This window comes from Leopardus geoffroyi, chromosome D4 (genome assembly GCF_018350155.1).
Source record: "Leopardus geoffroyi isolate Oge1 chromosome D4, O.geoffroyi_Oge1_pat1.0, whole genome shotgun sequence".
NCBI lineage: Eukaryota > Metazoa > Chordata > Mammalia > Carnivora > Felidae > Leopardus > Leopardus geoffroyi.
Window position 1 is genome coordinate 38,569,258 of NC_059342.1, and position 288,358 is coordinate 38,857,615.

The 288,358-nt window shown below is 38.8% G+C and overlaps 1 protein-coding gene, 1 long non-coding RNA gene and 1 pseudogene across 22 annotated transcripts in view; 1 reads left to right on the forward strand and 2 right to left on the reverse strand.

The window, feature by feature from the left end:
- Positions 1–55,815: 55,815 nt before the first annotated feature.
- On the reverse strand, positions 55,816–220,157 carry MPDZ (multiple PDZ domain crumbs cell polarity complex component). 21 transcript variants are annotated; one of them, XM_045469440.1, is made up of 48 exons: positions 219,808–220,021; positions 190,174–190,250; positions 187,174–187,340; positions 166,010–166,219; positions 165,254–165,393; positions 164,412–164,625; positions 163,559–163,687; positions 161,101–161,307; positions 158,583–158,697; positions 158,144–158,232; positions 148,792–148,975; positions 147,957–148,028; positions 145,921–146,030; positions 143,320–143,466; positions 142,058–142,222; positions 140,658–140,843; positions 139,308–139,517; positions 137,266–137,382; positions 134,588–134,755; positions 126,496–126,777; positions 126,090–126,213; positions 116,889–117,087; positions 110,979–111,083; positions 107,198–107,290; positions 99,634–99,811; positions 96,425–96,535; positions 91,790–91,888; positions 90,975–91,046; positions 88,350–88,512; positions 86,345–86,541; positions 85,130–85,221; positions 84,819–84,909; positions 82,626–82,706; positions 74,410–74,502; positions 74,251–74,325; positions 73,348–73,519; positions 70,538–70,683; positions 69,518–69,601; positions 69,152–69,345; positions 66,498–66,645; positions 65,554–65,640; positions 64,622–64,712; positions 63,679–63,722; positions 62,457–62,579; positions 61,108–61,212; positions 60,425–60,537; positions 59,009–59,132; positions 55,816–57,220 (listed from the first exon to the last, which is right to left on the reverse strand). In XM_045469440.1, the coding sequence occupies exons 2-48, from the start codon at positions 190,187–190,189 to the stop codon at positions 57,074–57,076; spliced, it is 6,279 nt and encodes a 2,092-aa protein (XP_045325396.1). In that variant the 5' UTR covers positions 190,190–190,250; positions 219,808–220,021; the 3' UTR covers positions 55,816–57,073. The 21 variants fall into 21 exon arrangements, with proteins under 21 accessions (XP_045325396.1, XP_045325395.1, XP_045325402.1 ...); XM_045469439.1 differs by having other exon boundaries at positions 147,939–148,028; XM_045469446.1 differs by lacking the exon at positions 137,266–137,382 and having other exon boundaries at positions 219,808–220,131.
- On the reverse strand, positions 120,734–122,596 carry LOC123593506 (annotated as a pseudogene).
- Positions 220,158–285,161: 65,004 nt separating the features above from the next.
- Positions 285,162–288,358, forward strand: part of LOC123593119 — an 8,175-nt gene continuing 4,978 nt past the window's right edge. Inside the window, exons 1-2 of the long non-coding RNA XR_006710135.1 lie at positions 285,162–285,288; positions 287,151–287,208. This is a non-coding gene — a long non-coding RNA (uncharacterized LOC123593119). The remainder of the gene's footprint in view (positions 285,289–287,150; positions 287,209–288,358) is intronic.

Consider the following 288,358-nt stretch of genomic DNA (forward strand, 5'->3'; position numbering starts at 1 on the left):
TTGAAGAGATTTTCTCATCAAAACCACGATGAGATACCCCCTCACACCTGTCAGAATGGCTAAAATTAGCAACTCAGGAAACAACAGATGTTGGTGAGGATGTGGAGAAAGGGGAGCCCTTTTTGCACTGCTGGTGGGAATGCAAACTGGTGCAGCCACTCTGGAAAGCAGTACGGAAGGTCCTCAACAAATTAAAAATGCAACTACTCTACCGCTCAGCAATTGCACTACTAGGTATTTATCCAAAGGATACAAAAATGCTGATTCGAAAGGGCAGATGCACCCCAATGTTTCTAGCAGTGCTATCGGCAATAGCTAAATTATGGAAAGAGGCCAAATGTCCATCAACTGATGAATGGATAAAGAAAATGTGGCACACACACACACACACACACACACACACATACACACACAATGGAATACTACTCGGTGATCAAAAAGAATGAAGTCTTGCCATTTGCAACAACATGGATGGAACTAGAGTATATTATGCTAAGCGAAAGAAGTCAGTCAGAAAAAGACAAATATGTGATTTCACTTATATGTGGAATTTAAGAAACAAAACAGATGAACATCGGGGACGGGAAGCAAAAATAAGATAAAAACAGAGAGGAAGGCAAACCATAAGAGACTCTTAAATACAGAGAACAAACTGAGGGTTGCTGGGGGAGAGGTAGGTGGGGGGATGGGCTATATGGGTGATGGGCATTAAGGAGAACATTTGTTGGGATGAGCACTGGGTGTTGTCTCTAAGTGATGAATCCCTGGGTTTTTACTCCTGAAACCGGTACTATCCTGTATGTTAACTAACTTGAATTTAAATAAATACATTAAAAAGTATTTTCTCCCTGCCATTTCCTACAGTGTATTTTGATGAACGGGAGTTTAATTCTGACAATGCCTGGTTTTCGACTTTTTATTTTATGTTGAGTGCTCTTTGTGCCTCTAAGAAATCTACCCAAACCCAAGGTTACAAAGATGTTGTATTTTCTTCCAGAAGCTTTGTAGTTTTGGTTTTTATGTTGAATTCTCTGATCTGTCTTGAATTAATGTCTGCATATAGCGTGAGGTAAGAATCAATGTTCTTCACCCCCCCCCCCCCCACACACACACACACGCATGTATTGAGTTGCTCTGGCTCCATTGGTAAGAATACTGTTCTTTCTCCATTAAACAGCTTTGTCTGAAAATTGACCATTTTGTTGAAAATTAATTGATGGTACATGTCCTGTTCCAGTGACTTATTTGCCTAGTCTTGCCACATTGTTTTAATTACCGTATTTTTATAGTAAGTCTTAAAACCGGGTGGTGTGAGTCTTCCAATTTTGTTCTTTTTCAGGATAATTTTGGCTCTTCCAGGTACATTTCTTTTCCATATAAATTTCAGAATTAACTTTTCAATTCCTTATTTAAAAAAACCCTTTCTTTGGACTTTATTAGAATTTAATTTAATATGCAGTAACTAGGCTTTTTAATAGCTAATTTGTAAAATCCATTTCTTGCTAAGAAAGTCTCATTTTCTAATCTTTTAAATTTTCCTTAAACTGCTTTGTCTTTGAAAAATATGTATAACAATCTTAAGCCAGATCAGAATTTATTTTGAAAAACTTGGAAATCATCCAGTCCATTTTAAGCAACTCTTCCTTGGAAATACATAATAAAATAAAAAGGCTCAATAATTCAAGTCTGAGAAAGAATTTTTCTGACATTAGAAAAAATATATATATACTTGTAAGTAAAACTATAACTTTAAAAATGTTTTGGAAGCTTTATTTAAAAAATTAATTGCCATTTTATTTGTTAACTTCTAAATAGGCTAGATTTGGTAGAAAAATATACTGTGTAGTTATTATTATTCAGTATATTCAAGTTATTGAAAGTTAAAAACAAGTCAGTTTTATCCACATTGTTCTTTTATTTCACCGGGCACTTTAATTATATATTTGCAATATATCTGAACAGAATGTCTAGGGGAAAAAAAAAAACCATAGAAGGAAACACCTGGTAAATTCTACTTTTCAGATATTTTCAATGTTAGCTTATTTTCATTCTTACTTGTGTTTCTTTCCATATGAAATATTTCAGTGTTCAGAAGGTAAAACCATGAAAACAAAGTGTTATTTATTGTCACAGCCCAACATTTGTTTCAAGTATCTTGTGCCATGGCAGTGATGCATTTCAATTTTTTTAATGTCTATTTATTTTTGAGATAGAGAGAGACAGAGCACACGCAGAGGAGGGGCAGAGAGAGAGGGAGACACAGAATCTGAAGCAGGCTCCAGGCTCTCAGCTGTCAGCACAGAGCCCGATGCGGGGCTTGAACCCATGGGGTATGACCTGAGCCGAAGTTGGATGCTTAACTGACTGAGCCACCCAGGCACCCAGGCAGTGAGACCATTTCAAGAAAGCGGCTCAACTGCCATAGTTTCCTAGATACTGTTATTCACAGTAGCCCACCCTCTGCCGGATTTTCAGTGAATGAAATACCCAGATGGCAGCAGATTCTGTTTCATCTTTCCAAATCCCAAATGTTGAGAGCTGCAAAAGTAAGGAACCATTGTGTCTAGGGCACCACAATGACTCAGGGAACCCTGAAGCTCTCAAGGGATAGTTGCAAAGTTAGTCTCCACATTGCAGGTGCCATCTGCTGGGATTGTCAGGAAGCGCAGAACCTCAGCTCACTTCTCCCTCATTGAGCTGACCATTTGTGATTCCTATATTCCTTCCATCAGAAAATGTATTCCCCCCCCCCAGTATAATATTTCCTGAAATCAGGATGTATTGGAAAAATCTATGTTAAAACTTATCATAGTGACTAGTGTATCTTCCTCCACTCAGGGAAATATATAACTGAGTTCGCTACTATTAAATCAGTAAAAAAGATTGTGAGACTAGATCTGTTTGGAGACTAGATCTGTTTACTATAAAAAAATTAACAGAATGAATTATAAAAAATCCATATAATGAATGCTTCACGGTTATTAAGGATGACATTTATGAAAATGTTTAATGAGAACAGACTTGTTTATATCATTATAATCTCTGGGGAATAAAAGACAAAATGCATGTAGTTTAAGCTCAGACTAAGGCACTATTGTGTCCTGGTTAAGAATGAAGATTTAGCAGTCCCGGGTTCAAGTCTTACTTCTGTCCTTTATTTCCCATGTAACATTGGAAAAGTTAATCACTCTGAGCCTCAGTTTCCTTGCCAAAAACAAAAAACCAAAAAAAAAAAAAAAACAAAGTTGAAAGTTACAAAGTTCCTAGTTGTGAAATTACATGAATGGGAAGCCCTTAGAATGATCCTTGGCCTAGACCACACTCTCACTGGAAGTATTCATAAGTACACAGGACAAATAAAATAACTCGGGCCAAAAATAAAAAAAAAATTATGAGAAACATTTAAAATTTTTCATTAAGGATTTTTGCATTTCTTTCAAGTGTGAATATATTTTGTCTCAAGAATCAGGTAAATAAAGTAGAAATCAAAACAACAGATATTAATAGTAGTGCTCACAAGCCAGTGGGGCAATTACAAACAAGAAGACACTAACCGCCGTCGGGTTCCAATGCGAGCTTCCGGCGTGGTAGACCAGCTGTCGGAAATGCGGCCACTCACAGGCCAATCTTATATTAGTTCTAATTATGACTATCTGTAAAAAAATGCAATGGGCTGCATTCAAAACCTTCGGACAGCTGTGAACATCAAGTTGGAGAGGCATCACTGTTAGAATCTCCTAAACAGAGTTTTCCAGAAGCACAGAGTAATTAATAGAAAAAAGTGATGGGTCTGTGTTTTTTGCAGGAAGAGATAATGTTCTTGGTTTCTACAAGTAAGAATTGTGCAAGCCTAGCATTTCCTAATGCGTTTATGCGTGCCCGTCAGGGAGGTGGGAATAAATCTCTCATGCTGGTAGTTACTGTTTCTTTTAACATCCCATAAAAACAAATAATTCTTAATTATGCAAGGATAAAAGGGAAAGTTGTAATTAAGAAATTGTTAGAAAGGAATGAAAAAGCATTATAATGCTAAACCCCATACTATAGCAGTTAGGAAATCCAAAAGGTATCAATTTTAACAATAGGTAACTGTTCACATATGTTGTGGTTGTACAACTCCTAATAATATAAAGGTCTGTTCAACTTTAAAGGTAAAGAATAAACATAATGCTGAAATGTTATATACTTAAGCTTGGCAGTAAGATTATGTCCTAATATTTCATCTTCTTAGAGCCAGTGGTTTATGCATATGTGAATTTGCATACATAAATGTACAACCATATGCATATATGAATTTGCAACCTAATTTTTAAGTAACAAAAATAGAACATTTTACTTCCTTTAATTAATTTCAATTGGATTCCAAGCACCTGTCCCAATAGGCTGTCAGGAAATCCAGTCGCAATCAGTATTGGGACTTTCGCTTTTCTGCTCCAAGGTCATCTATTGCAGCAAAGCTTAGTTTTGTTTGACGTGGGATGTGGGGAAAGAGTGAGCACCAGTCCTCTGCAAACATTGGCAGCCACTCAGATGCTGAAACGGTCATCACTGCTCCTGTGTCGTTCTTGGGGCATGTGACCGCTTGCCCGCCTTGGGAACTTCAGTACCAAGAGGTACTCTCCCCTTCAGGTCCCTCTCTGATATCTTGCTGTCACAACCCCTCAGGCTAAAAGGAATTGACTTTAGCGTCTCATATTCTTTACATGGCATTCCCTCTACTTGGGGCATAGAATACGATTTTATGTTTTAATCAAGGAAAGATAAAAGAACATAGCTAGTTCTTTCCACTCTCAATAAATCCTGCCTATATCCCTTACCTGGATGAGAATGCAAAGCTTCCTTATCGAAGGATAGAGACTGCACATTAATTCTTTCCTTTTATGTTGCTGTAATAACATTCTTAAATCTCCTCTAGTCCTTTTGCCGCAACACCCAGACCACATTCCGATCAGGCAGGGGTTAGCCTGAGGACACCAAGAAAATCATGCAAACAGAGCAAAGAGGAGCAGAACTCTCATCTTCATTTATCCTGGTGTCTCTCCTACCACCTCTACCAAGACCAGGTAAATAATTTGCAGGGTTAAGTGCAAAATGAAAACAAGGGGTCCCTTCTTCTAAAATTATGAAGAGTTTCAAGAGTTGAGAAACCGAGTGTGGGCCTTTCTAAGCAGGGAGCCCTCTGGGACTGCACGGGTCACACATTCCCGAAGCTGGCCCTGACCACTGCTCTGTCCAGGTCTTTATCACCTCACTGGTTATTCAACAACTTCCTCATTCATATTTCTTCTTTAGATTCACTCCCTTCATAATCATCCGATATACATCTTCCAAATAAAATGTTCCTAAATCACACATCTGCTTCTGTCATATCCCTGCTGCAACCCTTCTCTAAATCCCCTGCAGGGTAATGTCCGAGTTACAACGTGGGCTTCAAGGCGCTCCTCCATATGACCTCCAGTTGACTGGCCATCTCCATCTCTTTCTATTTCCTGCTTCACACGCCATGTTCCACTCGGTGTCAAAGTGCAATGCCATTTAGGTATCATGGATTCAATCTTCAAATAAGTGGAGAAAGAAGGTAAGACCATGATGGACCATGCTACACACAAAGCCTTCATTTCATGTCGCTACTAGTTGGTCCTTTTGGAAGATATACAATTATCAGAAATGTTCATTTGTCAGCACAGGAAAGCTCAAGGACCCGAAACTCAAGCTAAATATTTGAGCGAATGGTCCTTAAACCCAATTACTCACTCACATCTACAACCCCTAAACTTTTATCTTCGTTACAATCTTCCATTTAAGAAACGAAGGTCACCTCACTCTTTCTTCACGTTGGAGCAAACCTTCGCTCTCTCTTCTCTAAATCACATTATTCTGTTGTTGCTTCTCTCTTAATAGAAGACCTGTTTGCATTCAGTAATAACTATGGACATGTTTTCCTTTCTTCTCAATTATCCTCTAAGAAACCGGGTGCTATTCCAGGAGGAAATATTCCGTAGCTTATACGTGGGGCAACTCCTTATACTGCTGCCGTTCTCCACCGTATACACAGGATCTCCAGGAACATATTCAGTTTGATCCCCTTTGAGACAGCTGGGGAGGAATTCATCTCCTTATTTTACAATGAAGAAAATGGAACGTTCAGAAAGTTTGTGCTTTTTCTGTTCAAATAGGGGTACAGCCCAGGCTGCAGGTTTTCAAAAACACGTTCATCGATCTCTGTGGCTCCTCCCTCTCCCAGCCAGACCTGGATTTTATTGACCAGTAACCAAGTAACCAGCATGTGCATTGTAATTAAGCCTGAGAATCTGTTCTTTAAAAAATAGGGCACTCACAACTTTTAGGATCTGGGGAGGCTCAGACTCAAGCCAGTTTCTGTTACATAAGGATTCATCTGGTCACTTGAATTTCCTCCTCACCCTCCCGAGACGTGATGTGTGATTGGATTCAGGCATTTTGCACAGTGCAATGGATCAGCTAATTGCCTCTCTGCTCACTATAAGCACAATTGGCTACATTGGTTGGAAAACCAACCCAGGGAATAGACTATGAAATTGGTACGGAAGCTTTGGTAGCAGACTGGCTGATCGGGATACTGAATGAAAAGCCAAAACACAAAGCACAGCTTGTTTTGTTTGGTTTAGTTTTTTTAACAGTAATTTCTAGTGGCGGAGACAGATGTTTCTTGAAGTGGCAAGAGATTTGCAAAGCAGAATGTTATAGCCCTTACTGTAATTGCTTTATTAATATTGTATGTGTGTATGGCTTCTATCTTTTGGCTTGTGGCACCTCTTACTTTAAATGACTTCGGGTTTCCTGATGACTGGCAGTTAATCTTTACTTCAGAGACCCTTTGAGTCACATGAATGATTTCATACGAAGCTGCATTTTTCTTCGCTTTTGTTACACCCAGAAGCCCTCAGGGGGCACTGGAACGCCATTAGAGAGAGAAGTCCTACGTGTGCAAAGGGCCCTCTAGTTTGCCGACAAATGAATGCCTTGTTACATGCCCATCCTGCCATAGAAATGACCTACTCTTCCCCTCGCCAAGTCTCAGGACTTAAGGTCAGCTACAGTGTCATGAGAAAGACCTAAGAGACTCCAACCCAGGAGACTGAAAAGACTGGTTCCATTTGGAGAAGTCAAGTGTGCAACAGACATTACCTAAATCACCTCTTTTTCGGGTGCTTGGTTGACTTTGCTTCGGAGAGGTAGAGGCCATGTTTTAAACCTCTTCCAATGTTGTTAATAAAAAGAGGGAAGAAGGAACAAGGAAATAAAATTTGGGGTTGGTATTTTCTGAGAAGGTCAGTATGCCCATTTGGCCATTGCACTGTCTTGTTCCCTCCCGGGCCCCGTCAGAGTGGCTCTCAGTTTTGTGGGTGATGTCATTATTGCTGTAATTTTCTTCATAACTGCCCCTAATGACCGCCTGTGAGTTAAACCCAGGCCCCACTCAGCCAAAGGCCATAAGGGGCGTGTGGGGAAAACAGCAAAGCCCACCAAAAGATCCTGAGCTCCAAGCCATTGCTAAGACCGGCTGAGATCTCCTTCTGCAACCAGCTGTGGAGGGCCAAGCCGGCATGTGTTCAGCATTCTGCACTGCGTCTGGACCGTCCCATGCCTTTGCGTGACACGCACAAATGAAGGCCTGTATACTTTACTGGTGGAAAAGAAGCACCTTTCTTTAATTCGTGTCTCTAGGAGAAAGCCTACTCAATATTTAATTTTAATCTCACATGTCACATTTTTTCCCATGCCAAGAAATCGCCCTCCAGTTATGCATAATTCATTGGAGTGGACAAGACCTACATCAGTTTTAGACGAAATGCTTTTGGGAGGTGTGGTGTAGCGGCTAGTATAGCTGCCTTCCATCTGGATTAAGGCATTTTAATTGATCAACATAGATTGTTTATATATAGGCAGGAATTACGTAAAGGAAGAAAGAAAAACACCGAAATGGAGTAAAGACATGTTGGATTTTGAATATACACTATACAAGAAGCATAAATAAGGGCATCACAGAGCTGCACATAGACATAGACAACCCTTCTTTATTTTAGAGAGAGAGAGAGAGAGAGCAGGGGAGGGGCAGAGAAAGAGGGAGACAGAGGATCTGAAGCGGGCTCTGTGCTGACAACAGAGAGCCCGATGTGGGGCTCGAACTCACAAACTGTGAGATCATGCCCTGAGCCACTTAACCGACTGAGCCACCCAGGCTCCCCAGACAACCCTTCCATACTGCAGACTCTTCGTCAGGGCCAATGGCCCTTCTTTAGTAACGTGTGAAATGGCTTTTAGAACAATCAAGGAGAAAGAAACAGGACTACATATATTTATTTCCAAGATCCTCAAGTATTGTTGCCTTAACTTTTGCAAATATTTTATCTTCAGTAGTCGTTCATTCAATCAATATTCTCCTCCCTTAAATCTAATCTCGTCCCTCTTTTGGGAAAGACTCATGCGCTACTTTGCTAATACAAATAGGAAACAAGGGGCGAGCGATGAATACCTATAGAAGTTTTAAGTCATGTACTTAGGCTAATAGCATCTTGCAGGTAAACAGAGATTATTTATAAAGGCCAGGTTAACATATAATATTATTAAAATACTGCCGTTCCCTCAAGCTGTTCCGCCGCACCACCAATCTGACACATTAACATACTGCATAGTGAAAAGGCTGTACTTGGCTACATTTTTCCCAGATTTTGTTTCATTTAAAATATTGTGTACAAAAAAAAAAGTCATCTTCGAGATACTGCTTATCCACAACATCCCTGAAGTGCTTTGACAGCTAAGAGACTTTTTTTTTTTTTAAGTAACTGAGCCATGTATACATGCATTTGTTCCCCTTAATGTTTTTTTGGGTTTTGTGGGGCTTGGGGGTTTGGTTTTGTTTTCTTTTCTTTTAGTATCACTTACCAGCATTTAATTTCACTTTTCTTTATGGTTAGTTCTTAAATCGTGAGTTGTTGTTGTTGTTGTTGTTGTTTTGTTTTGTTTTGTTTGGATTTTTTTTTTCTGCATGGATTTTTCCAAGTGGGTACTGCAGACTGGACGTTACCACATCTTACCTGTATCTTATAATATCTGACTGGCCTTCTTGGCCCATGTTGCCCCCCCCCCCCCCACTAGAATAAAGAAGGAAAAAGAAGGCAGACAGGAAGGCAAGAAAGGAGGGAGAGGTGGGGAGGGGAGGAAAGAGGGAGAGAAAGAAAGAAACCCATGGATATTTTCCCTCCAATTTCTCATTTTCTTCAATTCCAAGATGTGCAATTCTCAAGAATATTATGTTCCCTGGGCTGATCAGTATTCTCTTTCAATAAAACCGCAGGACATAGCTGTTGGGCACAGAAACTAAATGTCATGAATTCAGTGCCCTGCTACTTGGCAGGAAACTCTGGCTGCATGCTTTTTATGTAATGTTTTTTTCACCTTCACTCCCTTATTGTGCTTTTTTTCAACAAAAGTTAGACAGTAATAACTAGTACATTTACACACTGCAGTTAATGATTGTAATAGCATAAGGTAAGAGGATAAATACTTATTAACACAAAAAAAGTACAGTATAACCCTACGATGAATAGAAAAAATTATTTCAGCAGTTAATGAAAACATGGATACATTTGACAGTATTACTTAGGGGAGGAAAATCACTTGCATGCCTCCCGGGGGCAAATTAACTGGGTGTGTATGTGTTTAATCCTTTCAAGACTGTAAAGTATAATTGTTATAAACTGCCACCCTCCTTGCCTCCTACCCAAGTCTGAGTAGGCACCCCCCCAGTCCTATCTTACCTTTTGGTAACTAATTTGAGTTTCTCTTCCCAAGATGCACCACAATGTCTGCAGGAAAACAGGCCAATAATGCCTTCCTAGGAAATTCTAGATTCTGTTCCCTGGGGTTAATTGTTGATCGAATAATGGCCAATCAGAGCAGTAGCCATTTGGATGAAGAGGGAGGAGGTGGGGCGCGGGGGGGTGCGGTATGGATAGAACAAGGAATAAAAGGAGACTTTTAGAATACATTCCATAGATTATCTTAATTCATTTTTCATTATTAATTAACACTTTTATGTCTTTTGATATGGCACTGTATATTAACTTGCTGGTGTGGCCTAATTAAATAAAATATATATAAATGGGCTTTCCACGACTGTCTTGTTCCTTGCTAATCTAGCTATCAACAAAGAACCTTCCTTGGGATATATGAAATATGTGCGGTCCAGGAGAAGGCACTCATCACATTTACGGGACGAATCTATCAAATCCCAGAGGAGTAAAATAATCTTAGTTAAAGACATTAGGAAGTAATTTAATAAGATTAGTAAATGAGCAGTGTAGAGAGAGCTAAGATCTGACACTTTCTGATTAGAAATGTCATGAAAGTGAAGACATTCTCTTGAGACAATTACCCTATGAAGAAAATAAATTTTATATTGTATATATACATTCTTGCAATTTGAGATGAATCACTTAACTATTCTGGCCCTCAGCTCTATCATAGCATTATTAAAAGAAAACAAATAAACAAAAACAAACAAACAAACAACAAAAAACCCCACGGGGTTAGGTAAGGTGGCTACAACTCTAGAATAATTTGATTAGGTCACATTTAAAATTTGTAATTGTTGGGGCACCTGGGTGGCTCAGTCTGTTAAGCGTCTGACTTCGGCTCAGGTCATGACCTCCTGGTTCGGTTCATGGTCTCGAGCCTTGAGCCGGGCTCTGTGCTGGCCGTTCAGAGCCTGGAGCTTGCTTCGAATTCTGTGTCTTTCTCTCTCTCTGCCCCTCCCCCACTCACACTCTGTCTCAAAAATAAATAAATATTTTGTAAAAAATTTTAAAAATTAAAAAATAAAAATAAAATTTGTAACCATTACCCAAAAATTTGTAACCATTACCATTACTTGCTGAAGGACAAAAGACTTCAGCAAATGAGAACCTAGATATATCACGTAGATATATGAGAATCTTAGAGTTCTTGATAATATAGACTTTTGAAAAGCAGATTTCAGTAGAAATGTGGGTTTCTACTGCTGGAGAACCTAACAACCCCCCCAAGCAAGGATGGGATACACTAAAATTTTCAAGCAATCACAGAGAGGAAGAAAAGGGAAATGATTTAAGAAACTGTGTCCCTGGGAAGCAAACATGAAAACAGAATTTGGAGAGCAAGAGAAGGGGTAGTGATGCCCAAGGAAGAGAAAAGGAGAAGGAAGCTGGTTGGATGAGAGAAGCCATTAAATCAGTCAGTGCAGATCTGACCCATGTGTAAGGAAGGCAGGGAGGGGCACAACTGGGGAGGGGAGTTTGGACAAACGTGGCCAATCCAACAGGAAGGGCAATAGAAGACTGCTGGATAAGACATGTCCTACCAACATGGCCAAGTCCTAGAATCCCCTCCATACTCAGACATGGCTGGGGACTTTCCAGAAATTTTATGTCCCTAGCCCAAAGCTAAGGTGGTGATATCTCACTGTAGTTTTGACTGCATTTCCCTGATGATTAGTGATGCTGAGCACCATTTTATGTACCCATTGTCCATTTAGATTTCGTCTTTGGAGAGAGATAGCTATTATCAAAAAACCCAAAGACAACAAGTTTTGATGGATGTGGAAAAAGGGAAAACTTGTACAATGCTGAGAGGAATGAAACTTGGAAACTATGGAAAACAGCAAGGAAGTTCTCCCGGAAATCAAAAACAGAACTACCATATCCAGCAATCCCACTTCTGGTAATGTACCCAAGGGAATTGAAATCAGGATCTTTTTTTTTTTTTTTTTTTTAAGTTTAGTTATTTATTTTTGAGAGAGAAAGAGAGAGAGCAGGGGAGTAACAGAGAGAGACTGGGAGAGAGAGAATCCCAAGCAGGCTCTGCACTGTCAGCACAGAACCAGACACAGGGCTCAAACTCGCAAACTGTGAGGTCATGACTGGAGTCAAAACCAAGAGTCAGACGCTTAACCAATGAGCCCCCCAGGCACCCCGAGCCCCCTTTCAAAGAACTCTTTTTTAACTAAAACACTATCTAAAGTTTCCAACTTCAGGTTATCATGGGGCAGTTTATTTTATGGATATTTCACTATTGAATACTTGACCTACGGAGAAAAAGTAAAGAAATATTTTTAATTATTTCTAGAAAGGACTGATTATGATTTGCACCAAAATGTTGTTTAAATTTATTGAGTTAAAGCATCCGTTTCAAATTGAAAAGAAAGTATTTGTGTGTGTGTGTGTTATAAAACACTGTATGCCGTTTAGCAATGGTTTGCTGAGGAGTCTTAGGTATGAGGGCTTTTCTAGTAGATAAGAAAGTGTTAGGCCTCTGTGATCCTGGAGATTCTAAAACATGTCTCTGCCTTGGAGGATCTTGAAGAGACATTTTCACTCCCATGTTCATCAAAGCATTATTCACAAAAGTCATGAAAACAATCAAAATGTGCGTCAGTTGTTTAATCTAATACAATTTTAGTCCTTCCACCTTGCTCTGTTGCATCTTGTAATATATCGTATTACACTATGTGTGAAACTTCTTTTCCAGTATCTTACAGAATAAACACATCACTGATCTAGGCCGTGCCAATGGATTAATTCAGTTCAACTGTGGCTTGTTTTCTACACACCAATGCAACATTATAATGTGTTTACTTCAACATCTTAAGAAAAATACCATAGGTTATGATATCTATGTAAGTTTAATTGGTAACTCAATGGAAATGAATGATTTTACAATGATATTATTAACTTATTTTTCTAGTTGAGCAAAGTATGGAAAGAATTGTATAATTTAAAATAAAGAAGTGTGAGGGGAGATAATGAAGTAAGTATTATGACCGGAGCAATAAAGGAAAAAAAAAAAAAAAAGAAGGAATACGGTTTGTCACAAATACATAAAATGGAAACTGAAATTTGTCAGGGAAAAACAAAATAAAATAGCAGTTTGTTGTATAATGTTTCTATTAAAAAAATTTTTTTAATGTTTATTTTTGAGAGGGGGGGTGCAGGGGAGGGGCAGAGAGAGAGGGAGGCACAGAATCCAAAGCAGGCTCCAGGCTCTGAGCTATCAGCACAGAGCCCGACGCGGGGCTTGAACTCAGGAAACCGCGAGGTCATGACCTGATCCAAAGTTGGACGCTTAACTGACTGAGCCACCCGGGTGCCCCTGTATAAAACTTTTAAAAATTAAATATGACTATGCACTGTGAATGTTCTTGTGAATGGGTCTCAGATAACAGTAACATTTTAATCAATGCACTTGAGTAAAGCATATCGCCTTCCAAAATGCCAGTGGTCCTCATTCCATCAGGTAAAGTCTGAATAAAACAAAAGACTGACCTCCCTAAGCAGGAAGAAATTTTCTAACATTTGATCTTTGGACTTGAACCACAACACAGTCTCTTTCCTGGGCCTCCAGCTTGCCAACTCAGCCTGCAGATTTTGAACTTGCTACCCTCCATTATCATGTGAGCTAATTCCATAAATAAATCTCTCTACATGTATACATTCTATTGGTTCTGTTTCTCTGGATAACCCTGACTATTGCACACTGCACCTCACATCACCACCAAATAGGTAAGCCCCTTGTGCAGCTAGCTCCATCATTCTTTAGTTCCTAAAGATGGGCAGAGCAGGGAATCCGAGAACGTCCCAGAATTTCCTAATTTCTTTCCTTTGGATCTCACTTCTGAAGGCTCTGTTTCGGAGAAGGACCTATGCTAGAAACGGACCTCCTCAGATTATAGACCTGGGTCTTCACAGAAAGAAAAGCGTAAGGTCAACCCTTGGAAAGCAAAGTCTAACGGGCAGAACCTTCCTGTTAATGTCCTACCTTTGATCTTCTTCCTGGATCTGTGTGGATGCTGCGAGACAAGAAAGAATGAGAGTCTGGGACTTAATCCTCACTCTTCTCTCTAAACAAGCTGCAGGCATTCATTATTCATGAATAATATGCTTTTCTTCATTGAATTAATTAAGACTGTTTCTTTTCCCTATTATTATTTTTTTAAGTTTATTTATCTATTTTGAGAGGAGAGAGAGAGAGAGAGAGATCCCAAGCAGTGTCTGTACTGTCTGAGCCGAGCCCCACTTGGGGCTCCATCTCACGAACCAGGAGATCGTGACCTGAGCTGAAATCAAGAGTCAAAAGCTTCACCTACTGAGTCACCCAGGCGCCCATCCTGTTATTCGTTTTTAAAGTGGATAAAACAATGCCCCACGGTTTCGTCTCTGAGAAACGCAAGTAACCAAGGTTTCCTGCCTGAGGTCCTCAGCTGATATTCCCACTGTCAGTTCTTGTGAAACGACACAGTTCCTCATACCTTTAGAAACATCTAGTTCAATTCAGCAGGACTCTGTTCTCTGAGCACAGGTGGGCTAGCATCCGATCAGAGTCTTCTAGAGACCCATTGCTCTCCACGTCAGCCCAAACACAAGGGGAAGAATTGGTGCAAGGACACACGCCACGAAAGATAGCTCATAAACGATGTTAAGAAACTCTTCCTCTCGGGGCGCCTGGGTGGCGCAGTCGGTTAAGCGTCCGACTTCAGCCAGGTCACGTTCTTGCGTCCGTGAGTTCGAGCCCCGCGTGGGGCTCTGGGCTCATGGCTCAGAGCCTGGAGCCTGTTTCCGATTCTGTGTCTCCCTCTCTCTCTGCCCCTCCCCTGTTCATGCTCTGTCTCTCTCTGTCCCAAAAATAAATAAACGTTGAAAAAAAAATAAAAAAAATAAAAAAAAAGAAACTCTTCCTCTCAAGTGCCCTGAAATACCTTGAAAAGTCAAATAACCACCCATAAGTACTAGTAGTTGGAATTTATCCTAGGAACCTCTACCACACCCAGGCAGACGGTCTGCCAATTCTGCTTGAAGTCCCAGTCCCCGCTCTCACCTCTGTCCCATCCCACTGGTTCCCCTCAAAAGATGGGGTCTACTGCCTCCTGAGCGTTTTCATTTCAAGTGTCTCTCTGCTCCCACATGAGTTAGAAAAGTGAGCAGAATAGGAAAAACAAGACTCAACTTCTTCCAGGGGGCTAGGTCTACAGTTCCCTTATCTGATTTCCATCTCTTTCCCCAATACTGATAAAAACAGGAAGAGGAGCCGCATCCCCCAAGCAACATAGGCAATCAAATCAAAATTCCCCAGGGAGTAGAACTTGGGCTCACTCCTAGGACAGAAAATGTCCACAGAAGAAAAAGAGCTCATTCTGCATTATCTGATGTGCTCTGAATCCACAGGTAACTAGGTACTTGAGGAAGGTACACTCCAGAGTGAGGTTCTAGGCCTGCATCATATGGCTCTGTACCTTTCACAGAGGCCTCCTTAAGGGTGTGGGAGGAGCCGAGAGAGGAAATGCGCACCCACTCTCTGGGTCACTAGATTCCCCTATCCTTCTCTGGACCTTACCATTTTCCACTCCACCTTTTTATCATGTCATATATATATATACATTAACACAGTTTCCTATTTATTCCACATATCACACAGACGCAGCTGGGTCCACCTTTTACCCCTGGAGATATTGGCTTTGAACCTATCAATTCTCTGGCAGCCTTGAAAGTCAAGGGTTTACTCTAGAATTTCTGCAAATTCCCTGGAATTTACACTCTTGAAATCTCCGTTCTTTTTTTTTTTTTTTTTTTTTTAATGTTTACTTATTTATTTTTGAGGCAGGGGTGGGGGAAGAGAGAGGGAAAAAAAGAGAGAATCCCAGGCAGGCCCCATGCGGTCAGCAACAGAGCCCAACGTGGGGCCCGAACTCACAAACCGTGAGATCATGACCTGAGTCAAAACTGGACGCTTAACGGACTGAGCCCCCCGAGCGCCCCTCTCTTCCATTCGTCACGCCAGTTTCTCCACATAATCTATTTTGGCCTTGAATCAACCCAGACACCTTCCTCAGCCTCCCCTTAAAGCATCCCCAAAGGAAGCCACTTTCACAAAAAAAACCTAAGTGAGCAAAATAGTCTTTACTAAAGATTCTGTACGGGTAATAAAGGGTGGATAACCCATCCCACTGCAAATAATATACATTCTTCTCTTCAAAATGGTTTTCCATCCAAAGTGCTTTTTGGACTTTTATGCCCCTCAGGCCCTCAGCTCCCCCAATTCCCCACACACCTGAGCAGTGCCCTGCCCTTCTGGTTCTACCCTCGCTCCCAGATTCCCACACCAGAACCACAATATTTCAGTCTCCCTTTTTTGTACAGAGTAGGTATGTCTGTTTGCTTTGAATCACATCTATAGGTTGATTCTTTTATAAAAGTTTTCCTAATTTTCCCATCTACTTGCTAACTCTTCACCAAAATCCCTACTAGTCTCCACACATCCTAGTGTCTTACACTGATTCAAAACAAGCGATGGTGGTTACCAGGGGCTGGAGGGTAGGGGGAAATGGGGAGGTGTTCAACAGGTGAAATGGTTCAGTTATGCAAGATGAGTAAGTTCTAGAGCTCTGAGGGACCACACGGTGCCTGCAGTTAACAATAACGTATTGTCCTCTGAGAGTTGTGTTAAGAGGGTAGATTTCCAGTTGCATTCTTACCACAAACCACCACCACCACGACAAAAACCAAATGGGCAAGAGGCAACTTTGGGGGGGTGATGGATTTGTTTACTACCTTGATCAGACTGATGATTTCGCAAATGCTTGCATATATTCAAACCTATCAGACTGTACACATGAAGTTGGTGCAGTTAGGTGGATATCAATTACCCTTTCATAAAGTCGTTAAAAGTAGTTGATATCATGGTGTCTATATGGCTGTTTTATCTACTCACATTAGCCATACATTCAAGAGATTTACTCTACCTATGGCCTCACCCTTAAGATGTTACACTGGAGAATTTAAGCACTGTATCATTTCCTTACTTTGATTTCTTCAGTTCTGGTTGCTAATGCTCATGGGTCACTTTGTACAGAATTCCCAAACGTCTCCCATCCAGGGGATGTGGCTTCACCTCAAGTGGCAGCTCCTCGATTTCCATTTCCTTCTGCATCAGTAGTTTCTCCACAGTCACCTACCCACAAAAGGCTTACATTTCAAGCTCTTCCCTACCCTTACCTACTTCAGTAAAAAATTCATTTTTGCTCGGAAAAGTCCCTCCACACATCCTAGTGTCTCTGACATTGTCATTTGTGGCCTAACTCTATCCCTCATTGATCGCAAAGGTGAAAGGACTCCCATATCTATAGGCAACCTTTCAAGGCTGAGCAAAAGCAAGCTCTAAGAAAACTATTTCCAGGTCAAAGAATGGGCTGTAAAAATGGCCCACCGACTGCATTCTTAAAAAATGTCAAAGTCACAAAAGACAAATCTGGAGAGTTGTTCCAAATGAAAGGAGACTAAAGGATCACAATAAGTAAGTACGATGAGTGGTCCTTAACTGGATCCTGAACTGGAGGGGAAAAAAAAAAAAAAAAGCTGCAAAGGACATAAAAATCCAGTGTTCATGCTAAATTACTCGAGTTGATAAGTATACTGTGGATGTGTAAGGAAATGCTCTTTTTCTTAGGAAATACACAGCAGAGCATTTAGAACTAAAGGGCCATGATGTATGCCATCACATTTCAAAAGTCTGAGACAAAGAATAATGTTTATAGAGAGAAAAAGACAGCAAGTAGGACAAATTATAAACCAATAAGTAAATCTAAAGGGTATTGTGGCATTCTTACAACTTTTCCATAAGTTTCAAATTGTTTCCTAACAAATAATTTTAAGAAATGGCCCAGGGATGCCTGGTGATTCCAACTTTTATTTCGGCTCAGGTCATGATCTCAGGATCATGAGTTTGAGCCCCAAATCAGGCTCTGTGCTGGCAGCGTGGAGCCTGCTTGGGATTCTCTCTCTCTCTCTCTCTCTCTCTCTCTCTTTCTCTGCCCCTCCCCACTCACACACATGCTCTCTATCTCTCTCAAAATAAACTTTAAAAAAAAAAAAAAGAAAAGAAAAAGACATGGCCCATTGGTCAGTCCCACTGGGTTTTAACTCCCCTTGTGATGAACAGACTGATGCCCACAGCCATCACCATTAAACCCAACTCCTGAAATTGAGGAATACTAAATTTTAAACAGTTTTATTAGGTTCTATCTTGGGCAAAAATATTGGGATCGTCTTATTACAACTATGGTTCCAACACTGTCAACATGCGTTTTAAAAAAATATTGGAGGGGCGCCTGGGTGGCTCAGTTGGTTAAGCGTCCAACTTCGGCTCAGGTCATGATCTCACAGTCCGTGAGTTCAAGCCTTGTGTCGGGCTCTGTGCTGACAGCTCAGAGCCTGGAGCCTGCTTCAGATTCTGTGTCTCCCTCTCTCGGACCCTTCCCTGTTCATGCTCTCTCTCTGTCTCAAAAATAAATAAACATTAAAAAAAAAAAATTAAAAAGTATATATTGGAAAAAAGGCAAATGGAATAATAATACAACTACATATAAGGACAAAAATAATCCCATTAATATCATGGGTTCAAGCCCTTGCCCTGTAACCTACTAGCTCAATGACTTGGGAAAGGCCATTTTAAATCTTTCTTTTTCAATTTCTTTATCTGGAAAGTCCAGTTACAAACCCTTGGTCACATGATAAGTAGGAGCTATGAGTAAGAACACTAACTGAATCAGTAGGAGATAACCACACCTGAAATCTCTTTATTCAGAAGACCCCAATTTTTCTGAGTGCATCTGGCACAGCTCGCAACTCAATAATCCGTGGGCCAGGGTCCTACAAGCCCATAGATTGATTCTCCTTGCCAAGATGGAGTGCTCCCTTGTCTTACTTTTGCGTGTTGATATCACTGCCCTCGAATGGGAAATGCTGATCTACTGAGGACCCGCCCCAGGCCAGATTGGGCACATTTCAGCCTGCTCGAGGCAGACACTTCTTACCTCAGGGTTTTCTCTTCCTATAGGCCCCCTCCCAGTGATCGGTTAAGCAGATTTCACTTAAACTCTACTTCCCTTCAAAGCTTTTCTACACTGGGATAGATCTGCCCCATGTTTGCTTTACCATGTCTCATTTTTCGGTACTTCCCTCTTATTCTTCACTTGCTCTCTGAAAATCAACTTAGAGTTGTCATTTTCTACTAACAGATACGTTTGTTGCCAGTCTCCTACAGAACAGAAACAAATATTCAGGGACAGGCGTCCACTACTCCTTTGTACACACATCAGCATCACTACCTAGAAAGAAATCTATGGCTGCACAGAGAGTATGACCTGAATTTGGAAATTACAAACCAACCACCATATCTGGGGATGAAGGTATGCTTCACCAGGGTCTTGATTAAGACAATGAGGGGGCTCCTGGGTGGCTCGGTTGAGCGTCTGACTTCGGCTCAGGTCACGATCTCCCGGTCTGTGGGTTCAAGCCCCACGTCCGGCTCTGTGCTGAGAGCTCGGAGCCTGGAGCCTGCTTCGGATTCTGTGCCTCCCTCTCTCTCTGCCCCAACCCACTCCCATTCTGTCTCTGTCTTTCTCAAAAATAAATAAACATTAAAAAAAAAAAAAAAAAAGACAATGAAAACTCCCAATCTGAAAGCTTGAGACAATAAAACATAAGGCTCTACCATGTAGCCCAGTGCTAAATAATACTGAATGATTTTTGTTAAAAAGGAAAGAATACAAAGGTTTTGGCACATGGCTTATGCAGTTGCAAATCCATACCAAAATACAGATATGGTTTAGAGAGGAGTCTTTTAATTTTCTTTTGGTCTCAAATGCATTTGTTTTCCAAGTGTTGGCTTTAGGAAAGCCTATGTAGACTTAGCATTTTAGGGTTTCATATAATAAAATCATATGAGAAATAAGGAAAGCTTTTCAAATCATAACGAACTGGAATACTGTATGATAAGCGGTATTTCCGTGCTCTGTTTTCCTTCCCCCAAAGAGAAAATAATTAATCACCTTTTTTTTTCCAGGGAGTTAGAGAAGAGATTTCAACAACGGAACACAGGATTGTGAAAATGCACACCAGACCCAGGTCTGGATCTAAGAGGTAAATCAATTTAGCTCTCTATTCCGTATAATATGAAACTGAGGCTCCCGGGAGGTTTGCCCAGGACGGCTCAGCTACAGACAGCACATCCGGGTCTCCATTAGTCTCCTTGCTCCTGCCGCTGGCAATGTCTTGCTTGATGGCCCTGCACGTGGCAACCATTCCTCAGCCTCCTCTCCGATACCCCTCCCCTTCCCTGTCAAGGCCTCTCCAGGGCTTTCTAGACAGGTTGCTTCAGAATAACATCTTGAAGTACTTATTTCCATCCTAGTTTTCCTTCTGTGATATTAAGATTGAACTGTAATGGAAAAACCCCGTTCTTGTTGACTTGAGGGTAATTTGATAGCATTTGTATCCAGGAATCCTTTCTTATTCCCTTCCTTTTACCTCCATTTATCCAACATGATCGAACGACTGCGGCATGAGAGGAACTGTGATAGATGCTGAGGGTATAAAGAAGAGTCAGACAAAGCTCCTGCCAGAAAGAACCCAGAGAGTTCTTGGAGTTATTTCCACTGTCATTACGGTCACTATTTCTACACCATTATTGAAGGTGTAATCCGTCCGCCAGCTTGCAGTTCTCTTAGGTCTTCTTGCTTGTTTCTGTTTGACATGACATAGCCTAGCTAATGTTGGCTGTCATTGGTTTACATGAATGCTAATATTGTCTTCCCATCTATCCATTAGCCTATTCTTTTTTTTTTTTTTAATTTTTTTTTTTCAACGTTTATTTATTTTTGGGACAGAGAGAGACAGAGCATGAACGGGGGAGGGGCAGAGAGAGAGGGAGACACAGAATCGGAAACAGGCTCCAGGCTCCGAGCCATCAGCCCAGAGCCCGACGCGGGGCTCGAACCCACGGACCACGAGATCGTGACCTGGCTGAAGTCGGACGCTTAACCGACTGCGCCACCCAGGCGCCCCCCATTAGCCTATTCTTAATCTGTCTCTCCATCTACTTACTCCATCAGCTGAAGATACCATTCTGTTGCCCAGGACACTGAATTGCCCAGTTTCTTAGTGGGCCTAGCACAGGCATGTTTCATTGTAATTACCTATTTCTCATAATGAATGGTCTTTTGTCCATGGGGTAAATAGTTTTGAGTTATGTAAAACGAAAATCTGGCATATGGTGATTTTTGCTCCTGTCCCCTTAGGGATGATCATTTTCAGGTGCTTCCTCCGCCATTTTTTTTTTTAAAGCTATGAAATGACATTTAAAAATAGTACCATATAATCAAATCTTCTCAAAATACCAGAAAAGATCAGTAAATGTATAGAAATTTGAGTCCTCATGTTCTTAATGGCTAGTCTCTTAATTAACAGCTTGGAGATCCCACCTGTTGTCAAAATAATTGTGCCACTTTTTCCTTAGTGTTTATATGATCCCCCAAAGACCCCCAGTTTGTTTGTTTGTTTGTTTGTTTGTTTGTTTGTTTGTTTTCCTTCTTGGAGATGTGCTTGATTTCCCCCTTCACGTTTCTAATAAAGTGTTTCAATACACGTTCTAACTCAGGGAAAAACTGAAAAGAAGGACCTCTTTCTTTTCTAAAATACAAGAGCCTTCTTGACAGGGAGGGGCTCTGAAATAAAGGAAGAAGCCTTGTTAAAACTTTGAGCTGTGTTCGAACACATCCTAAAATGATTAAATTGTCTGTTCCGGTTATAAATTATAAGCTGGGTACTTTAAAGCCAACTCCCATTGACTAATAAAATGGAAAATATTGGGGTAGGCCAGATACTAGTTTTCTGTGAACTGCTTCTTTGTGAATCGCGATGCAAAATGTTCAGCAGAAGTGACAGTAAACAAAAGTTGGATTAAAAAGAAAATGCCTGGAGGATATGTGATTCACAAGAATTATGGAATCTGTTTCTGCTTCCAGATAACGACTACTAATAAATTATAAGCACATCCAGTGTAGCTGCTGAGACAGTAATAAATATTGATGTAAAACAAAACTCATATTACCTTCTTTTGCAGCCTGAATCTTGCAGTCCAGTCTGGCAGCTCTCTGCTACTTAGGCTTTAATGAAGGGAAAAGTCTTTATCTATTATTGTTTTTTGTTTTTTTAGAATAAACTATAACAATGGAAAGCTCTATGTCTCTCTAGTAAGGAGGCATTACAGTCCACATGGGAGGAATGGATTCTTGGGGAGACAAGAATTTATGTAATGCTAAGTCCCCCAAAAGGTCAAATAATTGGTTACGTCTAAGGAAGCTAGCATGTAACAGCAATAACGGCTGGGGCTTAGAGGCTTGCCTTCATGGTGTTTCATGTAAAACCATACGATTGAAGAGTCTACTCTGACTTTGCTTTACAAATTAAGAATCTCGAATATTTGATTTCCGAGTAATTATTTGCGTTTCTGCCCTTAGCTTTCCTCCCCAGAATGCTCCCATTTTGAAAACTTTGATGACAAATCTGACTTTCTGTGATTGGCTCTGATTTTTACCACATGCTGAAAATCTGGAACATGGTATAGAATAAAAAGATGCCTAGTTTGGAAACTGGAAAATTCTGGACACTGGTTTAATATCTGCCTTGAGTTGGCTGTGAGGCCATGGGGAATTCATTCGGTATCTCTGCACCTCTATGATTTTATTTATGACATGAGAACGTTGGCCTGGATGACCCCTCTTCACTGTAGATTATGACTTTGTCAGCTTTAGCTTTGTACCCCCAAGGCTCATTAAAATTACCTCAAGAATGTAAAAACGAGAGAGAGAGAGAGAGACAGATCCAAATCCCATCCCCAGATTTTCTAATCTAATCGAGCTAGGGTGGCACCTGGCCATGACTATTTTTAAAAGGTTCCCTGAAGTTTCTAATGGGGGCAGCCAGAGTTGATGACCACGGCTGCATGAAACCTTCTCAAGGCTTCTCCTCCAGTGCAGCATTTCTTTTTTACTGCTAGCTTCAGTTTTCCTCACCAGATTGTAAATGTCTTTTTGCTACGTTGTCTACCACTGCTCATGGCAGGTTCTGGATAAATGTTTGATGACTGAGCCATTTTCACTTACTGTACATATTCTTCAACTGCAAACAGTGATAGCTTTCGATTTTCCCAAACCCTAAATGAGATTCAGCTCGCGGTGTCTACCTGTCTTAAGACCATCACCCTTTATGGTAGCGAGTCTGTTAATGAGCGACTTCTGTGCTGGACTGTAAGCTCCATGAGAGCAGGCGCCATGAGTATTGACCCCTGTATTTACCACCTTGTTTCCGGTTAACCACACAGAAGCATTGAATACATCACTGTTGGATGAATAGTTCAATGAAAAAATAAGCACCTGAATGGATGCCTTGAAAGTCATGCCAGCGCATTATCTTGTCCGTGGAGAACGAACACACGGTCAGCGTTAACTCGAAGAGGTAGGTGTATGTGTGCACATGTGTGCACGTGTGTCTGTGTGTGTGCCCTGGTTGTGGGTTACAGATGCACAATCACTGTGAGCATCCTTAGGAGGATCCAAAAGCTGCTGAGTATTCCAAAAGATCCCTCAGCACCTCTTGGTTCTGCACAGCTGGTGGCTCTGACCTCCATAGCTATAGTCCTGGGAAATACGGTTTTAACACCGAGTGAACAGATGGTGGAGGGTGTGTTACTTAAGACAGTTTTGCCAGGAGGTAAATGTATGCTTTATAAATGTACTTCAAAACTATGCTATTTGATTTAATCACTTAATGCAAAGACAGCTGCATACTATATTTGCCTTAACTGCAGTTATATGGGTTATCTGCCAATCTGTTAATTATAGTATTTTGAAAGGCTTCAGGAAAAAAACAGTAATTATACAGATTGGGGGGGGTGGGGAGGGGGGGAGAAAGGGACATTTTTGAAGCCTAAATTCAGACATTCATTCCCAGCTAACACAAACTTATTGAAGATTGAGAAAGCCTGTTAGGAAAGTGGGAGTGGATGGGATGGTCTCCCTTTGAAAGGGACATGTGTGTGCGCGCGCGCATGTTCTCTGTCGTCGTCGGCATTAGTTACCATGGGTAACCGCCAGGGAGCTAGGAATGCAGCACTGTGCAACCGGACAGAGCTCCAGCCCACTCCCTGAGGTCTTTGAGCAACTGTTCAATTCCATAGAATTTTGAAGACCATGGGGGAGGGGAAGGGGAGGAAACAAAAAAAAAGTTACCGAGAGGGAAGGAGGCAAACCATGAGAGACTCTTAAAAACTGAGAATAAACTGAGGGTTGATGGGGGGTGAGAGGGAGGGGAGGGTGGGTGATGGGCATTGAGAAGGGCACCTGTTGGGAGGAGCACTGGGTGTTGTATGGAAACCAACTTGACAATAAATTTCAGATTAAAGAAATAATAATAAAAAAAATAAAAAGGAGGAGGAAGATGAAGAGGCGGAGGTTATACTTTCATTATAAACATCATTCTGCCCTTGACTTTCTCATACTCTCCCAGAACCTGCTCGCTCCCCAAGCTCTCTGTACCTACGGTTTCTCTGCTAAGCAGTTGCAGTAGTGATTAAGCAGGTTAAATTAACACTATATCAGGGAAGAGGAATATTTTAAGCTTAGTCCGACAGCTTCCTTTTCTTGCCAGGGACTAGATGCCACATACTTGTAGGAGAAGTCTGGCCCATTTTCCTGTCCCCTGGGAATTATGTTCAATGAATTTCATTGTCATTTTGAGAACATTTCCTGTCTGTGTGCAACTCTACCACAATAAAAGGTTTGAATGGGACCCAGGCTATAAATCAAAGAATTCTGGAAAGGGTGTTACAGATTATCTGGTCCCACTCTCTCTTTTCAAAGGTGAGGAAACTGGGGACCCAAATCTTTAACTGACTTGCCTTCCCATATTAGTTAAGGAAAAATGGGAATTTTGACCTGTGTCAGGGAGGGGAAATTAAGGCAGTTCATGCATGGGAGGCCAGCGTTCCAAAACAGGAGACATTTCTTTCTGGTGTATACGGAAAGGCTCATGGGACAAGGTTGAGTGTGAGATGGTGAGTGTGTGTGTGTGTGTGTGTGTGTGTGTGTGTTTGTGTGTGTAAAATAGCTTCCAGAAAAGCTCTGTCGCTAGCCCAATTACCCACTTCTGTTGTTCCAAAGAAGTCATTGTTCCTAGGAGGTATGTCAACCTGGGAGAAATTCCAGTTGTTTCGAGATTCACAGCCCCACGCAAAATCTAGGTGTCTCCTGGCATCCTTACTTAACCAGCAGTATATTGGCAATCCTTTTCTTAGACACTATGATTTAGAATTAAAAAAACATCTCCTACTGTCATCAAAGTGAAAATCTGTGTCTGTGTATGCCATTATTCTTGTTGCTTGTAGTCATTTCTGAAACAAGGGAACAAAACCAACTTTATTCAATCATCTACCAAATTCAAATGAAAACCCTCTCCTTATAGATCATTTAGGTTTTTCTTATTTATTTTTCTTTCTATCTAATAAGCTTTATTTTTAAAATAGAGAAAAAACACCAGACCTGCTCAAATATAGTCAACTAATCTTTGTGGAAAAAAAAAAAGGCAATTTAATTATAATAATAAAAAAAAAATGGGTTTTTCAACAAATGAGCCTGGGACAACTGTACATTCATATGCAAAACTATAAATCTAGATACTCTAGACATAGGCCTTATATCTTTCACAGAAATAACTCAAATGGATCATAATCCCAAATGTAAAGTGCATAAGTGTAAAACTATTAGGAGATAACATATGAGGACTTCCGGACTTTGAGTTTGGCAAGGAGGTTGTTTTGTTTTGTTTTCTCATTAAAAAATGTTTAGTTTTAGAGGGAGAGGACATTCACATGAGTAGGGAAGGGGCAAAGAGAGAGGGATACGGAGAATCCCAAGCAGGTTCTGTTCTGTTAGTGCAGAGCCCAGTGATGGGCTTGATCTCACAAACCAGGAGATCATGACCCGAGCCAAAATCAAGAGCCAGATGCTTAACTGACTGAGCTAGGTAGGTGCCCTGGCAATGAGTTTTTAGATATGACACCAAAATTCTGAGAAAATACAGGAAAAAAATTTGATCATTGGACTGACTTAAAATAAAAAAAAATCTCTGCTCTGGGGAAGACATTGTTAAGAGAACGAAAGACAAGGTGCAGACTGGGAGAAAATATTTGCAAAACGTATCTAATAAGTGACTTGTATCCAAAATGGACAAAGAACCCTTAAAACTTGACAATAAGAAAACAAACAACCCAATTTAAAAATGGGTAAAAGATCTGAACAGACATCTCAGCAAACAAGATATGTAGATGGAAAATAAGTGTATGAAATGTCATACGACATAGGTCATAAGGAAAATTGCAAATTAGAACGATATCCCACCACACACTTAATCGAATGGCTAAAATGTAAAATACTGACGACACCAAACGCCGGTGGAGAAATAAAGCAACAGGAATTCTCATTCATTGGTGGTGGTACAAAATGGTACAGCCAGTCTGGAAGAAAGTTTGGCAGTTTCTTACAAAAATGAAACTAACTCTTTCTGCATGACCCAACATTCACGCTCCTAGGTATTTACTCAATTGAGTTGGCAGCTTATGTCCACCCAAAAGCCTGCACATGAGGGTTAGGCAGCTTTACTCATATTTGTCAAAATTTGGAAGAAACCAAGATGCCCCTCAGCAAGTGAATGGTTACCCAAACCGTGGTACATTCACATACTGGAACGTCATTCAGAGGTGAAAGAACGGAAAAGAACCAAAGTCATGGAGGAATTTTAAATGTCTATGGCTGGGGCGCCTGGGTGGCGCAGTCGGTTAAGCGTCCGACTTCAGCCAGGTCGCGATCTCGCGGTCCGTGAGTTCGAGCCCCGCGTCAGGCTCTGGGCTGATGGCTCAGAGCCTGGAGCCTGTTTCCGATTCTGTGTCTCCCTCTCTCTCTGCCCCTCCCCCGTTCATGCTCTGTCTCTCTCTGTCCCAAAAATAAATAAACGTTGAAAAGAAAAAAAATTTAAATGTCTATGGCTAAGTGAAAGGAGCCAGTCTAAAAAGGCCACATGCTATATAATTCCAATTGCCTGACATTTTGGGCAAGGAAAAACCATAGAGGCAGCAAAAAGATCAGTGGTTGCTAGGGACAAGGGGGAGAGATAATAGGTACTTCTCAGGATGATGACACTACTTTTTATGATGCCGTAATGGTGGATAAAGGCATCATGCATTTGTCAAAACCCATAGAACTGTCCACCCTAAAGAGTAAACTTTAATTTAAACTATGGACCTTGGTTATAACAATGTGTCAGCACTGGCTCATTAATTATAGCAAATGCACCAAGCACAACAATGCAATATAATAACAGGGACAACCATGTGAAGGCCAGCGGGGGCGCGTAGATGGAAACTCCATACTATCTACTGAAATAAAAAGGATTTTTAAAACATCACATTTATTTTGAGCATCCACAGCTTTGGGTGATGATGCTATCAAAATGAAGATCTTTGGGAAATTCTTCAGGCTACCTTAAGAGGCTGTGATGCATCTTTTTGAACATCTTCAATGCTCGCAAGCATTATTTTTTCTTTGAGTTTCTGAAATAACCTAACGTTGTTAACAGGTAACATAAGTGAAAACTTTTGTTGATAAGTCTGGGAAATAATTTTTTTGTTTCAAAAAATAGGATTAAATATGTTTATGACAAAACGGGCCTGTGAAAAATGTATTCTTAAAAAGACTATGAACATGGGGCACCTGGGTGGCTCAGTCAGTCAGGTGTCCAAATTCAGCTCAGGTCATGATCTCACGGCTCCTGAGTTCGGGCCCCGTGTCGGGCTCTGTGCTGACAGCTTGGACCCTGGAGCCTGCTTTGGATTCTGTGTCTCCCTCGTTCTCTGTCCTTCTCCCACTCATGCTCTGTGTCTCTGTCAAAAATAAACAAACATTAAAAAAAATTAAAAATAAAAAAGACTATGAACAATGACAATGTTATTACCATATTGCATAGTTTCCCGAGATAACTGTTGTGGAAGACTGCCTTCATTTGGATGCTCAACTACTGATTTTAATAAAATCCATCAGAAATATTAACCCAGTCCCTCCTGCACATGCATAAGGAGGAGGAAAGAATGGAAAACAAAGATGAGGGAGTCAAGAATCAGGAACTTGACGTTAGAGATAAGGTGGCAAGAGAAAAAAATGCATGGGACAACAGAGGAAGTAAGAAAAAGGGAAATAATACCTGTTTATTCATAAGGGATTTTACTCACTCATTTTACCGGTGAAATAAATAATGTTGGAAATAGGTTAAAATTAAATATGTAATATATAGGCTAACATTATTTTCTTACAGAATACAGATGATACGCAGTTAATTATAGGAATGTAAGTTACACATATAAAACAATTTCGGGGTGATCATCCCTATTGCTTAGTGTAGCCTGAGGGACAAGCTTACATGTCCTTTGTTCACAAAACTTTTCTTTCTCATACATTCTGCTCACATAGAGCCACACCTTCTGTACTTTAAGTTGCCCTAGAGTGCCTCTTAAGTCTTCATACAGAAAGACTTTAGATAAGTGATTTAGAAATGGATTAACCCAACAAAGGGTGTTACCCGGTGCATGCCTGTGGCTGTCGGAAGCACAAGCTAGGACAGAGAGTTCAGGATGCAGCTTCTGTCTGAGAAAGCAGTCTCTCTTTGCCCAGGAATAGTAGAGAGAATGTCACCAGCACTGAGAAGAACGACAATCTTTTGAAGAAGGAGAACGGCAGTCAGCCGTGGTGGACTTGGGGCATCATGACTTGTATTGCTTAGGGTACCAAGAAAGTGCCTTAACACAACTGAATTCCATTGGATTCTTGTGAATATGATGTATATTAATAATTTGGAGTTCCCTACAAACTACAGAGACCAAGATATCCTACTGACATTACCGTTCATTTGCCACTGCCTGCTATTTTTTGGTTATATTTGGCTATTTTTTTTACTGACTTCCTCAACTAAAGACTATATTTTTTAAAGTCAAGAAATATTATGTCTGCTTTTTGGCTCATCACGCCACACTGCCTTGAACATAGTATATGCTGAAAAAAATAAAAATTTGTTAAAAGTTTCACTTAGATTTTATTTAAATGTACGTAGATATTCAAAAGCATATGGAGCAGGTTATAAATTCGTTGTGCTTCTCCTTTTCCTTCTTGAATGTATTATTCTTTTCTTTTTTTAAAAAACTATATCTTAGGGGCGCCTGGGTGGCGCAGTCGGTTAAGCGTCCGACTTCAGCCAGGTCACGATCTCGCGGTCCGTGGGTTCGAGCCCCGCGTCAGGCTCTGGGCTGATGGCTCGGAGCCTGGAGCCTGTTTCCGATTCTGTGTCTTCCTCTCTCTCTCTCTGCCCCTCCCCCGTTCATGCTCTGTCTCCCTCTGTCCCAAAAATAAATAAATAAATAAACGTTGAAAAAAAAAAAACAAAAAACTATATCTTAAACATATTCCTTTCTCTTTTCACTTTCACCAAGATTACTACAAATCCTATCACATTAATGTCATATGCTACTTGTTGCATACTTTACCTACATGCTCAAGACATGTGTGGAGATAGCTATTATAAAAAAACTGTGGAATTTTTAGAATTTCTATATACTCTGAACACTTAGGTTCAGACAGAGTGAGTGGGAGATGGGCAGAGAGAGAGAGGGAGACAGACTCTGAAGCAGGCTCTAGGCTCTGAGCTGTCAGCACAGAGCCCGACGCGGGGCTCGAACTCACAGACTGTGAGATCATGACCTGAGCCAAAGTCGGACGCTAAACCGACTGAGCCACTCAGGTGGCTCTAGGTTCATTTTCAGTTTCAGCCCTGGTTTGTATTTTGACCTATGTGTAAATGTGTTTAGAGATGAAATATGAAATTTGACAATGATAGAAAAAGACCTTTTATAAAACTGTTAAATTTCCACAATATAACTTACACATAACCTTTAAAAATTAAATCCTTGTTGTAGACTTTCAGTTTCTGGCCACGTTTAAGTAACTTCTGTGGGACCTACCATCCTGCTATTAAAGAAAAAAAAATACTATAAAATTTGACAAAATATGAGATAGTTATATTCAGATGGTGGGAACAGGCAGAGCAGGACTGTCATCCGGGAGGAAAAAGCCTAATTCAGATCATTCCTACACTCTCCCTGATGACTATAGCATTAAGATATTTTTCTGGACCATAGTGCAGGATAGCAGTACTCAAGCAGAGCACAGACAACACAAATCAGAGTCTGGGGAGACTAGAACAACTGAAGTCTTCAGGAAGATTACCAGAGAGAGAGTAGCGTTGCAGAAAATACCTCCAAGAGTTTGAATAGGATTCCTGTTGAATCTGTTGCTAAATGTTACACTGCACATATAAGGATGAAACTTCACAGGGGAGCCACTGAAGCCCTGTAAAATAGAGTTCCCAGAATTCACACAGAGCTGAGAAACAAATGAGTCTGCCAAAGAAAGTGTAGAATCCTTGTGGAAAAACCAGGGCATTCAGCGTTGACCCTAAAAAAAAAACCAAAATGTTGCCTTAGTAATAGCGTTAAACTAGCTCTAGAGTAAAAGCTGTGCTAGGCCAGCCCTAAAAGTGCTTAAAAGCAAGACTTAAAAAATGAAGCTGATATGTAAATTACCATATCAGAACCATATCCACCACTGTTTTTTTTTTAATGTTTTGATTTAATTGAGAGAGAGAGACAGCACGAGAGGGGGAGGGTGGAGGGGTGGGACAGAGAGAGAAGGAGACAGAGAACACAAAGCAGGTTTCAAGCTCCAAGTGCCCGATGTGGGCTCGAACTCACGACTGCTAGATCATTACCTGAGCCGAAGTCAGATGCTTAACTGACTGAGCCACTCAGGTGTCCCCCATATCCACCACTGTTTAAAGAAAGACAACAGAATCAAACAATTATATGCACAAACAATCTATAGCAAACTTCTAGAAATAAAAACCAGAGATGTCTAGCATATAATGAAAATTTATTAAACATGTCAAGAAGCAAAACAATATAGCCATGAATAAGGAAAAAAAAAATCAGTAAATAAAAGCATGCAGAAATCCAAATAGCGGTAGAATTAGCAGACTTTAAATGAATTATTACACATCTGCTCAAGATTTAAAAGAAAATCTGACATCAAAAAAAAAGAAAAGAAACAAATAAATATTTCTAGAACTAAAAGATATCTGAAATTTTAAAAATTCGCTGGACATGGTTAATGACAGACACTACAGAAGAGCACTAAAATTCAAGATATAGGAATAGAGAATGACAAACTGAAGCACACAAAGAGAAAAAACTGGGGAAATGAACGCTGACTGAGAAAATATTAAGTGGGTTAATGTACATATAATTGGAGTCCCAGAAAAAAAGGATGATGACAAAAATATTTCAGTAATAATGACCATTTATTCCAAATTTGACAAAAATCTATAACTTAACACATGACAGAAGATAGAGTATGATAACTTAAAGATGAATACCATAAATCACTAAAATAGCAAAATAAAGAGCTATAGTGTATAACTAATGGCAGGTAACATGTAACTATAAAAATATTTAACTAGTGCAAAAGAATATATAAACAAGGAAAATGGAATAAAGACCAGATGAGGCAAAGAAAAGACAAACAGCAAGATGATGGGTTTAAAACTAACCATATGGTTTTCATATTAAATATCAATGGTCTAACTATCCCAATTAAAAAAAAAAAAAGGGATTTTCAGATAGAAAAGTAAGACCCAACTATATGCTGCCTATAAGAAATTTAGCTCACATGAAATAAACAATTCAGAAACAGGATAAGGAAAGATACAATAGCGCTAATGAATAGAAACATGAAGTAGCTATATTAATATCAGACATAGATTTCAAAGCAAAGCATATTATTAGAGCTTAATAATTTCATTTAGAAATGACAAAGGGATTAGTTCATCAAGAGGACATAGCAATTTTAAATATTCTTGCAACTAATAATTTGATTTCAAAATACATGAAAACAAAAGAAACAGAACTACAAAGAAAAAATAGACAAACCTACAATTTCAGTAAGAGATTGCAATATCCCTATCTGAACCACATTTTCAATCCATTTGATCCATTTATGGACCACTCCACCCAACAAAAGTGGATTGCACATTAATTTGTAGTTGAAAGTCTTTCCACAAAGAAAACACTAGACCCAGATGGCTTCACTAATAAATTCTACCATTTAAAGAAGAAATAATACCAATTCTATATAAACTCTTCCAAAAAATTAAAAAGAATATTCCTCAATTTAGTTGATGAAGACCATGTTATTCTGATGACAAAATACAAAGACATACAAGAAAACCATAGACTGATATTACCCATGAACATACTTGTAAAATTTCTAAACAAAATATAGCAAGTTTAATTGAACAATATATAAAAACATAATACATTATAATCAAAGTTAGATTCATCACAGGAATTCAAGGTTGGTTGAACATTTGAAAATAAATAAATTAAGGTACTTCAACATATTAATATACTTAAAAATTTTCAACTCAAAAGACACAGAAGAATCACTGAACAAAATCCAAGATACTGATTAAAACTCCCACCATTAAAACATCCTAAACCTGATAAAGGGAATAGACAAAAAAAACCTACAGCTATATCATGCCAAATAGCAAAAAAAAAAAAAAAAAAAAAAAAAGAAATTAAACAGGACAAGGAAATGAGTGAACTCTCGCCACTTCTATTCAATATTGCACTGGACCTTATAGCTAATGCAATAAGACATGAAAAACAAATTAAAATTATCCATACTAGAAAGGTAAAAATAAAACTGTTTTTATTCACACATGATATGATTGCTTATATAGAAAATGAAATGAAATCTGCAAAGAAGCTACTAGAAATAGTAAGAGATTTAGTAAGTTTGAATGCTACAAGATCAATATATAAAATTGCATGGCTATATAGTAGCCGAAAAGAACCAGAAATTGAAATTTAGAAAACAATACCCATTAAAATAGCATCAAAAATATAAAACACTGAGGAGAGATAAACCTCACAAAAGATGTGAAAGACTTGAACTCCAGAAACTACAAAAGGTGTCTTAGATATTTAAATAAAGAAGAAATAGGAGTGCCCCGGGGGGGCTCAGTCGGTTGAGTGTCCAACTTCGGCTCATGTCATGATCTCATGGCTTGTGAGTTGGAGCCCTGCATCAGGCTTTGTGCTGACAAAGCCTTTGTGTGTCTCCCTCTTTTTCTGCTCCTCCCCTGTTCACACTCTCCCCCTACTCCTCTCAAAAATAAATAAACTTAAAAAAAAGGAAGAAGAAGAAACAGGCTTTGCTCATGAGTCAAAAGACTCAATGTTGTTAAAGTGTCTCTTCACCTCAAGTTGATTTATATATTCATAATAATCCATTCAAAATCATCAAAGGCTTATTTGTAGAAATTGAAAATTTGATTCTAAAACTGCTATGGAAATGAAAAGTGCTCAGAATAGCCAAAAGCACTTTGAAAATTAAAAACAAAGGTGGAGGATTAATACTACTAGATTTCAATTATTCTTTTAAAGCTAGAATAGTGAATACTTTTGTATGTATGTAAAAATAGTGAAATAATCGAACAGAAATAGACTGGCACATAAATGAACAGCTGATCTTCCCCAATGGTGCAAAGATAATTCAGGGGAGAAAGGACAGTCCTTTCCACCAATGGTGCTACAACAACTGAACATCCACACGTGAAAAATGAACTTGGATACATACCTCACGTCACATATGAAAATTAAATCAAAATGGATCACAGAACTAAATGTCAAACTTAAAACTATTATACATTTATGAAAAAAGATATGAGAAAATCATTGTGACTTTGAGTTAGACAAAGTTTTTGAGATGCATGATGTATACAAGAACAAATTAATAATTGGGCTTTATTGAAATCAAACTTCTTGCTCTCTGAAAGATAGTGGTGAGAGAATGAAGAGAAAACTAGACAAAGATGAAAAAATATATGTGTATATGTATACATATATACATATATATATGTGTGTATATATACGTACGTACATATACACATATATATAAAACAAAGGACTTGCATCAAATATATATATTTGCATCAAATATATATATACATACGTACATATATATGTATATATGTATATATATGTACGTATATATATACATATATGTATACGTATATATATGTATGTACGTATATATATATATATGTATGTATATACATGTGTATATGTATATGTATATATATGTATATATATGTATGTATATATGTATGTATATATACGTATGTGTATATATATGTACGTATATATATATACATATATATATATAAAACAAAGGACTTGCATCAAATATATATACAGAACTCTCAAAACTCAATATAAGAAAAACAGGGGCGCCTGGGTGGCTCAGTCAGTTAAGTGTCCGACTTTGGCTCAGGTCATGATCTCGCGGTTCGTGAGTTCAAGCCCTGTGTGGGGCTCTGTGCTGAGAGTTCAGAGCCTGGAGCCTGCTTCGGATTCTGTGTCTCTCCCTCTCTCTCTGCCCCTCCCCTGCTTGCACTGTGTCTCTCTCTCTCAAAAATAAATAAACATTAAAAATAATTTTTAAAGAAAAACAAGCCATAATGTTTGAATGTGCAAGACAGATATGAATACTTCACCCGAGAAGATCTATAGAGTTAATAAGCACATGGAAAGTTACCCAACATCATTATTCATGAGGGAAATGCAAATTAAGACTGCAGTGTAAAACTGCTACATGCCTATTGGAATGACCACAATTAAAATGCCTAACCATACCAAGTATTGGCAAGGATATCAAGAAACTAAACGTCTCATACTTGGCTGTGGGAACATAAAGTGGTACAGCTTAGAAGTTCCCTATAAAATTTTACACACACACACACACACACACTTTTCTCTTGACCCAGCAATTCTACTCGTAGGTTTTATTGAAGAAATACAAATGTTATATCAACACAAAAGCTTTTTCATGAATCATCGTAGCGTCTTCATTTATCATAGCTGAAAACTTAAATGTCAACCACAGTGGTACAAATAAATAGACTGTAGCTACCCCAGCAGTGAAATACCACTGAGAAACGTAGTCCTGATACATACCATATAGACGATCTCAAAAACAAGCTGAGCAGTAGAAGCCAATACAAAGAGAATACATAATATATATGATTTCATCCATATGAAATTCTTTGATTTCTTCATTTTTTTCATTTATTTTATTCATTTTGAGAGAGAAAGAGAGAGAGCATGAGCAAGGGAGGGGCAGAGAGAGAGGGAGAGAATCCCAAGCAGGCTCTGTGCTGTCATGACCTGAGCCAAACTCAAGAGTCGACGCTTAACTGATTGAGCCGCCCAGATGCCCACATATGAAATTCTAATAAAGAAAAACTAGGGGCACCTGGGTGGCTCAGTCCTTTAAGCGTTCGACTTCAGCTCAGGTCATGATCTCACAGTTCATGGGTTCGAGCCCAGCGATGGGTTCTATGCTGACAGCTCAGAGCCTAGAGCCTGCTTCGGACTCTGTGTGTCTCCCTCTCTCTCTGCTTCTCTGTTTCTCTCAAAAATGAATAAACGTTAAAAAATTAAAGAAAAACTAATCTGTAGTGACAGAGAACAGGTCAGTGGTTGCCTGTGATGGGATGTACTCACTGTGGGGGAAGGACACTTGACTGAAAACGGACACAATCAAATTTGGGGGGATACTGGAAGTGATTGGCATGCAGATTTATCAGAATTCATTCAGATCGACAGTTAAACCTGGTACATTTTACTGAATATAAATATGCTTGTTAACAGAGATTTTAGCTCTAGTTTGTCTAATTCCACAAAACATCTTGACCAGGGCATCCGTTCAATGGTGAGATCTACATCATTCTCTATGCTCACTGTACCTCAATTTGTTCTTTACTTCAAAAAAAAAGAATTAATGGGCATTGAAGGGAGAAAAAAAAATCCTTCTAGAGATGTGCCAGCTTGCTTTCAAAACAATCATTTATATAACTGAGATTAAAATGTAACTGGGCTTTTCAGCCGAAGCCGATAAAGATCTGGGTTGCTGAAACTTGTTTTGCTGCTCTATAAAATAGCGGCAGAATCACTGGCACTTATTAGGCATGAATCGTGGCGCAACCTTCCTGTTTAAAGACTTGAGCGGAACAGTTGCATTCCGAGCTGTAATGAGGTGGTTGAGGGCAGGATAGTGTCTGTGGGTGCAAGAAGGCTTGTTGGGGGTTTATGCAACTGTTCCCATTTAGTAACGATGACCCTTGAACCTGGCTTGTGCTTTCAAATCCTGTTTTAGTCCGGTTCATACCATTTTTTTGCCTCCAGGAATGTAGCTACGGCTACACTTCTGGCAAAAACAAGAGTGGAAATGAAGTCAAAAGATGTGGCTTTGATTCCTATTCTGCCTCTTTTTAACCTGTGTGACCTCAGACCAATTATTCAACTACCTGATCTTTAATTTTCCTCATATGTAAAATGGAGATCATCGCCCTCATCACATGAGTGTTTTTAGCGTTCCATTTTATAACATATCTGAGTGAACTGAGTCATCTTAAGCCCCGAGTATATAATGGTTGAATAGGAAACCGGAGTTTTGGGCAAAAAGCTAACGCATTGGAGGCCACCAAGAACTAATGCAGCAGATAACGGAGGAGGTCGAATTATTACACTGTGCCCCACTAGAAGAGGATTAATCGACTGTTACTCTCCAGGGCAGGCTGGCCCCCAGAGTCAACCGACAGAAGCTCTGCAAAGTTGGACAAACTGGAATGCTCATTGAACTGGATTCCACATTGGGCTGAGGTTATCCCTTCCAGCTGAATGTTTTCAAGCATCTCATTTGAGCCATCATCTTATCCATAGGGAGGAAAAGGATTCTTTCACAGACCTCTCTCCCCTATAAAAAAAAAAAAAAAAAAAAAAAAAAAAAACCCGCCTCGGGAAAAGTTGCCAGATGAAATATCTCATTCAATTTGGGCGATATTCATGAGATAAACAGTCCTGACAGGCTTCCAATTCCAGAAAAGTCATTGCACAAATGCAGGTCTTCATACCTGAAATACCAATGCTCTGCTCCAAGGTCTAATCTGTTCTGAGGAGATAAAGGTAATATATTGGAGGTTAACTTGTATTTTTTTAAAGACAGAAATGTCCGAATCCACTGTGGCTATCTCCCAGGGAGTCCCCTTTAAAATTATCAGTAGATTGCTTTGATACGAGCACACTGTCTCCTTGCGATCACGTCCTTGGAGTTTCCTAAGAAGGACCAACGTAAAACAACAGTGCATGAGTAATAACAGACTTATACACCAAGGAGATAGTTAGACTGAGCCAGGGGGATTTTCGTCTCAACAGCTCTCCTTGCAAAGCCTTTCCAGGAAGTTATTTGTCAAGCCCTAGGTCACATCCAGAATCAAATCCGTTGCAAATCTCCAAAGTGAATTTAGGCAGAAGGGGCAGAACACAGCACTATGGAATTATAAAAACAATCGTTTTTGGTTATAACATACAGGAATTTTGGAGCAGACTCATCACCAAAGCCAGTAACTGACAGCACTGTCTTTGAGACACTATAGTTTGCAATAATCTCACCGTCTGTTTAAAGCTTCTCCGCTAAAATAATTCACTTCTCTTTAGTTGGAGAAACATACGTGGCAGAGAGCACGTTTGTGTGCAGAGTGGAAACTTTAACATTAGCAATTACAGGTGTTAAAATTAATTTGGCGTAGAGTTGTCAATGTCAAACATTTATTAATCTAGAGACTTTAGCTCCTATAAGGAAGAATAAGAGTGTCCAGCATAATGTTTAGAATTCAGATATACTTAATGTGCTAATTTCTGTTGGACACACGGACCATGTGCTCTATGCCCAGCCCTGCTCTTGGGAATAAAGAGTTATTCAAAAGTATAAGTCAGGGAGCCTGGGTGGCTCAGTCGGTTGAGCGTCCGACTTCGGCTCAGGTCATGATCTCACGGTCTGTGAGTTCGAGCCCAACGTCTGGCTCTGTGCTGACAGCTTGGAGCCTGCTTCGGATTCTGGGTCTCCTCCTCTCTCTGCGCCTCCCATGCTCATGCTCTGTCTCTCTCTGTCTCTCAATAATAAATAAATGTTAAAAAAAATTTTTTTAAGTATAAGTAAAAGTCTAACCATGTCTACAGTTTTCTAAGGAAATTCCATATTTTTTCAAAATGTTTCTCCATGGCATTCCATTTCTCAAATGGTAAAATTACCATTTCTGTAAGTATGTTTGTAGAAGAATTTACTTCTAAGTGTTCCAAGGCCAAAGATACTAGCTACGTATTTTTTTTATCCTTCAGAGAAAAGTTTATGTACAAAATGCTGAAGACTACAGTGACAATCACTGATAGAGCTGAAAGCAGAACCTAGAAAAATGATTGGATTTTTATCAGTGACATATGACAACATAATCTTTATTGGGTAAAATACAAAATACACACTTATGAAATCTGTCTAAAATAAGTCAAAGAAAAATTGCAACCAAATCTTTCTTTTTAGCAGAAGTGAAAATCTTCCTTTTGTTAGGAGAGAAAGAGAAAGACAATGGAAAACGATGATTTTAAAAAGCCACTTTTCTCTTTTAAATTCTAGCCATGGCATGCGACAATAGCATCAGTGAAAAGCCAGGCTTCTAAGTATCAAGTATTTCATGAGGCTATTGTTGTAATGCTCTTCATATAGAATTTCTTATTCAGATTACAAAGAGCTTGGCGTTATCACCTATATTTTCTGACCCTAAGGTAAATTTTCAGGAATGGAAGATTTTCTTAAGAACTGACTGAACAATTGGGGGCGCCTGGGTGACTCAGTCGGTTAAGTGTCCAACTTTTGATTTCAGCTCGGGTCACGATCTCAGGGTTCATGAGTTCAAGCACCACATCGGGTTCTGCATTGATGAGTTGATGGTGCAGAGCCTGCTTAGGATTCTGTCTCTCCCTCTCTCTGCCCCTTCCCACTTGCTCTCTCACTCTCTCTCTCTCTCTCTCTCTCAAGATAAAGAAATAAACTTAAAAAAAAAAAAGGACTGAACAATTAATTGACCTAGTGCTTAGTAATTTTTCAATAACACAGAAAAGCCTAAATATAGTCTTCTTTTTGCCCTAAGCATTTACTTCAAAAGGAGCTAATAGAATATAATCAAACTCTCAAATTCGGAAAGGGGTATCTATCACATTCTACTCTGCCTTGTGTCTTAGGTATGAATCTGAGGAAATACAATGTTCCTGTATTTAGAAATGAGAAAAACAAAACAAAACAAAAACCTTTCCTGAGGAATCCATTTAGCTACTCAGAAGGAGAAGGCTGGGCTGGGGATGGAGAAGGGGTTGGGGGCGGGAATTCAGGGGTGGGGAGGGTAATGGAGACAACCCAAAGAGCATGGACTCTACTGCCCTCTAGTGGGCTTGGACTCCAGCAAATATTAAACCGTTTCATGGATTTCCTTTATTCTCTAGCAGCTTTTTTTTTTTCCTTTGAGAATTTAAACTAAATGGGAAGGTCTTTAACCAATTAACGTTTCCTGAAGTCTCCGGAGCGGCCATATTTTACTGCATCAGTCATAGTTATCATCTGGTCTCTTATTTTTTCAGGTCACGAAGGAAGCATACCAAGCACAGAGTCAGCACCATAAAAGTGTCACAGGAAAGTGCTTCCCCCCCCCCCCCACCCAACCCCACCCAACCCAATAGCGCAGTTTCAGAAATGTAGGCACATTTTCCTCAAGTGTCTCCACTTGTCCTAAACATCTAGCTTTCTTTTTACACTCTGGAGCTCAGGGATGAAGATAAATCTGGCCCGGTGGTGTCACTGTTGTACTGCATGCGCACACCTGAACCCGCATACTGAAACCTAAATGGTGATGCTCCTGGGGTAAGCCATAGATTTTAATGTGGGCGCAAGTTTATTTCATCTTTTACATTTATTTATTGTGTCTCTGAAAACCGTAGGCTAATCCTTAATTCCCTTATTCCTAAATTTTCCCTTCAAATAGGACTTGCACTTTTTAGAAACTTACACTAAAACATCTTAATAGTGCTCATTGCTAACCTATATTGATCAATTTCTAATGTGTTTCCATGTACTGAGTGTACTTTGTAATCACATATAATCCAACTGATACGATGTACAGATGCTTTTTCAACTGCACAACATATTAAATTACCACAAAATGGCTCTATTTTATATTCTGATATTTTAATCCCTATTATACAAACCTAGACATTTAATCAAGGTTATGTAGGGAATCTGTGCCAATAATAACCACAATAGTAATCTAAGTATCATTTAGCTTAGTTTTGCTTTTGTGTAACTGTCCCAAGGCTTAGTTGTTGGCATGATAAGAAACTGATAGGGGCATTTGCCTTATATTACCGTGGGTAGGGCAGATAAAAGTTAAATGAACTCCAAATCACAGATACCGTTTAGGAAACCATGATCTTTATTTAATACTTTTTGAGCAAGTTAGTCATATGTAGCTTCCTCATCTGTCAAAGAACGACTTGAATTGAAAAGATCTTTCAAGTAACTTCCTGCTGGAAATTTCTATATATTGATGGCTATGAATTCCAGTGGCTTAATGTCTGAACTTTGGGGAGGACGGTTCAATATGTTAATGATAACAATCAGCTATTACTTATTCGTCTTCTTTATCCCAACTTCAAATGAACAAGATAAGCCAAGATGCATCGGGCTCATTTTCCTTGAATTAAGCTAATATGGTACGATACTATTATTAGAAATTATTTAAATGAACCCTTTTAAAAACATCATTTTCATATATGTGCGGTAAATTAAGAGAGCCACTGACTGTCAGAAAAGTTGGGACTTTTAGTCCCAGTTTTACCACAGATTACTGGTAATTTTGAAGACTACTCGTGTATAACATTATTGCGTTGAACTGCATTCTTTCCCAATTTAAAATCTTTAATCTTATTGAAAATCAGAAATTTCCAGGCATGTTGTTTAGTCATATTAATAACACCGTGCCGGGCCCATAGAATATGATCCATGTTTGGGCCAAATTCGACAAGATAGAGAGATGGTAGATAATTGGAGTATGAAAATATACCCAAGCACAGGAACTTACCAAATAAGAACAGCCAACTTGCAAACATATTTTACCATTAAAGGACTGGCTTGTATTCTACACCTAATCCTCCAATATCAACTAAATTATTTTGCTGCAACTTAATGGTTATGCCAACAGCTAACCCAATGTTTCCCTCTCCAGTTCCATGTTTGCTGCAGGTTAGACCATGCACAGAGGGTTTCCTTTTCACCACTCACAACTCAGTTAATTCCTCGAAAATAAAAGCACAACCCCTATCCAGTTCCTTTAGGAAAAAAAAAAAAAAAAAATCTTTCTCTCTCAGGAAGAAAAAAAGAATGTATTATGTCCTGTTTCACTCTGTGGGTTAAAAAACTGAAGGAGACCCAATCCTCTGCCCCAAAGCTCAAAATCTGTTGGGGAAGAGAATATACAGCTGAATTACTCTGTCAAATCAAAGGCTAGTGTGGGAGAGGTGTGCACCCGAAAAGGTATTCCTTAGAACTTGAGCCTCACTAGATATTTTTGGCCAAGTGGGTTTGGAAAATGGTATTCCACAGTCAGTGGCGATTTACAATATATTGCTATATTTGACATTCTGATAAATCAGACGCAAAACAGATCACTTTAACCGTGTTTTACCAATGTTTCAGCCATTTACCTTTGGACCGTGGATGGTTTGTGAATATATCACATTTGAAAAATACTGTGCCAGAGATACAATTTTATAGGCACAAGAAGAAAGACGAATTCTGATTAATAATAGTTCCTATTTTCTGAGCGTTCATTATATTCTAAGTACACCGTTCATGAGAAGCACTGTAATGTATATTAGCCCATTAAATAGAAAACTTTGTGAAAAATAAAAAAAAAAAAAATTTTTTTTTGAGCTAGAACTTAAAGAATGAATAACCCGGGGGCATGTTTGAGGATAAGGTCATTCCAGAACAAAGCCAAGTATAAATAGGAACGTAAAGGCCAGCCTATGTCAATCTCGTTTGGAAAATTATAAAGAGAACAATAGGCCATTCTCCATCAGAATGAAACTCGGGAGTTAGATGGGAAACTTGGGGCCAGGTTGTAGATGCCTCAAATACTGAGCAAAGCACAGACTTGTTTTTCTAACCAGTGGAAAGCCTGAGACGCATGTGGGCAGCAAGTGGTAGTTTTGAACAACTGGTCCAAGCACTGTGATACATGTAGATCAAAGACAACAGAAGCCACGCATTTGAAAGTCGACATCAGGACTCAGAAAGAGCCAGCACTTTCTTCACTTCTAGAGCTCTTGCACGGCAAGAGGTTTTCTGCAAAATCTCTGCAAAAGTGTTTTACTCCTCAGTGAAGCCTACTTTTCTTCAAACATTAGCTTCTGACACATCCCCAACACTAGCTTTTCTAGGCAATTGATTTCAACTATTAACAGAATACAGCATTAGTAGTGTTTGTTTATGTATTTATTTGGTTAAAAACTGCAAACGTGCTGATCCACTTTGTGAGTTAAATATTTGGAGGTGAGGGAACCCATCTTATAAAGCAGCAGAGAGGAGTGGCCGGACACACGGCAGGAGGACCCATCCATTCAGAACGATGGGCGAACCCTGCAAGTGCAAAGGGCAGGTTTGGGTCAGCGGACAAACATGTGGCATTAGGGCAACCTGCGCTCCCAACCCAGATAAGGAGAGAGCAAGAAAGGACAGACACTAAGGTAAGCTGGAGGTGTATCTCTATCTCATTCAAAGCATGGGCAGATGACAATGACAAATGCAGGGCAGGCCATATTTGAAACTGGAGAGAGACCTCTACCAGGGCCCAGGGGAGGAGGGCACTACTGAATTATCTTTGCAGTTCAAGGAAGGAAGGTTTTTCCCTTAACAAGCCAGTCTGGGTACGGGGTGGGGGGGGGGGGGAGTCTAACCATTGGCTAGAGCAGTGGTAAAATACGCCCTAAGGCCTATCTTCAGCCAGTACCTTCTTCATCCCCAACTATCCCCAGCTAAAATGGTGAAACAGCAACCAGTTGGAAGCTGGAGATAGCCTTTGTGCATAGGGACTCAGAAATTTGCATTGTAGGAAACAGAAGTGCCATAAGCCTTGTTGCCCTACCCCTTAGAGAATTTCCTACCTGGTAATGAAATACGCCCATGTCCTTAATGAAAGGCAGGAAGAATTGTTGTTTTTTTTTTTTTTTTTTTTCCTTCCATGTCACCAAACTCACCCAAGCCATCCAGTGCCTCCTCTTTCAGTTGGGGGACTTACCAAGACTGGTTCTGTCACATGGTGCGTTGTCCACAGGTGATGGGGTGGGGAGGAGGGATACAGTGGGTGCACTGTTGGCCACCCGCATGTGAGCTGGCGACCAGGGATCATCACTCAAGGACAATGGGTCACTTAGTCTCCACCCCCAGCCTCCTGGTCCTTATGCTGAGGATTCTTCCCCACCTCCTCACTTCAGGCCTCTCATGCCTTTATTCTTTCCCCCTCACAAGCCTCATTCTGATGGAGCTCTGTGGAGTGAAAAATTATGTGTTAGGCACCCAGACATTTTGCTTTAACATTTCTGCCATCAACCACTCTGAGACTCTGCTTATAGTTCAGTGTGGTCTGGGGCAGGGGAAAATGGCTTTTTGATTAGGAGAGAAAGAAAGAGAGAGAGAGGACGAGTGGAAAGGGGGGCAAGGGGGAAAAGATAAGAAATACATAGAAGACACACTTATTTACATTTCCAAATATAATCCCCCCACATGCCTGTGCACTGTTTTCCACATAACTCACATATCCTGGTTTGCCTTCCCTATACAATCCCCCAAGCTTTTTATTTTTGCTCACTATCACTTATTTACGTGCTGAAACCAGGTAATGGGATGATTTTTACCGAGAAAAGTTGTCAGAGTTAGAGATTCAATGTATTTCCTAGGGGTTACTCTGTGCTACCCTCCGTGACAATCAAGGAGTACATGGAACTTCTGGGTTGTCCAGCAGTCCCAGGTCAACTTGCCATGCCTGGCAGGCACAAGTGGTCATTCCGGTTTGAAGGTGGAAGAAAGAAATGGGGCAGCACATAGGGAGAGGAAAGTATCAGAGAATGAACAGGGGAGGCGATATCAGTTTTAATCATTTCTTTGCGAGTAGAAGATTAAGAGAAGATACAGGCCAACAAAGAATTTGAAGAAGATTTAATGAGCATAACATTTAAGATTTCATAAAGGAAATAAATATTTAGACTCCTTTTAGTTTTATTATTCGGTTGCCAGACTGTGGCGCTTCTTGGACTATGACCCATTTATATTTGTACTACATATAAATGGGGGTTTACCTATTGATCATGCCTTTATGAAAATCCACCATAGAGTTCAAATCTACCATAAAATTTGTATTTGGAAATCTGGAGGGGGCCCACAAGAAAGCCAAAGAGGGTGGAAAGTTGATAAATAAGCTATGGGTAGAAAAGGCATAGTCTTCAGGGATGTCATGTTTAATGATGGAAAACTAGGGGAAAATAAGACTTCATGAAACTATTCAACTCTCTTAACTCTCGTGGATTCTGTTTGCTTTATATTTGTCAAGAAGGGGTTGCAAGTACCTCTTCTGGATGAAATGTTAATGAAATCATAGGAGTGAGCTGTGGGCTTCAGGCTTTGTGGCAAAACAATGGATTGGAAGTGAAGGCTTCCCTTGACTGTTAGAATCAGATTGTCCTTTCCCTCTCAGCCTAGTGTTACGCAATGATCTCTCAGTCCACTCGTCTTAACTAGGATACTTCATGCTGTGATCCTTCTTAAGGAAAGGCTTGCCAGCATCGCCCTTTTCCACTTGTACTGATCCAAACTAAAGACCACGGCCCTTTCGTTTCCAGGAACTTGGCACCTACTTGTTTCTCTGAGAGAGGCAAAGAATCATTCTTCCTACAGTCCTAAACAAAAGCAATGATAATCATGTGGACGGGAAGCATGTCAGTGCTGCAAGGGACGTGCTGCATTGTGGTGTGAAGAATGCACGAATATCCTTCACTAGAGGGAGAGTTGCTTGGTGTGGGGAGAAGGCAAGGCTGGGCAAGATCCCACAGAGGATGTCTTTGCAGTCACCGAGCCTCTCCCAATCATCTACTTCTAGTAAACATTCACTGTCTAGACACTTCATGCAGAATATAGGTAAGAAAATACCTCCTGGCCCAAAGACTATTCTGGTTATCAACACTCAGCTTATTTATCAAATATCTAATCCATAACCCTGTGTGTTCAGTTTTTTGTTAGTACTTTATTTTGATTATACCTCTAGCCAAATCTATCCTAAGAGAACTATCTGGGAGACTGGGACACTTACTGAGTGATTTAATCCAGAAAACTAATTTCATCTGAAATATCTAGATTTTTGGCTTTACTTCATTTCTTCTCTCAGCCCATCTGTCATGATGCTTCTCAGAGGACTTTGGATGGTTCACAGGCTGAAGGGCAGAGGAAATAATATCTTCCTTGCGTGGTACCAAGCACCATTGGAATGGACTATTCTGATTATCATTACTATTTCCTAAGATAAAAGTTAAGGAGATTGAGAAGGCCCAGGTGCTAACTTTTATAAAGATTTATTGTTTGTCCAGAAGATAGGGCACTCATTTTGATATGCTGTATAAAGTGGGTTTGATTCAATGAGATACACGTATTTTCTTTTTTATGATAAAGACTATCTTGGTGAACAACTCCAATTAAGAAGAATTCAAATTCCAAAAAGGTTTAAACCATACTGCCAGCATCTACCTGGATACCATCCGTTCCCCCTGGAAAGCATCCATTGGACTTAAGTTTTGGCAATGTCTGCAGAAATAAGCAACAATGACAATCTGCCCTTCGTGCCTTTGACTGTGAGCAATTTTTCTATTTCCTCAGAGTGAAAAATAGCCATGACTTACCATCGTTCTCTTAGTCTCATTTTCCCAAAGTTAAATAAGATGTTTAAAAAGAAGGGAAAGAGAAGATACAAGCCAGCAATTCCCCCCATTGGCGTAATTCTTGGTTTGTTTTTTCTTGATCTATCTTAGTCTGCCCCAAAATGATTTTACCATCCATTTATCTTTAGTCACTAAACACTTATGAAGCCCTTGGTAATTATGCAATATGTGAGGTTTTATAAGTTCTCTTTGTCCTCAAATTCAAATTAGAATTGACCTCGCCCTTTTGTTTTCCATGGGCTCTGAGGAAGCCTCTATTTAACCTTCATATATAATGGTAGATATTTTATCAGAATAGGCTTGGAGCCAATGATCTTCCCCTTTCCTCTAAGCTAACTTTTTCCCTTTAAAAAATAAATAAAATAAAATAAAATAAAATAAAATAAAATACCTTTTTCCTTCTTCCTCCCATCCTTCTTCTTTTTCTCCCTCAGCCCTCTTACCACTGTTAAGCAAAACTCCTGAGCTAATATTACGTTCAGTATAGTAATAAAGCCCATAATGTAGATAAAATAAAGCAACAAAGTACAATCATTTCCAATAAAACGTGTATCCAAGACACAGCGAAGATAAAAACAATGGAAATAGCATACTTGGGAATGGATGTGGGTTTGTTCTTCAATGGATCTATTGTGAATATATTTTTATAATTATATATATATATATGTTACATATATATGTGATATATATGTATATATGTATTTTTAAATTTTATATGTCACTATATAATATATATAACATATGTTTTTATATATAAAATATATATTTTTAAATTACATATATATTTTACATATATATGTATATATGTATATGCATATATATGTATATATGTATATGTATATATATGTATATTTATATATGTATTTTTAAAAATTATATATGTATATGTTACTATATAATATATATAACATGTTTTTATATATAAAATATATATTTTTTAAATTATATATATGTTACATATATATGTATATATATGTATATATGTGTGTATATGCATGTATATGTACATATGTGTATGTATATATATGTGTGTGTGTGTATACATATAAATATATATACACAAACATATACATATTGCAAAATAAGAATTATATACCACCTCATACACTGGAAAAAATGGGATATATGTGATTCATTAATAAAGCACTGCATCAGTAAGGATGTTTCATTTCTAGGGCTATATAACAGGAAAATGACAGCATATATAGACAGTGTTGGTTAATGTGATAACTTTTAATCAAAATAGTTATAAATGTGTGGTTTAGCTAATATGCAACAATGAGCTATGCTTTTAAACTTTAAAAAAGTTTCTTTACTTTCAAGAACCTGGGTAGAAGGTATTATTCCCATGAATACATTTAGAGAAACTATCTGGCCCTAGTAAAGATTAATGAATCCAATCCCATTTTTTTACTCCTTTGAATTTTAGAACATTTTCCACAATCCCATTCAAATTCTTTAGTAACTAAATTTCTATTCTCTCCAGTATTCAGAGTCCCCACATGGAAAGTCAAGTTAATTTTAATTATCTTTTTCTTGTTTTTCACGTGGAAGGTGAAAAATAGATAAGCTCTCTTTCTAGTACTAACATCATGGTAAATATGCAACAAAAAAATATGATGCACGGTCACAGAGGAAAGTTCACCAAAGACTTGCACACTTTAGGACTTGCTATCACAACTTCATTTTACTTACTTACATACTTCATTTATTTATAAGTTGATTTGCTTATTTTGAGAGAGAGACAGAGAGACAGAGAGACAGAGAGACAGAGAGACAGAGACAGAGCACGCACATGAACCCATGCACACGTTGGGGAGAACAAAGGGAGAGAATCCCAAGCAAGCTCCATGCTATTAGCACTAACTGGACTCTGGGCTTCTGGACGTGGGGATTAACGCCAGGTTCCATCTCACAAATGGTGAGATAATGAACTGAGCCAAAATCAAGAGTTGACTGTTTAACCAACTGAGCCACCTAGGTGCCCCTGCCATCACAACTTCTCACATCTATCTACCAGGTGGTTAAACACACTGTATTCTCTGGGATCGCAATTCTTTAAATGTTTAAGGGTGATTCTTGACCCTTCGCTAGAGTCTAATAGTTAGATAATCGAAAAACATGGTTTCTTTTATAAAGATTCATAAACTATTTTATTAGCATATGGAGATTGAGAATGTTTTAGAAGCTTACCCTATTCAATAGGTCTATAAATAGGTCTGCTCTCCAGTTCAGAAAAACACTACCCTTCATCACACCCAAAGAAAAGTGTGCAGTACCCCAAATAGAAGCTTCTATTTTCTGGAGCACCTGGGGGGCTCAGTCGGTTGAGCAGCTGACTCATGATTTCAGCTCAGGTCACGATCCTTGGCTCTTGGGATCCAGCCCTGCGTTGGGTCCCATGCTGAGTGTGGAGCCTGCTTGGGATTCTCCCTCTCTCCCTCTGTCCCTCCCCTGTTCATGCTCCCTGACTCTCTCTCTTTCTCTTGAAAAGAAAAGACAAGACAAGAAAAGAAGAAGAGAAGAGAAGAGAAAAGAGAAGAGAAGAGAAGAGAAGGGAAGAGAAAAAAAGAAAATAAAAGTTTCTACTTTCCCAATCCTCACCTAAATCTTAAATGGTATGAACTTACACAGACCTTGAAGCTTATTTATTGTGAAATGTGATCATCACTTGGGAGAAGTTCTGTTTAAATGTAAATCCCTAGGATGCCTGGGTGGCTCAGGGGGTTAAGCAGTGAAGCATCTGACTTCAGCTCAGGTCATGACCCTTCGTGAGCTCAAGCCCCACAGAGGGCTCTGTGCTGACAGCTTAGAGCGTGGAGCCTGCTTCAGATTCTGTGTCTCCCTCTCTCTCTGCCCCTCCTTGCTCATGTTCTGTTTCTCTCTCAAAAATGAGTAAACATTAAAAAAAGAAAAGTAAATCCCCTTTCCTTGAATCCTTAGAAACTCAAAAATTAAAAATTAAAAAAAAAAATAACCATTAGTACTACATGTAACTTCCACCTTACATTTCCCCATCCAGTTTAGTATCAGTCGCTTAAGAAATATGATTTAATATGAAAGAAAGGAATACCTGGAAGACATTCAGACTTACCAACTTCCTTCTAGAAGACTGTTTAGTCTACCAAACTAGTTTCTTCTTTGTTCTCTCCCTTCTGAGACGGGATTGTGCATGAAAAGGAGGATGAACATAAAATCTATCCCAATTTAACACAGAGGACTAAGGAAGATAGATTATGTGAGTGATGGATATTGTACAATTTCCCATTTATTTTTAAAACTAGATACTTACGGATTATGCTAGTGATGTGGCTAGATTGATGATAGAAACTCCCACCGGGTTTAAATAATTCCCATCCCAAATACATCTTATTTACAATATTAAGGAGTGGCATATGCATTTCACCAACCAACGAGACTCTGCGGCTCTCACTTCTCCTGGAATTGTTTTTGCTTTTGTTTCCTATTCTAGCAGAAACTATAAGGAAATTACTAGAGTGAGAAAGTAAGGGGCACTTTACAAGGTTATTTTTAAAGTCAAAATATAAACCAATACTAGTGACAGCATACTCCATATGGCCCCCAGAATTCTACGTGCATCGTCATAGCCCTTGAGTTCATGGCCTTTACCATTTTTCAAGTGCCATCAGGTGGAGACCCTTCATAGGTCTCCAAAGTTTGATAGGAACAGAACTTTGAAGAAGATGCTATTATTCCCATTTTACAGTCAAGAAGGCAGAGGCTCAGAGAGAGAGGTCAGCCACTTGCCCTGTGGCAGCCAAGCCAGGGTATGAATCCAGGGGTTAGGAGATGAAGGCTCATGCTCTTCACACTCTATTTCAGAGAAATCTAGAATGCCTTCAGCAGAAGATATTGATCACCTATGACTTACATTCATGCGAGGCAGTCAAAGTGGGTGTTGAGATTTTGACGACTTCATTACATAAATACCTGTAACATACAGAGAGGAAAAAACTAAAAAAAAGCATCAACTACTGAACAGAAGGAAGACTAGCCAGGTCCCTCGCAATAAATGTAGATGAATGGGGTGGAGATAATTCACATCGTTTGTTATCCATATGCCAATAAAAATTACAAATATAGATTTTAAATGTACAATTCCTTTATTTATTAATCCTGAGATTAAAAGATGAAGAAATTATATGCTCCTTGGCCTACAAAACCCTCCACTCTTTTTCTGTTCTTTCCCCCAACTTTTTTTTAAAGGTGGGCCAGGGTCCTTTATCATACAGTGAATATCTGGCACCAGATCTCCTGTTTCGGTGGAAACAACGTCTGAAGAAGGGTAGATTGTCCTTTTATTTTCAGAATGTGAGTAACAAATACATATCTGATCGTAAGGGAAATAATAGGTATGTATATACAAATTTCATAAAGGCGTTTAAAAAACCACTGTGAAGCTAAAACTAGAAGATGCTGGGTGTCCTTTTAACTGCATAGGTATCCACCGGCCACAAAAGAAAGCTCATGAAAATTCACATTCCTTAAATGCAGAGAACTCACAGTTAAGTTTTAAAAAGTTCAGGGGCGCCTGGGTGGCTCAGTCGGTTAAGCGTCCGACTTCAACTCAGGTCATGATCTCGCAGTCCGGGAGTTCGAGCCCTGGCCCCGCGTCTGGCTCTGGTCTGATGGCTCGGAGCCTGGAGCCTGCTTCCGATTCTGTGTCTCCCTCTCTCTCTGCCCCTCCCCCGTTCATGCCCTGTCTCTCTCTGTCTCAAAAATAAATAAACGTTAAAAAAATTAAAAAAAAAAATTTAAAAAGTTCAGTGACGTCTCTGAAATACCCATAGCAAAACATATTGTCTATATACTTCATAATACTGACATATTTTCAAGAGTAGCTAGCTACTTCTTAAAATGTTGCACGTTTATTAATATCTGAGCGATGACTGGCCGATCAAGTAAACCTATTAAATATTCAATTAGTAAATTTATCTTTTTAACTAACGTGTAGCCAGTAAAATGTAAACTTAAGTACCGCCTTGCTGGTTTGAGAGCAATCCTTTCTTATGGGACATATATTTTAATATTCACAGAAAGGAAAAAGATCATGACTGTGAGGAAGGACTTATTTTTTTTTTTTTTAATTTTTTTTTTTTCAACGTTTATTTATTTTTGGGACAGAGAGAGACAGAGCATGAACGGGGGAGGGGCAGAGAGAGAGGGAGACACAGAATCGGAAACAGGCTCCAGGCTCTGAGCCATCAGCCCAGAGCCTGACGCGGGGCTCGAACTCATGGACCGCGAGATCGTGACCTGGCCGAAGTCGGACGCTTAACCGACTGCGCCACCCAGGCGCCCCATGGACTTATTTTTTAAATTAGGTAAATATTTCACTATTTCATTTCACTTACAGAATCGCCTTTTTTCCTTAAAAAAGAAAGATGTCAGGTTGCGTTGCCTCACTCCAAACTTGTCTGGTGCCGGTGAAGGAACATATTTTATACTCAGTTGAGAGATTTTTTTATCAGTGCACTTAAAGGCAGCGGGGTGCATCATTAGGTATGCCTGCCATCTGCATAGCCCTCCAGGTGCAAGAGGCATTAGCCTTATTTAATATTACCACAGCATTAGTTTTACTTCATTAATTGATGTCATTTGCCCTTTATTTCAAACTCGGATTGCCAAAATAAAAGCACTGGAGGTGATGACCCAACCCCAGTGTTAGAGCCTTATAAAGAAAATTTTAACCTCATTAACAAGAATACTCTTAAGAACAGGAATTGACTGGCTTGCTTTCACATTTTAAAAAAGGAGCCTATAGACAAAGACACCTATGGGGTAGGTGGCGCTGATGAGGCTCTAGAAAATACTGAATTACATGATGAAAAACATTTTCTTTCAGTTCCTTTAAGAAAAGAGTTTCCACTGAATTATTATTACCATTCCAACATTTGCCATTCTCCCTTTCTAGCAAAGCGAGCAGGCCTTCCGACCTTTGGTAGGCAAGAGTATCTTGACAGAATTTAATAATGTAGTTTTTGCTTGTAGTTACTTTATATTGATGGCAAATGATAATAGTTTTCCGTTTAAAGTACTGAGACGTGGGGCGCCTGGGTGGTTCAGTCGACTGAGCGTCCAAACGTTGATTTTGGCTCAGGTCATGATCTCAGGGTTGTGGGATTCAGCCCTTTGTCGGGCTCAGCAGGGGCTCTCTCTCTCCCTCTGCCCCTCTCCCCCGCTCAGGCTCTCTCTCTAAAACTAAATAAATAAACAAACAAAGTGCTGAGATGCATTTAAGTTAAAAATTGGTCTATATTTAAAAAAGAATATTTAGTAATTAACAGGAGAGTTATATGAGGATATGGAAATTATGGGTTGTATGACAACTGAAATTTCAGCGTAAGTTGATTTGCACCCAACTTTAGAAGAAAAAGACAAGATTACACAAAAATGAAACCTGAAGGCTATTTAAGAAAGCTTTTAAATTTATATTGCTCTGTGTCTACCAGGATATAACACACATGTACAACTATCACTATTTCTTGAGAGATTATCCCGTGGACAGTGTCGATGCTTTATATACAGTTATCTCTTTGAATTTTCCAAAGCAAGGTCAATCTTGTTCCTTTGGGGTAATGAAGTTCAGGGGAGTGGAACTTTGAATGTCAAATATTTCAGGGTAGACTCAGGTGAAAAAGAAATATCATGATTTCTAGTCCATCAATAAGAAAAGAAATGAGAGAAAAAGTATGTTTTCCAAGGGTAAGTGTGCTTGTTCCTGAAACTATGTCCACAAGTAAAGAGGAGGAGGGTGGGGGAGGGAAGGAGAAGGGATCACAAAGTATTCCCAAAGGACACACCCTCTGAAAAAATGCCCAGTGTCAAACGAACAAGTTGAAGCTCCCCCCAGAAGCTGCCTAAAGCAGTCTTTCCACGGTGGTACTTGTAGAAACTTCTAGCAACACTTTTAGTGAGAAAATTCTGAGATCATTCCCACAGATATGCCTCCTTTTGGACAGAATTCTTTTTAAGGGCCTATGATTGAACTTTCAGTACTTCACCGCTAAGCACAATTCTGAGACAAATAATACAATTTTTTTTCTAATTGACACCAAAATGAACAATGCGGACTACCTACCTATATTTTGAAAGGGAAAAGCAACAGCAATATCAAGTACACAAAAGTCACTTTTAAAACATTTGCTCTGCCTAGTTTTCATGCACTTTCATTTAGAAAATGTCTTGCCGCTGATCATTTTTTTTTTTCCTCTTGAGGTAACGGAGGCCAATCCCGCCTTACAAATAACTCTCTTTAGAAAGGGGCAACGTTAAACGTTAGTTCCCCGTAGACAAAACTGAGGACCGTCTTTGCACAAATCGAATGCATTCCAGAATACCTGTCACTGACATGAAACAACACACAGGGGCTGCTGAAAGCAGGTGATGATAGTTCTGACATTCCCACACCTAGGCCAAAAAAAAAGGGCTATTTACTCCTGTCTCCCTGCAGGCGTCCTTTCAACTCCTCTATTCACTGGCCTGAGATAAGAACAAAGGCACTAAATCACACATGCCATGCCATTCTCAGACGACAGGCTCCCTGGCCAGATCCAAGACAACCTCTACAGCACACCTCCAGCAAGGAAGGGCTCCAGTTGCCTCGCCAAACCAATCAAAATCTGCTTTACCAAGATTCCCAGAAACACAACAAGAACGTGTCCTCTTACTTTTCGTGGCTTGTAAGGTTGGTTTTCATGCTTCCAACTTGATCACCGTTCTGATGTATGGAGCCCACGGACGTGCCGCACCACATTGCTACTCCCGCAGCTACATACCCGTTGGTGCCGAAATTAAACACATCGTTGTTATTACTCTTGTCCCGGTTATAGTTATTGTTATCGCCGCCATCATCATCCTGTTGGGGGGGGGGTGTCACGAAGAACACCAGGAATGTGTGGTGTTCTCCCGTGTGACTTAATCACGCAAGCGATTATATTGCACCTACGATGGGCTATCTGCCATCTTGAGTGTAGGTAACATCAACACTATAACGTTCAAGTCCTCAGACTCTTTGTTCACTTTGTTCCTTCACTACAGAGAACTCTTGCTCTTAGATTTACAGAAAACAATAATAGAGGAAGCCTAAGCCTTTTCACTTTTCTCCAGTGCTGATGAATCTATATTCCCCTCAGTCTTTCTCTTCCTTCTCCCCTCTTCCTCCCTCCCTCCTCTTTCATGTGCTGACTCTGTTAATTAGTAGGTTTCAGGAGGGGTGTTTGTCCTCAGTGTTTATATATCCCTACAGTGGCATACCCACTGTTTCTTCTTCTTTTTTTTTTTTTTTTAGTATTTTGTTTTTGAGAGAGAGACAGACAGAGAGAGAGAGGGTGGAGGGAAGAGAGAGAGGGGGACAGAAGATCCCAAGTGCTGACACTGACAACAGTGAATCTGACGTGGGTCTCAAACTCGGGAATGGAACCCCGAGATCATGACCTGAGCCAAAGTAAAGAAGCTCAACCGACTGAGCCACCCAGCTCCCTCCACTGTTTCTTTTTTTGCATCTAGCCTGTAATATTAATTAATATTAATTAATATTAATACTGTGAAATGAGTCATGACCTATGATTTAATCATGTGTGTGCTCAACCAACAGGTGCAGTGCACCTCCTGTTCCCAGTTCCAGTGAGAGCAGCCATGAATGTAAAAACATCGAAGACACTCATTATTAGTGCTCGAGGGCCTCCACGGCAAAGTACCACAAACTGGGTGGATTAGAACAACAGAAATTTATTCCTTCACAGACCTGCTGGAGGCCAGAAGTCTGGAATCAAGGTGTCAATAGGGCACCGCTTCCCTCTGAAGACCTCAGGAATACATCCTTCCTTGACTCTTCCAGCTTCTGGTAGCCCCCAAGGTGGTCTCTGGCTTGTTTCTTGTCCCGGACATCTTTACATGGCCTTCCTCCCCTATGTCTGTGTGTCTCTCTATGGCAGTAAGGATTTAGGGCCCGCTGTAATTCAGCACGGTCTCAACTAGCTGTATCTGCAAAGACCCTATTTCCAAATGAGATCATGTTCTGGGGCTCCTTGTAACCACGAATTGTGGGGAGACACAACTCAGGCAAGTACAGACACATACCAGGGACTGTTCTCCTTGGGGTGCCCCACATATTTACTCAAATGTTCATGTGGTTGGTTAAGTTGCTCCCCTAGAGTCTAGCGTGAAGTGTGGGAGAAGAATACCTCCTGGATTGCTGGTGGTGTGTGTGGCTTCGTCCATTCTGTGTAAGAACCACGGAATTCTTACATGCTAGCACTAGATGCACGCTTTGAGATGAGATAACCCATCATTTTACAGATAAGGTGAGTCAGACAGAATGCACACGTTCATTAGCTAATTGGGGACAGAACTAGTAGAACAGACGTTCCTCAATTCCTTCCTCAGTGTTCAACCAGACTTTTCATGTCTATTAATATAAATAACTTCCATTAGGACTTTTTCCATCTGAACTCACTTTGGCTCGTGACTGCCCCCAAGAACAATTTATAGTATTACCACATTAATACAGCACCTCAGAAAAAATACAGAGGCAGGACACGTCTCTTTCCACCATGCTGTCTGTCTTCCACCACTCCGGGAGGAGTCTATGGATCTGCAGTATTAGTAAAAATTCTGGATGTAAAAAACATGGGGCTTTTCATAATGATGTTGTCCAAACTTCCTCTGATTGTAACTATGGACACCATATGTTCAGTTAGACAGGATAAAAACCCATTTTAAATTGTAAATCTTGAACAATATAATGAAGCTTTTTCCCAGTAAAAAGAACAGACAAAAACTACGCCTGTTTCTTTCTTCGTGCACCATGAAACTTCTTATTTATTCACTCCAATTCTGCATTTACACAAAAGTGCTGTAATAAAATATCTGTACACTACTTCTGTTACAAATATAGATAATATTTAAAGTGACTTCATATATTCTAATGTAGGAGTTTCACGCTCTAAAATGGGAATGAACACATGATAATTCCTCACCAGTTGTCTCAATAAACAGCTCCATCTGTTTCCCTTAGTCTTAAACTATTGTATTATAAGATGTTAATATAAGGCAATGAAATGAAGTTATGTTAATCCCCTTAATTTTTCTATCAATTTACTAATGGCACACAACCAAAATAATTACTAACACATTGCTTTTTTCTCTGTCATTAAGATTAATAGTAATTGAAAACCAATTGCACAGCGCGCTAACACATTTTTAGTGTTGCATCGGTTACAACCAGCATTAAAGATTCTGAGAGACGTCTATGTTCCTCCGTGGTCAGCTTGGCCGCGTTCTAGAGAAACTACAGTCAATGGCGGGTGGCATCACCACTGTACTTACAGAAACATGAAAATATTTTATCACAGGTCAAAAATAAAAATGAACATCAAGATTTGCATCAAACATTTTCTTTACAAACTTAGGGACACTGCTTCATTTAACTGCTATTTACTCAATCTTAGAAACCCATTTTAGGATAAAATGTATATGTGTATTTTAAAGGTGAGGAGATGCAATTTTTCTAAAATATTCAATATTGTAACTACTGAGAGTATTTTTAAAGATTTTTCAATGGAAAAACTGTTTAATTTCCTTTTTTATTTAGCAATGGGGAGAGGAGTTGGACTGACAAAATGAGGCATTTTTTATGACACTTGAGATTTCTTCTTTATTTTATATTTTCATTCTTACCCTAATTTATTAAAGCCATTTCTCTTAGGTTAGCTTTAGACTATTTTTTTCTCTACTAACCAGTTCAGCGTATCGCATTTTCTGCACATGTGATGACAAGTCGTCAGACATCTTTATAAAGAAAGGCTGGATTTACCTATGCACACAGTCCTTCTCTTTAAGTGTACGTTCACAAGATCCAAGGAGAAAGGCAAAATGACACTAGGTGGTAAGAGAATCATTTCCACACGAGAAAAACAAATTTAGATGGTACTTCCCCCACCCAGAGTTTTGAAGAGCCTGCTGAAGACTGCATGGGGAAAGGTGTCCACAAGACCCATTCTCTCCACGGTGTGGGAGGTGAGCGAGGGGTTGGTTGAGTTGGCTCAACTCTGCAGTACAGTCAGGAGAGAACCATCAAGGTGACAGTTCCTTTTGTCCGCTTAAGGATGGCAACCGCTTCTTCATGGGTCACCCCTTCCAGACTCTGCCCATTGACAGCAATGATCTGATCACCCCTTTTGAGACGCCCATCTTCTGACGCTGCTCCCTGCAATTATAAAGCAGACTTGTTTGCTTCTCAAAAAATGCTGCCTCGCAGCTACACAACAGAAAAAGATCTAAACAAGAATGTAAATTGCTCTGCATGTACACACACATTGCTCTCGAAGCTCCATGGGCGCTCCACAGCCATTAAGCAATGATGAACATACACAAAGGAGGTCTTGCTCCTGCATGGTTTTAACACTGAGATTCCAATTTTAGAGAGAATTTAGCAGTCAACAGATTAGTTGGATGGTTTTTGGCTGTTCAGCACAGCAGTTGGTGGGAAATCAAATTAATAACGAATATTTGGGAATCTGCCTGGCAGCAATGATTTCATAGAATCCAGGATTTTTCATCCTGTCAAGAAGGCCTACAGAAGACGACAAAGGATTAGATACAAACAAAAGCAGCTTTACAGGACAAGGGCATCAGGCCACAGAGCCCAAAGGTCTACAGGAGCAGAAAGCCCGTATGCATGTTGACAAGGACTAAGCAGGATGCAAGTCCTACTAATTCTAAATGTAATTCTTTCTGGGGCTTTGAATAGGCCGCCCAAGCTGCTGGTTCTTTACTTCCTGAGGGTATGTGCAGTCTTCGCATTTCTTATGGGCCTTAAATGATTAAGATGAAACACAGACACTGCCGTTTGAAAAAGAATCCCATCTTAAGGCATGCTTACAGTAGGCAATTATGCAATTAAATATAAGATTAAAAATATGGAAAAGTTAATGAGGAATCCATAATGATGACATTCTTAAAATATGTTCTAACTAGCATGCCTTAAATAAATTGTTCCCAGGCTGAGGAAAAGGACTGCATGAGTCTTCTATTCACTGACAAATGCTGTTTGTATTTTTGGACATACCAATGGCTTTTAAAAAAATCTCGTAAATTAAGCCTATAACTAGGTTGCTGTAGATACAGCGCTTTAAATTGGTTAAAAATAATAATTCTTTTTCAAAATAATGGAATAAAACCTCCACATGTAGGCACTTTAAAGGACTATAGCGCTAACCTAAAGCAGCATCAAACTGTTCAATAGGTTGCCCATAAAGATTGCTCCTTTGCACTGTAAAATCTTGAGATTCCAGATTTTCTCCGTAGGAAATTATGTCCAATTTTGTAGCTCCTGAAGAAAATGTCTCAAGATCAAATTAATAATAATTATGTGGGTTTGGATTATTTTAAACAGCACCAACGTCGTGATAAACTTATTCTCAACATCCTTAAATCAGAACACTTACTGTACATATAACTATATACACTTTTTTAAGAAATCGAATCCCTGGGCTACAAATAGCTGATTTACTGTAGGTGTAGCCACAGTAGCAGGTTAGATATTATTGAATCTGTGTAGCTATTTTATGTACTTTCCTGTGTCTATTTAGTATTTCACAACCAAAAAAAATGCAAAGAAAAATAAATGCCAGCCCTCTACAGCATACATATTTAAAATGTCCCATTTTCAAAAGACATTCAATCATAGGCGACCTGTTTTCAAAGGACAAAAAAATCAGGTCTTACTGTCTAACTAAAGTTCATTAATATTTTTATTGCATGTTGTCAAGAGTTCCCATGGAATTTCAATTTGAGCCTCTTTTCCTTTAAACATAACTAAGCCTCAAATTGGACAAAAATATTTAATGACCTGTTCCTGAAGGGAGTTCCAAAAGAAAATGATCAACTGTTAACCATTTGGCGTTACCTCAGGCCATAAACTAATAAGCCAGCTGCTGACCACTATTAATGAATGTTTAGGGGGGAAGGGGGAGGTTGACATTCGCAAGCTTACCTTCGCAAACACTGTTTTAACATAAATGGGTAAGTCTCCATGAGGGCTGCCATATCCTCCTACTATACTGAAGCCTAAGCCATCTGGTCCTCGGTCTAGTGTAATAGATTTACACTGAGGAGGCCTACAGCAAATGGAAGGAAAAAAAGGGTTTTCTGATTTTCAAAATCAAATCTGTAAGTTATGGATTATCTGACATCCACCTAGAACCAGGAAAATTCTCTGTGCTACTGACAACGAGTATATTGCGGGTATTTTGGGGATGCTTAAACTGTCAGTGCATGCAGGTCTCAGTATTTTAAATTTACATAATCTGCCAATGATGATACTTTAGATGAGTAATAGAATTAGGGTGTGTTAAGTAGGACTTTTCCTACTTAACACACCCTAATTCTATTACTCATCTAAAGTTCCCTTATACTAACATGTTCATGACATGATCCCCCTGCATGCATGCGCATTCTTTTTCCCATTTATCTAAAGGGAGATGGCTTAAAGTACAGAAGACTATCGTGGAAAAGGCATAAACATCAGTATTCCCAAGCTCAGAGAAAAAAATCGATTTCTAACAATGTAGAGGCTGCATCAAATTATTTAAAAGACTTTAAGATGTTCCTCTCTCCCCCCTCTCTTGTTTTTTTTTTTTTTTTTAATTTAATTTTTGTCTTTGATGTTTATGAGACAGAGACAGAGCGCAAGCAGGGGAGGGACAGAAGGAGAGAAAGGCACAGAATCCGAAGCAGGCTCCAGGCTCTGAGCTGTCTGCACAGAGCCCAATGCGGGGCTCAAACTCACAAACTGTGAGATCATGAACTGAGCTGAGGTCAGACACTCAGCTGACTGAGCCACCCAGGCAACCCTCTTCCCCTCTCTTTATGTTCTAATTCTTTTGTACTACATGTTGGGGGAAGTGTGAATTTTTTTAAGTTTATTTATTTTTGAGAAACAGAGATAGAGCGTGAGCAGGCAAGGGGCAGAGAGAGAGGGAGACACAGAATCTGAAGCAGGCTCCAGGCTCCGAGCTGTCAGCACAGAGCCCTACGTAGGGTTCAAACCCATGAACCATGAGATCATGAATCGAGCTGAAGTCGGACGCTCAACTGACTGAGCCACCCAGTTCTGGAGCCCCGGAACTGTGAATTTTTTAATCAAAATTATCATTTATTAAATGAGTTGGCAATACTGGAATTTAAAAGGGATAGCTTTGATTGGTTCCATATCACACAGGGTAGTGACATCAAGAATAAAATGCGCCCCCCCACCCCCAAAAGAAAACTCAGGGCAGTGGCATGCTATGTGCCTATGCTTGATAAACTGAATCCATGCCATAATTACCTGACAGTTTAAAAAACTCATCTCCTATTTTTTCACCTTGAGGTGAGTGGTAGGGACATAGAAACCATAACATGAGCTCACCCTAAATCATCCTGAAATATACCGCTTGACGTGAGCCCCGTGAAAGGGATACTGGAACCAGCAGGCTCCTGCTGGTGACTCGTGACCACACTCACATCTCCTCCAGCAACTACCTGTACACAGGAGAAAGAGACAGAAACACACGTTCAGGTGGCCAGGGCCACATCAGTGATTTTTCTTCAAAAATAACTTTTGGATTAAAACATGTACTTTAATGTCCACTTAATCATTTCTGTTAACTTCATATTCAACCGAAAAGAAAGAAATTCCACAAGGTCCAGAGGCCTCTTCAGCTGACAGTAAAAATACTTTAGTAATTCAATTCTACAAAGTTTTTTTTTTTTTTTTTTTGATGTTTTTCAAAGGTGGTCTCAATATGCAGTTATTTTTTAAAGATCTTCAGACTACAAAGCCACTCACACCACTTAAAATTCTAGCAATTAACTGTTTACCACTAAGGCCTTGCATATATCCCTTTAGATATAAAATATGAAGCAATAAACGCATCAGGATAAAATGTTTCTTACATGCTTTCTTGGAACACTCGATGTAATCATCTGTGTTCAAGGGAAATATTAAATACAATAGCATCAGGAGATTTAGGCAGTTTTACCGCCTTACTGTGAAAGCTCATGTGTCAAGCTAACCACACCGCGAAGAGTGGTCGGGATGCCAACTCTTACCTGCATTTCAATGGAGCCAGAGGCATTTTTCAGTAAGTTAACTGCTTGGGTATGAGTCATCCCCTCAGTGGATGTGCCACAGATAGTGACGATCCTGTCCCCAACCTGCAAGGGAGAAAAGAAAATAGACATCTGCGAAGGCAGCCATGGAGAGTGGGACCCTGAGACCTAAACAGTCATTTCCTTCTCTGCCTTGAACATCACACACACAGTGCTCCCAGCAACTGAAACACAATCAAGGAAACCCAATCATTTCAAGAAGGAGTGATGATAAAAAGAAGCTGTACATAATGACTGAGTTCTAGAAGTCTCTGGGGGAAGGGGGAAAATCACTCAGCCCTTGTCTTCATTTCTCCTCAGGAGGCACTGCTTCCTATTATAGAATAAAATATCTGCTATCAATTAAAAAAATTTCTTTGGACATTATTATTTACACATTAGCTGTGTCTCTAAGTCGGGAGTTGGCAAACAATGGCCCGTGGGCCAAGTGTGGCCCGCTGCTCGTTGTGGTGGACAAAGTCTGGGTGGAAGACAGCCATGCTTACTCAGTTGTCTGCACAGGGCAGAGAAGAGTGGCTGCAACAGAGACCATCTGTCCCACAAAGACAAAAGTATTCACTTCCGGCCCTGCACAGCAAAGTTTTCCACTGGGTGCAACCATCAATTTTAAAGTGTCAGTCACAAATGTAGTTATCAAAATAGACTCCATCTTTTCTAGTTTAGAGACTATTTAAACTAAGACGTGGCTATGTCTTGAGACCCTTTTTGACACGAGGCCACACAGATTTTACTGGAATATCCACGTAATTTTCGGGCTGGACATTTAGTGTAAATTTCATCACAGTGTTCTATGCTAGCATAATCCCTCAACTTTGAAGCAAGTTTTGTACGGTTTTACAACGTAGGTCACATTTATAGTAAACTTCTACAAAACTGAAGATCAACCACAACCTACGTGATAGTTTTCAATTTAATAAAGTTAAATTGGCATTTGAGCCAGTGACACGTGTAAGGAAAAACTTCACTTCATACTGGTATTCTGAAAACACTTTGTTTTCTTTTCACTTCTTTCACAGACCTTCAAACAAGTAAAAAAAAAAAAAAAAAATTAAGAAACTATGGTAAATCTTCCCAGCTCATTTACTTGTCAATTTGCATACAGCGGGAAATTCTCCTCTCTTACTTCTCTTCACCTTTTACTCCAAGCAAGCCCTCCTGTGGCTGGACTAGCGGATTTAAAAGCAGAATCAGACATTTAAAACTGCCTGCCACAGCTGGGAGGATTCAAAGGGTTTATAAAAACTTCTGCCAGCTTTGTGAGGGCTGCCAGGGTTATTAGTAGAACTTACTCTGAGTTTTTGGGTCTGGGCTGCAACTCCATTTGGGTGCATCATTGCAATAAATATAGGAACATCACCAAGAGGGCTGCCCACTCCTCCAGCAATGCTGATTCCCAGGGAGTCAGCAGGCCCCTGCCATGGAAGAGATTAAAATATTTTTTTGGTCAATGTGGTATTTTAAATTGATGTTTGGTTTCTTTGGCACAATATCATCCAGTTCACTTAGGTCTTTGAGGTGTGAGGAAAATGAAGCTCAAGAAAGCTGCATTATTTCATGTGACATGGGTCCTTAGCAGGACTTAGGAAAATGAGCATCCTTCCAGGAAATGAAAGAAATTAAAACACATTAAATGAAAATCATATCATTATGGGGTGACGGAAAGAAAGCAGGTAAACTGGTGAACTGAAGGACCCCAGTTTTGGAATCAGAAAGGTCTGCATTCAAAGCCAGGAACCCACACTTACAAATATTGGGCCCTGATGAAGTTCAGCCCTCTTAGTGAGTAACTAGGCCATCACCGATGAAATGGAGATTAGAGCACCCCTCAGAAAGGGCTGCAGGAAATATTAAATGAGATGGTGACAGCATGATGTGTCTACGAGAATTTTCAGCATATAGAAAAGGCTAAATAAATGGTAGCTGGTTTTATGTTCTCTCTGTGGACGGCGGTCAGGGAAATCTGTTTCATGAGAATAAGAAACAGCTGTTGAAAGCCAAGGCTCACTTATGAGAAGCGAGAGATGGAGTGATCATTTGTGTGGGACTCAGTGGATGCCAGTTTGGGTAATACAGGATATGCCAACAAAGATTTTCAAACCAGGTCCTGTGACCAGGAAATTCAGTGAAGACTGAATTGTGCTACTTTCCACTGTATTTCAGACATAATTTTTCAGATGGCATGGTAAAATAGTAAGACTGCTAATAGGAAAATATATATGCAGATGCGTCTGAAGTTTCAACAGAATTTATATTGTTCTCTCTTCCCCGTTACCCTTTTCATTTCTTTTTAAAAAATTTTTTTTAATGTTTATGTATTTTTTTGAGAGACAGAGACAGAGCGTGAGTGGGGGAGGGGCAGAGAGAGAGGGAGACACAGAATCCAAAGCAGGCTCCAGGCTCCAAGCTGTTGGCACAGAGCCCAATGCAGGACTTGAACCCATGAACTGCAAGATCATGACCTGAGCAGAATTCAGACACTTAACAGACTGAGTCACCCAGGCACCCCATTACCTTTTTTATTTCAACTGTCCTTAATCCCTGTATTTCAGATGCCACTGTAAAGGTGAAAAAAGAATAGGGTTATTAAATTATTTTATGTTCAACTAAATTTTAGTCAATGCCTGAAGCTGGATGCGACTAAATGAGATACATTATTATTATTTTTTTTTGAAAGGGGGGTATTCAAAGTTGCCAGTACACATGACTTAATCCATCTCACATAGGGACTCTTTATTTTTCCAGTTGGAAAAATATGCACACCATCCCATTTCTTCCTTCTTATTTTAATCATTGATTATATAACTGCATAATCCACCTTGAATGAGTCAAGGACAGAATAAGCTTTGGACAGAAAGACACATGTGCACAGCTGAGAAAAATAAAGTCATGGATACATTAAAAGGAATTCATGGACCTAAGTGGCTAAATTTCTAGAATATTAGTCACATTGCAAACAGAGACTGCCATATGGTTAGTTCTTCAATTTGAACAACTTTCAACCAATGCTCCAAGCCAAAAAACCCTCTGCATCATGGTTTCATGTAATTAAAACACAGGAGGATCATACTAATTTTCTCAATCAAAATTTTGCGGTCTTCATGGAAAAGAAGGCTTCACTTAATGGTATCTTCTGAATTATTGGTGTTAAACAGAAAAAGGAAATGAAAATCAAGTGCACCAGTCTTCTTAGTAAGAAAAAAATTACAGAATCCTGATTCTAATGTTTAGCATAGCTCATAGAAAAAACAACAAATGGAAAAGCTGCCAAAGAACAAAGGCACAGCTTTACATTCAGATTTTTTGTCGACGCACACCTTGGCACCTGTATTAGTGTACAGAATGATTTAGGGAAAGAGAGCTGAAAGGTAAATCGAGACAGGGGAAAAAAACCAACAGTGTTGGTTACCAAAATTCAAACCAGTAAATCATGTTTAAAGTATCAAACCGATCTTACATGCATTCTTCTTCAAACTACTTTCCAGTGACTCCGATGTACTGGATCCAGAAAGTGGAAAAGTGAATGATGACAGGCTGCCTTCACTCATCTACAAATACACAATAATTATTCTAGAAAGTTTTGGAAGTAATTATACTGCATAAATACCACTTATTTCGGAATTCAATTCTTTTTTAATGCATCTAGAGAGAAATACCTTTTAAACAACAGTGGCATTTGATAATTAGAAGGGCACTTTAAACAGTTTCTATTAATTTTTTTCCATATTACAGAAGAATTTTCCTAGTGGCATAAAAAACAAAAGCTAAAAGAATAGATGAGGCAGATTCCAACCCAACTAAAATTTTAGTGGATTTTCATAATCTCATTCAAGCGAACCCTCTCTAGGTGGAAACGGATGTTGTACATAGACTGGGGCTTGTGCAAACTGTAAAATCAGGGCCAGTCAATTGGAGATGAATGGTAGTCCTGACGAGGTGAAGAAGGGGCCTTTCTGGACCGGTGACGGAAGTGGGCTTCTGTCGTCAGAAGACAACTGAGGAGAGTCATGAACAAATGTGGTTTGTTCAACTTAAATGGGAGTTTTTCCACTGAATATTGATAAATGTTTGTTATAAATACTTTAAAAATGTGTCATCTTGGTAGGCTTTACATCCACTAATTGGTTAACGTATGTAATTATGGGAACAGAAAAGCAGAATTGTTGACATTCAAGCTCCTTAGAATGACTTACAAACTACTCAAGAGCCACACCTTGTTTACCTGTCCCTCTCAGCAGGTGCCCCTCCCTCAGACTCCCCACCTCACTCCTGGGGCCAGAGGGCCAGGCCTGGGTATGCCCCCCCTGGGCAGCCCCACCTTCGGGGCCATCGCCAAGTCCCTTTTGGCATGCAGACCACATCACCCTGATGAATCCCACAGCTACCCACCTGGCTGCTTTGAGAAGGCCTCCTCTCCGAATGGAACGGACCTGCTTTGATTCTTCCGACTTCCAAGGTTACCGTGCCCAGGGAACACTAGGGGAGTGGTTGTTTTATGAAAAAGTTCAATTAAAACGCTCCATTTATCGTCAGCAGCACATAATATTCTTTAAGACTAGGTTTTTGAAAGGCACCCTCGTTGTGGGGTTTCCACAGTCAAGGATGCCTCCATTGCTTTGTGGAAAGAGACTTTCCTAAAACATAAAACTAGTAACAGCAAGCAGCAGCAACACCCAGTGTCTGCCTCACGACCTCATGATTTACATGGAGACTGTTTCTGCCGAGGAAGAGAGAAACGGAGAATCAAGCCATCAACGCAGGAAACCTACTGGTTCAGATAGGTCAAGTGTACTAACTAACCAGGGCTTAACAAACAAAACAGAAACGACAGAACAACCGTGTCCTTAATCGATAACTGGGCAAACTCTTTACTGCCACACTGGACCTGAACAGACCTATGACACAACACTGAAATAAGCCACACTGCTATAAACACAAAATAAGAATGAAGACAACTTCCCTGTGACCTTTGCCAAATAAATCATAGGTGTGCAAAAGACACCAGGTAGTCTAATGTGCAAGCACAATGAGGTGTCTGAGATCCTGGGCTTCTGGAGGTAGACGCACTGGTTTAAATCCTACTGTGATTCACTAGCTATGTGACCTTAATGGATGTCAACCTTGACAAGGCTTTTCTGTGACATTTAATAACAGAAAACACATTATATAATAAAGCACTATTACAGATTGTTCAGAAATTGCCACTAAGAACGTGTCTCATTTGAGACATTTTAAATAAAGAGAATTCAGTGCTTATTTGACCGTGGTAGCCCAATTAGTTCGCCCTCCTTCCCCCATGCCCTGCATACTCACTGTTGGCCTCTGAGGTTTACCTTCAGCAAAGCAGCCACAGCTTCCTGGGTGGCATCACGGACATCTTCTCCATTCACCGTTAAAATCTGGTCCCCCTGCACCAGCCTCCCGTCAGCGTCTGCAATCCCTCCTTTGACAATGTCGGATACAAATACTCCACTATCACTTCTGCAAACATAATTTTGAATTTGAACATGACTGTTTTTCCGCCACTGGAATGTACTGCTTACTTTTTGAAAAGAGAACATTTTTTAACTAAAAACTTGACTTTTAGTTTGATGACTTTAAAGGTTGTTTTCAGCAACACAGGGGCAACATTATTAGAATTATTTTCTATGATAATAATAGCTTATGCCTTATAGTATTTCATGGATTAAATGTATGTTTCATAAGCATATTTATTCTTCAACAATTATATAGTGTGAGGTGAAGTGGCTACTATTATTTTCTCATTTTATGGGTCACAGTTACTAAATAGCAAGAATGGGACTTTAAAGTTAGTTCTTGGGTGCTAAGTCTATTGATCTTTCTACACCATAATGAAGCCCTGAATGAATATTGAGCTGTGGCAGCATAAATATGTTGGTATTATCATCAACATCATTAACATTATTGAAAATAAATAGCGGGGCACCTGGATGGCTCAGTCGGTTAAGCGGCCGACTTTGGCTCAGGTCATGATCTCACAGTCTGTGAGTTCAAGCCCAGCATTGGGCTCTGTGCTGACAGCTCAGAGCCTGGAGCCTGCTTCAGATTGTGTCTCCCTCTCTCTCTGCCCCTCCCCTGCTCACACGCTGTCTCTCTCAAAAATACATAAAGGTTAAAAAAAAAAAGATTAAAAAAGAATCACCTTTTGGCAAACATCATAGGAATAATTAATTCAGGCAAGAAAACATTCATGGACAATGAAACTCATGGGCAAAAGCAGGATGAAAAACCGGATAATCCTAAAGTCTCAAAACAGCTCCACAAAGAATATTTACTGATGATAAAGGGAAAGGAGAACTTACTAGTGGAGAGGCCCGGAACATAGCACCTCAGCCAAGAGATCAAAATCAACACCCCCAGCGCAGAAAGACACCATGTGCCCCCTGGTGGGATGCCGTGAGAGGGGCAACGCTCCGCGTCTGTGATATTCGTGCCAACGATCACTGACCTACCCTTACGTGAGCAACCGCAGGCAAACCAACGGATCCAAACAGCGGAGTGTTCTACAAAATAACTGACTTCTGGGGCACCTGGCGGCTCAGTCGTTTAAGCAGCCGACTTCCACTGCTTAAGATCCACTTATGAGGTCACGATCTCATAGTTCGTGAGTTTGACCCCCACGTCAGGCTCTGTGCTGACAGCTCAGAGCCTGGAGCCTGCTTCGGAGTCTGTCTCTCCCTCTCTCTCTGCCCCTCCCCTACTCGCACCCTGTCTCTCTCTCAAAAATAAAATAGAAACATAAAAAAAGAAAATAAATAGTGAATGTGTACCTTAAACTGAAACCATTTGTTTAAGTATCACTCCTGTGATGTCTTTTATTTTAAATTTTTTTTTTCAACGTTTTATTTATTTTTGGGACAGAGAGAGACAGAGCATGAACGGGGGAGGGGCAGAGAGAGAGGGAGACACAGAATCGGAAACACGCTCCAGGCTCTGAGCCATCAGCCCAGAGCCTGACGCGGGGCTCGAACTCACGGACCGCGAGATCGTGACCTGGCTGAAGTCGGACGCTCAACCGACTGCGCCACCCAGGCGCCCCATTAAATGGATTATTCTTACAATCTAACTTTCGTGCAAGATGGATTTATGCAAAATGAACTAATACTAATCTTATTCCAACCTTCCTTCCATTCGTAAAACTACAAAACTACCAGCATTTTCTTGCTGACATAAAACATAACCGTAAGTAGAAATGTGCAGTGAAAGTGCAGTCACATAACTTCTTGTCAAGGTCAGAACCTCAAATGCACCATTTCCCCATCTGATCCTCTGGCTTTGCTACTTTTAGCACAAAGGTGTTGGAATTTACTGGATTATGAATTGGTTGATACTTACCTATAAATATTTAAGTAAATTAGGTACTGAATTCACCAATTTACCACCTGGCCTCTTACTTTCTGTTCCCTTCCGATGGCAAGCTTCTGCTCAAGCCAGTCCTCCCTAGAATATCCTCCACTCCCTGCGCACAGACTATCACTTATCACTTTCAGCCTCAGCTCCGGCACCTCTTTTCTGAGCAGTTTCTCTAATCTGCTTCCTCAAATAGAGTCATTTGTCCCTTTATGCTGCCACAGCTCCCCCACCATATGGTTTGGTCACTCATCAATGGAATCCTTCTTTGCAGGAACATATTTAACTCTCATTTACCAAACTGTGAGTTTTTTGAGACCAGGAACCATACCTTATTTAACTTTGTTCCCCAGAACCTAATGTCTTCCCTGGCACACAGCAGGGACTCAAGAAATACCAAACATCTTTTTGTCTAGTACCTTCAAAATCCCCCAAAGTACTAACTTCAAAAGTTCAAAAGTGAGGTTGTTTGGTGCTCCATTACTGAATGGGCTGATAGCAGCTGCCTACGGAACACCAGCGCCTGGGAGACAGTCTACTACTGTTAATATTCTTTAAAAGAAGTGACATTCAATCATTTCCGAAAGGTCACTGGGTTTGCCCTCGTCGGTCATACCTTTTCCCAACAATACTTAATCCCAGGCCTTTCCCCGGCTTCTTGTGTAGCTCAATAGTGAGGGTATCACACACATGCTCCTCCTTGTAGGGGGCCTCATCTCTATACAGCGTCAGGCGTACTCTGTGTGGCGTCTGTCTCAGGACATTTATTGCTTCATCATGTGTGGCCTTTCTCAAGTCAATTCCATTCACCTGGACAGACACAGGACACTGTGAGGACCCGGGTGAGTCAAATAAAGAAAAAGCAAGACTGGGGGAGCTGATGAGGGGGAGACGAGAGGAGGAGGAAAGAGGAAGTGAAAGAAACAGAGACCACCCTCCCCAGAATAGCTCTTTCTTCGTTAATTATAAAGGTATTCTGTACCTCTAAAATCTGATCTCCAGCCCAGAGTCTCCCGTCTTTACACGCTGCTCCTTCTTCATAAACTTCATGGATAATAATGGCACCCTAAGGGCCCAAACAAAATATGCTTTATCCCATTCTCCCTAGGACTGATGAGCAAAAATAAAAGGAAAACACACTGTACTTTCAAAAATAATGCTAAGGGTTCTATACTCACTGGATCCAGAGTGAGTCATATCAAATTTCAAAGAAACGTGTAATGCGATTTTCAAAGAAGTTTATATTTATATATTTTTTCCAATGATAGGGAGGTTTAAAGAAAAAAAAATATGGGGGCGCCTGGGTGACTCAGCTGGTTAAGTGTCCAACTTCGGCTCAGGTCATGATCTCATAGTTCGTGGGTTTGAGCCCCATGTCAGGCTCTGGGCTGACAGACCAGAGCCTGGAGCCTGCTTCAAATTCTGTGTCTCCCTCTCTCCCTGCCCCTCCCCCGCTCTTACTCTGTCTCTCAAAAGTAAATAAACATTAAAAAAAAATGATGAAACATATAAATCATACATATGTATATATAATAGATAGATATCACCTTTCCTATCTGCAAATGAAAATGATAGATATACATCATCTTTCCTATCCACAAATGCAATTACTAGATTTTAGAAGATTTTTGACCTTTAGAAAATGTTGTTCATGACTTTTCAAACTCCTCAGTATGGGACTGACCCAACCATATCCCATTAGTAATAAAGGAAATTAAAATATGGCAAAGACTGGAAAACTGATGGACCTATTTTGACCTAAAAGTCACGATCGCGAGTGTAACTATCTTAGTGAGTCGGTATTCAATTCCTCAAATACAAATCCCAGTACTACATTTCTGGTATTTGCTCTACAAATGAAAACAACAGTGAATGATGCATTTTCCTAAGCCTTTATATTTCATTTAATAGAACTGATAAAAACCTCCCGGACAGTGATCTCTCAGGTGCACTGAGGTTGCCTGAGTAACCGAAGAATCTCTGTGTATCTGAGTGTCCTCACCAGCAGAGTGTCAGACCCTCCAACAATGCTCAGGCCCAGCCCTGTTCGCCCTTTGGAAATCTCAATTGTTGTTTCACAGCCTGGGATAATGGGGCAGGTTGCAGGATCAGAAGCAAAGATCGCTGGTGTTGACGATCTGCTTGTACCTAAAAATAAATTAAACATGAAATGAAATAGGACACAAATTGATTAGGTGGTATAAACAGCAAACTCACCACACTGGTTGCCTTTGGGGGATGGAAAAGAAAAAGGGCCCAAGATTTGGGGCAGCAAAACGTCAAATTTATCTTAATCTTTTAGTTATATTTAAAAAAAAAAAATCGGGGGCGCCTGGGTGGCGCAGTCGGTTAAGCGTCCGACTTCAGCCAGGTCACGATCTCGCGGTCCGTGAGTTCGAGCCCCGTGTCGGGCTCTGGGCTGATGGCTCAGAGCCTGGAGCCTGTTTCCGATTCTGTGTCTCCCTCTCTCTCTGTCCCTCCCCCGTTCATGCTCTGTCTCTCTCTGTCCCAAAAATAAATAAACGTTGAAAAAAAAAAAAAAATTAAAAAAAAAAAATCGAACAAAATGATTACATCATCATTAATTAGGGTGGTGGGTGCCAAGTTACTTTCTGCACTATTGTGTATTTTCTAAATCGCTCGAGATAATATGTATAAAAGCCCAAGGACAGAGAGTTGAACTGAACCTCTAGTGTCATGTTGATAGTCGACATTTCACTAGAGCCAAAAAACCTTCTCATGAAATTATGATTTGTAAAACTCAGAACTGTGATATGTGGCAGTAAACTAAAAACACATTCTGAGAAGACCAGAAAACACAATGCACGTCAATAATTCTAATCATGGTGCCCGCATTTCAGGGCTTTTTATGCTTTTGTTTTGGTTTTCCTTTTCTTCGTCTCCTAGAGCATCTCTTCTTATGTAATCAGATCTGTGTCTACATGCCCCAGGATTTACTATCTGAGTTTATAAAACGTCAGGGGAGCCCCACCCCCACAAACAGTTTCGTTCTTTGTGTGTCTCGCGTGATGTTTTACAAACTCAGATATTAAATCCTGGTGCATATATGCTCAGGACTGAAGACATAAGAACAGATCAGGAGAAAACAAGGAGAATATAATTTCACACCTTGTTTTATGATAGTCTTCATATCATATGTTTTATGATATCCCAAAGAGCATACAGCAAATGTGATGTTTTGAAGAAGTTAAGAGGGGTGCCTGGGTGGCTCAGTCAATTAAGCATCTGACTTTGGCTCAGGTCACAATCTCATGGTTCATGAGTTTGAGCCCCACGTCAGGCTCTGTGGTGACAACTCAGAGCCTGGAGCCTGCTTTGGAATCTGTGACTCCCTCTCTCTGCCTCTCCCCCACTCTCGCTCTGTCTCTGTACCTCAAAAAATAAATAAATGTTAAAAAAATTTTTTAAATAAAATTTAAAAAATGAAAAAGTTAAGATAAGTAGTTTAAGACAAGAGGCTCTTTTTAGAAATCGGAAACACACTAATTCTTGCTCCTGAAATGGTAAGAGTAGGTGTGAGATGTTTTCTTTTATGTTACATTTTCATTTAGCATTTCATATTTTTATAGACAGTGCTACTTACAGATTGACATAAAATTGAAAAATGAGAAAATTTTTGTAAAACCTTTTAACATTTCAGTGAATTACCCAGTCTTTCTAAATAAACGATTACCTTCATCACATATGTATTACTTTAAGATTTTTTTTTATCTAACTATATTACATATGTTTTAAAAATTGCTGTGTCCCTAATTACCTGTCAAAAGAAGTTAATGTTTCAGACTGGAGGCCAAAAGATTTTTTCTCCCATCACAGAAAACGCCTACGTGGGGGTGCCTGGGTGGCTCAGTCAGTTAAGCGTCCGACTTTGGCTCAGGTCATGATCTCGTAGTTTGTGGGTTCGAGCCCCGCATCGGGCTCTGTGCTGACAGCTCAGAGCCTGAAGCCTGCTTTGGATTCTGTGTCTCCCTCTCTCTCTGCCCCATGCCCCCTTGCATGCTCTCTCTCTCTCTCAAAAACAAATTAAAAAATATTAAAAAAAAAAAAAAAAAAGAAAATGCCTATGTGTTTAAGTACTTTTTTCAATGTTGCAAAGCTTGAAATTTACGGTCTTACTTAAAAGTTAGTGAACTGTTGTCAAAAAGCAACTTAAAGGAAGGATTTGCCTCAATATGCCACATTGGTATTTTAATGGCACACACCAGTCTCATTCCACAGTCCACATACAACCACTTCATTTATTTTGACAGGATCAATTACACCCAAATGACAGAACTCAAATCAATTATGCTTACCATAGCAATAACTAGCATTTTTAAGAGTTTCTGGTAATGCCAGGCATTGTTGATTCCACAGGTGAAGAGATACCACTGTATCCATTTTACAGATTAGATCACTGAGGCTTTAGAGTAGTTAAATTATTTGCTCAATATAAAAAGGGGATATTCCAAATGTTGTTTACTTCATTAGTCAAACACCCAGAATCACAGGTACCTTCAGCAAAAGATCCTTGGAGAGCAAAGAGTGTCATTGCCTTGCTTTAGAGAGGAAGCAGCTGAGGCTCAGAGTGGCTGGATGGATTTCCCAAGCCCGTATGGCTGGTTAGCGTACAGCCCATAGACTCCCTGCCTGGAAGTCCAGCACTCTTTCTTCAGGAGCTCCTCTCTTTATACCATCTTGTCACCAAAGTGTTCCCTGTCTACGGCCTTTCAAACAGTGGGTTACATACAGGCAGGTGGCTGCCAAGTAGGAACCAGCTGCTGAGGTTAAGTGCACCATACAAGCCCTTACTTCGGATGGACTCCGGTTCCGGGGAGCCAGAAGCTGGGGGCATCGGAGACAAGGAGCTGCTCTTTTCTCCACTGGATGTACCAGCTGCTGAAGCAACAGCCTGGGAGTCTGGATTCTCAGCACGAATGGTAAGTTTCACTGTTGTCTTTGCTGTTTTCAAAAGGCTAATGAACTGGCAGGGTGTCGGTATGGCAGGGAAACAAAATTCAAAAGCAAATTAGTAGACACACCAGTAAGTCACTATTATAGTTGGAATCTCTTTCTTTGTCAGAACTTGAGGAGTCAAGGAAGAATGGTTGTAGTTTCAGAGTAAGGAAAACGATGCAACCAAAGAATCAAGCCAAAGGGAAAGTGAGAATACAGACGTATGGGTTAAGGGTCCAACCTTAGACAATTATTAAAACTGAATTTAAAAAATGATTTAAGCTTCTTGCTGGCCAATGTAGAAACAAAAACATTTGCACACCAAATCTCACAAGAAACACAGCTCTTTTTCTAGCACTTATGTATGAAAGGCCTAAGTGAGTCTACTAGTAAGTACAGACATAGGGAATATTTATTGGAGCAAATATTCATAAAAATTCCTTTGATCTTAATACTAAGTTGATCTTTATTTAGAAATGCAAGTTTTTCTAAGGGAAAATGGAAATGATATTTATCAAAAACATCCACTGAACACTGGACTTACTAGGCAAGAGAAAATATCTTAACATCATTCCATCGGAAAATAGAAAACAGAAATTGGAGGATTTCCAAATAATCTCTTTTCTTCCTTAATGACATCGGTCTAACATAGCTACATGGTCCCAATTCCCTATGATCACATACACACAGACACAGACAAACACTGGCCATGCCCACGGATGGGTTCACAGCGTTATTTGCTTTCTTTTGGAAAAGTACCTTTTCAACAGGATAGCCAACAACAACTTCATCATCTACAGCCAATATCTGATCTCCAACTTTCAGCCGTCCATCCTGAATGGAAACATGTAAGATTTGGGGCGATCTTATAGAAGTAATTCCCTTCTCCACCACTTTATGACCGTGAGAAAGCCTCACCTTGGCTGCTGCCCCGTGCTCTGTCAGACTCTTTATGATGACTCCGCTGAGCGTATCTTCTTCACTGATAGCAATGCCCAAACCCCCTTGATCCTAGAGAAATAGGAACAACTTAGAAGACTTGAAACAGATTAAATTTATCCAAAGGAAAGCTATGTGGCCATAACTTCTAAACATTATCTTCCACCCAAGGGCTAGAAAACTGATTAGAGCCATTCTAAAGTTCATTAATAAAAATCTCTTCTTAAGCAAACTTTCAAGTTTTTTAATGGGAAGGAATTCTCTTCCATCAACTATCAAATGTATTCATTCCTCCCATGTGTATACTGTTTCTAGTATATTTAGCATATATATCCAGTTACACATCTCCAGTAACTTTAGAAAAATATCCAGGGAACAAAATGCATTCAATAACTCAATAAACATACAACATTTGCCAATGTAGTTCTGTGTAACCGGCTGATGGCATAAGTCATTTAAAACCAAATCAAAGTATCCTGCTTCCTCTTTGTGGCCTACAACTTAGAAATAACAACCCAAACTGGCCCCTTCATCCTGCCCTTCTTCCTGGAGCAGACAGACTGCAATTACTTCTGCGTGCTCTGTCCTTTCTGGGGCTGAATGCCCAGCGTTGTTTCCCCAGACACTTGTGTTTTGATTTGGTGCAGAGTGAAAACACTCTCAACCCTGAGCCCAAAGACGTGCACTGAAAACCTGCCAAGCCTAGAGAGCCATCCATGTTTTGTCTATATTTTCCACATTTTCTTTTATCAAGACCAAATGTTCAATAGTATTGGCTTTTACATTTCTTTAATGTTTACATTAATAAAATTAAAATAGGGTTTTGGATATTTTCATTCTAGTTAGAGCTAGCAACCTTCTTCATTGTAGTTTCTACCCAGAAATGTAAAATGTAAAGCAAATGTAAAGCAAAAGAGGGAAAGGGAAATCTTGCCGTGATTTCTACGAAATGTACACATGAGAGCCAACCAAGCCATCGGGCCTTTGGGACCATGACCATGATACCAGGTAAGGTCGCACCGCCATTTTAAAGACTATCAACACTGTGGCTTTTCTGAGGTAGACTATTCATCGTAGACTTTCAGACTGTCACTGGGCATCTCTCTCTACCACTGCTCTCTTTCCAGACAATCAGTCACACGCATAAGACAGAGAAAATTGCACTTTTGGGGTGAGAAGAGCTCAGTTCTAATTTACTTTCTGCCTACCTGCAGGAGTTTGGATAAGCCACATAACATGTCTGAACCTCAATTTTCTTATCTGAAGAGAGGAGTAATGATGCAGGTGACCCTTGAACAACATGAGGGCTGGGGTGCTGATCCCCCTCTGCACAGGTGCAAACCCATGCATAACTGCTGACTCCTCCAAAGCTGAACTACCAACAGCCTACCACAGAATGGAAGTCTTATTATTGATAACATAAATGGCTGAGTAACGCATTTTGCATGTTATATGCATTGTATACTGTGTCTTCCGATGAAGTAAGCTAGAGAAAAGAAAATGTTAAGAAAATCATAAGGAAGAGAAAATAAACTGCAGTGCTATCCTTTATTATCAAAAATGCCCACATATAAACGGACCCACACAGTTCAAACCCATGCTGTTCCTGCCCAACCATGACATTGCTCTGAGGATCGGATGTAATAAGAAAGGGATCGAAAACTTGATGCGCTATATACAGTATACGTTCCTTCTGCTTGTTACTCTACAGAATGTGACTGGATTTACTCCAGATAAATTCTCTCAACTTGCCAGGATTTTGAGACCTGAATCCTGATTTAGTGGTAAAAGAATCAGGATTAATGAGTAGGAAGGTGAATGTGCTACCAAAAAGATAAAATCCCAATGCCAATGCCAAGTGCATCTAATATAGTTAAACATTCTATTTGGGATTTTCTACACCAATGGTCTTTCCTATTACCACAAAGAAATATTTGTTTGAGTATTACTCTGTATCTACAATGATTGTATGTACTCAACTCTGGGATTTGATTCTATTATTGCCTATTCACTTACCTGCAGTCAGGAAAGTATTTTACTAGTACAGTGAGCATTTGCTGGTTGTTTGCTTAATGCCCATTCTCATCTTACTCTTTTGTATAAGCTCATACATTTGTTTTAAAGAATATCCAGCCCCATTCCCCCTGCTGCCTCAAATAACATACAGGAGCACACACTCTCTCTCTCTCTCTCTCTCTCGCTGGCTCTCTTCCTCTCTGCCTACGTGTTGGTGGTGGTTTTAAAATATATATATATAGGGGTGTCTGGGTGGCTCAGTAGGTTAAGCATCTGACTTCGGCTGAGGTCCTGATCTCACGGTTTGTGTGTTCAAGCCCTGCGTCAGGCTCTATGCTGACAGCTCAGAGCCTGGAGCCTGCCTCAGATTCCGTGTCTCCCTCTCTCTCTGCTCCTCCCCCACTCACATGCACGCATGTGCAGGCTCTCTCTCACAAATAAACATTAAAAAAATTAAGAAATAAATAAAAAAGATAAATAAAATATGTATACAAACTCTTCACCATTCCTCCCTTCAAGAAGGAGATGCTGAATGTGGGCTGGATTTGGTTGCCTGATTATAAAATACAGAACAGAAAGAATGGTGTGTAATTTCACTATGTCAAAAGGCCCTGGGGCCTCTCCTTACTCTCCCTCTTAGATGACCTGCTCTGAGGGAAGCCGGTTCCCTGTCATGAGGACATGAAAGCAGCACCTCAGAGAGGCAATGGGAACCTCCTGCCAACAGTCATTTAAGCAAACCAGCCCGGATGCGGATCCTGTAGCCTCGGTCAAGCCTTCAGACGCCTGCAGCCCTTAGTTGGCCGTTCGTTGGCAAAATGTACAACAGAGTCTCACCAGACCACCCAGTTGAACTGCTCCCCAACTCCTGATCCACAGAAACAGAGATAATAAATGTCTATTGTTTTAAGCTCCTAAATTTTGTGGTGATTCATTATGTAACAGTGGATAAATGACCCCAAGGATGGAGCGTGAATGAGTGAAGTCCATAGTACAATTCCAGTCCCCTGGCCACAGTCCCTATAGCTCAAGAGCAGGCATATGATCTGAACTGGCTTAACAGCACGGGTCTCAGGACTTGTGCTCAGCATTTTGGGACAGCCACTCTGCCCCCACCCTGCATGTGGAAGAAGTGGCACATGACCCCAACTGTGGTTGGCAGCCGTTGTAAAACCGAGAGAAGACCAGCCCGGGGATACCGCTGACCCTTCACCGCTGTGCAGGGAGAAGAACTGGTTCTTGACGACACGACGGAGCCACAGGATCAACTATCCCTGAGGATCGCTGCCCAGTAACCCGAGCCCATAAATCCCCTTCTTTGACTAAGCCTGTCAGAGGAGAAGTTGATTTTTCTTGTTGTTGTTTTTGTTATTGGCAACAGGCAGAGTCCTAAAAGGAACAATAAGCTACACACCTGCAAATGCGAAATGTTCCAATTCCACCTGGAGTCCTATAAAAATAAGCACGTGTATACATATATACAGATGTTACTGGTATCAGAAGAACAGGATAAAACACGGGTAAAGGATAACAGGGCATAAGAACAATGTCTTAGCTAACTGCTTAGCTCTCCACCTCACTTCTGCCACAGTACATATAGTACTTAACAGAAAAAGAGCTGAGAAACACTGTTCTGAGCCAGTTATTAAAACACCACCATACAGAGAAGGTGAAACAAATTAAGGGACCAAATTATTTATGGAGCAACAGTTGTATAATTAAACAGCTAGAAAAGAGCGAACAAGAATTAAAAGTGCAACAAAGCTAAACTCCTATTATTGTCAGGAGAGCTATTTTGAAGTTGGAACATTCCCCCCAAAATTCTCAATGCTATTTGAAGACTTTTAGCCTATAAAACTGTGTGGACACGAAACCTATCTCTGACAACCATGTAAGGTTGTCACCTGCTTTGATGTATAGGTACTTTCCTAGGACAATGTGTACTAAAAAATCAATCTTTCTTTAATCAAAAATATTTCGTCTGATAAACTGAACTGGCATTTCAGTCAACACTAAGGGTTCAGATTATATACATTATAAACTTTGTTTATACTTCTATTTTCTCACTTCAATAGGGGGGGGATTAAAAAGAAAAAAAGATAATCAACCTGTCTCAAGTGTCTAAGAAGTCAAAACAGAACTAGAAATGACCTGTTACTACAATTTCTGTTTTGAAACAGTAACAAAAACTATTCTCCCCTCCTTGTACTCTTCAAGTACACTTGACATCTTTCCTTTGTGCACACGTGGCATGTAAGCATCCGTGCATTCCTCCTTCTCGCATACTTGGCATGAACTATGGTACCCCATACTATGTAACCCCCCACTTGTGATGGGAGAAAAAGTATGGCAGTTTCTCCCTTTTTAACGTGTTTGCAATATAGACGTACAGAAAATTTACCCACATGAATGTTTACTGCAAGAGACATGCTCTTGAGCTATGATTCGTTAAATGACAAATAAATGAAGATATTACTAGTAAGCATTACATAGGCCAGAATGTTGAAGGTGTATGTCAAAATAAACAGGCATTAGATTAAACTAGGTCTTGAGTTATCCAGGGTGTAGATAAGCTAAAAGAAAGCAGAAGGGCATCCCAAGTGCAGAGGCAAGGAGGGATGAATTCTCAAAATAAATCTCCATGGGCTCTTGATACAAGTCGGTCTGAATGAAGTAGAAGACTCATAAGACACAGGTCTTTTGGAAAGGTGAATGGGCCCTGTTTGCAAGTTGAAACAAGGAATGGCAAATGTAAGACTAGAGTTTAAGTTCTAGCAGTAGGTACCATTTTGAGTTATGGGAACTGTTACAAGTGGGAAAAGCCAAACCAATCGCACAGGGTTGCTGAGAAGTACAGAACACAGTGCACGTGTGACTTTACCTTTAATTTTCTTCAAATAAACGTAATTTTTCAAAATACTGGGAGTATAAAGGACAAAGAACTGCAGATGATGTATGAATGCTAGAAGATTGGTTAATTCTCCCTTCTTTGCTTTCTTGCATTTTCTTCCCAGAGTCGACTAATGATGGAGTTCAGAGTGGACAGGCTTATACCATATGCCGTCTCTTAACATGTCATTTTTAGCAAGGGCTTCCTCCAAGGCTACATTCTGTGGAGCATTCAGAACCTCATGGTTAAAATATTAACTTGCAAATAATAACTCAAACTGTGCCAAGTGTAAAGGCCGCTTTAGGCAAATAGGCTTGAGTGACGGAATGTAGAAAGAGCCCACAGCGACCCCCTGGCTGAATACAGGCAGGCTCATCAGGTGACCCCCCCCCCCTCAAAACATCCACAGGCCCTAACTAACCAATAGGCTACTTATAACCAGGCACAGTTACTAAAAAAGGGAAAATTCCATTTGTTGCCTTACCTCCTCACCTTCTCACTTTAACTATGGCCCCCAGTCCCTCCCTGGTTGCAGACAGCCTCTCCTTTGCTGTCCTGCCTACTGCTCCCCTGCGGCGTGTTCAGTAAATTTCTATCTTCCTTGTTCTACTACAAGTAAATGCTTTTACCACCTGTGCCATTGGCTTCCACCAGATCGTCCCCCCACATATGGGGGCCCCCATATGATCAGGAGACACATCACATTTACACACCACGCTAAGTGCTTTATACAAATTCTTTCGTTTAATCTTTACAAAAATACTTCCAATATAAAGGTATTATTATTTCCCTATACTGTAGGTAAGGAAACTGAGGCCCAGAAAAGTCAAGTGGCTCCAAAAGCCCACATTTTAAGTCATAGTTGATTGCTTCTTCTGTCAGCTGATCTTAAAAGATCCTTGAATATTCCCCTTTATTCACTTTGGCTTTCATCAATAAACACATTTCAGTTACCGAGCTTTAGATGTGTTTGAAATCGACATATAATCAGAAGCTTTCTGTGGGCAATAAAATCTGACATTCTTCTGAGTTCTTAGGTTTCCCCCACAGCAACTATTTCAGAAAGGGAAGTGTACATGTTAGACAACTGCTGAATAAATCAGCAGTAGGCTAAAGACACAGAATAGCTCTTAAGCTGCTGTAGAATGAGGGCAGCTTGTCCATTAGCTTGAAGAATCTCAGAAGTAACCCCTGAAACAAGCAGCCCCATCTACAGAAGAGGAGAGCAGGGACCAGTGACATCAAGCTTCCAAGTGATTTATGGGAGATCACTCAGAAGGGCTTCTGACAAAGCAGGCCTCTGTCCACCCCACTGCTGAATGCCAGGTCAAGAGACTTTATCTGTCTGGGAATGGAAGTCCTTGAAAGATTCTGAACAGGGGATCAGGACGATTAAACATCTAAAGAACACCTTCATCAGGCAGCCTGAGGCAGGAGGAGAAAGCATCACAAAAAAACAGTGCCAACAAGCAGTTAGACATCTCCCTCTCTGCCAGCTTATTCCTTCCTAATAACAATAAAAACAACAACAACAACAACAACAACAAAAACAGGCAGTGTTGATGTATGTGTGCAAGGTTCTAGACTCCTCACACAACATACATTTCATTCCCAGTACAACTCTATGAGGCGAGCACTACCATGATCTCCACTTGGTAGAGGGGAAGTTTTCCAGATTAAGAACCCTATCCAAGGTCCCAGCCTGTAAGAGGCAAAAGAGGGCTCCGACTCGGAAGGTTTGGCTCTAAATCTGCCTGTTCAGCTGCTACTGGGTTCTGTTCCTTATTCATCTGTTTAGCTGGGTCATTCCCCCAACACTTCCTGGGTACTCATATTCTAGGATATACTAAACCCTCGGTAAATACATTAAATCAGTGCCATGAAAAGTACTTGTAAAAAATATATATTATTTTGGGCTTTTCTAAAGATACGCATAAACCTGTATTTTAAAAAAAGCACATAGTATAATGAATCCAGCCTACATCTAAATGCTTCATAATTAACAAATTGTAGGGAAATAACTGCACTGTTAAATACTATAAATTCTGACACTTCAGGATTTAGGAGGAAAAGGAAACTCAATCTGAAACCAGCAGGAGAGAAAGAAAGGTTATCCTCTCTCTTACATGGCAACAGAGCAAGGGATTCCTGAAGTGTATGAACTTCTCAGGAGAAGAGGCAAAAACCTTAATGACTTGATGTACTTCTCCATCTACCAGGAGACAAATTGTGCATAATAATGACTTCTTCTACGTGTACTGTAAATGACAGGACCAGGGCAATCCATTTTGCTCATGGTTATTTATTGAAAAAAAGAAACAAAATCAAGAGCCACAGTCTTCCTCCACCCCACCCCTCGCAAATACTTAAAAAAGACTGGCTGTGTGCCAGGCACTATGCCAACTCCTTACACACAAATTTAACCTCTAAAACTAGGTCAAAGGTGATATTATCATCTCCAATTTACTGGTGAGAAAACGGAGGCAAAGGAAGATCGCGTAATGTGTCAGGTGTGTACCTGACGAAGCAAGGATCGAAGGTGGACAGACAGACTCTGGAGCCCAGGCGGTAAGCATCACACCACACTGCCTCATCGCTGAAGACTGGCGTATGGACCACTTCTCTTCTTTCCGCCCATGGCGAATATCCCACCGCCCCGCCGCCTTCCCCTTCTCCCTGAGCACCCCAGGGCTCTGTGTTCTCCTTCACCTACTGCCTGCCTGTATTCCAGCATGAGCCCGCAGCACCTGAAAGCATTTCTAGGTTTCTGTTCAGGAAACCACTTCTTTGAAGTGGTCATTTGAACCGAAGGTTCAGATCTTTTCAAAAGTAAACACTTCGCTGATGTTTATCAGTGAAACTTCTAGTAACTGGAACTTTCGGTTTTATGCAGCACAAAGACTATAACTTGTTTCTTTATTCTTTTTATTTCCTCCACAGCAGGTCTTTGGTGAATGTATCAGAGCAGAGACTGCTAACCGTCATGCTGGGAGATAATCCTAAAGGCAGGAAAAGCTTAGTCCCTGCTAAAGTATCAATTAACACGGTAATTCTCAAACTTCCGTGTGAGCCGGAATCACCAAGAAGGCTTATAAAAATCCAAACCGCGGTCCACCCCCAGGGTTTCTCATTCCATAGGTGTGGGCGGGCCCAAGCAGCTGCATTTCTAACAAGATCCCAGGTGATGCTGATGCTGCTGGTCTAGACGGCACACTTCTGAGAGCCAGTAAATTAGACCACTGGTGTGAAGGTGCTCACACCTTTTCATTCCAACGCAAAGCAGACTTACCTTGGGAAGCTCCAGATGCTGCACGTTTGTGAATGAACAGAGGTCCACAGGTGCCTCAGAAGTAGTCACACTTGGTTCGGCCTGACACAGGGAAAGAACGGCAAAATAGACAACCGGGTGTTATGTATTTTTGCTTAATAAGGGCCACTTCATCAAAATTGTTTCATGTATTAGAATTCGTTATTATTCTAACATTTCATGACGTTTATGAACATTAGACTCTCTTCAAAATACTAAGAAGGCGTGATTAGACAGCAATTGTTTTAGACCACAAATCGTTTTAGGCACAAAGCGGCTCTCAAGACTGCCTGCATTTCCTCTCAGTGAAATCTAACAGCGACCCAGCTACCAAGTGGTGAAACTCGCATTTTAAACACAGAACACGAGCAGAACCGCCATTCACTCCTTTTCACTCTGTTAGTCATCAAGCGAATTTGGGAGCTATTAAACGTTTTACTTGAAAATTACTAAAATATTCCATTTTCCTAAGGGATATATGCAGTCCCATTCATATGAAAATAAAATTTTCTCCTTTCTAATCTTGAGAAATCACTCGCTCGGTGCACCACTGTGAACGACTGCCAGTTCACCAGAACGAGCGGCCTGCATCGCGTACCGATGCGCCCAGTGTTTGTACGCTCCTTTACGGGACAGTGTTTCCGTATCTGCACCTTCTTCCACCACGATCATCACGGCTTCTCTCATTTTATGCTCTTCATTCTCTATGCCTCCTTTCACTCATCCTAAACAAGTATTGGAAGCTTTACCACATCAGAACTCCCACCAAAAACTCCAAATTCTAGACCCACTGTCTGGCCACTGCCTTCTCTTTCCTAATTTTTTTAGCCACCATTTGCTCTCTCAAAAAACACCAGTAATCACCTGACTACCAGGTCCAATGGACTCTCTTTAGTCATCTCCTCATTTGACTTCTTTGCCACACTCAAGACTGGAGAATGTACCCTTTGGCTGCTATGCAACATGCCCGCTGGTCCTTCCTCATTACTTCTGAGCACTCTTTGTTAGGCTTCCTCCTTATTGCTATTAAATAATTCTGACCTTGGCCTTCTTCTTCTTTCTAAGTGTTTTCTGTACATAAGAGCCTCAGCTCCTGTGGCTAACAAATGACAAATCTGCATCTAAGGGAATTCCTCTCTAAACTCTAGACCCAGTGTCCCGATGTACACTTCTCCCGGGCTCTTCAACAGGCACTTCGTTCTCAAGCAGCCTCAAATAGGATGTTTTCCATTTTTACAGCTATCTGCTTTTTAGTATTCTTTTTGGCAAAAGTCAGCCATCCATCAAGTCACCAAGTGAGCCAACCCAAACCTTGCTACATCTTGTCTGTTTCCTTCACCAGCCCATTTCCAGCCCCCAAAGCAGCACCAGACACAAGGCAGATACTCAGCAAACGCTTGTTGGACAAACAGATCGTCAACCACTCACTGTTCCTCACTGAGTACATTTAGTCAGGGATAAGGTGACACTAAGGTGGATCCTAAACTTCTGAAACTTCTGACATAACCATTTCTTTCTTTTCTTCTTCTTCTTCCTCCCCTTCCCTTTCCCCCTCCTCCTCCTCTTAAGTTTATCATCTTTTCCCTGCAACCTCTGATTTTTCTCTGTGCCATTTCCAAGGAAGTATTTCAAAATACAATTCTTACTGAGGTCCCCAAGGCCTCAAAGACAAAGTTTCCATCATGAGTCCCGTGGTCTGACCCTACCTCCTCTCTCTCAGTGACCCTTTCCTCACCAGGAACCCACTCCCCCGCTCCCACTATTCAGTGATGCCCTGTGATTTACATTCCTTGCATCAGCCAGAGTCCACACGCCATTCCTCAGTGCATCCCCTCAGTTTGGAAGGTTTTTGCCCCCCCCCCCACATCTTCTACTTCCGACATACACTTCATGTGTCACTTCCCCTAGTGAGTCATTGTCTCTCTCCAGAAGGAGACTTGACAACTTTTTCTACTTTCGTTATTCCCCATGCAGACGCCACTAGTGGCCTCCACGTAAGCAGTGTGCCTATTTACAGGAGTGTGTCTTGTACTAACTAGGCTATAAACTCCTTGGGGGCCAAGACTAGGAGTCATTTATCTTCAACATCCCAATAAGGGCTGTGTAATTGTTCACTGAATTAATACACAGTACATCAGTCAAAGCTTCCCAGAGAAATAGACAGAAAATACATACCTCCTTATTCTGAGAATTCTCTGAGGTAGAAGGCAAAGGTTCTACTGTATTTCCAGGACATACAGCCATCTGACTCACCGCATCTTTATTTCTAAAAGAAAGAGTATTGGTCTATCATAGCATAATGATTCATATTATATTCATTCTTTTACTTGAGGACTCAGAAGGATTATTAGAGAAAATTCTGCAACCTCAAAGACTTTGGACTATAACACTCATACATTTATAAATGTCTTATTTTCATTCAAAAGAACTCTGAATTGAAAGTCTAATCAAAAATACTTAGTAAACCAGAAAAAGAAAGTGCTTACCTGATAAAAATTATTTTTACTTTAGAAGGGGCACATTTAATGATCGAAGAAGCATTCTGATGACTTCTTCCATATAAAATCTGACCATTGATCTATGAGAAACAAATAGCATTAATTGAGCCTGAAATTTTAATTTTGCTCATTTCTTATCACCTTATCTAGCTAATATACAGGTCATTTTTTTCCTATAAAATATATGTATGTCTCTTCCAAGAACATGAACCTAACTCTGAAGGAGAGTAAAGAAAAGCTCATGTTTGAAGCCGACGTTATGATGACGTGTGTGTAGTGTGATCCCAATAGACAACAGAGGCAGCACTTGGACTGTAAAAAAAAAGCACAGCAAGCTTCCTGGAGGGCACTGGGGTTCCAGCATGTTCTGTCGAAGCAAGGGCTCTCCTGGAAGCACTAGTGACTTCCACGGATCATCAAGGGAAGTCCCTGTGGTCACAGATCTTAGTTAGTCTCAAGAATCAGGCCCTGGGATTGGCCGCTGGGAGAAGCATTCCGGCAGACCAGGGATTTGGGAAGCAGAACGTGCCCAAGCAGAACAGTACCTAATGGAAACTTCCCGTCATCTAGTCACTTAGCCCCTGCTGACTGAGCCTTCCTGGCCAAGGGAGAAGCACAGGAGTGCAAGGAAGAGTATTAAGGCAATATAAAGACACGTGGATCCCAGCCTCCAGGAGGCAAGGACAAACAACACAAGCACATGTGATTCTAAACACTATAAAGTCTGGTCCAGAAATTTATTTGGTTTGGAGGGCTGAGTTATTGTTTTTGTTATTTAGCCTTAACCTTGACCCCACCTCACCCGACCCCTATCGCTTCTACCGTTAGGAATTCAACTTCCAGAACGTCCAGTGGGTCAATCTCATTACTAAGGAGTGATTGGTCGTTTGGCTTTTCAAAAGCTCCTAATAAAAATGCAGCACACAAAAAAATGTTTTTGAAGTGTGATCTTTATTACTGTCTTGGGGCAAAAATTGTTTCTGGTGCGACACAGTCACAACCTTTTAATGGAAGTTAATGGGAACACAGACTCTACTTAGCAGAGATTTGGTTTAGAGCCAAACTTGCTGCAGCACATCTATTTTATTAGGCAAGCAACAGTTTTCTCAGTCACCATATGAGGCCCGGGTGGATTTTCTGGAAACTGATGACTCCAGTGCACCAATTCAGCAATGAATTCAGCATTTTCCATTAAGAACTTACCTCTAGAAGCTCGTCTGCAATCTGCAGTCGACCATCTTTCCCAGCTGCTCCATTTGGATCAATCCCCACTATAAAGACACTCATCCTGGATCGGTCTTTGTTTCCAGCAAGACTTAGACCCAAACCACTACGACCTTTCTCCAGTTCAATCATATGGAGCTCTCCTGTTAGGGTTCCATAACGCTCTCTGATATTTTCTACGCACAACAAAACAACAACAACAACAAATTATAGGTTAATTCACAGCCAGATGTTTTACTATGGAGGGTCATCTGGCTTCAAAAGAGCATTACTTGGACCAAAATGTAAATCCTTGGCAGTTAAGGAAAGCTAAGAAAACTCTGGTCCCCTAGGCGTCAAGACTGGGTTCATGGAGTACCCAAACTCTGAGGAATTTCTTTGCATGTAGTGTGCAGACAGTATCATGTCTAATTAATCAGTTCATCTGGGTGATCAGGCCCAAGAGATTCATTATTAACCAACTCTCAAAAGACTCTGATTAAAACAAAGCACTAGTTTATCATTCACAGAGAAGAGAACATTCTTCTCAGTGAAGGATTTATCTTCACTGATCAGTGGAGACGTCTGTCCCATAGAAAAACTGGCCTATGTGTGTCACATCATGTTGGGCAGCTGCTTGGTACATACACCCAGAATAAAGAGGATGCATTGTCTTATTGCACAGAGCCATCAGGCCAGGACAAATCAATGTACCCGTCTCAGATTTAGGACCCATGTCCTCACTAGATGAGACCATTCAACTCTCCCATCCCACATGTTCAAGAGGTACAATTTATTCTTGAATCTGAGAGGGCAAGGCTACATGGAGGTGCCCTAGGCCACAGGCCCAGATGAACAACCAGCCAGGAGCCAACACAGATTTCTAGCCATGCGAGTGAGTGACACTTAAGGCCCAGTCCAGCTGAGCCCAGTCGACCACAACACCACAACACAGTATTAAACTGTTGCCTTAAGCCCTTAAGTATTGGGGTAGCTTGTGACATGACATTCCCTTTCATGTTTTCCTCAGAGTATATTCTGGCCACCTCAACGGATTAGCAATATACTCTTATTTTATTGAAAACAGACTTAGAAAACTGCAAACTTTACAAATCTTCTCTTAGAAAATGTTACTACACAGCTGATGTCTTGCATTCCATATTGATTCTTACCTGCGCCAACTTCATAAACTGCCATTTCCTGATTCCTTCTAGAATCCAGCAGCACAAAGTTTATACCCTGTGCTTCCTAAAAGCATATACCATGGCTTTCTTAAAGGAATTATATTTTTTAAAACCGAACTTCTTAAAGCACTGATACATGAGTAACTTTTCACTAAATGTTTAATATTTCCTTATAAAAAGGCTTCTTTCATTAGAAAAACAGACACCCCAATGATCCTAAGAATAGCTGCCTTTGAATGCTTCCTGTGCTTCAGACATTGTGGTTTGCACTCATCAGACATTATCAAATTTGATGTTAGCAACCTGAGGTGAGGACTGAATTTTCAAAAGAGATATAGCCACTGGGCAAAAACTTAGAGGCAGTTAAACAACTTGCCAAAGGCCCCAGGTTTTTATCTCAACACATACTACGCTACCACCCTAGGCAAGACAATACCAGAGTTCAAGGCAAAATATGAACAGCAACCAGACTTTACAATGAGGAATGTGAGGTCTGGAGAGGGGCAATGACTTGTTCAAGACCACAAGGTGGCGGATCCTGTACTAGGTTCTGAGAGAGTGCCCTGCCCTCTTTAATGCTCATACAAATGGCAAAATGGGCTTAGCAGGAACGTTCGGTAGAGGAAAGGAAGAATATGATTTCATGCTTTGGGAATGTGGGCTGTATCCAGGCAAAACAAACAGTATTTTTTCCAAACAAAATTGCAATATATATAACTAAAGCTGAAACATACTTATCCACCCAGGGCATAAGCCTTGAGAAACCCAGAGCTACTTTAATGTCGCTATTATAACTGAATGCATCACAAAAGACAACTTACTCCAGCTGTAACCAAACTCATCCTCTTTGTCCACATCTTCTGAGACTTTGCTTGTGGATGACTGTGTATGATCGCTGCTCATTTCTTTAGACGCTGAAGAAGGGGGTGGAGGCACATTGCACAAAGGAGCCTTTTCCGGCTCTGATTCTGACTGACTGGGTGCCTGCAGGAACAAGAAGAATACAGTGGGTATGTGCAGTCTAAGGAAGACCAACTTAAGTAAAAGAAATAAAAGTATAATGTCAAAAACTGGCTTTAAAATATCTAACACATATATAATCAAAAATGTATATACAATGGTAGACAGGATTCAGGTAAAGTTTAAATATAGTAAAAAAATAGCATAATATATAATAAAAAAGTATAATTCATTAAGCTATTATTTGGTATTTTAGGCCAATAATTTTTTTCAATTTGAAGGCTTAAATGACAAGATAGAAAAAAACTGTGCAAACTTCCCCTTTTGGAAAAAAATTCTCATTCAAAAGTTTTCATAAATATGCAGGGGTCTAGGCGAGATTTTGTGTGTCTAGAAAAGTCTTCCAAGAAATTGGAAAAAAAAAATGAACAATAAGTTAATCAAACAATGAAAGGCGTTCAAAGGCTGGCAGACTGTATATAAAGAATTCTTCATCGCTACCTGAATCCTCTCTCCAAATGACTCTCTTAACAAACCCATGAAAATGAGCATTACACATGCAGGCTCATCTACCAGGGGAGCTGGTTTGTTAGCACACAGCGCATAGACTCAGATCTGAGGAACAGGTTTTAAGGGACGGCCCCATCGTTCCCTTGCCAAGGGAGTTCACAAGGTAAGTGAGAAAACACAAGAGACCACTTCATACAAACCCAGAGTACGGCATACTTGCTGTCACTTGGGGCTATCGGTCCTACTTCAAAAAAAGGGCTTGGTATCAAGCTCTTATATTGCAGATTATCAAATAGAATATTAGAGTTGGAAAGGCCTATAAGTCACTGAGCTCATTTTACTCATTTTGCAGATGAAAGACCTGAGGCCGTGAGATGATGTTGTTCAAAATCGCACCGGTACTAGATTTCTTTTACTTCTTAATCCAATGCACTTTCCATTATGCCATGCTGTCTCCTCCAACTTCCAGAGCTAGTACCTAATCCAACGCTCAGAGATACCCACTTAAAGTTCTAACCATGGTATGAAGCTGTCCCTGATGCCTTGAATCAACATTTTTCCTATTCTTCTTATTTTACCTTTTTTTCATACAAAAATCCCTCTGATATACCTCATTTTATATGTGTGATCTGGAAAAAGACTTTGATGAAAAAAAAAAAAACTTCCTATAGAACACATCAGATGATAAGCATGCATAGTTAGAAATTGTTAACTCGTGTCAAGAACCAGAATACCACAAAATACACCTAATACTACAACTATATAGCACTGAAGGTGATCTTTCTTTGTTGATTCAGAAACCACGTTAGGATGCTAAGCTGCCCCAAAATGAACCTAATAAATATCAATTACTATTTTTCTGGCAAAGTAACAGAGAGCTCATTGGTAGAGACTTAAAGGCAATAGATTTTCAAGTGACAGAATCTACTGTGTTCAAATGTTTGGTTTACACACAGCTAGCCACCCAGACAAAAACTACCACTGCAAACAAAACCCTTGTTATCTTCCCAAAGACTGTGCCATAAAACCCTCAAATCAACAATGTACAAATAAAAATGTCCAACAAACAAACAAGGTTCATTTAACATACTAAGGTAGGGACAGCGGGGGAGGCAGGGAGTGGGGGAGGGGGGAGTATGGAATTTACTTTTTTTCTGGTTAAAATAAAACAACTTCTCTATAACAAGAGAGAATATTAGCAAGTATAGGTTAAGCCCATTTGGTTTTTAAAAAGGGGGACAAAATCTGATTTAAACTTCCCATAATTTTAATAAATTTATGGATGCAAACGTTATAGATCTTGCTGCATATCTTTCCTGAGCTGTTATTTTACTTAAAAATAACAAAATCTGCCTAAAAAACTGTTCAGGGGGTGCCTGGGTGGCTCGGTCGGTTGAGCGTCCGACTTCGGCTCAGGTCACGATCTCACGGTCCGTGAGTTCGAGCCCCGCGTCGGGCTCTGGGCTGATGGCTCAGAGCCTGGAGCCTGCTTCTGATTCTGTGTCTCCCTCTCTCTCTGTCCCTCCCCCGTTCATGCTCTGTCTCTCTCTGTCTCAAAAATAAATAAAAACGTTAAAAAAAAAATTAAAAAAAAAAAACTGTTCAGGAACTGACTTAGGCACACCATGTTCATACCGTGAGTAAACTAAAACGGTGGGTCCTCACATTACTGACTCATCATAAAGGGAATACAAGCCTGTTATTTATATTCACTAAAGGGGCAAGCAATTAGGTGTTCTATTTTACTATTCCCGAAAACCCTCCTTCTGAATGAGATCATGTAATTAGCTTGTGGTTGACACTTAGATTTATTAACGAAAATACAATTCTTTAACAGAGATTGTTTAGCCTTCATTGGCAAAAAATGCAAAGTGCACTTGAGATCACTCCATGCCATGTATGCACACAAGTGTAACACACACATAGCACACGGTAACACACCTACTTACTCATGAAAATTTCACACTGAGACAAACCTTAAATGGTGTGGGAGCAAAAGGGTTAGTTGGGGAACAACGGAAGATAACTCTACTTGAATTCTGTAATTCCTATAGTAACAGAAAACATATTCCTTCAGATACAACATCTTTGGTTATCCATATTACAATAACATGAAAACCCAATGAATATTCATAAAATGCTTCCTGAAACTGTTGAGAGCTTTCTTCCTTATCATGATCAAATTATCATATAGAGATTCTTGTAAGTAAGTTTTTGTTTCAATTCTGGGTTTATAATTTCATCAGAATATGAGACCATCCAAGTATAGGTTTATAAGCATTGAAACAGGGGCATGTTTCCTCATTCAGGCATTTATATGGACACACTTTATGAATATTCAACATACTCCTGCATACACACAATTATTTGTGGAGTGATTAACTTACAGAAGGGCTTTTTTAGGACCACCTTGTAGAAGTCTGAGAAGGATTTAAATCAATACAAGGCTTTAAATAAATTATGTGTGAAAGTACTTCATACATTTGGCAACTAACAAAAATTCAAATATCAGAAAATTTAACTCACACCAAAATATAGGAAAGGCACTGGACTCACGATTCTCCCTTACTGTTCAGAAGGGCCATCTAATTTCAGCTATAAAAATGAATATGCTCTGGCAAAAAAAAATGTGCTTATGAAAGGATCTGCATGCCCACTCCAAACACACAGTTTTGCTTTTTTTTTTTTTTCCCTGCCCCAATTTAGTAAACAGTGAACTAGGACAAAGGCACAACAAAGAACGAAACATTTGCAAAAGGCAACGAATGGCAAGACAATGGCATTATCCAACCTTGTCAGCGTTGAACTGAAGAGAATCAGCAAATGGGTTAGTGCTGCTGAAGTTGTACTTAGGGTAAAGGTTGTGCGGCAAGGAAGACAAAGGGGATTTCTAAAAGGAAACATAAGAGGCGCTGAGCGCAAAAGAAATATATTGAAAACAACTCAAGTTTTAAGAACAAAGTACTGATTTAAATAACAGTGTGAAATTACTAGATCCAGTCAGATCTAGTCATTAAGAGCAACATCGTATTAAACAGTCTAGAACTAAAGGTTAACCTCTAGCGATCTGGATCTACACCTCGACCTAAATCTGGCCACGAACTACGTAGGATATGAGGTGGTGAAACTGATACCGCATTTCTTTTATTTTCACTGTCACAGACAGATGCACATACACGTTGCCCAATCTATGTATTCATGTATGTCCCATGCATATCAGTAAACAGGTTTCAAGACGAAAACCATAAATGTTTCTTGTTTACATTTAAAAGCAAAGTATGCTTCTATTGTAAAACAAAAAAGAAACAGTCTATCTGCTGCAGAATGCAAATTAAACTTTTGTCTGCTAGTTCACTGGTAACCTTCATGATTCTTTTATCTTGTTTCCCAGGAAGGAAAATTTTCAAACTTAGATTGGATACTAAGGTTACATCAGGTCAATAGGATTTTTCCCTTTAAAAAGGGAAATCAACAATTTTAAATAAATGAACCACCCTACAGTGGTGTTCTTTATTTCTGCCCTTTTCTTTTTTTTTTGTGGAGGTAGAAACATTGATTTTTAAAAGTTTCCTATAAAAGTTCCCATATGAGAGGGAATTTATGAGGCTATGCATATACTGAAGTCCTGCCTTAGAGTGTTTCTCACAGATTTTGTGGCTTGCTTGAGATACTCCCTGAGCTAGGACTACTGGAGTTGAATATATGTATTAAAGGCAGGATGACTGCCAGATAGAATTTAGCATTTTCATAGTTTAAAAAAAATGAAAGTAATTTCCTTAGCACAATAAATTCTTCTCCTTCTTTTCATACCCGCTATCTTCTTCTTTTATTGACTGTATCTTTCAGGGGAAATTGCAGACATTTAAAATTCATTTTGGCTCCAATTAAATGTTTGTGTTACTTCTGTCTATAAAAAAGCCCTACTGGCAAGCATCAAGAGTAGGGAGAGGTTGTCATGTGACGCCACCCTGTACGGGAGAACACTCTGGAAAGGCTCTATCCTCAGTACGCCTGTACTAAAGCTTATGCCACATTACCCTTTCAATCTGCTCTTCCTGCAATGTTTTTCCTACAGAGGGAAGATGGGAAAAAGAAATGGGCACAATGACATTTCTGCTCATCTCAACTTTCTCTCTGCTTTTCAGTTTAAATGTCAACTCCTGCTTTACAAAAGAAAAGATCACGAATGCCAAGGAACGCGACCGTTTATTAAGGGTGGGAGAAATGACTAGGCAGAGATTAAAATCATATTCTAGGCAAAATAATTCCATGCTGTGGAAGGTGGAAATTATTTCTGATCCTCATACATGGAATTTTTGGGTTTTAAAGTTCCTTTATAATTCTATAGAATAATAAAAAAAACATAATGGTAAGAAATGGAATATTTAATGAGAGCTCTCCTTTCCTGTTTTGCTTTTTTTTTTTTTTTTTTTTTTTAATTTGCAGCTCCTACATAGGATTAGAATTTGGCCCTGATAGCAGAGTATAAAGTACAGCATGAGTACAGCAAATGGAGTGGTAGATCTATTACTATGAAGAGATTTATAGGAACAGGCCATATTCTTTACTAAAAAATCAATGATGAAACTTCTACTTATAGTTCGAAGGGCTGATAAAAACGAAAATGTTATTAACTAAGACAAAGCATAGGAAAGACAAAACCATTCTCTAGTCCATATTAATAGGGTCTGTCCACCCTTTGGTATGACCATGTGGTCCAACGGATGGAACTGTCAGTAATAATAAGTACAGAATATATTATTAATTATCATGAGGATTATTATCATCATTCTCAGTTCTGGGAAATTCTGATTCTTGAATAGTCTAGGTGCCAAAGAGATTGACTATCTTTTCATCCTATGTACAGGATTTTTTTGAAGTTTTATTGTATCTACAAAGAAAACATTTTCCATTAAGAGAGTCTTCTGTATTGGTGATTTTTTTCCCCTTTAGATTACTGGAAACATGATTATTTCCACAAGGAAGTAAACCACTGAAAATAGACCTCGTTTTAAACGCAAAAGTGATTCTGATTTCCCAAAGCTGAATGCGTATGAAGAGGAGGAAAAATATCTTTCCCCTATTCATCTGAAGTTCTCAGCTCGATCTCTGTAATAAAAAATGGGATTAACAAGAGAAAAGTACTTATGTTGATTTAATGTTAACTTTCACATGACACATGATCTGAATGACACAGAGCCTTCATTAGATAATGAAGAACTGAAGCAATAGTTAGACTTGAGGTTTTTTACAGGAGGTTTGCTTAAGAGTGGGAAGTCATGGAAAATATGATGGGACAAAAAGAGTATGAACACAGTAGGGAAACTGAGGAAAACTTAGGAAGGTCTCTTCGTTCAGATTCTTCCCAGTGTCCCTCTGTCTTTGGAGGCAGGGATGTTCCTTTCCTCCAGGTATGGGGAGGGCGCCTCTCAGAGGAAGGTTTTACGACCTGCATCAGGGGAGAAGGGGGAGGTCTGAGTCCTTCCAGCACCTGCCTTTTCCTAAATTCCTTTGGCTTAAAATATTCAGTATTCTCTATTTTGGGGTAGCATACTCTGAATCCTGTCACACATAACTTGACTAAACATGTCACTCTAAGAAAGATTTATCCTGGAGTAATTGCTATAACATCAAGAGTCATTATACCTCAGATAATAAAATAGCGGTATTTTCCAGGTGTATGAGAAAATATCTTCCCAGCTCATTAGAAACTATGACCAGCATTGAAAGAAATGTCTGCAGTTTAAGTTTTTAAAACTAATATGAAGAATCCTATTCAGCAGTTTACAGTACTGTCCTGCATGATATGCAACTTGGAAATTAAAAATAAAACAAAGGAATAAAACCTACCCACGTACAAAAAAAAAATGGTTTTAACTTAAACAGCCATTTGCCAACATCATCATTCTGTATCTACATTGGACACGACAAATGGAAACAAATGTGGAAAGATTTGTAGTTATTTAAACAAACTGAATACCATTTGAAGAGAATTGCAGCATGGTGCAGCCCTACCATTTGGCAGATTTTCTCATCTGAATGGGCAATTATTACCTAACAATAAACAACGGAATGATTAAAAACTGCAGATGTGAAGATAACTGCTCACATGAAGAACGACTAAATTCATTTCTTACAGTAAACCCAGACCAGAGCTACACCTGTCTTGACAACAGAAGGACCGACAGGATAAATCTGGTCACTTCGAATTCCACTGCACAGAATACTGACGAGTCACTTTTGCTGACCTCATCTACGGAGCTGCCTGCTACTCTCTTTCCATCATCTGAGCACTGATTTCTTGTATTCTTGATTTTAAAGTTATAAAATAATTACCTATGTTAAGTTTTAGAAGGTTCTTTTAACTTCCCTCACATATGTTGACATTTTTCTTTTAAATAAAGCTAATTAATGAGCAGATATTTGAAAGACAACCAGTATGGCAGGGTCTTTTTGTGTTTTGTTTTCTTTTTACTAAAATCCAGAAGTTAGAACCTCTGTGAACTTCAGAACATTTAGGAAGCTCCTGAAATGATACGCAAACTTTTCAGTGAATGTGTATGGCTCTGAAGAACTTTCCAAGGGGTATGGTTAAGAACTGCTGTACATGAAAATAAGCTTTTTCAGTGAGACCTAAAGAAGGAATAGCTAAAAAAAACAGTTGTAAACTCTTGACATCGTTTTCCTCTTCGGAATCATTAGGGCATATCAAATCCACAAAGCCTTGCTTCGTCTCTTCTCCATCAACAACATTCATTAAATTCATTCATCCTACTTTCTCAAATATTTCTTCAAGCCATTTTACCTGTCAGGACTGATGGTAAAATGGGTCAGTAGGTTTTTGTCTGCCAGGGATGAAGACCTTTACAGTGACTGTGGCTGGGAGGCTTCAGTTATGAAATCACTAGTGTATAAACACACTGCTTAAATTTCCACTGTGTAGAATGTTCAGTGGGACAGACAAATACACTCAAGATGATTCACAGGTGATCACGGGATTGCATCAGCTAGAAATTCTGTCTAGAAAGTAAGTGTAGAAAGAAAATGTAATCTCTCGGGCTTCTCAGGGACTCCACCAGAGGTCACACACTATTAAGTTAAATGATTGTATCACGTTCCTCTTAACAACTTATATATTTTGTGACTATGGTGAATACTAACAATTATCCATCTAGACACCGATGGCCATCAATGAATCCTACTTCTCTGTGTCTTCAATGGGCTTCCAGTGTTTATTAAACATGGCAGAAGGGATTTCCAGGATAACTCAATTAAAAAACAAAAACAAAACAATATAAATTTTAACAAGTCTCCTGAGATTTCAACACTGGCTATCTGCTCTTAGAGACAACTTGGCCCTTGTTACATTAGCTTCCAAGTTGAACACTGTTTGGGTTTGCCTACCTTGCCCTTTTTGTTTGCTTACCCTTGGTCTGTTTATAATGCTCTGTACCATAAAGACTACGGGGTTGCCTGCTTTCCGAATGGCTTCCACAGCTTGTTCATGGCTTGCATCTCTGAGGTCCATTCCATCCACCTGCAATGGAAGGCCTCAGCTTAACATTTCAAGAAGCTATAGAACAACAGAACAATTTGTGGATCTGGAGTTTTGAAGATCCTGGGTGAGGCTCCTGGAAACTCTGTTTCAGAATCAAAAATAACGGTGACTACTTGTGAGGCTCCAGAACTCTTAATTTGTCCAGGAGACTTGTGGTCCCTTTTTTTGGACACAGATTTCTGTCTCCAATAATCAACTAAAATAATAATCAGTTGAAATGAAGGCTCTGCTTCTGCTTTCCTTACACTATCAGCTGTTCCCTTAAATTAGGAAATCAACAACATTAAAGAAATCATATGAGGGATCTGTCCCGCAGCACTGTCTTCATCAGGAAAATCACCGTACACATTTGCTTCCGATTCATTATAGATTAGTTTGGGAAATGGGTGGGCGATGCTTTGTGTGTTTCTCTCTGTATACAGACGCTTGAAGTTAAAAACAAAAGTCTGATGTTTGGAAAAATCGGGTTATGACAAGATTAGTTTTGCAAAAGAATCTTTGTAGTAGATGTGACAGGAGCTGGAAGCCAAGAAATTGTGCTTGTTAGTAATTCTTATATAAATAGCTTGAAAATGAAAGTTATTTTGTAACCTTTTTTTGACCATGGAATGCCTGGGTGATGATCAGGTCAGCTTATGCACTGAATAGGAAGGAGAATAGTTCGAAAGGCCAAATGCTAATCCTGCCAGGTTAAAACTATAGGATACTGTTATCATTTTATCATTTCCAATTACCACAATATGGTATATGCAACAAAATAGCAAAATCGGAGTAGGCACAATTCTGGAAAAGAAAATTAATTATTCGATCTCTGCATAGGACATTATCACCTTTAAAAGAAGTACATGCATTTAATTGAAAACCTCCCTCAGGTTGATACTTAGATAATGTATTACATCTTTCAGTGCGTATTAAAAATGGCTTTCATTTTTGTAGAATAAAAGTTAGTGTTCACATCCACTAAATATTCCATCTGTGGATGTTTACCAGGACGTTACAGATCTTTGCTCAAGTCCAAAGAACTCTATACTTAGAATGGAATAGTGTGCAGGTCTCTACTCGTCTAGTCTAAATATATTTTTAGACACTTGGCAGAGACATGTTTTAGAATCTCCAGGGTCCCAGAGGCCTAAGGCTTTCTTACTTACTAGAAAAGCCCCTGTACATAAGAGCCTTCAACAAACTAGAAGCTAAAACACATATAGTATTTTACCACACACAGAAACATACTTTCTTTTCAATTTGAAAGGGATGCTTTAACTCCCTCAATACATTTAAACAACATTTTCGTACAAACCATAATCAGTCCTTTCTAGAAATAATTATAAATGTTTCCTTACTTTTTAGCCTTAGGTCAAAGGTATTTAATAGTGAATTATCCATAAAATAAACTGCCCTGTGATAATCAGAAATTGGGAACTTTAGATAGTGTTCTAGCTAAAAAAGAGTTCTTTAAAAAGGTGCTCTGGGCCCGCCTGGGTGGCTCAGTCTGTTAAATGTCCAACTCTTGATTTTGGCTAAGGTCATGATCTCACGGTTCATGAGTTTGAGCCCACACTGGGCTCTGTGCTGACAGCACGGAGCCTGCTTGGGATTCTTTCTTTCCCTCTCTCTCTGCCCCTCCCACCATTCACACACGTGCACTCTCTCTCAAAACAAGTAAGTAAACATTTCTTTTAAAAAGGGGCTAAGATATCACCTAATGAAAGGCAACGATGCAGGAAGAGAGAAAAAGCCCATTATTCTCCCTTATAAATGGTTGGAGGAAAAAAACAAAACAAAACAAAAAAGACATGACCCTTGTCCTACCATGTCTCAATCTTCCTCCCTCTTTAGCTCTCACAGACAATCAACCAGTAAAGGACTAAATAAATAAATCCTGAAACTGTTCATTTTAAAGTTGTGGTTAATATGTTATCATCTTAATTAATGCATTTTATGCATTTTAATTAATGCATTTTAATGCATTAATTATTAATTGATTAGGTATATGGATTTAGAAAATGAGAGACAATCACTTGCATAAAGTAAATATAATGGTCCATATAATAATAAAGTGATTGGTTTCTACTGGGAAGTTGTCTCTTATTCTACTCTATAAATCCTGACAATTTAGCAAATCTGAGTCAGGTACCCTCCCTCCACCCTCTTAACTAAAACTACACTTACCCTGATCAAATAATTTATCACACTGTTCTGAAGTGACTTGATTACTTGTTAAGTCTGTCACACTTGACAGGCAGGCATGGTGCCTTGTTTACTGCAGAATGCCCAGAGCCTGTCGTAGCATCTGGAATGCAACAGCTGTTCCAGGAATATTTGCTGAGTAAATGAGTAGTGACCAAGGAAGAAAAGTCTATTTAACATATTATACTTTGTTTTGAATTAAGAGATTAGCAACAATTTGACCAAATACTTCTCTTGTTCATAACAAAGTTACACATACGTGAGTGTGTAAATACACACACACACACACACACACACACACACACACACACACCCCTCAGTGATAAATGGGCACAGCACTGAGAAGTAGGAGGAAAATCTGAGCCTGGATTGTAGTGGTGGGACCTTTATATAAAAGGTTACCAGGGTGATTAGCATAAAAGATTTACCAAAGAGACTCACTTGGAAAACAATCTTATCCAACGAAGTTAATCTACAATGAAATGATCGTGACAAAGCATTTCTTGAAATAAAATCTCACTGGAGAGCTTAGTTATGATGTACACATTCTGTACATGTATACATAATTTCAAACAATTCAATTTTTCCCCAAGAAATTTGCTTTGTTCTTTCAAACAGAACTTCATTATTTTAATTCAGGGCCAATGTTTTTAAAAATAGTTGATGATACCTCCAAACACCAGTGTCTGAATCAAGATATATAATCTGTCACCATGCTCTAAAGAGAAAAATTATAGATGAAATGGGACATATGAGAGAGAGACGCCTCCACCACAAGCACATCTGACTTTCATGTTGGGTCGAGTAAGCAGTGTAAAGACAACGATTCCCTTAGTAAAAAGGATGGAAGAGGGAGGGAACTTTGGCACAGAAAGCTCACTAGAGGATACCTCTACTATTCTATCTCCGGGTTTCAAGGTTCCATTTGTGCCAGCTGGACTATCTTCAAGAACATGTTTGATGAAAATGCCCCTCATCACTTCACCGTTGCTTAGACGACTCCCCATGCCTCGTCCACCAACAATGCTGATGCCCAAGGATTTGCTTGGTTCTCTCCAAAGTTCAACCCTATAAAGATAAATAAAATTGTAAACTCTTATAAGAAAGCTTAGAGAGAGAAGTCTCACAACACTGGGCTTTGCAATGATTTTTGGATATGACTCCAAAGTCCCAAGCAACAAACGACAAGACAGACAAACTGGACTTCAAAAATTTAAAAAAAACAACTTGTGTTAATCAAAAAATACTATCAATACAGTAAAAAGGAAACACACAGATTGGGAGAAAATACTTGCAAATCACTCTTTAGATAGGGATTGATACCTAGAATTCTTAGAGAACACCAAAACATAACAACAAAAAATTAAGCCATCGGGTTAGTTAAGTGTCAGGTCATGATCTCCAGCTGGTGAGTTCAAGCCCTGTGTCCAGCTCTCTGTTGACAGTTCAGAGCCTGGAGCCTGCTTCTCATTCTGTGTCTTCCTCTCTCTCTCTCTGCCCTTCCCCCGCTCACACTCTCGCTTTCTCTCTCTCTCTCTCAAAAATAAATAAGCATTAAAATAAAAAAAATTAAAATATTAAGCCGTCTGATTAAAAAATGGACAAAGGAATTAAACAGACTTGTCTCCAAAAATGATATACAAATGGCCCAAAAGCTCATGAAAGATGCTCAACATCACTGATCATTAGGGAAATGCAAATCAAAACCACAGTGTGATACCACCTCACACCCACTGGGATGGCTATTATCAAGAAACAAACAAACAAACAAACAAACAAACAAAGAGAGAAAGGAAGTGTTGGCAAGGAGAAATTGGATCCTTCTGTGCTGTTGGTACAATGTAAAATGTTGCAGTCACTATGGAAAACAGTATGGAAGGATCAAAGGATGAAAGCTTTTCCTCTAAGATCAGGACAAGACAAAGGTGTCCACTTTCACCACCCCTGTTCAACATATTGCTGGAAACCCCAGCTAGTGCAATCAGGCAAGAAAAATATTCAGAAGGTATCAGAATTGGAAAGGAAGAATTAAATTCGTCTCTATGGAGATGACATAATTTTCTATACATAAATCAAAAATAATCAAAACACTGTTAAATCTAATCAATGAATTCAGTAAAGTTGTGGGATACAAAATTAACATACAGAAATAAGTAACATCTCTATATACTGACAACAAAATTTCTGGAAAAAAATAATTGATCTCATTGACAGTAGCACCAAAAATAATAAAATAGTAATACATTTAAGGACTTGACATTTCTCTACTCTGAAAACAACAAGACATTCACAAAATAAACCAAAGAAGACACAGATAAATGGAAAGGTATCCTGTGTTCATGGGTTGGAAGAATATTGCTAAAATGTGAATACTAACAAAAAACATCTATAGATTCAATGCAATTCCTATCAAGATTCCAATGGCATTTTTTACAGAAATAGAAAAAAAAAGACTCCTCTAGAATTTATATGGAATCACAAAAGACTCCATCTAAATAGTCAATGAAAGCCTGAGGAAAAAAGAACAAAGCAGGAGGCATCACACTTCCTGATTTCAAGCTGTACTTATAAAGTTACAGTCATTCAAAACAGTATAGTTCTGGCATAAAAACAGTCACATAGACCAGTGAAACAGAATCAAGAGCCCAGAAATAAACACAAGCATATATAATAAGGTCAACTAACATTTGACAAGGGAGGCAAGAATACTCAATGGAGAAAAGAAAGTCTCTTCAATAAATGGTGCCAGGATAATGGAATATTTACATGTAAAAGAATTGAAAGGGATTCGTATTTTATACCACACACAAAAATTAACTTGAAATGGATCAAGGACTTAAACGTAAGGCTTGAAACCCATTGTGATAATCTTTCGAGGACACATATAAAATCAAGCCATCATGCTATTTGCCTTAAACTTATACAATGATGTATGTTCAATTACTTCTCAGTAAGACTGGGGGAAAAGAAAGAAGAATGGTGATTGCTAGCAAATGGAGGTAGGCAGAAATGGGGAGTTATTATTTAACAGGTACACATTTTCAGTTTTGTAAGACGATTTAAGTTCTGGAGACAGATGGTAGTGATGGCTATGCAGCAATGGGAATGTTCTTAATGCCAGTGATTTGCACACTTAAAAAATGGTTCATATGGTCAAAAATTGTAACAAAATTTTTAAAAACTCAATGTAATGTAAGGTAATGTAATGTAATTTTAAAACTCAATGTAATGTAATGTAAGTTAATTTTTGCCAATTTATGAAATTTTGCCAATTTAAGGTTTTACCGGTAGTGAAACAAAATCATTTTATTAAACACTTTCTCAATTATATGTTTTATAGGGTCTGATAAACACTAATGCCATTCTGAAGCTGATTTGTTACAAGTAAATGCTGGACTCACACTCCTGGCTGGGACACAGACCAATGTAAAAGTACCATTTTCCAGGAGCTCTAATACTGCAGTCATTAAGAAACCAAGAAATTCAGCTACCCCTGAACAGATGGTAGCTTCTACACTTGGCAATCAAATCAAGGAAAAGAACATTCCTGCACACTCTATGTCAGAAGCTTATCTCTGTAGAAATCCTCCTTGCCAGGGTAGACCTGGTACCTAACAGTCCGGGCATGAAAAGCAGTGGCTGACAATATCCTACGTGATTTGATCCCACACCGCCACCCTAAATTCCTCTCCCACAATTCTGCTTTCCTCTCTATACTCCAGCTACCCCAGCATCTTCTTGTTGTTCCTTAAGTAGGTCAGGCATGCTCTCTGCTTTGGGGCCTTGGTGCTTGCCACCTCCCCTGCTTGAGTGCACTTCCCCTACCCCTATAATAAACACAGAACTCGTATTTAGTGACTGCATATAGCTCTAAGAGCTATGAATGCACTAAATTTATGTCTTAAGAAAAGGCTGGGAGATAAGAACAAGGTGATTTGCAGTGAGGTAGGTGTCTGGCTGGGAGGAGGAACAAGCAGCTCAGGGTGTTGGAACAAAAGCAGAGAAACCTAGCAGAGAGCTCTGAGATAATGCAGTCTGCTCCGTGCTACAGGATGGGAGACAACGTTGGGCATTAAATAGGAAAACAAAGCATGGTCCAAACATGGCCTCAATTTGAGGAGCTTTGAGGAGTGTCCAGAGGAGAGGAAAGATTGGAGTGTGGACTCCCGTGTAGTGAGGGAGGTCCCAGTAAGAAAAGGCTGGGTATTGGGGCGCCTGGGTGGTGCAGTCGGTTAAGCGTCCGACTTCGGCCAGGTAACGATCTCGCGGTCCGTGAGTTCGAGCCCCGCGTCGGGCTCTGGGCTGATGGCTCAGAGCCTGGAGCCTGTTTCCGATTCTGTGTCTCCCTCTCTCTCTGCCCCTCCCCCGTTCATGCTCTGTCTCTCTCTGTCCCAAAAAAAATAAATAAACGTTGAGAAAAAAATTAAAAAAAAAAAAAAAAAAAAAGAAAAAAAAGAAAAGGCTGGGTATAAAGGAGTACCATGGGTGGAGGGAGAGGACAGCTCCTGGCCAGATGAAGGCAGATGAAGTCAGCATTTTTTTTTTTTTTATTAGAAATCTATAATCCTAGAGACCTAACTATTTAGTTCGAAAGGATGTTATCAGGTTCCTGAATCTTAATAATATTTGTATAAATAGTTTAAACTGGTTAAAATCCTAGTCCTCATATTCTTTCACTGTGGGAATTCTGTGAAAGACAAGAACCAAAACTCTTTCTCGTTTCTTAAAGCAATTCCTAAGATAAAATGGCAAAGTAAAGATGTCAGTAAATTTAGCCAGGGAGACATTTGAGAATTCAGAATACGTATGTAGGACTCCTTAACCCTTCTCTTAAAAAGGAAAAAAATAAAGCAAAGAAAATGTCTTCTAGGATTCTTTGTAGTTAGTGTGAATTGGGGAGACCGATTCTTATAATTTCTCAAACAATAAAAATAGCAGCAGGAAACACTTATTAAGAGCTTATCATGTGCTCAGCATTATTCTCTAGATGAGTTTGTTTACTTTCATTCATTTCACAAAGGGAAGAGGCTCAGAGAAGTTAAACAACCTTTGGAAAATAGCACTGTATGTCCACATAGGGTCTGGCAGATAGTAAAGTGTTTTCAAATACAACATATTTGCTAGAAGAAAGGCTGTAACTCCTTAAAACACTGGGGAAGATAACAAGGACCGAGCTGCCGAATGACCAGAGCAAGGAACCAGACTCGTTATTCACTGAACAGGACACGGTAAAACATTCCGTGGACAGAAAAAAGGAGATGTGTAAAAGAAAAATGTTATAGAACATGTTCAGACTCAGTTGAACGGAATAATGGCAGCCTTCCTTGAGACCAATACACAGGTTTGCGGAGAATGAAATTCAGAAAAGCAAAGGTAAAAGAGCTCCAAGGCCAGGCTGCCTGAGCTCTGAACCGACTCCCTCTTTTCAAGTCCCAATTTTTTGCTCCTTAACAATTGTGTGACCCTCTGCAACTTATTTAGTCTTTCACCCTTCCTCAGCTGGGAAATGGATCCAGTGAGTCTCTCTATGTCAATTACTGTGAGGACCAGATTAATGAAGGTATGCAAAGTGCAAAACAAAGCTTTGGCACTGAGCAAGCAATCAATAAATCTTTTATTACTCTTATTATGAAGATTGAGATTATGATTACTGCAGCAAGGTAAGCAAGATATTAAATTCAATCCAGATGACAGATGAGAAAATGTGTACCCCACCACCTTACTCCTGTTATACCTATACGTTGCTTATTAACACAAGATACCATTTTCTAACCATCAGATTGACCAAAAAACATGTTTTTTAAATGATCCTATGATGTGGTCACAAGGACACGGGGAAAAGGAAACTCTTATATTAGAACTGCCTGATTTAAAAGTTGGTACAGCCACCTTAAAAAGCAATTTGACAACTTCTAATAAAATAAATAATACATTTAAATCTATGAGCCAGCAATTCCTCTTTTGGAAACATACCTAGATAAATTCTCACACATACGTGTAAGGAAATAGATACATTTATTGCACACAATTATTGTAGTTGTGGATAAATGTTAACTACTCAAGTAGCAATCTGGGAATAAATGGTGGTGTATTCATGTGCTGAAATGCACTGCAACAACTAAACTGAATGAATTGAGTATCAACATGATAGATCTCCAAATCACTGGATTGAGAGAAAATAAGCAAGCTAGAAAATGGCACATAGAGTATGATACCAATTCTGTACATGAAAATCACATGCAAAATAAGAGTAACAGCTTATTTGCATTCTTAAAATTTATCCTTCGCTAACAAATATCCTCTATTGCCACACAAAGTAAACTTCTTTAAACTGCATAAATGAATGTCCCATCATATTTCCCGTGTTGTAATGCATATTCATGACACTTGCTCCTCGTTTACTAAAAGCTCTGGTTAGTTCGATAAGCTTCCTCAGGCTATTCTGTGAACTGTTCCCAAAAAATACCTTAGCACAGGGTACCTTGTTTAAGATTTCTGGAGGCTCCGGACATATTCTCTCTGTAAAGTAGCTATCACCTTTAGAGATGTGAAGACTAAACTCAGGCTAGAAGTATAAAAATCTTCTACTTCCGAAGTTACACCCAATTCTTTCTCATAATAAAATATCAGATGATTCCTGTGTTCAACATTTTTTATTTGCTTAGTTATTACTCATGGCGGTGATTACTGACCAGGCCAACCACTGACTGCTTACTCTGCAGGAGGCACTGTGCTAAAAATTTTACGTGCATTATCACACTGAATTCTCCAAATCTAAAAGATGTGATTATTAACCTCATTTTACAGATGAAGAAACAAACCTAGCAGAGATTAAGAAATTTATCTTAAAAAGTGTCAAACTTAGAATTCTAACATGGCTCTTAGGGACTCCAAACTTTTTGCATATTGTTTCCTAAAATCTACTTTTTCTCCAACAATGTTATTAAAAGCTGATAAATCTATCTTAAAAGTTAGACTTGTGATTTCTGTCCTCCAACAAAATTCAAGTTTATCACTAGGATCACCAGCTACAAAATAATTTCATCTAACTTACTTTTGCCTTTATCTTCATATAAACAAGAAACACCATAATCTATTTTCTGCCACAGATCTAGCATTTATATTTTGGTCTGAGTGTGAGAATGATTCAGAAAGACCTTGATTTCTTTAAGCAGCCTAAATAGCTTTACAAGAATTCCAATCAAAAAGTTATTTTATTTTCTTTAGTGTTTATTTTTGAGACAGAGAGGGAGAGAAAGAGACAGAGAGAGAGAGAAAGAGACAGAGAGACAGAGACACAGCATGAAGGGGGAGGGGCAGAGAGAGGGGGAGACACAGAATCCGAAGCAGGCTTCAGGCCCCCAGCTGTCAGGACAGAGCCTGAGGCGGGGCTCAAACCCATGAACCATGAGATCATGACCTGAGCTGAAGTTGGATGCTTAACCAACTGAGCCACCCAGGAGCCTCTCAAAAAGTCATTCTAAATGGCTAGAAATGCTTACTGATTTTTGTGAAAGCAATATAAAATGTTTCCTACATTTTGAATGTGACTCAACCAGAAATGTTTAAATGTAAGCAAGGAAAATCATCCAACTGTATTACATCCCTGAACAGTAGAAATTTTTCTGTTCAGAGTATTTTATTTATTCAGTGTAGAATAAATATTAAGTGTTTACTAAATAAGTGCAAGAAACCATTATGATGGTCACTTGTAGATCTGTTTACAGGGACGATCCATGACTACTTCTATTTTATACTTAATGCAAAATACCTTACATTTTTTTCCTTATTTTGTGTGTCTCTATATCTTGTCTATCCAAGTATATTATATTTCCTTGAAGGTAGGATTTCTGTCTCATACTTCCCTGTTATTCACAAAAACATGTGCATCCATAATCAGAGCTCAATAAATTCCTATGAAACTGAATTTGATTTTACTCAGCATGAATACAAAAATATGCCTTAGTGATGCATAGGGATATATAGGAACATATTTAGGAAAGTTATCTTTTCTATATATAAAATTGGCTCCAGAGTAGTTAAAATAACTACAGCCTGTGATAACAAGATGCTTACACACACGCACGCACACACACACACACACACGTTTTGAATATATATGCTATAAATGCTAGAGAAAATTTAAATTAACATTTGGTGGTATACCTAAGATCAAACTCTATAGAAAACATTATGCATTCTATCTACCTGTGCATAATTTTCTCTAGTCAACCACATTTTACCCCTACTACGTGCCAAACCTTTGTATACATGTTAGTTTCAACCCCGTGGAGTAACACATTATCTTCTCCACTGCACACGTGAAGAAACGGACGATAAGGGATATTAAAACACCTTGCTTGATGTCACAGCAGCAAGTTGTAATCCAGTACTTGAAACCACACCTCCCTATCTTTAAACACTGAGTAGGCAGAAGACAGAAATAGTCCTTACCGTCTGGGCTGATTCCAATTACTGTATGCTGCATTTTGAAGCTCACTTTCTTCTCCCTCTCCTTCTTCTCGCTCTGGTAGTTCTGGAATGTCTCTGTTAAAAATTTACATAGTGAGTACTCTAAAATCCTAGTAAAACTATGCAAGTTTGTCTTATATATACAGTATTATTTATTTGGCTAAAAATGCAGAGCTACCTTATATTTTTACATACTTGGCCAATTTTACATTAAGGGGAAAAGAGAAACCTAATGAAACAAAATGAAAACCTTATATTAGAATCAATCTACCACAACTTAGTCTGGAGATACAGCTGAACACTAAGATTCTTAGCTAGTCTGTTTCTTTCCCAAGGAAATATGGGAAAGGAACAAGAAAGGGATAAATGCAAGAACTTTAAAGAAAGACATTCAACAAGTATTTCTCTCTTTTTAAATTTTTTTCATGTTTACTTATTTTGGGGGGGGGGAGTGGGGGAGGGGCAGAGAGAGAGGGAGACACAGAATCTGAAGCAAGCTCTAGGCTCCCGTCTGTCAGCACAGAGACTGATGCGGAGCTCAAACCCACAGACTGTGAGATCATGACCTGAGCTGAAGTTGGACGCTTAACTGACTGAGTCACCCAGGCGCCCCTCAACAAATATTTCTTAAACTAAAGATATAAGAGAAGCACCATGTGGGTTATAAACTTGTATGGCCCTGATTGATTCCGTTCTTGAAAGAACTTATCCACAAGTAAGACAGAAAATTAGCATCTCCTCCTCCTAAGGACAGACCAAAGCTTTCCCTTCAAGAAAGACAGAAGATGCTTTAGGTCCAGCTTCAGCCCACCCAGAGGGGTCATGCATAGAATACTCCTCACAGAAAGCAGTGTACAATGTACCTGTATTCAAGGCCACTTTTCAATTTCTTTAGGAATTCAGATTTTGCCAAATGCCAGGCACATAAAAAAATGTGTTCCGTCTGTTAACTAATTTTAAATTAAACTGTAAATAAACCATATCGATACATACTTTGTTTTTCGAAAGGTATACTTTGCATCAATACATTGTAAGAGCAAGAGAGAATGATTAAATCGATTATAGTGTGTCCTTACACTGTTAGTAAAAATTGGATTTCTAAAGACATATGTGAACACATTCTTTTGAAAGCAGAGAAGGCTATAAAAATTCTAATTTAATAAATGTTTTCAGTTGACTTTTATAGAAGCTGAATAATCTAAAGAAAGTGTATGCTCAAATTATGTCTATTCTCCAGTGATATGAATACTCAACTCTGTCAAATTGTATAACCTTTAGACTCTGAGATCAGAAGTCATATAGCCCAAACCCAATAATCCATCTGTGTTTGAATGTGTTTCACAACATCTTTGGAAAGCAACTGTCCAAGCTCTCCTTGAATGTCTCATTCTTCCTTTGACCTAAATGTTAGATTTTTGTTTTCATGTGAAGAGGAAATCTGCCTATCTGTCCTACCCATTGTCGTATGTTTGAATTCCCTTCCTGTGCAAATTGAGGTAACAAGGTTCTGAATGAGGCTGGGACCCAGGAGCCTAAGCTTGACAGTGGGACAAGACTGATGGGAATGGGTCCAAAAAGGGGATTTAAGAAGGATGTTTGAGAAGCAGACTGAGGACTAGAGAGACTGAGGGAAACCGTACTCCTGAAGATACAGGGTAGACAGGTGAAAACTAGGCTAACCCTCAGGAAATACAGCTGGAGAGAAGATGGCAGAGAAGCCGGTATGGAACACAGACAATAATCAGAACTTAAAATGAGTTACTGAAATATTCAGTGACAGCCATGGGGATGGGAGAAGTTCTTACCCATCAAGCCCAAGCTCAGGGAGCTACACAGATACCCTCTCAAATAAACTAACCTCATGTTCCTACCTTTTTAGCTGTGAGACTAATATCCCGAATCCTCTGATACAAAAACTCCATTTTCTTCAAATGATTCTATAATCCTAGAATCCTTTCATCAACCCAGATAAGCTCCTATAAATGTGCTGTTCATTCATTCCTTATCCATCTTAGAATGTGGTTTACAGGAATCAAGTGCCGTGTGCTCCAGAGAACAGAATGGACCAGTTCTCTTCTCCTGAACTCACTTGGCTAAGAATGAATTAGACTTCTTTGCACCTGTGTTTGGCCACTACCAATGACATTTATATCAAGTATAACAACTCTTTGTACATCTGCATTCAGATTTGGGAAACTGGCACAAGGTCACACAGTAAAGTAACAGAGGTAAGGTATGAACTCAGGCCATCTTATTATAAAACCTGACCTCTAACCTCCATGCTATACTGTCCCATATTTTTATACTGGGCTTGTGCAATTCTCTCTTCGAGTCCAAAGGTTAAGAACATAGAGCCTGACTGCTGATATTCTAATCTTGGCTCTGCCAATTAGTAGCTACGGAACTTGGACAAGTGACTTATCCTCTCTGGTGCAGATTCCTTTTCTACAAAATGCAGGCTGTTTTGTTTTGAGGGCCCTTGTACTAACAGCAAATATACTTTCTCTGCAATGAAGCAAGTAGTCACAGCACTGGACAATCCAGGTCAATGTGCTGGGAGGGAGCACACAGCGCTGAAAGTGGCTGTTTCTCTAATGACTTTTGAGAGCTTGTGAGGCCTCAGAACTTAATAGGAATATGATGTTGCCTTGGCATAGTCTTTAAACTATTCGAAATAATATTTTAGGGGGATACTGGAATTATTGCTTTACCATTTTGACAGGAAGCTATAATCAATTAATGCCATTAACCATGAGACAAATTCTAGAGAGGGGTATGGCTGAACTGTGCACAGGGTGGAGTGAATACTCCTTTTCCCATAAAATTCATGACATTCCGCCTCCTTATTAGCTCATAAAATACCTTTCCCTTCCCTAATGCTTTCTGTAGTACAACCGTGATGCCATATCAAGATACCTGCACGGTCACTGGACACCCGGGTGTTCCGGGATGTTCTGACATCCTCTATGGAATGGCAGAACTCTTGTGAGAACACTCCAGAATGTTTGCAGAGCCATCACTTCTCTGCCATACTTAAAGGGAAATCTGGTACTCAGCTGTTAATGCAACTGAAAAAACAGGCCTGGGGTTTAGAGTGTAAAATGGTTCACTCTTCATGGAAAAGCAATTTGACAACATTTCTCTTCCTGTGTTGAACTCAGTCAGCAGCAGCAGCAAAATTTACTTTCTGACATTCTTAGGGGAGATAAAAAAACCTTTGTATTAAAGGTTCTTAATAAATTATGTGTCAAAAGCCTTCAAAAAGCCATACACTGTTGCCTAACATGCATATATATAAAGATGTTCAGTTCACAACACTCCAAAAGAGTAAGAAATAATCATTAAAAATGTTTCTGAATTGGTATGCATGTTAATAAAAAACTAAGTATAATTTCTGAATGTGTTTGAAAACATTTATGAAAGAGGAAAAACCATGATACAATACCATACGAACTGTAGACTCCAGGGAATCAATGAAATAATACTGAAATCTGGGGTAAATTCCCAAAACCCAGTCTGTTAAAAGTACCATACTGAGTGGTGCAACTAAAGAGGATTTTAATTTCTTGATTTGAACTGTCATATATTTTCCACACTGTATGATAATTTCTTAAGTAATGGGGGCTGAGTATTTTTAAAATCTTAGAAGAGAGACAAGGAATCCATTCTTTTTCATTGCTAGTCCTCCCTGACTCTGGCTCCTAAAGTCTTTCTAGCTTTCTGTATCAGTCACTCATTGCAGCCAACTTACAGCTTCACTCACCTGCCAGTATATGAAGAAAATATATCCAGTGCCATTATTCCTCCAGATTGTTGCCCCAAATTTATTTTGAACTCTTCCAAATGTTCTGCAGGCACATAAGTAATTCTGAAACAGAACACAATCCAGGGGGAAAAAAAGGAAGCAAAGTTTTTTGCCTAACAGGCAAAGTTTCCGAAATATAGAAATAAAATTATATTGTCCCTTCATCCCTATTTTTTCACTTTTTCATTTAACAGCTTATTCAGCAGAGAATCCAAACTTGGAAAAGATAAAGCATCCTATAAGCAAAAATAACAGGTTAAGGTTTACATTTTTTTTTTAGAGAGAGAAAGAGAGAGAGAGAGAGACAGAGACAGAGAAAGAGAGAGAGCATCTCATGCAGGTTCCACACTCAGTGGGGCTCGATCTCAGGATATGAGACCATAACCTGAGCCTGAGCCGAAATCAAGAGTTGAACAATTAACTGACTGAGCTACCCAGCTGCACCTAAAGTTTCCTTTTTTTTTTTTTACTTTAAATGTCAAGCAACAATTAAACTTTAAAATGCTGATAAACTATATGCTTACTAATAATTATGTGAGGGAGGAAAGCAGCGTTATTTTCATTTCTGAATGAGAAAAGTAACAGCAATTTTTAGAAAGATCTACTAATCCTTAGAAACATAACTAACAGCAATAACACTGATTTCATCCAAAGATTTCTGGGTTCCTTAGCAGACAAAACTCAGGCATGCTCTACTAAAACACTACTTACCCCAAATTATTTTATATTCATCCATAATATATAATTAATTTTAGGCACTAATAAGCATTATAATAATTATATGTTAGCTCTATTAAGTTATGAACCCGAAAGTCTGAAGTTAAACTATCACAAGTTTATGGGAAGATTCTCTTCCTAATTTGCTAATAAGCTATTTTGGTTTTAGAGAAAAGCCTGATATTTGCCCTTGAATGGTCACTTACTAATTCAACAAATACTGGCTGAATGCCTACAATATGGAGGGCAGGAAGCAAGATGCTGACTACAGCTATAATGTTTAGAAACTGATATTTAGAAGTTCAAGTTTACTGCTGCCCTATAAGGCTACAGAACTGATTGATACAAGGCTACAGAACTGATTGTTCAAGGAGGTGGTCCCGAGATCTTCAAATTAAGGAACAGTTAGGTAAGAGAAACACTCAATTTGAAGTTGGTTCAGCACCTTGTGCAACTAAAAGAAGAAGTATGTATCAAAATTGCACAATATAAAAATCATGAAGACTATTAAGCCAGCTATCCATAACTTACCCATGAAGACAATAAGTACATAAAACCTTAGCAATGGAGGGCAAGGATAAAAGGACTGTCTTTTATGCCATAATAAAATAAGAATTATACCACTGGCATAATTTACTGAGTGAGGAGGATATGTAATTCCAGACATATTGGTTATTCCATAAAAAGCATTCACTCTTGTGAGGTCACTTAAATTTGAAGTCAGAAGACACAGCTCTGTTGCTCATCAAGAGTGTAATGGGAGGGTAAATCACCACCACCAAATCCCTATATCCTCAATCACGAAAAGGACGTCACTTTTTATGAGGCTGTTGTAACCCGAGAAGCATAAAACAAATGTAACGCAGTGCTGTACCAGGGCATCAGCTAGCCTGGTCGCACCTGATCGCTCTGGCCGACTCCGTGGACCCTTGGGAGTCTCCTCATGACATTTTTACCGCAAGGATCAAAAAATAAAGCAGCACAGTTGAGAGGGTTCAGGAGTACACTGGGAGACAGAGTCACATTCTAATTCTGGCTCTAGCTAATTTATTCATCTATAAAAACACCTTCTCCATGGTGTTAAAAATATATGGAATAATAAACTTGAATTTATCCCTTCAAAAATATTGAGTAAAAAATGTGTAACACATTATGTCAGGAAGATTGATTCTATTTTACACGAAGACAAGTAAAGATAAACCTAAAACTAAAAAGCCCATTCAAGAAAACTGGCATTATTTCTGAAGACTCAGTAAAGGTAAAACATATAAATAAAAGTCAGGTAAAACATACAAATAAAAACATAAAAATAAAAGATAAAACACATAAAAAGACTTTTATAAATAAATACAAGTCAGGAGTTGAGGGGGGAGCTGGAACACAATAGCAAAAATAATAATAATCAGTTCAAAGTACTGATTTTTTTTAAAATGTTTCGAGAAGGAAAAAAGGTTTCTACCCCTAACAACGCTGAAAATGAATTTTCCTCCGTGTTCGTCCCAAATTGTTTTTTTCTTTTACCAAGGCTAGGGGACAGGGAGTTTTACAAATATTTTTCTGATACGTTAGATGGCAGTGAGAAATGGAAAAGAAGGCAGTTTTCATAAGTAGTTAGCTCACAGACAGCGAGGACACCAGAACAAGAGGCCCACAATGCAACAGCACATGCAAAGCAATTCTAACACACGCCTGGTCATACAGCACACAAAACCTCCAAATCGCCAGAGCACCAAAAATAAACACACTGCAACAGCTTATTTGACAGTTGTATTAAAAATTCTTAAATGTAAACTAATCTTTGGTTACAAATGGGGTGGAAGAAAAAAGAATAGCATTAGGAACGCCGAAATGTGATACGGCTATTAATCCCGAGACCGCGTCTGCACATGCAGACATTCCCTGACAAAGAGCCTGGTAGCTTAGTTGTTGGAAAATGTGATTTTCAAATGAGTTCACAATCAGCAGTGCAGTGTGAAAATGTAACAATCTCATAGTTCTTCTGGGATTTATGTTCTGAAATAAATGGGGGGGGGGTGCAAAATGTATACACTGAATCTATTATCTGGATGTATCCCTGCACTGGGAAGTTATAAAAGCATGAAATGGTTTTCACAGACAAGTTGTAACACACAGCCATAATGAGCTTTTGAATCACCGATACTCACACATAAAAGGGGGCTCGATCATCAGCAGGTGCTGTAGAAAATCTAGAATGTGAAGCATACGCCGCGGCATCTTTTTACAATGGTGTTAACAAATGTCAATGTCTTGTGCTGAATGTGAGATGCATACATATGTAGTTAAAAGTGGGTGCTCCTGGTTGTTTTTTTTTTCCCCTTTCCACCTCCCTCCCCATCTACACCTCCCCCAGAAAAGCATCTGCTCTTCACTGGTGTCTATAGCAGTGATTATTAACAAGCATGGAAAAATATAACTGCAATCAATCTTTTATTCCTTGATCAGGAATTCATCCCACACTTTGGGTTAAGGCAGGTGAATTCTGATTCAGCTCGGTAATTATCTGGCAGATGTTTGAAGCAGCTGCTGCTAAGCACAAAACCCTGGCTATTATTATAGAAATATAAGAGCTCCTGGCAAGGTGGAGTGAGAAGTGAAACAGTGCATTCTGGTGAGGCTTCACATCTGGTTTTCCATAGAAAATAATGAAACCTGGAACTTAAACTGGCTGTTCTTGAACTCTTGAAACTCACATTATCTACCCAGGCACGCATGAACGCACACACACCAAGTTCCCAGCTATCTATCGTAAACAGCAAAAAAGAAATTCGGTACGTTATCTTCAAAGAGCAATGATTTTCCTAAAACCCACCAGTTATGTAACTGAACCATTTAGAGCCTCTTATTTTCCAAGTCCCCCCAATACACTCCCTCCACTCCTACCCCACATCAAGCTAGGCTCATAACCAGAAATAAAGAGGAAGAGATGTGGATGGAGCCTACATCCAGCAATGACAGCAAAGCTTAACTGGCCAGGGGCAACGTTATGGTTCCATTCAGAGTAGTGGAAGGACTAGACTTTCTTTTTGGGAGGATTATTCACAGAGCTTGCAAGGTAATTCTAAACCTTTGCTTCATAAAAGCAAGTGATAAGAAGGGCACGGGGCCAAAACACTTCACGCAAAACGCACGGAACACGCTGCTCAGCCCTGGTCAATCTAAATGGCTATTTGTGTTGATCATTTAACATGCTTTTTCTGAAAAAGGATTCTGTGATTCTAATTTCTTTCTACCATTTACCCAGTGAGTCAAATCAAACCCATCTGAATCACAGCCTTACCAGGACACTTGAGAAGAAATCAATGTGTTTCGCGTGTTTCTGCCTGTGTACATCCCCACACACCTGACCATGTGAGAAAGAAATGGATTGACTGGTCTTCAGAGGAGGGGAAGATGCAGGACTTTTCTTATTCTTTACGATATGTTCTGACTCCTGGGATCCTAAAAGTAATTCATGAGGTTCTCTCTTTAGATATCCTCAAGGCCCTCATGAAGCTGCTGTCAGCATGAATGGGTCCATTCTGGTGCTGAATCAGAAGGTGAGAGAACAAACAAAGCAAAGGACAGTAGCAACAGAAATGAGGAAAAGAGAAAAAATGACTTTGGGAGCTTGAAAAAGTACCCTGAGACTTTTCTAGAGTGGCCTAGATGCCTAACTTAGGCCAAAACAGTGTCACAATCGTCTTATTTTTCGGCCACTTTGTAAGTTTTGTGGGACATTCGAACTGAGGGGGAAGACTAGACACAGGCACCGTTTCCGGGCCTCAGTGCCAAAAACTGGGCAGGGGACTCGCATTGGTGCCTAGAGCATAAGACGTGCGTATCACACAATAAATCAAATGATCAGTTACCAGGCCATGTGTGTTTTATACTCCATCTAAACCATGTAAGCTAAAAGCCTTGCAGGAAAGGGTCTCCATGTGGGTCTATGTCATTCATCTTTGAAGCTAGATGAATGGGCACTGGTCTATAAGTGGTGAAGAAAGCTCTTAAAGTTTCTTTTTTCTTAGAGGCACTGACATTTTTAATGTATTCTCTTGGACTCACAATATTCAGATAATTAAGGAACTGTCACATGATGAGATGATCCATTCCATTACAAAAGTCAAAAGGGCATGCAAATTTACAAAAGTCCATCACTGAAATTCTGCCTAAAAATAATACTTCCTTTGTGTAAGATAGCAGAATCCACTTCAGACAGTATATGTTTTTCTGCTATTTGCTGATGGCAGAATGAAAAACAGATTGTAAATACAGGTTTCTTACCAAAGCTCTAGCAGTATACACTTTGCACAAGAATAATAGAGAATGCAGTCAGTAAAATAACATTAATACAGCAAAGTTTCCCATCCTGGTAATCATTACTTCAATGTAAGCTAAACAATCTTTCCCTGTGCTCTTATTTTACTATTTTATCCCTTATACATTAAATACAAATATTCAATAGTTGATGCGAGAGAAGAAAAGCCAAGCTATTACACTGATGAGGTGTGTCAGAGTCATAAACTGATTTTTATGTTCGCTCAAGAAATGTTTTGTGACTTAAAAACCAAGCGACATATATGATGTGCTTTTAGCACAATATGGGATTATGGGATAGTTTTAAGCACTTCCTGACAAAATGGCCTACATGACCTACAATCAGACTATACCAACAGATTGGTGAATTCTCTTGGATCACGAGGTAGTTGACCAAAGGGTGAATTATGGGTCAGACTGACACTGTTCTATATAGTCTCTTCCATGACCGACCACTGAAAAACTAGCTTAGTTCTAGGATTCGCATAGGTCAATTAGGTAGTACACAGTTCCTTATACTGATCCTAAGTGGACATCCTGTTCTATGAGAGATGGCTCATATCACGGAGACCTAAGGTTCTTGCAGAATTATTAGAGTAAAATTAAACACAGCAGGCAATTTTTTTCAAATATTTAAACATTGTATCATCTTAAAGAAACTATATCTACAATCAAGAACTATTCGGGAATAGTCAAATTTCTGAGTGATTTATTTTTAATAAATGTGTGATAATTTTAGCATATTAAACAGAAGTACATACTGAAAAAAAAAATGATCCGTGATTTCAACTTCCTGAATTTCCCAAGCCAAACTGGAGTCCAAATGGTACTTACTTAATGTCAGGCCCGATGAGAGAGTGTCTTCTCAACATCGCTCGTGCTTGGGCATTGGTTAAACTGATAGTAGATTCTTCATTAATAGACAAGATGCAGTCCCCAACGGCAATCCGGCCATCTCGACTAATGGAACCTCCGTGAATGATACTTCGAACGATCATCCCCAAGCCATCTTTATTAGCACTTACTGTCATCCCTATGGTAAAGGGGAAGCACAGATATATATCAAACACTTGACCTTCAAATTCATTTTAAGTTGAACTTAATATACCCTATGGATTCACAGATAAAAGAATAGGAGTAACTTTTTTATCCAATAAAACACAATCAAAAGGAAAGAAAAAAAATGTTAACACAAAATTTACTTTTTGAAATGGTTGTGAAATTATATCCAGAAAATGATACTTTATGTTAGACATATCAGAGATGAAATAGGTCTACGTTGTGGAGTGACTACAACTCAGATTATTGATGTGTTGCCCCTGAAATAGAAAACGCTCTTGAGGAAAATATTTTGACAGAAACAAATCAATTTTATAGCAGTTCGTTTCTTAGACATATAAGAGAATAGATAACAAGACTACAAAGGGAAAAGTAGTTGTGTAAATTAAGAAACTCTGTGCTATTATTTATTATTATTTCTAGTTCATTTATTCATTCAGTATATATTTACCACATGCCTACTATGTGCCAAGTACTATGCTGATCTCCTGAGATTAAAAAAAAGGATAGCTAACAACAAGAAGCTTTTCTTCAAGTCTTATCCTCAGTGACTGATGTACAATGGTCTGTTTAACTGAAGTGATGTGGACTTAATCCTAATCTCTTCCCATTTTATCTCTAAATCTGAAGTGCTATGAGCTCCAGATTTGGGTATTTAATTGCCGTCCCGACATGTTCCCTGGATGGCTAACAGGAGACACAACCTTGGGATATACAAAACTGAACTTCCAAGTTTCCACTTCCCGTATTTCTTCCCATTTTTGACAATGGCACCAGTACCCTACTCTCCATTTCTCAAAGCAGAAATGTTGGAGTTGTTCTCGATTCCTACCCCTCTCTCTCAGCTCTTGTATTTAATCCCTCACCACGTCCTGTCATCGCTGTCTCCAAAACGTATCGCAAATCCATTCACCCTTCTCCGATTCCAGGCCAACCCCACGCCAAGCTGGCACTTCTTGCCCCACCTTTTGAAAGAGCTTCTCAACTGGTCTTCCCATTGCACTCTTGTCACAGCGGACACAGCGACCGTTCAAACAAGACAAATCACATCACTCCCTTGTTAACAATCTTTTACCAGCGCCCTGTCGTGCAGGACACACCTACAACACACTTAAGTGGCACAACCCATAGGGCACTGCTGGCCTGGCCCTCCCACCGCGCGCCCTTCTTCAGCACCACGCCCTGGGCTCCGTCTCCTCCCGCCATGTTGACTGCCTTCAGAAATACACCTAGTCTCTTCCCACTTCAGTGTTGGCCTGACACCTTCTTCCCGGAGCTCCCGTACGGCTAATTCCTTCTTGCTCGTCACCACCACTTCCTCCAAAAGGGTTTCTCAACAAACGCCCTCTGGATTTATGTTCCCTTCTCACCCTACCCTTTCTCCAAAAATATAAAACTTTTTGAAATTATGTTTAAAACTTTACATAAAATAATGTAAATTCACTTAAAACCAAGTGCTAGAAGTTCCTTCCAAACAAGATCATATAATTAAATAATATAAGGAGAGGTACAACTCTATAAGTGTAGTTTGCAAAAACCTGCTTTGAGAGAAGTCACAAATTCCTTTTTAGGTTTTGTTTTTAATATAAAAATAAAGAAATTCTTCTAAATACTAACATTTTTAAAAAAAAATTTTGATGTTTGTTTATTTTTGAAAGAGACAGAGTGAGAGCAGGCGAAGGGCAGAGAGAGAGGGAGACACAGAATCCGAAGCAGGCTCCAGGCTCTGAGCTGTCAGCACAGAGCCTGATGCGGGGCTTGAACTCATGAACCGTGAGATCATGACCTGAGCCAAAGTTGGAAGCTTAACCGACTGAACCACCCAGGCGCCCCTATATGTTTATGTTTAATTTTTTTAAACATTTACTTCTTTTGAGAGACAGAGCACAAGTGGGGGAGGGGCAGAGGGACATAGGGAGACAGAGTCTGAAGCAGGCTCCAGGCTCTGAGCTGTCAGCACAGAGCCTGATGCAGGGCTTGAACTCATGAGCCGCGAGATCATGACCTGAGCCAAAGTTGGAAGCTTAACCGACTGAGCCATCCAGGCGCCCCTAAATATTAACTTTAATAATACCAAACTAGATTTCTGAGAATACCTTTCTGAGAATAATCCTGAGTATAATGTTTCCAACTTGATATTTCATACCTGGATATGGGACATCTGAGCTCTAGTTACAGTTTTCTGATAGAAATGAACTACTATCAAATGTATTTAAAATATTGTTAAGACTTACACTGATGATTTCTAAATGTATTGTTGTCAAGGAAACACCCCTGCTTCTCATAAAGCAACAAGTTTGGATGCTGTTTCACCCCTAGTGGGTTTCTTACAAGCAAACGGGGTGGGTCTGGAATGTTTCAATAGGTACTCTAGCTTGTCCTGATGCTGCCACCCTTCTTCCCACCAATACCCACCAAATAACTACTATGGTAAAATTAAAATTAAAAGGCAAGAGTACGAAACAAAATTTAGCTCAGTGGTATAGACCAGGACTCTAACCCATCATCTTGTCCTCACTGCCACCATGTGCGGTATAAATAAAGCAAGTCACTGGGTCACCTGGGTGGCTCAGTCAGTTAAGCATCTGACTTTGGCTCAGGTCATGATCTCACGGCTTGTGGGTTTGAGCCCGTGTCGGGCTCTGTGCTGACAGCTTGGAGCCTGGAGCCTGCTTCGGACTCTGTGTCTCCCTCTCTCTCTGTCCCTCCCCCACTCACACTCGGTCTGTCTCTCTCTCTCTCTCTCTCTCTCTCTCTCTCTCTCTAAAATAAACATTAAAGAAATTAAAAAAAAAATAAAGCAAGTCACAGACATGGGACAAATCATCATGAGCTACAGTCAATATGACCTCTGAATTCACTTTTAATGGTACATTTAACCCACGATTCCACCAGCTACTAGCTATTAAGGTTTCCCAGTCACATCAACTACATAAACCAAGAAGTTGGCACCAATTTGCCCAGCTTATACTTTCCTTTCACTAGATGATAATTTTGGGGGTTCAAGAAATTCTGTATAATATAATATCCACTAATGAGATTTTGCTTGTAACTTCTAAGATCTCTCAATGTTTTTCCTGCAAGAAATATAATAGAACAGCCCAAATCACGCACTGTAGAACCAGAGAACTGATTCCAAATCTGAGTTTCACCACTTCTAATCAGTATGGCCTTGCGCTGACTTAACATCACACTTGGCCTCATTTTACTCATCTGTAAAATGGGAATAATATCTCCTTTTAGAGTTGTTTAAAGAATTATATGAGAAAAACATGGGGAGTACCTTTCAAAGTGCCTGGCACAAAGTTCCCAAAAAAGTACAAAATAAAAGCAAAAGAAAACTCACAAAAATGTATTCTAAATGCATCTCTAGCCCAATCCAAAGCTATATTGCTCTCTAAAGGCTAAATGCAAATCTCAGTTTTATGTATTAATTTTTTTAACATTTATTTATTTTTTGAGAGACAGAGAAAGACAGAGCTTGAGTGGGGGAAGGGCAGAGAGAGAGAGACGGAGAGAGAGAGACAGAATCCGAAGCAGGCTCCAGGCTCTGAGCTGACAGCATTGAACCTGCCGTGGGGCTCAAACTCACAAACCTGGAGATCATGAGATCATGACCTGAGCTGAAGGCAGACACTTAACTTGACTGAGCCACCCAGGTGCCCCTTAATTCAGCTTTAAAGTAAAGCATACTCTAGTCATCTTGATGTAGCCTTGGGCAACGCAAGCACTAAAGTGTGACGTATGGTACGTGAAAACCAGAGACAGACTAAGGTTTGAGTACTGGCTCCACCTTCCAACTGCTGAATACTTTTCAGAGAAATTCCTGAGTCTGCCTATGTTTCTGTTCCTAATCAGTGAAAAGAAGGTAATACGTTTCTTTCCATCTGACCTTTTGACCTTTTCTTTTTACCTTCAAGTCCTAATACAATGTAATTAGCCAATGGACCACAACCTCATCAAAAATCATCAAGATTAGATTTTTTAAAGATATTATGTGCATGTGTATGTATCTGAATATAACATTTCTCCCTTAAATTTAACAAAGTTAAAAAAGAAGTGATTCATGACATCAAAGCAAACAGAATGTGGCAGCTTTTATGGAAGTCTGTCATTTATTAACAATTTCTTTTGGTTATCACTAGAGAAAGAAGCAAATTATCCAGAAGGCTGAAAGTGCAAACAACCTTATACAGTTAATTAAGGGGAGACTATGAATCTAAGAAAATGTGTTCAGTGATAGACCCTTTCAGAGCATACTCTCCTATCAGCACAAAGCCGGCCTCTATTCAAGTTTTCTAAAACATAAACACATTTTTGTTAATTTACATTGTAAAGGCAACACTTTTTAAAAGCTTAAATGAATGATTTAATTATTTTAGTGTTTTACACAGATTTTAAATAGTCCTTTTTTTGTGATCCCTTTGCATTTCTTTACTATAAATGCTATAAAAATCTGAATGTCCAACATCTGTCAAATGAGGTAATGGATAAATGTTCTTTCTTTGGCATACTGAAGTTGAACCCCAAAATGCTAGAGGAACCTCAATGGGTTCCAGGAAGTGTAACATCCAGGAACAAAGCCCTGAAAACATTTTGCATACATAAATTATTTGAAATGATGTCAATGAACCGGAGAAATAAAACTACAAGTTACTTATACTTTTATATTACAAATTAGTTGGCAAGCTAATGGTGCTATAATTTCCCACTTACAAGTAAGTGGTTTAGTCTCGAAAGCAAATGAAATGGCTCCCTTATGCTTTTATTTAACCTTATTTTCTTTTACTTTAAGAAAAAGCCCCAAATCAATGCAGCTTTTATTGCCTCTTTAAAATATCACAAGGAAGGCTGAAAAATCAGAAAAATCATGTGGCATCTTGCTGTTTCTGTAGCTGAACGACTTAGATCTTATTGCGTGCTGGACTGTTCCTTTTTCAGAAACATAGATGTCATCCCAAAATTTTCCAATACCCTTGTTTTTAGCTGTTGCGGCTTGCTGAGTCAAAGCAGCTGAGTTTGATACAAATTCAACATTATTTCCTTCAAGAATTAACTCATCTTTCTGGGTTTGAGATACTGAACAAGCAACACCCGGCCTCACCCAACCCTGTGGATGTATTTTTCACCCAAGAAATTTCAGATTTCAACAGGAGAAGACTTCTCCTGAATAACAACATTGAAGGGGAAATGAGCATACACAGACCTCATCTTATAACAGAAGCCCAGCGTAACGCCCTTGACCACGTTCTGCACGTGACTACAGATAGTACAAATGGTAGCCAGTTCATTTCTATTTCCCCACCATTTGTCAACTCAGAGCCTCTTCTTTTTCCTTCCAAGAGACTGAGTTCCATATTGATGTGACTGAAGTCCTTCCATACAGTTCCTCCGGGGACCTTCACTGTACCGGTGCATCTCTTCAGAATGATGTCAACGTTCTCTGCACTGTCGACGGTCTAATTACTGACAATGGTCTTCATTCTCACAGTAGATGCAGCAAAGAGCTCTTACGATTTAATTTTAAAGTCAAACTGAGGTTTAAAGGGATTTCCTGGGACGCCCGGGTGGCTCAGTCAGTGAAGCATCCGACTTTGGCTCAGGTCATGCATGATCCTGTGGTCCATGAGTTCAAGCCCCGCGTGGGGCTCTGTGCTGACAGCTCAGAGTCTGGAGCCTGCTTTGCATTCTGTGTCCCAGCCTCTCTCTTCCTATCCCCCACTCGTGTTCTGTCTAGCTCCCTCAAAAATAAATAAGTGTGAAAAAAAATGTTTTTAAAGGGATTTCCCGATATGGTAGAACGGAAGCATAGTTCACCTTTCACTGCTTTTTTTCCCCAAGAGCTTCATCATCTTAGTGTATTTCTTACATCTAAACTTAAAAGTCAAGGTGGAAGCAACCCAAGTGTCCAACAATAAATGAAGGTGGTGCTTATATATAAGATGGCATTATTACTTAGTCTTAAGAAGGAAGGAAATCCTAAAACACCTAATAAAGGAAATTCTGACATGTGATTTGAATGAATGAATCTTGAAGACATCATGCTAAGAGAAGTAAGCCAGTCATAAAGGGACAAATACTGTATGATTCCACCTACAGGAGGTTCTTAGGACAGTCAATATATATATAGACACAGACAGCGGAATGGGTGCCCGGGGACAGGGAGAAGGGTATTTATTATTTAATGAGTACACAGTTTCAGTTTGAGAAGATGAAAAACTACTGGAGATGGCTGGTAGTGACAAGCTGTGCGACTATGTGAATGGACTTATTGTTACAGAAATACGCACTTAAAAATATTTAAAACGGTCAATTCTGTATATCCTGTATGACGCTAAAAAATGATATAGCCTGACATACTAAAATAGAGCAAGCAAAAAATCCACATGATTGTCTCAACAGATGAAGAAAAATATTTGACAAATGTCAACATCCTCTCAGCAAACTAAAAATAGGCAAGCAATCCAAGGGGTCAGTTTGTAAAATCAGGTATACTCACACCATGGTTCTTACAAGAGTCTCCCAACTGCTTCCAATATAATCTACCAGCCTGTACCAGAATGATCTTGAAACACAATCAGATCATGTCCCTCTTCTGCCCTTAGCAACCACCTCCGGTAGGAACCTAAAGCAGGAGGGTGTTAGGACAGACGTCCTGTGTCCCGCACAGGAACCCCTCCAGCAACTGTATCCCACCTATCATTTCTTCAGCTTCACTTCTCACTCTGCCCACTGTCACACCCCACCTCATCCACGCCACAGAAACCAGTCATGTTTCACATCACTCTGCCTCAGCTCTAGCAGCTTCCGATTTTTCCCCATCCCTCAGTTATGTGATAAAAATCTCCCCTTTGAAATCTTTCTAAACTCCTTGACACTCAGAGTAGGCATCAGTTATTCCTGTTAAGCTTTCAAATGTTCTTTATATGAGTGTCTATCATAGTGTGTAGAGTATTTTAATGCATTTAGGATTCTATATGTTGATTTTCTTACTCTCTGAAACTCATGTTCCTTGAAGAAAGTGATTAAGTCATGCTATCTATGCATGGTGGTGAGAATACAGAAGACAATAAGTGTTTGATAGTTGAATAAATAAATACACTAGAATAGGGGTTTTCACATGGGCTTTGCAAAACCTCTGCCTTACAAGCTGGTCAAAAAAATGGGTTCCGTGGCCAATGAAATGTGAGAAATGCTGCATTCTATAACCTCTTCTTAGAGATCCACAGTGCACATCTGAGTGCCGAAGATTCCAAGAAGTATTTTTTGCAAACAAAAATCTGTCTCCTTACGTGTATCACATTCCAGACCTCTAAACTTGTAGCCCATTTACACTCCTATGAACATCCCACAGAACTAGTATTCAAAGTAACATGCTTTCCTTCCAGGGGTGTCTGGGCGGCTCACTCATTTAAGCATTGTACTTCGGCTCAGGTCATGATTCCAGGGTTCATGAGTTTGAGCCCTGCATTGTGGATTCTCTGCTGTCCGTGTGGAGCCTGCTTCAGATCCTCTGTCTCCCTCTCTCTGTGCCCCTCCCTGCTAGATCTCTCTCTCTCTCAAAAAAAAAAAAAAAAAAAAAAAAAAAATTTAATGGGAGGCGGTGCGCCTGGGTGGCTCAGTCAGTTAAGTGTCCAACCCTTGATTTCAGCTCAGGTCATGATTTTACAGTTTGTTAATTTGAGCCCCGTGTGGGACTCCGTGCTGATAGTTTGGAGCCTCCTTGGGATTCTCTCTCTCTGCCTCTCTCTCTCAACTCAAAATAAATAAGTAATAAAAAATAAAATAAAATACAATAAAATAAACATAAAAAAACCCAAAGTAACATGCTTTCAGAAACCCTGTATTACCAGATGAAATATTTCTGACACGTTTAGATACCCATAAGATCTGTCTCATAATTAACACATTAATAGGAAGCTCTGTAGCTTAAGTTCTATGTTACTCTACCAAATACAATATATAAGAAATATTGTAACTACAGAGAAATTCTCTGCTATAACTCTCCATTTAGCTGCTGTTAGCAGTACCTGGCTGCCACCGAATGGAACAACATCCTGGAGACAGAGACTGGAATCCCGCTCAGCAAGTAAGCACTGTTTGGCTTCTCCACCAAGTCTCAGATTTAACAAGGAAACAATACTCCTCCATAAGATACCAATGCAGAGGAAACTGCCTGGTCCCATGACAGAAGAACATCACCTCTGATGTGGAGCTAAACAGAGTGTCTCGGGCCATGACTGGGCATCCAGAGCAACTAATTTATGATCCTATTTATCAGCACCAAGCGCTAGGGACAGAGCTGAGTCATCAACTCAAAAGCCTGTGCTCTGCCTGCATACGGTTTTAGCTACTGTAATTGGGACTGCATGTCTACAGGAAATCTTCTTTGTCCGATTCAGAAAGTTTTATGACTGTTCACCAAATGCAACCCTTTATGGGTAAAAGAGGATGCGAAAACCCTGCCACCTGGGAAGAAATACTGAATAACTTGCATTTATAGTTTGGTGCTGGCACACCTGGCTGTCTTTTTAGTCTTTATTTCAGTGAATGAGAGAAATTAAACACAAACTGACTTATGCATAACTGGTAACATTCAAAGAAACTAATAATTTATTTTTTCAAAGAATCTGAAATTCCAAATTGCTGACTTTTCATTTTCTAAGAATTCCTTTTCTGATTTGCTGTTTCATACGCAAAGAGTTCGTATATCTGTTCTTGAAAGTAAATGATGCTCGTGAATACTCTTAAATAATTAAGAGAGTGAGGGATTTACGCTAGTCTGAAGTAAACAAACCTATTAACCATTTCAGGAAAAATAAAGAGTACATAAAAAGAGAAACCATAAAAACTATAGGAAAATTTGTAACACCTTTTTTATCACCTACAGCCAACAATGCTGAAACCATGTTTGATATTTCATCTTTGGCAAGAGGGTTGAAGAGGCAAGATATATGTGGAAAGGAAGGGACTTACCTAGGCTAGAATTGCCTTTTGCTATAGTAATAGTCCTCTCAAAAGATTCGTTGGTTATATTTTGGAGCATGACGCACTCAGCAGTTGAGGTCAGGGAGTTCTGCCGAATTAAGAACTCGGAGCCCTGACAGGAAAAAAAAAAAAGAAAAGAAAATAAATAAATAAATAAGTCACATGGAAAGGAAAACAAGACTTTGGAGTATGATTTCAACATCACCCATATTCTCTAACTGGTTGCGCTTTCTTCAGCAGGAAGCTATAACCAAAACAAGTTCATAGGTTGGATTCTGAAAATCTCAGCGTCAAGAGAGCACTTGCTCCAAATGCAGAGACCAGCCCGAATCCTCGACCACTTCACTGCTTCCAACCTCATCATAATATACGATACATATCTTTACAACGTTACCTTTCCAGCTGAATCAGGAAGCACAGAAGTAAGCTCTGCACTCGATGTAATTTCAGTTGGCAGGTGAGATTCAGTCCATGCTCTTGAGTTCTCACATTCATATTGCTGTTCAATAACATTTGCAGGTGTATAATCATTTACGGTAAAGCCAGAGGCAGGTCCCATGGTCAAGTCCACTGAAGGTGGACTCTCGTCCTGTCTTTGCAGGAGATTCTGGGTGTACAGTTCCTCCAAGGACATGTGAAGATCAATTACTGGATCTGAAGAATTTTCAGTAACATCCTGATGATGAAAGAACAAAAGGTAAAAAATCATGGCCAGAGACATCAATGTATTTTTGTAAGACCATTTCTTAATGAATACCTATCTGGTAGAAAACAAAACACAACACAATTATTCATTACCCAAAAAGTATTAGAAAACATACAAATTCTTCACTTAGCTAACATTCTGTAGATGTTTATTTTTATAATGCTTTTGAATACATTTCCTACAAATCACAGATGTTATGGTCAACTGAGTTATTCTTGTATACTGTACACGAGATCACTGAAATACAATATTATATTCTATTCACAAATAAAATTATTTTTAGTTCAATCCACACAGGAAGGCAAGTAACTTGTATTTTCAAATCCTATTTAAACAGCAGTTCATTTTCAATCAGTACGAAGTTCCTATTTAATATCAAGAGAATATTGATTCTGATTTACAAGAATCTCCATGAAAAAATTATTTTGATAGTCACTTGTAGGTATTTATGGAGAACAGAAAGCTATGTTATTCAAATTATTATAGGGAAAATTTTCATAAATATTCTGCAAGATATACACAGGAAATATTAAGAAGGTATATAATAAGGTATAGGTTCTAAAGTAGGCTCTCTTATTAACAATCTATATACATCACCGCAGAACCTCTCTTGGCTTTATACTTTACTTAATTTCTAAAATTCCCTGAAACTTTAAAATTCGGTACTTCGACATAAATGCAGGCATGTACTTACAACAGACATACGGTATCACTTGTGTGCTTTGGGCAAGCCGTTGCTACACGAACTGCTAGTGAACAAACATCAATTTTCCCTACAATCCTCATATTAATATTTTTAAAATATAAGAGTAGCATATGGATACATTATCATCAGCAAAGATTCAAGCCGTGCAGATATATACGTGTGTGCTTACAGAGTACAATCTGAAAGCTTTTCCTTATGGCTCCTACTCCCATTATTTTCCCTGGTAGAAATGGCTGGAGTCAGTTGGATGTCTTTTAGAAGTTTGTATTTATTTGCATAATAAATAGATACATATACACGTGCATACTCACGAATACTACATGCACTTGTACATTTTTAAAACCTCACTGAAACCATTAGTTAAATAGAATGTTTTCACTTTCTTTATTGAAGTATCTAATATCTGGGCAGGAGAGATTTCCATGTCCGTAAATAAAAATCGACTTCGGGGGCGCCTGGGTGGCGCAGTCGGTTAAGCGTCCGACTTCAGCCAGGTCACGATCTCGCGGTGCGTGAGTTCGAGCCCCGCGTCAGGCTCTGGGCTGATGGCTCAGAGCCTGGAGCCTGTTTCCGATTCTGTGTCTCCCTCTCTCTCTGCCCCTCCCCCGTTCATGCTCTGTCTCTCTCTGTCCCAAAAATAAATAAACGTTGAAAAATCGACTTCGATCTTGTGACCACAAAACTATTCCTAAGTATGAAAGGCACTGGAGCACAGACTCTGGAGCACAGGCTCAGATGCTCACAGCATCACTAGTTATACTCTGTGTCGTGGTCCCTGCATCTATTAATTGGGGAAAATAAAAGGACATATTTCAGGACTGTTGGGAGGATAGAGAGAGTTAATACCACAACTGGGACACCTGGGTGGCTCAGTTGGTTGGGTTAAGCATCTGTCTCCCAGTCAGGTCACGATCTCGCGGTTTGTGAGTTCAAGCCCTGCGTTGGCTCTGTGCTGACAGGTCGGAGCCTGGAGTCTGCTTCAGATTGTGTGTCTCCCTCTCGCTCTCTGCCCCTCCCCCACTTGTGCTCTCTCTCTCTTACTCTCTCTCTCTCTCTCTCTCAAAAATAAACATTAGGGGCGCCTGGGTGGCGCAGTCGGTTAAGCGTCCGACTTCAGCCAGGTCACGATCTCGCGGTCCGTGAGTTCGAGCCCCGCGTCGGGCTCTGGGCTGATGGCTCAGAGCCTGGAGCCTGTTTCCGATTCTGTGTCTCCCTCTCTCTCTGCCCCTCCCCCGTTCATGCTCTGTCTCTCTCTGTCCCAAAAATAAATAAACGTTGAAAAAAAAATTAAAAAAAAATAAATAAATAAACATTAAAAAAATTTAAAATAATACGATAAAGTACTAATAAGATATCTGACTTAAGAGAAAATGCCCAATAATTATTAGCCATTGTTGTTATCTTTATTACACATCTTTGTGCATATGAGAAAATTTATTTAGTATAAACTAGAATTATGGGCCGAATAATATGCACACTTAGATGCTGGTATATATTGCCAAAGAGTCTTCCAATTTTTGCTCACAAAAATATGGGAATACCTATTAACTGACCTTGCCAACCCTAAATTAGTTTGCTAATTTGAGCTGAAAGAAATATATTCTAAATAAATATAAAATTTAGAGTTTACTATGCATGTCCCTGACAATTAGTGAGAACGTGACAATTGTATATCTCCTGTCAATACTCCCTTCGTATATTTAATCCAACTTTTCATAAGTTTCATCAGGGTTTCCACTTGTTCCTGTCATTGATACACTGTATATGAAAAGTCTGTGATATATACCACAAATATTTCTGAGTCTTTACTTATCTTCTCAGCCTGTACATGTTATATTATATAGATATACATGCAGAAATTAAATTCTTTACGTAACCAAGAATTCTTTATGGAAAGAAATTCTTGATGCAATCAAAGTGTCAAATTATTTTTGTGCTTCTGGGTTTCGGAAGTTGCTTAATAAATCCTTTCACACAAAGTAAATGAAATGCTTTCTAGTATTTTTCTTATTTATAAATGCTTTCTTTTCAGATTCAGTTTTAATCCTTCTAGAATTGATTTCAGGGTGTGGCAAGAGATATGGGTCCCTTTCTGTTTTTCATAAAAGGGTAATCAATTTTTGCAATACGGTCCATTACATTCCTCTTCTTCAGTGTAAGTTATCATCTCTCTGGAATTATCAAATATTCTTGGTACAAAGAACTGAGGCAAGTGGGAGCATCACGCAAGCAAGTAACACCTTTAGACTCTTCGGGAACAATGACAGGAAACCATCATCCTCCACACAGTTGGAGTCTAACCAATAACCTGTTGGCCCATTCACCCAACTTTGGTGATTTTGTTCTAATGAAAAACAACAATGCACTTACTACAGAATTAGCTTCTGTATTACTATATTAATTATAATATTTAGCAGTAAATCATCTTCCTCAGGCCTCAAATAAAGGTTACAATTAAAAACCACTTTTCATCACAAAAAGAGGTCAAGCCACCCTTGTTAGCTGGGGTTTACTATAAATCGTGTAACAGAAATTTCCATGCATTATTCATAAAGGAGTTAACACAGACACACAGAAAAGAAAGAGCTAATCAACACAGCAGACAACATACGCCTACTTCAGAAACGTTTCTGGTTGCTGAACAACCAACTGAGTTTTATTTTTAAAAAGTCTTATGGATCTAAAAGAAAAGCAGCTCTTCCCCTGTAAGATGTTCAAAAATAATTCTATAATTTCCCAGTGCAACTTGGTAGCTAAACTGAAGTCTTGCAAAAAATCCACATTAATGTGCCTCTACTTGATAAGGCCTTGTTCTCAGGGAAACAAAATAAGAGGTTAAATAAAAATGTCAAGGACACTTGTAAACTGCCGTTTAAAGGTGATGAATAAGTGAGGGTAATACCTGGGCACATTATTTACTCAGATGATTTATTTATATAGACTAAGTAAATACTGAAACATTTACTGGACACAGCTTAATATTCTCAATGAGCACTCTACCACAAAAGCCTTTTCATAGTCTTTTCATGTGGGAAAATATACTACAAGCACAGCTGCCCCAACTTACCATCATTCTCCCACCCTTTCTGAGATAAGGTATAGTGCTTCCTTTATTGTTCGTACACTGACCCGACTGAGCAAAAGAAGCGACTGGTTTTATACCTTGAGAGCCTGTCGGTTTGTCACTAAGACTTCCTCAATCACTCTCAGCATTCTGACTGGAGTGCTTTAATTAGTTTTTCATACTAACCCCTGCTCCAAAGAAAGAAACAAACATTTTAAACATGGGTGTGAAGGCAGCAACATTTAATACTACAGAATGACTGTAAATGGAGATCTATAGGAATAGGTAGATTTTTATTTTTTGTTAATTTTTTTTTTTTTTGAGAGAGAGAGAGAGCACAAGCAGGGAAGAGGGGCAAAGGGACACACGCAGAGAGAGAAAGAGAGACAGAGAGAGAAAGAGAGAGAGAGAGAGAGATTGAGAGAAGCCCCAGGCTCCACACACTCAGCACGGAGCCCAACACGGGCTTGATCTCGGGACCTACTGTGGGATCGTGATCTGAGCCAAAATCAAGAGTCAGATGCTCAACTGACTGAGCCACCCAGCTGCCTCAGATTTTACTTTATTTTTTTAAATCATGGAATCCATTAGCTGTGTTGTATGTGCATGGTGCAAGAAGGGGCTTCTCTCTGGACAAACACCGAGTTTCCCTTGCACTAGAATCAACAGCATTTCCTAGTGGGACCAATATGAAGAATGAAGGACATGCACAAAACTGGTAATCATTTCATCCCTGGGGTGAGAGCCAGCGTGGATGTAAAACAAAGGGCGGGGCATGGGAATGTGGATAAGGAGTAGAAAGGAAGACTCCTTTCTATAAAGTATTCTATAAGTATATGTAAGTACGTATGTATTCTTATATAAGTATTTGATCTTTATTGGGTGTATTTAAAAATCCAAAACAGGAAAAAATAAATGAAAGCATCCTCTTCCCAAAACCATGTTGAGCTTTTAAACAAAAGTCTACAAGCACTTAAGTTTGTAAAACAATTATTTCTGCATTTTGTTATGTCTGTGAAGGTGACAAGGAAAAGGGGATAAAAAGAAAAAAAAAAATTCAAACCTATAACAATGAGAAAATCCACTGGGTTCTGGCCACTCAAATTCACACTTCAATGACCTTCCTCTGTTAGTCCAGATGCCATAGAAGTAGCTGGACAGTATTTTTCAGATTCCTGAGTAATGGTTATTTTCCTTGAACTGTTACATGATAATCAAATTAAGCAAACACCACTCCTTAAAAAATAAAAATCAGAATGGGCTCCCAGATGGGAGAATTGGGGGCAAAGGAGGTCCAAGGTGTGCCTCCAGGCCTTGGTATCCAAGCTGCTGGCCAGGCCCACACAATGCTTGTAGGAGTCAGGCCTTCCCCTAAGAGGACTCCCCGCTCTGGATGATGAGTTCTTACAGCTTCTGGTAGTATACATGACCACGGTCAAAGACTTCTCTCTCATCAAGGTAAGAGGAAAGGTGAAACTATTTGTGCATTTCCAACCACCAAGATTATCACATAGCTAACAAAGTAAAGTCAAAACTGTGAGCAATCACTGAGATCCTCACACTCTATTTTATACTTCTTTCAAATCAGTATGGAGGCTCTGCTGTCTTAAATATCATATACTGTATGATTTTATCTTATCAATTAAAGGATTCCAAAGTGAACTCACTTTTAAGAAAAATGGCCAGTTCTAAATTCCATGTCAAATTGCCATGCTGTCTTTTTTTTTTTTTTTTTTTTAACGTTTATTTATTTTTGAGACAGAGAGAGACAGAGCATGAACGGGGGAGGGTCAGAGACAGAGAGAGGGAGACACAGAATCTGAAACAGGCTCCAGGCTCTGAGCTGTCAGCACAGAGCCCGACGTGGGGCTCGAACTCACGAACCGCAAGATCATGACCTGAGCCGAAGTCGGATGCTTAACCGACTGAGCCACCCAGGTGCCCCAACCATGCTGTCTTTTTAAAATAAATTTAGTGCAAAGAAACAGGAAGATGGATGCATCATCTGGTTTTTTATTTATGTACAATTTTCTAGTAAATACCTTGGTACTATGAAGATGCCATAAAACAAAAACAAAAATAAAAAACAATGCTGCAGTGATTTACCAGGATGCAGAAACAGTCCTACTTGCTAAGAAAAACTGAAAGCACACAGGAGTTTCTCAATGTGTTTTAAAACACCCTCATTAATGTCTTCTTTGTTGTTTTGTAGTTTAAATATTTCAGTTGATAGGCCAGCTTGCCAAAATTTGCTTCAACAAAAGAGTAAACTGCTTAGGGAGAAAAAAAAAAAAAAAAAGGAGGCAAATAGACTTCAGTAAGCCAATATGGTGTGCTGCATACAGCCAGCATTTGCCCTGTAAAATATATGCTTCTCAGTATGCAGATTGTGTAATCCCTTTAAGTAACAATTACTAAGTTAAACAATGCAATCTGTCCCGCTGGCAAGAAGAAGTGTGCTATGCTGTGGATTAGGAGAGTCCATTAGGAGATGAACTCAGCTTCCAGCCCTGAGGCCAGTAAAGACTGAACACATTCCAGACGGGACGTGGTCACACAGACCGTCTCAGGTGTGGTGAGAGAGGAGCAGCTGCTCCATTCAAGATTATACCTTGCAAACCAATTCAAGGAGATTTCCCAGCATCATTTGCAAGGGTAACAGGTGCACCTTGAACGTGAAAGAAAATGCTTTGAAAATGTTCTGGCCAAAAAATTACTTGTTAATCAGGAAAGGAGGAAAAGTGTGCTAGACTCGCAGAAATTCTGCTCTCCATCTTGTTCAAAAATACAGATCTCCTTCCCACTGAATTTATGTGGAAAACAGATGTTTTTCCTATATTTAAGTAAGTTATTGTCCAGTCTTTTTATCTTCGTTTTTAATGTTTATTTATGGTACATTTCCAACATAGAAGAATAAAGAAAATATATCCATATATGAACTCTTGGCCCGGATTTAACCGATGTTAACATTTTGCCATATTTTCTTCAATCTCTCTTTCCTCTTAAAAGGATATAATTCATTACAGATACAGCTGAATTCCTACACTTCCTTCTTTCTCAAAGAATAAATTGTTTCCTGAAGTTAAAAAATGTCATTTCCCACACACACACACACACAATCCTCATAAAACACACTGTATTGTTTTGTCTATCGGTTTCTAGAAAATATTTTTAAAAACCCAACGAATCAATAGAAAGATAGGCAACACAATATAAAAATTGTCAAAAGATATTAAGAGGCCATGGATAGGAGTGAAAGCCAAATGGCCAATATATGAAATGGTGTTCAACCCCACTAGAAATCAGAACTCCAAATCCAAAGAGTAAGATACCATTTCACATCCAGAAGATTGGACAGGTTTTAAAATATTACTTATTAAACCTTATAAAGTACCTCACCAAGAAAATGAATGGAGTTGGGGCACTCGTGCCAATACTCTATTTCTAAAATATACTTGGCACAGATATGTCAAATAATAACTAAATTCTTCATCCAGTGACGTTTAAACATACTTTGCCATTCACTGTGATTTCTACATAAAGTATTTTTGGCATCATTTTACATAAAAACATATAACAGCATTAAATTTAACTTGCTGGTAAATATTAATGCAAGAAACATTTACCATCCAACTCTGCACGAAAATCAATTTTAAAACCATTAAGAAAATAAAGTTATACTTGTGATTTTTCTAAAGTAGACACAGCTAAAAACACAATTTGAGAAATACATTGACTTTTTTCTTTCTAACATGCAAATCCTAATCAAAGCTTTGAATCCTTGGGTCTATCATTCTGTAAAACTGAACAATTTAGGTAGTACTTAGTAGTCTAGTAAAAGATGCTCAATCAGCACTACCTGAATGAAACTGCGCTTTAGTCTGAATGAATCCATGACTGGAGAAACACGGTGCCTCCAACATGCTACTCCCACAATTCCCCATAAACATTGACCTCTAGAAAATTACACAGAAGGCTCTCCCATAAATAAAATGACAATCCCTTTGTACCTTGGGAGGAGAAGATGGAAGGGAGGGACCATAGTTCAGGCCATCGCTACAAGCACTGCCATGAAGAGATAAAATAGAGGCTTGAGTGGAGTAGATACTGTCATTATCAGGAGAGTACTGAGACTCAAATGTAGATTCATCTCCTAAGTCAGCCTCATTTGTGTCCACCTAGGAACAAAAATGATAGTATCGGTTGGAAATTCTGTTCTGTTACATATACGACAAGTCTCTACTTGAGACTAAAAAGCATTCCGGCATTCATTCTATCTCCTACATGACCCCTTCACACTCTGCGACACATCAGAGACCGACTAACGCAAGAGAGTAAGGACAAATCAGGGCTGGCATCACTTATTTATTCCAACAATAAAAGGGCAAAGGTAACAATTAACAAATGGCCTGAATCCATTCTAAGTTTAAAAAGTTCCATAAATTAAGGAAAATACTTTTTCCAGTCATACTATTTTAAAAAATACCTGCCCAACTCCTAGAACTGTCTAATAAAATGAATGAGGTCAACACCTTCCCTATTCAACTAACATAAACTCAACAAGTTTATTAGATTTTATTAAATTTATTAAAGTTTATTAAATTTTATTTATGTAAGTTGAATTAAATTTCAGCAAGGCATCCAGGCAAATATCTATTTAGAAAACTCACTAAAACAATATATTTTAAATTATTTTTAACTAGATTTTAAAACCATTCAAATTGCAAACTCAGAACCTGATGGTGATCATCAGAAACCAGAAAGAGTATCTGTGGTTTCATGCTGAAATTATACTAACAAACAAGGGGCCTGATTATGGCTGTGGGGAAGCTATAAACTCCTATTGTTGGAAAACTCATAGAAAGTAGAGAATTTGACTGTATATTAACTCCTGTTACTATTGGGGCACCTGGGTGGCTCAGTTGTTTAAGCATCCGACTCTTGAATTTTGGGTCAGGTCATGATTTCAGGGTTCGTGGCACTGAGCCCCATATCAGACTCTGTGCTGACAGTGCAGAGCCTGCTTGGGATTCTCTCTCTCTCTCTCTCTCTCTCTCTCTCTTTCTCTCTCTCTTTCTCTGTCCCTTCCTTGCTTGTGCTCTTTCTCAAAATAAACTTAAAAAACAAAACAAAAAACCCCAACTCCTATTACTATCTTCTGTAGCAGAACGAAGTGAAACAATCAACTCATGATGAGTCTGAAGCTCCATTTACAATTCACTTACAGTTACACCTTAGAGTACATAGAACTAACATAAATGCTACTCTTCTCCAATATTACCAGTATTTTCTGTCTTGATGGCAAAATCCCTGGTGTTCTACTTCTTTGTGATTTCAACTTACATGTGTTTTGCCAAGAGAAGAATTATAACATTATACCAGGTCACATTCTTACAAAAACATGGTAAGAACACAGATAGGCCATTTCCAAGTGACCCTCTTTCTAATAATACATTTTAAATATATGTTCAAAATTCATTAGTTAACTGCTTTGTTGAGTTTTACTCTTCACAAATACACACATATAGAACAATCTAGATAATAAATAACACTGCTATCTAGATAGATGGTATTAACTAAGCTTTGTGCAATGGATTAATATTGTAATGTGATACTGTTGCGTTTAATATACACCAAAACTTTCCAAAAGGCAATTTTAGGAGCTGGTTAATATAAAAATATTAACAAGGAGAACTGTCTCCCCAGAATTAGAAGTATAAAAATCAAATAATTCATACTTTGTTTTAAAGCAAGATATGCACAATTGGTTATAAGTACATAATGGAGAATGTCATGGGTTTTAAACCTCGCTCTAGTCTGATGCCCTGAAACAAGAATTTAAAAAGTTGGGCACATTCCTTTGTAGTCACACAGGGCAATGTCTGCCCAAAAGAAAAGTTAGGTCAGGAACCTGGCTTTAATAGAAGTAATGCAATAGGATGTACAATCTGTTGTATTTATGTTGTATAAATGCCACATGTTTATTTATATCTAGTATTTACCTTTATATTTTAATTATTGCCATAGTATTGTCTCCTCTACCAAACTGTAAAGTTATTAGGAGCAAGATTCATGTGTTTATTCGTCAAAGTGACCTCCAGTGGTCCACAAATACATTTATTCCAACAAATAATTTTTACATAGATCAAGTAAAAATAAAATTTTAATTAAAAACTTTCTAGCAAATCAGTGATGTTTATACTCTGTAATTTGAGAAAACATGGATTTTGACTATTTTGGAAACTTTTGTGTTCTTAATAACTGCATCAATTGATATATTTTCACATTATTTAAATATCAAATGGAAAAAATACACTTGTTAACCTTGTTAACAGGTAGCCAAAACACCTGATTAATGACTGAATACTAAAAACAGTTACATAAATGCCTAGAAATGGCCCAAGTATGAAATTAAAACAATTGGGTGTTTCAACAACTTTTGGTATGACGTGAAGATTAATTCTACCAGTTGTCAGAATGCATTGCCAACTGAATTTCCTCCCCAAATCCAACAAACGGTTTTCACACATGATTTCTGAACTATGAGAACCACTGCAGTTGAAATTAAAATGTTTGCTTTTCCAAAACATAATGAATAATGAGTAGAGTAAGATTTTAGACTATTTTGAAAGGCAATAAAGACTCGTAAGATTTCTGAAAGAAAGCTTGATAAGTTGTGGCCACTAACCAGAGCCAAGTCAGCCCTGAAGAGGGCTTTGTCAGCCAACCCTTCCTCCTTGCAGGAGTGTGGCGAGTAGAGAAAGGAATCTTCCTTAGCAGAAACATAACCTTCTTCTGGTGAAAGCTGCAGGGAGAATGAGGCTCAGTGTTTGAGGATGAGGATGAGAGAGAACAGCAAAGAGGAAAGAAGGAAAGCAGGGGAGGGGGAAAGGAGAAGAACAGTCAGAAGAGAAGAGGAAAAAAATGGGCAAGTTTTCAAATGATAAATATTCATATTTAATGTTTTGATTTGTTAAATACAACAAGGATATTTCTTCTAATACCAACACATCAACTGTTAAGTGAGAATCCCTTCTAACTTTTTCATTCTTCTTATAAAAGATCATCCAAATCAATATTTTTTTATGTTATAGTAATCTTCTGGCCATTTTTATCTGCCAAATATTTTGGCTACACAATGACTTCTTAATATAAAAATAAGTAAGGCACTTTTTAGGTGTTAAGATATAAAAGAAGCTGCATGAAAAAAAAAAAAGAACATTAAAAAGAAGGATCAACTTCTAGCTGTCATCCTTTACTAGAACATGATTATAAAGCATGTGATTTACTTGACAAGGAATGTGAGTGAACTCTACAGTGAAGCCTCTCAATTGAGCATGGTTTAAAAAAACACACAAAAATTCTCTCTGTAGACAATCTGCTTATATTATAGACCCAATGTAAGGATATTGTAACTGATCACACTGACAGAAAACCTAACATTTTTATTTCAATCTCAAATAAAATAGGCTAAAATCTTCAGATTGCCTTGCCCACATCACCTTGTATTAATAACATATGCAGAACTTGCCTCCTTTTCTCTGTTTTCATAAATATATTTTCGTAGGCTACCAAAGTTCGCTTTGTAATACAAAGTGAGGCATGAAAAATTTAATGAACATTGCAAATATATTAATAAAGCTTACTATTTGAACAAATGCTTTCATAAAGTCAGCAAATTGTTATTTGATGTTTAGGCAAATACACCTCTGTGTGTGTGTTTTAAGAAAGGTGTATTTAAAAAAAAAAAAAAAAAAAAAAAGGGGCGCCTGGGTGGCGCAGTCAGTTAAGCGTCCGACTTCAGCCAGGTCACGATCTCGCGGTCCGTGAGTTCGAGCCCCGCGTCGGGCTCTGGGCTGATGGCTCGGAGCCTGGAGCCTGTTTCCGATTCTGTGTCTCCCTCTCTCTCTGCCCCTCCCCCGTTCATGCTCTGTCTCTCTCTGTCCCAAAAATAAAAATAAAAAACGTTGAAAAAAAAAAAAAAAAAAAAGAAAGGTGTATTTGCCCTTTCACTTAAAATAGATTTATAAACTGAAAAAGCCCTCCAAATATTGAGAATGTCTCTAATATTTATTTGCAATTCAGTGATAAGTGCTATGTTGTAATCATTATACCTAATAAACATACTGACGTTATGTAGCATGAACTGATTAGTTGTTCTTAATACTGTACTAATTAATAACAGGAGGTCTATTCCCTCCCAGAAGGAGAGCCAGAAGCTGATGAACCTACTGTGAAAAGTTCAATTTCTTGCTCTGCAGTCATTAGACAAGAAATGTGTTGAAATCAACAGAATGCAGGACCTTAAACCACACTGACAGAGATTCTACTTTATTCCACTATAATTAAAGATTCCACTGTCAGTTGTTAATGCTATTAATTTCTCTAATACCCCACTACATTGGTATAGATGTTTTAAGGCATATTTCTTTGAAAATACTCATTTGATACTCATCGTGACCTTATTACCCAATAAAAAAAAGATCAAAAGTGAACTACAAAACTATAATTTTAAAGTTATAAATTTATTTCTGAATTGTCAGTTTTCTTCACTTTTTAAAAAAATATTACTCAAAATTAAACCTTTATACTCATAGAGCCAATAACCATCTTGGTCAAAATTACCAAATGTCATGATTCATTCACGAGAACACCTTCCGAAGCTAACAGTAGGCCTGAAAGCCATTTTGTTTACAAATTTTAAAAAATCAGTAAAACATGAATTCTTACAGGTAAAGGCTTGGCTACTCCAATTCTCACAGTTCCTGACGGCGCACCCTTCAGCGCCTGCACAGCTTCCTCAAGACTGCTGTTTTCCAAGTTAACATCATTGACAAACATGAGTCGATCTCCAGGAAGAAGTCGACCATCCTTTTCGGCAATGCCCCCAGGCACCAAAGAACGAATTACAATCACAGTGCTTGCTGGATCAATGGGATCCTGACAAAATGAGGGGGGAAAAAAAAAATAAGGTAGTTCCTTTTTACATGGGGGGGGGGTGGTGGTGGTGGTGTGGGAGTTTTTATAGATTGGACACTCTGAATTGTAATGGATGGGTACTCATTTCAAATGTCTCAAAAAAGAATTTCAAGTACCACTTCTGAGGAATGAGTGGGGCAAAGGCTGTCTCCGTTTTGCAGAGTGCAGAAGGAGTTCCCCCTGAAGGACGGCATCCTCAAGTACCAAGCTGTTCCTGAGGAGACCTCATCACTGTACAGATCCCTTTAAACTTGTAATTTGAATTTTCGATAAGCTGCCCAATTTTATAACAGGCTTTTGAGGCCAGACATCAGATACAGGATTATTAACAGCGTTTGTTAAGTAGGATGCTACTGCTGTGGAGTGTACTGAATGACGGTCAGGCCTGCCTTCTTGAAATGAAGACATCTAGAAAGAGTCCGTACAGTAGTATGTGACGATACAGCGTTCAGATACACAGCAACAAGGCTCTGCAATCAAGCCCCATGAAGAACACAACTCCTATGAGTCCTCAGAGATGGCTCTCCGGTTCAGTATTAATTAATGAGAAGCAACAGCTGTGCTCTCGCACCCGGCATAAGCATTTCCTCAGTTACTCAGCACAGAACACAATGCAGGGTAAGGGTGGAGGCCACACTTGACCAATGTAAGCTTATTCATAAATTTAGTCATTTAGTCAAATGACAGGAACCCATATCCAGTTAGAACTCAGTCATTCACTACAGACAAAAGAAATAAGTATTTAACACTTTCAGTCTTACCACTAAAGTATGAACTATCAATTATGAGCATGGGAATAAGAATAATTTAGACATACTCCCCAAGTAACAAAAAAAACCTCTATTTCTAGGATATTCCTAAAATGTATTTGTAAGCTCTTCAAATTCTCAAGGCTGAAATCTAGAAAAGCTCAATGAATTCAATGCTAAAAGAACCCTTCATGATAAATGAATCCTATATATCATCATTTGGAAAGATTTGCTAGAAACAAGAAAATGTCTTTGAAAACTAAAATATTAACTGATTTTTCTATTATCCACAATATACCTTTAGTATTGTATCATTTTTTTAAAAAAATGGTTAAAAACAGGATATATTTACCTGATAATCTAAGATGCTAAACCCAAGTCCTTTGTTTCCTTTCTCCAGCTCAATATGCTGAACATCAGCCTCCCACATGGCCAAAGGTCCTTGAACCTCCTCCGCATTCTGACCCACGTCGGTCATCACCAGCGCAGGATCCTCTGTCTCCGAGGACCCGGTGAACTCGCCCAGATCTACGTGCGGCTGCGTAACAGACCGGGCAGCTCTTATTTCAGAGGCACTAGTTTAGCAGACACATACCAACACTACAAGGGAAAGGGAGAGGCCCCACATCTGTCCAGAATAAAACACCCACAAATAAGGGTAGCAACAGCTTACCATGAAACCTTTGCAAATTAAGGCAGTCATTACTGAAAGTTGTTACAGAGGAAGAAATACCTAACTTGGAACAGGCATTAAAAATGTATGGTTCAAAGATCACCTATAAAAATACACAATGGTTACATCTCAGCAGCAGGACTGTGGGCGGTTTTCACTTTTTTTCATCAAGTGTCTGAATCACCTCTACAGTCAGAAACAAAATGTAGATCTATTTTGATATTAAAGAAAAGGAATTCTTATGATAAATAACAACAATTGGAGAGGAAACGGCTATACGTAAAAGTTTTGTACTCTCGGCAAACAAAGGTTCTAAAATGTTGTGACTTGTGCATGTGATTATTTCATGAATAAATTAGCACGCACAGTAAGACAAGATGTGAAGTCAGACTGGCCTGGGCTTAAAGACGGGGTCTATGATTTCTTACTGTGTTGCCTTGAGCAATATTCTTAAGCTGGACTTCAGAGTTACCCATTTGATAAAAGTTTTGAGGATTAGAGGAAGTAACATTTATAAAGCATTTGGCACAGAAATAGGAATACAGAATGTTAGCTTCTTTCAGTAAAAATATATTAAAGTGAACCTAAATTAATTCAATTTTGTTTATCTGTATGAACATAACAAATTCAGGAAAGGCATGTTTCTGATGATGAAATTCTAGTTGATATGCTACCTTTGCTGTTAATTACTGCATATGCTAGGACCATGGATGCAAATCTGCCTACCTGCTTTATTGTAATAATCCCCTTTATACCACATTAAAATGTATACGGATATGCACGGTGCCAGACTGGTGTCTCTACAATTCAGAATTATGTTCCTTATTTACCCTGTTCCACTCATATGAATATTACATTCTTCAAAGTTTTCAGATTTACTCCACTGTACCGATTCCTGCAGTCTGATGTAAATCAAATCCTAACATCATGTCTCATTATACCTTAAATGAGATTTGACTAGACTGCAGATTACGTAAAATTCAAATTCAAATACCAAATGAAAGAAGAAAGGCTTAAAAACATTTTAGACGCCATTTAGGCTTCCCATTACTGATTCCGAGTGGTCTCAGATCTAATACCTTTTCTGCCAGTTCAATATCACATATGTCCAGGCTATCCAATTCTGACTGGGGGGTGGGCGGTACAGTCCGTCGACAGCACACCATTGTCACTTCTATGGGCAATTCTTTCAAAATATTCACCACATCTTGGTGATTCTCCCCAAGCAAAGTTATGCCATTCACCTGTGCAAAAAGAGAAGTTGCTCAAGAGGGAACATTTCATAACATGAATACTCCTTTGAAATCAATCTTTTATTAAATAAATAGGGATTTTACTCCAGTGATTACCATCGTTCTGCTGTGCTCGGAACTACAGTCACCTACATAGTTGACTTAAAACAACTCACATGCAATTTATAGTTGTGTCGGAAGATAATCACTATCTTCCACCCACATTTCATGTGCCAGTGTAGTAGCTGGGAAAGGGAGAAGTAATGATAAAAATACCCAGGAATGAAGGGATAAGGAGGGGATTATTTTACAAAGTGACATTTCATATCATTAAGCGATAAATTACAAGGGAAAACAGTACATACAGCGTGCCAGTATGCTTTTCAAAGCCGGGGGAAAGAATATATTCAAATTTTCTTAGTTACTCCTTAAACACATCTGGAAGACGGCACAGTACCAGATATAACAGTAGTTACTTAATAAAGGGTAATGAGAACTGGCTGGATTGTTCACTGCCCATCTTTACGTTTTTTGTGACTCTGAAACATGTACATGTATTATCTAGTCTAAAAAATGAAAAGATGTTTAACATTTTTAAAAAAGAAAGTGTTTATGGTTCTCTGGACTAAAACAAACCAAAAAAGGGGCGCCTGGGTGGCGCAGTCGGTTAAGCGTCCGACTTCAGCCAGGTCACGATCTCGCGGTCCGTGAGTTCGAGCCCCACGTCGGGCTCTGGGCTGATGGCTCAGAGCCTGGAGCCTGTTTCCGATTCTGTGTCTCCCTCTCTCTCTGCCCCTCCCCCGTTCATGCTCTGTCTCTCTCTGTCCCAAAAATAAATAAACGTTGAAAAAAAAAAATAAAAAAAAAAAAACAAAAAAAAAACAAAAAATACCCGGCATGGAATTATGTGTGAAGATCAATGTACGTACAGATTTGAAATTTCTACTTTTGGTGGGTTTTTACTCGCATTATTTTTCTCAAGTACCCTTTGGAGGGGAAATTTACAATAAGAACTTACTTATTATGCATACTATTATTACACATTAAGCCCCCCTGCAGCCTTTTCAGAAGTTTACTCAAGGGGATAAAGGAATGGAATAGCTCTTTACTTCCAATAGCTCATCTCCACTGAAAAGCTTCCCACTGTGTCCAACAGGACCTTCTGGTAGAACAGATCGGATAAAGTGATGTCCCACTGTTGCTTCCAGACTTATCCCCAACCCACTGCTCTCACTGAACTTGATCACGTGGGCCACCTGAAAGGAGAAAATCATCATGAATCTAGCACTTTTTTCATTTTTTTCCCCTCATGTATATATTTTATGTTCACCCCAAAACAGTCAACTTTCTCACAAAAGCTTCAAAAATCTTATTGTAGAGCTGCAAAGCTTTGGAGCTTTGCCTCTGAAGGATTATTGATTATCTGTCAGCTCTAGGAACCAACACAAACCCCGAAGGAGGAGCCAGGTGCAAGCACCCAAGATACTCTGCAGTGCCTAGAGATGCTGGTAACAGATGGAGGGTCGTCCAAACTACCACAGATAAAATCAAATGCCTGAGCTCCAGCAACAGTATAGAAAAGACACATACCTAGCATTTAAACTATGTCCTAGGGACCGGGCTGACCCATTGCACAGATTATCTCATATGCCTCTCATAAATAATTCCAATGTCTATCCTTGTTTCCTAAATTAGGAAAATGAGGTTCAGAGACAGTCCTTTTCCCACAGTCACACAGACAGCTCTAAAAGAATTTTGAACCTGAAGCAGTCTGAACCTGGAGCCCACACTCCTGACCTTATGCTGTGTCAACAACCGACAACGGTCTTTAAAAGTGAATCAAAGCTTGGGGCGCCTGAGCGGCTCAGTTAGTTAAGCATCCGACTCCTGATTTCAGCTCAGGTCATGATCTCGCAGTTCACGAGTTCGAGCCCCACGTGTGGCTCTGCACTGACAGTGCAGAACCTGCTTGGGATTCTCTCTCTCCCTTTCTGTCTGCTCCTCCCCCACTCTCTCTCTCCCTCAAAATAAATAAACTTAAAAAAAAAGTGAACCAAAGCTTAAAATAGGAGAATGAACTTCCTATTTCCCACTATTACACTAAATAATGAAGAATGTTAGGAAATCACCCACTTTCACAAAGAATCCAATCATTATAATATTAAAATCAGAAGGTATACCAATGATTATCTACTTCGGTCCCTTTATTGTACAGTTCAAGAAACTAAGGGATAGAGGGGCTGAGATTAATTTTTTTTTTTAATTAAAGAGATTTTTTTTTTAATTAAAAAAAGATCTCTTTCAAATCTTGCTAATGGGTGCAGGGCTATTATCAGAAACTGCATCATCCAATTTTGAAATCTGCTGGATGAAATCCTTCTAACTCCTTAAAACCCAATTTAAATGTCACTTCCTCTGAGCAGCTCTCCAGGTCCCTCTCGGCTAATGTCCATCAATCCTTCTTTCTACTATACCACTCCTCTTATGACTACATTTATTCTGTATAATCACATAGCAAACAACTTAAAGTCAGATCTATGTCTTTGTTCAATGAAGGCCAATAAATAGCTTAGCTCTTGCTTACAGCATGCTTTGCCCTTGACACATAACTGGGAGTGCTACCAGATTACTGGACAATGCGCATGAAAGGCAGCCAAAAGTTCAAGGTCCTGTGAGCAAGTGGTTCCTTAAAAGGTTCCCTTCACTATTCAATTACCCACGAAGAAGTGCAGTCTGGTTATTTGTCCCAGCCATGTTAATCCCAGCCCAAAGAAGGAATCTCCCAACTTTCTTTTCATGCCAAATTAACCACAGTTAAGCTGGACCTTATTGTATTCTTCCCTGACTTGATTAGAATAGTAACAACAGCTGGACTTCTTATTTGTTAGCCATCTTGAGTTTAAAAAAAAAAAAAGATCATTGTCATGAAGATTCAATGAAACACTAAGAACACCGCTTAGCACAAAGTGCTCAATAAATGCTAGTTACTCTTATATGACATCTGTTCTTTGATCTCTTCTAATCTAGAGTTGTTTGAATATTATAAGCAATAGGAAAAATTCTACTTAACCTAGTATTTTATTTTTCCTTTTGAAAACCGTGAAATTTGCTGGTGTACATCTCAAGACTGATAATTTGGGTCACAATTATTAAGTCTCTTTTCAGGACAGCAAATCATGATTGCTGTATGAGATATGCAAACTGTTAATAAACATAAAACATTCACTGTGGCATAAGTGGTATGAAAAGAGAATGCAGAATTAAGCCTCTTAAGGAAAATATATATGTAAAGGAATAGTGGGAAAAATCCTCTTACAATATTATATATGGATCATGATGATTTTTTTTTACCTTTAAGTAAATTCTGTCATTCTATTCTGACCCTTTCTCTAAATCCCAGACTTAAGAATAAAAACAAAAAAACAAAAAAACAAAAAACAAAAAAAAAAAACATTCCTTTTGTCGAAATATTGGTGAATTACAAGTCCTAAATTTTTCAACCCATTTATCTCAGTTCCTTTGTTGCTATCCAACTTTCTCCTACCTAATTTTTTTAATACAGGAATCAATGCATTTAGGTCTTCAAAAAAAGTCCTGGGCATTTGCTACTTCTCTAGGTCTCTTTATGAAGATCATCTTTATTTTTGTCATGAACTTCCTGCTCAAATACAGTTACAAGTTAGGAAGTTAGGGAGGCTAAGCTAACCTACCACTATTTCATAATTAATTCCCATAATCCTTTGCCACTTCGTCAGCAGGGCAGCTTCCTGTTGTTGTGGGTCTTCTGTTTCTTCCATCTCTGCTGCCAATAATGGATACCCTGAAATAGTCAACACAATGACGTTAGTGACAAACTACAAAAATCTCCATATTTTAACATTCTATATAAGAGACACTGTGATCAGAACCTGTCTGTTGTAGCAAGTCTGACTCTTCACCCAGTATATGTTACCCTTATTTTTTATTAAAAGATAACTGACAAACAATATCCTATTAGTTTCAGGTGTGTATCATAGTGATTTGATATTTTCATACATTATAAAATGACCCCCACAGTAAGCCTAGTTATCATCTGTCACCATATAAAGCTATTACAATATTACGGACTGTATCCCCTATGCTGTACAATGCATCCCCATGACTTATTAATTTTATAACCAAAGGTGTACCTTTTAATCCCTGTCTCCTATTTCGTTTGCTCCTGAACCCCTCCTCATCTTGTATCAAATAGTTGTTTCCCATATCTATGGGTCTATTTAATTTCTTTTGTTTGTTTGTTGTCTAAGGATAAGCACTAGGGTAGATGCATTCGAATCATTTAGAAGCTTTTCCCTAGTTTGTGTAAAAAAGAATTTGGGACTTCTAATTCTAAGTCTAGAGCCTCTCCCACCCATCCTCCCACACACATATGCACATTCACAAGCAAAGACGTGGTCTGGGCCTTCGAGATGATCCCCCACACCCATCCCTATGTACTGTCTCAAGTTTCATGCTCTAAAAGCTTTTTATTCTTTCCTGCTACTCTTGATACTCATTTTAGCCTAAATAATTTCTTCACCTACTTGTATAAAAATGGCAGAGTGCAATTAACACATATGAATCCTACACATCACACTCTCAGGATATTACTGCAAACACAAATATTCTTTTAAAATAATAAAAGTAAAGCAAAATTTTCAGCAGAAAATAAAACCTGTTAATAATGGAGTAGATACTTCAAAGAACCACAAAGCTCCAAAGGAACTATTAACAGGAAGACCACTCTTGGATTCTGTTCAGTAGATGTAAGTTACCAAAGCGCCTAAAGCAATCTGACAGCTAAGGAAAGCACATAGCTCCCAGCCTAAAAAGATGGCAATAATATTCTGGCATAATTATATATTAAAACAATGCTGCTCTAAAAAATGTTTAAATGGCTCGATGAAGTAAGTCTACGTTTATACTGAAAGAAATCTCAGAAAGGTTTAATAATTTCTCCATACAATTCCTTTCCAAACCAATTCCCCAATATTAAGATTTAGAATTTATGAAAAATTGACAAGGAAAAGCCTCCCAAAATAGAACGGTTTCATTCCTAAGAGCTTATGCTTTAAAAGAAGATTTTCATGTTTCTTTTAAAAATACTTCATAATTTTATTATTGCTTGCTCAATAAGATATGAACATGTCGGCTATACTGAAGTAAGGGGACTGATACAAAACCTTGTACATAACTGACTGATTCCTAAAGCCCTCTGGTTTCAAAAATATGTAAGACAGACTGGGGTGCCTGGGTGGCTCAGTCAGTCAGGCATCTGACTTCAGCTCAGGTCATGATCTCACAGTTCATGGGTTCAAGCCCCGTGTCGGGCTCTGTGCTGACAGCTCAGAGTCTGGAGCCTGCTTCGGATTCTGTGTCTCCCTCTCTCTCTGCCCCTTCCCTGGCTCATGCTATCTTTGTGTGTGTGTGTGTCTCTCTCTCTCTCTCAAAAATGAAAAAACATTAAACATTTTTTTAATTAAAAAAATATGTAAGAAAGAACATACGACCATAAAATATGCCAGCTATAAATGAACTATTTTAATCTGTTAGAGAAATTAATCCTATCTACAAATAAAGACTTAAAAACATCTCTTTTTCTTTCATGATAGATTTTTTTTAGTAATTTACAATATATCCATAGAGGCTTAATCACATTTGCAAAAATCATTTCTCTAAAAAACAAACAAACAATAAAGAACGTAATAACCTGGCTCCAGGTGTTTACCTTCTTCTTCAATTGGTAATATGCTGGTGTTTCTACTCAAAGATGAAGAATCTTCATCTTTTTCATAATTTTCTTAAAGATAAGAATATTTTAGTAGTTACATCTATGATATAATCAAGCACATGACGTTTTTCAAATCCCACTCTATTTATCTGAACCCCTCAATGAGTGTTTTTTTGTAAGTAAACCTTTCAAAACAACCACCTGTACTTAAAGGGAAGTTCTCCTGTGACCTCCCAATTTCCTAGTACTGCAATGAACAGTATATGGCATAAATACCAGAATGGTCAACAGTTTGAGAAATGAAACAGCATTTTCAAACCAAAAGCCTGGCTTCTACTAACAAACTCTAACACCAGTCAGCTACCTGGGGATTTCACTAATTTTCAGAGATATTCATGTACTAACAGCTTATAAAAGACATTTCTAAATGTGTTATGAAAGTAGATTCCTTCAGGGGAAGGCTGGATGTTTAGAAACATGAGGCTTGCATACATACACAGCCCAGGCCGAAAAGGTTCCCCCTAAAGGGAAAGAAAACATGGCAATGACACCCAAAAGTAAGGCAGGGACAGAAGGTTAGATGCACGTTTCCGACTCTGAAATGGGGACTGAATAAACAGGAAAGAAAGAAATTTGCTTTAATCGAGAGCCCATTTTATAGTCAACGGACACATCCCTGGTTCTCGTTAGTCCCAACTTCATCAAATTTCCTTTTTACTTGGTTCATAGTGAACAGTTAAGACTAAAGACCATTCTTTAAATAATTTCAGAATTGGAAAAACATCTAAGGGATATAAGGGTCTAACTGAAAACCAGCTGAACCTGGCACTACCTTTGCTTCCGCTGGCATTCCCAGGAGACAAGACCGCGTCCTTCGTGACATCCTCCCTTGACACCAGCTCAGCCTCTTGCTTCGTTCCTCTCCTCATTAGTGTCAGGTGCACAGTTGGTCCTGTGTGTCGCAACACCTCTACTGCTTGTTGATTGGTAAAACCCTGAAGGTTTGTGCCATCTACCTGTGATAAGAGCAACAGATGTTAAAAAATAAATGAATATTTGTATTACCGATTCACGCAATGCATGTTTACTGCTTGTTAGTGGGAAAAGAATGGGGCTGAGTGCTCCCCTAATTGCAGAATGGATGAACACCTGTTTGGGGACTAGTAATAACTTAGAGCGCTAGAATTACCCAGAAGAGTTTTGCTTTGCGTATTAGAAATTATGGTGTCTCGCTTCTAGATATTAGGAACCAACAGTTCCAGGGTGGGAATACTCTTTTATATTCCTCAGGTGATCCTGATACACAGTCAAGCTCGGAAATCAGTACTCTGCAGGATATAAAGTGTAGAAGACAGTGACAAAAGTAGTCCCTGACAGCACTGATGTATTCCAAAATCACACTTAACCTAGCTTTAAAAAAAGACGACAAAACTACCTTCCTTTTTATTTCTTTGCCTCTTCAAAAAATACATGGGGTTTTCCCTTTTTCTAGTTCACAAAGGATGAAACATTTGAAGGTGCCCCTGTGATCTTTCCAAACTGAAGATATGATCACATCGTCCCAACCCTGCCTTTGGTAGAATATTCCTTAGGTCAATTTTCCATACTGTGAACACAACTTAGAAAGACCTGTGTCAAGTGTCCCCAGCTGCACCACCAATCTCATCTGGCACGGGGCTGCCCACCCCTGTGCCCTCCAGCCCCCATACACGCATTTCCACTCCCACCCTGCAATGCTCCCCTTAGCCAGAAGGCCTCTGCAGGTTCTGCTCCCCGAGTCTAGACTCTCTGGGCTCCCTCCAGCCCATGTTCTTTCTCATCTGTCCACCCAGAAAACACCTGTCCGTGCAATAGTTACGTTCAGAACTGAACTATCATAAGGTCTCTGACTAACTCAAAGCCCCCTTTACCATTTCTCCCTCCCAGCATTAACCAGAAGATTTTTAAAAATTTTTTAATGTTTACTGATTTATAAGAGAGAGAGAGGGAGAGGAAAAGACAGAGTGCGAGCAGGGGAGGGGCAGAGAAAGAGAGGGAAACACAGAATCTGAAGCAGGTTCCAGGCTCTGAGCTGTCAGCACAGAGCCCAAGGCGGGGCTCAAACTCAGGAAGGGCAAGGTCATGACCTGAGCTGAAGTCGGACACCTAACTGAATGAGCTACCCAGGCGCCCCTTCCAGAACTTTAATTTTACAGTTTCTGTCATTATTAGATTTGTGACTACATACTCCAAGAGGACGGGCTCTGATGTCACCAAAAGATACCGCTGTCTATACAGCAGATATTCATCCCAAATGGGAATATAGAGTCATTTGTCCATTTGTCAAGGATTTATTTGTAAAGCAAATTACCTTTTGAATAAATAAGTGCAGTTTATAGCACCTTATTTTTTTAAATTTCACTGAAAATTATAAAATTTCAAAACTACATTGAAAACGGTTTGGAAAAGTGTAACATATTTAATATTGAAACTCAAAGTCATTGATATTTCTTTTGCATTGTAAAATGGGTATAAAATGGCTGTGTAAGTGTCATGCTTTTCTAAGCACAGTGCTGGCCACATTAGGCACTGAAATGAATGAGAATTACAAGAGCTAGATCATGATCTCTAAGATATAATACCTTATATTATATCTTATAATATATAGATTATAATATATAGATTATATGTATACATACATACAGATATATGTATACATATATAGATTATATGTATATCTATAATATATAGATATATGTGTATATATATATGGACATATATGTGTATATACATATGGACAGAGAGAAAGAGAAAATATATATCACATATGAATACATAAAGGGGGGAAGAAGAGGGAGAATGCAGTGTTTAAGCAGTGTTTAATTGGGAGATACTCAAAAATCTAGAGACTTCTGATATAGATTTTTCTAAATTTATCTAGATAACAATCTTACCCTTTGCAAGTTACTTAAAGTTGACATAATACTTTTGAGTTTAGGTGTCTACCTCTCTTCTCTTTCCTCCTACCTTCACCCTGTTGATTCCCTTTTGGAATAACTAATAAAAATATAACAACAGAGAAAACACTGCAACACAACTGGAAACCATGGAAAAATAAAAGTCCCTATGCCAGTAACTTGGAGGAAACTTCTACTAGGAGTGGCCTGGACATGACCAGATCCAAAGCAGGCCAGTTGAATCTATGTGAAAGAATAGTTTGTTTGGTCTTTGAGAAGAAACTCCAGTAAAATCCAACAACAGTCTCTTATTAAAATGAGGTAGTCAGATGGTACCTGTGGATCTTAACCAGTGATTCCACAAAATTGCACCAAGTGCTAAAGGCTGCACACCATGCTGGGAGCATGCAGCAGCATGGAATTACACATATGCAATGACATCACACCCTACACACATGCACCCACACAACCCCAACCAACTCCTGGCTCCACAACAGACACAGAAAACAATCTCTCAGTACACAGGGGCAAAACTCCCCACTGTGATACCCCAGCACTGGTTTCATCTTTATTAATCTACAAGTGAAACTTAAATAAATTTAAATGTTCCCCTTCCTTCTTGCTCTGTCAATTCCTGAATCATCTGGACAAAACCAACACAATCTTTGGCAGAATCCATCTCAAATCCCATTTGTACAAGCACAATTCCTACTAAGAATGATGAAAGGTCACAGGATATGGAGGAAGATACCATGTCCAAAAGAAGGTGCTTGCACTGAGGCATCACTACAAACATCTTCCAATGAAATTGTTACTGTAGTGAACAGGAAAAAAGATATTTTCTGAAACTTCCCTCAAAAGGATTCATATTTCACTGCATTCATGGCAACATGGATTTAGTTATAAAGAAAAAACAAATATCTACCAGAAAGGAAAAGGAAAGCTGTTACAATGAGGGCAGTCAACAGGATTTTAAATACTACAAAAACAGCCAGGTAATGGAAGGCAGGAGCATACAATGTTCCCCTATTTCAGAAGAAAAGAATAAGCAAAAAAATTATCAGAAAATACTAAAGACATATATAGGCTGATCTAAAAATCAATATAAGTGAAAAGAATTACAAGGAAAAGAGAATAAATGAGGAAAAAAATAAGCAAAGAAATGACTAGGAGGTTAGGAAAATTTACCTTAGTCTACAAATAAAAGAGGTACATGAAAAACCAGAAAACAAATTTAAAAAACAAAACCAAAGAAAATGCTAACACTTAGACATATCCTGGTAAAATTCTTGGATTTCAAAGGTCAAAAGAAAAAAGAATCTGCCAGCATTTAGACAACAGAGTGAGCAGGTTATCCAGAGAATTTGTGGTAAAGAAATTACAAATCAAGAGTTTTACATTTAGTGTGATATATGTAAAACTGGAAATCATGGTTGAGATGCTAAGATGATTTATATCCTGTACCACAACGAGCTATGAGAGCTATGAGCGGGCCCATCAGGCAGAAATTTTTTTTTTTTAATTTTTTTTTTTTCAACGTTTATTTATTTTTGGGACAGAGAGAGACAGAGCATGAACGGGGGAGGGGCAGAGTGAGAGGGAGACACAGAATCGGAAACAGGCTCCAGGCTCTGAGCCATCAGCCCAGAGCCTGACGCGGGGCTCGAACTCACGCACCGCGAGATTGTGACCTGGCTGAAGTCGGACGCTTAACCGACTGCGCCACCCAGGCGCCCCCAGGCAGAAATTTAAACCAAGTAGTAAGGATGAAAATGTACACACAGTTACGGCATAGAAGAGGTGGGTTGTTACAGGTCAGGAAAAATTAAAGAGGAGGTTTGTTTTTTTGTTTTGTTTGTTTGTTTGTTTAAGACAGAAGATGACTGTAAGTCCCCAAACCACCCACTTTGATGTTTCACCCTTGGCCTCAGGTCAGAAGAGATCAGTCACCGGTAGTAGGGAAGGATGCAGTGGATTATGTCTAACTTCATCGGGAGGACAAGGGAGAGGCTGTTTAGTCGCTTTGACAAGGGAGCAAGAGAAAAATGGCTATTATGTTGATAAATGTCTGACTTTGGGCATAGACCTGAGGGAGGCCACGCACATGAGAAAGTCAGGCTCAAGCCATTTTGAAACCTACCCAAGAGTGCCCCTAGGGAATGATGGTACCCCAAAGACAATCTACGGAGTAGACTGCTGAGAAACCAGAGGCCAAAGGTAAGAAAAGTCAGACGAAAACTCCATCATCCGTCTTGGGAAGTTAAATCAAACATCTTCAGGAACCCATCTAGGACCTCCTAAGAATCCAAGAAGGAACTCTTAAGAAGCAGTTTTAAGCATCTGCCAGGCTCACTCGGCACAAAACCATCTTACAGCAGAAGAGTCAAAGACAGTGTATCTGATTATCCTCCCTACACTTCCTTCTCTCACCTTTTATGGTGGTAGGAGCAGAACCTGACATAAGAAGGTGAGGGAAAAAAAGAATAGCTAGGTAGGGAAAGATAAACTGGAGCATACACTCTCTATCCCTAGGTAAGCCATCACTTCAGATCAAGCTTCTGCTACACCAGGGCTGTAGTTTAAAATTCAATTACTACTTAGGAGGAGAAATTTTCTATCTTTTCTTTTCTTTCTTTCTTTTTTTTGGGGGGGGGGTGGGTTTTTGTTGTTGTTTGGTTTGTTTCTGGTTTTTGTTTAGAGAGAGAGAACAAGTAGGGGAGAGGGGCAGAGGGGGAGAGAGAGAGAGAGAGAGAGAGAGAGAGAGAGAGAGAGAGAGAGAACCTTAAGCAGGCTCCACGCTCAGTGCCGAGCCTAACGTGGGGCTCAGTCCCATGACCCTGGGATCATGACTTGAGCCAAAATCAAGAGTTGGACACTCAACCGAATGAGTCACCCAGGAGCCTGACGAAATTTTCAGTCACTAAACTGGGACTGTGTTTAGTGATTCTAATTGGCCATAGGGCATTTCATTCTCTGAGAATGAAGTAAGCCATGATACTTGTATAAGATTTCTTCCAGAGGGAAAGGGAAAATCCTTCCCTATTAAAAATTAAAAAGGAATGTTGCAAAATCTTAGAAGTTGTTTAAGATTGCCTCCCCTAAGTTTCTCTTATGGAATGTTTTTGTTATTCCCAAACTGTCCAAGGCAGCAGAAGAGATTCTCAGACAGAAAAGGTTTGGCAAGCCTACCAATACATTCTCTTTCCATAAAATTTACTCAAAACACTCTAGCTGATTGAGAGATTAATCAGATTTAAAATTTAAAGAAAGAAAACAGTGGCATACAAGATCCAGTGCTGAGGAACAAGTAAAATTCAAATATAACAGTATTAGAGAAAAATCAGATGCTTCAAGTCAGCCTGTAAAAGACATAAAAAGTGGTATGTAATGCCAGGTGTTTATAACAGCAGAAAACTGTAAAAAAACATTAACCATCCATGAATATGTACCGCTTAAATATATTACCATAGAACTACATGTGATGAGATGACTATACCTTCCAAGTATGTTTTTAAGTAAAATAAAAAATAAAAAGGTAAAACAGGGGCCTCTGGGTGGCTAACTCGGTTAAGTGTCCAACTTCAGCTCAGGTCATGATCTTGTGGTCCGGGAGTTTGAGCCCCACTTCTGGCTCTGTGCTGACAGCTCAGAGCCTGGAGCCTGCCTCAGATTCTGTGTCTCCCTCTCTCTTTGCCCCTCTTTCTCTCAAAAACAGATAAACATTAATTTAAAAAAAAAGTAAAGCAAATATAATATGATCCTATTTAAATATATGTGGAATTTTTCTGAAATACTAATAGTGGTTTCTATGAGGTTCTTCAACCATGTTCCAATGTTATGATCTTTAAACCTCAAAGACAAATATTAATCTAAAAACAAATGAACATGTTACTTACCACCAGGATAGTAAAGAGAATAAGAAAAAAATCATAAAAATCTCAACTTTGAGGCTCACTTAGGTTGCGACTTTTCATCTATAATAGATTTTTATTGCTCAACTCTTTCAAAGCTCAATTTCATTTTTAAAAATCAAATGCACATTATTTTGTCAATAGCAATAAAGTTCAAGTATGGTAAAAACAAAAACAAACCAAAACCTGCATTCTTCCTTTACTTTCAAAATTTGATGACCTCAATTTAAAACCATGTCCCCTTTTACCCAACTGTTAGATAGAGATGGTACCAGTACAAAAGAATTGCTGTAATGGAATAATCATGGAACTAGATTTCAGTTCCAATTTCTCAGTATTTTCATCTGTTATATGGGAATAAGGGTACGATTTCCCCCAAATTACAGTGCCCGAGCACTTTACACTGGGAAGGAACCCAGAAGCTGGTATTAATAACAGACGGAAGAAGTGATTCACCAACATGAAAATCTCAGGCCTTCCCGAGAGCAGTTTCTGTTCAATATCATTACACTCATCACACACATGAGATGAGGTCACCAGAGCCCAAAATAGGGCCCCGGGCGGCCGTGGTCTGTCATTATCACAGGCAGAGTGAAGACGTGGCTTCAGACCCAATGGTACCACAGGGCACCGGAACTACATGCAACAGCAACAGAACTGCCTATGTGCTCCCTCAAGGAGAGCTCCAGTAGCCTCACAATGCACAGGGCAGACACGACAATCAGCAGGAAGAGTTACAGGAGAGAATCACTAGTTGAAACAACTTGAAAACCCCAATCAATTATAATTCCACATCGCTTTTAGCAAAGACCTCTATATATCAATCTAAAAAGAATGAGATGCCTGGGTGACAGAGTCAGTTAAGCGGCTGATTCTTGATTTCAGCTCAGGTCATGATCTCACATTCATGAGATTAAAACCCCACATTGCGTTCCATGCTGGGCAGGGAGCCTGCTTAAGATTCATTCATTCATTCATTCATTCATTCATTCTCTCTCTCTCTCTCTCTCTCTCTCTCTCCCCCGCCCCACCCCTACTTGCACTCCCTCTCTCTCTAAAAATAATTTAAAATTTAATTAATTAATTAATTAAATGGAATGAGTATATGATCTCATCAGATGACAAGTTTGGTCAACTTTTTAAAATACAATAGAATCCCTTGATCAAATAATTCTTATACGGAATAGCAATATACCAGAATAAAATGGAGTCAACTGTTCTATTCCCTACCCTGTAATACTCACAGTGAAACCCTAGGGGTCAACAGATCACAATGTGTGAAACAGGAATCTTATAGCAAAATTGGTTTAATGTTATAAAATACTTCCTCACAATAGTAAGAAACAATTTCTCAATTTTCTCACCACCTCAACAACTACAAAACAAAAACAGAGTATAGCACAGCTTCAAACAGCTGTTGCCAAAACAGAAACTGAAAAGCAAAGACTGCAGTTGTGAAAACGCAACCAGGGTGAAGAATGCCACCACCGACATCTCAACAGTCCACAAGATGGCGACATTCACAAAAATTTATGCATGAGCAAAAGCACTGCAGGAAGTTTCTTTAGAGCCTGAGATGCTTGCAACTTTGAAGAGCAGATTGCTAAAAATTAAAACTCAGAACACTGATGACAGTGAAGACAAGTGATTTTATTGAAAGCAAGAAAACAGAGGAAGGGTGCTTCTACTTTCTCCTCAACAATGCCCTTTATTACTGACCTTATGTGAGCAAAACCGTATATGAATTTCCACTTTTATAAGAATGAAAATGACAACAAGTTTGGAGGGAAGCTATTGTGAGACTCTTTAAAATGTGCAATCATTTCAGGTTTTCAGGAAGTATCTGCCTAATTAATAAAACGGTACTTCTATGTCTAGTGTATATTAATTATGTTAATTAAATTACAGGTATATTAATTACTCATTTGGTCTTCCTAAAAATTACACACGGGAAGTTTCCTTATCCCAATTTTGTAGGTGAAAGAAGCTTACTAAACAGTTATCATGGGATCCAGCAACTCCACTGCTAATTATATACCCAAGATAAATGAAAACATACATCCATACAAAAACTTGTACATGAATGTTCATGGCAGCATTATCCGTAACCGCCAAAAAGCAGAAATGACCCAAATGTCCATCAACTGATAAATAGGTAAATAAAAGGTAGTATATCCCTACAATGAAATATTATTCAGCTATAAAAACAAATGAAGAATTGATACATGCTATAACATGGATGAACCATGAAAACATGCTAGGCGGAATAAACCAATCACAAAGGATCACATGTTGGGGCGCCTGAGTGGCTCAGTCGGTTAAGCGTCTGGCTTCGGCTCAGGTCACAACCTCGCAGTTTGTGAGTTCGAGCCCCGTGTCGGGCTCTGTGCTGACAGCTCAGAGCCTGGAGCCTGCTTCGGATTCTGTGTCTCCCTCTCTCTCTGTGGCCCCCTTGCTTGCGCTCTCTTTCTCTCTCTCAAAAATAAAGAAACATTTAAAAAAAAAGAAACACAAAGGACCACATATTGTATAATTCCAACTCTCACAGGCTCTCTCTCTCAAAAGTAACTGAACATTTTAAAAACAGCTTTCTAATGGATTAAAATACGTATCTTAGGGGGAAAAAAGAGTACATTAGCTATGTTTTCAATTTTTAATTCAGTATTGGATATGGTTTTTGGGGTCTATATCTATGCACTCTCTCTCTCTTTTCCTCCAAAAAAAAAAAAGTAGTTAATTTTAATTTTATGTTAAAAAGAAAATACAGTGGTTAAAACTCATGCATAGGATACAGCCAACCAACCTAAGTGGCAAGCACAACTGCATCTTCAGAAGAGGTTTCAAGAAGTGAACAGGTGTACTTAGTTTGAAGCCCAAGAAGAAGTTGTAATGTAGAAGCAAAGGCAGAGAGATAAGGGCACCTCTTTTTTTTTTAAATTGTGGTAGAAAACACAGAACAAAACAATTTAGCATCTTAATCATTTTTACATTCACAGTTCAGTAGTGTTAAGTTTATTCACAGTGTCATACAATAGATCTCCAGAACGTTTTCACTTTGCAAAACTGAAACTCTGTACCCATTAAACAACAGCTCCCCAATTGGCCCTCTATTCAAAATCTTGCAATGACCGTTCTATTTCTGAGTGTGACTATTTTAGGTACCTCATATAAGTGGAAACACACAGTACTTGTCTTTTGGTGACTGATGATAGCCTCAAATTACCAAAAAGCTTAAATTAGTATGGAGCTAACAGTAGTTCCCAAAACTGAGTAAACTATGAGAATGCACTTCTCAACCATGAAAATTAACAAAGCTCTTATTAAATGTGTTACTTACTGCTATAATTTGGTCTCCAATTTGGATTCTTCCATCATGTTCAACAGCACTGCTCTTTGTAATGCTCTTTACAAAGATTCCTGAAGGCTCTAAGATTAGAAATAGGGTTTTTAGATTTTATTTTTTACTATTTACAAAGCGCACTCAAAAACTATACATCCTTCATTCTCCAAATATAAAGTCCTAATTATGGATAATTATAAATCAACAAGCCACACAAGCAAAACCAACAGAAACTTAGGCTAGAAAATATGACAATTATTTTGTCTGTCAAATACAGTATCAGAGTTTCCTACACTGAATTATTCCTAAGGAAGTTTTCAATCAGTTTATCCAACAATCTGAAAATACATAATAATGTTGATTTAATGTTTCATAAGACAAAGAAAAGATATGAGAGGCAATTCTCAGGTAGAAAAAAAAAAGTGTTTAAAACCACCTAATTTCTTATCTCCAATGTAACCAGCAATGGTAATTCCTAGTCCTTGGACATTTTTAGTGAGTTCTACATCAAATGTCTCACTTTCTTCACTTTTCTGAGTAGAAGCATCAACCTAAAATAAAATTGGTAAACAAATAGAGCAATTAGACATGTAAACAAACAAGATAAACTCAAAAAGCAACAACCTTTATTTAAGAATAATACAATGTAATTAGATGGCAAATAACTCTGCTAGAGAATTATAGCAGGGACTACTCCTTCAATGTTGACAACATGAACTGTCCATTACATTTTTACTCAAATGGAATGTCAGCAGTAAGGGTGAACACCCCCTTATCAGAGAAATACATAATTATTTGTGTGTACAATTTTTTTTTTTAAATCAAATAGTCTGTTATTAACAAATTCTATTTCTAGGGATGGTTTATATTCATTTCCACAATTGAAAGAACTCATATTTTGAATTCAGGTCAACAAGTTCAAATCCAGTTTTGCCACTGAACTTTTCTAAGCATCGCCTGGCTCAACTGTCTATCAGGAATAAGAATAATAAGCCCAGCTAACATTTACTGAGCGGTTTCTATGTAACAGACACTTGACTTGTCTTAGTTAATTTACTCCTTAGAACAAGCCTATGAGGTTAGGTACAATTGATAAATTATTCTCTGGGGAAACTGAGGAACATAAACCTTACCAAAGACAAGCAGCAAGCAATCTGGTAGAGGCAGAATTCAAATGCAGATAAGCTGGCTGCAAAACCAAGGCTCTTAAAATGCCGTGCAGCATGTAAAATCCTTAGGAGAATGTAGGAGCCACAGTGTCCGCTAAGTTGTTGCTGCTATGATCTTAAGTTGATAGTTGATTCTAGTACCATGAATATGAGTTAATCTATCTTCCAGGTATTTTATTAATAGACTGAAGATTATTTTGAAAGCCAGGGAAATGCAACAAAGCTATTTAAAAATTGTTACTGTATTTGTTTTATAAATTCAGACTTTAACATAAAAAGCTCTTTGTAAGAAAAGTATGCCTTTCTGCATTGATCTTCGTTCCTGAAATGACAGCTGAAAGCAAGTTTCTCTAACATGTAGAGTTGTTATTAATTATATATTGGACTGAAGGGCATGGTTTTCTGAATTAAGCACTGGTGGACTAGAGTGGTAAGTCACCAACAAGCTACTGGCATTACATACTTGTGTGGTTCCAGCAGAGTCCCCAGAGAATCCTACAAAGATCGTAACGGAACGAAGGTTATGGATTCGAATGCCCATACATGTTGCAGTGAGCTGGTAATGGTTTTGATTTTCTTTAAGCAAACTCTGTATCTCACTGATAGTCCATCTAAATGAGATATAATTTTATAGTAAAGTTTGATTTATTTTTTTCATTGCACATAATTATCTGTGCAAACTTAGCAAAAGTTTAAAGTTTAGATAATTACAAGAAAATGACAGGATGAAATCTGCTTCAATTGAAACAAATGTGTTTTCTATTTTTAATAAGACTTATGCGAGTGCTATTTTAGAGGGTGGCAATTTGACTATCGAATGGTTTTAAAAGGGGCACAAGCTTCAGAAATGATGATATGCACAGAATAGATATTTTTCTAAGCTTTCAATTACATCAAGTGGTTTTCGGTATTGCATTCATTTATATATTGCTGAATAAAATGTTTTGTTTACCACAAAAGAATGTGATTTAAATACTTTCATACACAAGCTTTCTTTCTTTACTTCTTTCTCTCTGCAAAAAATAGCAACTAACTCAATCCTAAAAACAACAGAATCATGGAAATTTCAAGTGTTCTAATAAAGTTTTAAAGGGCTTGTGGAGGAGGTTAGGATATTAAAAAAAGAATCTGTAGCAACTAATTAGAAAAAACTTTAACAGGAAAAAAAAATCATTGATGTTTTTAGATCTACCAGAAAGGAATGTAGCACTTGCATTTGCTATAAAGCTTATCTAGAAATTGGGTGTAATTATTTTCTCAAATACTTAAGAGATTTGGGGATAAAATTATTTTGTTGATACTCCCACCCCTACTCCTCCCCCCATCCAAAGTCACTAAAAGGAAAGCTGTTGAAGGAGAATGACTGGAACTCCCAGCTCACCTAACTAGAGCCTTCTAGTTAAGAGATAGATAGAATTAAACATTTTAGTTATCAGTAGCAAATAATTATTGAAAATTTAGTCCATTATTTCAAAAGATTATCCTCATAAATGTGCTGCTTAGAGAAAGCACACGAAACATTTCTGTAAACATTTCATGTAACATTACATTTCATGTAAACATTTACTATGTAAAACAGTAATCTAGAATTTTTTAAAGAAACCTATTTTTCATCTGTTACACATTATTCCTAATTAATAAGATATTAGTGCTGAAACACAGTTACACTTGAATTTATACTCTTTAGCACTAACATGTGAATATCATTAAGGCTAGTTTCTAAACATCACCATCATCTAAATGCTAGTGCCTGCGACTTTCCTCCTAATGTTTCCACCTACTTACCCGCATTTCTGGCGTAGATGGGGATGAGGAAAGGGTGATGCCCACAGAGGCAGGTGCTGCTGCTTCTTCTATGGCACCTCTTGCAATCACCAGTTTGACCCTATTTCCACACTGCCTGAGCACTTGTGCTACTTGCTCACTGCTCATTCCTGCCAGATCAGTGTCACCAATCTTTAGAATGTGGTCTCCACTGCATAATCGCCCATGCTGAATAAAGAGATCGGTTAATCAGGATATTGATTTTTTTTAATTTTCTTAAGTTTATTTATTTATATTGAGAGAGAGAGAGAGAGAGAGAGAGAGAGAGAGAACACAAGCTGGGGAGGGGCAGAGAGAAAGAGAAACAGAATCCCAAGCAGGCTCAGTGCTGTCAGCACAGAGCCCAATGAGGTGCTTCAACTCACAAACCATGAGATCATGACCTGAGCAGAGATCAAGAGTCAGAGGCTTAACTGACTGTGCCAACCAGGCCCCCAGGATATTAATATTTTAATTTCATCAGAGAGATCCCAAACGAGGGAAAGAGAATAATGTAAAAATAACAGTCATGTGAATTACCAATCATGGAATATTAAACATGTGGTTGTTATTTTAACTGCCTTTTGAAGCATGTTAATGTTATTCAATGTGATATAAGTAACTGAAATTCACAAATATTCCCTAAACCAATAGTTGATAAGAGCTTATCACTTCGATGTCTACCCACCAGATGCAAGAAAATATGAAGCCTTTTGAAAATTTTTTGAGAAACAGAAAAAGAAGAAAATGCCACTAAGCAAAGATGAAGCCCAAGTCACTATGCAAATACACATTACTCAAAAAATATAGTACAGAACACAAGAAAGCACTGAATTAATACTACAATTTTTTGTCTTGTGTTTTCAATTAAAAATATCCCTAAAAAACTCATTTGCAGATGAAATCCTTATGAGATGAAAATTTAGATGGATAAGGGTAGTAAAAAAAGCAGACTTATTATCTCCATACTAGAACTTTCTTCAATGACAGCATCATCCAGTATGGCAGTAACTAGTGACATGTGGTTACAGAGTACTTGATGTGGCTAATCCAACTGAAAAGCTGAATTTGTCATTTTATTTAATTTTAATTAATTTAAATTTGAGTTTTACAAGTAGCAAGTAGCTACATGTGGCTGTATTATTGGACGGGGCAATTCTACACTGAAGATAAAGCTTAATTTACTGCAAGCCAGTCACCTAGGGAAATTTCATTCAATACTGTACATGCTGGCTAAGAGCTAAAAGGAAGAAAATATGCACATTATTGTGTTACTGCTAATACTTCTACTGATAAAGCTGCCATTAAACAAGCCTTGTATATATGAATATGAGAAATATCTGATGAATTGCCTTCCTAGTTTAAGTTCAAATACACATGGAAAAACAAACAAATTTATAAACAAAATGTTATAACAACAGCAAAAGTTTCTGACACTAGAAATTCTCAAATTAAAATATAAATCAGGGGTGCCTGGGTGGCTCAGTTGGTTGAGCATCCGACTTCAGCTCAGGTCATGGTATCACGGTTCGTGAGTTTGAGCCCCGCATCAGGCTCTGTGCTGATGGCTCGGAGCCTGGAGCCTGCTTCAGATTCTATGTCATCCTCTCTCTCTGCCCCTCCGCCACTCATACTCTGACTCTCTCTCTCAAAAATAAACATTAAAAATTTTTTTTTAAATATATAAATCATAATAACTTTCCATTTTTTCTCTCATATATTCCAGCAATGTCACATAGCATAAACGGCAATGCTTTAACCAACTACTCTGAGATAAAAATAGGCTGTGCTTTTACAAAGAAGACACAAGTGACCCATCACTAAAGGGACAAGTCGAATCTTGTTTTTTTTCTCTCAGTAATAAAGTATTCTTCTTTCCATAATACCTTGTGGCTATACAGCAGCTAACTAGGTTTATAAATAGGATACATGATTGTAAAATAAAAGGTAGCTACCTCTACAAGGATCAAAACCATAACCTGGACTTTAATCTGTGGTTCTACAAGAGTCTTAAGATCACTGCCTAAAACTGTAACTTAAGATCAATGTCCCTTTTCAAAAGTATTTCTCCCAAATCTAAGAAAACACTTTAGAAAATGCCCAGCAAAACAGAAGATTCTCATTCAGCTTCTTTGACATTATGTAAAGCCAAAGTTTCTTCTAACACAAAATATAAATGATGAAGGCATAGGGGCTCCATTACTTACGTGTCTGGCTCTCGGTTTCAGCTAAGGTGATGATCTCACACTGTGAGTCCACACTGGGCTCCACTGCTGGCAGTGTGGAAACTGCTTGGGATTCTTTCCCCCCCAGTCTCTCTCTGCCCCTCCCCCACTCAATGTCTGTATCTTTGAATGAATGAATGAATGAATGAATGAATGAATGAATAAAGGCATACAATTTGATAAAACGGCATAAGAGACCTGTTGGAATAGCTTACCTGGTCAGCTACTCCTCCAGGTAGAATGGTTTTTACTATCACACCAGTTGCTTTTCCTCCGACAATGCCAAACCCTAGTCCAGACCCATCATTCACCAATTCAATAGTTTCTACATGCTGCCAGTGAACCTGAAAACAAAACTCCTGTATGAATTTGAAAAAAAAAAAAAATCTGTGGAAACTAAAAGATCTATTACAGTTGAGATTTCTGTGACTATTATTTTGTGATTAATATTAAATAACGGAGTTCAGACATAATAATAAGCCTTAACAATGTACCTTTTATTTAGTATACTTCCCTTTCAACACATTGTAACTGCTACTGATATAATCATTCTTGAAATTATCAATACATCTTTATAGTGACCGCATTTAATCAGTTGAAGATAGGCACTGATTTGCAAGATCCTTTCTAGAACTTCTAAAAAAAGAAAAAGATCAAGGAGAAATCATCACCTGCTAAGATTATCTTCTGTAAAATCTTGACTCAGAGAATTTCAAATTACAAGATTCCTTTGAAGTCACTGACAGCTACCACTAACAGTATAATTCTGTAATTTACAAAGCAAAATCAAGACTGTATCTGCCTACAGATAGAGTCTGATTTGTTGAAGAAATAATTTTTTTTTTTGAGGAATGCAGTCAGTCAACTGAAAGAATCACACAAAGAAAGGTTAAAGTTGATTTAGAAGACATAGACTTAAATAAAAAACTTTCCAAGCTAGGGAGAGATAAAAGCATAAAATGGGAAAAACTCAAGAACTACATAGGACCTACACAAAGGTAGGTCTACAGACAACCAACAAGAATGGAAAAATATGTTCTGTCCCTTTTAAAAATCTTACGGACTCACCGGGTTAGAGTGAGCGGAAACTGTGCTGGCCGCAGATGGAGAACGGGAAACTATGGGGCTGATGAGCTGAGGCAATGAGCCTCTGGCAATAACTAGCTGGACATTATCTTTGGCTTTCTGCAGGATGCTGATAGCCTGCTGATGTGTAATTGTCTGATCAAGTGCCTGTCCATTGATGGCAAGGATCTGATCAGTTTCCTTCAATCTTCCATCTCTAGCAAGAAGGAAAAAAGGGGTAAAAGATACCTGACAGCTCTCAAGAAAAGGAAAGCTTCTTTGGCATATATTCTCAGGTTATTTTTAATCCAGTTTTCTAATGGCCACACTTTTTAAGCTTTTCCCTACAATTTTACTTTCAAAAATATAAGTTTTGGCTCCAGCCGGTCCATCCTTAATCAACCCTTCCCATTTAAAAGCCACCTTTACAGCTACTCACTCAACTTACACGTTTTATCTTAGATATTGCTATTTACTAACAAATAAAAGCAAAGGTGTATACATTTATTTGTTGCTTTGAGTATATTACTAAAAACGTAATTCAAGCAATCATGGGTCATTTGTATGTTTTTCTATATAGTAACCTTTAAACTAATCAGAAAGAGCCGTTTTAATAACAATGAAAATAATGTTCTGCTTAAATTGTCCTTTTCTTCCTAAAAAGTGATTATTACTGTATTTAAAAGATATTCTCCCTTAAAATAACTTGCTTACCATAGCAGTGTTAAAGAATTCTAACAACTGGTTAATAACAGATTGTTTCTGTTTTATTTCATTTTTGTTTCTCTATATTCTACCTTCTGAATGTGGTAACAAACACAGAGAAGATACCATGAGAGTCTCACCTGTGAGCCACACTGCCCTCTTGAATCTCCTGCACGAATATTCCCAGTTCTCCCCGGTTTTCACTCCTAAGTCCCACAACACTAAAACCAAGGCCCCCACATGGAGGTTTGAGGAGCTCAAAAACTTCTACATGGCGACCCTGTTCAGGAAACAAAGCAAGAAATCAAATTAAAAGTCAATCACTCTATTCAGTTATTTTATTAATGGTATTACTTTGTTTAAAAAAAATAACAGAGGGGCGCCTGGGTGGCTCGCCCGACTTCAGCTCAGGTCATGATCTCACGGTCCGTGAGTTCGAGCCCCGCGTCGGGCTCTGTGCTGACAGCTCAGAGCCTGGAGCCTGTTTCAGATTCTGTGTCTCCCTCTCTCTGACCCTCCCCTGTTCATGATCTGTCTCTCTCTGTCTCAAAAATAAATAAACATTAAAACAAAAATTTAAAAAAAATAACAGAAATTTCAAATAATTTTCTCAGATAACTTTTATCACTCATCACCTACAATGAGACATTTTATTTTGACCCTGAAGAATAAAAAAATAAAGAAAAATGAAATAGAAAAATCTCTGAACCATCCAAACTGACGCAAAATCCACTTTTTTTCCATTTCAATTTTTTTCAAATGTTATGTCTTCATAAATACATTTAATAATATATGTTTATATCTATATAATGTTAATATAAACAAGCATATTCTTCCAATTATCCAGGACCTGACTGCACTGTTCTATCATAACTAACAGGAAGAAATGTTCTTACCTGGGCCATATTTTTGATTAGTTGATCAAAGTCATCACAAGCAGGTTTTCCATTGATGTGTGGAGTACCAGATCCTGTAAATGCTTCCAGATTCCCATTATTTGAGGATGATAAAAATAAATCATTTTGCAGAGTAGGAATTACAGCTGGGCTGAGATGTGGAATGTGGGCATATTCAACATTTGAAATTGCCGAAGTTGCAATGTTTACCTAGGAGCAATAAGGAGATTATTAACAATTTTGACATTCCATAAACTATTTCATAGGAAACATCCCAAGAGGGTAATAATGAAGTTACATATATAATTTCAGTATTGTACCCTTTCAATCAGCAACTCTATTTCAAGAAATTAATTTCAAGCACAAAATGAGAATAATACACAAAGATGTGTGTAAAAGGAAGCTCAATGCAGTATTGTTTATTAGATGGGACAATTTTTAAAAACTACCTCCAGTGTTGAAGGTATCATCAAAACACACACACACACACACACACACACACACACACAATCATACATTCATATACAAACTTGTGAAAAAGGCTAGTTATCAAACAATGTGCATAGTACAATACAATGTACATTCAAAAATATGTTTACATTTGTATTAAACATCTGGAAGATTATACACCAACCAATATAACAGTTGTCCCTGAGAGGGGATTCCAGGGCACCATTTACCTTCTACATTCTTGAATTCTATTTAGAACAATGTATGTAGTAATGAATTTGGCCTTTCCCAAAGACAGGTCTGACTTTCATCCTCAGCTCCTAGGAAGTAACCGCTAAACCCACGGACTTTTCCAGAATGATAGGAGGGTCTTCTTGCTCTTCATGGGGGGCTCCAAAGATACAAGATATCACTCCACACTGACACGAAGTTCAACACATAGGCGATCAATTATGCCTATGAAATGATACCGTAATTAAATGTCTGAACACCGAAATCAGGCAAGGTTCCTGGGTTGGCAATACTCCATGCATTCTGGCCGCCTACCAATTTGGGAAAAGAAACGTTTATGGAAGCTTCGGATTTTGAAATCCTCTCAGCCTGTACTATGTCTTCCTTTGGCTAATGTTTTTTTACCCGTACCCTTTCTTTATAATGGACCATAAGCTTGCGTATAACAGTTTCCAGAAAGTTCTGTAGGCCCTTCTACTGAATTATTAAACTTGGAGATGGTCTGAGGAAGATCCAGGACTTTCAGCTCATCTCAGAAATGAGGATGGTCTTTTGTGGATTCTTCCCTCTAACTCCATAGTTAGATCTTAACTCTTTGCTGTTGGTGTCAAGTCTTGAAGAGAGGTGGAACTCTAGAGGACTATGCCCTCAAACCTCACAGTTTGGCTAACTCCAGGTACAATCACATAAGTAACAACAGTGACAAAAAAAGATAATTCCATTTTGGAAAAGCATTCTATAATTACTTGTATACACCTGTTATAAAGAGCACCAGTTAAGGCTAAATAATTTCCTATTTCTGTAGGGTGTCTCTAATGTAAATTTTTACCCACAATTATTTATCAGAAAGAGTACATCAATGATGCTTTATGGATATGTCTCTGAACTCATCTCTTGCACTGTGTCTCTCACCTGCCAGGCTCCAGCTATACTGACCCCTTCATGGTTCCTCAGACTGCCAACCTTCTCCTTCTATCAGCCACATACATCCTTCCGCAAGTATCGACATGCTTATTTCTTTATTTCATTGAGATGTGCTCAACTTCACCCCAGAGAAGCTCTCCCTGACAATGCTATCCAAGAGAGCACCCCATCATTAGGCTCCATGAGCCTACCCTGCCCTGTTTTTCTCCATGGCACTTATTACCACCTGGATGCACTCTGTTGTCATAGACCTTCCATCCCAGCTGCTGGGGACAGACTAGAATGTAGAATTCGCCAGTGGAGGAATTTGAGTATTTTATTCTCTATTATATCCTCATTCTCTAGAAGAGTGCCTTACAGAGTTGGCATTCAATACACATTTGCAGAATGTTCATCTTTTTAGGGACCTACTCTGATCTCATCTCCCCAACAACCCAACTATCATTATTTCCATTTTACAGATGACATAGTTTCACAAAGTCACACGTCTAATAAGTTGACTATGACCTAGATTTTTTTTTCATCACACTGTTGCTATGTTTCTATTATACATATCACAAACAGGAGCGCCTGGGTGGCTCAGTTGGTTAAGCGTCCAACTTCGGCTCAGGTCATGATCTCACAGTTCATGGGTTCGAACCCTGCATCGGGCTCTGTGCTGACAGCTCAGAGCCTGGAGCCTGCTTCGGATTCTGTGTTTCCCTCTCTCTCTGCCCCTTCCCCGCTCACACTCTGTCTCTCTGTCTCTTAAAAATAAATAAACATTAAAAAAAATTATACATATAGCAAACAGTCATTTGAGGTATCATTTCCAGAAATAGGACATTCGGTAAAGAGTTTACGTTGACAGAGCAATCAAAATATTTTACAACACATCACCAATGCATGCCTAAGAGTTTGTTACCTATCATTAAAATTGAACAGAAGATTCAGTAAGTGAACAAAGTTACCAATTATCCAAACATTATATTGGCTATCTACAATCATGGATTAAAAACCAAAAAAAGATCAGTGTGTTTAGAAGAGGCTTTTAGGAATCTTTCAAATGGTCATTTTACAATATACAGCAGGCATTATCAATTAATATTTTTTTCAAAAGCAAGATCCTTATGCCAAACTTGATTTTTTTTAATCCTCAACCATGGCAACTTCAATAAAGTCTGCCAGCAGAAGATACACAGCTCAGGTTGAAGCAGATGGCATAATGATTTCTGTGACAGGCTGAGGATCCCACACACCAAGACCTAATGCCTATGGTATGTTTGCACAGGAGAAAAATATTTGGACTTCTGCTACGGTAAGCCAGAATGAACAAATCACATTCCAAGAACAGAGAGTTTATCTATATGAAGTTGACTGGTGAAACAGAGGCTCTGATATCATAGAAGACCACGTATGAAGGCACTCTAAGAGTGAAATTACAGCACCAGAAAAGTACAACACTATGAGAATCATTTAAAAGTACTGAATATCAATTGTTTTCTCGAAATTTGCTAAAGGTTTAACCAATGTCAATAACTGTTCCAAACTCCTCTTGGCCCTTGAGGTCTATGTAAATGTAAGAGCAAGGGTTAAAGAGATCACATCTTTAAAAACTATAACCTAATTATATCATTATACAAGAGTTGTTTTTAAATGTGCAGATTTGCATTCATAGGAGAAAGCACAAACATACCTTTCAACTCTGCTATAACTGTTTAATAAAATGGCTTTCTGAACTATATATAATCTTGAAAAACAGGAATGGATCTTACTTGCCTTGACAGACCTGTTCATAGCAGACACAGCATAAATGTTTAATAAAAAAGCTTGACTCCCATCTTGGTTTATAAATATAAAATAAACAGAAGAAAACACAACTATCTGGTGATTTTTATATACAGATAAACAATCTGTATAATTTACGTAAGTTGCTAGTAAACGAGCAAGAGTCACCAAGTAATTATCTGTTCTCTGTTTAAGTTCTGGCTGAGTACTTCAATCTAAAAGGTCCTTTTGTGTTCTTAGTAAATAGACGGATTAACCTAATTTATGGATTTTAATTAGTGCTAATACCTAAAACATAACTTAAAATGAAGGTTATGTAAATCAGTCAATTGAAAAAGTTGTCAAAGTCTTTGTAAAAAGGCAGGATGAAACACCTCTCAGTTTTTAGAAGTACAGGTGAAGTCCTCTTATAAGATGCAGTCAGAACAGGAATTGGTGGAGTTTTCTCAAAACGTCAGACTGAGCAGAAATCATAACAAAGGACAAATACGTAACTTGGAAAGCACTTTGATCCAAAGCATGTATGTATTCATTCACAAGTATCTTGATGCATGAGAGGTCCCCACCTTCTTTCCTGCATGAACTGCACTCAAGTAATATGGCATTATTTTTAATTTCAGTCTCTTTAAGACGGAGCAAGAGTTTGGACACCTGAGAAACCATTTCATTAAAAAACTCGATGTTTAGAAGATCTTTCTTCAGAATGTTACAGTTTGATCACACCCAATAAATTTACCAACAACTGCTTTCTCAATTCATTTACATAGTCTTTCAAGAGAATTTAAGTAAATGTTCATGGAAAAAGTTTTTGCCATAACTTTTATGTTATGTAATGGAGTCACATAGTTACAAAAAAAAATTATGACTGGCAAAACAGCTCTAAAAAGGACTCTGACAAATGTACATTTGCCCCCCAGGTGACAATGCACCCTCAGTGGCACACAGGACATGTCTGAAGAAATAAGTTGTGCTCTGAGCATCAGTCACTATGCCTTCCAGGACTACTGAAAAGCAAGCCACTCATCTGAAGGAGTTGCTAAGAGAGCTGCTGCTTCTACAATAGCATGCCAGGAAAATAAACAATTCCCTTTCGTTCTATATATAATTAAGCCCACCCTGTGGGAATAGCTGTATCAGAGTAACCCTTCCACTGAGATCAATTAGAAAATTTATATAAAGAGCTGTGTATGAGAACAACTCTGACGGTGTCAAAAAGAAACAACCCACCCCACACTCAAAGAGAAGAGATCACACAAAAGCATGAATACCAGATGGCAGGGATTATTGGTGTCCATCCCAGAGGTAGACTACCACAGAGTGTCATAGTAAAACTGCTGAAAGCCAAGACCTAGGGGAGATCTTAAAAGTCACCAGAACAAAAAAGAACCTTATCTTCAGAGAAGAGTAAAACAGACAGCTGACTTTTCAAGATAATCAATGAAAAACAGAAGACAACAGAATAAAAAAGTACAAAATGACAACAATGAAAAAAGGTCACCTGAGCATTTTCAGAACACCTTCCCTACACACATACTCACACACAGTATTGCTTCAGAACTGTACAAAAGAAATTCACAAGTAAATTCTTAGAATTAATTAAGATCCCTCATGGAATTTCCTTACATTAGCACAAAAGACCGAAGAACACACACACAAAAACAAGTTTTAAAAATGTGAGTAGGGGTGTCTGGGTGGCTCAGTCCAGTTGAATGACCGACTCTTGACTTTGGCTCAGGTCATGATCCCAGGTTTGTGGGATCAAGCCCCACATTGGGCTCATGCTGAGTGTGGAGTATGCTTGGGATTCTTTCTCTCTCTCCCTCTGCCCTTCTCCCCTGCTCACACAATGTCTGTCTGTCTCTCTCTCTCTCAAATAAAATAAAATAAAATAAAATAAAATAAAATAAAATAAAATAAAAACAGGGGCTCCTGGGTGGCTCAGTCAGTTAGGCATCCAATTCTGGATTTCAGCTCAGATCATGATCTCATGGTTCATGCTTAGGATTCTCTCTCTCTCGTTCTCTCTCTGCCCCTCCCTAGCTTGTGCACACATACACTCTCTCAAAATAAATAAATATACTTAAAATAAAATAAATAAATGAAAATAAAAATATGAGGGGCGCCTGGGTGGCACAGTCGGTTGGGCGTCCGACTCCAGCCAGGTCACGATCTCGCGGTCCGTGAGTTCGAGCCCCGCGTCGGGCTCTGGGCTGATGGCTCACAGCCTGGAGCCTGTTTCCGATTCTGTGTCTCCCTCTCTCTCTGCCCCTCCCCCATTCATGCTCTGTCTCTCTCTGTCCCAAAAATAAATAAACGTTGAAAATAAAAATATGAGTAAATCAATGGTAATATCTTAAAACAATAAATAAAATTTGTGGAGTTTTAAATATAAGCAGAATTAAAGTACATGTCAATTACATAAAAGACACGAGTAGGGTACATGAGGTTGAACTGTACTAGGCTCCTTTCATTTTCCAAGAAGTAGTAAAAGTTCCAATTAAAATCAAAATAACTTCAGGGTAATATATCTGACAAAGGACTCAGGTCTGGCTTAAAAAAGGAAAACTCAGTATTAAAAAAGATCCAAGTAGAAAACGAACAAAGAAAGACATTTCACCAAAAAGTTGTGTGGATGGCAAATAGGAACATAAAATATGTTCAGCATTATCATCCATCCTGGAAATGCAAATTAAAAGCACAAATAATATCACTATATATCTATCAGAATGACTGAATAAATAATAGTGGTAACACCAAGTGCTGGTAAGAATGTGGAGAAAATGGATTTCTCCCACATTGCTGGCAGGAATGTGAAATGGTACAGCCCCACTGGCAAAGAGTTAGGCAGTTTCTGAAAAAAAAAACTAAACATGCATTTACCATACAACATGGCAATTACACCCTTAGGCATTTATTATATAGAAATTAATACTTAACATTCACACAAAAACATGTATGCAATGCTCACAGAAGCCTTATCTACAAGAGTAAAAACCTAGAAACAAACAAAATGTCTCTCAAGAGGTGTACCCCTACCAGCAAATAATACTAAACAACAAAAAAGAGTAAAATATTAATATACACAACAACTTGGATAGATCACAAGAGTGTCATGAGTAATGAAAAACATGAGACAATCTCAAAAGGTCACATACATTATGATGATATTTTCATAAAATTCTTGAAATGGTTAAATTATAAAGATGGAAAAAGTTGCCAGAGGACAGGGGTGGTGGCAGGAAGGGAACAGAGTATAACTATTAAGGAGTAGCACAGAGAGATAATTGTGGTGATGAGATAGTACCTAGATTGCGATGGTGGCTCCACAAATGTATGCCAGAGAATGACATGGACTGAAGAAATGGACACACATTGTACCATTATCAGTTTCTTGGTTTTGATATTTTACTGTAATTACCAAGACATCACCCCTGGAGATAACTGGGTGAAGTACATATAGGACCTCTCTATTATATTTAAAACCTCCTGTGAATCTATAATTATTGTAAGATTTTTTAAAAGTTGACTCTAATAGGCCAAGGATGCTCACTCTACTCTTTAGGGTAACCACTAAAAGAATAATAAAATTAAGTATAAATAGCATGCTAATAGAGGAAGAAGATGAAATAAAAAGTGAACTAGGGGCGCCTGGGTGGCTCAGTTGCTTAATTGTCCTGATCTCACGGATCAGGTCATGATTTCATGGCTCATGAGTTCAAGCCCCATGTCAGGCTCTGTGCTGACAGCTCAGAGCCTGAAGCCTGCTTCGGGTTCTGTGTCTCCCTCTCTCACTCTGTCTCGCACTCTGTCTCTTAAAAAAGAAAACAAAAGACACCAAATTTTAAATTTTTAAAAGTGAACTAATACCAAAAGGAAAAAAAAATGAATAAACAAGACAAAGAGAAAGAGAAAAAAATAATGAATCAAAATAAAAATTTATCAATAATTGCATTAAATGACTACAATTGCCCCACTGTATAACACAACAAAACAAAATACCTGCTGTTTACCAAAGATATGACCAATAATAAAAAAGATAAAGATGAAAATAGAAAGATCCACCATACGTACATCAACCAGAAGAAGCCTGGTACACCTAAACTGGTACCAGGCAAGTGGACATTAAGGCAAGAAGCATTACTGGAGACAAAGGCAGATGATTCACAGAGATAAAGGGTCAACTCAGTAGAAATAAGACAATCTCAGTCACCTAAAAATATAACCTCAAATCACGTAGGGCACAAGGGCTCAGAATCCAGATGAGAAACAGACAAATCCAAGTCCTAATTAGAGATTATAACACATCTCTCCCAGTAACTAACAGAATGGGGGGGGGGGGGGAGGGATCAGTAAGGATATAAAAGATCTGAACAAAATTCTAAATAAAGTTGATAGAATCAATATAAAAAAGAAACTATATTCCTAGAAAAGAAAAAACAACTAGAAAATCAAAAGCTTTAAAAAAAGATTGCATTTAAGATATAATAAATTTGACAGGCGCCTGGGTGGCGCAGTCGGTTAAGCGTCCGACTTCAGCCAGGTCACGATCTCACGGTCCGTGAGTTCGAGCCCCACGTTGGGCTCTGGGCTGATGGCTCAGAGCCTGGAGCCTGTTTCTGATTCTGTGTCTCCCTCTCTCTCTGCCCCTCCCCCGTTCATGCTCTGTCTCTCTCTGTCCCGAAAATAAATAAACGTTGAAAAAAAAAATTTTTTTTAAATAAAAAAAAATATATAATAAATTTGAAAAAACTGGAATACAACATAGAGTTCAGAAACACTCACATATACATGACCACATGATTTACTGTGCCAATGTAAGGGAGTAAAGAATGGTCTTTTCAATAAAAGGTTCTGGTTCAAATGGATATTCAAATGGAAAATTAATTCACAAACATACTTTACCTCACAAAACAGCCAAAATTTAGAAGCTAAAGCAAGATTCTGAGAGAAAAATCTCTATATCCTTGGCATAATCAATGATTTAAGTAGGACAAAAAAGGCAGTGTATACACATAGAGGAAAAGTTTTAAAAACTGGACTTTATTAAAATTAAAAAAAACCTTCTTGTCATCAAAACATATAACTAAGAAAGTCAAAAGGCAAGACACAAGCAGAAAAAAACAGTTGCAATACAAATATCCAACAAAGAAGTTGTATTCAGGAAACCAAAAAACAAAACAACAACAAACTATTGTAAATCAGTAAGACTCACAAACCAATAGAAAAATTGGCAAAAGACTTAAACAGAACTCCACCAAGGAGGATATCAAAATGATCAATAAGCATATACAAAGGTGCTCAATATCATTAATCATCACATGATACTACAACATACCCCCCACAGTGGCTAGAAATGGAAAAAGAGAAATTTAAAGCTGACAGTACCAGCAATGAGGCGGAACAATGAGAATTTTCTTACATTACAGTGAGAACGTAGACCTACAACTTCTTTGGAAAACAATTTGGCAGAATCTACAAATGCTGAAAAAAATACCTTAAGGCCCAGAAATTTCACTCATAAGTAAACATCCAAGAGAAATGTACACTTATGAAGATCAAAGGACATGTGTTAGAATGTTTATGGCAGTTTTGTTTGTAATAGCAAAAAACTGGAAAAAAATTACAATCAACAGAAGAAAGTACAGATATATTCTAGTACATTCATGCAATGAAAAATGGAAAAGAATTACAGCTACATATAACAACATGAAGGAATATAACAGACACAAAGTGAAGAAAAAGCCAGGAACAAAGCATGTATACTCATATTGTATTTATGTAAAATTCAAATACTTATTCATGGGATAAAAGTCAAAATAGTATATGATCTGACTTCCATGAGAAATCTAAATGAGCCAAACTCACATAATCAGAGAGAAGACTGGTAGTTGCCAGGGGCAGGGAAAATGGGGAGATGCTGATCAAAGGGTACAAACTTCCAGTTATAAGTAAGTAAGTTCTGGGGATCTAATGTACACTGTGGTCACTACAGTTAACAGTACTCTATGGTATATTTGAAAGTGGTGAAGTGAGTAGATCTTAAATGTTTTCATCATACACAAAAAAAGGTTATTACTGAGGTGACAGATGCGTTAACTAGCCTCATTTTTGGTAATCACTTCACAACACACATGTGTATCAAATATCCCTTTGCATATCTTAGACTTATGCAGTTACATGTCAATTTTATCTCACGCAGCCTGGAAAAAAAATAGGATTCTTTTGGGGTAGAGGATGGGGACTGACTGAGGGGATACAGAGTATGATGGAGTTTTAGTAACTTTCTATACTTTGGCTTAGGTGAAGAGTTTTATGTGTACATTCCATTTATAAAATACCCATGAGCTATATAGTTTTGCCCTTGACCTTATGTTAATTCTAATTTTTTTTTTAAGTTTGCAAGGTAGGTAAGTGCTAAGAACTTGGGGCACTCCAATGACTAATAAAACAACAACAACAACAACAACAAACCTACTTCTCTGAAAGAAAGAAGGTGGTTTGAAGAACCTCCGTGTTATTAAGCTAAATCTCCTGACAGAAACTTGGAATTTAAAGTTCAATTACCAGGCACTCACCTTAAATGAAAGAGAACACAGAAACTAGGTATCTGAAGACGAAGCCAAGACCATTACTGTGATGGATGGCCCTCTGCAGGCTTGATACGGATTCTACTGGCTAATTCCCATCTACAGAAGAAATCCTTCAACAAGTGCTCAAGTCAAGATGAATCCTCAGCACGTGTGTTTTAACCTCTGTAGCATATGTAGATGTTTCTTCCTCAAAGATCATGAATTTTTGCAACTTGTAATCATTTAATTGCACAGCAAATTACAAGAAGAAAAAATAATCATTATGCTATCTAATATTTTTATACTGAAGTATTCTGATCTACCCTGATACAAGGTTGACACAACATGAGGTTTCAAAATTATAATTTTTTTCAACAATACCTATTCTGTAAAACTAATGTCAATCCAAAAATACTTGAAAAGATCAATGTCTTAAATATTTTGATCATAAACATATGATCTATGCTCTCAAGTTTAACAAAATAGAATATTCTCAAATATGTAGATTCACTTAACTAATCTGCTACAAAATATTGAAATATTGACTTCTTATGCTCCATCTATTCTGGGTTGTTAACTGAAGATGAAGTTAATATTATTAACTCTGTTTTAATGGCTAGCATCAATCTTTCCAGAAGTACTCGTATAATTGTGTAGAAAAAGGATTGTTTAGGACCAAACCAAATTTCCTAAAGCATTTTTATACAGATTATCAAAATCTGTTTATGGTCCTGTTATTTTGACTTATTCTGAATGCTAGAATAGCAATGAGAATACAGTGACCCAAATGCTTATATAATTTGATGGATATTTCTATCGCTTAAAAGCTAAAATACATATATTATCTTGAATTAAGTAAGAAAATGACCACTGCTTTTGCAGTCCTAGTTTTGGTAGACTTTAAACAAATTTATAAACAAATATTGCTAGTTCAATTTCCCAATTTCTGTTTGTTTGTTACTCCTTAATGTAATGAGAAATAAGAAATAAGGCACTCTGGGGAATCTGCCATAACAGGTGCACCTCATAGAAATGCAGACTGTTGTTTTTAATCTGCGCCTTGTCTTTTCTTCTTGCAGAGGAAGAAAAGTGCTTATTTTCTTGTGAACTTACAAAACTGCTGTAAAACACTCTCTGGAACTGATCCCAAACATGAAATGCAAAGACAGACAGGATACCGAGAGTATTCAATGAAATACAGCACCTAAAATGGTAGCAATCAGAGGAAAAAAAATTTTACACATAATAGAACTGCATTTCAAGTTTGGAACCAGGGGAGGCCTCCTTTTCCATAAATCTTTCAGTGAAATACTGATTAGAGCACAACTCTGATGCATTATTGAACAGGCAAACCCTTGCACAGTAATTGATGGTGGCACTCTGATTTAATGATCCTTATTTTTAAAGCTAATTAAAGAAATTGAGTTGCATGTTCAACGGGGATTAGCTTAATGTGACGAGACTATTTTGGACATAAAGTACCTCATAGCTCCTGAACTAAACAAGATACAAAATGGAGCAGCAAATTATAAGATGGTATGGGGGGGGGGTGGTGGCATTTTCTGATGGAATCAGCATAATTTCATGTTTTCTATGAAAACTTCTCTTCATTCATTCAAATACTTACTGAGGACCTCAAATGTCCAAGACATTGGGCTCTAGGTAACAGGACAGAAATTAAACATATAAAATGCTTTGCATAATCACTAATATGTTAGATATCCTATAAAATTACTCTACCAGGCATAGTTAACCGACCTACTGAGACAGAAAACTTTCTTTTCATAGCTATGAGTTCTTGAATAGCAAGGCAGATAGTGGATAAGAATTTACAGATATTCTTAATGTAACCATTGATGATCATTGGCTGACAAATTTAAAATATAAGGTTATTGAATTTAGAAAGTAATCCCTTAACCCAAGAACATTTAGGCAGTCATTCTGAGTAATCAAAATGTAAATTTTCTGCATCTGCCTCTATGTGGATACAAGTACAAAGTTTCAGAGGCACATTTGTCTTACAATTCCCATGTGCTATATAAAAAGGATAAATGATCAACCAGGAAACCCAAGATGAAACACAAAGAAAAAAATGAATTAAAGAGTACCTACAACTCTTCTTGTCTTCTCCCTTTTGATATTTAGAAAGATATATATAAATCATCAAAAATCTACCTAAAGTAATGTGTACTGTTATAGGCCATTAAATGACAAGATCAAGTAACAAAATGGTCAACTTTGTACCTTTATACAACTTAGGGATGTTGTTAAGTTAAATGAATGGCCACACGGCAAGTTATCTATTTTATAACGTTTCAGTCTTCATTCAGAGCTACATCTATGAAAATCTGATTTATTTTTAAAACTACACCACAAAAGATACTAAGTAGAATCAATATACAAGGCATACGGCACTAAAATGTCAGGCTGAGGCATCATAAAGCAGGGGGCTCCATGTGTATTTATAAACTAATTTTTTAAAAGTCTAAATTTCACTAAAATCTTTAGAAATACTCATAGATGAAAAGATTCAAATTCTTCCCCTCGACCCATTTTCCTAAAATATATATGAATACTTGAGTAAAGACTGCAATAGAAACTGAGCTTAAAATAGTCAGTTTAGAACAGTTTTAAACTTTTTTCATTATTGTTGTAAATTTTATAAAAATAAATTGTATTTATTTATTTATTTATTTAATTGTATTTATGTAAATAAAATTTTTACAGAAATTTTAAGCTTACCATTTAAAGAACAGTTAGGTTCAGGCACCTGGATGGCTCAGCAGTTAAATGTCCAACTCTTGGTTTCGGCTCAGGTCATGATCTCATGGTTCATAAGTTCCATGAACCATGGAACCATGTTCTGCGCTGACAGCACAGAGTCTCCTTGGAATTCTCTGTCTCCCTCTCTTTCTCTCTCTCTTTCTCTCTCTCTCTCAAAAGTAAATATTTAAAAAACAAAACAAAATACTAGCTTCACCACTCAACCTCCCTGTGCCTCCATTTCCCTATCCCTTAAAGAAGAAAGGTAACATTATCTACTCCATCTATCTCCTAGTATCTACCACTTTACAGTATTGTTGTAATTACAAAACGGGTACTTGGAACAGTTCTGGCACACAGTAAGAATTTCATAGCTGTTAATTGCTATGATGTTGACGGTGAAAAGTGGTGCATCTTTCCAATATGGCTAGTAAGAAAAATACAAGGTCTTCAAAGTAACTTCAGTTACTTGGCTAGTTTATTTATGTTAAAGATTAGTTCTCTGGCAAAGAAAGATAATCACTGATGTATAACAATTCTGAATTTTCATGAATATTTACATATTCCTTAATCAAGCAATCATTTATTGACCTTGGGTGAAATGTATTAGGCACAAAGCAGTCAAAGATGAACATGACATGGTTTTATCCCAAAAAGCAATAAATGGTCTCCAAACAAATCTGAAACGCACTTAATTCTACAACTCCTTTTTATGCTTGGTGAGAACAAATGGCAAGTGGAATGCAGCATACACACCACGGTCTAGGCATGTGTGTTGATGTGTATTTGCAGAATGTCTTTTCTTTATTTAAATCTCAACACTTCTGTGCTTTCTTAGCAAAAGTTCCAAGGGAAAAAAAATTAAGGAATGTAGCTTGACCAAAAGTAATATTCTTATCAAAGTATGCTAAAACTTTCTACATTAAAGGGGTGAAGGTATCAAAAATCAGTAAATTAATATATTTTAAATGCCAGGACAAATAGAAATTTAGAAATTGAAAACTCAGACGAACAACATGTTAGAATGTTTGTAGTGTTTTTTCTATCAGTCCCACTTTTCCAGAAGACAAATAAAACTGATTCACAGTTCACAGTCTGCTTAGAGAAAAATAAAACAAAACCTTAAAGACAAGTATAAATATATGGAAATGGGCACAGGAAGCTGATGTCACTTTGTCACATGGCCTCTCCATCCCACTATTATCCCACCCAGTTCATCTACTTTAAAATCTAGAATATTTTAGAAAGCAGAATGAAAATTCTGTTTTGTATGTAAAAGGTCCTCTGATTAAAATCTGGGGGAGAATTTAAGGGAAATGGCCAATCTTCATGAACGTGAATTTACTAAACATTAAGTGCATTTCTCTTTAGTAATGCTAATAACTGTTTTTCTAACCTATTTGTTCCTTTATGGAAGAGAACTAAGAGTTTAGGAACAGTGTAAATTAAAAGTAAAAAAGCACTCTGGCTTCAGGGTCAGACGGACTTAGATTCTTCCTCTAAATCTACCAAAGACTAATTGTGTGGTCCAGACTAAGCTACATCACCTGTCTCAGCCCCAATTTCCTCCTGGACACGATGGGGATAATACATACCTCACAGAGCTGAAGGACTAGTTAAATGAGACAAAGTCCACAGCAGTGGAGGGCTTCCTAAAGGCAGTGGTGGTTGTTTTGGTTATAGCTTCAGATGTAGATCAACCTCTCTTGTTCGTAAATTCCTGGGTTAAAAAACTCATTTAGGTTACACCCAGTAAATTTCACATTTTTTCCCTCTTCTCCAAAGACCATTTAACTTTGTCACAAAAACACCATACAATTAGCACCATTTGCTGTTTTAGATACACATGCATACCCAATAGCAAGATGGTGTTGCATTTTAATCCAGCACTGTATAAAAAGCTTGAACAGTGCCTTCTTGCCCAGGATAAAACAAGAATTTTAGTCCCTCAAAGGCTCTATATTTACAAACTTTTGGTTAAAGGAACAAACATTTAAAAGCTGTTATTGTACCAAAAATAAAGTATTTGAAATTCCCACAGTAAATAAACTCTATGGTAAATGTAAAAACATAAGACTCACTCCTTCTCTTTTAACTTCCCCTAGATAATGTATGGTGAAGTCTCAAGAAACAGATACTTTCCTGTTAGGCAGCTGCAATGCTGCAACGCTCTATCATGAAAGTAAAACCATTTCAGGGGTAAGAAAAATATTTTTTCATTTTCACAAGCAACACCAACTTGGAAGAATTCCATTCCATTTTTAGATAATTCCTGTTAATGGGGTCAAGGCATATTTTCTTTCTCTCTGTATTTCCTCCCCCGCCACCACCAAGTCATAACTTAACCCAGGCATTCTTGGGAGACAGCAGTTATTCCCTTTACTGATAGCAAGACTGCAGACGAATCGTCTCCATTTCAGTCTCAAATTAGAAACCGTAGAGAGAGGGGTGATGCTTTTACCATTTATGTAAGCAATAAAGCTGAAGAAACACAGGCATTTCTGCTCTTTTCCATGAATCCTACAAAACTGTATCTTTCTGATTACAAAATGCCCAGTTACCAAAATTCTCGTCTTTCCACCAATCTAAAAAACATAATTGTAAGAAATTACCAGTGCTGCTGATGCCACTGCTTAAAAGCAACATACCTTAACAGGCTGGCCATGAACCTGAGTTAGCAGTGTTACAAATGAGTACCCACAGAATAGTAACTCCTCAGGCATGCCCCTGAATACTTGTGTTTTAGCCAACACCCCCTGCTTACATCGGATATTTGAAAGGGATACTGTGAAATATATACTGACTACTTATTTCTCCAGATTCTCTAAAACGTACCCTCTTTTAAGACAGAGCATCAGAAAAAAAAATTCATAGAATGCAGTACATTTTAGCAGAAGAGCCATCACTAAATTAGGATGGGACACTGTATTCGTAGTGTGTGCTCTTAACGTACTGCATTCTTAGAAAGATGAAAGAAGCATTTCTTTGAACAGTTTATGCATTTTACGATTGTAACTGAAGGTCTTATTTATCAAAATGTCAGTAAAAACTTTACTTTAAATTTACCTTAATTCTGTTACATGTTTTTGCTATAATTTTTAAAATGTGGAGAAACAAAATATATGATGGCTGAATATCGTATTTAAAGAAGTGTTAGAAGTTGATACAATTTTCAACTTGATCCAATGACGTTTGATACAGAATGCTGAGTGCAAAAGAGAAAAGATGATAAACACACATACAACCCTCCCCAGAAAAGCGAAAAAAGCCCACTTAATAAATCCTTCACAATCTGGCTCCAAAGTTTCCTCCCTTGCCAAGAGCCCACACATAGGCTACTGCCCTGATAACATACATCTCTAGCTGATTCTGTATCAAGGTCTCAACCTCAGCATTACACATATTACAAACCCAGCAATTCTTTGTTTTAGGAAGCTGTGCTATGCGTCTGAGCAATGTTTAACAATATCCCTGATGTCTGTCCACTTACATGCCAGTAGCATGCCCCAACCACCCCCAAGTTACAATAGTCAAAAATGTCTCCACATATTGCTATACAACCCCTAGAGAGAGAGAGAGAATGTGAAATCACCTTCACTTGAGAACAACTCCTCTATTCCCTTGTAAACACTGTTTCCTCTACCTGAAATAATTTCCCCTATCACTGCAGAAAACTCCTACTCACTTTTCAGATCCGTCTAACATGTTCCCTCCAATGCAAAGTTTTCTTTCAAAGTCAAAGTTAATAATTCCTTCTTCTTATACCTCTCACTTTCTCATTTAGTTACATAAAATGCATGTATGTTCTCCCCCCCTGTATATAATGAGAACCTTCATCTTATTTATTCATTGTATTTTTATCGACTTTATCACTAAATGATTATAAGTCTTCTATAAAAGCATCCATGAGATAACCCTCCAATTGCCAAGGAAAATCTGGCTCACAGATTGATGTCTCACACTGAGCAATATATAACCCTCCAGCTCTCTCTTTATATGTATACAATTGTTATTGCTGCCTTTGCTCCTGGGAAATGGAAATTAAATAATACTCAACTTGAGTAAACCAAAGTCGTTGGAATATCTAGTTCTCTGATGTTTATATTTGGTCTTTATTTAGATTTACCTTTGAATCACCCATTAGTCAATACATTTTGCCATGAGAGTTGTTCCAAATTCTTTTCTGGGAATGTGAATAGGTAAAATTTAAGAACACGGAACTACAAGACAAAATTTTTATACCATGAAGACTATATTTCAAATAAAAAAGAAGGATCCAATTATTCTAATCAACATTGAACAATAATTTCCAACATGATTCTACCTGTCCAATTATTTCAAGACATGTCATAAAGTTTCCAAAGAAAAACTTAGAAAAGTCCTGGCTTCATTTTGTGTGTGTATATATACACTTTATGCATTTAGATGATATGTATATAAGCCAACACTTTTCTGGAAAAAAGATGAAGAAAAAGGAGCCTTGAAATATCAAACAACAAAAACAACAGCAAAATAACAGAATATCATACTCCAAAAAAAGCTGGAAATCATAGACATGGAGAAACCTCCAGAACATGCTGTGCCCTGAGGCTCGTTTCCCTGTATCAGCAGCATTTGTAACGTGAATTATCCACATCATTTTTTGGTCTTGGCTGCCATAGCTTAAAAAAACAAAATCGCAGCAATGCCGATTTCAAGGTACTAGTCCTAAATTTCCACTGAAAGTAATAATTTTAATTCACAGTTTTTGTACAATAACTCTGGGCAAAAAGACATTTAATTTCATGTCTATGGTCAGCTCATCAGGCAAGGCAATTAATTAATCAGGAAAGCAGTATCCACCTCTACTGGACTGGAGAAACATCACAGAATAAATATGCAAATCCAACACCCTCATGGCTGACAAGTTTCTATTATTAAACTGCGAATGTGTTTATTTCCCCCACAATAGCTGGATTTCTGTCGTGAATACGCGGTGAGCCCTGCAGTGATTAGCTGTGATGACTAGGTGACAGTGAGGACACTACTTGAGAATTTGCATCTGACAGATCACTGACACACAGTCACAGCTCTTTTTCTTCCTTCTCTTCACTTAAACAGGAATCATGCAATAGGAAAAGAACTGGAGCTATTAGAGATTATTCAGGTTTAATAGCACACATCCTTTTAGCTGGCGGTTAGAACAATACACAATGTGGCAGAGTTAAACAGAGGCATCAATTATGCTCTCAGACCTGTTAATATTTTTGACAATATTTAAATAGCACATCCCTTCAGGGCATGGCTTTTTTGCCCTCTCAGTTACACACCTGTCAAGTGTTTAATTTGCCAAAGGGAAACAGTTTGATTTCTAAGGGCAGTCTTAATACTGAAGAAGCAAATTGGAAAAATTACACATTATTGAATAGAAGTAATGAGAAGGATCTGAGGGGAACAAATAGTTGGCTTAATTCAACATGGCATGTCAGCATCTGTCATGAACGCAACAATATGATCATGTTCTCCAATATGCTGCACATACCTCGGGCTTTTCAATTATTCACTCCTTTCGCTTTCTAAAAGGTAGGAGAAATGATGGTGGAGTAAAGTTGAAGGAGTCAAATTTTTTGGTAATACTAAAAAAGATGGAGACAATAACTTGTACCTGTTGTGCACATAAACCTATACATCTAAAACATAATGCAGGTGGAAAATGATAAGTAAAAGCTAGCCAGCAGTCAGACTGGTATAGCTACTGGTTTAAAAGTACAAATTTAACTCCTAGGTTCATTAATATTAAATAACAATTATTTATAAATTAGCAGTGGGTAAACTACATAGAAAATTTAATTCTAGCATGATGAAGCCTATAATATTTATGTTTAAACTTTAAAATGGAAAATAATACAAGGTTTTAAAATTTACTCTACTCATGTAAGAAAAACACTGGTTCCACAAACACATGAAATTGAGTTGGTCAGAATGAAGAATGAAGCGAGGAGTCACAAAAACTGTGAGAGAAATCAATGGTATTTGCCAAAATTAAACTCTTGACTTACAGGGGCCAAGTTTCTACCCTTGCGGGGAAAAAAAGATGTGAGACAGGCCACAGGATAAAAAAAAAAAAAAGGGAGAAGACTGTACCTCGGGAGCCGAGAAAACCTAGTTCTAGTTCTGGCTCTGCCCTTACAAGCAAGTAACTACACCTCACTAAGTAGTTGAAATAAGCAGGGTATGGGCCAGTTCGTTTCCTGGGTCCCTTTCAGTATTTGAAGAGACCAACTAGCCAAAAGTCCAAAGGCACGTGAGACATGCCCATAGAATTTCCAAACCTCACAATGTACTGAGTCTTGAAATATATCCGCATCTATCACTAATGAACAAGATCACACTCTCTTTAGTCGCAGACTGTCTGGCTTGATAACATTTTGCTCAAGGGTTTCCAGGGAGATTTCAGCTGAATCACTCGGGACCCAAAGTTTCGGAGCCCGTATCCAACTTCTATTTGGAGATGGTAAAACAGGGTCAACAAGCAGAGCCATTTCTGCCCTCCTTTTGGAGCTAGCAGGGATATTTCCAGTTATCTCACTGGATTAGTGGTATTTCCTAACACACTAGTACTTTTTGTTTCAACATTTCCTCTCATTCTATTCATATTTTCATATTATATAATAGGGGGAGAAGATACCTGTTCAACTTCTTCACTGTCTCTGAAAAACCAGATAATCTTCCTCATCATAATTACACTTCTATTCAGGACACTGATCTCTCTAAACTCTTGCCCATTCATTCTGAAATGGAGTACCTAAAACCAATCTTTACAATAACTTGCAAAAAAAAAAAAAAAAAAAACTACATATAATAAAACACACCTTTTTCTTAAATCATGATCATGACTTTTAAAATCACTAAGCAGGGGCGCCTGGGTGGCGCAGTCGGTTAAGCGTCCGACTTCAGCCAGGTCACGATCTCGCGGTCCGTGAGTTCGAGCCCCGCGTCAGGCTCTGGGCTGATGGCTCAGAGCCTGGAGCCTGTTTCCGATTCTGTGTCTCCCTCTCTCTGCCCCTCCCCCGTTCATACTCTGTCTCTCTCTGTCCCAAAAATAAATAAACGTTGAAAAAAAAAATTAAAAAAAAATAAAAAAATAAAAAAATAAAATCACTAAGCAGACATTCACTAGAGAAGACTATTTTTTAAAATTCTTTCTTTCTTTCTTTTCTTTCCTTTTGCTACCAAAATATCTAGATTAAGAAGTGATGTGACATTAAATAAATTCCTTCCCTATTGCTACTATTTGTTCTTTTTGCATCTAGAACATTTGTTTTTAGCTAGAGCTATTCTTTCACTGAACTATGAAACTAGTCTTCAAATTTCATTTTTAATTTTTTTTTTCAACGTGTATTTATTTTTGGGACAGAGAGAGACAGAGCACGAACGGGGGAGGGGCAGAGAGAGAGGGAGACACAGAATCGGAAACAGGCTCCAGGCTCTCAGCCATCAGCCCAGAGCCTGACGCGGGGCTCGAACTCACGGACCGTGAGATCGTGACCTGGCTGAAGTAGGACGCCTAACCGACTGCGCCACCCAGGCGCCCCTCAAATTTCATTTTTTAACCTTTTAATAAAAGGTAAAATATCTGTTAGCAATCCATCCATAGTAATTCAATTAATGCTAAACCCATCAGAATGAAAATTAACTTAGGTTGAAAGCATGAGGAGATTGACTTGAAACGATGTAAGGATAAAAACCATTTTAAAAACATTTTGTTAAAAAACCTGAGAAATAATTATTAAATTAAGTTCAAAGAACATCTAACTTGAGTACCCATTCTGTCATTGCAATGTTTCGATTTTAATATAAATGCTAGGAAATTTTAAAGCTCTTAATTTTTACAGAAAAAAAAAACTGTTACATTTAGAAGTTCTAATGTTTATCACCATCTGATGCTGTCATTGAAGCAATTGCTACTTACACTCTTATAAGAAGTGAGAATTGCAATTCCTCTAACTGATGACAATGTAATTATTTCTTTTACTGTCAAAATAGAGGTGATTTCCATTCCTCACACACATGATTACACATGCAAATCCAGGCTTATCTGAAATCTCATAAGCGTGCTGAATGTCCGAATCTGAAGACACAGGATCAGGTGAACAAAAAGTCTTAATGGGAAGGGAAACCAAGTCTACGGCCATCTACCCTACACTTATTTTTATCGTCCCCTTCTCCTGTAAGGACTCACACTTCAGCATCCACACAGCTTTCAACACAATGTCATATCATCTACAATATACAGCAACAACCATTACAAAAATAACTAGGGGGGTGAAAAGTCACAGTGAATCTGAATGTCTCATTTGGAGGTTTAAACGACTTCATTAACTATTCATTAACACATTCAAAAATCAGCCTTTTAGAAAAACACAAGACTTTCACGAGATCCTTGCCATGAATGCCTGTTTCAGGAGCATCGTGTCCTACCTGGTCTTTCAGCTGCTGTACTGAAGTCTGAAGGTTCAGAATCTGACTGAAGAGCGGGCTCTGCAAGACTGACTTTAGAAGGCTCAGTTTGTCTTCATTCGCTACATCCCCGCGTTCTCGCAGCTTGGCTTGTAAACGCTCTGCGGCCTGCAGGGCCCGATTTTTGTCTAAATCAAAGGGCAGCAGGTCATTAACAAGATTCGAAAGACACACATCAAACCATGCTTACAGAAATCCTAACACTACTCCTTTCAAGAGCATAAAATTGACTCAGCACAAAAGGGACTATAATATGTCCCTATAAATGTATCCTTCAAACCTTCAAGTCTCCGGTAAGACAGTCTGTGTGAAAGCAGAGAACTGGGAATAGTGTATGCTCCATGTAACTACTTGTAAACTATGGAAACTAATTCAGATGAAGTATACTTGAATTCCAGTGCCAAACGTCAGCTCTTACACAAACTACTGAAAACTAACCACTTTGTGATCTTGCAAATGCTGGTGTTATTACTTTTTAAAAGACATTATTTATATTCAAGAAAAATGAGAAATATAACCAATAAGTGGATGCAGACAATGTCAACGATGAGCAAAACATCCAAAATATGACAGTCTCATATATTAAGGAAGAAATATTCTATACTTGAGAATTTACTTGAAAATATATCACAACGATGTATAACCCTTCAAAAACACTAATTTTTTAAATGTTTTTATTTATTTTTGAGAGAGAGAAAGACACAGAATGTGAGCAGGAGATGGTCACAAAGAGAGAGAGGGAGACACAGAATCCGAAGCAGGCTCCAGGTTCTAAGCTACCAGCACAGAACCCGATGCGGGACTCGAACTCACCAACAGTAAGATCAGATCTGAGCCGAAGTCAGACGCTTAACCGACTGAGCCACCCAGGCGCCCTTAAAAACACTACTTTTTAATCCTTTAAATGTCTTTCCCTAAAATTAAATAGCATATTCATATAGGCATCAAGGCAAAATAATTCAAATGTTTATCTATCACCCTATGTATCAGGCATAAAGTTGCAAAAGCAAGTATTTTGAATCAGTGTATCCCTAGTAACCCTACCTACCGGCCCTAATCCTTACCATTTTACATGCATGCTACTACCAGATGGTGAGTTTCTATGACAAATAACAGTTAAAAACATCTCCCTTAGGACACCTGGGAGGCTCAGTTGGTTAAGCGTCCAGCTCTTGGTTTCAGATCAGGTCATGATCTCAGTGTTCATGAGATTGAGCCCTGCATCAAGCCCCAACAGTGCAGAGCCTGCTTGGGATTCTCTTTCTCCTTCTTTCTGCCCCTCCCCCATGCAAGCACACTTGCTCTGTCTCTCAAAATAAATAAATAAACATTTAAAAAACAAAGAATCAAAACATCTCCCTAAAATTATCTCTCTCTCACAAATGAACCCAAATTTGTTTTAAAGGAATAGAGACTACTCAAATATATGTTCTAACGGATTCATCATGGTAATAAGTGTACCTATTAACATTCATTTGCTGTATTATAGTAATCAAAGAGTGTGATCACCACAGACACTTTCTATAGCACCAAATGTGGGATTACACAGAAATGGGGAAATTAAGGCATGAATTATTATTGACCATGAGGTCACACACACACTCAAATTTAAACAAACAGTATTTACTCTTACACATAATTTTACAAGGTATAATAAAGACAGGAGAATTTTATTCTAGGCTTATTTCCCATGGGATCTCAGAATACAAATCTAGCATTAATTTCCATGTCAATTCTCAGAAAGTGTACAGATCAGTTATAACTTACAAAATAAAGATTGGAAGGGGACAGCTTAAATAATTCCGTATTTCCCCTTTGCTATCCACTTTTTTATGAGAGACTCTGCTTTGTGGACTAGTAGTCTTTATGGTGTGTGACTTTACCACAAAATGAGATCAGGGAAATACACACCCATGCATTTTCATCACTGGCACAGCACATTACGAACAAAAGTCATAGTCATGATCCCATCTATCACAAAGACAGCTCCTTCTCCTTTCCCTGCTACCTACTCTCATCCTACTCCCCAAACCATGCAGGTATCAAGGCACCAGCCAGAATCATAAAGGCACCAGGGTGAAATTCAGATACCTTCCAATAATCATACCCAAAGACTTCCCTGGAAAATATGAGGCACTGGGCCATCAGACAAGGGATGGGTATACCTGATATACCTCAAACAACTTCTACAAACTAGCTTCTGTAAAACTAAAGAGCAGTGAAAAATAGACTAACACATGAATTTGGATATTTCAACCTAAATTATCTCATGCAGAAATTAAACTGCCTTAAACTGTCACTAAATGTTTGTTACCATTATTGTTCATCATCAACTTAAAAGCAAAGCTCAGTAGTATTTCAACTGCCACAAATAAAGCAGGCATTGAGCTTCTTTCAGTATTAAAAATACTGTTAAACTTTCTGGTGCTACCCATACACAACCATTAACCAGAAGTGGGTCCATAAATCAACTAGGTTTACATTAAACTACGGTTTCATTAAATTTCTCATAATTGGTAGAACGTTTCATATGGCTTTATCTTTTGCCTGAAAATGAGGTATTTTTATAACATTTCAGATTAAATCATCCAAATACAGAAACACATTACCCTGGTATAATTCTAGTGGATACAAACTTGTAAAAACTTTAAGTCAAAATCCTGCTATGTAGAAAAACCATTTCAAAGATCCCAATGGAAAAAGGTTTGATTTTTATAAAAATAAGAAAGAATAGGGGCACCTGGGTGGCTCAATCAGTTAAGTGTCCCACTTGAACTCAGGTTATGATCTCACGGTTTGTGAGTTCGAGCCCCACGTCAGGCTCTGTGCTGATAGCTCAGAGCCTGGAGCCTGCTTTGAATTCTGTGTCTCCCTCTCTCCCTGCCCCTCCCCCATTCATGCTCTGTCTCTCTCTAGAGAATAAACATTAAAAAAATAAGAAGAAGAAAGAATAGGTCTTACCTATAGTTTCTAACATGTTTTTCCAAATTTCAGCGTTCTTCTCTACAATGATTTTAAACAGCAACTAAAACAGAACTCTGGGGAGAAAAAATAAAATGGAATGGTTATGTTTTATCACAACTTTAAAACTGTATACTTTAAAAAGTACTTGATGCTACTATAATTCCTTTGGTCGTTAAAATCTTGTTGATTTAACTTAAGATAGTTTTCTATGTAGGAAAAAGTAATCATTTTTGGACTTACTCAAAATTACAGTTGCAGGTAACACTAGCATAGTAAAGTAAAAGGCATACAATCTATTTTAAATAGGGTGATAGATGTACCCAAAATATTTTAATTTAATGTTTATTTTATTTTTTTTAATGTTTATTTATTTTTGAGAGAGAGAGAGAGACAGAATGAGAGTGGGTTGGGGCAGAGAGAGAGGGAGGCACAGAATCCAAAGCAGGCTCCAGGCTCCAAGCTGTCAGCACAGAGCCTGACACGGAGCTCGAACTCATGAGCTGTGAGATCATGACCTGAGCCGAAGTCGGTTGCTCAACCGACTGAGCCACCCAGGTGCCCCTATATATTTTGGAGGGGGGCAGAAAGAGAGAGACACACATAGAATCCAAAAGCAGGCTCCAGACCCCAAGCTGCCAGCACAGAGCTACGGGCACAGAGCCTGACACAGGGCCCTAACCCACAGTCTGTGAGATCATGACCTCAGCCGAAGTCAGACACCTAACCAACTGACCCACGCAGGCGCCCCCAAAATATTTCTTTAAGAACGTCTCAACACAGCCCACTATAATCTTGGATTCACTTACAGATTCTCACCCACAGGGTAAGGACATACTTGGCTTGGCATGGGAAATTCTGTGGGGAAGAACATTAAAACTTAAAAAGCGTAAGATGTGATATTGCCCTTGACTACTCATAGTGTTAACTGGGGAGACAATATACGCATACCAATTAGAAATGAACTATGACACTCAAAGAGTATGTGAACCACAGAGAGCTAATACATTAAATCACGAATGAAATGCTGAATAAAAGAGAGCACAGTGTTAAATGGAAGAAGGGTTTTCAAAGGTTTTCAAAATACCCTCCTGATTATAATATTCTCTTCTCCCTCAATCAAAATAAACCTTCTCGACTCCTTCAACTCACACAGACTCATCTTTCTCTGAAAATATTTACCTAGACTCTTTAAAGTACTAGCTACAGATTTCCAATGACAATGTCCATATCACTAACCACATCTACTGTTTGCTAACCACATCTCCTCCAACAATTTATAAATCTTCTCCTTAGTCACACCTATCCTCTGCCTTGCAGAAAACCCTCAGCCACTCCTTCAAGGGAGAAAAAAAAATCTACAACCAGACTTCCCCACTTTTGGAAGATGAAACAGGATTTGTCTGAAAAGGAACAAGCCATCCCTGTTGTCTCTTTAACAGAAAATGCATCCGGAAAAAACGAAGTATGTGACGTACGTGAGCAGACATATAGACCACCAACGCTTGTAATTAGCTCTGTGTGATAACAGGGAACAGTTCTTATCGACTCTCCTTCCCCAATTTAGAATACACTATTTAAACCATCAATTCCACTTCAAATAGTCAAATAGCTCAACTACTGGCACTTGTTTTATAAAATGCCCTGGTGTCAAATGAGAATACCAGCTCTAACGTGGAATTGAACCCTAAATCACAGTACAGGCCTGTGCCAGGGGCCCATCATCCAAACCTCCGTTTCCTAGAAAACTTAATCAGTGGGTATAGTGTGATAAATGAGATAAATAAGGTATACAAATTTCCAAGAGTATAACTCATAACTATAAAATATATATTCAGGAATAAGGCTGAGCCCATACAGGTGAGCATTTATGCACTGCATGGTTTCATGGGGAAAAATACAGGGAGATCTCTAAAATAAGCTCGTCGTATTTTTATTCTAACTTACAAGGACACTTCATACAATAGTATACTATTAGGTCCACCCTCAAAAACTTACCAACTTCTGACAATTAACAAATAAAAGTAAAGATACCCCAATATAAAGAAGGTCTATAATTGATATATGTCCAGGAGGAAGCATGATAGTAATGAAACTGCATGAAGTAGGGAGTCTGATAACCTGAATTAATATTTCAGCTTGACCATTTACCAGCTATAGGTCCTTGTTAAGTCACTTATCTATCTTTACTGAAGTAGAAAACTCTAACCGCAAATGAGTGATACTCAAAGTTTTGAAAGGAAAAAACTATATACACGAGTCTTTGGTATGCACAATAAAGTGAGCTCTATTTTCTTCCCCCTTTGAAAAATTAACTTTGAAAGACAGGCAGTATTGATGACGTGGAACGGGTGGTAGCCTGTGGATTTACACACCCAGTGATCTATGAGGAGTCTACAGAGAAAGTACAGAGTAAGCAGTTCCCTACTGAGAAAAACACTGCCATTCCAAAGTTGAACCTCAAGTCAGTTATGTGGAAAGAGAATTACTTTCTTTTCCCCAGAGCAACTCTTATCATAAAGGATGAAGAAGAAGAAGAAGAAGAAGAAGAAGAAGAAGAAAAAGAAGAAGAAGAAGAAGAAAAGAAAGAGGACAAAAAAAGCTCAATTCAGCTGCAAGTCACTGACATTGGCTCCCAGAGGAGAGCTCCATTCCTCTGGATTTCAGAGATAAAAAATGAGTTCCATGGTTTTTCTTCTCTGATGTCCCTAAAATAAATATGTGGCTTTTTTGAGGTTTTCTAGTTTTTACAATTAGTAGCCATGACAAAGAGACAAGAGGTTAAAAAAAAAATTGCTCCTTTCTATGACCTATACTTCATCCCCAGGATTCAGCTCTAAGTATAAAAAAACTCATCTGTAACCACAACTTTCCATCAAACCGCATGGATTTTCCTTCTCACCTCACCATCAGTCCTCTCCCTTCACCTATCTCACCACCATGTGGAAACAAAGGGGTACCTGGGTGATAACAGTGGGTCATGGCCCATGGGTAAGACGTAAAGTAGATCCAATACATGTCAGAAGATACCAAATTCTTGGGGTTTTTCTGGACAATTCAGGCTAGGAGTGAGGATGACGGGTCAGAGGGGCAGTAAAGAGAGGAAATGAGATGTGGATACGATAACAAGTAGGTGACTCCAATGCTGGGGCAGAAGCAGTGGTGAAAACAGCAAACATACATAACAACTACCACATCCTGGGCACCGTTCGGAACATGTCATCCAACTAACCCATTTAATCTTCACACTATCCATTCGCTTTACAAATGAGGAAACTGAGGAAGTGGAAGAGTAAGTAACTTGTGCGGGGTCATACCACGGGTACATCACAGAGCCAGAGGTGAACCCAGGCAGCTTGGCTCCAGAGCCAATTAACAATTTAACTTCTACAATATGGTCCTCTTGTTAAGAGGAAGATCACTTTACCATCCTCTTCCTCTTTCCAAGTTCAAAACTATGTTGACTTTGCCCTACACAATGAGAAACCAAAGGAAAAAACAGAGGCCCAAGCTGCATGGAGTCTGAAATGGACTGGGGTAGATAATGCAACCAACAATCCAAGCAAAGGTTTGAGTAACTCAGAACGAAGCACTTTGGAAACTACGGGTGGGTACATGAAAGAAAGATCAGTAATATTCACCATTTATATTATGTCCATGTATGTTTAAAAAAATCACTTTCAAAACCCAAAATTTCAAGAAAAATCTCCAAGAAAAAATAAGCCTCCTTACATCAATATTCGACATACATTAAAAAACATGGCTGTTGGGGCGCCTGGGTGGCGCAGTCGGTTAAGCGTCCGACTTCAGCCAGGTCACGATCTCGCGGTCCGTGAGTTCGAGCCCCACGTCGGGCTCTGGGCTGATGGCTCAGAGCCTGGAGCCTGTTTCCGATTCTGTGTCTCCCTCTCTCTCTGCCCCTCCCCCGTTCATGCTCTGTCTCTCTCTGTCCCAAAAATAAATAAACGTTGAAAAAAAAATTAAAAAAAAAAAAAAAACATGGCTGTTATATTTCAAGGTGCTAAATCCCTCAGCACAATGAAAATATGCATTTTTTTAACAGTGTAAAAAACATACCTACCGTACACTAGTCCCTCTAGTTACTGCCCATATAATTGAACCACTATTTGGTTACAACCAATCCTGTTTCAGTAGCCATGACACTTAGAACTACAAGACACACCCATAAAAGGCTCAATGAATTCAGCACCTATGAAGCTCTACAGTGCTGGGCAAGGGCAGTCTGCACACATTACATCACGGGAGCAGGGACACTGACCCTCATGCTCTCCACAATATCTTCCACTGCCTTGCATATGTCCGCTCCATCTTCCAGATAAGACAACAGAGGGAGGGAGAGACTCAGGTCTGACTCAAGGTCACGAAGCCACTAAGCAAAGAACCCAGATTTGAATCCAACTCTGCCTGATTTCAAAGCCCACATTCACTCTTTCACACAGCCCCATATTTTCCATATTGTACTGCAAAGATCACATGGAGGAAATGCACAGTTAGATAAAAAGACTGTGCAAAAATCGAGACCATACTGTGCATATTTTCAGACCACAGCGCTATGAACCTCGAAATCAACCACAAGAAAAAATTTGGAAAGATAACAAGTACTTGGAGACTGAAGAACATCCTACTAAAGAATTAATGGGCTAACCAAGAAGTTAAAGAGGAAATTAAAAAGTATATGGAAGCCAATGAAAATGATAACACCACAACCCAAAACCTCTGGGATGCAGCAAAGGTGGTCATAAGCGGAAAGAATAGCAATCCAGGCCTTCCTAAAGAAGGAAGAGAGCTCTCATACACAACCTAACTTTATGCCTTAAAGAGCTGGATAAAGAACAGCAAATAAAACCCAAAACCACCAGAAGACAGGAAATAATAAAGATCAGAGCAGAAACTAATGCTCTCGAAACCAAAAAAAAAACAGTAGAACAGATCAATGAAACCAGAAGCTGGTTCTTCAAAAGAATTAACAAAATTGATAAACCACTAGCCAGTTTGATCAAAAAGAAAAAGGAAAGGACCCAAATAAATAAAATCAAGAATGAAAGAGGAGAGATCACAACCAACACAGCAGAAATAAAAACAATAATAAGAGAATATTATGAGCAATTCTATGCCAGTAAAATGGGCAATCTGGAAGTAATGGACAAATTCCTAGAAACATATACACTACCAAAACTGAAACAGGAAGAAATAGAAAATTTGAACAGACCCATAACCAGTAAGGAAATGGAATTAGTAATCAAAAATCTCCCAAAAAACAAGAGTCCAGGGACAGATGGCTTTCCAGGGGAATTCTACCAAACATTTAAGGAAGAGTTAACACATATTCTCTTGAAGCTGTTCCAAAAAATAGAAAGGGATGGAAAACTTCCAAACTTCTTCTATGAAGTCAGCATTACCTTGATTCCAAAACCAGACAGAGACCCACTAAGGAGAACTATAGAACAATTTCCTTGATGAACATGGATGCAAAAATCCTCAACAAGATATTAGCCAACCAGCTCCAACAATACATTAAAAAAAATAATATTATTCACCATGACCAAGTGGAATTTATACCTGGGATGCAGAGCTGGGTCAATATCCACAAAACAATTAATCAGACAACAAAAAGAAATAAAAGGTATCCAAATCAGCTAGGAGGAGGTTAAACTTTCACTCTTCGCAGATGACATGATACTCTACGTGGAAAACCCAAAAGATTCCAACAAAAAAAACTGCTAGAATTGATTCATGAATTCAGCAAAGTTGCAGGACAGAAAATCAACGCACAAAAATCGGTTGCATTCCTATACACCAACAATGCAGCAACAGAAAGAGAAATTAAGGAATCGATCCCATTTACAGTTACACAAAAAACCATAAAATACTTAGGAATAAATCTAACCAAAGAGGTGAAAAATCTATAAACTGAAAACTATAGAAAGCTTATGAAAGAAGTTGAAGAACACACCAAAAAACAGAAAAATATTCCATGCTCCTGGATAGGAAGAACAAATATTGTTAAAATGTCGATATTACCCAAAGCAATCTACATATTCAATGCAATCCCTATCAAAATAACACCAGCATTCCTCACAGAGCTAGAAGAAATAATCCTAAAATTTGTATGGAACCAGAAAAGACCCCGAAAAACAAAAGCGATCTTGAAAAAGAAAACCAAAGCAGGAGGCATCACAATCCCAGACTTCAAGCTATACTGCAAAGCTGTAATCATCAAGATAGTATGGTACTGGCACAAAAACAGACACTCAGATCAATGGAACACAATAGAGAACCCAGAAATGGACCCACAAATGTATGGGCAACTAATCTCTGACAAAGCAGGAAAAGAATATCCAATGGAATAAAGATGGTCTCTTCAGCAAGTGGTGCTGGAAAAACTGGACAGCAACACGCAGAAAAATGAACCTGGACCACTTTCTTACACCATACACAAAAATAAACTCAAAGTGGATGAAAGACCTAAATGTAAGACAGGAAGCCATCAAAATCCTCGAGGAGAAAGTAGGCAAGAACCTCTTTGATCTTGGTCGCAGCACCTTCTTACTCAACATGTCTCCAGAGGCAAGGGAAACAAAAGCAAAAATGAACTACTGGGACCTCATCAAAATAAAAAGCTTCTGCACAGCGAAGGAAACAATCAGCAAAACTAAAAGGCAACTGACAGAATGGGAGAAGATATTTGCAAATGACATATCAGATATAGGGTTAGTATACAAAATCTATAAAGAACTTACCAAACTCAACACCCAAGAAAACAAATAATCCAGTGAAGAAATGGGCAAAGGACATGAATAAACACTTCTCCAAAGAAGACATCCAGATGGCCAACGGACACATGAAAAAATGCTCAACATCACTCATCATCAGGGAAACACAAATCAAAACCACAATGAGATACCACCTCACACCTGTCAGAATGGCTAACATTAACAACTCAGGCAACAAGAGATGTTGGCAAGGATGTGGAGAAAGAGGATCTCTTTTGCACGGCTGGTGGGAATGCAAACTGGTGCAGGCACTCTGGAAAACAGTATGAAGGTAACTAAAAAACTAAAAATAGAACTACCCTACAACCCAGCAATTGTACTACTAGGCATTTATCCAAGGAACACAGGTGTGCTGTTTTGAAGGGACACATGCATCCCATTGTTTATAGCAGCACTATCAACAATAGCCAAAGTATGGAAAGAGCCCAAATGTCCATCGATGGATGAATGGATAAAGATGTGTCATATATATATATATATATATATATATATATATATATATATATATCACACACACACACACACGCACACGCACACACACACACACAATGGAGTATTACTCGGCAATCAAAAAGAATGAAATCTTGCCATTTGCAACTATGTGGATGGAACCAGAGGGTATTATACTGAGTGAAATTAGTCACAGAAAGACAAATATCATATGATTTCACTCATATGAGGACTTTAAGAGACAAAACAGATGAACATAAGGGAAGGGAAACAAAAATAATATAAAAACAGGGAGGGGGACAAAGCATTAGAGACTTATAAATAGGGAGAACAAACAGAGGGTTACTGGAGAGGGATGGGCTAAATGGGTAAGGGGCATTAAGGAATCTACTCCTGAAATCATTGTTGCACTATATGCTAACTAATTTGGATGTAAATTTAAAAAAAAAAATTAAATTAAAAAAAAGACTGTGCAAGACAATGTATTAAGTTGTTAGTATTTGTATAAAAGGGGAGGGAAATGTTTATGTAAATAAAATTAATATATACATGTTTACAAAAGCACAGAATATTTCTGCAAGCTTTCCAAAGACACTAATAGTGGGATATGAGGGACTAAGGGACACCGAGAAACTTATTTTGCACTGCATTTCTTTGGGGCTTTTAAAATTTTATATCAATATTAAGGTTGCCAGATTTAGCAAGTAAAAATACAGAATGCAAAAAAATTCAAATAAATTTCAAATTCAAATAAATTTGAATTTCAGATAAATAAAATAAATAATTTTTCAGTATAAGCATATCCTGTGCTATACTTGGCACATACAACTAAACAATTTTTTGATTATCTAAAATTCATATTTCTAGTTAGACATCCATTTTATCTGGCAATCCCACTTATACATATATTTCCTTAGGGGAAAATCAAGTTTTGAAAATCATTTTTACTTTAAGGCCTTCATGCTTCTTGCATAAATCTCTTTACAAATCTCTAAAGATTTGAGCTGGACCCAATGACTGTGCAACAACTAGTTGATAATACTAGTTTCAGCAGGGGATAAAAATCAGATCAAATTTGGTTTTACTTAGAAATAGGACCTGATTAATTGACTAATCATTTTATTTTTCAAGAAGTTGCACTGGTAATGTGTGGGCACAGATTGTATGCAGTAAAGAATCAGTGCTTCAGGCATAAAATAGATCTTTCTGTCCAATGCAGATTATATGGCAACTAACAAGTGAAAATAAGCTTCTGGCTAAAAATAACCCAGAAAGAGAAACTGTCCTAAACGCATAAAATTTTCTAGTTATCTTAAACAATTCAACCGTGAAAGGGGTAAAACTTTATTTTTTATGTTTTGCTTTTAATCCCAGTTAGTTAACATATAGTATTATATTAATTTCAAGTGTACAATATAGAGATTCAATAATTCCATACATCACCCTGTGCTCATCATGACAAGTGCACTCTTCATTCCTCATCACCTGTTTAACCCATCCCCTCCCCACCCCGACTCCCCTCTGGTTAATCATCAGTTTGTTCTCTAGAAGAGTGTGTTTCTTGATTTGTCTTTTTTTCCCTTTGCTCATTTGTTCTGTTTCTTAAATTCCACATATGAGTGAAACTATATGGTATTTCTCTTTCTCTTATTTCCCTTAGCATTATACTCTCTAGCTCCATCCATGTCATTGCAAATAGCAAGATTTCATTGTCTTATGGCTGAATAATATCCCAGTGTGTGTGTGTGTGTGTGTGTGTGCGTGCGCGTGTGCGCACGTGTGTGTGTGTCTCACACCTTCTTTATCCATTCATCAATCCATGGACAGTTGGACAGCTTCCATAATTAGGCTATTTCATTATAGTACTGCTATAATCAGCCAGGTGCATGCATCCTTTCAGGATTAGAGTTTTTGTATTTTCTGGGTAAATACCCAGTAGTACGATTGCTGGATCATAAAGTAATTCTATTTTTCACTATTTGAGGAACCTCCATACTGTTTTCCACAGTGGATGCACCAGTTTGCATTCCCACCAACAGTGCAAGAGGGTTCTTTTTTCTCCACATCCTCACCAAAACCTGTTGTTTCTTGTGTTGCTGATTTTAGCCATCCTGACAGGTGTGAAGTGATACCTCATTGTAGTACTGATTTGCATTTCCCCGATGGTAAGTGATGATGAATATCTTTTCATGTGTCTGTTGGCCATTTGGATATCTTCTTTGGAGAAATGTCTGTTCATGTCTTCTGCCCATTTTTAATTGGATTATTTGTTTTTAGGTTGAGCTTTGTAAGTTGAGTGGGGTGTTTAGGTTGAGTTTTGTAAGCTCTTTATTTTGGGATACTGATCCTTTATCAGAAACATCATTTGCAAATATCTTCTTCCATTCTGTAAATTGCCTTTTGTTTTGTTGATGGTTTCCTTTGTTGTACAGAAGATTTTTATTCTGATGATGCCCTGATAGTTTAATTTTGCTTCTGTCTCCCTTGCCTCAGGAGACATCTAGGAAAAAAGATGCTCTGGCCAAAGGGGTAAACTTTAAATGAGCTTGCTGCAATGCTATGTGGCTGGTCACAGTCACTCAGCATCTATTTACTGCACACAAATTTAGCATCTGTCTCATTTACAGTGGCCTGGGCATTCCTGAAGGGAGCAGACAAATGCAAGGCTGTAGTCATTAGCAGGGAGTCTGTCACAATGTCAACTGGCCATGAGAGCAAACCTTACACTTGTAATCACAATTCACATTCTAGGGTAAGGTTACTGAACGAGGACTCCAAAAGCACAGAAGCATCACCCTACCCACCAATGTTAGTGCACCTATCCGACAGAAAACACTCCACCTCTTCTTAGTATCTGCTCTTTTCAAATTCCCCTTCATTTCCATAGGCTTGATCAAAAGGCATTCGTGAACAAAATTTTTATTTTCAAGTTCACATTTATGAATCTTTCCGAATTCCTTCGATAATAGAATTTATTAATTCCATTCTGTTCCCCAGAATCAAAGGAAATCAAGTATTAAATAACCTTGCCTTCCCAATATACTTGAAATGCTAATTGACAGTCCTATCATTCCTTTATAAAACAGAAAGATAAATTACCTGTCCAAAGTGAAACATGCTAAGGGGATCTCAGGGCAAGAAAAGAACTCAAATTCTGTTTTTTACCAATTCAACAACACATGGGGCACCTATGTGACTGCCATGTTGTTGGGTGGCAGAATTGGAAAAATGAAGACATGATCTGGGAACTCATGGGCCAAGCGAATAGAAGAAAAAAATAATAAGCAGACGATTAAAATACAAATGACAAAAGCAGGGCACCAATGCCAAATTAAAGAGAAAGAGAAGGCTTCCTGGAGGCAAAGAGCCCCACACAGAGTCCTGAAGAACAAGTGGGAGTCAGGGTGAGAGTCATGACTCTCAGGCCACACAGAGGCAAGAGCACACAGCTCCTTCTGCGCACTGCAAGTAGTTTCTTTTAATGTTTGTTTGTTTATTGAGACAGACAGACAGAGAGCATGAAGGGAGGAAAAGACAGACAGACAGAGAAAGGAGAGAGAGAGAATCCCAAGCAGGCTCCACACCGTCAGCATGGAGCCTGACATGGGGATTGACCAAAAAACCGTGAAACCATGACCTGAGCTGAAATCAAGAGTTGAACACTTAACTGACTAAACCACCCAGGTCCCCCCTTTAGTTCCTTATACGTGGACTGGGCCTGGAGAAAAGGAAAAACAGGTGATAAGGCTAGAGATGTGGGTACAGGCTAAATTACTACAGGCTCTGCATACCATTCTTAAAGAGTTCAGACATTTAATTTTGGTTTTTAGGGTTTTTCATTTTTTGTTCTTGTTTTTGAGAGAGAGAGAAGAGAGAGAGAGAGAGAGAGAGAGAGAGGAGAGAGGGGTTGTGGGAGAGAGAGAATCTTAAGCAGTTTCCAGCCCACCATAGAGCCCAATGCAGGGCTCAGTGTCATGACCATGAGATCATGACCTGAGCCAAAATCAAGAGACAGGGCACTTAACTGACTGAGCCACCCAGGCGCCCCTAGACATTTAATTTTGAAGTTTATTTGGTATAGTGGATGACATGGTCAAACTTTGTTTTAGAAACATCACTGTGATAATGGTGTGGAAGACGTGTAAAAAGAGAAACTGGAAACAAGAAAGCCAGGTAAGAGGCATTTTCAAAAACAGACATGAAAGTGAATAAATGAAAATGAGAGACAGATTCAAGAATTAATGAAAAGCTATAAGCAACAGGACCTGGTAATGTGGAAGCAAGGACGATGAGCCTAGGATGAACCCCACATTCCTGCTTGAGTTTATGACTGGATAGGAATATCAATCACCAAGATACAGAATATGAGAAGAGGGTGTGGTATGACTGTTCCAGAAATCAAGATGGGTCCTGACCAAGAGTTTAAAAGGCTGAGTTCTAGTACTTTATAATGCTGCTATCAACTGAACTTATCCCCCAAAATTCATATGCTAAAGTTGTAAACTTCAATGTGATTGTATTTGGACGTAGGGCTTTTTGGACATACTTAAGATTAAATGAGGTCATAAGGGAATGGTCCTCATCCAATAGAATTAATGGTCTTATAAGAGGAAGAGCTATTTATCTATCCCTTTTTCCCCTCCCTCTTTCCACATGCAAGTACCAAAGAAAAGGCATGTGAGGACACAGTGAGGACGTAACTATCCACAAGCCAGGAAGAGTTTTCACCAGACACAAAACCCTACTAGACCTTGATGTTGGACTTCCTAGCCTCCAGAACCATGAGGAAGTAATTTCTGTTGTTTAAGCTACCTAGTCTGTGGTACTTGTTATGGCAGCCCAACCTAACTAATACAGATTTCAACCTTTCCACTGCCTCTGCTCCAAGGAATATGCTACTGCACACTATTCTACATTCTTCTCTTCCACCCATAACCAGGAGAACAAGGGTTGGGCTCCTCACTTGAGGGAAGACAATCTAAGTGCTGACCTGAAAGGCAGAACTGGGCTAGAGTCTCTCTCTTGGGAACTGAAGAGAAACACTGAGAGAATAAACGAATAGTGAAGTTAGAGTTGAAAAGATAAGAGGATGGATAATTAAAAAAAAGGCTAAGATAAAGCACAAGCCTTAGTTATAAGAGAACAAAACAAATGAGCTGACAGAGACATAACACAACTGACATGAGAGTGACAGGTATTCCTTGTGAGATCCAACACAGCCAATGAGAGGTAAACAGAATAGCTGGTCCATAAGATGCACAGTCACTGACATTCATTCTTACTGTGAACCTCATTTTGACAGAAATAATTTGTATGAGGTTCTGTTTGTCCCATTCAAATACCTACCAATCACAGCCTGTTTGGGTACAGCATCACACTATCACACCCCAAAAAAGCAATCCTTCCAAGCATCCTGCTTAAGAAGTACCCTTGCTCCTTGAACTACTTCATTTGGACACACTAGTTCCAATAAGAATTTGAGGGAGCTTTCAGGCAAAGGTAAATTTAGTAAGACCACTGAAATAATTAAGAATCTTACAGAGGGGATAGTTACATCAGAAAAACAAAGTATAGGGAAGCAGCTGCTATGGCAGGTGAATAAAATACTATGAAGTATTCAGTTTTGTTTTGTTTTTAATTTTTTTAATGTTTTTATTCATTTTTGAGAGAGAGAGACACCAAATGTGAGTGGGGGGGTGGAGCAGAGATAGAGGGAAACACAGAATCTGAAGCAGTCTCCAGGCTCTGAGCTGTCAGCACAGAGCCTGATGTGAGGCTCAAACTTGTGAACCACAAGATCATGACCCGAGCCAAAGTTGGACACTTAACTGACTGAGTCACACAGGCGCCCCGAGTATTCAGTTTTGACCAGAGCCTGAGCAAAGCCACCAGGTTCCAACCAAACAAAACAAATCCACTGTTGAAAAGGCATATAAGATCTAATTGACAAGGCTTCATTTTGTAAATACCTTACTAAATGTGAAAAAAACACAAATAATTAAAATATTTCTGGCTTCAAAATTCTAGTCATAGAATAGAAATATTCACTTCAAACTCCACTAGAAAAATAAGCCAAGTATGCATAGTATGCATGTTAAAAGATTTAAATTAACAAAAAAAAAAAAAAAGAAAGAAAGAAAGAAAGAAAGAAAGAAAGAAAGAAAAGAAAGAAACCAGAAATGGATATAATTTATAAACCAGGAGAAAAAAGATGTAACAAAGAATACTCAAGCAATCTGAAAGAACTTGGGAACAGAGGGGAAAAAAAATGAAAAAAGGGAAAATCATAGTCAATAAAAAACACAAAACAAAGGGACTAAAATAAATTCAAATATTTGTATTCACAATAAATATAAACAGGCTAGATTCACTTATTAACAATAAATTCACAATCCGGGGCACCTAGGTGCCTAAGTCAGTTAAGTCTCCCATTCTTTTTTTTTTTTCAACGTTTATTTATTTTTTGGGGGACAGAGAGAGACAGAGCATGAACGGGGGAGGGTCAGAGAGAGGGAGACACAGAATCGGAAACAGGCTCCAGGCTCCCATTCTTGATTTCGGCTCAGGTCATGATCTCACAGTTTGTGAGATCCAGTCCAGCATCGGGTTCCACACTGACAGCATGAAACCTGCTTGGGATTCTCTCTCTCCCTCTCTGTCCCTCCCCAGCTTGCACTCTCTCTCTCTTTCAAAACAAACAAACAAACAAACAAAAAGGAATCCAGATTTCAAACATGAAATTTAGAGTTGCAGAAGAATTTGGCATTGTTTACCTATATTAAAAAATGTATACACACACACACACACACACATATATACATAAATGAAATAACAATATATGCTTACATAAAAATATGTATATATACAGACTTTCATTATATTCAACAATGAATTAAAAGGGCACATTCTAAAATCAATTACAGTATAAGTTACTTTTAGGTGTAGACAGATAAAAATGATAGTCTCAGATCACAGAGAGATCCAAAGGGTGCCTTAGCTTTCTCTATCTTTTTAAAGAAACTATACTTTTAAAATATTTTTATTTTTTTTTTTAATTTTTTTTTTCAACGTTTATTTATTTTTGGGACAGAGAGAGACAGAGCATGAACGGGGGAGGGGCAGAGAGAGAGGGAGACACAGAATCGGAAACAGGCTCCAGGCTCTGAGCCATCAGGCCAGAGCCTGACGCGGGGCTCGAACTCACGGACCGCGAGATCGTGACCTGGCTGAAGTCGGACGCTTAACCGACTGCGCCACCCAGGCGCCCCTAAAATATTTTTAAAGTATATATGTAAAAAGTACCCAGGTTGAAATATTTATGAATAAAATTGTGAAATGTCTGATTTACTTCTAAAAAATGAAAGAGGACAAAAGCAACAGGACTGGCCATGAACCAAAGGCTGTTGAAACTGAATGATGGACACGTGAGGATTCTCTATAATAATACTTCACTGTGAAATGTACATTTGAAAGTTTTCATAATAAAAATTAGAAAAACCTGGGCAGTAACCATGTTAAAATGTTAATAACTAATTTTGGAAAATAGAACTAGAGAAGAGTATTTCCTTTTTTATAATTCACAATGTTTTTCAAACCCCTCATTCTTGCTCAGGAAAAATAAAAAAAGATTTCACCTCAAACTACTAAGTTACTTAGAAAAAAAATGTCATTGATAAATGCTGCCAGAAAATAATTGTCGCAGACTATATTATTACTTAACTCCCGTGAAAGGAAATGAAATATTCTGAAAAGATTTCTTCAAAAATTAGTATCTTGTAAAGAATTTTCATTTTTATCGTTAAAAATAAGGCTTTAGAGGCACCTGGGTAGCTCAATCGGTTGAGCTTCCAACTTCGTCTCAGGTCACGATCTCGCAGTCCGTGGGTTCAAGCCCCACATCGGGCTCTGTGCTGACAGTGCAGAGCCTGCCTGGAATTCTCCCTCTCCCTCTCCCTGACCCTCCCCCACTTTACTCTCCCAAAAATAAATAAATCTTTAAAAAAAACAAGTGTCTTTATTCTGATTTCCTGATGGCTACTCAGATGCTAGTTTTACCAGTCTGTTTTAGTAAGAGCCTTACTAAAGGCAAGTGAGAGCCTAGTAAAAGCAGAAGCTAATGGCTGTGGATTAGCCCACTCTGTGAGAGAGAGAGCAGCAGGGCAGGAAGTGATGAATGACCTTTGCTGCTCTACTTCGGAAGGCATATACAGTGCAGATGCAAAGGCCCACCTTTGGAAATGATGGGTGAATCCAAGAGAGTACACATAAATATAAGTCTGTTTCAAGTAAGAGAAAACTTATTTATCTTTCATGTATATTCAAATGACAATTCAATGTAATAATCAGTCACGTATCTAAGCTAATACTATAAGAGAGAGAAACAGCAAATCAATCCACAATTACATAGACATACATAAATCAAAATCATTACTTTGACCAAGAATCCACATACTTTAAACAAGTTTTGGTGAAAATAATATCGCCTCATTCCTTTTCACAGTAATTTCCTAACAGGGCAAAAAAACCTACTGAAAAGGAAAATACACATAATACAGAAATTGGAATATTTTGTTACAGGTAGATTTTCACAGTACAGTTACACTAACAAACATGCTGATTAAACTTCTTTTGGTTTTGAAAGTTATTTCCTTTTATCTTTAAGACCGTTGGCTGGCAGTAAAGGGTTCATTATGCCTTCAAAAAGTATGCACATTCTATCCTTAACTGCAGATTCCCTAAAGCACACACTTACTTTATAAAGACATTTACCAGATTCATAACCACTTCCAGAATTACACACTTAAATCATATTTTGTGATGCTTTTGAGTTAATTTCCCCTATTTGCTACATGCACCAAAGCAGGAGTCCAATGCTGGTGTTGAAAGGAATGTCAGAAAACATCCGGCTCAGAGACAAGACAAGCAGAAGCTCACCTCACAAGGAGGGGCTCCACAACAAATCAGCGGTGTGTCTGGGATTAGAGCCTCAGGTTGCCTGCTACTATTACTCAGCTGGTTATCTGAAAGGCCGAACTTTCTCTTTAAATTTATTAGACACATCAATTCTGTCTGTAATCTACTGTATTATATTTATTTCCTTTCTCCTCACCCTCACTCATAACTTCACACACACACACACACACACACACACACACACACACGAGAAATACGGACTTCACAATACCTGCTCTCTGGGGACCCATTTTTACATATTTTCCATGCATACTGTCCTATCTTAGTACATCCCCAGAAGGACAGCAGCCCTCCCCCCAAACTGTGAACTCACCCCAAACATGGTGACTCAGGGAAAAGATTTAGATGCTTCTGAAAATGCACATTCAGCCCCTTCTGTTTCTCACTCCCTAGTTAAACTCAGAGGAATTCGGATTGTTGGGCAGTCTGCCACGATTTGCTACCACATTTTCAGTGTTACGGACCAACATGCAACAGGCCAGCATATTTCTTGGACAGAACCAGACTGGAGGACCCCTCCAAGGGCTGCCCTTGCAGGGGAACAACAACGGGTCGGCATCAGACTCCAGAGGCAGGTACTACTCATAGAGCACTCACTCCAGGCACAGAATTTTCTTGAGGGAAACCAAAAATGCACAGAAGGATTAACTTCAGGCCACAGAATTCTCAGGTGCAATTCCTGAACTGGCAACATTAATCCTCCAGGGAAATTACTCCGGGTTCCTGCCTCCTGCCCTTTTGCCTGCCGGGAGCGAGGCAATTCTCCAGTGGACCGGAAGCAAACTGTATCCTTGGTGCTTAGAAAAAGCATGGATACTCCAAGCGTCCCCATGGGACCCTGAAACACAGCCCACAGCTGCTGTTAGGACTTGTCAACTGCAGGAGGAGGTACAGAAGTATCTGTCATTTCTCAGCTGCCCTCTCAGAGACAGGACTTTCATTGAGTTTGTGAGATCTCAATGACGATACCCAGGCAGAACAATATACAGCTTTGTCAGCTGTGACTGAACAATTCCTCAGGGTAAAGCCTTAAAGGACAGTATAGAGATGTTTTCAATGCAGACTAAACTGCAGAAAGGCAGGGGCGGGGGAGGAAAGAATATTATAACCCTACTGTTTCAACTTCGCTCCCCACCCAACTACCTCAAGTTCATGCTCTTCAGCCAAGATCCATTTTCTAGGGCTTTTTCCCATCACTTTTCAAATAACTCTACTTCTGCCATTTCCCCATTGTTGTCCCTTATGGTTTCTTCTGTTTGGGAATCTTTTCTACAAAAATTAGGAGGACTGCAATCTATCATCATATCGCCTACTTGGCTATCACGAAGCTATAGATATTTTTATCCTTCCCCATCAATCAGTGCCTCCTAAATTCAGTTTGTGGCCCTTATGATCTCCCCCTGTTGAATCTGGATATGAACAGAGATAAAGATTATAAACTTTACTCAGAAAAGGGCAGGCTCGGGGCGCCTGGGTGGCGCAGTCGGTTAAGCGTCTGACTTCAGCCAGGTCACGATCTCGCGGTCCGTGAGTTCGAGCCCCGCGTCGGGCTCTGGGCTGATGGCTCAGAGCCTGGAGCCTGTTTCCAATTCTGTGTCTCCTTCTCTCTCTGACCCTCCCCCGTTCATGCTCTGTTTCTCTCTGTCCCAAAAATAAATAAACGTTGAAAAAAAAAAAAAAAAGAAAAAAGAAAAGGGCAGGCTCAAATTTCTGATAGGAAGTCCTCTGGGAAGAGAATGGCATATTGGAGGGATATTTAATGTGGCTTCTCTTCTCTCCTGTACTTTGCTTGGGGTGACTAGTAGTCTGCATCCCCCGGTGGCCTGGTTTCCTGGTCTGCACACAGAAGTACCATGTGTGTACTGAGAAGGGCTGCTGAAAGATTATGCTTTCTCTGAGCCCATTTTTGCAATTCTTTTCATGAACCAGTTCAGAACCCTTAAATTCAGCTGAAAGAAGAAATCAATGTATGTTTTTGCAATTATTAATGCAGCATTTCGAATATCTTATCTGAAAACATAAGAAAATTTCCTGAGTTTTTACTCTTTCCATAATATAACCTGCTAATACCACATTTTACAGATGTGGAAGTAGAAAGTCAAAAAGATTACTTTCTCAAGATCACATAACTCAGACTTTTACTAAGCAATCATATTTCGATAGCCACTATTATGCAGGGGTACCAAAAAGTCTATGTAATAAAACATCAACAATTATCTGAAACTATCAATCAAAAGTAATCTAATTCAGCTACAAGAGGATTTGGGGACAGAGAAGAAGAAAGAAATAATAGGCTTAAAAGCCTTATTCAATCTGATTGGATGTCTGTTAGTAGCTTCCCTAAGTAACAAAGTGTTTAATTTTCCATGTCATTTTGCTGATTAAAAAAAAAAAAAACTTGGGGCGCCTGGGTGGCGCAGTCGGTTAAGCGTCCGACTTCAGCCAGGTCACGATCTCGCGGTCTGTGAGTTCGAGCCCCGCGTCAGGCTCTGGGCTGATGGCTCAGAGCCTGGAGCCTGTTTCGGATTCTGTGTCTCCCTCTCTCTCTGCCCCTCCCCCATTCATGCTCTGTCTCTCTCTGTCCCCAAAATAAATAAACGTTGAAAAAAAAATTTTTTAATAAAAAAAAAAAAAAAACAAAAACAAAACTTTATTCCTCAGGTATAAATTGACTACCAAATACTCCCTTCAGGAGGCAAAGTTTCCAAACATATATTCACCACTGATGTCTAAAATGTAAACTTGGTTGTAATCCATAAATTAAAGCAATAACTTGTCATTTGGGGCCTTTAAAAATATGCTATTCAGTAAAAAATAATAATAAAACTGCATATAAGAATTGATTGCTATTGCATCTACTATAACAGTAATTCTCCCAGGGAATTAAATAGTCTCCATGAGTGACTATTTTTGGCAATAAACTAACATTATGTCTACTGTAGGAAATGAAACTATTTATGAAATAGCCTTCCTGTATCCCTGTCTTCTTAAACAGAGCATATGTGCTTCACACACATACATTTCCTTTAACCCTACCAACAGTTTCATATTAGATACACACATTTTTAAGTAAGAAAATTGAGGCTCAGAAAGATAAAGTGTTTCCCCGAACCTGATGAAGCTTGTAAGCAAGAGAGCTGTCATTTAAAATGAACCCAAGTCTGATCTGATTGATATCTGACTGATATCAAAACTAAGACCTTTCCACCTCATAGCTCTGTGCTCTAATAAGACTACTGCAGATAAGAAAATAGTTATTTACCTTCAGATTATGTAGCCCCAGGCGCCTTTACTTTCAGAGTTCCCAGAATACTTTATAAAGCCCACTTACAAAACCACTATACCTTTTTATTAGTTGTAAGATCCTGAGCTGCTGTTGTAAAGTGGACATTTACAATAACACTCAAAGGGACTGGAAAAAATAAGCAAACCAAAAGCTACTATTATTATTTTGTTTTCTATTAGTGTGTGGACGCTAATCTCTCCATTTTGCTACTTCCAATTTTCTATCAGATTAATCAGGTTTATTAAATCAGTAACTCTTTAACAAATGAAAATCCAGCATTTCTGAACTCGGATTTGCAAAGCACAATAAAGAAAGCACACAGCTTTCAGGACATTTCTTTCCCCATTGCTGAAAACTATACATACTTTTGTACTGCTGAATATCCCCCAAGTCACCCCCAACAATACTTCAAAGAAGTAGAAATGAATCCAACCATTGCAAACTCAAATTCAGCTTACACAAAGAACTGTCACTTAAGAGTATTATGTTGTCTTCCAGAGAATACAGATGGAGAGAGAACAGGTCTGATATGTGGCAAGACAGAGATAAACAAATAGGGCACGAACGGAATAAAAAATAATGAGGTGAGGAAGCTAAAATGGAGAAGAGATAGAAAACATGGAGGGGCAGCAAGATAATTTACAAAACTCTGAGAAAATTCCTTAGCATTCACTAGCCTAATAGGAAGTGGGACAGGGTGTTAACGGAGATTCCAGACGCACAAGAACTGAATCACTTCCCCCACCAAAGTGAAATCTGATCTCAAAGGAAAAACTTCAACTCTATTTTCTGTCACCAACCAAGTAATCATACACAGTAACAATCATTAAGTCTGAGTCACTTTCCTTGTAACTAGCTTGTCAATAATATCCCGTAAGATAAAGTGTGTGAAAGTATGGAGAAAATGAAAAGTGCCGTACAAGCATTACACATTATTATTATTAGCATCAGTATGGTTAACTGATATTGTCCTAATTTTAAGAAAATTAGCAAAAGGGCGCCTGGGTGGCTCAGTCGGTTAAATGTCTAACTTCTGATTTGGGCTCAGGTTATTTTCTCACAGTTCGTAGGTTCAAGCTCCGCATCAGCTCTGTGCTGATAGCATGGAGACTGCTTGGGATTCTCTCTCTCTCTCCCTCTGTCCTCCCCTGTTTGTGTGCAAGTGCACTCTCTCTCTCAAAATAAATAAGTAAACATTAAAAAAAAAAAAAACAAGAAAATCAAAGCAAAAAAATTTATCCGTGTGTATGTGTGTGTGTGTGTGTGTGTGGATATACACACACACACACACACATACACACAGCATTATTTCACCAAGTTTTAGCCACACACTTATGTTCCCCTAAACAGATTTAGCATGAAATATTTGCACAGGATCCTTCCATTCTCAAATAAATAGGCACTCTCACATCTTATTTTGTATTCATAATTTTGTTACGTTTTTATTCAAGAGGGCCTCCCAAAGTCTACAAATTGTAAGCCCCCACAATCTGTATCTGCCTCTATCAGATGGACAGATACCTAACTTCTGAGCTCTCAATTTAGTGGAAAATAGTTAAATAACTACACTGCAATGGGATATGCTAAATTCTGTGAGAGTACACTGGAATCCAATGCTCTCAGCATGTATTAGAAAGAATTTGGAGATGTGACATGTGAACTGTCCCAAAGAAGGCACAACCTAGGAGTTCTGCCTAGAAGAGGCAAGGACATGAAGAGGGAAGGGCATGTCTTGCTAAGAAAGAAACCACAAAGAAACCAGAGAATTTAAATGACAGGAGTTCTATAGTACAGGGCTCCCAAACTAGACAGGAGCCAGGAAAGCGATGTTTCAAGCCTCCTTGGGCCCTTGCCCTGCAGGTGAGGCAGTGCATATACATAGATACCCAGGACTGGGGGTGGGGCAGGGCAACTAAAATTCATTTCCTAGAAAAACAATTTTGGTAATAGGGTAAGTAATTTATGAAAAAGACAAAGAAATAATGATAGCATAATCACGTTAGGCTGTTAAAACAGACCAACAGAAAAATAATACAGGCCAAGATTAAGGCAAAGACCAGAAAAACAAGGAAATACAGACACATTCATTAGAGGGAAAGGAAAAAATTCAATGACTACTAGATGTGTTCTGGGGGCAGGCAGACTGAGTAACAGCAATGGAAGTTGACTCGCAATGTTTCTAATTTGGGAAACCAAGAAATATTGGGACATTGTTAGCTTAAACAGCAGAAAGAGAATCGTCTTCTATTTTTTTAGAGGAAGGGGCGGAAATACACTCCTGTGAACATAACCAGTTTGAAATGTTTCTAGAAAATAGGAAACATTAGAATTTAAGCTCTATGAGGGCAGGAATTTTTGTTGTTGCTGCTGTTGTTTTCGTGGTAGTGGTGGTCCCTTCTTTTCTCAGGGCTATATCCCCAGAACCACAAACAGTGGTGGGCTCGGATTAGGCACTAACTAAATATTTGTTGAAAGAATGAATCAACTACACATGTGCATCTATGGAGAAAAGAACTTGGAAGACCTAAGAGTAGGTGATCACTAGCCTCTGGGTGTCGCTGAAGATAAAAGACATTAGTCAAGAAGTAGGTAGGGATTAACAAGGAGAGAGAACTAAAGTTGGAACCCTGGGGAACATGAACATTTTAAAATATAACTCCATATATAAGAATTATTTTAGTGGTAAAAATCAATTAGAAATAAAGACCCTTCAACAAGAAAGTGAACGAGGATGTTCAAGGAGGAAGGGAGGAAGGGAGGAAGGAAGGAAGGAAGAGAGGGAGGAAGGCAGGCAGGCAGGCCGGCCGGCCCTTCATGCTCTATCACTCTAAGTACCATATGCATAAAGCACCCACTATGGCCAACACACTAGGCAAGGTTATTTGTGATACTGATATAAAATAAAGCTTATTTGACCTCACTTTGGTTCCTAGACCAATGTGAAAACAAATTACTTACAGAAGATAACCTTAATAAGATCAAATTAACAACAGGGTGAGATCAAAGTATTTTTTTTAAGCAAACTCCACACCCAACGTGGGACTCAAACTCACAACCCTAAGATCAAGAGTTGCATGCTCTACCATTGAGCCAGCCAGGTGCCCCAAATCAAAATATCTTAGCCATCAACAATCATCTGTGAGGTAAATTAAAAATCCTAGCAGAACTGGGGCACCCAGGTGGCTCAGTCAGTTAAGTGTTCCACTTCGGCTCAGGTCATGATCTCACGGTTGGTGAGGTTGATCCCCACATCAGGTGAGCTTGAGACCCACTTCAGGCTCCGTGCTGACAGTGTGGAGCCTGCGTGAGATTCTCTCTCTCTCCCTTTCTCTCTCTCTCTCTCTCTCTCCCCCCCTCCCTCCCTCCCTCTCTCTGCCCCTCGCTCACTCACGCCCATTCTCTCTCAAATAAATAAAAATCCTAGTAAAATCTTTATTTCTTCAAAAACAAAATAAAGTCTACATATACAGAAAAGAATATATTTAAAAAATATAAAATCAGCTATAATCCTCTTATTCACCTCCAAACCAAAACAAATTCACCTTCAGATCATTTGTTAATTGAATATGTATACAGTCAAGAGGAAAACAAAATTTGTTCATAATAATAAAAGCAATGTATTACATAATTGGAACTAAAGAATGGCTGGAGAGAACCTTGTATTGCTCTGACAGCAAAGAGATGTCATGGTCTAAATCAGCAGATAAGCCTGTCAGTGGTAGTCTACACTGCTGAGAATACACTGAGGAAAGTCAGCAAAAGAGATGACAATTTACATCTTGCTGGCAAGATTACAGGTATTTCGGATTAGGGAAAACTATAGAAAGAAATCCAAATTCATATGAACCTATCCAAACATGAAACTTAGCCATGTAAGATAAATAAGCATGGACCAACTCAATCCCCTAATTACTAATTGACAGAAAACTGTTAATAGGCTACACTATTTAGTTACCACATATAATTCCACAGGACTCACTAGGGCCATCCTGACAACTGGTATTTTCTCCCTGAAAACATTTTAAGAGGTCTTATTTTCTTTCAATAAACATGACTATTTGCTTCTTAATTAACTCAACCACAATTTAACTACATTCATTAACAGTCTTTTACTATGGTACTCAAAAGACTGTTAACATTAAGATTATAAACCAACTTTTACTTTTGTAATAACCCAGAGAACACATCTGCCTTAAATGTTGTTTGAGTTTTGTTTTGCTTTGCTTTTGCCATTTAATTTCAATTGACTAAAATTAAGAGACAAACATATAAATGTTAAAAGCGGCCCCCAAAATCCGAGTGATGCCAACAAGAACAACATGTTTTCACAATATAACGATCATCCTCTCTCCAATTCTTGGTACCTTTGACGATGTTAGTTGTAACGTGTACTGAATGGCAATTATTTAGATAATCTAGGCACCAAATTACAATTTAGCAAATTTACTATATGATTGTCACATAAATCTATCCCAAGAAATCACAAATAAATTCATCAAAAACTATAAAAACTACAAAAAGATATGCAAATAAGTCAGGAGAATTAGGCAAGCAGTCTTAAAGTTTTGAGCTCAATACTGAAACTGACTTCACAAAGTAGGATACATAGGCTTGTGGAAAGCCTCAACACTCACGTGACCTTTTTTTTTTAACTTGATATCTTTAAAGACTAGAAAAATTTTAAATCTCTATTTTACAATTGTTAGTTTTTTTTACAAAATATGTAATTTACATATTTTGAAATCTCAAGTAATCTTATATAAGGGCATTTAAATTTTAAGTTTATCCAAAAGAGGCATGAATTTAAGAGTCAGTAATACTGTCAAATACAAAAGTCTAACAAAACAAAGTCAAAACCAACAACAAATACAACACAATGAATAAAGTGCAGGAGAATTCTAAACCATCTTTTTTAAGTTTATGTATTTGGAGAGAGAGCAAAAGCTTAAGCACCTGAGCAGGGGAGGGGCAGAGAGCAAGGGAGAGAATGGATCCTAAGCAGGCCCCCCACTGTCAGCGTGAAGCCCCAAGAAACCCTGAAATCTTGACCTGAGCAGAAATCAAGAGTCAGACCCTTAACTGACAGAGCCACCCAGGCAACCCGAAACTATTTCTTTAAAAAAAACCTCTGAATGGTATATCCATTCAGTAAGATGAAATAGTACTCAGCAATAAACAGTATTAAACTATGAAGAGAGGCAACATGGATGAATCCCAAAACACAAAGCAAAAGAAGTCAGATAAAATGAGAGAATATCTTGTATGACTGCATTTATTTAAAACTCTAGAGAATGCAAACTACTCTGTACTGACAGAAAGATCACTGGTTACAGGAGATGGGTAGGTAGGGGGGACAGGGAAGTTTTATAAAGGGCCATGAGGAAACTCTTGAGGGTGACGAATATGTTCACTATCTTGATTATGGGGATAGTTACACGGGGGCCAAAATTCAACAAACTGCACTTTCAATATATGCAGTTTGTCACATCAATTACAAATTACACATCAATAAGAAGGAACTAATGTAATGAATGCTCTGTCCATAAAAAACAAAGGCCAGTTTCTCAGTGAAAACCAGAAAAAGAAAACAAGTGGCCTCTGGCTTCCTCAAATAGCAGTTTCTCTTTCTTCCCAAACATCAAATTACCACAATAACACTTAGACTCACACAACAGCCTCCTACATGTCCTCCCTCCTTACCCTAAACCAGTCCATTCTTCAAGGTCACCACCAGTTTATAGCCTAAGGTCTCTTTAAGAAGTTTGTTATGTGCTGAACTGTGTGTCCTTCTTCCCACTGCCCCAAAATTCATGTGTTGAAGTCCTAACCTCCCATACCTCAGAATGTCCTTGTATTTGGAGACAGGGTCTTTAAAGAGGTAAAATTAAATGACATCATTGGGGCTCCCCTAATCCAGTATGACTGGGAGACACAGGGAGAAGATGGCCATCTACAAACTGCCAGGAAGCAATCCTATGTTGATCTCCAATTTCTTTGAAATCCTGTAACTTTAACATGTGTAAAACTTTCTTATTCTTTCCTTTCTTTGTGTGACTACTTTTTCGACCAAGACAGTAAGCTTCTAGAGCAGTATCTTATTTGACGTTCTCCTCAGTGCTTAACCCAATGCAACATGCGTCCTAGTCCATCTATTATTATCTACTGAACAAATAACTACCTCAGATCTTCCCAGAAAATATTTCACAGGAAGGCAATGGATTATTTAAGTAGAAGTAGTTCTTCATCTCCTTATTCGCCCACACAGAACCCCACTATAATTATTTAACCATAGTATATCCACTTTACCATACTAACCCTAATTTACAAGAGAAAATAACACCTTTCTTGTTATAAATAAGGGGTTGATAATGTATATAGCAATGTAACAGTACCAAATGAATTCCTACTTTAGGCCAAATGTACTTTAAAAGCACATACAGCTGTTTGGGAAATACAACGATGATAAAATACATCATCAGTCATATGTCCCACTAAGAATTGTATGGGAAGTTTTCTGCCTCTTCATTTTGAAGTATAGGATCTCTCTCTGGAAGATGTGTTGTTTGCTCAAGCATGTATGGGGACATTTCCAGTCCAACACATCAACTCTGCTTCAAGATATTTTATGAAATTCACCAAGTACTTTGTACATATTATAAATGTACAAAGTGGAACCAACCTGCAACTCAACCTAAGAGAGTCAGGTTAAGATCTCAGACTTGGAATGTAATCTGAACAAAATAATCTGCCTTTAACTCAGGGCAGTTAGTTATCTTCTGTACAATTCACTGCTGAATGCCAGCTTCTAAATCCCTTAATCTTAACTCTAGACAATGGGTCCACTTCTTCATTTGTAAGGGAGAGCCTCCACACGCCAGCAGCTAATGGGTAAAAGCCTGAATCAATGCAAACTTACATTTCAAGGATTTCCACAAATCTGAGTACTCCCACCTTGCAGTGAGACAGTAAACTCTAGGGACAGCCTCCACTCCTTCATGATATATGTGCATTTCAAAGGTATCTGAAATGCAAAGAAGTCTTTAACGGTCAAACAGGGCAATGTCTATGTAATAGGAATTTGGAGCACACTAAACGCTGCAACGGACATCTTTCCCTGCCTAAGTCAAAAGCAACAGGCTCAGACAATAAAAGGAAGAAGTATTTGGTAAAGCGAGAAAGAAAACCAGAAACGAGGGGCGCCTGGGTGGCGCAGTCGGTTAAGCGTCCGACTTCAGCCAGGTCACGATCTCGCGGTCCGTGAGTTCAAGCCCCGCGTCGGGCTCTGGGCTGATGGCTCAGAGCCTGGAGCCTGTTTCCGATTCTGTGTCTCCCTCTCTCTCTGCCCCTCCCCCGTTCATGCTCTGTCTCTCTCTGTCCCCCAAAAAATAAATAAACGTTGAAAAAAAAATTAAAAAAAAAAAAAAAGAAAAAAAAAAGAAAACCAGAAACGAGACATGGGAAATGGAAAGAAGAAAGACCAATGGGAGCCAAAAAAAGAAGAAGAAGAAGAAGAAGAAGAAGAAGAAGAAGAAGAAGAAGAAAAGGAACACATGTTAGAGGCATGTACACATATGATCAATCTCTTAGTAATACTGAGAATAAACTTCATTATTTTTTGTTTCAGCAAATGTTTAGGAAGGAGGAGTGAAGAGTCAAGCCTCCCCAACAAACTGGCTTTGTCTCAAGTGGTAACTTCCCTACAAAAAGGAATCTATGATGCCCCCCAACCTCTGCTCGTCTCTACCTAAAAACACAAAACTATAATTTCAACCTGCTCAGGTAGCAGGGCAGTAAGATGTCACTTGTACTAACTGCAGAACACCCTGATATTTGGCTATCTATATTAAAGTAACTACACACACAATTTTTGCCAATCAGAAAACCCACTGTATTCCAGATTCTGACCCAGAGCAATACTGAAAGGTTAAGAAATCTTTTTGAGAGTGAAACTTGGAAATGAAAAAAATCCAACACATTAACTTGACTATTGAGGAAAAGTCAGACAGTTCAAGGGATACCAGAAACAGAGAATGAAAGGCAATGAGATTAGACAATGTACCCATCACAAGAGGGACCATTTAAGCAATACTTTTAAAGGCTGCTCTGCGTTGACACTTTTTTCTGTAAAGAAAAGAGTAAATATTTCATACTTTGAAGGTTATACATCTATGTCTCAACTATGCAACTACTCAACTGTCCCACTGCTGCTTTGAAAACAGCCACAGACAGTAAAAAATCACCATACACGATTGGAATGAGTGAGGCTGTGTGCCAATAAAACTTTACTTATGCACATTAAGATTTGGTTTTCACATAATTTTCACATGACATATTATTCTTTTGATTTTAATTTTCAACCATTTAAAAACGTACAAACGATTTCTAACTCCTACACTTTATGGGGAAAAACAGGCTGCTGCTGGCCATTATGGCCTATGGCCCTTAAGTTTAGAGACCTCAGCTTTAAAAGACCCTATTATGAACTCAGGGCAGAAATAGAGCCCAATCCAGATAGACCTGCCCATTTGCAAACTAGCTTATTAGCTAGCTGGAAATCTGAGGATCCTTGACAAAACTATCCTCACCACTCTCTAACCCTCTCAGCCCCTCTTTCAGGCAAGGGCACAGGTGCACCCATCCAGAGTTTTGCATTGAATTAGAAGTTCAAACCTAAGAACTTGGAAGTTTTGTCGGTTTTTTACATGTACCAGGCGCTAAAGCATGTATTATACAAATTTAGCTGACTCGGCCCTCTAAAAAGGTTCATTGTAGTCACCTATACCCACATTCAACATATAAAAAGTCCCAAACCCCAAACCATAATCTCATTAAGTTTTTAAGATAATGCCCCCCCCCCAACTCCATAAAAGGTAACCTAAATGAGAGGTGTCTAGGGAAACACAAAAGGTATATTTACACCACGGCTGTGCACCAAAGCTCGATGACAGCATCTAGACACTTTTCAGATTCTTCCCCTCTGGACATGTAAGGAATATGGAGAGTATTCTTTCTAGGCTGAAGTCATGGTCCTCTTATCTGATGCTACCAAAGAAACCCTAGCCGCCACCGGCACCCTCCCCACACAAGGCATGTAGCGCCCACGCCCTGGTTCTTCACAAGCTGAGCAAGCTCTGCAAGCCCCGCCCGCTTGGATGGAGATGTCCAGCCGCCCCCGACTCGCCCCCAACCATTGCGCAGCGGCGCCCACCCCCCAGTCCCCCGCTGTCGCCTGGCCCCTCCTACGTTAGGCAGTCCCAGCCTGAATTCCCAAGTGATCTGCAGGAAAGAATAGCCTGGCCTCTGGGCCTCCGCAAGGAACGCAAGCAAAAATGTACACCATCACCACCCCCGACACACACACACACACACACACACACACACACACACAACTTCCAAGACACAAAGCATCTCCCGAACCGCGCTTCCCGAGAAACATCCGGCTAGGAATCGCAGACAAAGGGGCCCCAAAGACGCGGGGTAGAGAAAGAGGGTGGCAAGAGCAAACTGATCCCACCATGGGGGAGGGGGGGGGCAGCGGATGAAAGGGCACACGATCCGCGGGGGATTGGGGCGGGTACCAATTAACGGAGCTCTGGGGTCCCGACGACTAGGCTGGAGACGCCACTCTGGGGGGCCTTTCTCCCCACCCGCTACCCGCCTGGCACAGCATAACGCTAGAGGAGACGTCCGGCCTGGACCGCGGCCACACCAGCGGCGAGCAACAGGCTCCCGCGCCCCCCCACCCCCACCCCCCGAGCACTGGCTCGCGCGCCAGGCCCGCCGTTCCCCTTCCTGGCACCATCCTCGGGCCCCTCCAGGCGAAGAAAACGAAAAAAAACTTTTAAACCGTTTTAAAAGAGGGGGGGTGGGAGGGCTGAAAGGACTGGGACTAGCGCTCGGGGGCCATGCAAACAGCGAAGGAAACTTCCAGACCCCATCCTTTTAAAGAGCCGGAGGAGCCGCGGCTTCCCGGTACGGCCCGGCCGCGCGGGGTGGGGCGAGTGCACCCCGCCCGCCGCCCGCCCCGCGCGCGGAGCCCCCGGCGCCCGCGCACCTTCCCGGCCGGCGCGCGCGCGCGCAGAGCGCGGGGGCGCGCTCCGGCCTCCGGGCCCGGGCCCCGGCGCCGCTTACCCGGCTAGCGGCGGCCGCCGCGGGCGGGGACGCGGAGCGGGAGGAGGGCTGGGGAGCCGGGGTCGCCGGGGACTCGGGTGCCTCGCCTCGCTCGCGCTCGCCCTCTTCTCTGCTGAAGTAACGGCCCGGCGGGGAGCTCCGGGATAAACACGCACAGAAACTCACGCGCGACCGAGAAACTTAATCCCGCCCGGCCGGCGGCGGCCCGACGCCAGTCTCGCGCTCTGCCGCGCCCCCCCCCCACCCTCCCCTCCCGCGCGCGCCGCACTTGCGCCGACCGGGACTGCCGAGGAGGAGGCGGCGGTGGCGGCGGCGGCGAGGCCGGAGCTGCCGGGGCTGCGTGACGCCTGCGGCCGGCGGGGCGGCGGGCGCGCCTCGGCCAATCAGGGGGCGCGGCCCAGCCCGCCGGTCCTGGGGTGCGGGGAGTGGGTTCCGTGCGGTTGCCTGGGGAAATACGGAGCTCCCCGTTAGATGGGAATATCCAATAACAAGGAATAATTATTTTGGTCAAGTGTGGCCCGTGCAATGTTTGGGACATACGAAACATTTATACGAAAAAATTATTCATTGTTTATCTGAAAATCGAATTTAGCTGGGCGGCCTGTGGGAACTGGTAGCCTGTATTTATAGTTTTGAGGTCTTATTTTTTTTTTTTTTTTATACTTTATTACGTGGACTGCCTTGTGGATGCCTTCTATATGGGTAGCTTAGGTAAGTGGTATGGGATGGTGACGAGAAGCGCTTTAATGAGGCATGGGGCGCGGAGACGAATAATCTCACATTCTAACTTTCAGAACTTGGTGTGCTTCGTAGACATCCAATTAACAGACAAAAGCAGTAAACATCAAAGAAGGGTTCAGAATCGCACGGTGCCAGGAAAAAACCTACTCATTTCTATGTTGTGCCATTAAAGGATGTTTCTGATACCCTCAATTCCTGAGTCCCAGGACCTTGGGACCTTTCTTGGAAGAAAATTGCTCCTTGTCTCCAAACATAAATCTAATATTAGGGCATACATCAAAGATACTCAGAAGTCCAATTTAAAATATTTACAAGAATTTCTTTTAATATCCTGAATTAAAAATTCCGATTTCTTTGACAAACTTGTAATTTTTTTTTTTTGGTCTACTAAAAATAGTCCATTGTATTTCTCCAGTATTCACCAAATATTTAAGGGGAAATACAATTTTTAAAACATACAGAGCTGCAGAGGGAGACTGATTTGAGCTATGTTTAATGAATAAGCTTCAAATTAGATCACTTGCCCGCAAATGACTGGGAGTAAAATGAACTCAAGTGCCCTGGGTGGAGGAAGCGTCCTTGGCCCAAGACCCACTGTGCTGTCTCAAAAGTCGGCATCAGCGTAGATTTGCCCACTAGCGAATTAAAAACACTGACTAAATTTCTTCAGCATCTGTGGATATCCATCTCCTCTGGGTCGTTTGGAAATGAAAGTGAAGTTAGGATTGAAGGGAAAACTCATCCCTTATATCTTCAACACATCTCTGTGTTGTATAATCTTTCAATCAGCACGCTCAAATCTCATCTTGAGAGAGCGAGAAAGACAGGCAGGCAAAAACATTACTCTCCAGCCCATCTCTCTTCAGTTACATTTTCTCTTTCCTTCGCTATTAGATTTCTTGACATCAGCTAACTGCATCCTGCCTTCTTGCCCCATCAACTGCACTGAAAGGGCTTTTGCTGGACACCAATAACCTTCCATTACCTAAGCCCAATGGGTATGTTTCTCTCGTCATATTTCTTGTCCTCTCAGGTGCATTTATAGCTGTTGAACCCTCTCTTGAAGCATTACCCCCCCACCTCATGATTCCATAAAACCAACTGTTTCGCTCCTTCTTATTCAGGGGCAGGTGTGTGGGACCTGAAGCTTATATAATTTGCGGCTCTGCTTTAAGAAATGAAAACCAAATATATCTTTCTTTTGAAAACTTTACAGACATATGTGACCATGCAAACACATTGCAAACGTTCTCCTAGGCAAGAGAAAGACCCAGAATCCTTTTTATAAAGTTTTATTTAAGTTTTATTTATCTCTACCCCTCGTGTGGAGCTCAAACTCATGACCCTGAGTTTAAGAGCCTCATGCACTTCTGACTGAGCCAGTCCAGCACCTCTGAGAAAGACCCAGAATCTTAGGCTTCATTAGCTTCAGAGTAGATCTGCTTCTGACCTCGGGCCGCTCTTCAATCTCCGTTGCCAACTAACCTCCTCTCCCTAACGTTATATGCTGGAGTTTCTCAAGATTCAGTTACTGGTCCTACGTAAGTAAGTTGATTTTCCCCTTCAGCTTATCATCTATTGGTCAAAGATTCCTAAATTTTTACTTCAATCTAGCTTTCTCTATGTATCTGAGTGTTTACTTGACTTCCCTGTTTGCCTGTCTCAAACCTACATTATCCAAAATGGAACCGTGATATTTCTGCTCAACCTTGGTCATCTTTCACAGTTCAGTGTCTCAGTGAATGGACCTACCATGGATGTTATTCAGAGTCCCACAAATTAGTATAAACCCACTGTGCTACATTCCCCTTGTATTCTATTGCTTCATAGTATTTGTCCTACTTTGTAATTATATAGTTAGTTTTATAATTGCCTATGCAGTGGCTTTATGCCCCCTTAGTCCACAAACCCCAGAACAGCAGGGACCAGGTCACTGTTTCATCCTCAGAGACCAGCAAAAGGTTTCACAACTGGTTAATGTTCAAATGACATAGACAAATATATGACTGCAAGAATGAATGATTCATCTGCCGTACTTCTGTGTTCTCGCCATAGACTCGACTCATCCATCTCAAGGCATCCCTTTTGGAAAGGATTCTCTTATTGCTTACAAATTCTGAAGGATTCCTCTTCTTTGAATAGTAAAGCATTGCCATTTGTCATTTTCCAAATCTGGTCATTCTCAAAGGCAAAGGAAATAAGTGCATGAAATGCTAACCGCTAGGAAAGTACAGGAAGGGAACAAATCTGAATACTGCAGGTATTCTGAGGGTCTTAAAAGGTAAAATGACATCTGTTCTATTGAACTCTAGGGGGAAAAGCCCTTATTAGAGGGTAAGATTAAGGAATTTCCTTTTCTGATTTAATGCAAGTATATAAACGAGATTAAAACAAAGGATTCTACCTCGTTTCAAAAGACACTGTTGCTCTGGTCTCATTTCGCAAAGCGAATCCTACATGCCCCCTTTAAGAAGTGGTATATCAGAGGACAACAGGCATCTTGTTTAGGTCAGTTCTTCCATAAAATTATCTAGCACTTGGGGATGATTTCATCTGGGAGCGTCTCCTTTTGAAGTTAACCCATACAGTTATAGCTCTTTTGTCCTCTGCTTGTTCTAAGCCAGAGGGACCAAGATTCTCTACAAGAAGCAAGGCACTGTGGTGTATTGCTCTAATTTAAAAAAAAATTCAAGAGGTTCAAGCAAAACCTTACAGAGAAACCCAAATTATAGAGTAGATGAAATAGAACCGCACTTCTCTATGAGGTGGGTTGAAACTCATCGCAAGCATATAGATCAATAATTCTAGTTTGTGTAGATCACAGCCTCTGGGATCTGAAGATGAGGGAATTAGGAATGCTGTGTGCATCCCAAGTATATCCTCAGTGAGGCATTCTCCACACCAATTTGTTTTTCTCAAATCTGAGTAATCTTCAGACCATTTTTATACGAAAAACGATTTGGGGGACTTCCAGGATTGATTTAAATTATTTTTTATTATAATTTAATAATCACAAGCATAAATGAAGTACATAATATTATTTTACATTTGTTGCCCCTCTGTAACTCTAAAACTGGTGAAAGGCACAAGTTGTCTGCTCAAAATCTTTAATGTCTGCTAGGAGGATAGATCATGGACATTCAATTATTTTTTTTGTTTTAATTTGTTTTTAATGTTTATTTATTTTTGAGAGAAAGAGAAAGAGAGAGAGACCGAGTGTGAGTGGGGATGGGGCAGAGAGAGAGGGAGACACAATTCGAAGCAGGCTCCAGGCTCTGAGCTGTCAGCACAGAGCTCAACACGGGGCTCCAACCCACAAAACCCTGAGATCATGACCTGAGCCAAAGCCGGACGCGCAACTGACTGAGCCACCCAGGTGCCCCATGGACATTCAATTCTTGGTTCATGAAGATACAGAGGAAGGACCCTTTTAGTTGCCTTTCAAGCACACAGTCTCTGTTCCACCTTCCTACAGGCGGATAGCCTTGGTGCGCAAGACGGGCATCTCTCACTGGGAGGTGTTTCTGCAGGACTCCAGGTCAATGCTTTATATGAACCAAATCCTTTCCCCAGGACTAAATGACTCTGGAGAAATTCTAAGTGTGGGACAGTGGACTATTTCCATACCTTAAGCAGCTCTAACTCTGATTAATGTTTCATTTTTTTTTAATTTTTTTTTCAACGTTTATTTATTTTGGGGACAGAGAGAGACAGAGCATGAACGGGGGAGGGGCAGAGAGAGAGGGAGACACAGAATCGGAAACAGGTTCCAGGCTCTGAGCCATCAGCCCAGAGCCCGACGCGGGGCTCGAACTCACGGACCGCGAGATCGTGACCTGGCTGAAGTCGGACGCTTAACCGACTGCGCCACCCAGGCGCCCCAATGTTTCATTTAAGAGCAAAGAAGGTAGCATGTGTGCATCATCCTCTGCCTAAAAGTTATCCACTACATAACAGATACGCATTTCTGATTTGTTACAGTTTGCAGAAAGATTTTTTTTTTCTGTCCACTGGCTGACTGATTTAATGGGTTCAGTTGGCCTCTAGTTTCTCAAATAAGAGATTTTTTTTTTCAGTCTGTTTAATGTTAGAAAAACATAGACCATTTTAAACAATCTTTGGCTTGTTTTCACCATTGGAAACAGACAAGATTGAAAGAGAAGTATATGAAGAAGACAGGAAAGAATGTTAGCATAATAAATATATATGTGTCTAGGAGAAAGCCATTAGGAGGAGGGAATGGCTAAGAAAGAATTCCAGGCATGAGAAAAATGCAAAATTATATCTCTTTTGAGAACATGTAGAATAATATGTCTCTCTTCATGTAACAACTGTTTATAGAAGATTAGAGGCAGTGAAATCTACAATGTGTCTGATTGGGTCTCATATCTCTAAGGAAGAAAGAAAGGGCACTAGGAGGTCATGACCATCTGACCTTGAGTTAATTTGCTTTTATACCCACAGAATTCCGGTGCAGTGAGGAAATCCTGGGCAAAAACATTGGAACTAGGTTATTTTGGGGGTAGATACATCCAACCACTGTTCCAGAATCTGACTCAACTTCATGCAAACTTGAATGACATTTTAGAATCTCTCTCCTACAAAATATGACTGTAAGTCAAATATCCAAACAGAGGTCAAGAAAAATAAGCAATGAATAAGCAGTTAACAGTAATGAAAACAATTTGTTCAAGTTGCACAGTGTCTTTTAGGTAATAACCCTCTATGTTCTATAAGAATAGAGAAAAAAAACAACTGAGCTTTCGAGATGACCATTGTGTGACTGGATCACATATTACCTGAAGTCTGCCCCATCTCTTGAATTTGCACTTAGATGAGCCAATAAATCTCCTCTAGTTCTTAAAGTAGCTTGTATTGGGTTTTCTGTTATTTGCAACTAAAATCACTTAAGCTTATGAAATATCCATATTAAGCCATTCACAGTGAGCTAGACAGGTACTTTCAAGTGTCAAAGAACACACTGAGATTACCTCAACTGAAAGGAGTTTGTTAAAGAATAGCTAGGATCGTGAAGAAGACAAGAGTCTCCATAGGTGAAATGTGACATCTTTCTGGTCGTACCACAGGCACACAGAGAGAAAGGGGAGGTCAGTTCAGAGGATCCAGCTCTTAAGTTCTAGTTTTCTTGGAGTTTTTGCCCTTCTGCCATAATTATGATTTAGCACAGCCTTGTTTCTATTTACCTTGTTTTCCTTCTGCCTCTAACGATGTTTGCTTAAATTGGTTCCTTGAAAATCTGATGATTCTTCATATTGTTTTATTTAACAATGAGGCAATGAACAGCTCTTGTGTTCTGTACCCACAGTAAGGCTTGTTGACATATATGTTTCCTTTTTTTTAATAATTTTTTTCATGTTTATTTTTGAGAGAGAGAGACACACACACAGAGTGTGAGCGGGGGAGGAGTAAAGAGAGGGAGGCAGAATCTGAGGCAGGCTCCAGGCTCTGAGCCGTCAGCACAGAGCCTGACACGAGGCTCGAACTCATGAACCCCTGAAATCATGACCTGAGACAAAGTCAGGTGCTTAACAGACTGAGCCACCCAGGAGCCCCATATATGTTTCACTTTTAAGGGAGCAGCATTACATTCAGGAGCCCTGAAATTTCAGAAAAAGAAGTCTTTGCTCAGATCCATTTGATGATTTAAAGAGGATGTTTTTAGGTGTTTGAGAAATAGACCCCTGGCTGCCAGGAGTTCTGTATGGTAGCTGCCTGTGTGTATATATGCATGTGTGTGCACATATTTATTTGTGTGTGTGTGTGTGTGTGTGTGTGCGCGCGCGCGCCTGTCTATATGCATGTATATGGTAGTGTGAATGTCAGGGTTTTTAAAAATATTTTTTAGTTAATTAATTTATTTAGAGAGAGACAAAGAGAGAGAACACACAGGAAGAGCAGAGAGAGAAGGAGAGAGAATCCCGAGCAGGCGCCTCACTGTCAGTGTGGAGGCCAACGTGGGTTCGAACTCATGGACTGTGAGATCTCGACCTGAGCCAAAATCAAGAGTCAGACACACAACCGAGTGAGCCACCCAGGCACCCCAGTAATGTCATTTGTTTTAATCCCCATGTTTTGTACCTGACATTTTATTTCAACTCTCCATCATATGTGACATTTCAATATCCACAGCTTTTCTGCAGTTTAGTACATGGATTGCTTCCCTCCATAGCTGTAGTATTTTAGGCCTTAGGGCAGTGCTTCTCAAACTATTTGTGAAGATTTCTTATTTATTTATTTATTTATTTATTTATTTATTTATGCTTTCTGCTTCTAATTTCCAAAGTATCACTGACCAATGCACCTTAAATGAATTACGAATGATTAGATGAGTAGATGTTGGGTCAATGTCCAATTGTTCTAAAGAGCTTTAAAGAAATGTTTAATTTCTTTGTGGACCAGGCTACCCACAAAGCAATTCTCCAGGGCCCTGTTACTCCAACTATGGTCAATAAACCAGAAACATCTGCATCTCTTTGGAACTGGTTAGAAATGCAGAATCCCAGTCATCACCCGAGACAACTAAATTAGAATCTTCATTTTAACTCGATGCCCAGGTGATTTGTACACATGTTAAAGATCGTAGAGAATTTCTACTCTTTCATCTGTTTTTTGTCTTCCAGGAATGTACCGCTTACATCTTTATATGGAAAGCTTCATTTTTTTTTTTCTGAGTTTCAGAATGCTGGCATCTTTTTGTCTTTTCCTCATTCATGCCACTGATCAAATATCACCTCTGCGGAGAAGGCTTCTTTGGCTCTCCAATAAAATTAGCAGCCCCTTCCACATCACATTACCTTGTACTATATTCTTTACATTATTTATAGCTATCTAAAATTATCGCTGACTCTGCCTGCCCCACCCCCTCCCCTGCACTCAACCCAGCTAGAATGTAAGCTCAATGAGAGCAGAGATCTGTCTCATTTCCTGTCCATTACCCAGTGCCAGCTCCCTGCCTGCTTGGGGGTAGCACTCAGCACTGCTTACACTGTGCTCCAGTTAATTTCATGACCCTGCTCGCCCCTGGCTCCTACTGCCCCACCTTTTCTGTCTATAGCTTCCTCTGTGTGTCCCTCTGAATTTGTAGCAGAAAGCCCAACCCAAACTGGCTTATAAAAAAACAAGGATGCTGGCGTAAGTAACTGGAAAGGTCCGCAGTAAATGCAGTGGTCAGGCCCAGTTCCCTCAGGGCTCCGGCCCTCTAACCCTCCAACTTTTTCAGCCCTGCGCATTCTCCATGTGCCAGCTTCCTGTTCATCTTGGCGGCTGGAGGACCAGCGTCCTGGCTCTCACGTTCTCATGGAGTGCGACCCAGAGACCACGTTGCTCTCTCTCTCGAGGTAAGGAGACTTCTGTCCCCCAAACCTCCCGCAACCTTCCTCCAATGTTCTTTCGACTGATTTGGATCACAGGCCCATTCTAATACATATACACATATAGAGTGGTATAATTACAAACGTTAAAATGTATAGATTTAAAGGTAATTTCTTTAAGTTTTGACAATTATATGCATCCATATAGACACCATCAAACCAAGATGTAGAATATTTCCAACACCTGGAAAGTTGCTTGTGTCCTGACCTTTCCAGTCAGTCCCGTTAGTAACAGCACCCTGCTGAGCCATACTGGAGTTGGAAACAAAGAACAATCGGGAATATTGAACCTGTCTTTATGTAATATATTGATGTTTTATTCATCATTTACATTAATTTTTTAAGAAATATATTGCATTTAAATATGGTTTATCTTGGGGCGCCTGGGTGCCTCAGTCGGTTAGGTGGCCGACTTCGGCTCAGGTCGTGATCTCGCGGTCCGTGAGTTCGAGCCCCCGCGTCGGGCTCTGTGCTGACAGCTCAGAGCCTGGAGCCTGCTTCGGATTCTGTATCTCCCTCTCTCTGACCCTCCCTCGTTCATGCTCTGTCTCTCCATGTCTCAAAAATAAACATAAAAAAAAATTTTTAATATGGTTTATCTTAATTACTCGTTGTTGTTGTTGTTGTTTAATGTCCTCTGCCTTAAATCTTGGCCCAAGGCCAGCGCACACACCTTACATGAGTCTCCCTAGTGGCTGCCTTGCAGTCAGAGAACCTCTGTTTCTGTCTGTCTCTTGTTTCTTTCTTTTTTTTAATGTTCATTTATTTTGGGGAAAGAGAGAGAGCACGTGCGTACACACATGAGCGGGGGAGGGGCAGAGAGGGAGGGAGACACAGAATCCGAAACAGGCTCCAGGCTCTGAGCTGTCAGCACAGAGCCAGACTTGGGGCTCAAACTCATGCACCATGAGATCATGACCTGAGCAGAAGTCGGATGCCAGTCAACTGAGCCACCCAGGAGCCCCTTGTCTCTTTTTTTAATATGATAACTACATGCGATTTCTCCACATGGTATCTTCTATATAGCTGAGCTGTTTACATGGTAGCTAAAGACTTCCAGAGTAAGTGCCCAAGAGAGCCACAGGCCAGCTGTATTCCTTACCTGATTTAGCCTTGGAAGTCACCCAAGGCAACTAACTTCTGCCATATTTCATTCATCACAACAGTCACAAAGTCTCACCAAGTACAAGGAGAGGGAACATAGACTCTGTTTCTTGACAGAAGGAGTATCAAAGAATTTTCAGATGTATTTTTAAACCCTGGATCCCATTGCTTTTGTAGCCAATTTTGGATTATAGTGAATAACCCTTATTTTTGAGTATTAAAAATTCCTATCCAAATGACTTTTTTTTTAAATTCATCTTCCTTTCAATTCAAAGTGTCTCCTCTTTATACCCAAGTTTAATTGGATATTGTTGGTTTCATTCACTCCTTCCTCTCCATTCACTCACTCACTGCTATTTCTGTCCCATCCAAATTAAGAGTAAGAAGCTGAGACTAAGATGAAAAGGAATGAAAACATCTTTTTACTTGGCCGAATATTGAAACCAATCTCCAAGGGCAGATAACCAAAGGCCATCTCCTTCTCTTAGGGGGTGATTTGGTTATGGGGAGACCCTCTCCACTCTGGCTCCTCAGACCTCTGTCATTATAGGGACGATGTACATTCCTGCTGACCTTGTAAGATTCTCCTTCAACTCCTGCTTTCTTGATATACCCCACACAGCCTCTTCCTGTAGCGTCCACTCACCCATGCAGGCAGTTCTTTTGGGAATTTTTTTTCAAAATGGCACTAGTCTAGACCTAATACATCCAAGTTGTCTTTATGGCACTGCAGAAAAGCTCAGCAGCTTAGCCACATCCAAATCTGTGGATTGGTCTTAGCCCTTCCATAAAGGCAATTTTAGACAGGCTTTCATATCCAGACTTTCCTAGGGAAGAGTCAGTGTTCTTTATGTTCCCCAAACTCCAGAGGACCCAGAATGAGTTTCCCTAAAGACGTACTTACCATGTTCTTTTTTAAAAAAAGTTTATTTATTTTTGAGAGAGAGAGAGCATTCATGAGTGAGGGAGGGGCAGAGAGAGAGGGAGAGAGAGGGAATGGGAATCCCACACAGGCTCCACGCTGCTAGCACCGAGCCAAACGTGGGGTTTGAACACGCAAACCTCCACATCGTGACCTGGGCGGAAATCAAGAGTCTGATGCTCAGCTACCTGAGCCACCCAGATGCTCGACCAGGTTCCGTTTCAGTAACCACACCAGGCAGGATCTAAGTTTTACAGCTTGGCAAGCATCCAGGCTGGGTAATGAAATGCGTCCTCTCTATCAGTCAAACTAGACTTGGTGAGAGATTCTCTTGAAGCCCCCCTTGTTTTTATAGGGAGATGGTGAAGAAGTGAGATTCTGTGACTATGAGAAGTGGTAAAGAAACATAGTGCTGTCTCCCAAGTGTGCATTTTTCGCCACAGAAAGCCTCACCTGGAAGACACTGGTTGAAATCCTAGTCTCTCGGGGCGCCTGGGTGGCGCAGTCGGTTAAGCGTCCGACTTCAGCCAGGTCACGATCTCGCGGTCCGTGAGTTCGAGCCCCGCGTCAGGCTCTGGGCTGATGGCTCAGAGCCTGGAGCCTGTTTCCGATTCTGTGTCTCCCTCTCTCTCTGCCCCTCTCCCGTTCATGCTCTGTCTCTCTCTGTCCCAAAAATAAATAAACGTTGAAAAAAAAATTAAAAAAAAAAAAGAAATCCTAGTCTCTCTTAATGTGGCCTGAAAGGGCATCAGGATCCACGTTGGGTTTTTTAGTCAAGTGCGGTCACGATGTGTCTAAACAATTTCTCTGTTTAGAATATGTGGAGCAAATAGCCTTTGGGGCCTGAAATTTGGGACTTCACCACAGCTTCAAGACCACAGAAATGACCCAATTGACATCACTAACACTTCTGTTGTTTTCTAACATTTTTTAAAAGTAGCCTCTGTGTCCAATGTGGGGCTTGAACTTGCTACCCTGAGTTTAAGAGTCGTATGCTTGGGACACCTGGGTGGCTCAGTTGGTTAAGCGACTGACTTTTTTCTGCTCAGGTTACGATCTCGCTGTGAGATCTCATGAGATCGAGCCCCTGCTTGATGCTCCACACTGATAGCAGGGGGCCTGCTTAGGATTCCCTCTCTCAATCCTTCACTGCTGGTCCCCCGCTCCCGTAACCCCCACCCCCACCCCCCATCGTACTTTTGTGTGCTCACTCACACTCTCTCTCAAAACTATAAGTAAACTTAAAAAAAAAAAAAAAAGTCAGTCTACTAACTGACCGAGACAGTCAGTGCCCCAACACTTGTGTTGTATTTTAGAGTCACATATGACAGTGCCTGTTCCTGGATCATGCCCCATTTGTCCCATTTGTTGCATCAATATCACATCCTTTTAATTATTATACTTTGTAATAGGTTGTAATAAACTGGTGCTCTCTCACCACTACCTTTTTTTTCTTTTCTCTCAAAATTCTCCTAGCTTTTCCTAGGTGATAAGAAAGATTATTTAATTATATACTTCAATTTGTGGAAATCAAGAATACTAGAAAACCCAAAGTCAATCCAAATGGAATTTGTAGTTTCTTTTTCTCTTTCAGTAGAATCTAAGGTTATTTGCATTTTGTTACAGGTTGCAACATTTGCGGATTTTATGGAATCTGTATTTTCTAAGCAAATAGATGATAGCAATAACAGCAATGTGTTTGAGATGTGTTTCTTTCTGTGACATTCCCTTTATTTATTTTTTATTTTTTTAAATGTTTTTATTGATTTTTGAGAGAGAGAGAGAGAGAGAGAGAGAGCAAGCAGGAGAGGGACAGAGAGGGAGACACAGAATCTGAAGCAAGCTCCAGGCTCGGAGCTGTCAGCATAGAACCCAACGCGGGACTTGAACCCATGAACCATGAGATCATGACCTGAGCCGAAGTCAGACGCCCAGCTGACTGAGCCACCCAGGCGCCCTGTGACATTTCCTTTAAAAACACAGTTATTTGGCCACCAGCCACCTATCAAATTAATACATGATAAGGGGTTAAGTGAGGCATTAGGTACACAAAAGTGAGGGATTCAAATTATCCATAGACTAAATAATTCACCTTTGAAAGCTCTTATCTTTTTTTGCAAGAGAATTACACATTTAATGAGCATTTTCTAAAAAAAAATGCATGAGATGAACAAACTCGGTGCGTTCTTCGTAATCTTAGTTCAGTAACGTTATTGCAAAATTGAAAAGGGGAAGGTGAAAAATTTGACGAAAACACACTAACATAACACACACTGTCTGCACACTAACATATCAGTAATATCATTTCAGGTAAATATTTGAGTTTCTACTTTGGAGGGCTTTGCCTCATCATAATAGTTTCTGAGTTTTGGCTTTTTATCGCTGCGATATATGCCATGGTCTTTATGTTCAATTATTGAGAAACTTGTTCCAGTTTACTCAGAAAGTATGGGCTTGTTTATAATTGACAGCAATTCAATTTTGAGGCTTTTCTCTTTTCTCTTGCAATTATGAGTTATGTTACATATAACATGGATGATAACCTGTGAAACTGAGCTTACATGAATAATACTTACTATAATATTTAGCGTGAGGTGAAATTCATCCAGACTTAAAGTCTGAGGCAAAGAGGGGAAGCAGCGGGCCCACCACAATGGATTGACTTCAACCATGGGGGTGATATGTACATCAGAACTGTTCAGGGACCCCATTGACATAGCTCCTAATACCTACACACGCTATTTACAAGGACCCTACTGTCAACACTTTCCTGCTACCACCAGTGCTGCGACCGACTCTTTCCCAGTCACCTCCCTACCCTGCACGGCAATGATCAGCCCCAACAACACCGCATGCCGCAGACGACCTGGTGTGGGTGGTGATTGTATGTTTGGACATTAGGTGAATACCCAATTGTGAGCCCTAGTTGGATCACTCTGTGCACACACACGGTGTGACCTGGGCATATGCACCTCCAAAATCAAATTCTGGGACATTTCCTTTCCCCTCAGTGAAAACAGAGAAACTAGGGGAATTGGCTACAGTTTCTTATTGCTGAGCTTCCCCCAGTTTGATTTATTTTTGGCTTTCTTTTCTGGATATCTTCTTGCCTTTTTTTTCACCACATTTTGATATGGTGTTTATCTCCCAGGTCCAACATGTCTGCAGAGTCATATGTGATCATAGAAAACACCCAACTCTGACCCACCCACCCAAATTACACTTTTTCATTTTTTTATAGCCATTATTTTTTTTTCACTTTAGAGAGCAAGAGAGAGAGAGAGCAAGAGGAAGAAGCATAGATAGAGAAATTGAGAGAGGGAGAGAAAGAGAGAGAGAGAGAGAGAGATTGAGAGAGAAAATCTTAAGAAGGCTCCATTTCAGCATGGAGCCCAGTGCAGGACTTGATCCCATGACTCTGGGATCAAGACCTGAGCCCAAATCAAGAGTCAGACACTCAACTAACTAAGCCATCCAGGTGTCCCAACAGCCATTTTTATCCAAGCAGCTTCTGCACTAGATGGCCTGACTTGACCTAGTTCAGATCCAACAAATATTTGCAGAGAATGTCTTCTTCCTGAGGTTTTCTCTTCTCTTGGATTTTAGGCAATTCTCCTCTGCTGATCATGTCAATCTTCCTATAAAAAGCCTTGAAAATGTTTACCACTGATTTTCTGTCTAGAGATAGGTGTCTCCAAAACCTTTAGACAAAACCAGGCTCTTGCCATATCAAAATGATTGTACTTTGTGAGATTTTGACTTTTCGGTTTTAGCTACTTATTGAAGTAAAATTTAACTTTGTACATTTTGTCATCATTGGATTCCCTGGGAAGTGTAAAGTGTACTGGGGGGATGCCATGGGGATCGACACTTAGGTGAGGGGATCATGAAAGTAATAGGAGTGGGCAAAGGGAGGTGTTGAATGTTAAAGCTTTGCAACAAAGCAGATCCTACAGATGATCTGAACTAAGGTGGCCCTTTAGACTCGTCCCACCTTGAAGAAAGTGGTCTGGCCTTTTATAAGTCCATGAAACTTGCCTAACTTATTAAACACGATTCCCAAATATTGTTTCAACAACATCGTCCTTCTATTTTTGTGGACTTTGCTTCAACGATGTGCTCCAGATATTTTTCTAATTCTATAGTTGGTTTTCAAATAGAATCTAATTACATTGAATGAGTTTTGCCCACCTCTCCTTCTCTCCATACACGAGGGTGCAGTACAAAAATGGCAGTGATGATTACAGCAAGATTAGGGTACAGTCAGCACATCAAAGCACTCTCAAGTGGAAGGAGACAAAGGCATGACTGACTCAAGCCTGGGAAAGCAAGTACAAAGGTCAACTCCAAAGGCAGAAACAGGGTAATGAACAAACAGGAAAAGTATTTGGGTATCAGGATAAGGACAGAAACTGGAGTGGGGAAGAAACTGGAGCAGTACAAGAGTAGGTCAAAAACAAAGCAATTGCTACAAATAGCACCCCGTGACCACAGTGTGCCTTTGTGGGTCATTTGGTCCTAAATATGTAGTAAATGAAGTTGTTAGTGTGGCTTGAAAGGACACAAAGAGAGGAGACATCTTACTGTTTGGGTTTTTTTCAAGAGAAATGAATCATGAAGAAATAGAAAATCTGAACAGACTGATTACTAGCAACAAGACTACATCAGTAATTAAAAGACCTCCCCAAAAAACAAAAGTCCAGGACCAGATGGCTTCACTGGTGAGTTCTACCAAACATTTAAAGAATGAATACCAATCTTTCTCAAACACTCCCCAAAAAATTAAAGAGGGAACACTTCCAAATATTTTAGGAGGCCAGCATTACTCTGATACCAAAACCAGAAAAGGACACCTCAAGAAAAGAAAATTACAGGCCAATATCCCTGATGAACACAAATGCAAGATTCCTCATAAAATCCAAACCAAAATTATGAAACCAAATTCAACAATACACTAAAAGGATCACACACCTTGAAGAAGTGGAATTTATTCTTTTTTTTAAATGTTTTTTTTTTTTAATGTTTATTTATTCTTGAGACAGAGACAGAACGTGAACAGGGGAGGGGCAGAGAGGGAGGGAGACACAGAATCTGAAACAGGCTCCAGGCTCTGAGCTGTCAGCACAGAGCCCGACATGGGGCTCGAACTCAAGAACTGCGAGATCATGACCTGAGCCGAAGTCAGATGCTCAACCGACTGAGCCAACCAGGCGCTCCACGTGGAATTTATTCCAAGGATGCAAGGATGGCTCAACATATGCAAATCAGTCAGTGTGCTACCCCACTTTAACAAAATAAGGATAAAAATCATATACTCAACTCAATATATGCAGGAAAAGCATCAACACTTGTTTATGATGAAAACTTTCAAGACAGTAGGTGTAGAAGAAACGTACCTCAACATCAAAAGGCTGTAACAAGCTTAAAGCTTACATCATACTCAATGGTGAAAAGCTGAACTGAAATCAGAAATAAGACAAGGATGCCCACTCCTACCATTTTTATTCAGTGCAGTCTAGCCAGACCAATTAGACAAGAAAAATATATAAAAGCCATCCAAATCAAGAAGGAAGAAGTAAAACTGTCACTATTTGCAGGTGACATATATCTAGAAAACCCTAAAGACTTCAGCAAAAAAAACGAAACAAAAACAAAAACAACAGTTAAAATTAATAAGTGAATTGTGGAAAGTTGCAAGATACAAACTCCATGTATAAAGCTCAGTTGTATTTCTATGCATTCATAAAGTATTGGAAAGAGAAATTAAGAAAACAATCCTATTTGCAATTGCATAAACAGAATAAAACACTTAGGAATAAATTTAACCAAGGAGATGAAAAACCTGCATGCTGAAAACTGTAAGACATTGATGAAAGAAATTGGAGAAGACATAAATAAATGGAAAGATATTAACAGAAAAACAAGATAAATAAAAATAATTATTAAAAAAAATAAGAACACACAATCCTGAAATTAGTATGGAACCACAAAAGATGCATTTCTTACCTAGCTCAGAAAACAACATTTTTCAAGCTCTTTGACCAACTGACTTCCAGCTCAATTCCACAAAAGGACAGAAAAAAAAGGGAGAAACCATTTCTGACCTCTTTCTCTTTGCTTTGGGCAGCCTCTAGCAATGCCTTGTTCCTTGGAGATGTCTGTTTCCTCTGGATTTATCCATGGGCCCCCATTCACCCTGCTTTTGAGCTCTGGTGTATCTGCATCATCCTTTTGTCTCTTAATCCCTCACTAAGGACACTATGGGCTTTCTGCTGTAGCTAACATCTGGGAGGGCTCATCAGCCCTTCTTTGTTTTTTCTGTCTTTCCAATACATTTGTAGGTCATTGCTCATGCTAAATTCCTTTTATGAAACTAGCTGGCATAGACTGTTTTTCTGTCTGAAACTTGATATAGCCACTAATTTTTTGTGTCCCTTTACACAGCATGAGGATTACACTGACTTCTAAGGTCCTTTCTAATCTCCCTTTTATTGGGGATGGTGTCCCACTACACTTTCCATGTGATCTTGCACACCTTTCATTCATTCATTCATTCAGCTAATATTTATTATGTTACTATTGAGTGCTAGGCACCGTTCTAAGTGCTGAGGATACACGACAGTGAAAATATTAAAGTTTTGCTCTCATAGAGCTTGTATACTACCGTGGGGTAGTAGAAGCAACTGTCTCTTTTGGCTGAGGACTGAGGGGATTCTCTAGATGTAGGACCTTCAGGACTGCACCTGGAAAAATCTCAGACACAGGCATTTTGAGACATGGTCATCCTTATGTGGGGAGATAGATGTTTTTTTTTTTTTAAATCTCAGGTGGTAATAAATGCAGTGAAGAAAAGTAAAGCAGGATGGGAAGAAAGGAATGGCAGAGGTGCATGAGTTTTCTGTTTTGATAGTGTGGTCTGGAAGACATTTGGGCTGAAATAACATTGAGCAGAGACCTGAATAATTTAAGGAAACAAATACTGCAGATATCCAGGCTGAGAGACCAGCCAAAGAAGACCCTGAAACTGAAATATGTTTGACAAATACATCAGTCATGGTTCCAGTAGGAAACAGATGGCATAAATAAACAATAGGTAGTCAGTAGGGATAACTTGAAGGATATGGAAACCAAACCAATTAGTGGGCCTGGGTGCATGAAAAGATGCCATTTTCTCCATGATGCTCATCTCTCCTCTGCTCACCTCAAAGACATCATCGCAACACTCCCTTCTCCCAAACAAATGAAAAACAAATTCACCAAAAGTTTCTTGCTCTTATTCCAAATCAAAGACCTCATGAGTCGAAGAAGGATTTTTAGGGAAGTATATTCTACATATTTACCCTAAATATACAAGTTCCAGTTGCAATCTAGCCAGAATGCTAGATTATAATAAAATATCTTTTTAAATACGTTAGAACATATTGGATTATTTAAAGTTTCATTAAAATAAAATCATTATTGGGGCGCCTGGGTGGCTCAGTTGGTTAAGCGTCCGACTTCAGCTCAGGTCACAATCTCACGGTCCGTGAGTTCGAGCCCCGCGTGGGGCTCTGGGCTGATGGCTCAGAGCCTGGAGCCTGCTTCCGATTCTGTGTCTCCCTCTCTCTCTGCCCCTCCCCCCTTCATGCTCTGTCTCTCTCTGTCTCAAAAATAAAATAAACATTAAAAAAATTAAAAAAAATCATTATATAAAGTAGGAATCTCACAAGAATACAGTAACATGTGACAGAGACTACTCATTTTATGTAAAATTTTATTCTTCCCTTCTTCCTTAGTGAAGGAATCTTGTATTTTTTCAGGGTGGTAATGTATGTTGGGAGAGGCATGGACCCTGAGCATTCCTGCATTTTCTCATTGGGTATGTCAAGGATGCAAGGTCCTGACTACTCTTGACCCAGACCATTTTTCAAGGTTGTTTTTGCAGCAGGCAGAAGCAAGAGTAGGCTTGCTTTCTACTTGCTGTAAGATGTTGTGTTTCCCAAAACACAGTGTTCTTCTCCTGTAATGCAACCAATCGCATGTGCAGGCTGTTGTCAAGGCCATGACATCATTCCCAGAGGACCGAGGGGGACAAGGTATGCTGCATAACGATTAATAAAGACCCAATCGTCTGTTGTCTTCTGTCAGCATCCATGAAATAGGATAACATAATAGCTTGTAAGTTAGGTAAAATCAAATTCCAGGGTTTACTTGTGGAAAAGTAATTGTAGGTATGGATAACCAGGCATGTAAATTCTGACAAAGGATCTATAAGTAGAAATTACTGGGAGGAATTTGTGCAAAGCTTCTTAAAAGGATGATAGCTAGCTAGAGTGTACTTTTTTTTTTTTTTTTTTTTTTGTCCTTTATCTCCTCTTCCTTTCTATTGTTGGAATAAAGTAAGATGGTTGACTATCTAGCAGCCATCTTGGACCATGCAGTGTCGTTGAGGATAAAAGCCCAACCCGAGGACAGCAGAGCAGTAAGATAGAAGACCTGGGTCCCTGTTGCCTCTGTGAGGTTTTCATACCTATTTTTGTCTACTTGTTTAGATGGTTATATTTGGTGAGAGAATAAACTGTCATGTCTTTGTTACAGTACTTGGGGGTCCCCTACTTTCAAAATTATCAAATAATTTTTATATATTTTAAAAATTTAATATATGAGATATCAGTGGTTTTAAGTGTCTCAAAAGCATAAGTAATTTCTAAGAAGTGCCTCATAGACCTGTCTGAAAAAAACAATCAATAAATTTGGGAGTAGGAGAGTCTGTTGGGCAGACTTCTGAGTCCTGTAACTAGAGAAGACTTTTTTTTTTTTTTAATTTTAATTTATTATTTTGAGAGAGAGAGAGAAAGAGACAGAAGAAAGAAAGTGGGGGAGGGGCAGAGGGAGAGGGAGAATCCCAAGCAGGCTCCGTGCTGTCAGCACAGAGCCCAATATAGGGCTGAATCCCACCAACTGTGAGATCATGACCTGAGCCAAACTCAACAGTCCGATGCTTAACTGAATAGCCACCTAGGTGCCCCGAGAAGACTTATTTTTAATCTGTTTTGTATCACTTGGTCTTCTGGGTAAGTTATTATTTGAGGAAAAACTCCACCTCTGTTGGAAAGTTTGCAAACTACTATATTAGAGAAAGTTTATAAAACACCATCCATATTATTATGTGAACTTGAAATTAGAAAACTTTATCTTAAGTTTACTATTTGGAATTCATTGTATATTTTTATAATTGTATTTGCAAGAATAGAAAATTAGCTTTAGTTGTGATGAAATGTGTTTTGGCACTCCTAGTGCATGGATTTCCATTTGTAAGTAATTTTAAAAGGTTATATTCTTCCCTGAGTACACATTTTCAAGTACCTATTATTACTATTCTACTGTATGCATTAGTATCTTGGGATGAATACGGCCCTTAATGTAGAACCAGGGATTACAATGTTATCATTTTTGAATTTTTTTAACCACTACTAAGAGGACTCTGCAATTACAACACATTAAAATACTTTTCCTATTGCACAAAAATAATCTTACAACAACTGCTTCAGCTTTTACCATAGTAAACACAGTGAAACTGATAAAATCAAATGCAAAAGATTTTCAGTTGCTAACGAAACAGAATATGATTTGGTTCTATTTTGTTTATAAATGGCCATATACCTATTTACTTTGAATTCAGATCTACTATGAGTAATGAGAGGTGGGAAGCCAGTCACACAATATACTAGCTAGTCTTGAGTTGAAAGCACCAAGATGTCTTTGGGGTAATAAACGTTTTTCAAAATTACAATGATGTTTTTAAAAGTTGATCTACAAAAATCCTTCAGTAACAATAATGCTATTTCTTACCTGGGTAGCTACCAGAAAGGATGCTTTCATGAACCATTCACAATGGCTCCATTTCCTTTCAGTAAAGGAAGATTATGTAACACAATGATCCAGAATCAGCAACTGATTGAGGTTGAATAGGAGCCTAGACAGGGATGTCTTCAAAATTTTTAACCACCAGTATGGCCTAGGCGTCAGGAGACAAGAGGAAGAGACTCAATCTCTTTATTGGAGAAGAATGAGAGTCACATGACATCGGGTCATTTGGGAGGGATGTTTGTGACCATCTTCAGAAACAATCTACTACAATTTTCTTCTTATCACTGGTTGCCCCAGTTGGCTTATATCTGAGAGTTACAAGGCATTCACAGGTAGGCTAGGAGGAGGAAGCATTTTTTTTTAATTTTGTGGAAATATTAGGTACTCCTAAGATTCCACCTGAGCTATAGTAAGATGCCCTGGAAAGATCTAACCCCAGCCATAGTCTCTAGAGTCAATAAAATCAAGGAACCACAGTGCAATCCTGTGATGGAGTTCTAGTATCTTAGGTTAGGTGTTAGAAATGGAGGCATGTAGTGAAGCTTCTAATGTGACCTCTATAACTGTCTGTCATCTCTTAGATGTCACCTATATTGTCCCTGAGATGGGAAGTTCTGCCATCTCTCTAACGAAAACATTCCAATTACTCAACAAATCATCATCAATAATTAATTACAAAATCAACATTATCAAAATTAATATATCAAAAAATTAATTACAAAATTAATATTATTAATTCAACCTTTTCCCTATTAATAAGTAAATACAGTTAGTAAATATTATGGAAGAAAATATTCCATTTATAAAATCAATAGAATAAAAAAACTAAGAAGAAACTTCTTAAAACATGGGACATACACTAAAAAGACTATATTACTTGATGCACACAAAAAAAGACACAAATAAATGGAGAAGTATGTTTTGTTGTTAAAGAAGCCTGAGACTGGGGCGCCTGGGTGGCGCAGTCGGTTAAGCGTCCGACTTCAGCCAGGTCACGATCTCGCGGTCCGTGAGTTTGAGCCCCGCGTCGGGCTCTGAGCTGATGGCTCAGAGCCTGGAGCCTGTTTCCGATTCTGTGTCTCCCTCTCTCTCTGCCCCTCCCCCGTTCATGCTCTGTCTCTCTCTGTCCCAAAAATAAATAAACGTTGAAAAAAAAAAATTAAAAAAAAAAAAAAAAAAAAGAAGCCTGAGAAGCATGTCAGTTCTCTTACATTAATCTAGAATTTAAATGTAATTCTTATAAAGATCTGCTTAGAAACTGTTAGGGGGAAAATGGTCCAATAACTCAAATGCATATATAGAAGAATCAATACATGAACCTTCTAATTAAAGTTGGTTGATAGGAAAATATACACATTTCCCTCTGCTGCTGAGCCCCGCTCACATGAGAAAAAGTGGATATGACCATATAAAAAGTAGTCATAAATACACAAGGGTAAAAATATTGCGAGAAGAGTCCACAGTAACAAATTCGTAATGTTGGAAAGAAATGGAAAGCCACAAAACCACTTGATGTGCATTGCAGAGTTGGGAGTTGATGGTGCCAGGTACTTCTGGAAATGAGAGTAAAGGAAGTGCAAAAATAGTAGACTGGCTGAAAGTATCTTTAAGCTGAAGTAGCTCCCAGATTCCCTATCCCTTCCACACCTGGGCCTTTGTGTCTTTTCCATCATGATAACAGACAGGGGAGGCGGGGGGGGGGGGGCATTATTCTTTGTGACGAGTAAAACCAAAGGCCTCTGCCCTGGAGAAAATGGGGCAGTTGAGAGCTAGTGTAAACTGTACTGAAAAATAGGGATGTTGAAGTGAGGGTGAGAAGGTAATTGTTAATGCCCAACAGTCCCCTCTTCAATTCAATTCCCAGAGCGATAACAACCTGACCTATACCCTTAAGCATGGAATTGGAATATTCTTTATTGAGGAATCCAATCAAGCTAAGATTAAATTCCTAAAGATATTGATATTAGATGCTCCCTAAATTTATTTTTTTAATAATAAAAATAAAAACAATTATAGGTTAGGTTCCCCAGGAAATAGACTCTGAAATAGAAATTAGCTTGCAGGAGGTTAACTAGGGAGTACTCATGGTAACCACACCTATGAAAGGGAGAGAAGGGAAGAACCAGGATTGGAGGGAGGTAGTTGGGCTATGACCACATCTCAAACTGATGCCATGGGAGATCTGGAGCAGTATGGTCCTTCAGAGTTGCCCTGCATTACCACACAGGGAATGGGCTTTTATGCCTTCATGCTGGCCAATCATTGGATGCAGATTGCCCCCAAGAAGGACGCATGACTTTCGTGAGGAAAATTTTTTCACCAATTTCCAATTGGTGAAATTTTTGCAATTTCCAAAGAGGGCAATTTCCAGCTGAAGACGGTCAACTGGAGGCACTTTGAGCAGCTAAGAAAATTAGACCTTCTGTTCTGAAGGAGCTGGGAACACCTGCTAGATTGTCTGTAGTGAGCCCCACATTTGTCACATGCACAAGTTCCCCATTAGCTATTTAGAGTCTGTATCATGCGAGAAATGCTAAGTTGTGCTGGAGTAACAGATGATCTCCAAATTGCAATGGTTTATAATAATGCAGTGCTCTGCTCAAATTCAGCTTTCATTTGAGACATAGGCTACTGGGGAATAACCTCTAGCTGAAATATTGCTGATTTTTTGCAGATTACAAAGAGCATAGCAAACTGTGCAATGACCCATAAAGCTCAGGAGTAACAGACATCACTCCTGCTAACATTTCATTGGTTAAAGTATATCACATGGCTAAGCCTAATGTCATAGAGATATGTAATACCCTTTATATCAATTATCTATTACCCCAGAGCTTAGTGACCTGACACAATATGTATTGATGTATTATTTTTCATGATTCTAAAGGTTGGCTGGGCTCATTAGGGTGATTCTTTTCTACAGTGTAGACCAGATTCACTGAGGTAGCTGCATTTGACCAAGAACTTAGCAGAGGCTAAAACAGCCACGATATGGCCTTTTTCCCATGTTTGACAGTTGGTATCAGCTGTTGGTTGGAATCATCTTGGTTTTCCTTCATGAGGTCTTTCATTATTCAATAGACTAGGCTGGACTTATTTATATGGTGGTCAGAGCATTTCACGAGAGTCAAAATGGAAGTTGTTGGCCACCTAAGGCCTATGCCTAGAACTGGCATCACTTCTGAGGCACTCCATTGGTCAACCCATACTCAAGGGAAGAGAAGTATACAGGATGGGATAAATTGTTCGCAGCTGCCATTGGGAGCTATTTACACTGAAAGGGAGGGAAAATAGGAGTTTGGTTATTGGTAATACCATCTAGCACTGGAGAGTCTGCTAATATAAACATCTGAAAGCCTTGAACATGAAAGAGAGACCCCTAAACATAGAATAAGAAGGAACCTGGAAGACATATGCAAGGAGAGAAAAATGTAAAAAAAAAAAAAAAAAGACAAAAAAAACATTAAAGGTACCTAAAGGTAGAGGAAAAAAGAAAAGATTTCATTCACAAAAAAATAACATGATTTAAAAAAAGAGAAAATAAAAAAGTTTTGGAAATCTAAAAACCAACGGTAGAAATAAAAAAAAAAACTGCATTAGCAATTTTAAATTATTAAATTGAAATCTGCCAGGAGATAAAGCACAAGACATAAAGTGAAAAATAATAGAGAAAAGATAAAAAAATAAGAAGCTGGGAAGTCCAGATTTTCAGTAATCAGAAATGCAAACAGAGAACAAAAGAAACAGATGGAAGAAAATCACTAAATAAATAATTCAAGAAAATTTCCCAGAACTAAAGGTCATGAGTTTTCAGATTATAACATCCTCTGACAACAAATGGATCAAAATACGACACATAATTATGAAATTTCAGACATTTGGGAGAAAAGATAAGAGCCTACAAGCTCCTAAAGAGCTTTCATATAAAAGTTCAAGGAGCAGAATGGCACTGAACTTAAGCAATGATGATACTGGGAGATAGAAGCCAAAGGGGATTTGCTTTAGAATTCCAAGAGAATGAGATTTGTAATTTACAATTCTAAACTTGCCAGTAGATCACAACTAAGGGTACCCGACAATATTTTTTCGAGCGTGCAGCATCTCAAGATATTATCTTCCATTTACCAGAATAAAGAAATAAATCATGGGAGAGCAAGACGTGTGAACCAGAGAGCTGGAGATTGGCTGGAAGAGGCAACGGGACACCCCAGGAGACGCCTGTCTCCTTCTTAGGAGAAGACAGTCCACATGGGGAAAAAAAAAGGAAACTTTACTGAAGACTTCATATACTTGAATAAACTGAGAGAAAACGAACACTTCTACAAGAGAGTTTGTGTGTAAATAAAAAATGAATGTTCACATAGCTCGTGTTTGAATGGCAGTTGCGTAGCTATAGAAAAATAACCCTGAATATTGAACTGCATTGGAAAGTAGGAGAGGGAGAGAACCTGGGTGGGTGGTGGCATACAGAGGACAGAGATTGGTAAGTAAACTAAATTCTCATCATTCAAAGGAGGAAGTCAATAGAAAAGTCCTACAACCAAAATATAAGAATGGAAACTACTCGTGTTATTTACGAGTAGAAAGTATACCCCAATAGAAACATGTAAAAGAGTAGACTAATGTTTAAATTCCTCTTTCTTACTTAAGTCAGTTTGAGTTCCTTTTCCCTCTTTTTTTAAATTTTGTTTTCATGTTTGTTTTGTTTACTTACTGACAGTTTAGTTTCCTCACTGACCAAGTCTTGTCCAAACATACATCCATATTCTCCAATGCCACATCAGAATTTTGGGGAGAAAAAGTATTTGGAAAAACTCCCTAGGTGATTCTGATGCATGGTCTGGTTTGGGAATCACTACTCTGAAAAACAGTGATCTTAGCAATGAGCTGAATTCTTCCATAAGGATTCTAATGAGCTCATCTTTCAAATTCGGATAGAGATAATAGCTTGTGTTCCAGTAAACTCTGCACTTCTTATCTTCAGCATAGGAGGCAAGATCTTATCTCACATAAGAAGTATGAAATAGTGATGATGGCAGGAGGAAGAAACACGTCGCTTACTTAGGAAAAAATCACACAAAACAAAGGGCTTGAAGAAATCAGAAATTTTCATTATCTGATACATACATAAATTGCTTAATGTACTTTGAACTTTTCTGCCTCTGTAATGCTCCTTCATCTCTCCTGCCCTGAGCCTGGATAAAAGTTTCAGTGTTTTATTTTCTATACATAAAGCTGAGCAATGGTAGCACCTTCACCCTTTACTCTATGAAGAATCTCTTTCTTCTGCCGGGAGATGTTTTCTAGTGGAACTGAAACTGTAAATTCACACAATACAATGGCTAACCGGACAATTTTGCACCTGCTGAACACATGTTTCTGCACCCCAATTCATTCTGTAGAAAGCCTAATTTTCGTAATCTCTACCATATTAATGTTGTTGACCCCAAAATGGGTGTGAAATGCTTAAGGAATAAAACCGCCAAACTTCTACAAGCAGGGATGAAAAGTTCTAGTTACCAATTGCTGCATAACAAACTACCCCCAAACTTACTTATTTTCTAACCATTTTCTAATATTTCATGATTTTGCAGGTAGGACTTCAGGCAGGTCTAGGTGATCATTCTATTCTGGTCCACATAGCATGAATAGAAGTCACGTGGTGATATTCAGCCAATGAGGAGACTGAGTAGGGGATCTCAGGTAGCTGCATTTGCTATCTGTCCCCTTGGCAGAGGTGACTGGAAGGCTGAGCTCAACGGGGCCAGTTGACCAGACCATCTATAAGTGTCATCTCCAGGATGATAGCCTCAGGGTAGTTAGGCTTCTTACCTGACTGTCCAGTGCTTACAGAGAAAATGTTCCAAGAGATCTGCTGAAGGTACAAATGGTAGCCACCTTTATTCTACCACAGAAAGTATCATGACACTCATATATCTGAGCATTGGGAAATCCCTTATGACACAGAATCAATCTAGAAGTTACTCTTCCAAGTAAAAAAAAAAAAAAAAAAAAGGAATATACTACTCAGATCCTTAGAAAAAGGAATGACCCAGAAGACAAGCAAGATACATGAACACCCATAATAGAAACAATTACGTCAATTAAAAAACAAAAATTTTATAGGTAATAAGAATCTAATACAGTCGTTTAGCAGAGTGTATCAGAGAAAGTAGAACCTCTGTATTAATACAATTTTAAAATAGAGTTAAAATAAGTAATTGCAGATACAGTGAGTAGGGATTTTCTGCAAATTGTAGTAAGATATTTACATATGAAAACTTTTCTAGCTCAGGTCATGAAAGACAATACCCATGGAGGCAGACACAAAAGCAGAATGTAGGCAATGAAAAAGAGAAATATGGATGAGGCAAAAGATAAGCCTGTTTTTAAGTCACAGATGAGTAAGCTATTTAAATAGATTTTTGGCATACAGATACTAGTATAAATATCCTATTATATTGTCTTTATGTTTGTTTTCTGTGAACTATGTGTATATTAACCATCTAATATGTATTCAATAGCTGAATACTCTTCCCCAGGTACTATTTGTAACTCAATATATATTTGTTGATTGAATAATTGAGTGTATGATGAAAGAACAAACAAAAGGTTAGTAGTAAAGAATGAATAATCAAGATCCCCTTTGATTGTATTAGATTCTCAAAAGCTTCATAATCTATGCGATGGTATTCTAATTATAGTAGAAAAAGCTAAAATCCATTTTTTGCATAGCTAATAAACAAGCTTAATGATTCCCAGTAATGAAGATAATGAACTTTGATCTGAAGTTCTCTTAAGTTATTACAAATTTCTTTACAATGTCCTCTTATGTTTTGCTTTTAACTTAGAAGTAATTATTCCAACTATGTTGCCAGGATGTATGTAGAACTATATAGGAAAAAATGTAGATGACCTTTTTTTTCTTTTTTTTTTTTTTCAGCGTTTTTTTATTTATTTTTGGGACAGAGAGAGACAGAGCATGAACGGGGGAGGGGCAGAGAGAGAGGGAGACACAGAATCGGAAACAGGCTACAGGCTCTGAGCCATCAGCCCAGAGCCTGACGCGGGGCTCGAACTCACGGACCGCGAGATCATGACCTGGCTGAAGTCGGAAGCTTAACCGACTGCGCCACCCAGGCGCCCCTGACCTTTCTTTTATTATAAAAAAAAAAGAATAATTGTTGTGCTGTTGACACTGAAACTTCTGGGGGTAATAATATCAGGCAAGTTAGGACACTGATTCTCTTAGACAGGCAAACATCTCATGAAGGAATTGTATTTGAGGAATAAAATGGGAAAATGTCACATAGTGCAATATAGTCAATGGAAAGTAGACAGCAAGTTATCAAATGTGATATAAAGAATTCAGGATAGGTAGATTTTTAAAAGTCTTCCCTAAGAAATGAGAAATAACTTTACATAATATAAAATTGGGAAATAATGTTTATAGTTTAGCTTCCTGAAACTTATTATAAATGTATTCTGCACTGTTAATAATATTAGCTGTATAGTCTGGGGAATGATACACACTGGAGCCAGGCCAGGCATTACCATAATGAATGTTTTTTATTTGAATGGTATTGCAATTATGCAAATTAAACTTTAGCTATAGTTACTCTTGCCTCCGTGCTGAATGGGTTGTAAGCACAGATCTTCTGCAAATTTGGAATTCTGTTTTTAGTGACTCACATTTACCTGTGCATCAGGAAAGGGGTTGAAGTCAAGGCTGTAGAAATGAAGGGTGGCTTTGGTTACCAGAACAGTCTCAGAGTCTGCACTTTCTTGTATTGGTAGCATGGCTTCATGTAAAGACTGAAATATTTTTGGTCCAGACAGAATTCCTCACGATTTCTTTCTTAACTCAAATATGTATATGTTTCTGATTATAAAATTAATATTTGCATATTGAAGGAAATCAGAAATTGTACAAGAGCAAAATAAGTAATTTTCACCACCTCAAGAGAGGCACCATATTCACGGACCAGCTTTTCCTTCCAGTGTCTTTTTTATGTATCTGTGTGTATATACTCAATATTTTAGAAGTTGTTGTAGCATAATGGTTGCAAGTACATGCATTGAAGCCAAAGTGCTTGTATTAAATTCTGATTTCATCCGTTCATGTCTATGTAATCTTATACAATGCCTCAGTCTCCTCATTTGTAACATAGGGACAATAATCTATTACTGAGAGCTTTTATGGGCATTAGATAACCTAATTAGAACACCCACGGAAGAAGGTCTTTCCCTCCCCTCATCCAAACCTTGTTAGAAAGGGCTGGATGTGGCACATAGAATGGAAGAGAACTTGGCTGTGGGAGCGCATTGGCAGAACTTACCAGAAATCTACTCTCTAGAATACCAGGAAAGCTGTTCATGGAGAACTGTCTAACAGGAGGCTCTGCTACAAATTGCCTATGGGGGACGGACAGGTGCCAAGAGAAGCTGCTGGTAACCATGAGTTCAGGAGCCAGCTGCTGGAGAAGCCACAGAGAGAGGCAGTAAAGCCCTTTTCTCCTGCAGTGTCTCTCCAGCACCCTCTACTGACAAAGCTTAACATTGTGCCCAAAGGCAAAGGAAAAATATTTAAAGGGCCTGGTTTAATTTTCACAAAGCAGGCAAAAAGGGTAAATTTGAAGCTGCGAGGCAATAGATTCATAGGGATCATATCTGAACGTAATAAAGATCATCTATGAAAACCCACAGCTAACATCATCCTTAATGGGGAAAAACTGAGAGCTTTCCAGCTAAGATCAGGGAAAAGACAAGGAGGTATACTCTCACCACTTGTATTCAACGTAGTAGTGCAAGTCCTAGCCACAGCAATCAGACAACAGTAACAGAAAATGAAAGGAATCTAAAGTGGTAAGGTAGAAGGAAAGCTTTCGCTATCTGCTGATGAGATCATATTACATATAGAAAACCTAAGACTCCATCAAAAACCTGGTAGAACTGGTAAATAAGTTCAGTAAAGTCACAGGATACAAAATCAATGGACAGAAATCCGTTGCACTTTTATACACCACTAATGAAGCAGCAGAAAGATAAATTAAGAAAGCAATCTCGTTGGGGCAACTGGGTGACTTAGTTGGTAAAGCGTCTGACTCTTGATATCAGCTCAGATTGGATCTCAAAGTTGTGAGTTTCTGGAAAAAAAATCCCATTTACAATTGCACCGAGAATAATAAGATACCTATGAATAAACCTAACCAAAGAAGTAAAAGGCGTGCACTCTGAAAGCTATAAAACACTGATGAAAGAAATTGAAGAAGACACACAAAAATGGAAAGACATTCCTTGCTCATGGTTTGGAGGGACAAATGCTGTTAAAATGGCTGTATTACCCAAAGCAATCTATACATTTAATACAATCCTTATTAAAATATAGAGGGCAATTTTTACAGAACTAGAACAAAGAGCCCTAAAATGTGTATGGAACCACAAAAGATCCCAAACAGCCCAAGCGATTTTGAAAAAGAAAAGTAAAGCTGGAGGCATCACAATTCCAGACTTAAAGTATAACTCCAAGCTGTAGAAACCACAATGGTATGGCACTCACGCAAAAACAGGCATATAGGTCAATAGAACGGAATATCAGCACATGTTTTAAAATGTATGCTTTGTGAAAATATGTTTTTATTATTTATACCAGTGATCACATGTAAGGAGAATAGTACTACTCATTACAACAATTTCTTAATCAGTTAAGAATCCTTTGTTAATTATTGTAAAAAGAATTACAGGGAAGCGTAGTCCTGCATTTCTAGAAGTTTGTTTGGTAAAAATAACTCTGCTCTGCCATCATCCAGGTGATAGTCAAAAGAAAGAACTGACCTAATTTAGAAAACTACTGAAACTTTATCACCTGCATAATTTTCTTCCGGCATGAATTTTTTCTTCCCTTTAGGAAGGAGAAAATTTTTCTTTAATTTCTGCTTCTTATAAAAATATATTGTATTAGACATCAGCAGTGGCTGGTCACACTATACTTTAGCCCTGAATAGGTTTTAATTTTAGCAATTTACTTTAATCTTTAAAAATTAACTATTTTCTAAAACACACACACATACGTGCACACACACCTTCTTCTGATTATGTAAGTAATTCCTGAACACAGAAAATCTGTAAAATGCAGGAAGATATAAAAAAGAAAATTTAACATCATTCAAAACTAACCACTAGGGAAAACCATATGTTAATATTTTGGTGAATCTCCCCCCGTCTTCTGTGGTTTCCCTGTGTGATTTTAGAAAAGAGACAATTTTTGGAAGCAAATCATATAGAGTTTTGCATATATATATATATATTTCTTATAAATAATTAAATATCATTAGTACATTATAATATAACATAATTATATTAATAAATAATAGTATATTAATATATTACTAAAAAACTCATATATACAAATATATAAACATACTTCTTATATCTTTTATTGTTTTAGTATTCTCGTATTTTTACTCTATTCATAAGTTTTGTTTTTTACCGCTATTCTATTCAATATTTTTTTTTAAATCCCCTTAGAGCCCACGTGCCATTTTAGTACATGCTTTTCTATAATTTAACACATTTCATATAGTTGAGCATTTATGTTGCTTACTTTAAAGCACTACTATGATGCTATGGATACTTGTCTAAGCTAGACCATTGTGCAGTCTAATCACCTTGTAAGAATAGATTACTAAAAATTGAATTACTGGACCAAAGAGTATGAACATATTTGAGGTTCCTATCCGTATTACCTCATGAAGTTTGAAACAACTTATACTCCCAACAGTGTGAGAATTATCTTTTCACCACATCCTACCCTGTACTGGATATTTCAAACAAAACAGGGTGAGGAGGGGAATCCTGCTAATTTGATGAGTTTAAAAAAAAGGTATATTTTATAGTTGAAATGTTATTGTATGTTATTAAGTTTCCCATTCAAGTGGGAAGTATCCTGTTCAATAATCTTTAGAAAAAAACTTAACTTTTTTTGCAAGCTTTTTTTTTTTTTCAAAGCAGCTTTAAAGGTCATTCTAATTTTAAAAATACTGTGAAGAACTTAATTGGGATAGGGTTAAATCTAAAATTGCTTTGGGAAGAAATGACATCTTTATGATATTCCAATTTAGGAGCATTTATCCCTTCCGTTTATTCAAGTAGCATTTTACATTTCTTAAGTAACTTTTTTTAAGGTTTATTTATTTGTTTTGAGAGAGACAAAGCAAAAGCAGTAAGGGGCACAGTAAGGGGTAGAGAGAGAAGGAGAGGGAGAATCCCAAGCAGGTTCCACACCGTCAGTACAGAGCCCGACGTGGGGCTCGATCTCACAAAACCGTGAGATCATGACCAGAGCCTAAATCAAGAGTCTGAAGCTTAAACGACTGAGCCACCCAGACGCCCCATAAGTAAATGTTTCCTATACCTCTTTAAGGTTTATTCCTATATATGTTATGGTTTTGGTATTTTATATATGTAGGCATTTTATGATTTTTGCTGCCATGGGGTTTGGAATCCTTTTTCCCTTTTGATCTTCTAAAATGTGATTTTGTGATTAGGAGAAGCAGAAAATGTGGTAATTAAAAGCTCAGGTCCTATATCTAGATTTCTCGTCTGTATCTGGATTCATGTCTTATTGTGTGACTTGTGCCGTATCACATATCTCTTTCACTTCTCCCTTCTTTGTACCCTGCTCTGTGCCTATAGACACAGGCCTGTAAGCTCCCTCACTAGGGCTTCCTTGCCTCTTTTTATTTTCTTTTTGAAATGTTTATTTCTTTACACAGAGGGAGAATAACTGTGTGTGTGCAGGGAAGGGGCAGAGAGAGAGAGAGATTGAAAGAGAGAGAGAGAATCTCAATCAGGTTCCACACTGTCTGTGCTGAGCCTGACGTGGGGCTCCACCCCACAAACTGTGAGATTATGACCTTAGCTCTGAAATCAAGAATCAGAGGCTTAACCTACCAAGCCACCCAGGCACCTGGTTGCCTTTTGACTTCCAGTTAGATTCAGCAAAGGAGGACGTTGGCAGGAACTCAGAGTGGGAAGAAAGTAAGGGGAAAGTATTCTTTTTCATTTATTTCTCTCCCTGCTTTGCAGTGGCTGCGGCTGTATCTGGTCAAGGACAGCAGCCCTGTTGGGAGTCTTGTCCACATAGCCAACCTATCCCAGTTATGTTTATGGGTCCCTCCATTTGCCCCTTTGGCTCTGTAAGAGGCCTTAGTTCCCTGTCTTTGCTACTTTAGGATGCTATGGAATCCTTCGGTGTTTTTCTAACCCTGCTACCCAAGCTTGAGTGTGTCATCTGTTTCCCGCCAGGATCTTGATTGAAAGCAAATAGCACACAGGGACAACACTCATCCTTGTCATTTCCTTCATGTTACTGAGACTGCTTCTTGGCTTTCACGACAATTATGATTTTGGCAATTGATGTACGATAGGTGTTCTACATTATGTTCATAAAGTACCCTTCTCTTTGCGACTTTCTGAGTTTTATCAGGAAGGGTTGATGGATTTTATTCTCTATATTTTGATATTATACTGAGATTATTTTTACATTGGACTCACTGATGTATTCTTTCATATTCTGAAGTTTTCTATCAATCAAACATCCTTTCATTCCTGGAATAATCCAAATGAAATTTACTTTCATAATATTTTATTTTAGGCTTTTATTTTTTTTTTAACATTTATTTATTTATTTATTTATTTATTTATTTATTTATTTTTATTTTAGAGAGGGAGAGAGAAAGAGACTATGAGTGGGGGAGAGGGAGAGGGAGAGAAAGAATTCCAGACAAGCCCCACGCTCACAGCAGGATATGACATGGGCTCAATCCCATGACCCTGGGATCATGACCTGAGCTGAAACCAAGAGTCAGACACTCAACTGACTGAGCCTCCCAGGTGCCCTTATTTTAGGTTTTTAAAAATCTCTCTCACCTGGTCATCTCGAGCTATCTAAAACAATAGACTTAGATGGGAAAAGTAGCACCCTTAAACTCATATTGCGCTTAAGCCTGAATCATCTTGAATAACTGGAAATTTTAGTAGCCCTTTATCATCCAAAGTCCTTATTTTATTTTATTATTTTATTTTATTTTATTTTATTTTATTTTATTTTATTTTATTTTATTTTATTTTATTTTATTATTTTAGAGAGAGTTGGGAGAGGGGCAGGAAGAGAAAGGGAGAGAGAGTCTTAAGCCAAATCCATGCTCAGCAAGGATTTGCCACGGGACTTCCCAAAGACCTTTTTGTTGTTGTTTTTCCCACAGTTTGGAGTTCAGAAGCAAGTGGCTTATTCAACCTTTCGAGGTGCCATATTTTGGTGGGGCAAGGTTGCGGGGGTGGGGGGAAAAGAACAAAGAGCAAGGGACAATGAAGACTACAATGTAATGTCCGAGCCAGAGTGAAGAGAGTATAAAATGACTGGAGTGCCTTTTTGCCCTTTTTATTTCTTGAAAAAATGTACTTTGTTCCTTCAATTGTGGTTTTTACGCTAACACTATCCATCTATGAGTTTCAATCTGGCAATGGCTTAAAATAGAGATCTTACCTAGGTGAAGACACTGTATATTAGGTCGAAACCTAGAACTATCAATTTATAGCAATTGGTAATTCCAATATTTTCTACCTGTTCTACCGTGCTATATCATATTATATCAAGCATGGATTTTCAGTTTGGTTCCCAGGAGTCAGTTTCATCAGAGTACAATCCTTAGCACAACATCCCCTTGGGAAAAGTCTAAATATATTTACTACTTTTATGAATGATTATATATTTGGTGCCAAGTGCTTGAAACATGAGAATTATAACTGATATAATTGCTGAGTCCTTTCATTCTGGAAAGGAATGAAGAGTCTGGCGTAGAAAACAGAAGTAAGACTACAAAAGGTTGCATCTGAACTTTTAAACGAGATTCTATCTGGTTTGGTCTGATTTAAACTAAGAATAGAATCTGCAAATATTAAACTTTACATTTTTATTTAAAATTTTCTCAGGCAGATTCCTAGTAAAGACAAATGTCATGATTTATAATCAAAGGTAGCTACACATATCAAAGAAGATGTACAATTTGAGAAGAGGTGAGTTGCTAAAGTCTGGAGTGAAGAGTTTATTTTATTTTATTTTAATATATGAAATTTATTGTCAAATTGGTTTCCATAAAACACCCAGTGCTCATCCCAAAAGATGCCTTCTTCAATACCCATCACCCGCCCTCCCCTCCCTCCCACCCCCCATCAACCCTCAGTTTGTTCTCAGTTTTTAAGAGTCTGAAGAGTTTATTTTTTGAAGTGTTTTCTCATTTATCATCCCTCCTCACTTCCCACTCCCTAACTAAGGATGTTCCCTCCTCTGAACCGTGCCCCCCCCCCGCCCCGTACGTGAAAATTCCATTCCCACAGTAAACTTGCTTCATTTTTGTGGTTTAAAGCTAAAAACCAAGCGTGAGAACATATAGTATCTAGTAAAAGCCAGCATTACTGAATGAACTCATTAAAGCCAAGTGGGAATTGCAACTCTGAAAATTAAAACATCTGAACATCTGTTAAAACTCAATCTGTGTTTCTTTGAGAAAAATAATAAATCTGATCGCTTTTTGGTGTAGCATCTCAAAAGAATAAACAAAGGAGCTTGATAAGTAAAATTAATTTGGCAGATGGTTCAATAAGTTAGAATCGGGGACAATTCTTGGAAAGTTCTCCTAATTTCCTTTGAAAAGTAAATATAAATCAAGAAAATTCCCAAGCAACAACAGAGTGGAACTGGAGAACTGCATTTACCAATAGCGGAAGAGGTGAAAAATGACAAAGAACAACTCTGTAACTTGGAAAGAAAAGTCAACGGACGTGTACTTTATCAACAAATACTTCAGGTTTTCAGGAAGGTTAACATTTTGGTTTTTTTTTAAACTTTAAAGTTGTTTATTTGCTTGAGCTTTATTTTTTACAAAGAGTTTTTATCCCACTCTCAGAACAGTCCTTGTGAAGTTTTTTTTGTTGTTGTTGTTCTTCTTTCTTCTTCTCTCTCTCTCTCTTTGTTTTGCAATCAGCTTTTTCTCACGAGGGACAAATGAAATGTTTGTAGGATTTGTCAAAAAGTCAGGTTTGTGCAGAGTATACATGCAAAAAGCACTGCGCATTCCAGTGTTGCTGGAAACACGTTTAACTCTTACTGTCCAGGAACAGCTAAAACTACCTCTCCTATTTATTATGTATCATTTTTTCCTCTATAGTTTCCAAATTAAGGTACAATTTCTTTGTCTTCTACTCAGGAAATTCCTTTTTTTTTTTTTTTTTAACGTGGTGGCAAATTTAAAAACAGTAAGAGAAATTCGCAATCGGTTTTGCGTGCCTTACAAGGAATATGATTCCATCGCTGAAACCACGTTTCCACGAGCCACGTCAGCACAGGTGTGTCGGGTGACATCAAATGCACCTGTATGATTGGCCCCTCACAACCAGGGGTCCTAAAACATCACCTCCACGCCCACCCCAGCCCATCACCATACCTTCTCTTCAATCAGAACACTCAGAGAAGAAAAAGATGCTCAGAGAATTCTCTGTGACCTTGTTGTTGCTTTTTTTTTTTTTCCTCCATGACATCAGATGCTGCAAATAAGGCTGTCTGGTGTCCAGTTTCAAGCCATCTGGTTCTTGAGCTCCCAGCTATACTATAGATTTATCAAGTGTGTCTGATATTATTGTTGAAACCATATGGAAACATAAACATGAAGACCTGCTTCACGCTAGGAGAGTTAGCTCTCTAGAACACCAGGACTCCACTCACTTTCCCCCAGATGCTGCTTCTGTGCCTGCTGTTCCCCCAGTTGCAAGTTCCAGTGTTATCATCTGTCTTGCCATGTTTGAGGCATCTAGATTCTGGCCTGGGGTTGACATTGGATTCTTAGAGATTTCCTTAGTCCCCTCTCTCCCCGTTCATAGCTTCTGCACAGACAGAGCCATGTTCCCTTTTATTCTTCCCTTCCCCTATCATGCCACCTCCTTCCCTCAACCCTCTTGTAGACAAACTCAATTCCTGGAGTGGTTTTCCTAGTTCATATCTTACCTCGGGAAAGGAAGGACACAGTAGACTAGTGCTGACTTTGGATACAAAATATTTCCATGGAGCAGTTTAAACAGGGGATACAGGGTGCCTGGGTGGCTCAGTCAGTTAAGTGTCCAACTTTGGCTCAGGTCATGATCTCAGTTTGTGAGTTGGAGCCCCGCATCAGGCTATGTGCTGACAGCTCAGAGCCTGGAGCCTGCTTTGTATTCTGTGTCTCCCTCTCTCTCTCTCTGCTCTTCCCCCGCTCATGCTCTGTCTCTCTCTCCTTCAAAAATAAATAAAAACATTAAAATAAAAAATTTAAACAGGGAATACTATGTACAACTGCTTTTGTATTTTTTGTGTGTGTGGGTTTGTTTTGAGTTTTTAGCCATTTTTACAAAGTTAATTCAGGCACATGGTACAAATTGAAAAACATAAAAAGGGTAGAGTTAACAATGCATTTCCCTCCCACTCTTGATGCCTATTCATGTGGTTCTTCAACTCAGAGGAAACTCAGTTCTTAGTTTCCTATGTATATTTCTAGAAACAACTAAAAGATACACATATGTAAGCTGACATATTTGTGATTTTTTTTCACAGAAATGCTAGCATGCTATATGTACTTTTTTTTCATCTTTCCTTTTTAAGTTAGTGAAATATAATATAGATAATTCTCTATCAGTGTTACAGGGTTGTCCTATGTTGTCATTTGTGTTGCCATTTGCAATGGGCACAGAGTGTTTCATTGAATGAATGTATCATATCTTAAAAGTATATCCTTCCCTGGTGACTATTGATGTCGGTTCCAGTTTTTTTGTTTTGTTTTGTTTTGTTTTACCAGTACAGAGGTGCAGTAAGAATCTATATGCATATGTCTGTAACAAACTCAGAAAATTAGAAGGAAAGTCATTGGGTCAAAAGCTATGTAAATTTTAATTTTTGATAGGGATTGTTAAATATCCCTCTCAAGAAATTAGTAGTCCCTTAGTAGTGCCTAGCTTCTCTCTTGACCTCACCAACACTGTGTGTGCATGTGTGCATATATATATATATATATACAGTGCATATATATTTATATGTGTATAAATATGTGTATATATTATATTTATATGTATGTGTATATACATACACTTGTAAATATGTATATACACATACACATATGTATATGCACATACATATATGTGAGTATATATATGTGTGTATGTGTGTGTATATATACATATATTTAGTTTACTTTTTTGTTGTTTTGTTTTTTTTGTTTTTTTTTTTTTTTTTTTTTTTTTTTTTGATACCAAAAGAGCACTAGCAGGGGAAGGGCAGAGAGAGAGGGAGAGAGAGAATCCCCAGCAGGCTGTGCACTGCCAGTGTGGAGCGGGATATGGGGACCGAACTCATAAACCGCAAGATCATCACTTGAGCAGAAACAAGAGTCAGTCGCTTAACTGACCGAGCCACCCAGGTGCCTCATCACTGTATATTTTTTTTTTTTCAACGTTTATTTATTTTTGGGACAGAGAGAGACAGAGCATGAACGGGGGAGGGGCAGAGAGAGAGGGAGACACAGAATCGGAAACAGGCTCCAGGCTCTGAGCCATCAGCCCAGAGCCCAACGCGGGGCTCGAACTCACAGACCGCGAGATCGCGACCTGGCTGAAGTCGGACGCTTTAACCGACTGCGCCACCCAGGCGCCCCAATCACTGTATATTTTTTAATGAAATATTTATATCTTTGTGAATCTAATAAATGAAAATATTATTTCACTGCCATGTACTAAGAGAGAAAACTGATAAACTGTGATCTTCCTACACCATAGGTGCTTTAATCACCATAGGTGTAAGTTAATGGATCTCAAAATATGTGTAAAGTAGTTCACTTCTTATGGTACCAAACCTTTAAAAGCTAGAGTAAAATGTTTAATATTAATTTCTAAGCTGATGAATTTCAGTGTCTCTTTTCCCTGTTATCTTTAGGGTTAACCACTAATTCTCAACGAAATTAATTTAAATGTACTGACTTTAAAAACAAAATGCTGAAATCACTCTTCAGGAGTAGCAGTGACTATTGGAAAATAATACTAAAATTGAAATTATTAGAGGCATCTGGGTGACTCACTCAGTTGAGTGTCCAACTCTTGATTTTGGCTCAGGTCATGATCTCATGGTCATGGATCAAGCTCCATGTCGGGCTCTGTGCTGAGTGTAGAGCCTGCTTGGGATACTCTCTCTCCCTCTCTCTCTCTGCCCTCCCCTGCTCTCTCCCTCTCTCAAAATAAATAAATAAATATTAAAAAAATCTTTTAAAAATTAAAAATATGAAACTTAGAAGAAGATATCAATTTTTCTCCTTTTTAAAGGATATAGTCTAATACTTTTGTACCTATACTTAGAATTAACAAATGACGATAGTCTTGTCATTTACGATACAGTTACTCTTTGTATGCCTAAGTGATTCAAAATTACAAAGATGAAATCCTTCCATCTATGGAGAAACATTCCTATACCACCCCAAAGGTAAACCCTGTCATTAATTCAGAGTATATCCAGGCTCTGTTTTCATATATTCGCATATATTTTATTCTGTAATTTGTTACGTTATTAAACATATATTTTTTTTACATCTATGTAGAATTGCTTATTCCTTTTAATTGAGATACAATTTTTTTTGTCCTGACTTGTAATAGTAGAGATTTGAATAGTTTCCAAAGTTTACTATCAAAAATGGTGCTACAATAAACATTATCGGACAAATTTCTTTGTTTGTAGAGCATATTTACCTAGAAGCCAAACTGCTAGGTCATAAGGAATTTCTCACCTTTACTAGACATGGATAACTTTAAAATGATTGAATCATTTATGCATCTACTGAAGTATATGGCAGTTCTCATTTCTTACATCTTGCCAACACTGTTGTTGGCTGAATTTCTTCTCAGTTGGATGAATATGAAATGTATCTTATTTAAATTTGTATTTCTCTGATTACTAGAGAAGATGAACATTTCTTTATATATTTACAGGGGTTTGTGTTTTCTCTGAATTGACTATATCTATTTTTTTTGTCTTTTCATATTAGTCTTTATGTGTTCTAGACACCAATCCTTTGAATGTTGACTATGTTGCAATATATTTCATCTGTCACTTTTTTGGGGGTTATCATTGTGTGTTGGGTGGTTTCTGTACAGATACTAAAATTTTTTTGTGTATAACAATCTTTCTTTTATAGTTTTATCTTTTTCCATCTTGTTTAATAAATAATTCCTTAATCCAAAATCCCAAGATATTTTCCTCCTACAGTATGTTTACATGGAGTTATATTTCCATTTGAAATTTTTTGTATGTGTGTGGTAAAGAGCTACCCTTAATTTTTAATCTATCTGGCAAGTCAATGGTCTTAGTACCATATATTGATATGTGTATTTCCGCTACTGATTTGTAATGATATTTCTAGCATAAAGTCTCCTTTACCATCCTGAGATCTTGAGTCTGTTTCATTACCTATTATCTATCACTGTACAGATATTACTATATCTTAATTATTATAGATTTATACATCTCAGTGTCACTGTTCTATTTTGTCAGAAGGGTATTTGGCTGCTCTTGAACTTTGCTTCCATAAGAATTTTAGTAAAAGTATGTCAAGGACCAAGATAAATTCTGTGACAACTTTTATTAGAATGTGTATGTATTTATCCTGTTGATATACCAAGTATTTCTGTCCATCATTTCTTGCCATTCATTTCAATTTTTTTATGTTCTTCAAAAATATTTTGTAATTTCTACCCTAAAAGTCATGTATATCTTTTGTTATATTCACCCTAACATATTATGGGTTTTGTTGCTATTATAAATGACATATTTTCTTAAATTAAATTTTCAATTTTGTTAGTGATGGTGATTAGAAGCATTATTGATTTTGTATGATGATCTTGTTTGTGTTCAACAATTTTGCTGAACTTGCAAGTTCTAGTAATTTCTAAAGATTTTCTAGTTAGATATTTATGTTATTTGCAAATAATGAATTTTCTCATTATCTTTCTATTTCTTATTTCTTCTTTTTTTTTTTTCTTATTTTCTGCATTGGTTAAAAATTCCAGTATAATATTGAATAGCAGTGGGGTCATCATTGATTTACAGTGGCTGTTTCATCATTAAATGTGATGCTTACCATCGATTTTTGGTAAGATCCTCTATTAGATGGAAGAAATCTATCCTTCATTTTCTAATAATTTTTATCGTCAATGGGTGTAATATTTTATGAAATGATTTTTTTGCATCAATAGAGATAATTATATGAAATTTTTCTCCTTTTCTCCATGAATATAGTTATATAGTAAATCACATTTATTGATTTTCTAATATGAAGCCATCTCTGCATTGCTAAAATAAATCTCACTTGATCCTGGTATGTTATCATTTTTAATACACTGTTGGATCCTATTTACTACTGTATTAGCATTTTTATATCTATATTCATAAGTGAGGTTAGCTTATAGTTTTTTCTTCTTTCATAATTTTTTCCTGATTTTAAACTAGTTTCATAAAATGAATTTGATAGATTTTCCTCTCTCTCCTTTTTTGCACTTTTCCTCCTTTCTTTTGATCTTTTAAAAAATTCTGAAACAGTTTTCATAAAATAGTGACTCTCTTGCCTGGATACATGGTGGATGTGGGAGGATTTGACTATTAATTTTTTGGTTATTGATTATTCAGTTTTGCTGGATTTCTTCTTTAAGTCAACATTAGTGATTGTTTTAAAGAAGTTTTTCATTTATTTTAAGTTTGCAGGTATAATGATCTGAAATTTCCCATTGTGCTGTATTTGTGTGATTTTTTTGTTTGTTTGTTTGTTTTAACTAGTAAAATTTTTTATTAGTGCAAACTTTTTTCATTGATTGATGTACTGGAAAATTTTTTTTATTTCTTTAGCTTTTCCAAGTAAATTGCCCTAACATTTGCTTGTTTATATTTGACTCTTTGTTAGTTTATTGCTCTCTGTTTCTGATAGTGTCTTACTTATATCTCCTATAGGTTTCCTTTCAAGTTTTAAAAAATTCTACTTTTACTATTCATTCTACGTATTTTATAATTTCTGCTTTTGTGTATCAGTTATTTGTGGATGTGAATTATAGTTTCCAAACAATATGTTTTAAATTAAAGAAATGTTTACTTCTAGTTGAATTGCAGTAATGGCCAAATGTTTTAATTATGGTCCTTTCTCTACCCAGCTTCCTTATTAATATTGCCTACTTTGTATTTTGCTGCCTCCCTCCATAATATTCTTATTTTGTAGTCAATCATTATTTTTCCATGCTTTTCCCCTATTATCTTAAAACTTTAATTTTGTGATTTCAAAAATCTGTTTCAAAATCCAAAATATACAAAAGGGTCTCTGGTGAATTTCTCTATAATCTTCATTCCTTCGCTTCTGAGGGTCCCAATCTTTTCAATTTCTTAAGTAGATGAAAGTTGTTAAACAGGGAAACATGTTCCAATAAAATCCCCAAATACATGTCATTATGGGCAGAGTAAAAGGCCTATGTGCAATTAATAATGCCCACTTTGAGGGGCTATAATTAACAGACGTTGTGTACATATACAAAAGCACTTAATATGATAATTGGGACACAATAAATGCTCAACCAATGGGAAAGATACACATTGTGTTAATTATTATTAATAAAAATGTATTATTACCATGTGTCCTTGGCTTGGATAGTAGCTGAGAATGTAGGCTTATTGTCAGCCACTCCCAGGTCAGATTTCCTGTTTTGACACTTTCTACTTGTGTGATCTTGAACAAATCACTTTAATCTCTTGAATTGTCAGACTTGCCACCTGTGTAATGGGCATCATCATAATACCTACCTATTAAAATGTTGACAATTAAGTGAAATCATGGATGTTAAGAGTGTGTACACCTAGGGGCGCCTGGGTGGTTCAGTGGGTTAAGCATCCGACTTTAGCTCAGGTCATGATCTCACAGTTCATGAGTTTGAGCCCCGCATCAGGCTCTGTGCTGACAGCTCAGAACCTGGACCTTGCTTCAGATTCTGTGTCTCCCTCTCCCTCTCTCTCTCTGTCTCTCTCTCTCTGCCCCTCCCCTGCTCATGCTCTGTCTCAGTCTCTCTGTCTTTCAAAAATAAATGAACATGAAAACAAAAGAGTGTGTCCACCTAAATCGTGGCATTGACTGAAAGATACCACTCAATATTATTATTACTATTATTATTACTATTATTATTATTTTAGTGGTGGTAATTAATGATAATTATACTTTTAAAATCATAGCGTTTATCTGGAGGACTAGCACTTGATCCAGTTTAGTCTGGAAAGATAGATTGGACGTGGGTCAGGAAATTTAAAGATCGCCAGGAGTGTGGCTCTCCCAGCCTTATGCCAAAGGAATTATCGTGTTCAATCAGTTTCTTGGGTGTTGTTAAAATTTGAAATATAAAATATAAATATAAAATATATTTTTTCCACTTTACAGAAAATGAAAATAGAGCTACCCAATTGATAGATGGGCCATCTGTGGATTGAGATCATGGGAATCACAGCCATGTTAACACATACTCCTTTATTCGAATTTCTGTTTCTCTTCAACATCAGCTCCAGGCAAGACTACAGATTTAAGTTATGCATGTAGTGGGCGGGAGAAGACTGATCTGGGTAGGAGGTAGGCGGACTGCCATATTCCCCCGGGTGATAGAGAAATCTTTTTATTATAATTTAATAGAAAGTGTTATGCCAAAAATATTTCCGTAAATAAATGCAAATGTTGGTTCTTGTTGAAAAGTGCAAATCAGATGGTTTCAATGTTTTAAAGCTTACTTGAAATACCTTAAATAACAAGCACAAACATTTATGTGTGTACATATATACATTCAAATGTATACCAAATTAAGCACATAGAAAATGTTCTACGAAATGGCATAATAGGACCCCACCAGCATCCCGCCATCAGGCTGAAATTCAAACCAAATACTGCCACCCTGAAAGCACTGCGGGAACTTTCATCCCCATAGCAAGTATTCATTAGACCTTTTTGTAGGTTGTGTTTAAACAATCACAGCCCCAAACAGACAGAAATAAACATCTGGTCTGTCTGGCGGCATCAGTCCTATTCCAAAATATTAATCTTCTACTTTGAGGGCATCAAAACAAATTGCGCAGATTAAAAATGCCAGTGTCTGATCCAAAGTCTGACTCTTCTATATCAAGTAGAGCTGACTTGATCTTTTCTTTCCACTGCGGGGGCAGGAATTACAGAACTCTCTGAGAATTAGGATGTTGGCGTAAATTATGGAGACCCGACGATTAAGCTAAACTTAAAGATTGTCTGTTCCTTATAAGAACCATCTGTAGAACATAATGGTGCTCTTTGGCTATTAGGTGATTGGCAAAGATGATAAATATATACAATTTGCTTTATTAAAGCTTTCCTGACGTAATCAAAATATTTGCTGAGCTATGCGGGCCAATTCACTTCTAAATAATGTATTACTGGGAATGAAAGACTGTATTTTAAGACGATTGGCTGATCTAGCAAATTGAAAACTTTCCCAAATAAAACGTAGATTGATGACAGATTTCATATTTGAATTGTAGGCTAAATCATCATTTAAAAATTTTTATGGAGAAGTAAAGATAATGTCGGTAATAATAATAATAAACGTGATTGTCATTATTGTTATGTGGCCTGTAACTGGCACATAAATCTTATTACAACGGGTACATAACAATAAACTCTACAAAGTAGTTGACATTAAGTAACTTCTCTTATTGGGGAATAATTTATCATTTATTCCCAAATTAAATGAAGTGTTTAATAAAATGGCATATTATGGCCCTCACATGCACCTTTTGATTACCTAGAATGACATGCTAATGACACCAAATCGTGTATGTAACTAGTTTATGTAACTATCTCACCATTTGACCTTGGTCAGAAGAGTGTCCAAGTGAAGCCTTTGAATAACTTGGTAGAAACCTTCCTTGCCACAAATTGGAAAAAATCAACTGAGTCCATATTTTAATGATGACAGGTAGGTAGTGTTAATTCTCTAAACGTATTTCAGAAATTTAGGAAGGAAAGTAGAAGACTAATTTATTCATTTACAATATTTAGATATCTAGTTAGGTTTACCAGGCACTGTGCTACATAGTAGAGGTTAAACAAGGTATGTCTTCTGGCCTCAAAGAGTTTGCAATCCAGCAAAAGTGAAGTAGGACTGAATAAGCCCACCTTCGCTTAGGAGCCGGGCATATATGTATGGAAGATGCACTTAGAGGTCATGTAAGAGGACCTTTAACGCTGAGGTCCGTGAACATTTTCACGAGAGCTAAGGAAGGAGTGAACATCGACCAGGTTAATAGTATAGAAGCAGCATACCCTGGGCTCCCAGGGGCAGGGAAGAAACACTGGAGGAAGTTCTTGATCTTTTGAGAACATGTGGATGCAGTTTTGATGAGAGATCTTGGTAAGATGGGAGACAAGAGCTGTAGGCACTCAGGCCTGACTCTGGGGCTGGAAATTCATCCTGCAGTAGAGCAGTTGGGCAACTCTAATCTAATTCTTAGTTGGCACACATACACAGAAGTCAGAGGTTTGGGGCTCTGGGGCAAAGACGCAGAAGCCAGATGGGTGGCTCTATGGTATGTTAGCTGCACATCTGGTTACTTGCCAGGACATGGAGTTTTTATTACATATAACAATGATATATTATAAATATAACAATATAGCACATATTACCATTACCATTATAATTCCAGAGACACCAAAGCTGAGTTCACCATGGAGATGACTCCAGAGTATCGTGTGTAAGGCAAACTCAGCGACCTGAGGGCCAGAGGTACTCCAGATACACAGGAGACAGCACAGCAGTTTTCAACCTTGGCTGCACATTTGAGTCGCCTGGAGAACTTATTTTTCATTTTTATTTATTCATTTATTTTTGAGAGAGGGAGAGAGAATCTCTTAAGCAGGCTACATGCTCAGTGTGGCGTCCAACACGGGGCTCGATCCCATGACCCTGGGGTCGTGGGATCATGACCTGAACCAAAATCAAGAGTCAAATGCTCAACCTATTGAGCCACCCAGGAGCCCCGGGGGAACTTGAAATAGATGTTAATGCAAATTCCTGGCCCCCAGAGATTCTGTGTTAATTGCCTGGGGTGCAGCCAGGCATTGGCAATTTTGTTTCTTTTCTAATTAATAAAATGTATTTTTTAGAGAAGTTTTAGGTTCTCAACAACATTGAGGAGAAAGTACAGATTTCTCATATACCCTCACCCTACCCTCCATAGGCACAAAACTCCTGCTCCATCATCCCATACTGCACAGGTACATTTGCTACAACCCATGAACCTGCGCTGACGCATCATTATCACTCAAAGTCCACAGGTTACAGTAGGGCTCACTCTTGGTGTGGTACATTCTATGGGTTTTGACAAACCTATGACAAACATATGACGATATCTGTCATTGTATCATCATGCCGTTGGGCAGTTTTTTTAAAGTCTCTCTTAGTGCGCCAGTGCTCTAGCAGGTAAGGAGTCACAGAGACAGACTGGATATCCAGAAACTGCCAGATGTTACCATCAACAAAATCACAATGGGTCCCTCACCCTCCGGGACCATTAACTTTTAGGCAAAAGGAGAAGAGTGTTTCCGAGACTCTACTGACTGGAGGAGAGATCACTTGGTGAACAGTCTTCATTGTGTGTGGGAGATTCCGGAGGTCGGAATGTTGCCAGCAGTGCATGGAAAGAACTTTCAGGCAACAAACTTATGTATCACAAGGAAAGAAGGTGTTTGGAACTCAAGACAGATTTGATTTGGAAACCTAACTATGTCAAGATTTGTTACGTTGAACAAACTGTCTCAATTCTCTGAGCGTTGGTTTCTGTATCTGAGAAACGAAGATGATAGTACCTAACTCGAAGGGTCATTGTAAGGACTGTCATGGGGATGATCTACAAATGGATTCTATTACAAGTATTGCTGGCAGTGATTAAAGACAAGCATATAAACAATTTCTTAGCGGTATAATGTAGACCAGAGAATCATGAGAATTCAAGAGCAGGGAATGGACTGGTGGTAGAGTGATCAGGCAACCTTTTTTTGGATTTTATAATTTCCATAGCTTTGTCTAGAGGAGTGGGGGAGAGAAGGGTATGACCGACCCGTGTGATGGAAGACGTGGCCTGATGTCGCTTGTTTGGGGGAAATGCAGGTCAGGGGGAAGCATTGCTGTGCTATATGGGAGGCCTCACAGAGTTGAGGCTGAACAAGAGGAGTTTACAGCTGTCAAGTGAGCAAGGCCTCTGAGTAAAGACCACACTGTCAACACGAAATACACAGGTCTTATCCAGGGGCCTTTCGAGATGGTGGTAGTGAGACCATCCTACGAATCTGCAATTCATGCAAAAACCTTCTTTCTCCTTCATTTTCTCCTCCGTTTGTCACAAACTCTGTCTTTCCTGGGAATTCTCACTAAGAAGAGACATCTGGTTTTGCATAAGCAGAAATGAAATGATTTGTGACAATCTGTCACCAACAAAAAGGGCATTTTATCGCCATACTCAACAAAGATAACAAACCACCACATGCCAAATCTGTACTCTGCAAAAGAAAATGTTATGTCTATATATTTGACGTTACCAAAAAGCTACTGAAATGAGTTAGCTGATGAAACGAAAGAATCTGCTGTGGATGGCGAATTTGGGGCCCGAGAATGAAAATATGGATGTACGACATTATTATTTTCAGTATCTCTAAGAATTAGGTGTACCTCATCACCAGTAGGTGTCACTGCAACCATTAAACACAGTCTTTGTTTCTAGAAAACTTTGTCCCATAAATGTTGGTGTAATTTAATTGCTAGAACATAGTTATGATAGGCATAAAGGATATTTATTCTGAAAAGCAATATATTTTATCATGGTCATGAACTTGTAAAAACATTGGCTTAAGGAAGCTAAAGTGTATACTTTAAATGGGCTTACTTAATACAATATACTGCAAAAGTAATAGAATCTTATGAGGTTTTAAATATATACAGTGGATTTTCCTGGATAAGATAAGGTTTGCTTTTCAGTTATTCTATAGAGTCTGATTTATAGAACTAATTTAATGAGAATTCATAGGCCCAAATGTTACCTTCTAAATCTTTGTGCAATTGACATTTTTTTCTTTATAACGTTTCTTGTAGGTTTTGTTAGAGAAGGAAAGGAAATTAAGAATTTTAGCTTGAATTACATTAGTTACCCTCTTTTGGGTTCCTTTGGCCCTTTAAATATACGGTACCTGATATTAGGAGGCTAAATTCACTAAGCTCTTTTAGAGAAGCACACGTTAGTAGCTTCCAAGCATCTTACAGAGAAATATTGGCCATAACGAAACACTGATCTCTTTCCTTTTCTACTGTGGTTTTAGAGTTGATTCGTTAGCGCAATCCTGCTGGCATTGCTGGGTTGAACTTTTGAACAGAGTATTCTCAATAGAAATCCTTGCACTTTGAAATTAATTTGCCTGCTGAAGGTGTTGGTGGTTCTTATTTATGCATAATTTAAGGGCTAGGTGTGTGAATGTGCCCCTAGCGACAATTTCATTGGCTCCATTTTACAAATTGAAACTGATGGTGGTGGTTGTGGTGCTTTTCAAGTGTGACTTGGGGGCAATCTAATTTACCTAAGCTGTTCAAAGGTGAACTCAATCTTTTCAATCATAAATTAAAAATCTATTCCAGTTTTGAAATCAGAAACTGCGCAAATTACATATCTGCAGGCCATAAAGATTCTCTTGCCCTGGCCTACCTCTGTTGATTTCATCAGGATAGACAAGACATTCCCAGACATCCCGTGTTTTAACACGTCCCTGTAACATCTAAAGTATTTTTGGAAGATCACATTGCCTTTTTTGCTGTATATACTAACGGGAACTTTGTGATCATCTTGCTTTTGCCTATCTAAGTAAACCCATCTATGATAATACTTTTGACCTGTTAGGTTACTGAACTGCCATAATATTAGCAGGATTTCTCCAAAAGATATTATATTACATGCCAAATATCAAACCTTTAGAAAATACTTAGCAAAGCCAACTATGTGTGTATTTTTCACACGTAACAACATATCCATGTTAACTACAAGATGTAGACTCTGCTCTCTGCAAAGACTACATCCTAAACCTACACTGTAGATCATGGAGACACAACAAATAGATAAAAATGTATGTCAATCGACTGCATGATACACAAATCACTGTATTTGCAGCATTTGTAGTCAGTAGGATTCCTATGAGAAGTCTGATGCATAGCAGTTGTCAAAGACCAATCTCCCAGATACTCTAAAACTTACATTACATTGGACTTCAGGGATGAATAAACTTCAATCGCATCACTGTGACACCTCGTGCTGTTCTTTCTACTTTAATTCACTCTGTTGGGATGCCTTTGACTTTCATTAAGGGCCAAACACAGGAAGTAATTTTTGGGGAACTTGTGTTAAGAATGAGGATGTGTTAAGTATGCTGGTCGTTGTTTGACGGAGTTCCAACTTTCAATCTTTGGGTCAGTAATGGCTTGCTCCTTCTGAGCTCTTTATAATTGTTTTTATTTAATTTTACTCCACAGTAGACCATTTCGTAACCAGATTCCTCTCTCTCCCTCAACTTCAGCTTGTAAGAAAGCATAGAGCCAAAGTATGGTCCTACAGCAAGTGTGATGGTCTTTAGAGTTTACATTTTTACAATAACTTCATTCCTAAGCACAGTTGATTTTTTTTTTTTAATCTTCCATACTCCCTTATACTCTCTCCCATACTGCTGTATGTTATGTGTCCTTGTAGACTCTGGAACTTTGGGGACAAAGCAAGGAGGGGTATATATAAAACACAACAAAAATAAATGGGGCACGTTTCCAGAATAGATCATATTAGACTTAAAATTCACGTAGGTAACCATAGCTTAACCTCTGGAGTTTACAATAAAAGTACAAGAAGATAGTACCCACAGTTAAAAGGAAAAATAAACAACACTAAGACCCTTCTATAATACTTAAACTTTTCTGCTGTACTAAGGATTGAGTCTGTAGGTCTGTAAGAGGGGTGACACTCATGCAGTAATTATTTTTCCAGGTAGTTTGAAAGATGTATTGTTAGGACTTCCTCCATTCAGGGCAAGAGCATCTGTTAAACTAGAAAGGGAGCTCTTGAGATTAGAAAGAGTAATCCATTGTTGGAGTTAAAGATATAGGCATAGATATTTTAAATTACTACACGACTATGAACAGAAATAATGCATGTAAGACTGAAATTTGTGGCATCTTTGAATTATAAAAACAAATAACTTAATTGAGCCAGAGAGGAGTTACCTTTCTGGGCTCAGTGTAGGGCTTGCTGGAGGGCTGGGGGACAACCATCTGAATAGGGGAAATGAAGACTGATCTGGGTGGAGGAGAATGAGTAGACATTGGGCTAGGGCAAGGGAAAGTGACTCATTGAGGTCCCTTTCGGCATTATGGTTTTGTTATTTGATTTTGGACTCTGGGTATTCTGGCAAAATTTGCTAAATCTGAGACAGGAAATTGTCTTCACTTAAAAAACATTTGAATGATCTTGAAAATAGGAAAGATATTGTCAAAATAGAAGTAAAAGATTTATTTTGTTTTAGTAATAGAATGAATAGTAAGAATAATGGGTAGATCAATGCTGCTAATAGTGGAATTCCTATTAAATTTTTAGTGTTCCATTGACACATCAGACAATTGATTGATAGAAGCCTTGATCTCAGGAAAAGATTTCTGTGCTTAAAGATCTTTTCCTCCAAATATTAATAATTTTATATGATCACTTTTTCTTCTTCTTGTCTTTATTTTACAAATTTCCTAAAGTTTTTCAACCCAGCCTACAGAAATTTCTTTAGAATTGAAAGGGTAAAAACTGTTTTAAGAAAAAGCTCTTTAAAAGTATGTAAATTAAATTCTAAAACAGTAAAAAAAAAAAAAAAAGAGTATCATATAGGAAAATTTAAGAATTTCTTCTGAAATAATATGTCCCTGCTTCTCTAACTCTGTAGAGGTAATACAGTAAAAAATGGGGGAAAAGCACATATTTGTTATTTAGGCTTACATAACATCAAATGGATACGGGAGAAATATACTACTTTGAATTTTGGTTTTGGCTTGAAACATGTTTCTCCCTTTGGCATAAGGATAGGGTTAGTCATTACAATTTGTCATCTCAGAAGAGAGGAAAGCAATCATTTGATTTGGAAGCTATGCATTTTCCAAATGACCAACCTAAATTTTCTGTTTAGCTGCTTTTATAAATGAAAAAGAGGAGGCCGCTCTATTAAAGTGACTGAGACACAATTATTCACTGAATCAATGGCAAAGTTAGGCTTGTATTCATCTCATCCCTTTTCGTCCCACAATCTCATTTCAACTATGGGAAATTCTATTTTTAAGTACTCATGTATCTACAACACGATACATGAAAATTTACTATGAGTTAGCTAGCTGTAATGGAATACTGGGTCTGGAATTAGACAGATCTGGATTTGAATTTTTACCCTCCATTTACTAGGCATGCAATTTTGGGAAAATTACTTTATTTTTCTGGATCTCAGTAATCTTTTCAAAAGGCTATTATGAGAACCAAATGAGAAGATTTATGGGAAATGCCTGGCAATTTTAAATGCTAAACAAATGGTAATCCCTTTCCTGTTCCTTTCCCAACTATAATTGCCACAGTGAAACTTACCATTTTTAATTGAGACTCATCATTTAGGTAAGATTACCCTGACTCAAGTTGAACTGTCAGGAGTCTACCCTAGGCAGCTATTTTGTCCATTCCCTGTGCTGTGAGTGGGTCATGAACACTCAGCACTGTATGTCGAGAGAGACACACATAAACTTGGAATCTAGAAATTTGCCAAAATGATCTTAATTTACTTCAAACTCTAAAGTTGTGTTGGAGTTCAAGATGTATAATTTAGAACTTCGGCTTTTCATTACTGTCTATCACTTCTCTCTTGATCCAGTTTATCTAGATGCAAAGTCAGAGGAAAAGAAAAGAACATGCTTCAAAAACAAGTCTGCATTTTTAGACTTCGAGCTTTATATTCAATAAATACCTGACGACTGGTTGCCAGAAAAACTTCATTTAGGCTCTTCATATTGAAAGAATAACACTGAACCTGATGGTATTTTTAGCAAAATAGATACTATGTCCCTAGATCATCTGATTAAATTTTGGGATTTTATGGAACACCAGTATATATAACTTCTGTATACTGTGTGCTAGTCTCTAAGAGTACTCACATAAACAGGATTAGATATCATTTGATCTGGGTGGCACAGAGAAAAAGAATCGTTCCTTAGCTTTTGTTGTTTTCATGGTCTTAAGAAGTCACAAAAATCAGTTGAGGGATGAGACACAGTAGATTCATAGTAATATATTGAACCTAAAAAATATGAAGAGGCCGTAAAGATCATGCCAAGGGAAAGCAGTGATATTTCTAGTCCCATTAATCTTAAAGCTCTCCTATTAATTTCAGGTCCAAGGGACTTAGCTAATACATTTTCCATTGATAGGCACTCTAAATCGTTTTCATATGTATACTACGGGAATGAACGTTTATCCTTGGAAAGGAGGAGAGCTTTAGCGGTACATGAAAAAGGTCTTTATTTCTTTCCTTTTGAGACAAACTGAGGAATCTGGGAACTTAGGTCCACGTCTTTTTATTTTTTGCTGCACCCTCCAAAACCTAGCTGATCAATTACTAGCAATCAAGAACATCTTTATCTACCTAATAACAAACATGACTAAAAGTAACAAAATTTAATAAAAATTGCTTTATCTCTTGGGGCCCCTAAGCACTCCCTCTCCCCCAACTTGCTATCTCCACTCTGCCGTCAGCTCTAAAATGTAGCAAACTAGATGCTCTCTAGCCTTCCTGCTCTCAGTGAGTTAGTTCACGGACACATAATTTTCCAAACATCTCACTGAAGGCTGGTTGAATCGATGGAAAATGAATATGCAGATGTTTGATGCCATATGGTCAAACATCTGGATATCCGACTCAACTCTTCAGGTTTTAAAGGTGTTTAATCTTTGGAAGACACTTGTCTGCAGCTGAACGTTCGATTTAATTCCAGAAAGGCGGAATGGTAGCGTTAACTGCTCTGGCAGGAAAACCATTTACCTGAGCCACGCAGAATTAGCAAGTCAGAAAAGATCTCAGCCACTTTTTTGCGACCCCTTTAGTAGCCCACATCTACAACCGGTACCGGAGGCTGAGTGTCCTCGCTGGGTGTCGCAGTTCTGCTCATCTGCTCCCTCGCTCCTTATTCATCACTGCCGCGGCCCTAACTACAGAAATGGGAGTCTGGCTTTTATTAACAAAACGAGAGAGGACCGTGCGGTAATAAGAAGGTAGCCCCCCTCACACTTCACAGTAGTTGTAAGACTCAAATACCTTCAAGGCTTTTTCCTTTAGGTTGAAGTTCTCTCTCTGGTGCACACAAACAGGCCTGCATACCAAAAACATAGAGTCATCGACTACATTCACTAGATGAGAATTGGGCCTACAGCCATACCACCAACAGACTACGACCTTTGCCAAGGCTCACAAAGAAGAGTCAGGCCAGCTTCTCTCGGGAGAAGTTAACTCTGAAGTATCGGGTCGGGACCATAACAGTGTGTCAGAATAAATAGATTCCGGAGAGGTGAAGGCTCTCAGATAGAATCATAGTCTAAGGTCCCAGTCTGAAGGGATGCCACAGGGGCCTTCCTCGCGGCTAAACGAATTTTTTGGCAGACCACCTCGAGTTCGAGGGGCAACCTGAATCCAAGGTTTGTTATTCTACACACAGATTGCTTTTCTAAAAATTGTATTTACTTAAATTCAAGTTTGCTAACATACAGTATAGGATTGGTTTCAAGAGTAGAACCCAGGGGTTCACATCTCACATATGACACCCAGTGCTCATCACTAAAAGTGCCCTCCTTAATGCCCATCCCCCATTTAGCCCATCCCTCAACCCACCTCCCCGCCCCCCCCCTCCCAGTTTGTTCTCTGTATTTAAGAGTCCCTTATGCTTTGCCTCCCTCTCTGTTTTTATCTTATTTTTCCTTCCCTTCCCCGATGTTCATCTGCTTTGTTTCTTAAATTCCACATATGAGTGAAATCATATGATATTTGTCTTTCTCTGACTGACTTTTTTCGCTTAGCATAATACATTCTAGTTTCATCCACATTGTTGCATATGGCAAGATTTCAGCAGATTGCTTTTCAGAAAAATCTCAAAACGTCGTAATTTTTTTTTCTTAAATTTTAGAAATTGCTCATTGTGTTTAGCTAGTCTCCTGGCATTTCATCTTCTCTTCCTGCCATATTTATTTTACCCCCTACCCTCTACCACACCTCTTGCTCCCCAAAGCTCTCCTGATACTCCTTCCAGGAAAATCTTGACATCGATATGTATCCCAGCTATAAAGCTCTATCTGAAGCTCTGTTTCCTACCCGTACTTAGTTGGAACTCATTTCTCCAGTTATTTGGCAGAGGACCCCCAAATTACAGTTACCCAGGAACTAATGAACGTGATTCTTAGAAAAAAAAATTCTAGACTGTTTCCTAAACAAATATACTAAAACATTGCCTTTGTATAGTATTTGTCAATACCAACCCTCCAGAGAGGGTCATGACCATGATGCGGAGTGTTCAGCAGCATCAAACTGAAGCATAAGAACCACTCAGCTCTATGAGTGTGTCAGCCATCCCATTCTTGTTGTTTTCACTGCCATTATCCCTGGTCCAAACCTCTTCTTCCCCCGAAGGAGGCAATAATCTTTAGATTGTCTGTCTACCTGCACTGTCTCCCTTCCAGTTCTCTCTGCGTCTTGCTTCCAGATGACCCATTAGAAGGTGCAAATACAGTTATCGTCACTAACTTTCAGTGACTTTCCATTGCTTTAAGGATGGTGGCCCCGTCCTTAACCTGGCATTCAGTCCCTCTTCCTGTTTCTCCCAAAGACTCTTCTACTGCTATACTGTGCTTGAGCTGAATAATCTAATGTTCCCTAAATACACTCTGTGCTTTCACACCTCTTAGATCTCCCAGTTTCCTCTGCCTGCAATGCCCTCTTTGAAGTATTTACCTGAAATTTGAACCCAAGTCCTTGAATTCCTACCGAGTATCCTTTCAATAATTCTGTGGTCTTTAGGTAAAGACTGTGTATCGTGCACATAAATTAATAAGTTGCTAGGAATCCTGGTGTGGTAGACAGAATAATGCCTCCCCCGTGCCTCCCAAGGTGCCATGGTGTCCGTGTCCTAATTTCTGGGATCTGTGAATACGTTACCTTACATGGCAAAAGAGACGTTGAGGATGTGATTAAGGCCTATGAGATGGAAAGATTCTGCTGGATTTTCTGGGTGGGCCTAATCTAATTACATGGACTCTTAAAAGTGAAAAATCTCTCTCGGCTGTAGTCAGAGATGACGGCAGACGAAGGGTCAGAGATGAGACATCTCTGGCTTTGAAGACACAGGAGGGCTGCCACAAGGAATGTGACCTAAAAAAGCTGGAATAGCAGGGAAATGGATTCTCACCAGAGCCTCTAGAAATGAACAAAGAAAGACCTTCTGGAACCTTGATTTTAGCCTAGTGAGATCTCTGTCAGACTTCTGGTCTCCACAACGGTAAGAAAATAAATTTGTGTCGCCACGAAGTTTTTGGAAAATTGTTGCAGCAACAGAAAACTAATTCTAGAGTTTGCTAAAATAACTGTAAATTGAGGAAATTGGAACACAAGGTTTCTTAAGCTCCCTCCCAGTGGCAGAATACCGATCCTAATCTAAGCTTTCCTGATCCTTCAGAGACCAAGATGCCACCTAATTAATATAACAAACAAATGTGTACTCATGTGCTAATGGATTTTATCCCACAAACTCAGAACATTTTCAAGTAATGAGAAAAATAAAACTCTTGAAGGACACTAAACTCCACCATTTAAATAAATCCAATTAAATTGATATGGGGAGATGCTTCGTGTCAGGGCTTAGGTACCTCGTACATCCGAGTTGCCAAATGAAGACTTGGTTAAACCCCCATTTAACATATTAAGGAAATAAGGCTCAAGGATATTAACCCACTCAGCAACAATCACTGATGTAAGTGACTTGTTCGTGTGTTAATTTATTCAATAGCTCTTCAGAACCTTTTATCAGCCAGCCTATTCATGGAAAATCCAGAACTCTAAACAATGTCTGGTGCTAAAGACCGGTAATCTTATATAAGGAAACACAGAATTATCGTCGCTGGGCAGCATGAAGTTTTGCGAAAGTCAAGCAGACCTGCAGTAAAGGTAGGATTTGGGAAACAGAACATTTTGATAAAAGGGAAGCCACAGAACTAACGTGAAGGAACCACTGAAGGTAGTCCTACCTAGTTAATGGTTTTTACTTGGGGTTGGATTTTAGGGATTCAAATAGTCTCATTGAAGTATTTATTCAACAAAACTGAAATATTATATGGCAGGCCTGGTGTGATGCATTCAGTATAGATTATGTTCGTTATAGTCCCTGCTTTTCTTTATTTTTTTTAATGTTTATTTATTTTTGAGAGAGAGAGTACGAGTGGTGGAGGGGCAGAGAGAGAGGGAGACAGGGATCCAAAGCAGGCTCCATGCTGTCAGTAGTGAGCCCAATGTGGCGCTCGAACTCACCAACCATGAGATCGTGACCTGAGCCAAAGTTGAACGCTCAACCTACTAAACCACCCAGACACCCCCGTCCCCGCTTTTCTGAGGCTCACAATTGCACTGCCTGTCAAAAAGAGAGACATTTAAGAAATCACTGTAAATTATATGAGTGTTAAAAGGACAAGTATGCAAATAGGGCCCTAATTAAATACCACGGGTTTTTGGAAGTAGTGCTGTTTATGCTGAGACCCAAAGGATGAGGCAAAGAAGGTAAGGTTCTCTTTAGAGAACATTCTTCTTGGAGAATATTTCCCTTAAAATATTGTTTTCCCTCTCTGAGGGCTTGTTTCCTCAATGAATTAACATGCCCATTTCATCACTTAAAGAGGTTTTCTGCAGGTCACAGAATAGCCCTTATTCTCTTAAGAAGTTTAGAGGTAGGAAACCCAGGGCTGATGATTTTTAACTTTATCAAAGTTGTCAAGAGTCTAGAATGTTTTAACCTTCTCTTCAACCAGCCTTAGCAGGTTGCTTGACCTCCAGGATTCACGTTCTGCCCCAAAGACAGGATGGTAAGGAGGAGTAGAGCTTGTATAACATGTATCTCTCTCTTTTTGTTTCAAAAAAAAAAAATCATTCTCAGGAACAAATCATTCTCTACCTGCCTCTGAGAATATTGCCCCTTCTGTAGAAGCCTATGACCAGGTCTATTACAGGCTACACGATGCAGTGAAAAATAGAACCGAGAGAGGGCGCCTGAGTGGCTCAGTGGGTTGAGCTACAGACTCTTGGTTTCAGCTCAGGTCATGATCTCATGGTTCCTGGGATCAAGCCCCTTGTTGAGCTCTGCAGTGACAGCGCTGAGCCTGCCTGGAATTCTGTCTCCCTCTCTCTCTCCCCTGCTCATGCTCCCTATCTCTCTCTATCTCTCTCTCTCAAAAAAAAAAAAAAAAAAAAAAAAAAAAAGAAAAGAAAAGAAAGAAAAGAAAAGAAAATTGAACTGCAAAGTATGAAACTGTGATGCAGCAGGAAATCACCATATAAAGTAGCAGATAGACCCTCTACAACCCACATAGCCTCTCTCCTAGTCTAGTCATATAAAGGACTTGAGACTGCAGTTTCTTGGTTCCCGAGAACTGTGGTGGGTTTCACTGGGCACCACTCCTCAGGCTCCGGGAAACCACATGCACCCTTTCTTGTAGACTTACCTGGTGTGTGTGATTCGTACCACTTGTTTGCTAGTTCAGTCGTAAACCAAAGTGATAGATTGCAACCTTGAACGATGTCAAAATCGTCCTCTTCTCATATATATATATATATATATATATATATATATATATATATATATTTTAACCTGGGCCAATCCTTTATTGTCTGACCTGGTCTATTACCCAGGAAAGCATTTGGCTTCCCCTAGCTGCAAAGGAGATTGGGAAAGGAAGTATCTGGCATTTTCAGACTCTACTACTGCATGTTTGTATAGAACAAAATGGAAGAAACTAACCGTTGGTTAGGCAACCTACAGTGTCTGGGATCCCATCTACATTTTTAGAAACCAGTTAAGAAACATTTCTTTAAAAGGAAAACCTACCATAATGATATGATGGGGGAAGAAAAAAGAAAAACCACAACTTAACGTTCCTTAAGTAAGTGATTGAAGAGGAGAGTTCCTTCTGGAAGTGTAAATTCTATATACTTTTTCATGTTTCTCAGGTAAATTCTAGATAGCCCAATTCTTTCTGCTATTTTCCAAGGCTGCCGCAGATAACCTAGGTTTGGTGAAAGTTTTGTTCTTTTATCAAAGATAAAATCTAAACAATATCAAAGACAATGATTCTCGGTTTAAGATAAGGGAAGTGAAGCTGATTTTCAGATACCAACTGAAGAATTAGACAGCTGTGATAGACACTAAGAAAAATAGTTCGCATTCTGTGTGGTAAGTGTTGCGATTGCCCACAGAGCATCTGTGTACGTTTCTGAGATTACTGTGTGCTCAAAATTAATGAAGCTAAAGGCATGGTTGCATTTCCAATTATGGATCTATTCCAGTGTCCCAGAGTACACAGTCCTGTATGTAGTCATATATGACTTCTGCAGAATTATCAGTAAGCACCTGTTAGCTCCTTTTCTAGATGGTTCCTCAAGGACAGGAATGCTGTCAGTTTTATTGCTGTGTCTCTCACAAGGCCTGGATTCAAATCCTTGCTCCATTATTCAAGACTAGTGTGACCTTGGGCAAGTTATTTGATCCCAATTTCCTCATTCGTCCAGGAAGCCTTGTACTAATAACGGCCTTGTGGGTTGTGCGTGCGTGTGTGCGTGTGTCTGTGTTTGCAAATAAAGTGTGGAAATTTGTGTAAAGAATTTAGTGCAGTATCACTCAGAGAAAGTGTCCAATAAATGTTAGTTATTAGGAGCCAAATTTATTTCTTAATTGGAAATTAAGGCCTGCTTTTTCCACTAGCTAGCTGTGCGCTTTTGGCTGAGACACTCAACTTTCTGAGCCTCATTTAACACATCTGCTGAAGGAGAGAGGTAAAGCTTACTTGCAGCTTTAAAGATCAGTGACTTCTGGCATTGCTTATCACTCGTCCCTGGGCATGCTGCAGTGGTATGAGGGAAGAAGAAAAACCCCAATGCCCACCAGAAAAGACACATAGTGTAGTTAGGAGCCATAGAAACTTCAGTATGTAGTTTGACAGTGAAATTCGTCCACTAGTCGTTACTAATCCGTTACCACGAAACAAAGTATTGATAGTAGAGGGTAGAATGTCCAATAAGTGGAAGGACCCATTTAAGAAAGGAACCTTTTCTCCTTCGTGTCACATGGAGAAAGGGATCCTTCCATGGTGTTTTGTAAATGAGCTCTTGGCTATTGCTGGGTAGTAAGTTCTCAAGTTTAAGTTTTACCATTTATTGGCATCCAACAGAGAAACAGAGTACTTTTATTTGGAAATACATTTGGAAAGGATTCCAGAGAGCCCAGGCAGCATTAATTGTACTCTAGTTTGGGAGATTTTCACCTTTTCTGAGCTCTGTAACTAGCTGGCACTCTTCCAACTGTAATTTAGACTTACCGTGAACCGTAGGGCTTTTTAATGTGTGCAGTGATTTCTAAAAACCAATAACTTCTTTTGCTCGTTCTAAATTTTAATTTTGCATCTGCCTTTCTTCTTTTCAAGCACTCTCTAGCCCCCGAATGTTTATTCTCAAAAAAAAAAAAAAAAGTATCAGTGGGTTCTAGTAACATTTAAAAACTTTGGATATTTGGTGAATTTGGGTTCACTCATGAAACCTTTACTAATCCCTTTCTAAACTCTCATCAGTAAAGTCTACTGCCCCAAGACTGCTTTATTTAAATTACAATAGGAAATGCCTCTGAACCTTCAGGCATCCCAATTTATGCTCTTTTAATCAAATAACTGCAGGCCACGGTGACTCTCATAGTGAACTCATTAAGGGAATCAGGTTTCATCTGACAGGATGTTTTATTTGCTAGAAGATTATAAAGATAGAAAAATTCTATGTGCAACCTCGTCTTATAGCTGTCTATATGTTATGAGCAAATGATCCATGTTGTAATCAACCACATATTAGCATGAACATTCTTTGCATGAACACGTGAATAGTCCGATACACTTCGGGGTCTTTGGATTCAATTTATTAAGATGAACAATTACTTTGTTGTTGTGAGCAGCTCATCTCCTCTGGGAACAGAGAAGAATAAGATTGATATTGACCTGGGGAATCAGATCAGTATTCAAATTCTTATTTTGTTATGCACTAGTGACAGCGATGGCAAATGTCAGGTTACATAATTTTCCTAAAATCTATGTAAAGACTCTACCTCGAAGGAGTGGAAGAAAAAATGTAAAGGGTTATCAAACACAACAAGGCTGAAAGAAAAGCTATGTTTTAGTGGGCATGGGGACATCAGATCAGCCCCCAAGTGCAGACAGAACAAAAGACTGAGTCAGGAGCATTTTGAATATGTTTTCTGTCTTAGTCAAGATTGGCTCAGGAACAGGGTACCTTGGTGGCCGAGTTTGTTAAGCGTCAGATCTTTGGTTTCGGCTCAGGTCGTGATCTCACAGCTTGTGATATCAAGCCCTGCGTTGACGGTGTAGAGTCTGCTTGGGATTCTCTCTCTCTCTCTCTCTCTCTCTCTCTCTCTCTCTCTCTGCCCCTTTCCTGCTTGCTCCCTCTCTCAAAACAAATAAATAAACATTAAAATCAAAGATTGGCTCAGGAACTGGGAAGGGTGTAAGGGCAGTGGAAGACTTCGGAGACTGTAATACCTGGGGTAAAAGTCCTCTGGCTCTTTGGTGTTGTGGGTGGTGAGGCTAAGAGAGAAGAGGAGTGCCACCTCCCTTGTCACAGGTCTTCAAGAGGCTGCTAGGCTAGATTGCTATCCTCCTCTTCTTAGTGAATCCTCCCTTGCTTTTTCCTTAAATTTTGGGGTATGTATTTTCACAGTTAAATCTATGACTAATTAGAAATTTATACTTGGTGTGAGGTACCCTACATGGGTCCAACTTATGTTTTTCAGGTGATCGATGAACCAGTTGCCTCCATGCCATATTTTGAATAATAAATATTTTCTCAACTGGATTAAGATGCCCCCCTCCACTTTTATATCCTAAATTCCTTTAAGTATTTGAATTTGTTTCTGGATTCTCTATTGTATGTCATTGCCCTGTCTATTGAGTGATGCACCAGCACTGTATTGTGTTAATCATTGAGAATTTAAATTAAAAAAAAAATAAATAAATAAAAACACTTGGTATTGAGAGTCCCTGGCCCATCTCCACACCCCATACTCTTAAAACACAAATTCTTTATTATTTTTCATATTTTCCCCTAGGGCCAATCAGATGATTCATCCTCATCAACTGTTCACCCACATAGGCATTTACCTAGAACATACTTACTCTAAAAATTGAGATTCTCACAGTGTGCTTTACCAAGTGATAGATATGGTGAGAGACAGGTCTACTGTGGCAGAAAAAAATGAAATTATTCTAGCACATGAGAAAAGTATTTCCAGACATCTAAGCTCTGGATTGCAGAAAGTTCATTCCGTGCTATCGTTCTATCATATTATCGTATCGTATGTATATGTATCATATCATGCTGGGCTATCATATCATATCATATCACATCATACTATCATCATTCTCTACTATTAACACCAGGAAGAGAAACAACTTTCATGCTTCGGAAGGTATTATTAAGTTTAAATATGAAATATTTGAAGCTACTTCCTAAAGCAAGCTATTTTGCCACTACAGAATATAAAATAGTTTTCATTCGTTCATCTTTCCTATGGAACTCTTCTGCTAGGATAGGTTTATCTGCAAACCAGTGCATGTAAAGCAGTCTTTTGTATTGTGTCCAATTTTTAACCCAATAGTTACATTTTTTAAAAAGAGTGGTTTTGATTTTCAAAAAATCCTTAGTCAAAAATTTAAAAACATCAGGGGGAGCTTACTATTTAAAAAAAAAAGACTTTGGTAAAGCTCTTTGTGAAGTGAACTACCGCTATTTTATATTTGATGAATCTAGATTTTGATTTTGCTAAAGGTAAGGTACAGTTATAGAGCCATACCCTGTAGCAAATGCTATTTTCTATCCATTGCAGACTTTTTTTTTTTTTTTTGGCACTTCTGGAAAGAAACAAAGCAAATGGATCAAGCAATAATGCAAGAGAGATCAAAGCAATTCCTTCTGTCAACAGTAGCAATTCATGCAAATCTCTAAACACTGAAGGCTTTCCTGAGCTACAGAGAAGTCCGTGAGAGAGGATCATTGTGGAACACACATCATAGAAAGTGGCATCAGCTTCTTAATTTTAAGGTATAAGTAGATTCTGCTTAAGGACAACCGAGCTTGCTGTAGGAGAAGGGAAGGAAGGGGAGAGAAACTGGGGTTTATTGAGCACTAAGTGTGGTATTTCCCGTGCATGCGAGCAAGACCTCTCCTCTATGGGGTGGTTATAATGAGAGGGGCTCTTGAGCTAAGCTGCCTAGACCCATGCTCGGTCTTGACCACATGCTAGCCATGGGTCTTTGGTGTGGGTAATTTAAGCCTCTTTTGTTAACACTTTCATCATCACAAATACTAAACTCAGATTATCGCGAATATAGAATAAGTTACTTTACGTAATGCATTTACAACAGCTGCTGGACATCTAGTACCAATTGAATATTATCCCTTCCATGTTACTGATGAGGAAACAGGGGACACTGCCTTAACTAAATTGCTTATGACTTGGTGGAGCTTGGTTTTTGTAGCGGACTGACCCCCTGCTTAAGGATTGTTCTACACGCTTGCTACTCAAGGTCCCTGAATCACCAAGCAGCAGCAGCATCACCTGAGAGCTAGTGGGGCCTGCTCCAGACTCACAGAGGTGGGGTCTACAGCCGGATAAGATCACACCGAAGCTGAGAAGGGTGGCACAGCAACCCACATGACTGCCCCGTCAGACCTCTGCAAAGTGGAAGGACAGCCGAGATGTATTTGCATGCAATCTACTGCTTTAGAAACTTTAAGTGTCCCAGGCCAGGGCTGGTCTTCAGTACGTAAGGTTCTGCCTTTCTTCTTTGTCAGGCGGACTGCCTAGAGGCTCTCAGGCTGGTTTTTAGTTTGTCTCTAGCGTGAACTAATCTCCACTGTTCTTGATCTCTCTCTCTCTCCCTCCCTCCATTCCCTCTCTCTCTCCCTCCCTGTGTCTCTCTCTCCCCCTCTCTCCCTTGCCCCCTCTACCCCTCACTCTTCCCCCCCCCACCCCCGCCTCTTTCTCTGTCCCCTCACCCTCCTTCTCCCCCTCCCCTATTTTTTATGTCTACATTGACATCTTGAAAGATTTACCTGGGGCTGCCCAACCATTTACCCGCTTGTGCCTGTGGTTCTGAACAAAACCCTATGGAAACAGCCTTGACAAAGGCAGCAGTTTATGGAAACAGGACAAATTATGGAACTGGACAAAACTGGGTCCAAATGTTCATTCTTTCACTTACAGTTTTCTCCAAATAATTTATTTAATCTCTCTGAAACTTTATTTCCTTGTCTTTAAACATGATGGTATTAGCAGCTATATCTCAAGGTTGACAGGATCAAGTAAACTCAAGGTATGAGAAAGCACCTGGCGCGTTCTAGGTGCTCAGGATTGTAAAACAAGTAACTAAACCCTGATCTATGATAGGAGGTTTCCTGTCAAAATTTAGGAGACCCAAAACAGGGGTGCTTGGGTGGCTGAGTTGGTTAAGCCTCTGATTTTGGCTCAGGTCATGATCTCACAACTCATGAGTTCCAGCCCCACGTGGGGCTCTGTACGGACAGCTCAGAGCCTGGAGCCTCTCTCTCTCTGCCCCTCCCCAACTCGTGATCTGCCTCTCTGTCTCTCTCTGTCTCAAAAATAAGCAAACGTTAAAAAAAATTAAAATTAAAAAAGGAGACTCAACACATTTAAAGGAGCGGGAGACAGGGGTGCCTGGGTGGCTCAGTCAGTTAAGCATGCAGCTCTTGGTTTCGGCTCAGGTCATGATTAGGCGGTTCGTGAGTTTGAGCCCCGAGTTGGGGCTCCGTGCTGACAGCACGGAGCCTGCTTGGGATTCTCTCTCCCTCTCTCTCTGCCCCTCTCCACTCTCAAAAATAAATACATATAAAAGAAAACACAGGGGTGGGAGACAGGGACTGCCCCTAATGAAATGCATGAATTCCAACTGTGTTTAAAGGAATATCTTCTATATTTAAAGACTAAGGCAATTGCTTTTATGTGGAATAAGCCCCAGGAGGGCTCTGTTTCTTAGAGAGAATCATCAGTTTCATTTTAGTCTGTACAGATGTTTTTTTTAGGAGGATTACCATTCGTGAATTGCAAGAAATCTTGTCCCTTTCATCATGTGATTAAAAAAAAAAAAAAAGTTGCTCCAATAAATAAATAATAAATAAGCAAATCAATAAAATAAAGGTTGCCCCAATCTTAAGAGGAATTTTTATTTTTTATCAGAGCTAAAATTCCTGATCTAGCACTAATTTTATTAATAAATTGAAGGCAATGAGCAGAAATTGGCTTTCTGTCCTTACTTAGAGCCTATGTTCCTTCCATAAAGGAGGGTGCACCCGCATAGCAACAAGGCAGGGAGCAGGCTGGTAAGCTCCCTCAGTTCCGGTTCTCAGGACCACAGAGAGCAGCACACAATGGAAATGCCTTTCAAATTGTTGCAGCTGCTCTCCCTGGTGCACCCACTGCGTTAAAGGACCGACACGCCACATACATGTGAAATCCTCAAGCTCTAAAGCCTAATTAATGACCTGAAATCTATCAAAAATGGTACAAGCACGCATCTAAAGTACATATCCATGCTGGAATAGTAAACAGTTTAAAAGTAAATTGGAAAAAAAAAAGAAAAGTAAATTGCACACAACTTTATTCTGTCCTTTTTGTGTGTGTTCATATACTCTTTAAAGATTAAACTTAAAAACAGCCTAAACCTTTCACCTCACAGTTTGGCTTCAATTGTTTCACAGTTTTGTGCAGTTTGGCACACTTGAAATTGGGTTTCTTTGTAATTTGTGGTTATGTGCACATCATGTAGGCACACCATTCCTGCACATTCTCTCTTGATTCCTTTTTCTCCTTTCAAACAAGAGAACAATGCTCTATGAGAATAAAAATAAACAGCAAAGAATCCTGCACAGTTTGGGGGCAACTTTTTGATTTCCCACTAAAATAGTTTTAAGAAGATTTGGCAGACTACATAAATATGAGATTAGATTACACTTTTTTTAGTCTTAATTGAAGTGTCCAGGTATGAAAATGTCTGGGCATGAACAGAACCTCTCAAATGTCTATCACATTTAGAATAATTTTTTTCTGGTACACCCTGGGGAGATAATGCCCTTAGAATTTCCTTCCCTTGGGAAACCACATTTATCACTGGGAGTTAAGAAGAAGGGTCTAGTCAAGGATGATGGGGCTGATTGCTTCCTGTCTCACTCTGTGGAAAAAACAGGGCTAATCCAGCCCCAAACATGCTAGAAGTATGTGAGAAGGCTGTCAGATATTTGCATTGTATCTCTAAAATGCATTCCGATAAACTCAGTTTGCTTCCTCGGTCACTGCTTGTTCGCTTTCCTGTTTCCATGAGTGATTTTGTTTTGTTTTGTTTTGTTTTGTTTTGTTTTGTTTTGCTTCTTCCTGTTTTCAATCTAGTCCTTGAATATTGCGACTAACTATCCTGGTTTAACCCCAGAACCCTTTGGAACATGGTATTTGCCCTCCACCTCCCTGTTCCAATGGTTTACTCTGTTTGTCATAATGTGGCTTAATGAATTAAAACAGGCTGGTGGAGAGAGGGCAGATGTGAAGCATTCACTTGCCTTGGAAGAATAAACCTCTCATACTGTCTCACAATAAGAGAGCCTATAGGTCATGGATCATTCTGAGACTTTAGCGGTTCTCTGCCCCCAGGTCCCCCATTGCAATACCTCTATCAGCAATTGCTTTAAATGAGCATTAGAAGTCTCTCTTGAAGTTTCTTTTTGCAAAACTGTCAAGGAACGTTCAAATTGCTATCTTGCCAGCTGTGAATTATTTTCTTTGCTCTGGAGTTTGCACTGGCATGTGGGGAGAGGGTAGGTAGCAAAGATCCCTTGAATTTCCGGAGTACGAAATTAGGGAGTACAGAATTCCACTGCATCATTCCAAAGGATCCAGATTGATGTAGGAGCTCTATTTTGCCTCTTAAAATGATCAAATACCCAGATTTTCTCTGCAGCATAATACGTGGTCTTCTTTGAATGCACTGAAATGATGTGGCTACATTTTATCATGGAGACTGCCATATTTTATCAATTCTAAATCATCCATATTTTCACATTTTAACTTCTATGAAATTGGAATGTGTCTTAAAATTGATGGTGCATTGTAGCTTGATTGCCTGTATTTTTTTTTCAGGTTGGTGGTACATAAAATTCATGTTCCATTTTACAGTTAAAGTCCTCTTACATTTAGAGTTACAATGCACCTTTTTTAAGCACGCCTTCAAAGAGGTCCTAATTTTCTTTTTTTTTTTTTATTTTTTTTAACATTTATTTATTTTTGAGACAGAGAGAGAGAGCATGAACAGGGGAGGGTCAGAGGAAGAGAGAGACATAGAATCTGAAACAGGCTCCAGGCTCTGAGCTGTCAGTACAGAGCCCCACGCGGGGCTCGAACCCACAGACCGCGAGATCATGACCTGAGCTGAAGTCGGACGCTTACCGACTGAGCCACCCAGGCGCCCCAAGAGGTCCTAATTTTCAACTCTGGAACTGGGATAGGAATAGTGAGCCTAGCTATCTCTGCATTCTATTCTCCATAGCAAGAATATTCGGAAGTGAAACTTAAAATAAAAGAAATTAATGAAAAGCAAAACCAGAATGTTTGAAAACATTTAACATTTGAATGTGTTGTCGTTTACTATGACTGAGAGCTCTTTTCCTTTTACATCCATTTCAAGTGTCCATAATAAATGAGGTCTCCATTTGCAAATGGTAAGCTATGGAAGTCAAATAACTGCTGATGTATCATTAATCTTCACTTCCAACAAAAAAACACATCCTGAATTGGATCAATGTGTTCGATCTGATCAATTACCGCAATAGTGAGCGTCTGAAAATCTGAATTAACTGTGTCATGACTGATTTACTTATACTAGAGTCATGATATTATTAAACCTTAAAGTCATTGTTCCAAGGATAGCTTATACATTAGATTTTCTTCAAATATGTATAGAGATCTTAGTATAGCTCTCTAGTGACTTGCTAGGTTCTCTAGGAATTTAATCTTTGTTAAGATTTGTGCTTGGTTTTGAAAAAAGTTAGGAGAGAAGGATATGGGACTTGAGACATTTATTGAGCAAAACCACCCTGAATCCTTCATGGCTATTGACCAAGTAGTAATGGAAAACGGGAACCAAGAAATAAAAATCTCATCAACACAGTGAAATCTGTTCTTCTCTCTGTGTATATAAACCTCATGTGTTGGCTTTGGCAGTAGCTTGAACTTTGTCATTCCAATAAAGTTCCTGAAATTCACTAGATAACACTTCTTTTTACAGGAAAACATCTGCAAGTTTATTTATCTGGTTATAAACAAAACTACATTTCACTTCTTCAAATGACATATCAGAAATGTTTATTTGTATTTGCAATATACATTATGAGCCCATCACAGAAATCTGTGAACACACACACACATTATTAAAACATCATTCGTAAGTTTAAAAATATACTAACTAGAGAAGCATACATAGTTCTCTACTTCAAAACGTTTTCATTGCACTGGTGAAAGAATTTTACTTGGTTGAACAGAGAATGGTTTTAAACTTTCTTGAGGGAAATTTTGTTAAAACGTTCCACTCTCAAAGTTGATTCAGACAGCAGTTTCAATCTTTGAACACACACACATACACACACACATTCTGCATTTTATAGATCCGAGATGAAACCTTTTTCACATTTCTAATGTTACTCAAATTTGAGGCATCTTATAGTCGATGTCAAGACATGGTTGAATTGACAGGTTTTTTTCTTTCTTTATAGTAAAAACTAATGTGCTACCTACGATAAAACACAGAATGCGGATGATGGTGCCGATGGGGTAAGAGCCGCTATATGTAGTTTACATTGTCTCGGGTGCCACTTCAGGTACCTTACGGACTTTATATAATAGTCACAGCCACCCTGAAAAGCAGATATTGTTAGTTAATTTTTACAGACGAGGCAACTAAGTCCCAGAGAATTTGAGTATAACTTGCCCGGGGCCGCTGACTGTAAATGTTGAAGTTAGGGCTGGGATTCGGGTATGTCTGATACCAAAGCTTGACTTTTTTTGAAAAATATTTATTTTTGGGAGAGTGCAAGCAGAGGAGGGGCAGGGAGAGGAGGGCAGAGGATCCAAAGGGGGCTCTGGGCTGACAGGCTGACGGCAGCAAGCCCGATGTGGGGCTCGAACTCACAAACTGTGAGATCAGAACCTGAGCCAAAGTCAGACGATTATCCTACTTGAACCACCCATATGCCCCCAAAGCTTGATCCTTTAAGAGAGGCACAATAAACCAACTTCAAAAACAGCAACTCATGTCCATTTTTGTCCAAAAGCCTACATTTGGAGAGCACTACAATTTCTTCATGGCATTCCCACACCCATAATAAAGTGATGGCATTCTTAGGTGGGAAAACACATCTACTTTTTTGTAAGGCCCCGGCCTATCCAGGCAGAATAGTTTGTTTTCCTTCAGTTTATATTTCCTATACACCTTCTTTGGGTCAGGCACGGAGCTGAGTAAATATTGGAGGCATGTGGTGAGGAAAAGGAGTCAGCTGAAAGGAGACTGAGGAGCAAGCCCTGGGTCCATGTTCAAGATCAGCAGATCAGGTTTGGCTGCAGAATCCTGCTGGTACTGTCTTGCTGTGAGATATGAAATATAAGCCCTTCCCTGTGACTAGGTTTCTGCACAAGGATCTCTGTACCACATCTCATGATGGTGAGGATAACATGAGATGAAATAAGAGAAAGTGGTCTGCAATGCACAGAGGACAAAGTATGTGGCATTATTCATTCCTAGCGGACTTGTTATATGGATAATCATTGACCCAAGATCCTTTCAGGCAGCCCTTGCGCCTCACAATTGGAGGGGTGTGTGTGTGTGTGTGTGTGTGTGTGTGTGTGTGAAAGCAGAATTATTCTCTGAGAATCACGAATGAAGCACTTCTTAGCTCTAAATTGTCATTTCATTGGGATCACATAA

Excerpts from the sequence above, each read along its gene's own strand:
- MPDZ (XM_045469439.1), bottom strand. Across the intron at positions 91,047-91,789 it reads TTCAGTTCAACGCTGACAAG|GAATTACAGAATTCAAGTAG; the intron begins GTTGGATAATGC and ends CTGTTACTATAG. Across the intron at positions 60,538-61,107 it reads CTGGCTCCATTGAAATGCAG|GTAGTTGCTGGAGGAGATGT; the intron begins GTAAGAGTTGGC and ends TCCTGTGTACAG.